The 288358-nt window shown below is 43.6% G+C and overlaps 6 protein-coding genes and 2 long non-coding RNA genes across 42 annotated transcripts in view; 5 read left to right on the top strand and 3 right to left on the bottom strand.

Moving 5' to 3' along the window:
• The window catches only part of RAB3IP (RAB3A interacting protein), a 41802-nt gene extending 37623 nt beyond the window's left edge, over positions 1–4179 (bottom strand). For 6 of the 18 annotated variants that reach the window (XR_011440207.1, XR_011440203.1, XR_011440199.1 and 3 more), the window contains exon 1: positions 4012–4179. The gene's annotated coding sequence lies outside the window, so the exon portion shown is untranslated. Of the gene's footprint in view, positions 1–3409; positions 3533–4011 lie in introns of all 18 variants that reach the window. The other 12 variants (XR_011440208.1, XR_011440200.1, XR_011440206.1 and 9 more) reach the window with 5 other exon arrangements.
• A 319-nt stretch (positions 4180–4498) lies between these two features.
• On the top strand, positions 4499–5256 carry LOC138924864 (uncharacterized). Its single transcript, XR_011440198.1, has 2 exons — positions 4499–4704; positions 4904–5256. It is a non-coding gene; the product is annotated as an uncharacterized lncRNA (long non-coding RNA).
• A 28945-nt stretch (positions 5257–34201) lies between these two features.
• Positions 34202–76851, top strand: BEST3 (bestrophin 3). 5 transcript variants are annotated; one of them, XM_014740994.3, is made up of 10 exons: positions 34202–34462; positions 35961–36127; positions 39452–39546; positions 40003–40236; positions 51320–51474; positions 52675–52752; positions 52857–53009; positions 55335–55415; positions 57538–57689; positions 75371–76851. In XM_014740994.3, the coding sequence occupies exons 2-10, from the start codon at positions 35976–35978 to the stop codon at positions 75819–75821; spliced, it is 1551 nt and encodes a 516-aa protein (XP_014596480.1). In that variant the 5' UTR covers positions 34202–34462; positions 35961–35975; the 3' UTR covers positions 75822–76851. The 5 variants fall into 5 exon arrangements, with proteins under 5 accessions (XP_014596480.1, XP_001494481.1, XP_023499763.1 ...); XM_001494431.5 differs by lacking the exon at positions 75371–76851 and adding an exon at positions 71349–72998; XM_023643995.2 differs by lacking the exon at positions 75371–76851 and adding an exon at positions 71349–72998 and having other exon boundaries at positions 34224–34462; positions 36032–36127.
• Positions 76852–100973: 24122 nt separating this feature from the next.
• LRRC10 (leucine rich repeat containing 10) lies at positions 100974–120364 on the top strand. Of its 2 annotated transcripts, none has more exons than XM_070271919.1 (2): positions 100974–102116; positions 118445–120364. In XM_070271919.1, exon 1 carries the CDS (start codon positions 101045–101047, stop codon positions 101894–101896), a length of 852 nt encoding a protein of 283 aa, XP_070128020.1. In that variant the 5' UTR covers positions 100974–101044; the 3' UTR covers positions 101897–102116; positions 118445–120364. The 2 variants fall into 2 exon arrangements, with proteins under 2 accessions (XP_070128020.1, XP_070128019.1); XM_070271918.1 differs by lacking the exon at positions 118445–120364 and adding an exon at positions 105454–106714.
• CCT2 (chaperonin containing TCP1 subunit 2) lies at positions 107567–123702 on the bottom strand. 2 transcript variants are annotated; one of them, XM_070271917.1, is made up of 16 exons: positions 123314–123460; positions 122880–123079; positions 122273–122413; positions 121550–121661; positions 121153–121229; positions 120912–121024; positions 119902–120104; positions 117584–117684; positions 117244–117371; positions 115818–115921; positions 113034–113153; positions 112546–112674; positions 112240–112343; positions 111843–111942; positions 110857–110998; positions 107567–107844 (listed from the first exon to the last, which is right to left on the bottom strand). In XM_070271917.1, exons 2-16 carry the CDS (start codon positions 122880–122882, stop codon positions 107814–107816), a joined length of 1608 nt encoding a protein of 535 aa, XP_070128018.1. In that variant the 5' UTR covers positions 122883–123079; positions 123314–123460; the 3' UTR covers positions 107567–107813. The 2 variants fall into 2 exon arrangements, with proteins under 2 accessions (XP_070128018.1, XP_023499756.1); XM_023643988.2 differs by having other exon boundaries at positions 122880–123702.
• A 2196-nt stretch (positions 123703–125898) lies between these two features.
• On the bottom strand, positions 125899–246361 carry FRS2 (fibroblast growth factor receptor substrate 2). 12 transcript variants are annotated; one of them, XM_070271912.1, is made up of 11 exons: positions 246148–246361; positions 208830–208998; positions 189867–189962; positions 189072–189114; positions 151692–151795; positions 142482–142576; positions 135810–135901; positions 134319–134505; positions 133347–133505; positions 132806–132969; positions 125899–131623 (listed from the first exon to the last, which is right to left on the bottom strand). In XM_070271912.1, exons 7-11 carry the CDS (start codon positions 135873–135875, stop codon positions 130673–130675), a joined length of 1527 nt encoding a protein of 508 aa, XP_070128013.1. In that variant the 5' UTR covers positions 135876–135901; positions 142482–142576; positions 151692–151795; positions 189072–189114; positions 189867–189962; positions 208830–208998; positions 246148–246361; the 3' UTR covers positions 125899–130672. The 12 variants fall into 12 exon arrangements, with proteins under 12 accessions (XP_070128013.1, XP_014596409.1, XP_070128012.1 ...); XM_014740923.3 differs by lacking the exon at positions 208830–208998 and adding an exon at positions 148080–150125 and having other exon boundaries at positions 246148–246342; XM_070271911.1 differs by having other exon boundaries at positions 208871–208998; positions 246148–246304.
• Positions 201552–202296, top strand: LOC111774036 (histone H3.3A). The gene has a single exon (XM_023643994.2). It carries the CDS (start codon positions 201665–201667, stop codon positions 202073–202075), a length of 411 nt encoding a protein of 136 aa, XP_023499762.1. The 5' UTR covers positions 201552–201664; the 3' UTR covers positions 202076–202296.
• Positions 246362–246383: 22 nt separating the features above from the next.
• Positions 246384–254123, top strand: LOC111774035 (uncharacterized). Its single transcript, XR_002808896.2, has 2 exons — positions 246384–246872; positions 252926–254123. It is a non-coding gene; the product is annotated as an uncharacterized lncRNA (long non-coding RNA).
• The last annotated feature ends 34235 nt before the right edge of the window (positions 254124–288358 follow it).

Raw genomic sequence — 288358 nt, 5'->3', positions numbered from 1 at the left:
ATGTCACCTAAACATTCAATAGGCAATGAAGCATATACTGATGGGATAAAAACAACACTAAGAGTCTTTAGAGAGGAAATGAACAGCAAAGCAGTGAAGAGCGGAGACAGTGATTCCAGCTCCCTCTGTTAAAAAAAGAGATAAAACAGTACGTACCCTGAGAGCATCAAGACTGGAGAAACTGAGTTTTTAAAAGTTTGGGGAAACCTGAGCATTTTATCAAACTAGCTTCAGAAAACCTTCCTTCCAGTTCAGATTCTGTCACTGACCAGCTGTGTGACCTTGGGCAAGTCACTAACTTCTCTGAGTTCAAATATCATTTTCTTCTCAACAGGAAATTACTTCAAAGATTTACTTACTGTTTTCAAACTTACTTTGGTTGTTTCTTCGTATTTTATCCCTGTCAACAGGTGCCCCAGAACAAATACTCAATACGATCACTCTTCTTTAGACGCATCAAATTGCAATTCACTTATTTAATTTGTTCTAAGCCATCATCTGCATGCTCCTGAATACTTCTAGAGCACTCTCACATTCTTGAACAAAGTTTCTTTATAGTACTAAACTGTCATTTCATATTCTTTGTGTAGAATTTCACCAACTTCCATTATGCTCACATTTACAACCCTGTTGTTAACGACAAGCACAAATCTCTCATAAATTTGAACTATTTCAATAATTTTCATTCTTTTTCCTCTGATCTAAGAAATCTTAACTTATGGCTACAGCTATTTAATTTTGTGTTGCTGATATCCTAAGATAAATCAAGATTACTTTCTCATTTTTTCCTAACAATGACTACATACCACTTAAGCTTATGAAACGACTTCACGTAGTTGTAAGGTGAAAGGAAAAGCAGAAGGGAAAACAGAGCTAGCAACTAATGCCACCTGCTCTACGTATCCCTCTCTCCCTCAGTGCCCACAATCCTCACTCTGAACACTCATTTCATTTCTATATCAATGCTAGATCAATTCCAACACACCCAAACATTCTTCCACTGACCCTCCACCAGCAAACACAGCACAGTACCTAGCAGGCTGCAGGCCCAATGCTAAAGCTCTAACACAGGCGAGAGAACCCGAGCCCTGCCCTGCCCTCAAAGCGTGGGTACACTGGAGGAAGACTCCTCGTCAATAAACAGTACAATGTAAATATCAGAACTAATGGGTGCCAAAATGGAGACACATACTCGGTGCTTTGGAAGCATTAAAGGGAAAAAAAAAAAGTAACTGGCAAAGCTAAGGACGGCAGTACAGAAAAGGAGACACGAGCTAGGAAAGAGTTTTCAAAAGCTCAGATATTTTACTTTTAGGAAATGAAGCATATTTAAATAATTAACTTAGTAACCAATTTACTACCCTTTGTTGAACTACATCTTAACCAGAACTATACTGGACAAAGATTTAGTTTGAAAAAGTGTACTCACTCAGAATATCCTCAAAGCTTTCCCTCAACACCTCAACACACCATGTCCCTACCACACCTCAGCCTTCCTCTGCCCCGTCCTTGAGGGCACTCTGCACTCCCCAACCATCCCAGCACTGTCTTCATGGGCACTCTGCACTCCCCAACCATCCCACACCGTCTTCATGGGCACTCACTATAAGTACAACTACATATACGTGCACATGTGAAAAGCACCTTCTAAATCTTGAGGAACTTACAAAAGATATGGGAATGATTAAATGGCCTACCTTCCAGACCCCTTATGAATACTTTAACCCTGGCTGCAACTTGCAGAAGAGATGCTCAATGAATACCTGATTTAAAAATCTCTGGTGACACACTAAGAATTACTTACTAGACTAATATTAACTATCTCATAAAAGCTACATTAAAAACAATTCTTCAGCGTTACAACCTACACATGAACAAGCAGTGGAGTGCAGTGGCTAAGAGCATGGACATCAAAGACAAACTGCCTGACTTCTAATCTAGTGCAGTCACCTAATTAGCTGTGTGACGCTGAGCAAGCTACACAAAGTCTCAGTTCTTCAATCTCCTCAACTATACACTGGATGCAGTACTGCCTAACGCCTGGGTGGCTGAGATAAGCTGGCACAGGGCCTGGACCAGAACCTGAAACACGGCAAGCTCTAGACTCAACAGCAGCAGCAGTGGTATCACCATCATCAAAAAACTTGGATACTTTTTAACCAGAAATACAAATGAAAACACCTTTCATCTGCCGGCCTCCTTACACACAGAGCTCCTTTACAGAAGGGGTAGGTGTGGGAACGGAAGGAGCAAGAGCGGGAAGAGTTCCATCCGGGGCAGTCACACTCGTTTTTAATCCTGGCTCTGCCACTGCTCAGCTATATGACCCCCGACAACTAAGTAAACAACTGAGTAACCATAGAAAACTAAGCAAACAACTGAGTAACTGTAGTTGGGGTCTCTCTGAGCCTCTCTTTATCTGTGAAATGCGATACCACCACCTACACCCCAGGAAAGTTCTGAGGACTAAAGGAGTCAAGGCACACCGTCAAGCTTGTTTGTTCCTTCTCCCTACCCCACACATCTCACATGGAGCATCTCATCTAATTCTCGTCCCACTATGAAGTTCAGATTAGGCCAAACCATAGGGAAAACAGGTGAACATGGCAAATTCATACGGTTCAGTCTAATACTATACCCATTTGCAAATGGAGAAAATAAGCTCAGAGAGATGAAATGATTTACTCAAGGTCATATGCACAGTAAATAATGGAGATAAAACTTAAAAAAAAAAAGATTTAATAATTTTCATTTGACCAGGTCACTAATTGGTTCAATGAGTCCTGCTCAGGAAGGGGGAAAAAGGTATAGTAACCACCATAATACATGTAAAACTAGTGTGCCTGCAAGCTTTTGTTCTACCATATTAAAAAGTGTCGGGGACCCAGATTTCTAAGACCCCTTGAATTTTAAGAATTATTTGTGGTCTACGTGTGTGTTGGGGAGGGAGGGGTTGAGAGTTAAGGAAAAATTAGAGGAAAAAATATTAAAGGAAGTATATGCATAACTACAATAATTCAAAAAGCACAACTGGGTCTAATTAGAAACTCCACAGGCAGCCGAACACCAAATATCCATCCTGGTGAAAGGTTAGAGGTATTAATGCGACAGACGAATTATTTGCCAAACACACGAGGAAGAGTTCTACTAAACGTATCCACTTTGGTTCACAAAGGTATGCACTAACATAGTAACTTTACTGTAGCGGAAAAAGGAAACAATTCAAAGGCTTTTCTTCTATTAGCAAGAAACACACCGTTGCGGTAAAACTATGTAACTGGTGTTTACTTCCATAAATTCCACAAGGGCTGTAGGATTAGCTCACATAACCCCTATCTGGGATACAATGTCCGAACATACAAAGTCCTACCAAAACGCACAGCACTGGCAAACAAACAACAAATGTTACCAGAACGAGGTCCCACGGACACTGGTGGCATATTTAACAGCACCAAGCATTCGCCACGACCGGCCCACAGATCCAGCCTGACTGTTCTCCTGGACTCGCCATTCCCTCTCCTTTTCTAAAAAGCTGCACGAACAGGAGACTCAGAGTGAGCACAAGGGCCGAGGGGGTCTCAGCAGCCACGGGCGGTCACGGGGGTCTGCGCGCACCGCCGGCGGCCGCCCCGCAATCATGCAATCGCCAGGAGGGCTCGGGGCGCCCCCCACGCGGAAGGAGCGCCGGGGGGGAACCGGCTCCCGGGGCCCCGCCGCACCTGCCGCCGCACCTGTGGCGTCCGCGCGGGCCGGGCGGGGCCCGGGTGACCCGACACGCCGCGCAGCGCGGCCCGCCCCCGGCGCCCAGCGGCAGGACGCGCCCCAGCCCGCGGGCCCCGGCCGGGGGAGCTCGGCCCGCCGCACCCGCGCCGCGCGGGGACCGGGCCTCGGGCCGAGTCGCGCCGAGGAGCCGCCGCCCGCCGCCCGCCGCCCGCCTCCCGCCTGCCTCCCGCCCGCCTGCCTCCGCCTGCCTCCCGCCCGCCTGCCTCCGCCCCACGTCCGCCGCCTCACCTGACCCACTCGGCGGCCGCCGCCCGCGCTCAGGGCAGCCGCACGCCGCGCCCCGGCCGCGAGAGGCCGGCAGGACGCGGGCCCACGCCGCTCCACCCGCCCGCCGAGTGCACTGCGCGGGAGCCGGGCGGGACTGCGCCTGCGCCGGGGCGGGCCGGGGGCGGGGCCGGCTGGGGCGGGGCGGGGCCTGGACGGGGAGCGCCCGTCCAGGCAGGGGAAGGAGGGGCCGGGGCTGGAGCCTGCGTGGGGCTGGGGCGGGGCCTGCGTGAGCCCGGGGGCGGAGCCTGCGTGGGGCTGGGGCGGGGCCTGCGTGAGGCCGGGGCGGAGCCTGCGTGGGGCTGGGGCGGGGCCTGCGTGAGGCCGGGGGCGGAGCCTGCGTGGGGCTGGGGCGGGGCCTGCGTGAGGCCGGGGGCGGAGCCTGCGTGGGGCTGGGGCGGGGCCTGCGTGAGGCCGGGGCGGGACAGCGTGGGGCCGGGGCGGAGCCTGCGTGAGGCGAGGCAGGGCTGGAGGCGGCGCCCGAGGGGTCGGTGCCGCCGCGGCCCTGGTGCAGGTGGGCTCCTCGCAGGCGCGGCGCGAGCCCAGGGGCCCCGGGCGGTGTCCCCGGTGCAGGCGTGGAGTTGTGTCGCCGCCGCAAGGCCTCGGTTCGCCCCGGGGGTGTTGGGCTCTTCGGGAGTCGGGAGAGGGATTTTCGATGTGAGTTGAGGACTGGTAGAACCAGCCGCGTCCATGTGTAGGACCTTACTGCGCCGGGGGACAGGTGGGGAGGAGGAGGAGTCGATAGAACCCAGATCCCGTCATTCCAGCAACTGCAGAACATTCGGGAACGTTGTTTCTGCACCTGCCTTCTCTCACCTTGTGTGTCAACTCTTGTCAAACTTCCACCCCGTTCTAGGTCCTCCAGGGAGGGAAAGTGAAAATACAGAACCAGGCTCCCAAAATCTGATCAAACAGAGGCGATCGCCGTGCGTGTCTGCTTAGTAAAGGAGAGACTTGCCATTTGTGTGATACACACTGAAGAGAACCGTCAGTGTGATGTCGATCACGTCTCCTAGAGGCGGTGAAGCAGGGAAGGTCATGAGGACGGCTCTAGGAATCAGAATTCCGGGATTGAATTCGCCACCTACTAGACATGTGACTTTAGGCAACTGATCTCTAATCACCCAATTTTCCCATCATAAACAGGGATCATAAGAGTACCCACCTCACTGAGTTGGCGAGAGATTAAATGGTTTAATGCATGTGAAATACTTAGTGTCCTGCATGACACAGAGTGCCTAATCAATATTAGCTGTTATTAATAACATTGTTACTGTTATCATGTACCTATAATTCAAACAGAGACCAGAAATTTGTTGTTTACTTTTATACTCCACTTCCAATATCGCAAGTCCTATCCATTTCTGATTCCCAAATAATTCTTGAATCTATCTCATCTCGTATTCACTCCCTCTAGATATGACCTTCCTTAATGGACTCCCAGCTACTCTCCCTGACACCATGTCAGTGATGTCATGTCACAAATGATGCCATTCAATCATCAGACATTCACTGTGCTCCGTTGACGTGCCTATTGCTGGGTCTGGGGACAGAGAAACCATTACACACAGTCTGCACCACAAGAACTCAAACATATGGAGACAAGTGTGTCAGTAACAAGTGGAGTGAATAAACTCAACGTGCAGCAAACTACTTGAGTCCTCCGGTCTTGCCATCCTCGCTCATCACCCTGTCTCCACGTAGTCTGCTGGTTTTCTTCCCATCGGCTGACCCTCCACCTTTCATTCCTGGCTGATTCTCGCCTATGCTTCATTATCAACCCAGGCACCACCGCCACTGTGAATCCTTCCCTGTTGCTGCCGCCAGCCCTATCTGGGTTAGGTGCCCGTAACTGCTCGCATCACGCCTTATCTCCTCTAGCACTTATCACATAGAATGGTAATTGTCATTTTTCTATATTCCTAATTACTATGAGCTTCTTGAGAATAGGCTCAAGGCCTGAATGTAGGTAGGGCTGACTCAGTACATGCAGATGAGGGGATGACATACATGCAGATGCACTGTCTTGGTCTATAAATGTTGAGAGGACAGACCCTATGACATATTCCACATAGGACTGAAGACATCCCACATCTGTAGGAAAGAGTAGGCACGAGCCATATGCCTGAGTCCCATGTTGGTCTGTTTGAAAATCACCTGCCACCCACCAGGCTCTTTAGAATGTATTTATTGGTGTTTCCTCTCGCATACTCAACAAGCTGGCACAGTTTGAGGATGAAAAGAGCGATATGAGTAGTTACCTGTGATAACACTCCAGTGTCCTTGCAGCACAGAGACCAACATACATCTAGAATGTTAGAATCTGAGCCTGCAAGATATATAAAGTGTTGTGAGCATCCTAGGTCAGATTGCTCACCCAGATGTTAAAGGGATGGACACTTCATAAACTTTAAAAACATGATGATAGATTTGTAGTGTGCTCAAGTTTGCCTTCTTTCTCTTTCTTTGAAAAATAAATTATACAATTAATGTCAAATACAACATATAGAATAATATTGTATTTTTTTAATCTTAAAACTTTCCTCTCCATACCCGGGGCAGTGCAGATATCTAGAATTTAAAGTTGAACAAGTCATTCTAAGGTTGTTACCCTTAGTTATAACTTTTATTGCTTGTTTTCCTCTATTTCATTTTCAAAGTTTGGAAAATGTACGTTTATATGGTACTTTCCAGTTTCAAAATGACTTCACATTAATTAGCTCATGAGTCCTTTACAAAACACCATCGGACACAGATGGAAAGGTGGTTATTCTTCACCATTACAGATGGGGATCTGCGACCACAGAGTTAGGGCCCTGGTCTTCAGAATGCAGTACAATAGCTTACGAATAAATGGAGTTAAAACTCTTTAAAAAGCACACTGGACTTGCAAGCCCAGCTTATGGCCAACTAGAGACTGGCTGATTCTCCCACCAAAAGCTCAAAGTGCAAAATAAAACATATCAAACATCTTATCAAACATATTAATAAGCTGACAGGAACATAAGAACCCCTGAAAGGCAAAAACTAGATAAAAGCAGGAAGCTGGACAGTAAATAATAACAATGCAAAATGGAAAAAAAAATCTTGTTATAGGGAAAAATGTACCAAAAGTAATCTATTTCCTTGTCTAGCAAAACAGTAATTTGTGGGCCAGTGCTTGCATTCCCATAAAAATTGGCTTCTGCAACTCCTTTGCAAAAGCAGAGCTGTCTCTAACGTGACTTTCATTAGATCAATTATAGGCAACTTGCATTTCAGGCCCTTTTCCTGATATTGAAATAAGCAACTGAAAAAATTGGAGGGCTGAGAGAAAGGGCTAACAGAAGAGCTTGGACTCCAAAAAGTATGGTTCCCTTCAAAACAGTCCTCTGAACAGCCCCAGGACATATAAGGAAATGTTTTCGTAATTGGCTGCTGACCCAGAGTCTCCCATAAATGCTGTCCATTAAACAGATATGATTTATTGCTTCTCTCTGCCAGGTTCCTGAATAATCTGCAGTCAAAGGAAGAGAAGGAGGGAGGAGATGCAGGGAGCAGGCTCCTGGCCTCCTCAGTGTTCCAGTCCCAGTTTCCAGTCTGTTCCTCAGCTTCCTTCATCCCTGCCCGTAGGTTCTGTGAGAAATCTTTGTATCCCTAAAATAATTCCCCTGTTTTGCTTAGATTTTACATGCATTTCTGTTACTGGCCACCAGAAAATTATCCTAAACAATATATTTTCATGGGGGGATAGTTTTTATAGCAGTTAAAAACTCAAAGTAACAGTAGCTTAAATACAATAAAATTAATTCCTCTCTCGTAAGTGTAGGCAGTGCAGGGCTGGTGTCGTGGCTCTCTCATCAGTACAGACTCAGGCTCCTTCTGTCACATGGCTTTACCATCCTAAACATGCAGCTTCTCTCTTATGGTCCATGGCTGCTCAAGCTCCAGCCGTCACGTCCTTTTTCCAACCAGCAGAAAGGAGGTAGGAGAAGAAAAGAACACACCACTCTGTGTGTGTGACACTTGCAGAAGTTGTATGCATCACTGCGCTTTCACCTTATTAGTCAGAACTTAACTATAAGTGATGTTGAGACATGTATTCTCTATTGTGTTGCCATATGCCCAGCTAAGAAGCAGTGGTTCTAATACCAAGGAAGAAGGAAAGAACAGGTATTGGAGATGACCAGCAGTCTCTGGCTCATCTGAGACCAGACACAGGATGAGGGAAATGGTGATGGGCTGGAACCTAGAAACAGAGCAAAGGCTTGTAAGGAAACATGCGAGGGGCTCAGTGGAGGAGAGCAATGCAGAGCGGTGAGCACACGGAACTAGTGCAGGTGGACAGAGAAGCCTGGACAGAAATGTGGGAGCAACTGGAAGCTCATAGCCCCCCTGAAGCATGTGGGATTTAGGAGTCAGAAGGGGATCCCTGGAGGATTTGGGGCTGGAGTGAAATGATTGTAACAGTGCTTCAGGATGAGGGATGTGGCGGCCGTGCCTGGGATGCACTTGAGGGGGTGACCAGAGGCAAGGGGTCAGTCGGGAGGCTCCCACGAGACAGGAGTGCCTTTACTGCAGCAAAACAGGGAAGGGGAAGCGCGTCAAAGGATGACTTTGTCTAAGGCGACAGCTGGTCAGATGTCTCCCTCTCTCTTTTTTTCTTGTTTGTTCAGCATCCCTCATACCTTCCTGAGATCAGCACAGTGGTTTTATTTGGGGCAGTGCCCTTCTACCATGTGCTATCCAAGGGCTTCAAATGAGCTGAATTCCTCCCACCTCAGGGACAAGCCTGTGACCCAACCTTAACCAACCAGGGAACCCTCCTGGTCTCCGTGGTTGGCTCACAATCAGCAAAAGACTCCAGCAGAGCCAGTAAGAATTAGTTCTGGGCCTTTTGGGAAAAGTGAATCTTTATAAGGATTCCTGAGAAATTCGAATGTGACCCTGAAGCTGCTGGCAGCCATCTTGCCGCCTAACAGGGAGAAGGCAGATCTGAGAGATAGGAAAACCAAGTGTGAGTCATGTTGGCAATGCTGGACTTCCTGGATCAAGCTGTGACTGAAGCTGGACACCATGAAATTTTTCATCATATGAGCCAGAATTTTCCTTTTGCTTAAGCCAGTTTGTGTTGGGTTTTCTGCCAGTTGCACCTGAATATACAGAAATAAAGTCAAGAAAGACATCAATGATAATTCCAGGCTTTAAAAACAGTATCATCTACCTTTGTCATATGTAGTATTAACAGACTTGTCTCTGAATAATTTTACCTGTTTGAAAAAACCAAATCTACCTTCAAAGAGAGGATATTTGGTATAATTGGGACTGTTCATAATTATGCTATGAAAGCTCTGAAAGTAATCACAGAGTCATAAACTATTGGAGCTGGAGGAGACCTTGAAGTCACCTCACCTCACTTCACCACCTGTCTTCAGTGATGAAGACTGAGACCCAGAAAGGTGACGTGATTCATCCAGTCACAGAGCTCACGTGTGTGGTCTTGACCAGGCCTTGGAATACTAGTCTATATATTTCCATGGTATGATTCTATGCTTCAAAACAGGACACCTAAAAATGTTTTCAAATACAGTTGAAATACCTATAAGACAAACAGACAACTCCCCATGAAGTGGCTGTTTCGAGAGGACGATGTTCATTTTGAAAGCAGGGAGTGCCGGCAATGTTCACCACACGCTCTGGAGGATAGATGGTCTTTCTGTACAGCGTTGCTGCACTCATGCCAGTGTATAGTAAGTGAACCAACCGTGCTCTGAAGCCAGAAGCAACCTGAGCCAGAAGCAAGCCTGTGTGGTTAGATTGGCTGTGAGGAAGGTCGGCCTTCTGCAGTGGCGGGAAGCTCTCCTCAACGGGATCCTCCATTCTGCTGATGAAATCAACCCAGTCAGTTCCCCTCTCTGAGAATGTGAGTGCACAGTGTGCACTGAGAGGTGGCCCTTCAAGCTCAACTGGCAACCCCACCAGGATAAACTACCCTTCAAGAGGTCTGTTATTCATCCTCACTGTCGAAATACTGGGACCCACATGTCCCGTCGCATCTAACAGTCCCTGTATCTTTCAACAATTCTTCCTGCTTCCAATCCCTTATTTACTGAGTGTCCCTTAGGTGCCAAATGCTGACTTACATGCCGGGAATATGCGAGAATAAGACAGCGCCTGCCTTTGTGCTCTTATTCTAGTGGAGATGTTAACACGGGAGTAGATGTGCATAGATATTTGTTAAGTAGTGACGCTGGCTATGAAGAACAATAAAGCAGAACTCATCACTTTGTGAGAACTTGGTCACACGGCCAAACGTGGCTATATGAAAGCCTGGGAAATGCAGTCTCTAGATGGAAAGTCATCGCGCAGGAAGAAGGGAGAACCAGCAGTGGCCACAAAGGACGCTGGGGTAGAGCCAGGGGAGAAGTTATGTCAGCCGTGCTGCATGTAACACATTCGCACATTCACAAACAGTCCACCTGGTGGTTAAGTTGACCCGAAGGGAGTACTTGCCTGGTTATTCACATAAAAATACAGATAACTTGTATTCCTTGGGTCACTTTTGGGGAGTCTGAGACTTTTTGTCTATTAAACTTTGCCCCACTCTGTAGTTGTCATTCATCAGTATTTACTGTGTATCATTATTGTGCTAAATGCTGCTCAATCGAATAGATCACAGAATATTTCTGAGATAGAAACAAAAGCATTTCTCCATTCTCCAAGGAAAACATCCTGCCTCAGTGCCTTCTCTATTGCTACATATGTTATCTCAGCCAGTTTTTTCTATTAAAAACATTATCCATTCCAGTGCATATACCAGGAGTTCTCATGCAAATACCCACACCCTTGTAGGTCAGCCCATTAACATTATGAAGGTACAGTGGGTGAAACACCAGCGTCTGAGACGCTTGGCCCCGGCCTTGTGATCAGAAGCTTCGAGGACTGGGCCTGACTGCTGAAATTTCTAACAGACATTGGGAGCAATTCTTACAATACCAGACTTTAAGAATCAACAGTAAAGGATATAAGGAAAGTAAAAGTCCCCAAACTACAATCTAGTGGAGGTAACATAATATAGACATACAACAGTGATTTCTAAAATGTACTCTGGAGAAACTTCCAGAATTAAAATGCTAGAGTAGCTATAGCATCCTCTATCCGCCTCCTCTCAGAATTTACCCAGTATCAGGAATAATGACACACAAAAATGCAAAATCCATGTTAGCTGAAAACGGGAGACACCTGGAACCCTGGACTACAGGTATATGCGAAAGTACCGTGAAGGGCAGGAAGACTGTAACCATCTTGCTGGTGGCAGGTCTCAGAAAATGTCAACAAAGCACACTGCACACCTTTAAGTGACTTACCTTAGGGGCAAAACCAACGACCCTTCAGTTGAAACGCAGGAATCAAGTACAAGGTTGGCAGCAGCACCTCCTTCACCATGATTTATTATAGAAAGGAGGTAAGACACGGGGGAAAAGGAATGTTCAGGTGTGCCATATCTGCAGGAAGCCTTCTGTCGGTGAGGCACAATGGAAAAAGTAGACTGCAAGGTGAGCAGCTCTGCCACTGCCAGTATCTCTCAGTTAGAAGTGGAAGCTAGGGGAATGCATCCTCACGAGCTCACATGATGAGGAGGATTCCCGTTAGGCTGGAACATGGTCCAGACCCCTCAGCACAAACCTTCTGCAAGTAGCATATCTGGGAAAACCTCTCCTCCTTCAAAGATGTGTAAGCAGTCGAAAATGAGCCAGCATAAAAAGACACCATAAGAAAAGAGGAAAGAGAGAATAAGGAAAAATGGCAAATCAAAATTCTTATCAGAAAAATGTTTCACCATTTAGCAAAAGAAATTTTTAATCAAACTTATAGCCATAAAGTTTAACAGTTAATGATGCAACTGTTGCTTTTAAAATAGGACCACAGAAAAATAATAATAAAATAAAATGAAATAAAATAGGAGCACAGAGCAGATACTAGAGCCCAAGGAAGAAAAGCCAAAGTTGAAAGAAGATAATTACTGTGTCAAAAACTCACCACAGATTAATTTCTAGCACATAAAAGTAACTTTTCAAATGAAGAAGAAAAAGAAAGGAACCCCAAGAGAAAAACTGGCAGAGGAACAGAAAATTTAGGGTATAGAAAACCCAGAATATTAGCAAGCAAATGAAGAAATGCTCACACTCATTAGCGATGTCAAGTGTTTGGGACTATAAGACTCCAGGAGCTCACTCCAGCATTACCAGGGAGGGCGTGATCTAAGTAAAGTAAGTTTTTGCCTATCCCATGACCCAGAATTTCTGCTCCTGGGTGTACATCTCAAAGAAATTATACTGATTCATTGCAGGTGCTGTGGTCTGAATGTGTCCCCCCAGAATTCATGTTGAAACTAACCCCCAAAGTGATGGTATTAGATAGAAAATGGGCCTTGGAGATAAGTAGGTCACGAGGGCTCCACCCTCATGAATGGGATTCGTGGCCTCCTAAAAGAAGCCCTGGAGAGCTCCCTCTGCCTCCCACCACGCAAGGACACAACTGGGAGTCTGCAGTCGGCGGCCTAGCCTAGAAGAGGCTTCACCAAAACCCAACCACGCTGGCACCGTAATCTCCCACTTCCAGCCTCCAGAAGTGTGAGAAAGCAATACCTGTGGTTTATAAGCCACCCGGTCTATGGTATTCTGTTATAGCAGCCAGAACGGACTAAGCAGCAGGTTGTTTGTGGAAGTGGAGCGGGAAGCACTCCGGGTGTCCATCTCCAGGAGAGGAATAGGTAAGAAGTGGCAGGTGCACGTCATGCAGCACTGTGCATTTAGGAGTACCTGATCGGGGGCCCCAAAGCCATGTGGATGGATCTTAAAAACATGGTGCTAAGTGAAAAAACTAGATAATGATCATAAATACCATGTATGTACATTAAATGTGATATATAGAAACAATGCCCGTTTTACAAAAACACATAAAAAGATACACATTTAACAGATTTGATTGGTTGCCTATTGCGGCTAGGAAGAGAAAGGAAGAAATAAACACGTAAAGCTGGCTACACACGAGTTAATTGTGATAATGTGGCATGAACTGATAAGTATGATTAACTCAACTTTTTCAACTCTCTTCACTTGAAATTTTAAAAAATGAAGTAAGACCACAAAAGGAGCTTAAACATGAATTGAAAGAAGTGAGAGAAAAAAATTAAACTGTCTCAAAAATTAAGGCAGCCTTGGAAATAGCACAAAAGAAAATAAATAGTTGTTAAGGAAAAAATGAAAACCAAAATAAGATAGTTTTAAAGAGTCATGGAATACCAGATTGAGAAAAGCAAGTAAAATGAAATATAAAAGAGTAAACTAGTTAAAAGAACTAGAGAGCAAATTATGTAAGTGGAGAGAGTCAAAAGAAATCCAATATAGCCATAGTCAAGAAAGACAACCAAGAAAATAATCTAAAAAAAGTAAGCTTAGATAAATATTTTGAAAGACTCTGGAAATAAAAGACCTAAATTTATAGATAGAAAGGGCATGTATTTTTCCCAAAAATATAAAAAATGTCAAACTAAGACATATTCTGGTAAAACTACTGGATTTCAAAGCTAATGAAAATCTTTTGGATATCTAGATAAAAATGATCAAGACATCTATAAGGGGAAAAAATAAAAATGTAACCCAAAGGATTTTATTCCCAAGAATTTTATACTGGAGAAACTTGATCAAGCACAAATGTAATAGACAATATTTTTGAACACACCAGCAGTCTGGTTTCCATGAGCCCTTTTAGAGGATATTAGCAGAGGATGAACCTCAGCCAACCAAGAAATGAATTTAGAAAAAATGAACTGGCAGTGATCACTGAATCCATTTATTTGTAGAATTAAGTCTGAAACAAATGTGAGAATTATGGTCATAGTACAGAGAGTAAATATTATAAATCCTGACAATATAGCAATGAAACAACCAACAGAAGTTAAGAGAGAAAAGAAATAAGGTAAACATTACAAAAAGTAATTAAGGAACGGGGAAAGAGGAACAGGAAATACACTGCTCACTGATTTGAGTAATATCTAAAACATAGTGATAGTTTATTAAGCTATCCACTGGAACAAATATACGTGCCTTTCAAGTTCAAAAACACACGTACACAAAGAATATACAGGCCATATAGTGACAAAAAAGTAAATGGGCAATATAAACTAAAGCATAACAAAAAAATGATAGGTGGACTAAAATAAAACATGAAATAAGAAATGAATTTTCATTCCAATAAATGTAAAAAGATTAAACTTACCAATTAATTGAAAATTTTCCTCAGATGGAATATCAGATCAAACCCCAATGACATACTATATACGTAAGGTGATGAAAACAAAGTGATTTAGAACGAAAATAAAAGGATGGACAGAGCATTCCAAGCAAATGAGGCCAAGATCAAAATTTTATCTCATAGTTCAATTCAGGGAAAAACCATAAATGAGACAAAGACAGGCACTTTATCACAATAAAGATCTCACACTTACAAACATCCATATATCAAATAACACAGCATTTAATTCATAAAGCAAAAACTACAGTAAATTCAGGGGGAAATCAACAGAAGACATTAACTAATTTACTTCTCACGCAGAACAGATGAAGTGATCATAAATAGTCAGTAAGGCTAGGAAGACCCAAACAGCATGATTAATAATGTAGATTATATACATGTTTGTATATTTATAAATTTATATAAATAGATATGAAAGTCGGAATGAGAATACATCTTCTCTTCACATACCCATGGACTGTTCACAAACATGGACTATGCCTCAAAATGTGCTTCCCTCAGGCCTGGGGATTTTGCCTCATTGGCAGGGCGATGCTCATTTATCCTCAGCCCCCTTTTAGCACAGCTGTCTTCTCTTTTATTTCCTTTACATATTGAACTTCCAGATGTAAAAAAAAGAAAAAAGTTTGAAAACCACTGTGACACACACACACTTAAACGAGAATGTAAAAATATTTATTTTAAGAGGAACAGTCCGTGTGCCTAGTGTACGGAATGGAATGCTGTAAAGCGGCAGTACCCAGTAGGTGACCCCCAGCGGGTGACCTAATGACCCTGATTAGCTGCAACTCGGAAACTTTTCAAGGGCTGTCTCTGCCGACAGGGAATCTGAGAAGTCTGGGGTAAACTGGATGTTTACTGTGGGTGGGGCACCTGCAGTGAAGCGGGCAGGGGTGGGGAAGGTGCTTCAATATTAGCTCAAGATGAAACAGAAGTCTGGTGCTCCTTGCATCATTCACCAGGCAAGTTTCCGATTCAAGCTGTGTCAGAAAGATTCTTTTCCTGGTGTAAGAATGGAAGTTATCCTGGTGGTCAGTTTTTCCTGCCTGTGCCCTTAACCATCACCAGACTGGACACAGACAAATCTGTGTGTGCTGTTTGGGTTTATTTTAATGCACTCAGAAGCCTAGGTTGTGGTACTTGTTGAAGAGACGTTTGAGGTCAAGGGCTTTGGGGAACGAAAGGCTTCTCAGAGGCCCAACTTACTCACCGCGCAGGGACCCAAGAGATTGCGCTTTCTGGCTGGTCTGACGAAACACCTCACTGCACTGAGCTGAAACCACAGGGGAGGGAAGGGCGTTTGCCTCAGGAAGTGTAGATCTCAAACCTGGCAGGTGCACAGAGCTCAGGCAACCGCCCTGAGCCTAAGGGAAGCACAGATTTTGAGGAGTTGCTGTACTATTTTGGTAGAAATAAAGTCCAAATTTCAAAAGACACACACTTTTATGAGTATAAACCATACTTTAGGTTTCTGTAGCTGCTTTTCGTGTGCAAACCTCAGGATGTGTTTGAATTACAAAGCGTCTCGCCTATCTGTGCAGCTTGGTTGAAGAGGAGTTAAATTTCACTGACCTGAAAGGAAACTATGCTATCAAAAAAGACAATTTATTTAGAATTTCACAAGCAGCATATCAATAGCAAAATTGTCCTACATTTCTGTCTATGTGACTCTCTTTCATGAAATGCTGAACTCCAGTCTGATCGCAACTATCAGTAACAAAGATTTGGAGTAGAAATTCAAATACACGCTGCTTGAATACCATCCAGACAGCTCCAAAATTGTTCAGTTGCACACATAACTGTATTGTCATTGACATAATCAAAATTAATCGAGTTTTTGCTTTAGGTAAATATCTTTCAGGACTAAAAATACTCTGACATCATCCCCATGTGAAATAAATCTTGTCAGACAGGCAGATTTCTTTTGGCTGCAAGGAATGGGCATTTGTCCCCATTTCAGTGCCAGCCATGTCAGCTCAAGGCTCAGATGATTCAGATAATTGCAGCATCTGACCTTGAGGCGAGGAACTGGACGCCGTGTGGAAAAGTATCTGAATATCGCCCAGCAGGGGATTCTGTAAGGAGTAAACGAACAATGCAAACTCTTAATTAGCCTGTCTCCAGGGTCTTGAAATTTCCAGCATATTGTAATTATGAGGCTTCAGGTGAGGCCTAGCCAAGAGATATGTCATCCCTCATTTTGGTAGGCTATGTGAGCATTTTTATTAATAGTTGACTAAATAATTTTAAAGGACCCTTTTTGTATTATCCTAAAAGTCCATAATTTTGAATATCATTAGGAGAGGATTGAGGACACACACATATGAGTATATGAATTTCTGATTTCCATAAAATGTGGATATCACTCCTAAAGAATTAGCAAGGACTTCTGATGTGGACATGACCAGCTATACTTGTATTTTCTCCTTCTATCTTTGGAAATCGTTTAAGAGCTACAAGCATAAAAACACAACCTATACCCCCCAAAATCCCCAAACTCTTTTTTTTGGGGGGGGGGGTAAACAAGGGCACAAGTGTACTGCCCAGGTTCCTAAACATGGACAAAAGTTGCCAAAAGCAGATGAGATTGAGCAGAAATCATGTGGGAGGAAGTAGAGCGAAAAATTCGAGTCAATCTCAACAGCAGGAAGAGCCAGCTGGAAAAGCATGAGTCCTGAGGGTAAGGAACACACCTGAGTTAAGGAAACTTCATCCTCTGTCTGCAGAAGAGGGTGTGGGAACAGGGCTAGCCAGGCTGCCAGCAAAGGACCCTTAGCCAGTTTGACTCCCAAAGAGTGTGCGAGTGAGGCGGCACAAAGAGTCACAGGCCTGCCGCATTTGCAGGACGCGATCTGTTCGTGGGGCCGCAGAGGAGAGAGCCCGCACTGTGAACACCAGCTCCTTCCCACCCAAACTGGAAACTCTTGCAAATAGCGGGTCCGGGAAAACACACTTCATTCAACGACGAGGAAGAAAGGATGCAGCAGAGTGCCAACATGAAGAAACTATGACACAAAATTGAGGGAAAGGAGCAAAACTTAACATATGAACCAAACTCTACCAGTAAAACGATGCTACGGCAGACAAATTTCCTAAAACATATCTTTCCCTGAATTAGAAAAAAAAGGAGGCAATCACTCCTATAAAAACAAAAAGCAAACTCATAAAGCAGAAATGCAGGAATTCAAGGGAGAGAGAATGAGATAATAGAATATGGTGAAATGGGAGAGAATTCAGAAAAGAAGCAGTAAAACAAATAAAACCCTCACAGAAATGAGGACAAAATTAGAAGGAAAGTAAGAAAGAAAAGAAACTTAGTAATGTAGAGAAAAGAAATGAGAAAAACAAGCAAAATGAAATGAAAAATAGTCAAAAAGATTAGAAACAAAATAATAGATACAGAAAACAGGTAGAGGAGATTCTTAGAAAACTTATAACTGGCACCCCCAAGGAAAAGACCCAAAATAATGGGCAGAACAAACACTTAAAGATATAACTGAAGAAAACTTTGCTCAATTCCAAGAAAACTTACTTCTCTTTATTGGGAGAATGTATTACATGCCAGGGACATTTTACCTGGTATAGCTACTGACTACAGAGAAAAAGAAAGAATCCTTTTGGGGAGGTTGCACATAATCAGGTTGCTTATAAAGGGGAAATATCAGGCTGGCCTCAGATTTCTGCGCAGCAATGTTCCTTACAAGACATTGGAGCAACATATATAAGATTCTCAAATATAGAAAGTAGACGCAAAGACTTTATGTCTAGCCAAACTGTCTTTCTTTCACGTATAAAGACTACAGACAGAGTGTTCAATATGGAAAATTGTTCCTATTAGCCCTTCTTAATTAAACTACGAATATGGGTCACTTAACAAGGGCGATAGTTTTGAGAAATGCGATTTCGTCATTGTGTGCACATCATAGACTGCACTAAAGGAGAATAACATCCCCCACCCCAAAATGTGTCTCTTTAACATGAGGATTATTTTAGGTTGATTATTTATAAGAAACAAATGACTCGGAAAGTTTTCTTATTACCTTCCCCTTAACTGCCTAAAAACATTCAGATTAAAAAACCTGTCTCAGGAAGTGAGCGATCACCTGAGCACGACATGAACTGGGTGGTGGGCAGGGAGGAACCTAGAGAAGCCTGTTTGTTGGGCTCCCTTCTGTGTCTTCTGTTTCTGTGGCCAAACACTGTTTCCAAATGTTTGCTCCTTTTCAGCTTCCTGTGAATTGCCCCCTTCCCCTAGGAAGTCCCTTACTCTCCCCACCCCACCCCCATCTCAGAAAATATTCCTGAGAAGTTACATGTTACATAAATGAAATTTCAAATGCATAGGAAAGCTAGCCAGTTAAGAAGACTTGTGAATTCTTCGGAAGTGTAAAAAACTCCTTTCATAACACACTTTCCCATCACTTGTGTAAGGTTGTCACGTTTAAATTTTCTATAGCAGTTTCTTACTAGATAGTAATCTGTCGTGGCCATTGTTCCCTGCAGGATATTTACTCCTCACAGAAACCCTGTGGGGTGGCGTGATGTGGAGACAACCAGATGGACTCTGCCTTGTTACAGCATCGTGCTGGGGCAGGGCTGCTGCCCCGCAAGCAACAAGATCTTCACTCATGTGGCCTTTGCTGTGTGCTTTCGTATTGTAAAAACAACATGCTCATTGTGAAAAAAAAATGGAAAAATATAAACAGGTAACAAGCAGGAAAACACACCACCTGTAATACCTCTCAAGTAACATTCTGGTCAGTTTATTTCCAAGTATTTGTATTTATACAACTTTTTCTTACTTATCATCATACTCTATATTCAATATATTTTGCTTTTCACTTAAATTATATTACATGTATTTTCCCACGTCATTATAAATTTTTACAAGTGTAATTTAAAATCACCGCACAGTAATCTTTTACGTGGGAACATCTTGTTTACTTAGCTATTCCCAACTTGTAGGGCATTTAGGTTGTTTCCAACTTCTTATAAATAATGCCACAACAAACACTTCATATTAAAAGCTTTTTCTGTAGTTTATCTTATTTCTTAAAGCTAGATCCCAGGAACTTAAATTATCTTAAAATATATTTATATATTTTAAGATTCTTGTTACATATTTTAAAATACCTTCCAACAGGTTTTGTCCAGCTTATATGCCTATCAACAGAGAACATGACCTTCATTGGCAGGAATATCTTCATATGTGAAACATGATATGTTTTTTGTTTTGCATTTCTTTGATTTCTAGACAGGCTGAGCTCTTTCTTGTATACTGGCTAACTAATTGTACTTTCTTTTTTTTTTTTTTCTGCTTTATCTCCCCAAACGCCCCCTGTACACAGTTGTATATCTTAGTTGCAGGTCCTTCTAGTTGTGGGATGTGGAACGCCGCCTCAGCGTGGCCTGACGAGCGGTGCCATGTCCGTGCCCAGGATCCGAACCCTGGGCCGCCACAGCAGAGCGCGCAAACTTAACCACTCAGCCACGGAGCCCGCCCCTAATTGTACTTTCAATTCCACCAATTGTTTGTTCATATTATATGTACATCAGAATTTGTACTAAAATCACATATTAGAAATATATAGAGCATACCTAAGTTCTTTATATTCAGACTTGATAAAAATAACAAAAATATCCACTGTGAATTATTACATGGATTATGGAGTGAGAACAATCTACAACTTTCTATAGAGAGAATTTAAAGCCTAAGCATATAGCAACAAAATAGTGATATTTGGTGAGATCCTGATGCTGAGTTCCATCCTCATCGAGAACTGGCAGGATGCTGAGCCAGGAGGCAGCTGAGGCGGTGCTCAGTCCTGGTGGCGTGTGTCACAGTCTCTGTTCGTGTCCTGGTGTCCTGGCTGTCTTCCTCTGTAGTGTTTGAATGTTTGATCATTTCACGCCCCCTCCCACGAAAGCTGAAGCAGGTATTATTGCTGTCTTTACAGACAAGCAGACAAGGGTTCAGAGAGACGTGTAACTTTCTCAAGGTCACACAGCTGGGAGGGAAGGAGTCCAGCCCTTTCTGACTCAAAACCTCATGTTCTTTCCATGAATGTGCTTTTACCTGAAGTCCGATGTTTAAAAGTGTTCGGGAAAAGGAGGAAGCGAGGGAGCTGAAAAATTTACTAAGACAGCAAAAAGCAGCCGTTAAGGATTAGAGATGCCTTAGCTGGACTACAGTGAGCATCAGTAACATAAAAAAGTTCATCTCATATGCTCAAGATTATACTTTTCTACTTTTAAAACAATTCCTACTTATTCACAGCTGGGTTCTTTTAGGTCCCGTCTTACCTGAAAGGCAGGTTAGCACAGTGGAGAGCGCAGCCTCTGACATCCATCCTGCTGCACCACCTCCACCTGGGAACCTGGGAGCATCACTCATATGCTCAGAGCCCTCACTTTCCTCGTTTGTAAAATGGGGGCGGGTGAGGGGGGCGTAATAACAGTAGTGACCACGTAGCATCGTGGGGAAGGGTGAACGAGCGCGTGGAGTAAAGCACTTCACCAGGTGCCCGGCACCCAGAGACCACTCAAGCCATGTAAGTCACTGCGTCACTGTGTGTTAATTCATTTAAACTCATGACAGCCCTACTGTGATCCCCTGCTATTGATGAGAAAACAGAGAAGTTATACTAATTATAAAAATGTAACACAGGACACTGTTCAAAACTGAAAAAGGATCCCTGACTGCAGGTGTGGACCAGATTTGAAAAGCTCAATACAATGTGTTTTCGCATCAGTGAAATATAAAATGTTAAGGGAATTAAGTTACATTTTGCATTGAAAACAAAAGCAAGTAACATTAGACCCTAATGTAAAGATTTCTTGTCAACATTCAATGTGCAGGAAATATTGTGGAGATTTTTAAATGGTTTTCTTTGTGTCATGAAGTCTTAGAAAAAAAGACAGGCTAGCCTCAAGGAGTGGCTGGGATGCTGACAGACGCTGCAGCCACCTTCTCTGTACTGTTTAAATTCCACATACCTCTCTTTTCAACAGGCTTGAACGCTTGGTTTCAGATGCCTGTGACTCATATTTGTAAATAATAAATACATTAAAAACATATTTTGTGCATCAACATATACTTTCATTTTGAATGAAAAGTGCACACACCCAAACACTTTTCTGAAAAGTCAGCTTTTATCCTGAGAACCCCCAGGGGAAGTCAAGCTGACTGCGCTATCCTCGTGAGTGCCGTCCTTAAGAAATCTGACTCTGGGACACACTTACACTCACCGTCTTCTTCCTCTTTCCCTAACAGAGGGGAAACCTTAGCTGAGGGTGGGCTCTGCCCTGGCCGGGGAACGCCCGGCCTGGTGCGAGGAGACAGGTAAGCAAGGGCTGAAGATTATTGCAAATGTGGAAACCTAGAAGCATTGACCAAGAAATGGCAGCCTAACCGTGGGAAGCCTAGAGAAAGATGGTAGATAGTGAGGAAAGAGGAAAAATACACACCTGCAGGGAAAGTGAGAGGAATGGATATAGACAGAGGACCAAACGGCACAAAAGACACAGCACTTAGGTAAGAGTCATCTATTTCAAAAGGAAACCCAGCTGCTGAAGAGATACCTGGGCTGCGGTGGAGACGAATGAGATGGTTTATTGCAAAGGGCCAACAAAGGGTTCCTGGACCCAACTCCAACGTGTGTGTGTGTGGCTGCCCCACACCAACAAGCGGTTCTCGGATGCCCGCAGGGTGTCTGAGAATTCAGCTCACTCTGACGGTCTGCCTGGAGATAGACTCCACAGGTGAAGGGCTCAGTCCCACCAGACCTCCCTCCATTTCAGACGCCGGCCGCACGCCGAGGTGATGACCTGGGCTTCTGACCAACTGGCTGTAAATCAGAGGTTCCCAGGAGCCCCTCCTCGGGTCTGGTTAATTTGCTAGAATGGCTCATAAAACCCAAGAAAACCCATTTACTCACTAGATTACCAGTTTATTACAAGGGACACTAAAGGATACAAATCAACAGCCAGGATGAAGAGCTACAGAGGGCGAGTCCTGAACTCTGTCCTCGTGGGGCTTGGGGCCCAGCACGGTGGCACATGGAAGTGTTCTGGTTCCCCAACGTGGAAGCTGTCCACAAAAGGGCCCATGAGCTGTCCTCTCGGGTTTCTATGGAGGCTTCATTACACAGCTGTGATTGACTCAGTCATTGACCATTGGCTATTGGTTCAACCTCAAGCCCCCTCCCTTCCCTGGAAACCCGGGGGCAGGACTGAAAGTTCCCATCCTCTGATCACAGGGCTGATCCTCCTGGCAACCAGCCCCATTCCTTAGGTAGGGTCCAAAAGTCACTTTCATTAACATAAACAAGACATCCATTTCCCCTTTATGGCCCTGAAGTCTGTTCAGGAACTAAGGACAAGAAACCAAATACTACAACAAAAGATGCTCCCATTACTCTTGTCACTCAGGAAATTCCAAGGATTGAGAGCTGTGAGCTAGGAACTGTGGGTAAAGAACAAATATGTCTAAGAAGTATATTTCAGTCATCTGAATGACCAAACATATATATTTGTTATAAATCACAGTATCATAGGCCCTGACCCTTTAAGTCTGAGCCAAGAGGTACAGAGTGTGGCAACAAACACAAAGAGGAGCTTCTTAGATGGCCTTTGTTTTCGTGTTCGCAGTAATTACACACTGCCCTGGCAGCACGCACCACACCTACCTGTCTGTGTGAACTCGACCTGTGGTTTCTCCTGCATCTCGTCTGCTGCAGTGATGTAACAGCTAGGACATGCGTGTTTGCAAATCTGCAGACAGTGAATGTTATCATCAAACAGCCCAGCACTTTGCTGGATGCGACCTCAGCATTTCTTGTATCGTTCGGCTTCCTAGATTCTCTTCAGCCCTCCTACAGATCATTGAATTTCAAGTTAAGATCGAGTCTCCCCAAGACGCAAAATAAATATTGCATAGAGAAAGGAAGCAGATTCAGATGCGCGGGGATGAAGAACAGGCCAGGTGAAGAGAGTAGGTTTGCTAATACCCCTCAGAGAGGATGGCTCTTTCCTCCTGACTCAGACCCTGACACTGACCCCGAAGACCCCTGAGCACCTTTGCGTTAATGCCGCTCCATCACAGCGCACTGTCCTCCCTCCCTGTCCGACAATGATTTGTTTGCACGTCTGTTTCCCCTTCTGGAGAGTGAATTCCTTGAAGGAAGGGATGGAGTCTTACCCATCTTTGCATCCCTTGTTCCTAGCGCCAAGCCTGGCACAGCTGTTATTCAGTATCTATTTGTTGAATGAAGGAATCAAATACTCAGATACATTTTTTATCTATGAGATTTTTTTGCTTATGAAAGTTTCTTAAAGCCTGTAAAGCAAGGTGTAATGCATTGTTTTGTGCTCAAAATCACTTTAGCCCCTGTGGCAGTCAATGGGAATTTGTGTAATCCGATGATTTATTATGTCACTAAACCTCCAGAGTTGAACACAGACTGGAGGGTTGACCCAATTAAAAGAGGCAGAGGAACATATGAGTCCTTTCACAACAAGTGATAAATTAATGTGAATAAATTTAGAGGCTATTAAAAATTCACATCCTGGAATTAACCTTCAAGGAGGTATTCTTAATTCAGGGTCCAGGGATCCTTAGCAAGTCCAAGGATGAAGTTCGGGGAGTGTCTCTATGAACCATACACAAAAAAACCAAAGTCAAAATGAGAGATATGAATATGTGCATTTTGCAAGGGAGGTGACCCATAGCTCGCATTAGATTCTCAAAGGTCTATGAGCCAAAATAACACAATCCATTAATGCAAAGAGACAGTTGCAGAAACATGAAAAGAAACATGCACAAGGATGCTCATCACAGCATTATTTGAAAGTGGAAAATTGGGAACAATGTAAATGGACTTCAATAAGGGATGTTGAGCACACACATAAAACATGCATGGTGTGCAGCATACACACCACAGCGTATTGTTCAGCAAAAGAGCAGATCACCACACAGTGGGTACAATGTGGTCTCATTTGTGGAAAATAGTATGCGTGTGTGTCTAGCCCTAGACTACGTCTGGGAAGACAGTCACCAAATGGTAACAGTTATTGTTGATTGGCGGAATTTGGGGTGCTTTTGTCCTTCCATTTTACAGATTCTGAATTGTTTGAAATTTAGCAGTGAGTATGTTGTCATTGTAACAAAATAATAATACTATTTTCAAAAATTGGAGGGGTCATTCAGAGAAATGTGAGGAAGGCAGAACCATAATTGGCAGCTAATAGAAACTTAGAAATTATTAACCTTAAGGTTGGCATCAGAGAAGTCCATGTTGCTCTCCAAGTAGGCGGCAGAGCGGGATGAATCAGGAGGCTGACCTGGCGGGGCAATTCCTGTGACCGAGTTTAAGGGTATTCAGAGGGAAGTGACAACTTGTCTTGGAAGCTCCTGGCTCCATCTAGCTCATCGTGAACTAGTTTTTCTGGGAAGACTCAAGAGCTCGTACAAGGTTGAAACCAGGTGGGTAAGAGGTAGAGATGATTGCGTCTTATCACATGTGGTTGCGCCAGTCAGCCCGTATGTGGCAGGACACGTTCCTGGAAGAGCTCAAGCTGCCCATCGCCTGAATCAGATTAGAATCTTCTTTCCTTCTCAGTGGACAAAGACCCACTTTCAACCTCATATTTGAAATGGGAAAAGTTTGTTTGTGAGATTCAAATCCTTCTCAGAAACATGCAGATGCACGATTGCTGTGAGCAAGCACTGCCTCTTCCGATATTTCTCCCCTGAAGCTCTCTGGTTCACGGTCACAGGAATCCGCCTCAACAGCCGTGCATTTTCAAAACGTCCCTTTGCTTGATGCCCCCAAATGCTCACATCCTGGAGTAGTGACTATAGTAATATTTGAGATGGATGAGAGGAACGCTTTCTTTTGTCGAGTGGGAGGACAATTATAAAAGGGAGAGCAGATTAATCTTACGAGAGAATATTCATCAGGAAGTTGTGAGTCTGGAAAATGGTTCGCTTAAAACTATCCAAGCCCATATACCCCCTGGAAACTCTTAGGTATATCCAGGGGGCTGTGTACCCCAGTTTGAAGACCATTGCTTTAGTCCACCTCGTTTATTCATAGATGTGGACACTGAAGCCCAGTGCAGTGGCCAAGGCTAGAACTAGGTCTTCTAACTTGCAGACCAACGGTCTCAGCTCTACCACACTGCCTTTTACTGTGACCATGGATAAATCCTTTCCCTCTTTGACGTTCATTTTTCCCGTCTGCAAAATGAGAGAGTTAGACCAGCTGATCTCCATGCTAGGTACATTTCTTTCGTTCCTCCCGACCCCCTCTTCAAACCTCTCCACTCTACTCCAGCCCCTGGAGGTGGATATGTTTACATGGCATCACTGGACCCCCTTGACCTCTAGCTTCCGGTTGGGTGCAGCCAATGGGCAGCCCTGGCAGGAGCTGGGGAGGCAGAAGTGGGTAGAGTTGGACCATTTATTCACCTGGCTCCCCCGCTTGGTTACTGTGGGTTGGTTTTGTCCTGTTCCAAAGGCCACCAATCCTATCCAGTGTTCTCTCATTCAGCTACCCTCTCTGGGTTCCACTAACTTCTCCCTCCCCTCTCTCATTCAGTCTTAGGCATGGCGACAACTTCCCCAGATCATTCCAACCCACTGGCTCCCCTCCGCTTCCTGCCCTCCATTTTCCTGTTAAGATAGAATCTTTTCTCTAGGAAGAAAGAGGGACCAGAGGCAACTCAATTTAATATCCTCAATTTCCTTCCTTAATCCTTTAAAACTTCTTTTGAAAGGGAAAGTGAATGGTGTTCCTCGAAACGTATGTTCGAAAGCTTGACCAAGCTAAATGTGAAAGCAAGCAAAATAAACAAAAAAAAAACTTTAAATGAAAAAGACTTTTTTTTATTTTTAACTTATTTTGAAAAAGTTTAGCCTTAGAGGAAAGTCGCAGCAACAGTGCAGAGTTCCCACGTGCCCTTCTCCAGCTTCCCCCGATGTTGACGTCTTAGCTGAGCTTAGCACAGTAGTCGACGCCGGGAAGTACGCTGATATGGTCCTGTCAGCCACCGCCCGGCTGACCTGATTTCACCAGTAGTCCCACTGAAGTCCTTTTTCTCGTCCAAGATCCAGCTGTCACGTCTCCTCAGTCTCCTCCAGTCTCTGACAGCTCCTCAATCTTCTTCGTCTTTCACGACCTTGACACTTTTAAAGAGCACTGCTCAGTTATTTTGTAGAATGTCCCTCAGTTTTTCTCTGATGCTATCTCATGGTTAGATTGTGGCTGGGTGTTTTGGGCAAGAATATCACAGAATTGAGGTTGTGCCCTCCTCAGGGCATTGTCCTAAGGGTCCTGATATGACCTATTACCGGTGAATTTGACTCTGATCACTGGGTCATACAGAGGCGGCAGGTTTCATCTCTATAAAGTTACCATTTTTCTCTTTGTAACTAAAGCTCTCTTGTGGGGAGATACTTGAGGACTGTGCGAATGTCCTCTTTCTCAGCATCCTTACCTTCTCTACTTCTAGTGTCTGTTAGTGATTCTTTTCTTTGCCTTACGATGACTTTCTATTTCTCTCATTCCTTCTATCTTTACTAAAGAAGAGCTGTTCCTTCTCTCCATCTATTTATTTATTCAATGATTTATTTGTATCAGTATGGACTCAGGGATATTTTATTTTATTTTCTGGGTCATAATCCATTACTGTCATTATTTACTTTTTAGTTCAGTCTATCCCAACTTTCGTTGGGAGCTCCCTCAAGTTGGTTCCCGTATCGTTTTATACTCCCCATCACTTTTGAGTACTTCCTTACTTTCTGGCACCACAAAATGTTCCAGGCTCATCTATATTCTCCCTGGAGTCAATCGTTTATCCAAGAAGCCCTTTACTTACTTGCTTAATCCTGGTACACGGATAAAGGGGTTCAGGATTGCTAACCCACACCCCGAGGAAAACAACTGGCTAACTAGAGTGCGACGTTGGTGGACAGCTCTGTCTTTAGTTTTGCACTGTACAGTCAAACTCTCTTTCCAGAGTTGGCCGGTTCTGCCCCGCCTCCTCCGGTGTGGTGATGATGTTCTTGAGCGGTGCAGTGACAGCCGTGGGTTACTCTGTATTCTAACTTGGGCTCTCCCCACGTCCTGGCTCATTCTCATTCTTTATTTTGGGGTAGGTGAAACATGATCATGGTTCTAAGAGTCAGAGCCATATAAAGACACAAAAAGGAATATCAGGTACTTGTCACCCCCCTCCCTACCATCCCATTCCCACTTCCTCATTCTTCCCACCCACCCCTGAGCAGCCAGTCTCATTAGGTTTAATCCTTCTTGTGTTCCTTTTGCTCAAACAGATACATGTATATTGCAGTATCTCCCCATTTTTCTTTCATGAAAAGAAGCACACTGTAGGTACTCTGGTGTTTTGTTTTGTTTTGTTTTTCAGTGAGGAAGACTGGCCCTGAGCTAACATCAGTGACAATCTTCCTCTATTTTGCACGTGGGACACTGCCACAGTGTGGCTTGATGAACGGTGTGTAGGTCCACATCCAGGATCCAAACCCACGAACCCCAGGCCACCAAAGCAGAGTGCGCAAAATTAACCACTACACCACCGGGTTGGCCCCTGTTTTCACTATTGAGGTACAATTCACATAACATAAAAGTGACCATTTCAAAGTGCACAGCTCGCTGGCACGCAGCACATTCACTTGTGATACAACCACCATCTCTAGTGAGTTCCACAAGATTTTCATCACCCCGAAAAGGAATCCCCACAGCCATTGAGAAGTTACTCCCCATTTCCCCTCCCCATAGCCCCTGGAGGGACTAATCTGTTTTCTGTCTCTATGGATTTACCTATTCTGGATATTTAATATGAATGGAATCATACAATGTACGTGACCTTTTGTATCTGGCTTCTTTCACTTAGCATAATGCTTTTGAGGCTCATCCATATTGTAGCATGTGTCAGCACTTCATTCCTTTTTATGGCTGAATAATATTCCATTGTATGAATAGACCACATTTGTTTATCCATCCATCAGTTGATAGACATTTGGGTTGTTTCCACCTCTTGGCTATTATGAATAGTGCTGCTATGAACATTCATGTACAAATATTTGTTTGAATATCTGTTTTCAATATTTTGGAGTATATTCCTAGGAGTAGAATTGTTGGGTCATATGGTAATTTTAAGGTTAACTTTCTGAGGAACCAAGAAGCTGTTTTCCACAGCAGCTGCACCATTTTACATTCCCACCTGTGTTGTACAAGAATTCCAAGTTCTCTACATCCTCGCCAACACTCTTTATTTTCCCTGTTTGTTTTTTTCAATTATAGTGGGTATGAAGTGGTATTTCACTGTGGTTTCGATTTGCGTTTTCCTAATCACTGATGATGTTGAGCATCTTTTCGTGCTTATTTGCTATAGATACTCATTTGTATTTTGTTTTTTGACCTGATACATCCTGGAAATCACCCCCTATCAATTCATAAAGATTGTTCTCAGTCCTTTTTGCACCTGCAAACTACTCCATTTTGTGGATTACGGTAATCCACAAAATGGAGTACTTATATATGGGTTTATATGCGGGAATTTAGGTTCTTTCCAGCATTTCATAATTACAAATAATGCTGCAACTGATCACTTGATACACATGTATTTTTGTGTTATTAGAAGCATACTTCGGGGGGGTTCTTGGAAACGTGATTGCTGGGTCAAAAGGTAAGTTCCTATGTAATTTTGTTAGATATCATTGAAATTAGCAAGGAACAATCCTGGTTCTCTTAAGTAGTCTAATGTTAAATACAAAAAATTAAGCTTTTCCTAAAAGGGTTTGCAGAAAGGAAGCTCAAGAGGAGGAAAGAACCGCCTGGTTTCACCATGCAGGAAAGGACACTTGTACATTATGCACCTTTCTCTTTTCTCTTCTTACAACAAGATAATTCTACAGTCAGAGATAGTAGCCTTGTCAGCACACAAATGCACCTCATGCTCCTAAAGGCAGGATTTGTATTTTCACTGGCTGGCATGATGTCTAGCAGAAGCTGGTCCTGTGAGAGTGCTTATATGCGACTCATTTTTGTGTTTTTAATTTAATCCAATTATGAACCTGTGTGAAAAATGGGATGAGAGAAAACATGAGTCAGCCCCAATCTATCAGGGTATGTAGGGGGTGGTAAGGAGCAAAGAGAGAAGGTGTACTTACGCCTCAATATACTTCAATTTTCATGTCACAGAAATATTAAAATATATCAGACTGTGCTCTGAGATGCCACTTTAACAGTGGAGCTGAGTGTCCACATCTCTCACGTACCATTCCTCTGTTATTGGGATTTAGTCTAAAATTCTACTAAAGGACTTCCATAATTTCATCTTCACCGAGAATCACATCCCCATCCCAGAAGGGCATTCAAGGTCAAGAACCCGGAGGCACCTTACAAGACGCAGGAATGATATTGCCACCAGCGAGACCATCATCAAGAACGTTTACTGTACTCATCCTTTATCACACTGTCCTCTTAAGGGGCATCCAATGTGCTTGTCAGCAGCCGAGTGCTCAGTCCCACCCCTGGAACAGAATGATGCTACAGGGGAGTCAACAGGAAGTGGAAGGCATCCATGTGTTTCTGCCTCTGTCCTCATTGCCATTTAAGGTGCAGTGGTATCCTAGTCTGAATCTCCTTGAAGCAGTAAGAGAAAAAAAGCGAGAGGTGGTGTTGCAGACGGGTGGCCTGGAGGTGGCCATTCACACCTCTGCTCTCCAAGTTCCTGAGTTAGTTAGCTAAGGACGCAGAAACGCACACAGATACAGAGAGCTTGCACACAGGATACAGATGCAGCACAGTCCAGAGAGAACGCAGCCAGGACTCGGGGGTCCCTGCATGGTCTGTGTCTTGAGCATTCTGGAGTGCTGTGAAACACATACCTCCACGGGAAAAGTACTGAGTCTTTTTTTTTTAACTCCATAAAAACAATTTATATGAAAAAGATGGGCTAAACGTCTGAATAAAAATATATGTTCACTTGTCCATTTCACAAATATTTACTAGGTGCCTGCCAGATGCCAGACACTTTTCTGGGCATTGATATAAAGCAATTTAACGAAATGGTCATGGAACGCATCCTCTTGAAATTTACAATCATGAGAAAGGGTGGAAGTCTCTCCAGGCTCTTTCTATTTGTTCATCCGATAAGTATTTATTGAACTGGGTACTGTTGGTGGCACTTTGTTTTCACCAGTGAACAAAACAGACAGCTCCCTGCCCTCAGGAAACGTCCAGTGTAGGAGAGATAGACACACAATAAACACAATAAATGTGGGAATCATACGGTCCATTCAAGGAGATAAGTGGTGTGGATAAAAAGCAGGAGTGGAGGGGCCAGCCCCGTGGCCGAGTGGTTGGGTTCGCGTGCTCTGCTTCGGCTGCCTGGGGTTTCACTGGTTCGGATCCTGGGGGCAGACATAGCACCACTCATCAGGCCATACTGAGGCGGCGTCCCACACAGCACAGCCAGAAGGACCTACAACTAGAATACACAACTATGTCCTGTGGGGCTTTGGGGAGAAGAAGAAGGAAACAAAGAGAGACAGAGAGAGAAGATTGGTAACGGATGTTAGCTCAGGTGCTAATCTTTAGAAAAACAAAAGCAGAAGTGGAGCAGGGAGGGGATCAGGAGTGCCGTGGAGGGAGGTGTGCAATTTTGAGTAGGGTGACCAGCTCGTTGAGAAGATATTTGAGTAAAGACTTGAAAGAGGTGAGGGAGACAGCCCCTCACATACCTGGAGGAAGAGCACTCCAGGCAGGAAGACGAGCTGTTCCTCAGGCTTCAAGATGGGACCACGCCTGACGTGTTTGGGGAAGGGAAGGAGACCAATGCGGCTAGAGAAGGGTCCATACGCCAGGTAAGAGTAACAGGACAGGAGCCCAGAGAGGAAATGGGAGCAAGTCGTGAAAGACCTTGCTGACCACTGAAGCACTTGGCTCTTACTCAGGGAGACAGGGAGCTCCTGAGGGGTTTTGAGCAGAAGAGTGGCAGGACTCTCCTGACTTAGCTTTTAAGGAGCTCATTCTGCCTGCTCATCAGAACAGGCTGAGGAAGCAAGTGGAGAAACAGGGAGACCCGCTGGAGGACGACGTGGTGGCTCCGCGAGGTGGGAGTAGCAGAGACAGGGATGCAGGGTGACGGATTCTGAGTATATTCTGAAGGTGGAGCCAACAGGATTTGCTGAAAGATTGGACTGTGGTGTGAGAGAAAGAGAGGAGCCGAGGATGACTCCAGGGTTTTTAGACGTTTGGAAGGAAGGAATTTTCATCGACTGAGATGAAAGGTTGCAGGTGGAGCATGTTTTAGAGGAAAGATCAGGAGCTCAGCTTTGGGCTTGTTGGGCTTGAGAAGTCAGTGAGAATGTCAAGGATAAGTCTGGAGTCGGTTAAAGATCTGGGCTGAGGGATAAGTTTGGAAGGGGCATCAAGTGAGATTTTTTATTGCATGTGACTAAATATGAAAACATGGATGTTATTTCAAAAATACAAAATTCTGTGGAGCAAAAACTGAAGTTTCTCTCACTCTCTTACTCACCACCTTCCCCAGCAGTAACCACAACTAACGAGCTATTATGTGTTAAGAAATTAAAAAGATGTCTTCCGAATGCTCAATGCACCATATTAAAGAAGCAGAACCAAGAATCGTTTTTCATTTTCCCATGCACTTTACCACATAAGAGGTTTTAGAGTTCTCCAAGCATTTATGCATCGAATTTTTCCTATTTACCTATATCTTCCCTTCACCCACCCAGTAACATAATTTCCACAATGGCCGCCTTTGACCTTTATGGTGGTGAAGTAACAGAATTTCACAGCTGTTTGGAATAAACAATATACTTGGATTTGCATGACTTTTCTAGTGAAATTAAACTGATTTTTAATGGGTTCTATATTGCAATTTCTTTTCTTTAGCGACCTGGAATGTACCTGAGCTAAGTGGTATCATCCATTTAAGAAACATCATTGATTATAAAGTACAGGATACACTTTAAGCACCATAGCAATAATTCTCTAGACTCCAAGCTTTCATCCCTAAAATAGAACACAGTTTCTGTACCTTCCATTAGGAAAAGATGCCCTTCCGAATTTGGACCAATGCCTTTCTGTTCTGTTGAGTCGGCAGCTGCTTTAGGTGAGGAAAGTAATGATGACTCTTCCAGTATCCGGTTCTGGATAATCTACTCGGTTAGACTCTGTTCTTTGTGTGTTGTTTTACTTTTTATATTTTAATAAGCATATGCTACTTTTAGAATCTGGAGAAAATATGTCTATTTTAAACAATGAACTTTAAAATTGTCTTCAAAAAGTCACATGAAGGGTTAACTTTGCAGTTTGGGGTTTCTTGGCTATTTTGGAGTGAGCTGTAATGGGTAGCGGTCGTCCTCTCTAACGAGCTCATTTCTGAAGGGCATATTTCCCTACCGATAGACAGAGCCACCAGACTCGGGGCTCGGCAGTGGGAGTTTGTTCACTCAATCTAATCATTACCGACTAATTACATTTAGAATATTATCTCAACCATTAATTAGTCATTCCCTCAAAACAGCCCGATGGGAGAGATGAACATAATCACTGTGTAATAATGAGACCAGCCCGCAGAGTCCAGTGGAGGTGGGAGATCCCTGGTCATGCGGTCATGACTGCTGGGAATCGTGCCACCCTTTAGGGCACTGCACATCCAATAGGACGCATGAGAGTGAAAATTTAAAAAAAAACAAAAACCTCCAACGTTTCTATTTCATAAGCACTTGAGTTAGGATTTTCTCAAATTCTACGACGTTCATCAATCTTGCAAACCTTTATAAAGGCAGCATCAAATCTATCCAACCGCTTTTCATGCCACCCCAAATATAAAATATGCAGCATTGTGTACATGTTTTTAAAATGCTCACAGATTCCCCCAAGTGTACTAACAAGCATCACAGTGACGATGAGGTGATAATCGAACAACAAATGCACATTGAACATCTATCACGCACAGGCTCCGTGCCAGAAGGATGAACAGGGATGGGGGCAGGAAGTTAGACACCTGCAACTCTGTCTTTGCTCTAAGGGACTCGGAGTTTGACAAAGAAACCAGTCTTATGCATACGAAACTTAAGAATACTGTAGAAAACTTGTATATATATTTCCGGAATAAGCTTATTTCCTATATCTTTCTCCTTAAAAAATATATGTTTTTTATAGTCATTTTACTCAAGCTTAAGGTGCAATGCTTGGTGCACACATTACTTTAGAAGGTTAGAAAGGTCCTAGGAATTGGCCCTGAAATTATGTCGTTATTTAAAGAATACTGTTGAACTGTCTCTTTCAAGAAGGAACATATGGAGGCATAATCAACCTAAGAGAAGACATTTTGAATAATGTCTAGCTGACCACGGAAGGAAAATAAACGAGCAAACCATGTGTTAGCATTCCCCGCTACGCTGAGCCATCACACGTGATAGCTGTCTGCGCTCTCCTGACACACACACACGTGTGCACTCACAGACATACCTGCTCATGGATTTAATGGAAGCGCCTTGCAATGCCTCTCAAATGAATGAGAATCCTGTTTATATTCTTGTCTGCCCCAGTTTTTGGCTTCACAAGAATTTACTCTTCGTTTTAGGCACACACAGAGTGTCCTAATCCCCTTTTTTGGCTGGTGGAGCCTTGTCAGAACTCTTTAGGAGGGAAATGCGTCGTTCTTCCTTGATCCCAGGGCAGAGTCAAAATGAAAATCAGACTTAAACGGCCCAACCTCCTTCACGTCGCCTCCGACTCCTCATTCAAAGGGGTACTTTGGCGGCAGGTGGAGTTATAATTATAGACTAGAAATAAGCAACATCAGCAGCTGTTGCTTCTGTTTGTTGCTGGCTGTCACTGTCATCAGGGGGCAAATTGGCATAAACAGACCTCCACCCGGGGGAAAAACATTTACCCCTGTGCTCGTCACACTCTGGGTCCCCTCGGTGGCCAGAGAACAGGAAGAAAATCCCTGCAAGAGCAAAGGGTGAACCCGAGACTGCCACCTGATCTGCCGGCACCTCTGTGGGGAGCCTCAAGACTCTCCTTCCTGCGGGGACTCCAGACCAGACAAACAGGTCAGTGCACAGAGTGTGCCTATGCGCTGAATTCTGACCTCCGCTCCATCTGATCGGGGGTTTTTTAACAGATGAAAAAGAAGGGTGAACTGTTAAAGGAAGTTATCTGAGGGCTGCTACTTAGAGCAGTGCCCATGTGAACAGATTATGAAATGGGCTCAATTCATGCTGCTCCTCTCCCAATTTTGGCTGTATTCACACTAGATAAACAGACAAGGTTAAGATGCAAAAGTGAAACTGCTTTTGTGGCATGAGTCCCATGCCTTCATAATGCCACTTACTCGTGCCAAAAAGCCCTGGTTTCTTTATTAAAATCAGTAACGTTGAAGGCTTAAGTTTGTGATTACAAAAGAATACTGTGAATGTAGCCCCAGAATTTCATTTCCCTGGTGAAATTAGGCAAATTAGAGTTGAGTTGTTTTCCCAGCTCTGAATAAAGACAGAAGAATTTCTTGTTTATAGTGAAATGTGTGCTGTAGGCTACTGTGTGTAAGGAATCGGCTGTAGGATTTATTTCTTCCGTCTAGTTCAGTTCTACTTAAAAGCTCCGTTATTTCAGTCTAAGTGTCTCTGTAAGACTCTCCTCGTAGATTCTTTTGAGAAAACCACAAGGTTTCAAAAAAGCCTCATTTTATCTGTGCATGCTTCACGTCGGAGAGCAGCTGAGCAGGATTTTCACAGGTTAGCTTTGGGCCATCTTCCCAAAACCTGAATGTTTAATGTCTTGGTGAAAAGCAGTGGAATTCCAGAGAAGTCACTGAAAACTAGGCGTTGTGGCCCAGTTCTCATCTTCCACACATTCGTGGAACAGATCCAAGTGGAAAGAGTCCTAAAGAATGGCCTGGTTTTGTTCAGCTTAAACAGAAAGTGAACCATCCGTAGGCAAGCCCTCCTCAAGGGTCAGGGCAGCCAACCTTGTCTCCCTTTGAAGTGTTGACGATGCACTCAGAGCTCCTCCAGAAAGAACCCATGTCCCCTGAAACCACCAAGAGAAACCCATCCGTCCAATTCCCACGGGGGCTTGCTTCGTCCCCACAATGTCCCAGGATCTCTAAGAGGAGAGCCGGACGTCTCCTTAGGAAATTTGAGGAGGAAATAAATACCTCTTTACGTGCTTCAGTGAATAAAGTTCCAAACAATAAGTTTGGCCACCCCTTTTGAAAATGTCAATTAATATATCAATATCTTAAGGAAGTAGTTCATTTATTCATTCAAATATTTATTGAGCAATGGCTATATAATATGAAAATAATATTTAGAAATTAAGGCAAGCTAAAGATTTCTAACACGACTCTTTTCAGAGACGCTCTCCTCCTCTTTTCCATCAGGATTTATCAGTCAGATGGAGGGCATCTCCAAATTCCAAAATGCACAATCAGGGAAAGGCAGAAAGGGGAGAGAGCTGACTGGTGCTGGCTTGGGTTTCCTTTGAGATACAGATTTGTGCTCAGTTTTAAACACTGCTTTTTACTTGTGTTTTGTCTTCTTGCTCTTCTAGAAAAAACTACCCACGATGACTGTCACTTACTCCAGTAAAGTAGCAAATGCGACTTTTTTTGGATTTCATAGGTTGCTCTGCAAGTGGAGAGGCAGCATCTACAAACTGCTGTACAGGGAATTCCTTGTTTTTGCTGGGTTTTACACAGCAATAAGTCTGGTGTACAGGTACTTTCCTTTGCACGTCTCCCTAAACGGTCATCAAATACCATGTGGGAATACAGTCTCAGAAACCTGAGCCCTCGGTGGCCATGACTCCTGCATTGTGTCCTTTCATGATCCTCTCTGGTACCTTCTTCCCTTGGGACGGGGCGTTTCATCCACACCTAACCTTTTTCGGAACGTTACATAGACTCTCATCGTGTCAGGCGGTCCTCTTTCCAGCCCCACATTGATTGATCGCAGTGAAGTGTTAGTCGTCCTTCAAGAACATTGGTGTAGGCATACAACGGGAGATTTATATGTTGATCCTCACTAATGTGATGATTCAGAACGGCCAAGTCCACAGACGAATAGTTACTCGGTCTCTCTCAGCTGTGTCGTTCACAGCTTCAATCTGTGACTCAACAGCTTGTAGCAACTACCCACATAATTAACATGTTTGTGAAGGTGTAGATCAGGCGAGTACACCTGGTATCGAAGCATTCCTTCTTTTTGCCTAGAATGACGAGACCTTGTCCAGGATGTGCCCGCTAACCTTACAAACACCTCAGCTAAAGAAAAGACCTGAGAGCTAATTTGTTTTCTTTATATCTTCTGAGTTTGAGGCATGTTATATTCACAAAAGGAGATTATTCTTTATAACATCACAAGCTATGCCAATCAGATTGACAGGAAATTTGAGCACTGTCATGTCCAAGAAATACTTTCATAACTAAAAATGATCACCTTAATGAAATTTTATCAGTATTATTAAAGGGAAACCTTGTGAGTTTTGTTTAATTAAAATTGATTGCATACATTTCTTCTCTGGGGGAAGCTAAAACTTAGCATAGAAAAGCTAAAGGTTTTTGAGGCTGTATTTCCACCTTTTCTATGTAAAGCAGTTTGTTAGTTTTCTTCTCTCTACAGATGAACAATTTTGTGTATCATTACTGTCAACTACATTCTTCTTTTCAGCAATGGGACCCATCTGAAGAAGAGGGGTGTTCAGCTGGCTGGCTGATAATTACCTAAAGTAAACTAGGAAGAGCTATTGTGCCACACATCAAAACTACCGTTCCAAACAAACGTATCTATCGGTATACATTCTGGAAAAATACCTAAAGGGAAAGTTTTATTTGAAAACTCTAGTAATTTTTCAGATGTGTCTTATATAATATGATATTATCTTGACTCTTCATGTGTCACCTAATCCTTCAGCATATGCAACAGTGGAAGACACACGACGTTTCAGGATAATTGTCTCATTAGTTTATTTTTACTAATGTGAATTTGTCGCTGCCACTGCTGCTTAGAATAGAATGGCCCTTAGAACAGTTGCAGTGTAGCCAGAAATGCTCCATGGGGCCTTAAGTTTTGCTCCAATATCTTATTTATACCCCACAAAATTGTATGCGTATATTTTTTCTAAAGACGAAAGAGTGCTTACATTTATAGCAATAATTATTTGTTCAAGTCATCCTTCATTTTTTAAGTGTTCAATTGTAAAAGTGTCTTAAAATAGATCCTCATATCTGGATCGAAGGTATACCGAGAACTATAGGCTGAATTTGTCAAGAAATTCAAACACACCTGTAGGAAAGTGTAGACATAATTTCATTCTCATTTCTACTAATGACCCTAAGTTTTTTCAATCCTTTTATAAGCAAATAATTCTACTTGGCAAAAGTCATATGACAAAACCAGAATTCATTAATTATACCTCTTTCTATTTTTGGGGGGACTTGACAAAATTATCACTATAGCACTTTCCAGCTAGTAAAATTCCTATGTGTCTATTAACTAAATACTTTTCCTTCGGCCAGTTATGAACAGTAACTACTCTATTACTAACGACGCCGTATGTTAAGCGGTTTATAGATATTACATTCTTTAATTCTCATAGCATCCCAACACACAGGTATTATTATCCTCATGTACAGATAAGAATCAGAGAGATCTAAAGTATCTGTAAGAGGCAGATCCAGGACGCAAACCTGGTTCGTCTGAAGCTGTGCTCCATGCTGTCCACATTTAACCCTTCTTTGACGACTTCTGTTGGAGTGTCAGGAAGTGTCTGGCTGTCAGTTGTCACCAGCGTGACCTTGACAGGCCTCTGCAGCCATAGTTGCCTCTCCTGTCAGCTCTTCCTGACTCTGGAATTCCTGACACTTCCTGCAAAGCCAAGCCTCCCGCACACCTTCTCCGTCCACAGCAGCTCCCAGCTGCTCTTCCCTGCCCTGATTGCTGGCTCGCTGTTACCCCACTATCTCTCTGCTTCCTTTATCAAGCTCCACTGACCCAGAGACGCCTTCGACTCGTGTTATAACGTGTTATCGTGGGTCTTTCCTAGGAATTCTTCCTCCCTTGAAACAGCTGCACACACTCATCTGTGCGAGTTCATCCATGTTGCTTCTCTGTCTGGATTTTGATCACTATTATCACCCGCCTTGAGACATTTCTTCTGACTCTGAGTCCCCCTCACCACAACACAAACATCAAGAATACTTCCATTATCCTGGGCGCAGACATGGTGCCTCTCGTCAGGCCACGCTGAGGCGGCGTCCCACACAGCACAACCAGAGGCACTCACGACCAGAATACACAACTATGCACTGGGGGGCTCTGGGGAGAAGAAGAAGAAGAAAAAAAAAAACAGAATAGTTCCCTTAAATGAATTTATGTTTAACACACCAGAAAATGAGTTTGGGTTAGATTTATAATATACATTTAAATTTATACATTGATAAATATAAATATAAACCCACCAAATATAATAATAAAAATTTTCACTTCTGTTAAGTCTTTTATTTTATATTTTGAATAATTGTAGGCTTTAAAAGAAACAGTTGTAATCTCCCTTGAAGAACAACATGTATAATTAAGAATGTGCTAAGCAGCATATTCAAGAGAAAGTAAGATTAAGATATCAAATTCAGGGTTATTATTAAATAATTACTTAATAACTCTAATCCTCCTAAACTAGACTGTTTTTTTAAAGTGTACCTGATGAATAATTGAAAAATGAACTCTCAACAAGGTATCCTGCTCCAAATCCAATGCAATAGTCATATAAATGTTTAAAAATAAAGGTATTTTAACATAAAATGGTTAATAAACTCCACTACTTAATGGCCAATAACATTTATGTACTAAAAACTTTAGTACTTGAAACATTTAGCAATTTAAATCTTTGAGATACATCAACTTAGACGGAAAGAAAACGGTATTGCTCCTTTAAAAAAAATTAAGATATTTGTGCTTAACTGTTTGCACTGAATGTCACTTTCAAAGCAGGTGCAGAAGTATCAATAAAATCATAAAGGGCTGTGCATTTTATTTTTGCTCCAGATTGTTACTTACAGGAGCCCAAAAACGTTACTTTGAAAAATTATCAATTTACTGTGACAGATATGCTGAGCAAATTCCAGTAACCTTTGTGCTTGGTAAGTACAGCTCACACGCAGAATGCAGCCACACAGCTGTCTCCCCTGGGGTGACGCCGATGACTCTGCATGGGAGTGTTTCCAGGCTGAGAGGCATGTCTGACACACCACCGCTTGCAAAGAACCAGAATTTTCCGTAAGGCTTGACTTCAGGCCTGCTTTTGCCTAATTAACCCCAAACCAGTTTGAGGTAATAATCTGCTCTTGGACAATTAAGCTTTCTTTTCACTAACTCCATTTTTGCCGTCAATATTTGAGTTCTAATACCCACTTACTGGATGCTATGGCCTTGCCAGGCACAAGTTACATTTTTTCTGGAGGGCAAAATCATAAGGTATGGATAACAACATATTTTTACACCCCAAACTCTAAAAAGGCTGAAATTCTGCTAAAAGCATCAGTGCCAGCAACGTGTCTGCTGTAAGAAATGGCTTTACAGTGTCTGTTATCCCACAGGGTTTTATGTCACTCTGGTAGTGAACCGGTGGTGGAACCAGTTTGTGAACCTGCCCTGGCCCGACAGGCTGATGCTCCTCATCTCCAGCAGCGTCCACGGGAGGGACGAGCACGGGCGTCTGCTCAGGAGGACGCTGATGCGCTATGTCAACCTCACATCCCTGCTCATCTTCCGCTCCGTGAGCACGGCTGTGTACAAACGGTTCCCGACGATGGACCACGTGGTTGAAGCAGGTACGGTGAGTGGCTTTTCCTTCCAAGCATCCTCTGAACCTAGAGGAGAACCTCCAAAATTCCTTTATTCATTCATTCCGTGAAGAAGACATTGATTACCTACTGTGTGCCAGAAACAGTCTTAAGAGGCAAAGATGAATAAGATGGGGTTCCTGCCCTCAAGACGTTTCCTTAGGGGGGGGGGGCAAAGGAGGAGAAGTGGCAGAGTGACCCTCAAGTTAAGTTGCAGGCAGTCACAAGGCCTTTATCTAATATAATAATAATTATCACATTTATTAAAACCATCTGGAATATTACCTTACGTTTTTCAAGCACTTTACTGTCTATCCACTTTCACAGATAGTATTTCATTTGTACCTCAATGAAACATGAGGAAGGCAGGAAACAGACAGAGAGGTTAGGACCTGCCTGAGTTAGAATTCAGGCTTGGAACTCCTAGGTTAATACTTGTCCTAAAGGGTAAGTAGATTCTAGTAGGTACCAGCAGTGGGCGTCTTCATCCGGACAGACCTGAGAGGTGGTAGCAAAGGTAACTTCAGTGCGGTCTCCCATCTCTCCTGTTCCTCCAAGTGGATGCACTTATCTGCCTGGGCTTTTGGACTCAGGATGTCTGAAGGATGGTTCTCTTTGGTGTATTAATGTTTAGCAAAGAAGCTGTTAAACCAGCGTTCAGTGACGGGGAGTGCTGGCGGGGGCAGGGGTGAGGATCAAATGAGATAATTCCCGGCACTTGCTGAATGAATGCTGGCCATCGTGCCGGGTTGTTGTTTGTAGCTCTCGTACCATGTTGGAAAGTATTAATGAATGTATAGATGATGTAAGAACCATGAGATGAATCTGCCTTTATGTTGATTACACTCTCAAATTAGGTTGCTGTGTCCAGGCTCCTTTTCTGAAATGTCCTTGAAAATGGATTGTTTTTTAGGAATAGTATTTTTTGTTTTTGGAGTTTTTTGGCTTTTGTTTGGGTTGGTCTTGCCTTCTTAGACGGGCAGTAGAGACAGTCGGAGCAGGAGTTCGAAGCCTTACTCCACCACGGACTAACCACACAACATTGTGCGGGTTACACCTTCCTGTCCGTCAGTTTCCCCATCCACAGAATGAGCTTATGAGAATTCACGATACCACCGTCGCACGTGCCACGTAGGCTCGTGTGAGGATTAAATTAGTAAATGTCTGCAGTGATGGGAGTCGCACCCGGCACATGCTGAGTGTTATGTGAGGTCTCGCTATTAATGATGAACCTACTCCATGGCACGCCATGCTGTGGTAGGCGTCCCACATGTAAAGTGGAGGAAGATGGGCACGGATGTTAGCTCAGGGCCAGGCTTCCTCAGCAAAAAAGAGGAGGATTGGCAGTAGTTAGCTCAGAGTTAATCTTCCTCAAAAAAAAAAAAAAAATGAACCTACTCCAGCAGCATCACACAGTGCCCTGGTCCCTTTAGCAGACTCATTTGATGTGACATCCTGGGTCTTCTTGATCTACCACGACCAGGAGGTTGTGAAAGTCAAGGTGTACATAAGGAGGGAGGAGTGGAGAGGATGTTGTTAGGGGAGCGGAGAGAGATGTGGGAAGCAATGGAGCGCGGAGTGGGTGGGGGGGTTCAGGTGAGGGTGCACGCGCCCCGAGGATTACGATGTAAAACCAGCAGGGACTCAGAACGAAAGTTAACCGCCACCTCCTCCACATTTAAAAGTGGAATACTGCTTCCGAGTGACCAGGTTGAAAATGCCACTTGATAACTGACTTTTCTTATCCTGACGTCCAAAGGATCAAGTGCAGTAAGAATATGCCCCCCGAAGAAAGTCCTAAAACAAACGGGAAGGGTGGGATCCGTTCCATTTGAGGAGTGAGAGCTGACGTTGACCTGGGTGAGCAAAGGTGACATTTGTCCAGTCCTGACGCCTCCTTGGAAAGAAGGGAGTACATTCTGACACGAACCGGACGCTGGGCCCAATTCTCAAAGCAAATCTCACCCCCTTAGTGCCACCTTCATGTTAAAGGCACCCGGGCAGGAAGCCAGGATGGAGGGGCCTGTGGGGCCCGCTGTCAGGCCTGAGCTGTTCTCGGGTCTGAGGGCAAGTAGAGATGGTGAGATGGACAGGAGAATGACCACTTCATCTCCTTCCGGTGTAGTTTTCTTCATACTAATACTCCCTGTCAGGTCTGTGCCTGTGCCTGTCATGTGCTAGCATCCGCCCTTTTCCCCTTTCCAAGGCGTTTGGGCTATTGGAATACTTCTCTCTCTCCAGCCGCCGAAACCTCAGCATCCCCGAGGGAATCTGGAAATCACTCACTCCTTGACGTGCATTTTAACGAGCATGTCTCAAGGTGTGACCCACAGACTCCTGGGCCCTTTAACTCCTCAATAACTTGAGTTGTTCACTTAAAGTGCATATTCCTGGACCCCACCTCAGACCGACAGAGTCAGAACCCTGGATGGGAGGCCTGGGAAACTGCATTTCACCTGCCCCCATCTGCTTTTTCCATGCTGAAGTTTGAGAAACACAGAGTCTTTTCTGGAATGCTCATTTCTTAAACCCTTTGGGTCTCCCCAGGGGATTGTCTTGGCCACCAGCGGGTGATCCGTGACTATTAACAAAGCAGCAAGGATTAGGGAGACGGTGGACTCGGGGTTTCCGCCGTGCTGGACGCTCCGCCTGGGGACGGGCTTCGGGCCACAGTCTGTGCAGAGGCTGCTGTCCCGGGGGTTGAACTAGACTTGGTTGGACATAACGAGCACCGTTCTGACTTCAGTTGTCTTGTTGGTTTGTGTGGAGCGGCTGACGGAGGAAGAGAACCGAGGGAGATGGAAGGGGCTAAACCTCTGCAAGTGCCCTCTGGGGCCACCGCCGATTACCGCAGTAAAGGTCCCTACTGCTCTCTTTCACTCCTAAGTGTTTTCTGGAAAGGCAGACAAAGGGTGGTGGAGCAGCCTGTGCCTGCAGGAACAGAAAGTCCGTGTGTTAGGCGGCCGGGCAAAAGTTCCAAGCCGCTGCCCTCCAAGCGGGAGGGGACGCTTCAGAGGCGGGCTCCTTCCCAGTCACCCCACGGCCAGCCACATGGGTGGGCACCCACATGGGTGGGTAGCCTGTCTGACGCCGGGTGGCACTGGCTCACAGACTTCCTGCTCCTGTCCCCAGCAGACAGGGCTGACTCAGTCGGCACGTGGGGTCAGTTTCCGAGCTCCAACTGGGCAGATGTCCCCACTGCTCTGACTGTCCTTGGCCTGAGCCAACGTTGCTGGGAAGAACAGAAAGTTCAGGGATGGCGGAAAATGTTTGGCAGATGCTCTGAGCCCAGAGCCAGGGCACCTGCTCCGCCCGAGGGCAGAGACAGCTGGTAAGTGAAGCACAGGCATCCCAGAGGGGTAGGGCAGGCAATACTCAGGGGTCAGAAACCTCTTGTCAGGTGACTCCCCTGCATAAAGTCACCTGTCAGGAGAAGCACTTGCTCTCAAACCTCAGTGCGTGCTGGCTATTGTTAAAAATCAATATTGCTAAAAACGCAGCTCCCGAGAGACCACCCCAGAGATTCTGATTCAGGAGGCACGCGTGTATTTAACAAGCTCCTGCAGATTTGAGGCAGGGGCTCCCGGGATCGCTCTCTGAGAGAACGGGCTTTTCCCCCAACCTCTTGGCCTTCTTCAGGGAGGGCCCCTGCATGCAGATTTCAGGGCTGGCCAGCAGGAAATGAGTGGGAGGGCAGAGAAGTTGGGACCAGCATCTCCTTCTGAAGCGTCTGGTGATGGCTTGACTGGTCCCTCATCTGCCAGTCCCTGAGCTTACCTTGCTTTTAAGTCAAATGATCCAGCTATGTTATTCTGGAAAATGAACAGGATCTAATGCATGCTACTTGGGAAACACACATGCTTTGATGTTAGGGGTTAAATTTTTTAATTTAAAAATAAAAAGTTTTTTATTCCTACTCACATGAAAATAGAAATACAACAATTGAATGCAAAATAATGTCTGTTATGGGGCCAGCCCGGTGGCATAGTGGTTAAGTTCACGTGCTCTGCTTCGATGGCCTGGAGTTTGCAGGGTCAGATCCCAGGTGTGGACCTACGCACTGCTCATCAGCTATGTTGTGACAGCATCCCACATACAAAATAGAGGAAGATTGGCAACAGATCTTAGTTCAGGGCCAATCTTCCTCACCAAAAATAAGTAAATAAATAAACAATGTCTGTTATGCTGAAAATTCCCTGAACTGGCTGTTGTCCAATAATTACTTACCAGAGGAGCTGCAAAGAGGAGCCTCTGTTATTTTCCTGTTGGCTGAAAACCTGCCCTGGGAAATTCCAGTCATTCCCGTCACCTGCCCTGGATGACGTCACTCAGTCTAAGTGAAGTCAGGTGCGCAGTTCCAGATTGATTCAAGTGATGGCCTTAACTCGATGTTTACGTTACAGTATGACACTGAATCAAAGCATGTTATCTGTTCCACAGCGACGGGGAGAAGAAAATACTTCGCTTCAAAATTAGTCACCAGGAACACAAAAATAGCTCATGGAAAATGATGTATATTCCTCTAAAGCTGTTGCTAGATGTCGTGCATCTGCTCATTTGACAAAGATTTACTGAGTGTGGAGTACATGCTACGCACTGTGCTGGGCCCCGGCACAGGTGTGAGCGAGACAGACACCGCCGCTGTCCTCCAGGATCAGCAGAAATCACCTCACATCTTTCTTTCTGTGCATCACTTTGAGAGACAAGCACAAATGTATTCACAGCTGAACGTCACATCTCTACGTTGCATTTCTCCTTCTCTAGAAGTTTCCTTCTGTGCTTGGTAACCTGTAAAAGTGGTTGGAAGACAGTAAAATCTGAGGAAGGGCACCATGTGGTTTTCTTAAAGGCCTGGAATCTTGACGTGAGGTCCTTCAGCCGCTCCTGTGACAAGAGAGCCTGCGGAGACCTCATCAGAACTTTTAGTGACACTTACGGTTAACAGACATTGACACAATGAAGCTAGCTCCCAACCGTCAAGTGTCTGTTGAGATAAAAGTTGTAGCTTTAGATGCACCGGCTGCAAGCCTAGCCTCATACTTAGGTCATTTAATCTGTGACCTTCTCTTGCTAAGTAAAATCAAATGGGTTGTGTGTAATATCGACTTTCTGCCCTGTGGTTGCTGTTCAAGCTTCTCCTGACGTTCTGTGGTGTGGGGGCTCCCTGGTCTCTGAAGCCCAGAGCTGCTCTGTGGTACAGGAGAGAAGGTACAGGGGGCCGTGGTACGCATAGGTCTGCTGGGCTTCCTTGTCGGCGGAGCCTTTACAAGCTGATCAGTGAGCCCTACAGTCCCACCTGAGGAGGCCAGCACAGCCGGCACGTCCTCCTGCCCGTGGAGCTGACTGACCTGTGCGCAGCTGCTCTCCACAGGGGAGAAGGTGCAGGTAGAATGAGTCCTTCCTGGATTAACCCCTCAAGTGGGCGGTCAGCTGGTCGCTGTTCGAGCTTTCCCCACAGTTCTGTTTTACGAGTTAAATCGAGGTGATCCACTCAACATTTCTCAAAGCGTGATCGAGGACCACATTCACTGAATTATCAAGGGAACTTACTTAAATTGCAGGTTGCCAGGCAATTAGGGATCAGAGTCTCTGGGGCTGAGGGCCTGGGAGTCCCCCTTTTGAACGAGCTCCTCAGAAGCCCTGCAGGATGTCTGACCAGACCCAGAATTCCCAAATGGCCGGCTTGCCATAAGATTCCATGCACTTGGGCATTTGTCCCAAATTTTGTTGCAAGTTGAAATCACTAGGGGTCTTAAAAATCCTGATGTCTGGCTCCTGCCCCCAGACATTAGGATTCAATAGGGATCCAGTGCACCCTGGGCACCAGGAGTTGTTAAGGCCCCCAGGCCATTCTAAATGCAGCCAAGTTTAGAGGCCACTGCAGTGGGCGCCTCTCTCAGCTCCTCCAACTTTGCTTGCAAATCGCCTCGGATCTATTGCACCCGGGCAGATGAAATTCTGGGCCCCCGGCACAGGGGAGGCGTTAAAAGCATGGATTTCGTGTATGTTGTCTCCTGCGTGTCCTGTGCAGAAGGCGGGGAACCACCACACGGGATGCTAATTTAAGGGCAGGGATGCGGTGGCTGGAGGTGTCTGCCCACACCAGGAAAATCGAGGGCTCTGTCTCTGTTCAGCATTGCTCCCCCAGAAACTGGTTTTACTCAATTGTATCCTATTTCAAGCTTTCCAAACTGTAGGGTCTAACTCATTATTAGGGTCTTAAATCATTTTAATGGCTTGCAACCAGCATTTTTAATGGAATGGAATAGAGTGGGACAGAAAATACCAGAAAGTACTTCACGTGAAGAGCGGATAATTGTTCTGGGAACCACCTATGTGTTACTGTGGTTCATGGTAAAAAATGTCTGATATGCTGCCTGACACAATGTCTTCCAATGTGACTCCATCTCTCTCTCAGTCTCATTTTGTCCCCTTGATTTTCCCGGTTGACAGGGATTTCTAAACCTCTTCCACTGAGTTTAGCCAGCCCTGGTGGTCTGGTGGTTAAGATCCGGTGTTCTCCCCACTGTGGCCTGGGTTTGTTTCTCCATCAGGGAACCACACCACCGGTCTGTCAGTTGTCATACTCTGGCGGCTGCATGTGGCTGTGATGCTGAAAGCTGTGCCACCAGGATTTCAAACACCAGCAGTGTCACCCGTGGTGGACAGGTTTCAGGGAGCTTCTAGACTGAGAGACTAGGAAGAGGGACCCGGCCACCAGCTGCAGAGAAATTTGGCCACGAAAACGCAGTAAATAGCAGCAGAGCATCATCTGACATGGGGCCACAAGCTGAGAGGATGGTGGAAAAAGACCAGGCAGGATTCTGCTCTGCTGGACACAGGTCGCTAGGAGGTGGGATCCACTTGACGGCACCAACATCAACAACCATTAAAATAAAGGACAGCTGTAGTTGAATCTGGTGGCTTGGTTCCATTCATTTGGAAAATACAGAGATGAAAATGAGCCAGGCACTTTGCAATCTTCCTGAAAAAGTCATCTCTGAGAAGGGCTTAGATGCTGAGTGCACAACTTTCTCTTCCAGAAAGAACTGGCAACAACCCCATCCCGCCTTCCAGATGCAGAGCTTTTAGCTCTTTTGCTAACAGCCTCCTTGGCACACTCTGCTTTAAAGGAAACGCTGTCTGCCTCAGCTTCAACCCAGGAAAGGAGAGCAGCTGCAGGCTGACAAAACCTGTGATAACCGGAACATTGTTTATCAATGGACTTGACTCATCCTTTGGCTTGAGGGCAATAAAATTTTGCCTTGAAGTACCAGATCCTATTCTGTCAAACCACAATTCTGGCCTGCCCAAAGGTGCAGTGGTTAAGTTCACATGTTCCACTTCGGCGGCCCAGGGTTTGCACGTTCAGATCCCAGGTGCGAACCCACACACTGTGCATCAAGCCATGCAGTGGCAGCATCCCACATACAAAGTAGAGGAAGACTGGCACAGATGTTAGCTCAGGGCCAATCTTCCTCACCAAAACCAAAACAAAAAACCCATGACTCAAGTCACAAGTAAATACAAATATATATACGTATGTGTATGCATACATATGTAATTTTTTTACTCCGATTTGAAATAGTAAGGAGGGTTCTTTGTGACAAGCACTATGAAAATTGCTGAGCAGAGCTGAACTAGCCAGAAAGCCCGAAGGAAAAGAGAGCAAGAGAAACTCTAGGCAGACGCAAGGGCAAGAGGAAGCAGCAAGGTCAAGGTTGTGGAGAGGACGGAGGAGCCTGGCACCAGGACAGACATGTGAGGAGAGAGGGAGTGAGAGGACCGGCCAGCTGACAGTGCTGCCAAACCGGCAAACCAGCCCCTGCGGTTGACATCGCCTTAGAGACGAGGGTAATGACCACACTCTGGAAAAGGTCGCGGGTGTCTGGTTAAAATGGCCTGAAGCGCAGATGAGGATAACTCCCCATTTCATCACAAATGTTCTTTGAGCTGATTTGACCAACAATCTAGAGATTTTCCAATCGACCGATAACTCAGTTTCCGAAGATGAGGTGACCGTGGATGAGATATTCATCCTGCAGGGAGTAACAAAAATTATTCTGCCCGTACGAACTTGGAGGACACATTATGTCTGGTTCATCGTTCCTCTTTCACAGCACCTAGCGAAGGACTCGGTAAATTTGGGCTGAAAATTTAAGATCAGCAGCTTTCCTCACGCCCCAGGCCCCCTTCCGGTCAGTGGGTGTGCTACATGGGGAGTCTCCTGCTTTGGGGTCTGCACTCAACACGCCCTCACTCTGCACACTCGCTTTCCGCTAAGAAGCCAAGAAACGACTTGGCAGCACAATTTGATCCATACCCCTGAATAAAAAATAACCAGAGGTAAAGTGGTTCTTTGGCCAAATGAGAGAGATTGCAGCCAGTACATAAATGGGGTCACTTTTGAAAACTGCGCAAGAATATAGCTGTCGGACAATTGATAGGAAATGTCTGCAAATGGGCTTCCAGGTAAAGAGTGAATGGCTGCAGGCCGAGTGTAAGCATAAAGCAGAGACGGGTCAAGTTTATCTATTAACTTCTTGTAATAAGACTTAATCATGGTCTGAAAGTCTTAAAAAAAAAAAAAGATTATCTGGATCATCAACAACTTTGAGATGCACGGAGAAATAAGAGAATTATCAGGCTTATCTTTATTTTTGACTCCAGAGAGTCCAATTCTCCCGGCATGGGCAGAACCCTTCTAAGCTAATAAAAATAACCTGAGTATTATCTAAAACTAGTCTGTTGGTAGACATTGGCTCTGTGGTTGTTACGCTGTTTATTTCAAATACTGAATAAACAGAATTTTCGTCCAGCAGGGCAGTGATTTTCAAACATTGCTGAATGTCAGAATTTCCTGCAGAGTTTGGTAAACATGCAACTGCCTGGACCCAATTCCATCAAGTCACCCAGGAAGATTTAAAAGAACGATGCCCAGACCTCCCTCTAGACCGAGTGAATCAGATTCCCTGGGATGAGGCCCGGGTGTTAGCATTTTCTAACAGTACCTACGTGAGACTAACGTGCAGACCCATATGGAGATCTCCCGCCCTACCGAGTCCGACCGGTAGGTGAGGGTGGGGCCCAGCTCTCTCAGTGTTTCATGGGTTTCACAGAGGATTCCGATGCCCGTGATCTGTGGACCCTGTTCTCAAAAGCACTGGCCTGGGTCGTGTCAAGATCTACGTGACTCTGGAGCTCTGAGAATTGGTGACTCTCAGAGCGAGCATGTCCCACCTCTCCTCTGACTTCTTTTCTGTTCCGGCAACGCTTCCTAACCAGGACCCAGTCCACATGGTCAGGAGGAAGGCGCTTTAAAGGACAACCAGATTCCTAAACTGAGTACAGGTGGTTAAGGACATAAACTGGGTTACGTTAGGGCAAGAGTTGATTCTCATCTGAATGTGTTATCAGAATTTCATAAGCAGAGGATTGCATTTCTGAGACAAAAGTAACTCAAAAGTAATAGCTAACAAAAATCGGTCTTAGGAGGAGGCTTTCGTTCAGAAAACATGGATACTAAGTCGTAATTAGCATTTAAAGGTCCATTTAAGATAAAAAGTCAAGGGGTAAGTACCAGGATAGTCATTACAGCATAATTCTTAATAGCAAGAAATTAAAAACACTTAAATATCTATTCAGAAGAGGACTAGTGAAATAAAATATTGTGTACAATTAACTAGTACGCAGCCATTAAAAAATGATGCTGTTCTCTCTCTAATTATATATTGTAAAATATATAACAGAAAAATGGAGGCAAATGGCAGATACGTATGGAGTACAAAACCATTTGTGTCTTTAAAAATTAGGCCTGTATGAAAATACGTGCTATTTCTCTGGAAAGATACACGATAAATGGTCGTGGTGATTTCCTTCAGGAGGGACACTATGTGGCTGAGAAAATGAGACTTAGTTTCTCCATTAATATTCCTTTGGCCCTTTTGGCTTTTTGTACCATTTGAATGACTCAATGAAATTTTTTAAAAAACAAAAGGTCGAGTGTAAACTGGAAGCTTTTTATGTGCATCTTCCTGTGAACAAACCCTGGACACAGTAGACATTCAATAAATGTTTATTAAACAAGCCCACTACCTCATTCCTCCTCTCCTATTGCTCAGATCTCTTCCTCCATTGACGTGGGGGCCGGAAGGCAGGGTGTGGGCTGAGGTTTCACGTGGTACATTGTGTCCTGACGCTCTTGGAGGGCTGTGCCTCTGCGGAGCGTCGTGTTCACCTCCCCAGACACACTCCTTACCTCAGGTCCTCCCACCACAGCTCTGTGCAGGAGATGTTGTCATCTCTCTTCCCAGGAGAAACTGAGGCTCGGAGAGGTGGCTGCGAGCTCAGGCAAACGGTGTCACACACACACACAGACTCGACTGAAGCAGCAATTTTAGAGCATGCAAGATGAGGACCATGAAGATGAGACACTCGTTGCCCTTCCAAAGGGTCTTAGCAGGGGAGACCTGTGGATGACATCACTACACTAAGAGCCGGGACAGCCCCTTGCAGGGGCTTGAAGGGGAGAAGTCCTGGGGAGGAGAGGAACGGGATCCAGGAAGGCGTCACAGAGGAGGTGCTGGTGGATTGGGGCTTGCAGGAAGCGTCAGGAGAAGCCACGTGACTCACATGTTCCAGAAGATGCTAAGTGCTTTGTGAGCGTTATCACCTTTTATTCTTTCCATCCTAATAATTCTAAGTATTCTTGTTCCCGATTTCAGATGAATCAACCCAAAGCTAAAGAAGAAACCTTCCCCAGACGTTCCAGTCCACATTTAATGTTGTCTTACTTCCTCCTGGCCGTCTCTCTTAGGGATCGCCAACATGCATCGCCTCATATATTGATGTAAAACTTGTGTGCACACGCATGTACACGTGTGTGTGTGCCCAGCTGTACACATTCCTTATCTCTAACACGAGTATAAACTGCCTGAGACAGGAACCTCTATTTTATGTTTCTTTAATATCTCCCCTCTATACGCTCACATGGTAGACACTGAATATTTATGGTAACATATTCATGCTAAACTAAGTCTGTATAACCTGGATACTTTTATTTTGTGGGAAGGTTTTATGACAGCAGACGAAAGAAAATTATTCGACCACCTCAAATCTCCTCATCTGAAATACTGGGTTCCGTTCATCTGGTTTGGAAATCTCGCAGCTAAAGCCCGGAAGGAAGGCAGAATCAGAGACAGTGTTGATCTGCAGTCACTGATGACGGTAAGTAGTTCATAAACCGCCAGTAAAGGATGCTCATCAGAGACCAGGAGGGACCTGGACGTAACAGATCGGACCAGGACAAGTCTGCCTTGTTCTATTCTGGTTCCAAAGGAGCTGGAAAGACTGGGCTAGTGTCAGAACCCTCAAACGCAGGACAGAGATGGTACGGGGGTCTAACTAGATTGATTGAGAGTGGCTGCTTGGAAGCTCTGGTTTAAACACAATTAGACTCTGCACAAACTACCCCTTGATCGATTAGTGATGTCTGCCGAGGGCTCTGAAGAATTGGTGCCCATGCGGCATATTTGCCATCCTGGCTCCAGGACCCTAGAATAAAATCTGGAGTAGAAATAAACCCCTGCAGTCAATTTCCAAAATTGTAATATCCTGAGGTTAAGCCTTTTCAGATGTTCCAGGAAACAAAATTGTATTTTTATTCAATGAAATAACCCTGAATTCATCTGAGAAACAAATTTCTGTCAGGGCTAGACAGATCTGTGCTACGACAGTCTCCTGCCTGGATTAGGCTAAAAGGAGTGAATGATTTAAAGATAGCTCCCAAATTAGTGTGAGCCCATCTCCCTGGTCTTAGATAATAACTTATGTGCAGCAGAGAAAAAAAAAATCAATGGATCCCGGTCCTTCCTGCTCCAAACAGAGATGGATCTTCTGTCGATATAAGCATCCTCATTTGCGTATGTGGCGGGGGGGGGGGGGGGGGCAGGGGGAGGATTAGGATGTATTTACTTATTTTTTCTAAGATCTATTGTAAGTATGCTTTCAAGAGATGGAGAAACAAAAAAATAATTTGCTCTCCATGTGTTTTACCAAAATGGTTAGACGTGACATTTCAAATATTAACCACCGCCTTCCCATCAACACTTTGGGCCAATATACATGTTGGAAATTATAGATTCAATAGAGTAGGGGACATTTCTATAAAGCCCTGATTTAGTATATTTTTTTAAATGTCCAACTGTACTCTTCCTTTCTGTACATTCTTGAGTGACGCTCACTGCTTGTCGTTTTCAGAATTTTCCTTTTGGAGCGGCCTCAGAACCAATTTACTGGCCTTGCGAAGTCGGTACCATTGCTTTGCAGACATAGTCGTAAAGCCATGGCCACATTCTGAATCCTGGTAAATATTTATTCCCACACCCATCATTTTAGTAAATCGTATTCTGTCTGTTTCTGGCTCAGGAAATGAACCGCTATCGCTCCTGGTGCAGCCTCTTATTCGGCTATGACTGGGTCGGGATCCCGCTGGTCTACACCCAGGTAAGGGATCCTATGCACGTGATTTCTGTTTCGGTTGGCCCACCTTGGCTCCTGCTTGCTTGGGCAGCCATCTGTGCTCTCCCTCGGGTTTCTCTCTCGGCCAGGTTGTCACTCTGGCCGTCTACACCTTCTTCTTTGCGTGCCTGATTGGACGCCAGTTTCTGGACCCCACCAAAGGCTACGCGGGGCATGACTTAGATCTGTACGTTCCGGTCTTCACGCTCCTCCAGTTCTTCTTCTACGCAGGGTGGCTCAAGGTAGGCGACAGTCTCGGTGCCTGAGACTCGCTCGGCAGTCCCTGTCCTGTTCCACACTCTGCACACTGATCCTTTACTGAGTCACTCACTCGTGAGTCAGTCAAAGGTAGACTTAACAATTAATAGCTCAGAGTTGTTATTGCTTGTCAGCAGGGGTTAGAGTGACAGGGACGTGGTGAGTACTGTCCTGCAGGAGGCCTGAAGAGGCTCGTGTGTGCAAAGACGTTACAAGGCTACTCTTTTATGGCTATTGACTGTTTTGAGCCTGGATGTGCTCCGCTTAGGATTACAATAATATAATTAAAGTAAGAACTGTACCTGCATTGATATTTTATACCACGGGGAGCAACTCGGCAGAGCAAGAGGGTCAATAAGAAGCCTGGCGTAGTGGCCTTGAGCATTAATGCTGTATTATTATCTTGGCTCTGCTCAACTCTGTAAATGGTCAGCTGTGCTTTCCTGAAATCCCCTAGCTGTCCCACCCCGTTAAATGCATCCCATTTTCAAAACCAGAACCAAGACTCAGAGAAGAATTCATGAGAATCAAAACCAGAAACATGGGGATTAATGACGACATTTGGTTTGCCAGGAAGTTAAAGACAGGTCAGAACAGTGAGGTGGACTTGTCCAGTCACCAATGTAGAACGTATTTGTTCCCACCACCAACCCTCCCCCTCCTATCCCACCCCCCAGATGTACGTGTAAATAACAGAGCGCTGATTCGTCCATCTCTGTTGTGAACTTCCCAAGGAGAAGTGTGTGATGGGGAAAAAAATCGATGGCTACATTAAGTTAATTGAAATCTAATGACGTTTTGAAGATGACTTGAATAAAATAGGATTTTCAAATGTTTGACCTTCCGAACGGCCATGTGCTGCCGTGCACCATGATGTCAAGGGCATCCAGTTTGTGGCAGCATTTTCCCTGCAGATGCCTTCAGTTTCATTGGTTTGAGTCTTAACTAGGAAAAATAAATGTGTTGTCATTTCAAATTATGCTCCAAAGAGTAAAGGCATGTCCTTTACCAATGGCAAAAACGTTTTCACCCAATGGCAGTGGTTCTTAATTCCTTTTACTGTTTAAGACAGAGAAAGAGCAAGAGAGAATAATAGACTCTCATCTCCCGTTAGAGAAAAAGCAGACTCTACTTTTATGAACACAAAGTCACCACAATTGGCCCAAATGTCAACCATCCTGGCCTTTTATTCCTTCCTTTGAGATGCGCTGAGCTTTTATTCTTCGCTTTGTGACCATGCAAGGAGTTCCGCCAGCCAGTAGGGAACAGTGAGCAGTTCCTGCCTCTGACACCCTCTCTGAAATGTTAACATCCTTTTCCTTTACAAAATATTTTAAAGGCAAAATATAAAAAGACAACCTTAGCTCCATTAAGAGATAGGGAGTCCTAAAGAAGTGAGTTCTCCCGCCCAATGGACTGTGTCTGCATTTCTGACAGCTGTTCTGTCTAGACCATTCTTATGTGTAGAAATCTTTGCAAAGTGTAGAAAAACGGTCTTGACCTTATGAACAGTATATTACTCGGTTATTTTCTGGAAATGGAGCCTCCAAGAGAGTAAAGGAAATTCTGGTGAAATAGTCAATTCAGAAACACAGGTGTCGTTTTGGTGTCTGAACGTGGACTCTAAATCAATACGCAGGACTGATCCCGTGAAAGGAAATTCTGGATGTAACAAAAATATTTTCAGGGCCCATCCAGTGGCCCGTTTAATTTAAGGAAAACTCCAGGCAAAAACGTGTAGACAGTCCTTGAAGCGTGCAGCAGAGGATGTGACGGGGCCTTGCTGGTGCCGGCTGATGGAGGCCCGGCTCTGCGCAGCGCTGGCCCTGAGATGACGGAGATTCACTTCTCCAAGTCATGGTCCTCCGCCCGGGCCACGCACCAGGAGCTCCTGGAGCCTTACCCGATTCTGAGGCCTGGGCTCAACCTCACATCCACCAAATCAGAACCCCGGGGGGAGGGACCCAGCCATCAGGGTTTTTTAAAACTCCCCAGGTGATTCTGATGTTCAGCCAAAGTTGAGAACCATTGCTCTAAGTGGTTAGACTTAAATCCTAAAAAATAAGTAGGTAGGTCTTCTACCAAATGGTTTCAGAATCTAGAAACTTAACGAATCAATGGTGCCTTTACTTTATATACTTGTAAGTTTTTCTCATCGGAGCCCGATGAAAAATCACACACATCCACCCCCTCCCGCGTCATGCTATGAAAGCGACAGAAGGAAGCAGAGCGTGAAACAGGCGTCGTCTCCACCTCCATTCTAGTCTTCACAAGCATCGTGACGATCTGTTCCATGTTCTCCTCCGCAGGTGGCTGAGCAGCTCATCAACCCTTTTGGAGAAGATGACGATGATTTTGAAACTAACTGGTGCATTGACAGAAATCTGCAGGTTAGAGGAGCTTTTCTTTCCTTCACAAACATTAACAGTAAATCACTTGTGATGTTTCAAGTCTAAACGGACTCTGAACGCTGCCCCTGAAACTCAGAGCTTTAGCCACAAAGAGCTTTGGCTGTTCAGTATGTTGTCTCAGGTCCTTTGGGAAACTCACGGCTCCTGGATCTCAGTTCCACTGAAATTTAGTCCCTTTTAAATAGAATTTCAAGCCAGTTTTCTGTGTAAGTTTCTTTATTAGCTTTACACAGCCTCTTGCATCTCAGTTTTTGTTTCTGTTAGTACCGTGGAGTGGATTCTGACTCCTAGCGACCCTGTGGACAGCAGAGGGACCCCTGCCCGGTCTGTCTGTGCCATCCTCTCCCCTTCCAGCGCCATATCAGACAATGCTCCATTATTCACAGGGTTTTCATGGCCAGTTTTTTCGGAAGTGGGTGGTCAGTTCCTTCTTCCTGGTCTGTCTTAGTCTGGAAGCTCCACTGAAACCTGTGCACCACGGGTGACCCTGCTGGAATTTGAAATACCCCTGGCAGAGCTGTCAGCATCGCAGCCACACCCAGCTGCCAGTGTGACAGCCAACAGATGGGTGTTGTGGTTCCCTGACAAGGGCATGAACCAGGGCTGTGGCAGTGAGAGTGCCAGATCTTAACCACTGACCCCCAGGGCTGGTCTCCATCTCAATTCGGAATAATATTTCAACTCACTCTTTAATCTGCTTTCTATTACCACCCAGAGAGGTTGACAGTGACATAAAATGGCAGCCAGACACAATCCAACGTGAGTCCCAAACTCATGTCACGCAGGTCCCTGCAGTCAGACGTCTGGCAGCTGGACATGGTGAGCGTAGCCAACCACTGGTCTGCGTCTCAAATTTGCCTGAATCGCCCCCATGGGCCCCTGGGCCCTTACATGAAGTGTTATTGCAGAGAGCTTTTTCTCAAAGAACCGGCATGAGAGAATTTCCATTTGGGGCAGGACTCTCCCCAGACCACTCCCTTCCCCAAGAACCACAGACTGAGCAAAAGGCTTTCAACTCGTCTGTTTGTTTCAAGCCTTTACTCAGCTCTTAAACGGGTTCAGACCTTTCACTCTAGACCACTACTGGTTAGCAAACGGGTCTCCGCACACAGAGGCAGGGAGAGACCCAAGAAAGAGGCAGACCCCTCCAGACGGGCAGGTGACCGGTGTAGCATGCTGAGGAACTTGCTCATGAGGCTCATCTTGAGTTACCACAAGACAAGTAGATGTCCATGCCTACCTGCCAGAATCTTAAAAGTTTATGCAGAGACCTTCATGGGACTCAGTCACACGTGCCATCCAGATGGTCTCTGCAGTGTCTTACTCTCACGGGGCTGTGTCCTTGAACCTGGTTTCCACTGTGGGGACAGTGGGCCGACGTATATTCCAAGGACAGGGGAGGGGTGGGGAGTCTCCCATTGCCAGGGTCCAGCTCGGGGCGGTCAACCAGCGGTCACGTCCGCTGGACGACCTCCTCCGACAATCATGCTGTCAGTCTGTTAGAGAAAGCATAACACTTAGGCCCCTCACTCTCTGTGGAAACTGGATTCCCAGAGGATAATAATTTATTCCTGTGTCCGTTTCTCAGAGTCAAGAGGACAGACCTCTGTAGTCCCGAGCAGGACAGGTTTGTTACTAGACTTCCCAAAACGAACACACAAAAACTCAGGGCACATGAGCAGTGATGTCAAGTGTACATGTGTCTATGGGATCAGCAGAACGGGCAGTGAGAATCTGCACCTTCCTGTGACGTCTGGGATCGTGAGGTTGCTGTCAGCAACACAATCATTTTGAGTAAAGAGCAAGGTGCTCTCCTGCCTCCAGGTGAGAGGCAGCTCCCCTCTGGAGCGTGTGGCCTGACGAACCAAGTGGGGACAGTTTGACCGCCCGCGCACGCCCATTGCCACGTCTTCCTGTGCGGTAGACGGCCCGTACCGCGGTCTGCCGCGGCCCCGGTGCAGCAGACACAAACCACAGACGTTCGTGCAGTCACTCATTCGGACCCTTCCCGCCCCCTGCAGACCCTCCGAACCACCAGGACAGGTTCTCTTTCTCCCACAGTCACGTCTCAGTCCTTCTAACCGTGTGACGCTGACTGCAGGTCTCTCTTCTGGCTGTGGACGAAATGCACATGAGCTTACCCAAGATGAAGAGGGACATTTACTGGGACGACTCTGCCGCTCGCCCACCTTACACACTGGCGGCTGCCGACTACTGCATACCCTCGTTTCTGGGGTCCACAGTCCAAATGGGGTGAGTGCTTTTTTTTAAATCACCAACATTCAGAAAATAACTAGGTTACTGTTCTGATCTTTGTATGCCCTCGTCTTGAAGTCACTTTCATAACTCTCAATTATTAATATCTTATAATGGTAGCCTTTTCAAAATTTCAGATGTAATTAATATGCCCAATAGGGTTAGTAAATAGACTGTAGTTTCTAGTTTAAATATGGTGCGTGTGTGCATGTGTGTGTTTTGGGGTAATTTGCACTTTGCTTCGCTTTTATAGCATGACAAACTTTCCAGCAGTCATGAAACTATACTCTTTTTTTACTTCCAATTTGAAGAGTAGTTTAATTATGTGGTTGCTTATTATTTAATTATGACTATCATAATTAAATGTCCTTTTTTTTTTGGTGAGGAAGATTGGCCCTGAGCTAACCTCTGTTGCCAATCTTCCCCTTTTTTTTGTTTTTCTCCCCAAAACCCCAGTACAGAGTTATATATTCTAGTTGTAAGTCCTTCTAGTTCTTCTATGTGGGACACTGCCACAGCATGGCTTGATGATCGGTGTGTAGGTCCCCGCCCAGGATCCAAACCAGTGAACCACAGGCCACCAAAGTGGAGCATGAGAACTTAACCACTCAGCCGCAGGGCCAGCCCCCTAAATGTACCTTGAACAAGTATTTATTGAGCATCCACCATGCGCAGCACTGTGTTAGACTACTTTGAGATAAGCGAGTCTTGAGGAATGAGATAAATTTTATCCAAAGTTTTCTCTGATATTATAATTCAGTCTAACGATGTTTAGGATACAAGTCAGTCAGTGGTTTTGACATAACGATCTGTCCCTCTGTGCTGTGAGTCTTAAATAAACGGGCTGAGGCCTGAAGTGACTTGTGCGCAGTTCTCAAATAGTTCATTAAATCTGATCATGTACTGGGTTTTGGAGAAATGTGTGACTGTGGGGGAACGTGCTGAAGGCAGACGCCTCCGTTTCCAAGCAACTTAAAGAGAAGAATGTGGACGAATTTAGAAAAGTAAGAACTCCTCCGAAAAACTGTAGAAAAAGGGAAAACTTTTGCAGAATTTTTTCTGTAACTTTTGGCAAAACTACAGCTTGCGTCCCTGAGGCCAGCTCTGAGCAGGTGTGCGAAGCGCGGTGTCCTGTAGCAACCCCACCATGACCGCCCCTCCCCTCCTCCCATGGTATCCTGCCTCCTCCTTCCCTGTTAAAAACCAGCATTCGACTGAGCTAATTTTAAAGCTCTTACTGGCTTTATTGGACAACTTGCGAATCGGGCGGCGTCTCGTCTGGCTGTAGGAAGGATCTCCGAGGAGCTGTGCAGAAAGAAGGATGCCTACAGGCAGAGGGGAGTGGGGACAAGGAAGTCCTTCTAGCAAAAGGCGGTTGGTTATTTCAAGGTGCCTCTCCTTTAAGGGACGGTGGGGTCTGTCAGGCTGGTCCCCTCACTAGTCTGACCGGCAGTTCCTGATGGGCTGGTTCAAGACTCCACGTCTGGCAGAGCTGAACTGTCATTAACTCTCTGTCTGGTGACGGGGGGCTCAGCATAAGCGACTCCATTTGGGGCGTGTGGTCTCTAACACGCCGTCAGGATACCTAGCTTCAATCCTATTCTTATAAGGCTTTACTCTTAGCCGAGCGTCCCCTGATGCTCATAAATAATGGTTTGGGGCATTCCTCCTCCGAGGGGCCCTCTGAGGCTGAAAGACCTTCAAGACCCAAGGAGAAGGATGCCTGGACATGGAAGTTCAGGGTTTAGGAGCCAGGAAACGGTCATGCGGCCCTCAGGTGGCCTTGGAGAAGGCGGCCTTGCTCCTTCCGGAGCCCACGCGGCCTGGGCCTCCCGCGGCTCTTCCAGGCTCCTCCCTCCCCCGCCGGCCGCTCAGTCTCCACCAATGGGGAGTCCCTGCCGTCTGCTCCTCTCGGCCTCTCACGGATGCTTTCATGGATGTCGGCAACCTGCTCAATTTTGAAAATTAAGAGGAGATGTTTTTCTGTGAGTTTGTTTTTAGATAATTAAAGATGCTTTAACTTCCCCTCCACTCCCGTCGTTGCTTAAGGCAGAGCATTTGAAGATCTGACTTGTAAAAGGAGACCAGCTCCCCTGACAGGGTCCGGGGTCACGGTGGTGGTCCCCTGAGCCCGCGTGTGCTACTCGCTCTCCATTTCCAGTGTCCGTTGAGCTGGTTTTGCATCATGGTTAAGATGATGTTTTTTTGTCTCAAGAGTTTTATCTTGATCTACGTATTCAACCTAATTGTCCTAATTTTACATTCTTTTGTAAGTGTCCATGTTCTTTAGAAGGTATTATATATTTCTCCTATTTGTAAATATAGAAACGCAGAATTAGGGATTTACAAGACGTGGGAGAAAATACCTACCTCAAATACTTATTGGGAAGATTAAAGGAGATGTAAATATAAGAACACTCTGGTTGTAGCTATAGAGGATTATTATCATCCACTGGTTCAGGTCTCTTACTGGTGGATGTCAAACTGAGGCAAAGAAAGATGAAACGAATCTAAGCTATTTTTCATATTGAATTAACCTGGGAAATTTGGGACAGAAAATACAATGCTTGGGAGAAAACCAGAAGATATGGTATTTAAGAATGCAGCAAAAAGTCATTGGCTGTTGGAGACACTCCTCTGTTAGGATGGCCTGTTTACCAGCATGATGAGGACAGGGACTGGCGAGGCCAGAGTCTGTTAGGGGAAGTTGTGGGATGGTAACTGGACTCTGCTAGGACCAACTGACCAAAGAAACCAGCAGGCAGAAGCCCAGTCGATCTTGGTTTTCTGCAAGAATGAAGACATTGCAGGGGAGCCTCCCAGTTCAGGACACCAGGCTCTGGAAGCCAGTGTCCCCAGGAACGCCCTCCTGGATCCATTAGTGTCTCTTCGTTCCATGACTGGGCTATATGGTTGCCTGTGAAAGAAAACCAAACTCAAACAAACTTAAGCAAAAAAGGGTTCCTTGGGTCACGTCTGGAGACCAGCCAGCTCTGGGTGCGGCTGGATCCAGAGGCTCAGAGGTAAGCAGGCCTCAGCCTTGCCTGCTCCACCTCTCAGTTCTGCTCTTCCCTCCACGGGAGGTGACCTCAGTTCAAGCTCTCCCCACCTGAGGGCAAAATGGCAAGATGGCAGCCAGCAGCTCCTGGAGTACAGCCTATCTCCCCAGCAAATCCTGTGGAAAGAGCGCATCTCTTTTCCAACTCTTAATCCTAAAGTACTGGATTGGCTATGATTGGCTGGACTTGGCTAACACGCCCATTCCTGAGCCAATCACTGTCGACAGGGAGACAATATTTTGATTAGCCAAGGCTGGTTCACGTGTCCATCTTTGGACCAAAGGGTGTGGTCAGCCCCAAACAACCTTATGCAATAGGTGATGTCTCAAGAACAACCAGGGTGTTATTACCAGGAGAAGGGAGAATGGTTTACTGTCAAAACGATAGAAGTCCTCTAAAATCGTAAAAGATAATGCCCTAAGCATTTAATTGTTTACTCACCAAATACAAGTCAATAGCACGTGAGGCATCTGACTGAGGCCCAGGGAAAAGGGGACGGGGAAGAAAGGACTAGCACAGCACAGGTGGGTTGTCGACGATGACTGAGCCACTGAGCTCGTCGCATTGAGGTGAAGACCGGGCATCAACGTAGCGTGGATGCAAACATTTCAGGAAAGTGTTTGCTGCTTGATGAGCAAATAAAATCCCTTCCTGGAGGAGTGAGGTTTTTATTTTCTTATTCTGTGGAAGGTGTATGTTCCCAGCATTCAGAAATCAAATTTCCTGGAGGAGTAAGGTTTTTATTTTCTTATTCTATGGAAGGTGTATGTTCCCAGCATTCAGAAATCAAATCTCCTTTCTTTTCATATCAACGTTTCAGGTTTGTAATCACAATTCCCATGACCCAGAAATTCTACAATCAAAGTAATGCCCTTCGATAACTGGGCAAAAGTCCCGTCCAAGGGCAAGACGGAAAATTACTCAGCTTCATATTCCCTTTCACATTCAGCACACTACTCATTTCCACAAAAAGGGAACTCCTTGGAGACAATTCCTTTGTTCTCTATATTCAGAAACATGTTCAAAATATTGCCCTATTTTCTATGCATTTACCAAATACACATTACTGAAATAAAGTAAGTGTTTCCCCTTTTTAATCTCAAGCACAAATTTAAAATACCATGTTTTCCCTCGTATCTTCGTACATGGGATGCACTCATTCATTTATTCAGGTAAAGTTCGTTCAGGGCCCCTGTATGGAAGGTTCTATGTCAGACGCTAGGGAGAGGCAAAAACCAACCAACAAGACCACCTCTTCAACTCAGACACAATGAGGAGACACGTTGTAATTCAGGCGGTAAATGCAGCGATAGAGAAATGCTCGGTCTTCTGGGAACGCAGTGAAGATGCGCTTCCCCCAGCCTGGTGAGTCAGAGAGGCTTCTTGGAGTTGGGACGTCTAATACGCATCTCTCAGAATGAATTCAGAGCTAACACACACACGGGAGCAGAGGCATTTAGCAGAGGGTAACTGGCCAGTATGAGCAAAGACAGAACGGAGTGCTCGTGTACTTCGGGCAACAATTTGATATGCAAAGCAGAAGAGCCAAGAAATGGATCTGGGAAGGAGGTAAGGGCAGGCGACGGAGGGTTTGACAGTCTGGGTAAACAGCCTCAGCCTTCTTCCAAGGCTCTTAAGTGACGTGGTCACCTCCGTGTTTTAGACAGGTCTGCCCAGCAGCTGCTGAAAGATGGATGGCTGGGGTGAGCCCTGAGCTGGAGAGACCAGCTGGCAGCTCTTGGTGGAGTTTAGACAGGAGAGGATAAGGGCCTGAACTAGGGTGCCTTACAAGAGATGGAGACAGTGGAGATGGCCGAAGGGACAGTTCAAGGAAGGAGGAGTTGAGGGTGACTGGGTGAAGGTGACGAGCCAAGGGTGAAGGAGGAGGTAGGAGCTGCTCCAAGGAAACCGTGTGAGCCCCCTTTTGCGTGCGTCGAATTTGAGGCATCTGTGGGCAAGCACATGGAGATGGCCAGCAGGCAGACAGCGCAGAGACAGCTTCCAGGAAGGGGGTGCATTTGACTCTTGTCAGTACAGGGTGTTTCAAGCCACAGGAGTGGGTGGAGCACCTGGGAACAGGGTCAAGTGCATGGGGTAGAGTACAACCACCTAAAGGCCGGCAGAGGAACAGGAGTCCCTGGAAGCGTCAGAGAAGGAGTGGGCAGTGCAAAGGCAGGAGGACCGAGACGACGGCCTGTCCTAGAGGCCAAGGGGCAAGTTTCAACATAAAGTCTGGAAAACACCATACGGGTTTGCAACTACGGTCACTGGAGACTCAGGTGAGAGTGTTGGGGCAGTAAGTTGAGGAGTGCTTGGGGCATGAAGGAGATCCAGACTGCCCGTGGAAACAATGTTTGAAAATAGTTTCATTATGGAAAAGTTCAAGCAGATACAAAAGTAGAGAACAAACTCAGACAAACCTCACCTACCATCACCCGCTTCAGCTATCATCACGGCCAGTCTCGTTCACGAATTCTCCCACCCACACTTCCCCTCCCGCCACGGGATTGGTGTGAAGCAAATATAACCACAGCACCCCTTTCATGCCTGAAAAAACGAAAAACTCACAATTCCTCAATTCATTGACTCTCCATGGAGTACTTTTTTGAGAAGTCTGGACTCAGGGGAGGAGACAGCAGACAGTATCCAGTAGGAGACCTGGAACTGAGGGGAATGGCATAGTTTTTACCTGTTTTACAACGTTTTAGGATGGGCACGCCTCGAGCATGTTTAACGGGAAAGGGAAACCTGCTGTCCTCCACCCTGTACCCGCCTCGGAGTTGCTTTAACTGTCTCTACTGGATGTGTTATCACGTCCCGGTCTTGTCTGGACAGATCCATTACGACTCCCTCTGGTACTTAGTCACTCTATGATGTAGCGTCCCTTTATCAGAGGACCCATGGGAAAAAATCCGTCTCAGACATCGGTGGGAAAAAACAAAGCTTTGCCTCTTCTGGGCAGCTGTTACTCTGTTTATCTTACAGACTGTGAATTTTACAGTTGATGATGATCTCCTTTTCATTTTGTCAGCTGAGAGCTGAAAACCAAATTTGCAGCCCACCTTTATAAGTCTGTGGGATTTTGGGGCATATATGTCTAGGTACTGTGTCTGTTGGTCTCATCTTGTTATCGTTCCTTGTTCTAGCTCTATATATTAGCCTAATTTTACATATTATTGCATTGTATATATTTTTGTAAGCCACCTCACTTTTATAAAATGAAGCAAAATGTAATAAACAAATTGATAACTCTGCTTGCTCTGGAAAAGGAAGGAAAAGAAGCTGAGTGAAAGGAGCCCGCTGGGGAGAGGGAAGACCCAGGAGCCAGGGGGCGGGGGGCGGGGGTACGAGAGCAAGGTCCTGGAAAGGCCCTAGAGAAGGCGTGGGGAGGCAGGGGCTGGCACTGTCAGCGGAGGGAGCCTCCGAGCCTGAGCGGGAGGGCAGAGCTGAGGGGCCACGTGCTAAGGGGCGAGGGGAGCCCGAGAGTGTGCAGCCAGTGAAGCAGGACCAGCGTCCTCACCCCATCCAATGGTCATCATGTCTGCACCCCAGTGATGTAGGAACCCCATCCAATCAGCATCACTTCTTCATCCAAAGGACATTTTAATGAACAAGGCCCATCTTCCTCTGTCCAATCTGAGACCAAGAAGCTTCTGTTTTAAAACTGTATTTCATATTTTCTAACACCAAATGAGAGCTGAAGTTCCGTCTCCCAATCTTTGTGAGGGGCATGTTAAAAATTGACCTCAGACGGACCCCTTTGAATGAAAAAAGGCCAGTTGAAAATCTGAACTGAACACTCGAAATAGAAAAGCTTTCATAGGTACCTCTGTCTTTAACAGTTAATAGATACCGTTAACGATTGTGTGGCCAGTAACTTCCACTTACAAAAGCACCCTAAGAAGTACCTGAGCGATGAAAACATCTTCCCGTTATCACTCCTGAGATGGTTCAGTTGGACCCGATCAGGTCATTTTTTTGTCGTGATGTGGAACACTTCTGAGCTGCCATTTTCAATTAAGGCATCTTTTCATTAACTTCACCACGGAGACACTATTAACCAAGATTAAGAAAATGCCTGCAAGCAGCCAAAAGAAGATTTCCCCGTAAGACCCACAACAGGAAAACAGGCCGAGGCCTTGCGATGAGACCAGGCTAACCCTCGTGCTCCATGAGCCTCCGTTCACCAGATCAACCTAAAGGGCTAACCTCAGCCAGCATCGCTGAAAGGAAATTTCCTTTCAAAACAAATAAACAAAAAATAAGGTTCAGGCCCAGCCGACCACAGCCAGCTTGAGAGAGAATGCTTGTCTTCACGTTATTCCATCAGGAGGCACTCCAAAAGTCTTAATTCTTAAATACTTGGTGTAATCCACTAGCACAAATTTTTAAGTCTCTCAGGAATGGTACACATGGAAATTAAAGACTGAAGTCTCATAATTGCCTTTAATCCTCTCTTGGAAATCAAAACAGCCACAGTAAAGAGGGAATACTCTTTTAAAGGCTTTGGGAAAACCCTAACACGGTACCCATCGCAACAGCTGAGGGGCTCCACGTTCTGGAGGAGAGAGGCGGTCGCTGCTGGGCTCGCTCGACTGTCCTGCTCATCTGAGAGCAGGCTTCAGGCCTGTGGACCTGAAACTGCTGACTGGAGTGAGGAATTTATTTAAGATCTGTTTTCACTGTGAAACTACAACCACTTAGCCAGAAATACTGACTTTGACTCATCTATCTTCAGTCCAAAAGTTCTAAGAATATATAGCAATAATGCCATTGCTTTTTCTGCATTTATACGTATGTGTATTCAATGTGCACAGAGCTTTTAGGATTATATGGCAGGTCAGAAGTATTCTCAGTGATATTGCTTCAAAGACACCAAAATTGGTATTTTTAGCAAGCAAACTCTTTATTAAGGTGTGGTTTAATATACTTCTAGATTGATGTTTTCTTCAGTAAGGTGTTTTAGCCAACGATATTCAAATATTTTAGCTTGACAGGAAAATACGCAGTCTGATATACACTGTTTCGTGCTCATGCTATAAATTACCAAAAATATCTCAAATTCTGAATCACTAACGTCAACAAAAATGTATTCTTGGAACATTGATTTTCAGTTAATGGACCAGAAAGGACGGACAGAGGGAGCCCCTGGGAGACAAATGCGCATTAATTTAGACTTTCAGAACTTGCTCAGGGTTCTTTCATGTGCCAAGTGCGTCACCACGGGCCCTGATTTTCACCTTCTAAACCACGTGGTGTGAGAGGTCGAGAAGGCTTAACTTCCTTTTCCAGCAAAACTCCCATAGAATACAGCAGCCTTGAAAGGCGGGGCTTACGTGGACCCCGCTGTGGGCCACAGTTTCTTTGCGCGTCAGCCAGCAGAGGCCGGGGGAGAACAACCAGAGTGAGCATGAGGCTGGACTGCCTGTCCCTTAACAGATTTGCCGTAATCCTTGGTCCAAAGCAGCAGAGAGGCCACCGAGGCAGCAGGAGAGTGGGCAGCTCTGCGCACAGCTCTCTGGGCTGCACACCCCCACGGGGCTCCCTACCAGCAACTGTCTCCAGAAAAGGAGCAGAGGGCCCGCACCCTAAGCTCAGCAGGAGGCCACGGAGCCCGTCTTGTAAATCCTGGCTGCAGCTTTGACGGCAATTCTGCAGTTCAGGAGGTTAAAAATAACAGCATCCACCTCTAATGGGTTTGAAGAGCACATTTTTCTTTGCCTGGGAATAAATGCTCCTCCCCACGTGCCTCTGCCCCATAGATTTTCAGGCAAATGATCGCCCCTTGCAGGCAGCTGCCTGAGTTTGAGCGCACCAGCAATTAGAAAACAACAAATCTGACGTGAGAAATAGAACTCGTCATATTAAATATTGTTTCTCTAAATTCCTCATTTCAGATCTGTTAAGATGACCTCTTATTATTTTAATTTAAATTGTCAAAATACCACATTAGACGTGGACCAGAGGAAGGCAGGCGAATGTCATCCAGTTTTATCCTTCAGCCTTTCGAAGCTCTGTGTTTACCTGATCGCCCCAGGGAGGAGGGCATTGCTTTGCAAAAAAAAAAAAAAAAATGCATTAAATCTTCCACATCCTCAGAGCTGTTTTGGTCTTTCCGACCCCAGGAAAGTCGGCCTGTCCTGTCTCCTGCCTCTGTTATGGCCCAGGAGGCGAGCAGGGCCCTCCTGCACCCCGGGGCGCCCGAGCATCTATCTCTTGCAGAGTCCTTCCCTGAACCTCCGCTGCGCGTGCCCTCGGACACATCATCGGCAAGGGAGATTGTGGGGCTGGTGGTTTGTAGGTGCTCAATAGATATTTTGAAAACTTGGGGTGTTGGGTTTTTTTTAACACTCAGGATTAAAAAAGAACACATCCCAATCCTGACAGCAGTCTGACCTGTAGAAATGATGCAAGCTCTCCTTCCTTCTAGACTCAACTGGAACCAAGCGGCCTGATGGCTTCACATAGTGTGTTCTCTGCCCACAGCCTGCCTTCCTCCTCCCTCTCGAAAGTGGCCCAGTACATGGCATGGCTTTCTCATTCTCGCTTTTTCTATATTTCTGTAGGACAGTTTATACTGTGTAATAAACGTACACTGCGGGATTGGGCAGTGTCTGCAAATGGCACGAAGCACAGTACTGAGACACAAGGTCAGGGCAGGTACCCCGGACCGGCCTGGTCTTCCCTCCCTCGGAGTAATCCAGCTTCCTCTCATCCTTACGCTCCTCTCCGTTTGCACGCTGCCCGAGGCTCACCATCAAACGGCCGTCACAGTCACCCCTTCTGAGGTGCTCATTGTTAGGTGGCAGCTCTGAGGTGTGACAACATTGTCTAAAGGACACCTGAAGGAGAAACAGCAGTGACCTCCAGGCTGACACAATCATTTCTGCCAACCATGTGCAAGAAGCCCACGATGATTTGGAAACCATCTCTGAACGTTTGCCGGTCATCTACAGAGTCCTTTTCATATCTTCTGCTCTTCAAAGCTGGTCCACGCATAGTGCTCTTTTGAACTCCCAACCTGCAAGGCAGGCAGAGGAAGAGAGACTTGTCACCAGTTTGCCAAGTATGATGCTAAGTCACAGAGAGGTTAAGTGGGTCTCCTTAGGTCACACAGTTAGTTAACGTCAGCCTGGGCCACAGCAATCCTGGCTCTGCGAGCTCCCAAAATAAATCACTTTCCTTACCACAGAGGCAATTCTCAAATTCCCTCTCTGGACACTAATGGCTGCATGGCACTTTCCATGAATGTCCTCCCGTCTCTTATTACCCGCCTCTCTCAGTCCAAGGGAATTCCAGAAAATAAGACCGAGGCTTTTTAGCTGACCTCCCCGAATATACAGCAGGATAATGAGAGCACTTACATTTCAGCATATAATGTTTCTGCTGTAAGTGTGTGGGGGCTCGTGAAGAGGTATCGTATTTGGGCCTTGGGGTTGTACTGACCCTATACCAAGGGTACACTTTAAAAATCAAATGAGGAGGAGCAGAGAGCCTAAAAGGACCTAACGGGCACACGCACGCCTAACTGGGAAACAAAGAATCCTCTCAAGTGTTCTGTTCTGCACGGTCTGTACTTTAAACCATTTCGTTCTTAAACCACAGTTTCTGCAGTCATATTGAGAACATGACCATCAGAGGAGGCAGGTGGCATTGCGCGTTGGCAATGAACCGTCCATCATGGAAACATCCGGAAGAAAGCTCATTAGGTTCGTCCCGCGGAGGGTTCGCACTGCCCTTTGATAAAGACCTGGGGGCTTCCTTCATCGCTTCACTGTGAGGTTCATGGAAGCGCCCCCAGACCACAGACCACCCAGGGTTCTTCCAAAGACCCACTTCCTGACTCGCGGCGCAGAAAGTCTCAAGTCACGTTTCTATCCAAAGCATTTCTGGAGGACGGCACCATCAATGTTGCTTTCCATGGACCTTTTCCAGCTGGGACAGGGCTCCCAGCAGACACTGCATCACACTCTCCATCCGCAAAGACCATCCCAGCCGCCCTCTGGCCCTGGGAGGAGCCCCGAATCCCTCTGTCCGGGACGCAAGATGCTTCCTAACACAGCCAGGGCCACCTCCCAGCTTCACGCCCAGCGCCAGTCCGCGTGTTTCACACAGACTCGAGTATTTCCCGTTCCTCACAAACACGCTCAACTCCCTGCTGCCTTCTTTGCTCAGGTCACTTCTCCACCTGGAATTCTCTGTGCCTCCTGCCTATCCGAGTCCTACTCAGTGTCAAAGGCCAGCTCAAAACTTTGCCCCAAATGTATCTATTTATGTACCTGTCTTCTCCCTCCTTTTAAATTACGTCATACAGTACTTCATGCAACAAATGTGTTCACGGCAGGTGCTCAATAAATTTAGTTGGGCACGTGGGTAAATCTCACTCGTCCACACGGCAGTCTCCAGAGGCAGGAAGGTGCAAGAGGGTCTCTTGGGCAGCCCTGCCCCGTGTCACATGGTGGATCAGGAGAACATTAGCAGGAACACTGGCCTTGTTGCAGTTTGCTCTTTACAATCGGTCTGTTTTTCTCTAGCTGGTGGCCCCAGGCCTTAAACCTCTCGTTCCCCCCGAATGTCCATTTCCACTGTGTCAGGGCACACAGTTTTTCCTTAGGGTTTGTGAAGTTTTGAAGTAATAATAATACCGACATGTTTTCCTGGAAGATTTTGTCATTCTTACAAGGTTGTGTGGTTTAGAAGCAACTTAGGAAAACAAATCCCAAATAACAAGTCAGGATCCCAAATGGAGAACAGAGGCCTGTCCTCCAGAGAGATGGCCAGTTCCACCTTGGACTCGAGGACACACAGGTGCTCCCCTAAGGGTCCTCCAGTGTCCTCCAGCCCTAAATGGATTCCTGAAGTGTGATGGAGACCCAACCTGAGGGATCCACCGCCAGGGTCACTGAGGCCGCTGGGGCCGGCGTCTGCGTTCCTCACGTCGGTGTGATGGAACCCGAGCCGGGCCCCGTGGAGGTGGCCAGGAGGCTGTGTGGCGGCCAAGGGCACTGCTGGGGCCTTAGGGTACGAGCACCAGGTTGTAACTGGATGCTGTCCCGGACATTTAGCCAGTTAGTCGTCTCAGTCATCCGTCTTTTATTCATAAACATGAGGAACAACGTTTTCTTTGGCTGCTTACTCTGCCATTTCCAGTCCCAGCTTTTATGCTGTCCCGGCTTTTCCCTCACGTCACATGCAATGCACCTGCTTGGTTAAAGCGTCCTGTCGCCGTGGTCATCAGTGCGAACACTGGACCAGGACGGCCGCTCCCGCCTGCTCCTGGAGCCAGCGCGAGCGCTCGTGGTTGGAGGCCAGGCTCTGGGTAGTTCCTCGTTCAGACTGTGACCCCACAGAGCGAGAGAGTGGAGACCGTGCCGTCTGAGGCAGGAGGAGGCCTCACACTCAGTAGCTCCTACCGTCAGCCCAGTGATCCCTTTTATTTCAGCCTTGAAGGGAAAGATTAAAAATGGTAGGATTATTTGTTTTGTGTCTTAAATGTTGAAAATTCAACAAGAAATTCCTAGCAATGGCAAATCCAACAAACGTAATCACAAGGGGAGTCCAGCACACGCAAGAGCACGCCACCCCCACGGGGGTGACTCTCCACAGGGCCCCGTTTCCTCCTCCTTAACCCTAAGTGAGCAGATAGGAGTGCAGAGCGTGGACCAGGGCCGACTGTGGTACCTCAGGCAGGGCCATCCTTTACCCGCCGTGCGTCCCGACTCCAGCACGTCACTGACGCCACCGTAGCACTTTACGTGGAAGGGACTGAGAACAAACGCTCTGGAGTCTGAGCTCTGGGTGTGGCCTCTCTGGATGCACAGCCTTGTTGAATCTCTCCAGGCCTCAGTTTCCTCATCCGTAAACTGTGGACAATAATAACACCAGCTCACACGATTACTGTGATAACGAGAGGAAATGATGTGTGGGAGGGGCCTCGGCAGGAAACATCAGCTGTTATTCCCGCTGTCTTGAATTTAGCGATGATCCATCGTTTTGGGGGATTTTGTGTGTCCTGGGAAACCACAACCTTAGTTCACCTGTAATAAGGGAGAAAGAAGACATACTATACTTTTTTTTCAAACATCCAAGCCTCTAGATCACTGATTCTCAAGTGTGGTCTGGGGGCCCTTGTAGATCTTCCAAATCTAAGACCCCAAGGACCAAGTCCTTAAGGTCAAACTATTTTTGTAAGCGCACTAGAACGCCATTCGCCTTTTTCCCCTCTCATCTTTCTGAGTGCACGGTGGGGTCGTGCAGAGGCTCCAGGCTACGTGGTGATGTCATCACTTAGCAGTTAATGGAATGCGGCCTGCACGTCCTTGTGTTTTCATATTCCTCAGTCATCACTTCTAATAGGGTGGAGAGAAATGGCTATAACCCACATGAACACATCGCTTTGGGAACTCAGTAATTTTTAAGAGTTTAGAAGGTCCTGTGACCAAAAAGTTTGAGAAATTCTGCTCAACTATCTCAAGTCACATGCCCCTCACACCCCGTTTCCAAGTCTGGAATACGGAAACAGCAAACAGGTCCTTAACTCTGATCCACCCCAGAGTCGGCCAGAGCCGCCCGCCTTCATGAGGTCCTTGTGTTTCAGGCTGTCGGGGTCCGCCATTCCCAGTGAGGAGTGGCTCTGGGACTACGAGAAGCCGGGCCACCGCCGCTCAGTCATCAGGAGAGTCAAGAGGTTCCTGAGTACCCACGAGCACCCCTCCAGTCCCCAGAGGACGCGCTACGGGAGGCAGGCCAGCGACAGCTCCATGTTCCTCCCCCCCAGCGACCTCAGCCCAACCCGGGACCTGCTGGACATGCCCTCCAGAAGCCGCCACCGCAGCCCAGCCACCCGGAAGCAATCCTGCTCCCCAGAGGGGAGCCCCAAGCTGCGCTGCAGCCTGGGGGAACTGCCCACCATCGGGGAGACCAGCGGGACTAGCACCGCACAGAGCCTGACCCCGCAGTCCACGGTGAGGCCCTCCCCCACCAAGATGCCCCCGGTCCCTGAGGTCCTGGTCGCCGTGCCAGGGCCCATGGCCGAGGGCCACCACCACGACTCCACCACCTCCATCAGGAGCTCTGACTTCACGGGGGTTCAGCCAAGCGGGCCAGGGCAGCAGGAGGACCCTGTGGGACAGTCCCTGTCCTCCTCAGAGAAGGGGACGCCTCCTGGAGGCCCCAGTCCCCAGGCTGTTTCAGCCAGAGCTGAGAGAAACATCCCCGAGTTTGCCTCTGAGGAAGCTGCTGGCGAGAAGGAGCAGCTCCTGAAGAGGTGGAGCCTGCCGGAGAGCCTGCAGCCAGAGCCCATGGGCCCTGAGCTGGCTCTTTTAATAGACACAGAGACGTCCTCAGAGACCAGTGGCATCAACGTGGCGGCTGGCCCCCAGGTGTCCCCTGATGTGCTGTATTTAGTGGAAAACCTGGACACCAAGGAAACAGATATCATAGAATTTAACGACGAGCCGATGGAGGGATCACCCAAAGGAATGCCAGAAAGTTCCAGGACCTGGTTCTAGCCCGGCTCCTTACTTCCCAAAGTTTAGCATTAGTTCCGGACGTACCTGGGGGCTGGCCAGTTTCTAAGAGACTGTCACACTGTATAAGCTACCGAAGACTCTGAAAGGCATTATGATCCTGACTTTTTGAGAACTGGGAAAACCAAGCGCATTCACGCCATCCCTCACCATGTGGCTTTCAGGGAAATTACGCGGACCACATGGGTGCATCCTAACCAAATAAGAGGTCTTAACAATACGCGTAAATGACTTATAAGTTCACAGGCTGTCGGCCTTGGAGAGGGCCAGTAGATCACGGTCCAACCCCCCGGTTTTGCCGCTAGGGAGACAAAGGATTCCCTACTTCGAGCACTTGTTTTCTTCCTTTCTTCACTTATAAAGACAGGGCAACGGATCGCATAACACCTCAAACGCCGCTCCTTCATTACGCCTCTTCTTTGGAGGCTTTCTGACCATTTCACTCCCACTTTCTAAACGATCATCACTTCCTAATTCCTGAGCCTGCTCGGCGTCTGAAAGCTTCATCCCTCTCAGTCTCCTTTCCGACTTCCAGGACTTCTCGTCCCTCTGCCCTTTATTCCCTCACCCTCTGTTCGCCCTGGTCTCTGGTGACGCTGACCTGTCCCACCTCTGAGTGATAATATTCTCTCTTGGCAGATCTACTGCTCACTTCTGGCCGTGGTTTTCGTGGTAGGAGGCATGGGAAAGCCTCCAACAGAACAATCAAGGATGTTGACAGACCCGCCTGACACCTTCCAGCCACTCTGTGGGAGAATGCGGGAGGATGCGGCAGGGTTGAGGAGGGTTTGGGAGGGTGCAGGAGGGCAGAGGAGGATGCAGGAGCATGGAGGAGGGTGTGGGAGTCAACAGTACCCCACTCACCCTAGCAGCCACAGGCAGTGATTTCTGCATCCTTTCTTTGGTCGTGAACGTGGGGGGAAACTGAAGCCAAGAGACATGGACCTGAACAACCAAACACTACAGAACCAAAGGATAGCAAGGCTCAAACCTGTAAGTAAACACCTAAAGCAAAATCCCAACCGTGTCACCACGTGGGACCAGTTCTGTGTCTGCGGGGTGTTTGGGCCAGGATAGGAAATCAGAGCTGGAAGGTTGAGGGGTCCAGGACTGCACGGTGGGGATGGGACGCTGACTGGCTCCCTCCAAGGAGCTCCTGGGGGGCTGTTCCTGGGGCTCCCAGCTTGTCTGAAAGGCCATGTCCCATGAGTGTTGCTCTCACTGTTTCTGTCAAATGATGAAGCTTGAGTCCGCATGGCTCCAGGAATAAAATAACCCTGAGAGCATCCACTCGCTGGGTGCTCCATGCGTGACCTCGCCAATCCTCACGGGAATCCTGTGAGCTCACACACTAGCCAATCCATCTTAAAGATGGAGGAGACAGGCTTTGAAGAAGCAGGGTAATGTGACTAAAACCACGTGGCCAGGAAGGGGCAGGGCTGGATCCAAACCCAGGCTTGTCTGATGCAGGAGCCCACCCTCTCCAGCGCTCCCTCTCTGTGCCACACATCTGTAAGGCCCCGAGTCTGCCAGCAATGTGTGCAGAACTCTGGGGATGTCCCAAGGGAGCTGTGCCTCAGTCTGTCCAGCCTCAAGGCCCCTCCAGTCCTCCCTGCATGAGTCCACCTGCGCCTTTGTGCATTCGCACGGGAGGGCGGGCTCCACCTCGGAGCCCTGCCTGGCTCCTCCTCACCTTTGTGACAGAAGACAGGTGGCAGGACCCCCCTTCCCTCCCTAGCTCCTCCCAATGTGCAGAGTTACCATTAGCAAGATGTCACATCCCGCCAGGCCACCCAGCTGCATGGCAGCAGCTACATTTACTTTAACTGGCTTCTCTCAAAGGACTCAAGGGAAATCATATTAAGAGAAATGTACACACCAATAGTCGTCCTGTTGCTCCATAGTGCTAGCCCCTGGGAAGGCCCCGATGTTCCTGGAGCCCTGGGCAGAGACTGATCAGTGAACACGGCCGAGAGGCGGGACCCCCACCGCCCCCGTCACAGCCTCCTAATGTCCCTGTTTGCTCCTTGGCTCTATCCACGGCTCAAATTCAAATAAGTTTCTACTTAGCTACTTTTGAAATATAACCAATTTTTTTCCCAAATCCAAGGAGACAGATTATGCACAAATGGAATCATATATTTTGTGGAGGACTGAGAGCATGTCCATTTCTCTCTGCTTCTATCCATCCCTTACGCACCTTTGTGCAGAGAATTATTTAGTTTCCTCAATATTTCATCACAATCTTAGGCGGCCTCCATTTCCTCCTTGAATGAAAACTGAATAATGACTCATTCACTGAGCCCAGGTGGTTGAATTCAGCTGCAAGCTCCAGCCAGCAAACGCCTGGATAAGATGAAGAAATTCTCTGTTCGTTCTAAAATGAGTTTTTACCCAACACAGGCCAAAGTTGCAAAAACAAAATGACTTCTTCTCAGGGGCCTGATTTCATCACCTACCAGCCCATTTTCTCCTGAGCTCTGGAAAGTTCCACCCCACGCCCCTACCCCATGAATGGTCACATGGCCTGGGGGCCTCGTCTTTCTGGCCCATTCCATTCCAAGAACAGGACTCAGCCCTGCATTGAATGTCACAGAGTGCAGTGAGGCCAGGCCCTGCTGCCCTCTCCCTGCCCTCCAGGGAGAACCTTCCAGATGCCCGTGTCCTCTGCCGTGTGGTGTCACGGAATGACAACAAAACTGGCCTACAAGTTACTCCCTCCAGGTGGCTTTATGAACTTGAATGGCCCGTCCTCTGAATCTCATACTCTCATCTGTGAAATGGGCCCTTCTCTGCACTGTCCCATAGCCGTTGTGAGGGAGTTTGTATGCAAAGGCTGGAGCGCCAGCAGCCCTGGGGGATGGAGGACGTGAGGGGACTGAAGCCCCTGTGGATTCACCCCCAACTGCAGAGATAAAGACTTCTCCCTCTGCCCCAGTCAGGACGCCGTGCCCTCCAGGCTTCCATCCTCTTTCCTTCAGGAAGCTTCCATTTCTCTTTTGGCTTCTTCTTGTTCTCTCTCACATGCTCCCAACGTCGCCCATGTCTTCCCTCTCTCCAGCGTTTTTCATCCTCCCTTCACTCCCCACAGGGTCCCAGGCCTCGTCACAGGCGGCGAATTCCTCTCTGACCCACCACGTGTATCACCCCCTCAGTCAAAACGTGGAGCTGACAAAAATCGATTGCTGTGTTCTTTCCACGGTAACTGTGGAGGACTCGCGGCCCTGGTTCTGGAGCACCCCCCAGGTCACCTCATCTCCCCACGGCTGGTCCTGGGTGAGGTCGTTAGGAACAGTAACTCAGCTATAAAAACTCCTCAGCAAGAGCCGCATCAGGATCCGATCCCCTGCACGGGCCTCTCCAGGGTTGCCATCCACGTGAGCAGCGGCGTCTTCTGGGGCACGTGGTATAATAGTCATGCCCAAGGACTCCCCTCGCTTTACCTCGTCCAACCATCTCAGAAGGATCCCCCATTGTTTTGCACGCTTTCTGTTTCTCTTAGTTCGAAGAACCCTGATTTTGAGGACAGTCTTTTCTGCTGAAATGGCCACTGAGTCGAAAGACGCAATTCAAGAATACCAGGATTGTCCTCCGAGTGCAATCTCGAAAACCCAGAAGGAGGACCCCAACCCACTGGCAAAGCTTCGGAGACACGACCCCAGTGGCAGGCACCTCCCCCAGACCCTCCCTCGGCTGATGGCACAGGACACTGAAGCCACCGCCCCGGAAAACGGCACAGAAACCGTGTTTGCCCTGATGACTCGGTGCCCTCAGACTGGAGGCTCAGTTTCTGTTTCATTTTGTTTCTGAATTAATTCAGAAAATGGGCCCAAGTCCTCCTTTCTCCTTGGGTAGATGTGGCCAGACAGTCACCCGGCATGATCTCCTCTGAGCTCCTAGTTTGGGACACTTCTCTCACGGAGCAGCAGGTGGGATTTTGGGTCTTGTATCCTGGAAACAAGCAAGGCCATTTCTACGATAGGTTTGTACAGAAATTCAGATGTGTCCCAAGTTCGTTGTCTAGGCCAGCGGCTCCAACCAGGGCGATTCTGCACCCAGGAGACAGCGGGCAGTGTCTGGAGACTGGGGGGCACTGGCAGCTGTGGGTCGAGGCCGGGGATGCTGCTCGACACCCGACAGTGCAGGCGACGGCCCCACACAAACATCGGGCCCAAACTACCGAGGCTGGGAAACCTGATTTAGGCCAATAGGAAGGTAAAACTGGGACAAACGTCAAGAAGATTAAGGAAGAGAGAGGAGAAAGACACGGAAGCAGAAGAGAACAGATGAAGCAGCAACAGGTAAATTCCTGTGCTGCGTATGGGCTGTGCGCTCATCACCACATCTCCCCTGATGCTGAAGGAGTTGACCCATCAAATGCAGAAAACTGGGCGTGAATCTGAGGTTCGTCTGCAGAGAACTCCTTGGCTGGCCCTTACTGAGAGGAGTCAAGTGCCGTTGTGAGCAAGACTGACTTTCCGAGAGTGAATAAAACGCGGCGACAATACATTATACCAAATGTTATGTAAGAATTTGTGCCAATAAACTGCCAGACGGCGGGGAGACACCTGGTCCAGCGTCAGCCTTTATATATGTCTCTCTTAGGACCAAACAAATTAACCGTGTCCTCTAGGCAGGCAATTTGGCATTTTATTTTTTAGTAGAAAAGTCGTAGTTAGAATGGGTAGGATGCGTCCACCTCCTCCCCAGGGCCGAGGCAGCTGTGGATCCCCAGGAGAGTGACATCGGGGGACTGGGGAAATCCTGGATGACGCCATCAGTCAGACTTTTATTCAGTCATTCATGAAACATTAAGCAACTGCAGAGTGTCAGGCATCCAGCTCAAGCTAGGTGGGGGGTGTGCGTTGCCCGCTCCACCCCCCCCGCCCCGCCCTCTGTCACGACCTGTCACCCTCTGCGGGCCCAGGTGAGGACGATGCACCCTCGGAGGTTCGGCCTGGCTGTCCGTTTCCTTTCATCCCCAGTCCTGGCCCCTCCCAACTATCTTAATTTGTTTCATCTGTCTGTTTTCCACTCAGGCAGCATTTTGAAGTCCCTCCCAGTCTCCGTGCGCGAGTCCGTCCACTGCCCTACCTGCGCGTGTCCAAGGGTCCTGTGGCTCTTACCTCCTCCCCCGCCGCCTCTGCCCTCCACAGCGGTGTCCTCCAGCCTCCTCCAGGGCCCGCGGGAGAGTTCCTGTGGGTGCTCACCTGCGGGCGGTCTCTGCGTCACAGGGCCTGTGTATTTAACCCAGCTGCATAGCGCCAGGTGGCGCCCCCACAGGAGGACCGTGCAGCTCTACCTGCCCCCCGACACTGGGTGTCACCTAGATTTCTGATTTTCATCTAACATGTGTAAAGTGACACCCAAGTGTTGTTTGATTGGCATCTACCTGCCAATTAAACATTACTGATCACTGATTTATTAGTGACATAAGTATGTTTTCATATGTGTGTTAATCCTTCTGGGACTCCTCTTCTGAAAACTGTCTTTCAAATTCTCTGCCCTTTTATTTAACAGGGTTTCTATATTTTTTTATTGATTTTCGTGAGTTCCTTCTATATTCTAGAATGAGAGTCGACCCTTGTTGGCTTGGGACATTGCAACAGAATTTTCCAATCCTTTGTGTATCTGTTAAAATTGTCTATCATGGGGCCGGCCTGGTGGCGCAGTGGTTAAGTTCTCATGTTCCACTTCAGTGGCCCGGGGTTCACCTGTTCAGATCCTGGGTGTGGACATGGCACCGCTTGTCAAGCCATGCTGTGGTAGACATCCCACGTATAAACTAGAGGAAGATGGGGACAGATGTTAGCTCAGGGCCAGTCTTCCTCAGCAAAAAGAGGAGGATTGGCAGCAGATGTTAGCTTAGGGCTGATCTTCCTCAAAAAAAAATTGTCTATCATGTTGTTCGTTGAATAGAAATCCTTAATTTTTATATAATTAAGTTTATCAATTTTTTGTTTTGTGCTTTTGAAGTTTTGGACAAGAGATCCTTCTTTGCCCCTCAGGACGTGCTCCACAGATTTCTGTTTCTTTACAATGTTGGGTAGGGATCTCCTTAGAATGAGCCTGTTTCCCCCCCGACAACACCTCCTGCTAAATGACCAGCTTATATAATTCCACGTCTTTCTGCAAATCAGACGCACCCGTGTGAAACAAAAGAGCATCCGCGAGAGTGAAGACAGGGTGGTGTGAAGGGAAGCAAGCAGGCTGAGCCGGGACCATAAACCCCAGCTCCCCCACGGAGCACAGCTTCCTCCAGGGGCCGCCTCCCTGCCACCCTCCCCTGCAGTCGCCCCTGCGGAGCCTGAGTGTGCACTCTTGTCACTCGTCTGCACACGAGCCCAACCCGCAGGAGGGAAGCCTGGTGCGCACAGAGCGCTGGCTAAGAACGAACAGCACCGGTGTTGGTTACGGGGTCGTTCGGGATCCTCGGCACTCGCGGGAAGTCAGGGTCGAGTCCAGAGAGGTGGGGCCCACCGTCAAACTGTGCTCAGGCCCAGGATCCGCAGAGGTGGAGGCGTCACCCCAGGAGGCCAGCATCGCTTTTCCCGCCGGGGCCTCCGGGCTGTCCCTCGGGGTCTTTATCCTCCTGTAACTGCTGTGCTGAAGGATGGGCGGGTGGTGGGTGTTGACTGCCATGCTGGGACAGTTGCCGGTGGTCTCAGATGAGAACTAATCTCGTATTCTCTTTATTTCTCAAGAAACAGAGCTTTCTGACATGGGCAGTCCTTGATATAAATGATAAACGGGTTATTCATCCAACACAGCTGTTGGACCCTACAAACTCCAGAGGGAAAAGCACTTTTCAAAATTAGAAAGCACTTTCAAACAAGGGATCAGTCATATTTTTTGCAGTAAAAGTGGATTTTGACTACTTTGATTGCTAAAGAAGGTGAAAACACAGGCAGGTCCCCGAATGGCACATTCACCTCCTTCGACCCAGGTTTGCTCCTCCCAGGCTGGCCCAGAGGCTACGTGCCCCCGGCTGCTTTCCCAAGGAGGCAGGGCTAGGCTTAGATGCAAGCACAGGCGGGCAGGGCGCCCTCGTGGGCATCGTGGAGCGGGGCACATGCCCTCCTATCCCCAGAGGCAGCCATGCCCTTCCCGCTGGGATGGGCTCATCCAGCATTCCCCTGTGCTCAGGACAGTGCCTGACATGTCTCAACAGAGTGTTAGATGACTGAATGCTTGAAAGAATGAAAGAATAAACCAAATTAGATCTAGATCCAGTGTTAGGAGACCTGGAAATCTCGATCAACTGTGACTACCACCTTAGCTGTGTGGTCTCAGCCAAGTTACTGGAACTCTCTGGGCTTCATCTTGCTCAGCTCTAAAATGAGAGGTTAGACTAAGTGAGTTAAGGTCCCTCTCAAATGGTGGCTCCGATAACATTTCTGGAGATTCTGCACATGGGGGAGGAAAGAAGAGATGCTAATGATGAATATTGGAAAAATGGACCCACATGGCAGCAAAAAACAAAATGGCGTGGGGTGGGGGAGAGGAGAACACGCCTGTTGGGCTCTGGGGGGTGCCAGGAGTTCCACTGGCACTTAGTCACCCTCACAGGGCACTGTCACCCGGAGTACAGGAGGAGAAGAGAAGTTGACCGACTTGCCAATGGTTTCACAACCGCTAGGATTTCAGTCTGGGATTTGAACCCAGGTCTCTCAGGTCGTTGCCCGTTCCCCTCCTCCATGCTGCACCCGGAAAACCAGGAACCAGGACGGGGCAGAAATTTCCATATGCAGAACACGACTGCTCAGCAGCGGTCACTGTAGCCGTCTGCCAGCTCCACAGCACCGGGCAGAGCAGTACCTCACACAGGAGCGAGGACAGACCCCCTGCCCTGCCCTCCCCGGGCGCGGCCCTCAGAGCGCGGGGGCCGGCAGCGCAGACCCCACCCCACAGCCTCGTCCCGGGGTGCCAAGAGGGAGTCTGGTGCTTGAAGGGACAACCCTGGAATTTCTCAAACTACTTGGCTCTGAAACACGAGCCGACCGTTTCAGCGGCTGCTCAACCGGAAAAGCTCCGCAGTTCTTGGCATCCAGAAGAACGAATTTCCACGAAGGGAAAGGGCAACAGTAGACACACGCAAAGCAATTTTACTGAATCTAGTTTTTTGTCTTTCTTTTTCACATTAAGCAGAATAAGGTTTAATAATAAGTCCCTCTACTTAGCAGTCTGAGACAAGGTTAGATGCACCACTTTGGTCTGCTGTGGGAAACTGGTGGCTGGTAGTCTGAATTTGATTTTGTGATAGTTCTTGCGTGGACAGGGTTCTCCAATTTACCGCAGTCTCCACCACTCCCTGTTGTCCCACACTGGGCCTGCTTCACTCCGCTGTGGCCTCCTTGGCCCTGGTGGGTATCGTGAGTTTGCAATTCTTTTACTAAAGCATCACCAGCTCCATGGAGACCTCAGCCTCTGTGAGTTCCCTAAACTGTTCAAAGGGGGAAAGAATAAGGAGATGCAAAGCTAAAGTCTGGGATCATCCTACTTATTGCTGTAACCCCCTAGCAGCCCCACGACCACTCACACCTGACCGGCCTCAGTGTTTCCTCTTGCCGAGCTGCCTCTCTGCGTGTACTGTACGGTCTTAGCATTCTCCCTGGCTCCACGACAGTGCAAATCATTTGAGACACACAGACTCCGGGCACCCACCGACCTCGCTTGACCAGGCCCCACTGGTGGCAGGCCTCACGGGACATCAGATCCCAGACAACCCAGGAACCGTGTGTCATTTCTGTGTCGTTCCCCCGGGACACCTTGAGCCTCTGCTCTCAGGTTTGTGCAGCCACAGCTGCTGTTCAGAGTTCCCGGCAGGCTGGCTGTTCCTGCCACGGTGGGGGCAGCCCCGGGCCCTCCTGCTATTCCCAGCCATCAACCTCAGGACCCATCGGTTACTCTGAGGTCAGGTCCAGAGCAAGTGGCACAGAGCACTGAGTGACAGGGGCACACCACGGAGCGGGGAGTGAAACTGTAATTTTTAAAAGCCAGCTTCACTCTCCTAAGGAACAGGGCGGATTGGTAAGGGGAAGAAAAAACAACAGCTAAGCATTGGGGAGCCCCGTTGGTGTTGGGGAGAGATGGCCGGGAATAAGGCCAAACCCGCTCACCTTGGGAAATAAAACCTCTAGAAGCCCCGAGGGACCGGACGTTGGTGAAAGACCGGATGCCAGGGGGGACACCAAATACGAGACGCGACAGCGCTCCTGTGTCTGTGAGTTCTCTCCCTGACAGGCACCGGCCTCGTGTTCAGCCAACACCAAGTCCGGAGTCTCTTAGAACACACTTCAGGGGACACTCGGAGAGCCTGTGGGAGGGTCCCCGAGGAGTCTGAGACGCAAGAGTAGGAAGCCCACCATCGTACTGGAAATGACCCTCGAATCCCACGCCATCCGCTGGCATCAGTGCGGACCGGCCTTCAGCCGCCACTTCATGCCCGGCTTCCGCACACCCAACTCTGTCGCTGTCCCATCAAACACTGCAAGGTTTGGAAATAAACACAGCTCCTAAGATCCAGGGCTGTCCAGAGTTACTGGCGCTTTCTAGAACTGAAAGCTGCCGACACACACAATCCTGCCCCTCCTGGCATCGAAAGAGCAGATGGGGCCCGTGCAGCCGTCACAAGACCCTGCACTCACGACTCCATGCTGGCTGGGGGCCAGGAGCACACCTCTCCGAGGCCTTTTCAGCTAACGGCCTGTACTTGTGTCGGTCTCCGGTGAAGGTTCCTGAGACAAATCGAGAGTCTTCCAGGCCCACAGTGTTCCGGGGCTGGAGGCAGGGCGGGCTCTTGTTTCCATTTTATGTTCACTCATAGAACCAAACTTCAAGGGTGGCCCGATCGAGCTTTGTCAAGAGGAGAAGCCCCTGCACATAAAGGTGAGAATGTGAGTTTGGACTCGACTGCGTGGGTTCCAATCCCGGCTCCACCCTGCTGGTGAGGGGCTGCCTGACCTCCCAAGACTTAGTTTCCTCTCAGGTAAACGGGTACCATAGTGACACCTATGACTGTGGTGTTAGCTCAACCAACGCGCACAGTGCTCAGGGCGGCCGCCACGATTGCGTCACGGCACCGTTCAATGGCCACTGGAGGAGGATGCGCCCGGCTCTGTCACCTGGACTCCTGCTGCCCCGCCCGGAGCGCGAGGCCCCTGGAGGCCGTGGCCTCAACTCCATCAGCTGTGACATGGCATTAATGCCAGCACAGTCCACATTGGGCCGCTTTACAAATCAACTGAAATGGTGGGTGAACGCACTGACGCAGTCTGACGGAAGCAGCGGCTCAGTAACCATCTCTGTTAGGACTTAGCGGGCTGGGCCTCACTCACGGCAGGAGTCCCGTTTGAGAGTTTCCTGTTTCTTCCCTGAAGGGTTGAAAAGCACTCTTGCTGAGTCAGAATCTAGGTACGCAATTTCTGAAATTGCCTGCCGTACACGGATTTGATGAAACCCTCCTTGCAGGGCCAGCGGGCGGCAGCATTTTAGGATCAGGAGCTCGAAAGGCCCAGCTCAGACCTCAGACCCGCCCCTCAGGTGGCGTCCATCTAAAACGGGGTGGAAGCTTTCTGGCCCAGGCCTGCAGAAGGTCTCAGGGGCACTAGAAACTGCCGCCGGGGGAGGAGGATTGGGACACAGGGCGGCGATATCAGGGCCACCCCCAGGGTGCGCGGGGCCCCTGTCTGTGTAAACAATCCGACGCATCCCAAATCAGCGTGTCCTTTCTGGAGGCCCAGTCTCACACAAAACAAAACAGAAGGAAAAAACCACGTGGGCCCCCGGAGTGATCCGCTCGCCAGGCAGGTCCCCCTGGAACCAGGGCCTGGCCACGGCCTCAGGACAAGCCCAGGAGCCTCAGGACGCTCTGCCCCATGGCATCGCCAGCCCCACCAGTCCCGGCACCAGGGAGGGACTTGAACATGAGAACTTAGAGGAAGGCGTCCCAAAGCACAGAGGGGCCTGGGTGGCAGTGAGACTTGCCCAGGGCAGGGGTCCCACGTCTCTGGGCCTAAGGTGCTAAGGGGGAAGAAAGGAAGGAAGCGTTGAGCAGAGTGGGAGGCGTGCCCTCCACAGCCTTCAGGCCACTCGGTGACCCCGGGCCTGGCTGGTCCTTGCACTCTGAACAGCAGCCTGAGACCTATAATCCAAGGCCTTACTGGATTGGGACTGAGGACAGCCGAGTCACACACACTTTCTTTCTTAAAACTTTTGTTAACATTTAAAATCTCTTCCAAATAGGTTGTTTATCGAAGAGAGAATCTAAGAAATTGGCAGCTAAGTCTTATCAAGAGGGAAAAAACGCAGTAGAATGTGTGTGTCATCTGAGCTCGAGGTGACGTGGCAGCCCCTCCCAGTGTGCTCCGGCCTGGGGACGTGAGTCTGGTAGAGGAGGGAAACCGGGATGGGGACGAGGAGGCAAGGCTGCGCCAACAAACGTGTAACACGCCTGTGTGAGCAGAGCTCCGGTTCAGCTCACCACCGCGGCCCCAGATCCAGCTGCTCCACTCTTTCTGAATCAACACGACATCAAGGAATTGAGAGCCCTGCATCTGCTGGATACCGAGGAAGAGCCCTCGGAGGCGCTGGGAGCCCCCTGGCACCAGGCTGGTTACAGCAAAGGCGTTCACGGTGGGTCCCCATGTCAGCTGTCTGCCAGTTCCTAGAACCTTGGGTGGGGAGGAAAGTTCGGTGTCGCCTGGTTTCGTGGCCCATTGTGTGACAGGATCCTCTCTACAATACCCCTGCCAGGGTCAGCTGCCGGAATCCCTCCAGTGAAAGACAATTCACCTCTCCAGGCGTCCCACTGCACGCTGGGACGTCACACCCATAAATGGCCTTCCCCACGGGAGCCAAAATCTGCCTCCTGGCGCCCGGGTCCCACCCTGGGTCCAAACCCAACTAGTGCATCCTTCTCCACACTCAGGGTCCGCCTCAGATGATAGAATGCTGTCATGCTGCATCTGTCAGGCCCCAACACACACACGTGTGCACACACGCATGCACGTGTACACTCACACATGTGCACACACACGTGCGAACTCATGCACACATACTCATGCACGTGCACACACATACGCTTGTGCACACACCCACACACGTGCATGCACACACACGCACATGCGCACACAGGTACACTCACGCACGTGCACACACACGCGTGTCTTGAGTCCCTCCACCAACCTGCTCTTTTTCCTTCTTCTTTTAAAGATTGGCACCTGACCTAACAACTGTTGCAATCTTTCTTCTTTCTTTCTTTCTGCTTTTTCTTCCCAAATCCCCCCAGTATATAGTTGTATATATTTTAGTTGTGGGTCCTTCTAGTTGTGGCATGTGGGATGCCGCCTCAACGTGGATCCGAACCAGTGAAACCCAGGGCCGCGGCAGCAGAGCGCAGGAACCGCTCAGCCACGGGGCCAGCCGCTGCCATCATGCGCTCTCTGCTGGCAGAGTCATGATTTCACAGTAGCCCTACTCAAACCTGTACCCAGAGGCAGCGCGACACTCCCGGTATTTTCTTGTTTCTGTTTTCTCACAGAGAGCAGCACGACCAGCTTCCTGTTGTGAATGTTCAGCTTCTGTCCCCGTCGCCCCACGAGGAGGGGGTTGTCACCATCACTTCACTGCTGTGCCCCAGACATTAGTCCACCCTCCGGCCCTGGGCGGGCCCTCAGGAGCATTTGTTTAGCAAATGAGTGACCTTTGAGAGTGCAGACTCAGTTTTTGTTCTGTTGCTGTTGTAGTCGTAGTTTGTGGCCGTTGTTAGTAGTCGGGAGGAAGTTTTTTGGGGGGATATTAAATGCTCCAAGTAGACGTGTCAGATAGACGAGCGAATTACAGGCAAGCCTGGAGCTGAGAGCAGAGGACAGGGCTGGAGACACGGTGGCGTCGCGAGCTCACAGAGGATGAAGCCATGTCACTGCGTGAACGTGCCAGGAATTTCACCGGCCCAGGACCCCACCCTCTTTCCCTGCGGCCTGCTGGAGCCAGGGCCTCAGCCCCTCGTCTGCTCCACTCACCCACCCCCTGCCGTCTCTACCGCATCCTGGAGGGGCTCCAGAGGAAAGCTGGACGCACAGCTGCGTCCCGGGAGCGGAGGTCAGCTGCTTCCAGCTGGAGCGCAGGCGTCCTCAGCTTGGGGCTGGAAACGTGAGCTCAGCCAGCGGGGCGCACATTTGCCTTCGCCACACGTCCGTCCACCGGGACAGGGCGCAGTGGTGGGACCCTGGTCCCCTGGAACGGCGGACCCAGGCCAGGCGCGCCCTCTGGTGGTCATTATGACAGTGATGCTCTTGAGAACCACTAAGCCATGAGCAGGTCGGCCAGCGATCACAATAACTAACCCTTACCATGAGCCAGACTTGTAGAAACGTTACCCGGATTATCCCATTGGTGCGCATCCCGACCCTGGGAAGCCCGACAGTTCTACTGTTTTACAAACGAGGAAACTGACCAGCGCAGCTAGGAGACTGACTCGAAATCCCAGAGAGTGCAGGAGACGGCTGCCCCTCTCTGGGCCACCCATCCTCTTCTAACTCCTCAAGACGACGTAAACCATCCCAGAGGGAAAGGGGAATTCAAATATATGTGCTTATCATTATAGAAGTAACTATAGGGGCCAGCCCCACGGCCGAGTGGTCGAGCTCACTGGCTCAGCTTCGGTGGCCCAGGGTTTCGCAGGTTCGAATCCTGGGTGCAGACATGGCACCGTTCATCAGGCCATGCTGAGGCAGCATCCCACATGCCACAATAGAAGGACCCACAACTAAAAATACACAACTACGTACTGGGGGGCTTTGGGAGAAATAAAATCTTAAAAAAAAAAGTAAATATATTACATATTTGGAAAAATTGGAAAGAAAAATAAATTGCCCATTATCAAAACCACTGTTAGCATTTCAAAATGCTTCTTTCCAATTTTTTTCTCCTTTCCATCTTTTTTGCATAATTATAATCAAGGTACTGTATAATATAAATTGTTTGTTCAAGAATATTGCTAACGATTTCTTTCCTGCAAAAGTTTTCTCTTCTTAGATATGATTTCTACGTGTTTTAGCCACAGCAACGGGTGTTTGTGAGACATCCAGGAGGAGTCTGGCCCAGAGTTCCTGCCAGGAGCCCTGCAGAGCCCCAGCCTGCCCAGAGAGCCGGGCTGCTTCGGAGACCGAGCGTGGCTGGAAACCTCAGGACAGGTCACAGGGCCAGTGGGGCAAGCGCACGGCCCTCAGGGCAGGTGTCCCAGGGGAACATTGGGGGGCATGTGGTGTCCAGCAGAGGCTGGGAGGATGGAGAGCGCCAGGGCGGCCGTCCAGAGGGCCCAGGATTCTTGGCAAGTGTCCCTCTGGCCGCCAGAGGGACGAGGCCATGTGGCAGCCCTCTCCGTGAATGTTTCACTTTTCCGCACTGTTTTCTGGAAAAGGGTCTCCCCCTTGCCAGAAGCCTCTGTCCCTCCACTTCGTGCTAAGGGGCTCCCACCAATGCTGCGGCCCCAGAGAAAGATTGCCAGCTCTGCCACCTGCCGCTCTGGGACCTTGCACAACGCAGCCTCCCGGGCTTGTTCTTTCATCTGAAAAATGAAGATGATGATGGTTCCGCTCACAGAGTTGTTAGGAGAGGCAAACGGACATCCAGCTGAGGATCGAACGCGTGGTGGGAGCTCAGGAAACGGTGACTCTTGTTCTAGAAGCCTCTTGTAGAAGGGTCGTGAGGGAAGGTATAGGGCAGCTGTCCACGGACCACGTGTAAACAACCTGTGACTCGTCTAGAACATCCACGTTCCTGCATCCTCTCAGTTCTGTGCAAACGCCAGGGAGACCCGAGTCCTCTCCTGCTCCTCCTGGCCTCTCTCCCACCCTGTGCCGCGTCCCAAGAACACAGGAAGGACCACACTGGGGATAAGACTCAAGTTATGTAGGCGGACAGTCCCAGGTCAAACACCACTTGCGCTCCTGAGGGGGGTGCCACTGTTCACACCCCACAGTGCTGGGCCTGGAGGAAGCATGCGCCCAACCCAACGCTGCCGCCCAGCCCCAGCCCCACACGCCCGGTCACTCAGTCGTTCATCCCATGAATACTCAGAAAGCCCACGTGAGGTACCAGGGGTGTCTTGTGGGCTGCACACAACAGCGAGCAAGACCCATAGCGTCTCTGCACTCGTGGGCTCAGCCTCACAAGGAGCAAGACAGAACCACCATCCAGGGGATAAGAGCTGCAGAGGGAAAGATGGGGTGCTAAGAGAGACGGGGCACCTAGCCCAGGAGTCTCGATGCAGGAAGCGATGTCTGAGCCACGCCCCACGGGCCGAGCGGGAACCAGCCAGACGCAGAGGAGGGGGAGGCAGGGAGCAGAGACCAGCTGAGCTGCCAGAGGAACAAAACAGGTGACCTGAACGTCAACGCAACAGTTCTGATATGTCGAGTTTGGGGTGCAATTAGTACTAACACGTAGGCCTGGCTTCTCGCTTGAACAGAGAAGGGTTTGGGAAGACTGGAACCTGTGAGTCTAAATTTCCAGGACAAAGGGGACATCGGCAGGGAGACCAGGTTAGGGGGCGGTGTCACAGGGGCTAAGTGCTGGACTTGGGTATCACAAAACTCTCCTTCTTCTGAGCTGGGTGGCCTTGGGTAAGTCAACTCAGCCTCCCTGGGCTGTCATTTCCCAGTCTGAAAATGGAGGACAGTACTGGCGTCTACGGTGTAGTGCAGCATGGTGTTCAAACGAGACAGAGTGTGAAGTCCTCAGCACGGTGAACAGCATGGGGTCAACTCTCAGTATTAACAACAGCTTTGGGGCATCCGCCCTCCACCTAAAGTCATTTCGCACCCAAGAATCTCAAGTGTTTTTAGAACAGAAAGCCAACCCAATCAGCAGTCAGAGCTGATGTTTACTGAGTGTTTCCATCCACTGGCCCGTCCTGCATGCCCCACCAGGTTGCTTTATTTAATCCTCGCAGTAAGAGAGGAGCTCCTGTTTTCTGGGTTTCACAAACTAGGAAACAAAGGCAGAAAGGTTTAGTGACTCAGCCCAGGTCGTCAAAAGCTAAGAGGAGGCCAAAACAGCCTTCCAAAGTCCAGAAGACGGACAACACCAAATGCTGGTGAGGGTGGGGAGCAACAGAACTCTCGTTCATTGCTGGGGGGGTTGTAAAATGGTGTAGCCGCCTAGGAAGACAGTTTGGCAATTTTACAAACAGCATCCTCTTCTCACGTGACCCAGCAATTATGCTCCTTGGTATTTACCCAAAAGAGTTGGAAACTATGTCCACACAAAAACCTGCACCCAGATATTTACAGCAGCTTTGTTCATCACTGTCAAAGCCTGGGAGCAGCCAAGATGTCCTTCAGCAGGTGAACGGATACACAAACTGGTCCATCCAGACAGTCGAATACTCTTCAGTCCTGAAAAGAAATGAGCTACCAAGTCATGAAAAGACACAGAGGAAACGTAAATGCATCTCACTAAGTGAGAGAGGCCGATCTGAAAGGCTGCATCCTGTGTGGTCCCAAATATATGACATTCTGGAAAAGGCAAAACTATGGAGACAGTAAAAAAAAATCAGTGGTTGCCTGTTATCGTGGAGAGGAAAAAAGAGGAGGAACACAGAGGATTTTCAGGGCAGTGAAACTTCTCTGCGACACTATAATGATGGACACGTGTCATTGTACATTTGTCCAGACCCGTAGAATGTACAACGCCAAAAGTGACCCCAAAGGAAACTACGGACGGCAGGAGACAGTGACGTGTCGTGTGGGTTCACCGACTGTGACACGTGCACCGTCTGCTAACAGACGGCAGTGAGGGCGGCCGTGCATGGTGGGGCGGAGGTACTGGGAACTCTCTGTACTTTCGGCTCGATTTTTCTATGAATGTAAAACTGCTCTAAAACATAGCATTTATTAGTTTAAAAAAAAAAAAAAAAAAAGAGGCTTCAAGCCCAGGAAGTTTGGCCCCAGAATGCACCCCTTTAACCACTATGCTATCCTGCTCCCCAGCTTCTAATGAAAGGAAAAACCTAACTTTTGATAGGAGTAAAAAAGAAAAAAATACGTACATCTAAAGTGAGCGACGAGATTGTGGGTTTGGGAACATGCTTACGGCTGAGGCTGCCCACCGCCCCAGTCCTTCCCGGAGGCCCCGCGAGGCTTTAGGGCTGATTAATCTGATGGCCCCCTCACGTGCGGCCCTTGAGGGACAGCACCTGACGAGCGGCCTGAGGCCCACATCCCCAGAGCCCTTGGTCTGGAAAACAGCTCTGAGTAACCTGGGCGCCGGAGCAGAAAGCTTTGTCAGCTGGCCTGTCCCAGAGCCCCTGGAAGCCTGTCTGCTGGTGCAGCTTCGCCCCAACTGTCCTATTTTTAGAGAACCCATTCTTTCCGGGCTGTGCTTCCTAGAGAGGAGCAGGCCGGCTCCACCCCGAGCTGCAGCCGGGAGCAGCCAGCCGCCTCCACTCTGCCTGGCAACAGAGCTCGTTTTCTGCAGGTTTGTGGAACACCATCGAAAGCTTTTAGACAAGAGATTTGTAAAGCGCCGGCTCACTCCCCAGCTGGGGGAACCCCATGTGATGTTACTTTCTGGCCCTGGAAGAAGAACGTCGATGTTGTCCTCCTCAGACAATAGCATCTTGCCGACATGTCAATGAATACCATTCAAGGTCAATAAAAAGTTGCTTTTTGCTGAAAGGAAGCAAATATCTGCAGGGGAGACCAGCAGATTAAGCTATGTTTGAATGCATCATGGTGGGAGGAGGGGCGGGGATGTTGAACCAAGAGGAGACGGAGTTGGCCCAGTCAGCCTCTGTCTTCCCAACACTAAACCAGGAAGCCTTAGGATTCCCTGGAACGATCACAGCCCACCAGCTGATAACAACACCAGGGCACTTTAAACGCATGACTCATTGGCCTCGGGACGACCCCGCACGGTGGGTGTTGCTGTGCTGGTTTTGCAGGTGGGTGAACTGGCCTCAGAGAAGGTGTTCATCTCACCCTAGTGAACGGCAGAGCCGGCGGGCAAACGTGAATTTTTCTGACCCCCAAGCACATGCATTCTCTTTCCAATTGTCATGCGTCTTGGGGGTTACACAAAAGAAGGCTGGGTCTAAGTCACTGCCATTTTAACTTAGCGCCCCAGAATTTAAACTAAGAAAGAATAGCAATGTTTTTCTCAAGCCCATTTACCCCACTCCTGACCCATGTTTGCAGCTGAGTGATACAACATGGTTGGTGACACCAGCCTCACGTGGTGGGAAGTCCCTGCTGCCAAGCTTGATGGGGACTTCAGAGACCACCTGGTACAACCCTCGTGTCTCCAGATGAGAGAAGGAGAGCCTGAGAAATTAAACAACTTGCCCAAGGTCACACAGCAATCAGAGGAATTCAAACACAGTTCTTCAGAGTCCAAGTCGGAGACCCTTCCCGCCACACCGCCCCCGCCCTCCACCTGACCCTGCCCGGACAGGACTGGGCGAAGCGCTCAGGCTGAGCCCCACTGCCCGGAAGACGCCGGAGACAGGCAACACCGAACCAGTGCCCCTCCTCCCTCCAAAAGCAAACGGGAGAAACTCTCCAAGCAGAGGAACACAACTTGCCCTGGGCCTCTGGGGACTCCGGCTGGTCTGTGGCCTTTCAGAGCCAGATGCCCAATCTACGCACATAATCTGCCCCCGTGTCTCATAACTGGTCTTGTGTCATTCCCTGGAATGAATACGCTTCCTGAGGGAAGCACCACGGGTCTCCACGAGCAAAGGCTCGCAGCTGGTGGCCTCGCACAAACCCCTCCAGGGTCCCTGCTTCCCCAGCGTGATGACCGCTGGACTCAACTTGGGTCGAAGAATTCCTGAGAAGATAGAGAGGTGAGTGAGCTCATGGTGACAGTTCCATTCCCAGTCATCTCGTTCCGGGGTCAGCTCAGCAGTGTGTGGAGGAAGGGAGGCGACAGTCAAGGAGAGAGGATGTCACCATCTCCAGCTGTGCCAAGGTTCCCTTACCTCTTCATGCCATGACGCTCCGAAGGCACACCAGAGCCACCAAGGTCAGCTTCGCTGTCCTTGTCCAATGGCCGCGCACCGCTCACCAGGTGCTCTGACAGCTCCAAGGTTCCCGGAGTTTGGAGGTGGCTCCATCAGCTCCATGGGGCTCCAGATTGGCAGCGGTGTTAGTGACGCGGCTGGAGCTGAGCACAGACTCGGGCAAATACTGACATGCCATGGAGATGTGAGGCGGTACCCAGCAGGTGCTGTCAAGAGAAATAGTAGGCAGTGGAGGGGGGAAAGCTAACATGTATTAAGCTTCTATTGTGTTCTGGGTATTTACGGTCATTTAATCCTCACTGTGACGTTGTTGTCATCTCCATTAGACAAACGCAGACAGACCTTCAAAGCTGCTCAGCAACGTCTCCAAGCCGTGCAGTCAGGAAACGGGAGAACGAAAACCCCACCCCAGATGCACCTGACGGCCTACCCCACAGGCCAGGAGTTCCCGCGGCCGGCACTGCTGCTCCTGCCTAAGCCCGCCGTCTTCCCGGCTGATAGAGCCGCGGCTGCACTGAGGCAGTGGTGTGCCCAGCACCAGGTGACCCCGGAGTTCAGTAGCGTCTACCATCCTCTGCAATCGCCTCCAGCTCCTGGGCCTGAGGCCTGAGCTGCAGCTCAGACTCCGCCTCCTCACAGAGACCGTCTTACAGGCGGTCAGTGAGCCGCAGACCCTGGTCATGACCACACCCCCGTCGTTCTGCCGATGACACCAAGTCTCGTAGAGTGACTGGGAGACCTCCACGTAGAGCCTGTTTCCACTGGAAATGCATGACAGATCTCCCCTCCTCCAAAAAACCAAAACGCAAAAAACCAACGACCTACAAGAGACTCCGTGAGTCTTTTATGAGGTTTGTAGTCGATTCAAATTTCACGGGTCCAAACCCAAAGCGCTTTCGTATTATCAACCTTTTACCTCTCAGGAAGTTCTAGCAATATCAAGACAGCCAAAGGAAATTTCTGAAAGTTTAGTTAAATATGGGGTATTTCTATACTAGCCCACCCCACTTAATTTGCAAGAAAATCTTCCCTACAACGGAAAAAAGAAGTGTATTCCAGTCAAGAAGATAAAATGCTGTTGCTGTGTTCGTTCTAGGAGGGCAGAGCTGCATCTCCCTGGGGGAGACCGGCTGGCACAAGGGTCGTCTAGGGTGTTTCAACTTCGGCCCTGTTCACAGCTGGGGCCAGACAACTCTTTGTGGAGGTCTGTCCTGTGCAACGTGGAATTGTGAGCAGCATGCCTGGCCCCGCCCACCAGATGCCAGGAGCACTCTCTCTGTTTTGACAACCAAAAACGCCTTCAGACATTGCCACCTGTCTCTTGGAGGGCACGACCACCACTGGGGAAGAACCCCGGCAAAGGCTGATCAACGGGAGGGACCTATTCCTTACATGGCTACATTAAACCTGGCAGCACCTCGGAACACGCCAGTGAAGTAAGAAGGACTGGTCCACGTTCCGAGAGCAAATCCTCCCCAGTAAGTTAGGGAGATGGCCACTGAAACGGCCGGCGGCTACTCACAGGCAGGCCCATCTCCAGGCCGTCAAGAAACCCACTTCACAGAGGATTTCCCTCCCGGCTGGTTCCAGGATTGTGCAGCAGAATCCCCTCAAGGCCCATGTCCCTGACCTCAGTTCCTCTCGCTGGCACGGGAGCTGCAAAGAGCCTGCCCTCGCACTCTTGCTCCTTCATGCCCCTCGCTGTCCAGCCCAGGGGGCAGGGAACTCCTTCAGGCTCCCAATTCATTTCACTGCTCACTTTTGAAGCCCCCTCTTCTCAGAATAATTGTCTTCGCACGGCAGTTGCTGTCGAACAGGTTCTAGCAATTCAGTAGAGAATCTCACGAACTTCACAGAGCATTTGGGGAGACTTGTCTGGAATCCAGCTATGGACGTGTCCGAGGCGCGGGCTTAGCACGTTCCGTAGTCGAAGGCTGCAATCACAGGGACCCTCAGCTTCCACCCGGGCTGAGCTCCGGAAAGTGCAAAACTGGAGTGGATCCTACAGGTTACCAGGCAAACGTGAGTGCCTTTCTGGGCTCTTCCAACCCTGCATGAACGAATTCCAACGCCTCTGAGCAAATTCTGAGTCTCTCAGACCCACGTCCTTTCACCTCAATGATAACCAATGGTAGAAAACACAGATTTACTCATAAATAAATATAAAGTCACCAGCTACCAGCAATTGGAGTTTCCATTATTAAACAGAGAGTAAAACAACATTCATTCATTCATTCATTCAAATGCTCCAGAGGGCAGGGAATTTTGTCTGTTGCTCAGCACTTGTTTGTTGAATGACTTCTTGCCCGCTCTGTTTGGGGTGCTGGCATTAGTGCTAAGAACACGGTGGTGAGCAGCACGGGCACAGCCCCGGCCCAGGGAAGTTACAGTCCAGCCCAGGAGCAAGAGAACGAAGAAATAAACAAAACCACTCAGACTGTGGTCAGAGCTCAGACGCAGAGAAACGGGAGTGGAAGCAGCTCAGCTCCAGTGGGGTGGTCCTCCCTGAGGACACGCCCGCCCAGCTGAGACGTGAAGAGAGGAGCTGGCCTGGAAAGATTTTCAGGGGCCCACACACACACGTGCACCCACACCCCCCCACAAACATACACACATAAATACACATGTGCATACGCAGATATACACGCACATGTACATGCACACACATACATGCACACATGCAGGTGTGCACACAAACAATGCTTGCACACATAAATACACATGCGCACAAGCAGATATACACGCACATGTACGTGCACATACGTGCATGCATGCAGGTGTGCACACAAACACACGTGCTTGCACACATAAATACACATGTGCACAGGCAGACATGAACACATACACACACACACCCTTTGCTTCAAGGGAGCATCTCAGGCCTGAGGGAAAAGACGTTCACACAGTTGTGTTCACCGTAACACAGGGGTAAATGTGAAAGACGACCTCGAATTATTGATGATTTTAGGCGTGACAGGAAAGCAAAGCCTTGATTCCTGGGCTTACCCCTGGACTTACTCCCAAATGTATTTAGGGCAAAAACCACTTTATGATTAAAATACCACCCGGAAAAGTAACTTTACTGTTGTCAACTATTCTGTATCTGAAGCGACACCGAGCAGTGGGCTCGCTCTGCTTGCCTGGATCTGAACCAATTAATCATGAGTTAGACGGAGAAAAGAAGTTTAATTAGATTAGCCGGCTAATCGGAAGACGGGTGACTAATGTCTCAAAAACGCATCTTCCAGGATTACAGAATCTTGAGCCAGTTATTTAGGGAAAATGGGCCGTGAGGAGGGGTCCAGGGATGTTGGTCTCCAGGCATGACAGGCTCCGGACATCACGTTGTTCCATTCTTCCGTCAGCTGGCATGGACACCTTGTAGGTATGTTTCCCACCTGTGGTCAGCCTGCTCCTGGAGAGAAACTCATAGCACCAAGTTTAAATTTATCAAGCTATCGGGGAGTACACACATAAGTGGAGGCCACAAATCAGGAGAGCACGTGAATTTTCTAAAGTAGCTGCAGAGCAGCAAGAAGTCACACAGAGGAGGGGCCGGGGCGTGAAACAAGATGGCCTCACTTATGCTCACTTACAAAACTACTCTCCTTTCCTCCCCTTTTCCCAGTGAAACACTTGGGTTTACCATGTGAAACCACGTACATACTGTGTCTCGTTATGAACGCGTCATAAACACAATTGTGTGTCTAAAGCTCCAGTTCTTACACGAGGACTGCCAATCGCAGTACCCACCAGGGATAAGGTAAACCTGCGTTTCCTGTATTTAGCGCTGTCTTTAGGATTTAAAAAGAAGTGGATGTGTGCAGGTCAACGCCCGCTCCACCAGCTGGGCAGCGTGTGCTCATCCTGTCCGCTGGCTGAGGACCGGCCGGGCTGGGCGCCCAGGGAGAGCCCCGCAGGATACAGGGGGCCGTGAACCCCACAGAGGGTGTTCTGCCTGCATGTCGTCAGATGACTCGCCCAGCTGCAGGCAAGGAAGTGACGGGGGGCGGGACAGCACAGATGACAAGAGTGAAGAGGGGGTGGCGGTGGGGCGGCCGTCCAGGCCTCAGTCTGCAGGGCCAGGCCTGATGGGTGGAAGGCCGCGTTCGGAGAAGGGGGGTAGCCCCCTGGCGGCCCCTGCCAGGCTGGAGTTGGCGGCGGCGGTGCTGTGAGGGCCCCAGGAGGAGGGGCTGCGGCTGACAGTGGGAGACGAGGGGTGCGGGGCGGGCTCAGCAGAGATGAGGCCTTGGGTCTCAGCCCTGGTGCCCCGAGCAATGGACAGTGAGTGTAGAGCGCTGGGGACCAGCCGGAGCGCGTCCACGTGGGGCACAGGCCTCTCTCCCCGTCCCTCGCTCCCTCTCCGGCCACTGTCGGACGGTCTTTCTCAGGGACTTTTACCATCGGCTTCACTTCTTGGCCGCGCTGCGCCCTGAGCACACCCCGGGGGCAGAGCTCTCTGGGGCCTGAGGTGATGCTCCCACAGGTCACGTGAGGTGTTTCAGACGGTCACAGACACCTGTGGCCAGAGAGGCCCTGCCAGGGACTGCAAAGAGGGTCTTGGGGGCCAAGAGATGCCATCAGGTCAACAGGCTGTCCTTCTGCCGTGGACAGGTCAACAACCTAGATGGTCGATGAACCAGTCGGGCCACGCACAGTCCGTCGTGAGCCACCATGTTGGGACGTCTCAGCACTGGAAACCTGATCCCACGCAGCAGCTGCCAGCGCGGGACAAACCCGGGCTAAGCAGTTGAACCCCACAGTCCGCGCCGTGGGGAGGGGCTCGGGGCCCCCTCCGTCAGTAAAGGTGGCCCTCAGTTAAAAGGATGGGCTCTTTCGTCCTGGAAACTGGCTCTCTGGGAAATGCTTGTGCCTGAACCCCGGGAAGGAGAGGGGAGGGCAGAAGGGGCTCTGGAAGGAGGAAACCAGTGCTGAGCGTCCACCACAGGCGACGGGGCTCGGAGTTGCCCGACTTCTGGTGGCTGCCACCTGGGAGGCGCCTGCGAGAGGCTTCCCAAGGGCTTTGGGTCCTTATTATGCAAGTTGAGATGATGCAATCCGGAGAAAGACCTGGAAGGGCTACAGGTGCTGCATTCCCAAAGAGCTGCGGGGTGTCTGGGGAGGAAGTAAATGGCCACCAAGGGGGCTGGGTGAGACTGAGGGGTGACCCTTCAGGGGTTGGGGTGGGGGAGGCTAGAGGGGGCTGCACCACCTGCAGCCTGGGGCAGCACTCGGGGCTGGTGCCCGGAGGGGCTCTGGGTGGGAGATGGAGGAGGGAAAGGCAGGCAGGGGAGTCTTAAGAAGAATTGCTGGGCGGCATGAAAGTGACCTCTCCCTTGTCATTCTCCTAAGTGACTATGATAAAGACTCACATTGGGTTCCGTCTATTTGGGGAGGCTGTATGTTTTTTAATTTAATATGCACTCGCCCCTCTTCAAGCACTCAGCGCCCCCGTCCGGTAGCTCACACACACTTAGCCTGTGCCAGCTCTGTGTCGTCCTCGCCTCGGTGCTGGGTGAACGTGCCCAGACGCCCTTCCCATCAAATCCTGTAAAACCCAGCTCCACGCCCGCTGACGGGGGCCGCCCAGCCCCGGCCTTGCTCAGGGCTCAGCCTGCGAGTGGCAGAGCACAGAGCTGCTCACTCGCTCTTCGCGGAACCCAGCGCAGCCTCCAGGAGAGCACAGCAGCAACACCAGCTCGAAGCAGCACCGTCAGAGGCCCTGCGGACTCCGTGAATTACGTTGCCTCACGCAGTCCTCACAGTGACCCGAGAGGCGACCCGGGAAAATGCCCGTTCTACAGATGAGGAGCCCAAGGCACAGAAACTTTGTCCAAAGCCCCCAGACTGATAAATCAGCAGAGTCTGGATTCAAACCGTACGAGGTCTCTTTAATATCAAAGCCTTCGGGCTTAACTAAATTCGACTGCCATGGCGTTAACCAAAATAGCGTAGCAGGAGTCTGAGTTAATCAAAAATCTCAATTACGGATTATAGCAAAAGGAAATCTGTTTTTTTTCCCCTAGTTTTAAGCACATACAGAACCAGATTACACAAATGCTACCTGGTAAGATTCCTGTTTGGGTGGACTGCTTTCATTTCGTTTCAATAAATGTGTGTTAGTAACTCATAGAAATAGTTCTTACCCACTAATGTTTAACTGACATGCCATTTTCCTGCTGAATAGCACTGTCGCCTGCTGGTACGGCTGTCACATTGAATGTTACTCGATTCTTTCAAAGGTCTTACGATTGTAAATCTTCCATTCAAAGTCTTTTTTTTTTAGGAAGATTAGCCCTGAGCTAACTGCTGCCAATCCTCCCCTTTTTGCTGAGGAAGACTGGCCCTGAGCTCACATCCATGCCCTTCTTCCTCCAGTTTATATGTGGGACGCCTACTACAGCATGGCTTGCCAAGCAGTGCCATGTCCACACCTGGGATCCGAACCAGCAAGCCCCAGGCCGCCAAAGCGGAACGTGTGCACTTAACCGCTGTGCCACCGAGCTGGCCCCACCTTCTATTTTTATGGGATGGACTCCTCTGGGTACCTCATATGAGTGAAATCACACAGCATTTGTCTTTCTGTCACTGGCTTGTTTCACTGAGCACATGTTTTCAGGGTTCATCCATGTTGTAGCAGGTGTCAGAATTTCCTTCCTTTTCAGGGCTAATAGTCCATTGTACAAACACATGCATTTTGTTTATCCATGCATCCATCAATGGACAGTCGGCTATTGTGAAAAATGCTGCTGTGAACATGAGTGTACGATCCCTCTCTGAGACTCTGCTTTCAGTTCTTTTCCACATATACCCTGAGGTGGGATTCCCGGATCATATGGTCATTCTATTTTTAGTTTTTTGAGGAACTACCATATTATTTTCCTTCTACAGTATTTTTAAATTGTGCTTTTTTCAAAATTTTATTTCTAAGAATTTTTTCATGTTCTTAGAATATTTCTTTGTTTTTTTTTTTTTTTAAAAATAGTGCCCTGCTCTTTTCATGGGTGTTATGTCATCCAACAGCAGGCACAGTATCCAGGACATGGATTATCGAGCAGGCGAGTGGGGTTCAAATCTCGTCTCCGCTACCTACTAGCTTGTTCACGTTCCATCACCTCCTGGTCCCCCAGCTCCCTCAGCCATCCATGGGAATGAGTCCCTACGTTTCAGGGTTGCCGGGAGGATTGGATGAGCTGACAGTGCCATGGCCAGCACACGTGCGCTCTTGTGAACTCTGAATGTACGGCAGTATAATTCGTTATGCTTCTCTGCTGTTCTATCCATCGTTCTTGCTTCTTGATTTCTTTTTTTCTGCTTATTCCCATCTCCATCTTTTGTCTAAGAGCCTTTCTCAAGGGTTTGGTTATCGTCAGCTACCCGCTTGTATTTAGGGGCTGGCATTAGAGGGCTGAGGGGAAGTCCTGTATGGGTGGAGTTTGTCGACTTGTGTGACCCGCCTCCAGGACGAGGACCCCTCCTGCTCTGGTGGAACCGTGTGTCTGTGAGAGCAGGGTCCTGTCTGTCAGCCCGGACTCCCCACACTGAGAACACTGGGAGCTCCGTAAACATTTGATGTCACTATTTACTCTATCTGAGCCTCAGTTTTCTCATCTGAAAATTGGAGGTAAAAATACTTATGTGCCAGGAGTTGTGAGCAGAGACAGGTGAAGCGCCCGGCACAGCGCTTAGAATTTAGCAGGTAAGTCTTAGATGATAACAGGTGGCAATCATTATATCATTACCATCCCAAGGGAGGACATCAGGGCACCGCTGCATGACCATTTGTGGTCACCTCGAGCCACACTAAATATAGGGGCAAAGCACAGGTCCTGTCGAGAGGCTGGTTATTACAGGGCCAATCGACAAAGCGGGCGAGAGCTCGGATGCCAGCCCTCGACCTGCACCGTGTGGAAGGGCCCCAGCCGTGGTGACACTGCAGCAGCGGCTCTGTGCACACCAGTCCTTGGCATCTCGGCTCTTGCTCATTCAGTCTGTTAGAAGCAATTTAGCAGAAGGACCGTGGAGGCATCCAGCCTCCCCCAACCCCGGACGCTGTCTGAGAGCAGGCAGGCTGTTAGGCTGTTTCTTTTGGAACAGAGTTTCTAAAAGTAATAGATGTCCATAGTTAAAAAAAAATCAACAGTACAGGAGGGTGTACATGGAAAAGTCGGCATCCTGCTGACCCTCGGACCTCGGGGCAGACCCCTGGAGATGACCCTGCTACACACTGCAGACCCTCCTGTGTGTACAGCAGACGTAGGCGTGGTTTTTCAAACGGGATCATAAAAAACTGGTCTGAAACTCACTTTGTTTACTTCACTTATCCTGACACCTTTGCACATCAGTATACGTAGATGAGCCCCTCGTTTTTAACAACGCCTCTATTCTTTAAGAGAACGTGATAGATAAGCCCCAGATGGGATAGCTTAACAAAGGTGAAGTTTCTCATTTACCAGAATCCAACTGGTAGCAGGGAGTGTGTGTGGGGTGTTCTGACGCTGGCACCTGTTCAGGGACCCAGGGTGACCAAGGCCCTGCCAACTTCAACATGAGACTTCCAAGGTGGCTTCTAAGGTCACCCTGGCTGTCCACATCCAGGCAGCAGATGGGGAAAGAGTGTGGAGGAAGGCAAGGTTTGTTCTAAATGAGCCAGGCCTAGTGGTGACATCCGTCACTTCTGCCCACATTCTGTTGGCCAGAATTAGACTCCCTGCCCTAGACCAGTACCAGGAAGTGTCCTGGCTGGACAGCGGCTTCCCACAACTCGACACTTGGGAGTGGAGCACAGACCTCCGACGGGCAGGGAGCCACATCTGACGCCGACGCCACGGAGGAAGAAGCCCTCGTTCATCGCAGCTTTAGGAGGCTGGTTTTCCTCCTCTTTCTTTGATTTTCTACTTGTCTTTTGTGAAAGGGAAATTTTTAAACTATTACCTGGCAAGAATGAAGAAAGAAGAAGATGGACCCCTGTCGTGTGTGTCCCCTGGTTCAGGTTGCGGGTGAGGGGAGGCGCTATCAAGGCGAAGCCTTTAAGGGGCGCAGATCTCGGACCCCGTTATGCCTCTACAGACATTTCCTAAAGAAACCGGGGGGCAGCTGTTCACGCTGGACGTGTGAGGATATTTATAATAGTGACACGTTGTAAGCCACCCTACGCCCAATAATGAGAGCTGTTCAAATTACGGTGCCTCCATACAATGGAACACCATGCAGGTGTTTAAAACAGTTGCATGGATACCCGCAAACGAAAATATGTTAGGATAAAAAATAAGACTCCTAAACAGCGTAAATAATGTTTTTTAAACAAATTGATTACTTGTGGCAAGAACACTGGAGGCCATTCATTGAAGCGTTTCCAGGTCCATCGCTGATGGTACGACTGGGATTTTTCACCGGCTCCTCTTACAACCTTATGTGACGTCTCAAGGTTTTATCATTAGAAAAAAACAGTGAAGCTATTTTCAACTTAAAGAAACAAACACAAAAATGTTGATAAGGAATTTGGGGCTTCGGCGATGGGAACAAGTGTGTGAGTCAGACCCAGCCTCCGGGCCCCCGCCGGACCGGGGGGCCTGTCACCCGACACTCAAGTCACTATCAGGAGCACTTTTCTCTGTTGACGTGACTGGCTTTTGTCACGCAGCCGCCAGGTTATAACGGGAGGGGAGGGCAGGCGCAGGCCAGCCAGCGGCAGCCCGTGGCCAGTGGGCTGGGGCACGCCAGGCCTCCGGCCTCGGCATGGGGAACACCATCAGGGCCCTGGTGGCCTTCGTCCCTGCCGAGCGCTGCCAGAACTACGTGGTGGGAGACCTCAGGGAGATGCCGCTGGACAGGACGGTGGACCTGAGTGGGTGCCAGCTCCGCCGCTTCCCCCTGCTCGTGGGCTCCTTCCGGGGGCTGGTCAAGCTCTACCTGAGTGACAACCACCTCAGCAGCCTGCCTCCGGAGCTGGGGCAGCTGCAGAACCTGCAGGTGCTGGCCCTGGACTTCAACCACTTCAAGGCCCTGCCCCAGGTGGTGTGCACCTTGAAACAGCTCTGCATCCTCTACCTGGGCAACAACAAACTCTGCGACCTCCCTCGGGAGCTGAGTCTGCTCCAGAATCTCCGGACCCTGTGGGTGGAGGCCAACTACCTCACCCAGCTGCCGGACGTGGTCTGTGAGCTGAGCCTCCTCCGGACCCTGCACGCTGGCTCCAATGCCCTGCGTCTGCTGCCGGCCCAGCTGCGGCGCCTCCGCGAGCTCAGGACCATCTGGCTCTCAGGCAACCTGCTGACCGACTTCCCGCCCGTGCTGCTGCACATGCCCTTCCTGGAGGTGATCGACGTGGACTGGAACAGCATCCGCTACTTCCCCAGCCTGGCCCACCTGTCCAGTCTGAAGCTGGTCATCTACGACCACAATCCTTGCAGGAACGCACCTAAGGTGGCCAAAGGCGTGCGGCGCGTGGGCAGGTGGGCGGAGGAGACGCCGGAGCCAGACCCCAGGAAGGCCCGGCGCTATGCACTGGCCCAGGAGGACAGCCAGGATGCACAGGCCCCCGCCCTCCTCCACTTCCGCCCACCCACTCCTGAGGAGCTCCACGTGTAGGTCGATGCCAAGGACCCAACTCCAGCATCTTCCAGAGCTCTCTCTGTGGCTCTGTGAGCCTGGGTGTCTCCGCCAGCGGGGGCTGACGGAGTCAGACAAAAAGCCTAAGCCACATCAGAAGGAAATGTTGCTGGCAACAACATCTCTCCCCAGGGAAGCTGTGTGCTGGAGGAAGAAGGACACAGGACGACCTCTTGGCAAGATCAGCCTCTCCAAGCAGGTACTTGAAACCCCGAGGGGCGGGCAGGGCTGGAAAGCACACCAGCAGGGGCTCGTCGTGAGGCTTTGAGCTCCTCAAATAAGGGATCTGAACAGATCCCACTCAAGTTCAGGGGGCCCGTCCCCAGCCCCTCGTGGGGTCTATCTTCTTACTACAAACGACCATAAACAGTATGAAAAATTGCCAGTTCAGGCCACTTAAAAAAGGACATTTCTATTGAGTCGGTCAGCCAGACTCCACACTCCGCTGTTGCCAAGGCCCGGGATGCTTTCCCCTGCATTTGGCGACTGCTGAGAAGACGACCCCCCTGCTGGGAGAAGGCCTCCTGGTGCCCAGCTGCCGCTTTAAACCAACAGCAACACTCACTGGTTTAGCTCATCTTCCCTCAAAGCTTTGAGCCGAGGGCTGCTCCCCACTGTCTCCAGTCAGGCACCCTCAGCATCTAGAAGGCTGACCTTTGGCAGTGTGGCCTCATGATGAGCAGGCCCGAGAGGGCGTAATCCTGCACTCCGTGGAGCAGAGCCCTGTTCACACTGACGAACCAGAGCTGACGCGAGTCCTTCTGGGGAGGGAAACCGCATTTCCAGGATCACAGTGGGTTGAGGGTAGCAGGTGGGAAGCCGGTTCACCTGGACGGAGCACCTGGAAACATGAGCCGCAGGCCTGGGCACAGGAGGCCCGGCCACGTTGGCATCAGCGCCTCTGCTTTCGCGGTGACTCGCTTTGGTTTTTGTAGGTAGGGCCTTTCGACGGTCTGCGTGTAAACCCAGGTATTCTGGTCGTTCCTTTTTTGAAGTGTGTAAACCGTGACCTTCTCCTCTTCCCGTGAATACATCAACTTTAAAGACACGGCTGTCAGTGGGTGACTTAACAACACAATCCTTTATGTTCTTGAACATTTTCAGCAATCAAAGACACAAAAGGTGTCATCTTGGCTAATACTGCATTTAGCTTAAAAAAGTACTTTCCAAGGCCAGCCCAGCGGCATAGTGGTTGGGTTCACATGCTCCACTTTGGTGGCCCAGGGTTCACGGGTTTGGATCCTGGGCACAGACCTACCCACCGCTTACCAAGCCATGCTGTGGCGGCCCTCCCAAGTCCAAAACAGAGGAAGATGGGCACAGACGTTACCTCAGGGCCAATCTTTCTCACCAAAAGAAAAAAAGTACTTTTGCCATAAAAGCATCTTAACCCAGCCAAGTTTGGTTCTAAAATGACACTACACATGGACTCTTTTCCTACCACAAATACTTCTTGCTAAACCAGAAGAGTTTCACGGGATCACACGGTGGTCTCTCCCTGGTGCCACCTCCCAGTGTGTAGAGTACCTGCTGAGCAGGCTGCCAAAGGGTCCCTTCACCCATCAGATGTACCAGGTTGTCAAACATTTAACTCCTTTAGTAGCACGTCCAGAGCTCTATCAGGCAGCCAGGATTTCCAGCCTATTCTCATTCCTAATGACTATCTAAACTATACTCAGTCGATGCTGGACACTTTCTGCCAACAGGCCGGCACTCTGAGCCGTATGCAGCCAGCCTTACACGGGCTGCGATCTTCTTTTGACCCAGCCCTCCCCTCCCAGCTCAGCGGGTCACCTTTTCCAGAGCAGCCGCAGGCTACAGCCCTAAAACTGAGTGAAGCCGACTGACCTAGACAGAGGGCTCACCTAACGAGCGAACCGGTCTGATTCCAATGTCAAATTACCAACATTTTGGCACACAGTCAAGCTGTTTTCTTCTAAAGTAATCAACATACAACCAATAAACATTTCCCAAATAAAATGGTTATGTGTTCCCCACTGATTTTGCTGTCCACAATTGTTTTCACTATAGGGTTTCAATCAATTTTACAAGGTAACTATGTAAATGCATATTTACATTTCCATAATCCTGATGTTTTCTTGCAATTCTGACATAATTAGAAAGCTAAAAAGGGGAAAATTTTGAAGCACCACATGTGGCTTTCCCACTCGTGATTTTACAAGTCCAAAACCCAAAGTGCTGTGCACCAGAGGAAAATCTCTTCCAGAAGTTCACACAGGATTTCAACTTCCATAAATACACAGGACGCCAATTAAACCTTTAACACGGATCCTGTGGAAACGAACCAAAGTGTTGTCTTAAAATGTAACATCGCTAAGTTTGTAATTTCACTTAAAAAGTGGGCTTGTGCCCTAAAAATCATCTAGACTCAAGCTTTAACTGACAGCACGCACCACACACAGCAACCCAGAGGCGGCAGCAGGCCGGCGAGGGCACGGCCCCTCAGACCACCCGAGTTCACATCCCAGCTTCACCGTCCACAGGCCAGTTAGCATCTGTGGCCTCGGTTTCCTCCTCAGTGAATGGGAAGTGTCCCTCTGGGGGCACTGCAAGGACTAAACAAGCTGCCACGTACAAAGGGCAGACAGCAGTGCCTGGCAGGGCGGCCAGCCTCACGCATCACGTCCTGTGAAGTGTTAGCCACACAGCACAGTCCCCACATCTACCCCACAATCAGTACAGTTCCTCGCTTGAGGTTAGAAACGTCAACGGCAACAGAACAGAAAAGCTTTGCCTCTCAGTAAAATTTTCAACAACAGTCCCTATAGTCTTGAATATAAGAAATACAACTGCAATGTGGTCCCATGCTTCCGGCCACCTAAACAGGCAATCACAGCACGATGACCAAAGATTCCCTAATCAAATTTCTGAATGAATACACTTGGCCCTTTTCCTATGTTATTCTAGAATTTGCAAAATCGCCAGGTCTTTGAAAACGTGAGCTTATTCCTTGGCACTAAACTCATATGCGTCATGGGGCAGGAGGCACGGGACTGAAGACACGGGTGTGTCCGTGGACACTACTCTCTGCCTTTTGTCACTGTAAAAAAATGCATACAGCTTGTACTCTCACTCCTGTAGAAAGGATGTTATCGCCACTGAGAAACAACTAAGTTCACAGGCTTCTCTGTCTCTGGACCGTCCGTTCTGGGGAACAGAACCAGAGGACACTGATCTTTGAATCCCCAGTGCCCCGTATGATTGCACCACGTTACCTGAACTTCAGAGACTTTGTCACGCACCTAGGCCACAGGACGCGGGGACAGACTGACACACGGAGCTGCAGGTCAGGTACTGCCCTAACGGTCTCATGTAGGTTAATTCACGTCGTCTCTTCAATACCCCTTTGAAAGGGGGGTTGCGTACTGCTCACAATTTAAAAATGAGGCATCCGCAATCAGGTTAGACTTTCTTCCTCACATTGAGAATCTGAAATGTTCTACAGGAATTCTGGATTTAAGAAAGGGTGAGTCCTTTGTCCTCTTCTGTTCTATTCATGCTCTAATCCACTGCAGGAGGCACAAGGCTGACTTCAGAAGGACCCCATACAAGAGCATTCTGTTGGCTTTTATCCTGTGTGCTGGCAGGAACCTGCATTCACCCACCCGGCTACACGCAGGGACTTTCACGAAGGAATTGCCACCAGACAGGATTAAAGGGGAACAGAATCAAGGCAATACTCAGGCGCCCAGACACGAGCCAGAGCAGCAGCTGTCACCACCCATGAGGCAGAATGAACAGGGAATAGAGACATTACCCAAATCCAGTCAAAGCCGTGGCGGTGGGTCCCGCAGGGAGGCGGCCACTCCCGGAGCCGAGGAGCAAAAGCGGGAAGAAAACACCGATTCCCCCTCCCCACAGCCTGCTAGTTACACAGCAGGAAGCCACGCCCAGGGAGCATTCCTGCCCAGGGAGCAGGGGACCCCAGGAGCGGATCCTGGGGATCCGGGCTGGAGAAGAGCAAGACCCCAGCCTTCTTCAGAGAACCGGAGGCTGCCAGCACAGCTCTCCATGCAGGAATGACAACGTACTTTGCGAATGACTATCTCCATGTCACGTCTTGTGAAAATGCAGACACACTGCCTCCGTATTCGCTGTTTCTGAGTTAGAAGAAACTCCATCCTAAAGCTTACACAGGGATGCGAGGGGCCTAGGCCGGTACTTCATCTCTGAAACTCAAAAGACCTTAAAATGTGTGAACTGGGCCTATTCTAGGTTTATGACAACAAAACCTGTAAGAGTTTCAAATAGTATGAATTCAAAGAGGGAAAGGGGCAGAGGTGTGGTCTTGGATGTAACGATGAATCTCCATGTTTCTGCCTCTTTTTAGACAAACTTCAATGCTTACTGGCGTAGCCTTTTTAAGTCCTTGGAGAAAACGGCCCGAATCCACTCAGGTGAAGAGCCCACGCAGACTGTCTGGCCCCTCACATGTTTAAACCCACCTGCCCCGAAACCTCTGGGCCATCTGCTCACTGGCTCCACCTACCTGAGTTGTGGGATGAAAAGTGATGTTGTGTGTGATAAAGTACTTTAAACAAAAGGACTACACAACCAATGTTATTGCTATTAACGTTTCTAATAATACTGTGACCAAGAAAACCAAATTTTTCAGTTTTAATAGTTTCTACAAAATAAAAATGTAGAGAGAAACTATTACACAAAAAACAAAACAGGGCGGTTTATCAGTGTGGCTTTGAAAACCCTTTTGCTCCTATGTGGGAATCAAGTGTCTCTCCAAGATGCCGGCAGACACCCAGTAAACTCGTAACTTACTGGTGGGCTTCCTTGTTTCTTTTCTTGTGCACTCTGCAATACACCGACGTATTAACAACCTCCAAACCTAAATTCACATTTAAATCTTCAAACTCAGTACATACTTACACACATTTTCATTCTCTCTCGAGAATCCATTTGCCAAAACCAAGAAGCCCTAACACGACAACCAGCCACAATCCTCAGCCTGGCCACATCGCTCTCCCCTGTGAGAGGAGGACCCCGCAGAGCACCAGAGGTGCCTCATGCAGCTCGAAACCAACGTCAATACAACCCTTCAAACTGGAAGGAACACAAACCACCATAATTTTTTCCCATATAAGGCAGTACTTAGACCACACACAATTAAATGAGCACTAAAGGTTATGGCACTTTCACGAAACAAAATTAAATGGTTAATAAAAGTTATGTAGAACTGAGAACCAAAAGATGAGTGTATGCTTCCCACATGACTTAGACTTATATTGATCAAGACAATCACTTTGCAAGGGCCGGCCCCATGGTGTAGTGGTGAGGTTAGCATGCTCCCCTTTGGCGGCCTGGGTTTGCAAGTCAGGATCCCAGGCGTCGACCTACACCACTCGTCAGCCATGCTGCGGTGGCATCCCACATACAAAACAGGAAGCCTGGCACAGACGTCAGCTCAAGGACCAAAACACGAAACAGAGGAGGAGGACTGGGAACGGACGTTAGCGCAGGGCTAAGGTTCCCGAGCAAAACACAATAACAACACTTGGCAAATGGATAACATCCAGCGCTAGTGAGGCTGGAACAACTCGACCCTGATTGTATGTTCACTCCCATTAAGTAGAGTTAACCTGGCACAAATCACAAACACAGGGAAGAACTAAGTAATGGTTCAAATTTTTATTTTGATGCACAGCATGAGAAGTGAACCTTTAAATCAACCGAATTTCATGGAAAATAAAACAGCAAATAAATTAGACCCATGTTAAAATAGAAGGTCAGTTACATGTCCAAACTTAAGGATATAACAGCCACAGATGAACTTCGACTCCACAGTATTCTTCAAGAGGTCAAATCTTTCACACACAGCTTTGCTCTCAACTGGTCCTGGCTCCACAGCACAGGGGAACGCCTAACAGGGGTGGTGATCAGGGACACGCTTCCTGCAGGGACGACAAAATGCACACGTGAGAAAAAAGGCGACGGTGAGAATGAAAAGCGGGACTGTAACCAAAGGCTGATATTAAAGACAAACTCAGCCAGAATCCTAATTTTATTAAAACCATTGTAACTGAATTCTAACAGGGACGTTTCTACCTCATAACTAACATCCCTCGATTATTACTGTTTCAGCACGAAGCAGTAAGAGCCTGTGGAACGTGCAGGCCCACAGGCATGTGCCAGTTCTCAACTTCTCATCCATACAACCAAGTAACAAGTACGTACTCTCCAGAAAAAGGTTAATTTGTGTTTTCAACTAACACATGTTAGGGAATTTTACTAAATTTGTTGAAGACAGTTACTCTGAACCAGAAGGCGCGAACTGACAAGGCTTTGGGGCTCTGGATGATGGTTCTGGATGGGGTGGCAGACCCCTCAAGTGCCAGAAGCACCTCATGTCTTAGACGTGACACCTGCATTCTCTGGTGACCACACAGTGACTCTCTCAGGAAGGGGGCACGGGAGGGGTCCTGGAAACATTTTTACTTAATGCCTGTGGAAACTGCTTCTGGAGGAAAGCATATGAGTTAGGAGAAGCAGAAAAAGCACAAAAATAGACTCAAAGAGTACAGCATGCTGGGATCAGGGAAAGAGAGAAACCTCCCCACCTCAGTGGCTGGTGGGAGTGAGATTCAAGGACATCGAGGCAGAAACAGCGACCACGCAGCTGTCACAGCGCACCGTCTAGAGGTTTTAGTAACCAGGATGAGAAGCAGCCCACAGGCAACACATGTGGGGAAGGCTGAGCTAAAGAAAAGGCATCCTGTCTCTTTACGGCAAATTACTCAGAATTCCTAATATTTTTAATAGACACGTAAAGCTCTAAAACAGTGACATCCGATCAAATAAGGTGCTGGAGTCTGTTTCAAATGTGGCTGAGGGCGCTGGCTAACGTTGTGTCAATTTCCGAGGGGGGTGTGGCTATGCGACCTGGCCCCCCACCAAAGAACTCTGCTTACAGAACTCAGCTTCTTTCTGCTTAGAGACAAGGGGAGCATAACCATATTTACCCGTCTTCGGTGGCACTGCAGCCAAGAACAGTTTCTGTCCACGTCTCTTCCCTCACCAACTTCCACGTTAAGATCTGCATGCTCCTCGTGGCTCCTGACCCAGGAGCGGGGACTCCAGAGTCACAGCCCACCACTCCCTCACTGCCCCACAGCAGGTGTGAACCCCGCTCAGCTCCTGTCTCCACACTCACGTCACTCTCTGCCACCCTCTCCTCCGTCTAACAGGAACAGGATGGCTGCATCTGTGGAAGCCAGCCATGGAAGGAGCGCCGCGGGGTTCTGCAGACACTCCCTGTAACTTAGTCCGTTAAACCCTAACTCCCTGGTAAGGCTCCTGCTCCTCCTGTTCCTCTGGATGAGCCCGTGCTCCTGTCTAAAACCGACCCTCTGTTTCCTCCTCCTCGCGGCCCCTCGCAGCCTCTGCGTGCACGCTCCCCTCTTCTGCACCAGCCACTCCCTCCCTGAAATCACTCCATTCACACACACAGTTTTCACAGGAATGCCACACCTCCTCCACCATCTGCTCCCATTCACACAAGACTCCCCAAAAGAGGTCTACATACACCTCCCCCAATTTCTCTTTCCTGGCCTCTGTGTCTTCACTCAGACGTCCGCCCCCTGCGCTCCACTGACACTGCTGTCAGGACCGTCAACAGCCTCTGCTGCCAGACCCACGACCAAAGGCCAATCTTCAGCCCTGATCTCATTCGATCTGCTGGGCACCAGTTCGGCAGTCCACCCCCCGCCCCGAATATTCACTTCCTGTGGCTCCCGGGACACACCTCCCCACACACACCCTCCTAGCATAGCAGTATTATGGAAATTCCAAATACGTGCAAAAGCAGAGATGGCTAAATGAGGCCTCCTGAATCCACCACCCAGTTTTTGCAATTATCCATACTTGACAGTCCTTCTTACTGTCCCTTGCCGGCTGCTCTGAGTCTTTCTAAACTTATTACTGGACTTCTCAAGCCTTAAAACTCTCAATTTTCAGTCCCTGAAACCGGTTCCCTTCTCCACATTTGCTCTCCTGAGGACTCGTGGCGTGAAGCCCCACGTGCAGGCTGACAACTCCTAAACTGACAACCACAGCTCCAGCTTCTCCTCCAGCCGACAACATACCAGCCACCTCTCAGAGACGACCCACATGTCCAAAACTGAGCTCCTCCTCCCTCCCAATGTCCTGCCCAGCTCAGACGAGAGAAACTCCTTTCTCCTGACAAAACCTTGAATACCCTTAACGCCCTTTCCTCTCACACATTACACCCACCCACGCTGAATCCTGATGGCTCCACCTTCAAAACGTATTTACTCTCACCCCCTTCCCCGACCTTCACCTCCGCCTCCTGGTCCAGGCCACCATTCCCTCCCGTCTCCCTGAACCACTGCTAATAGGTAGAATCAATGTTTTCCTAACTACTAAGAACAATTAAAATTATTAACAGAGTCTTCAAATGCAACACGAAGATTTTCTGGCCACTTAACTGTTTTTGTGTGAATGAGTTTTTAAAAGAATCTGACACCTTAGGTAAGTGGCTGGAAAAAGAACATGTCAGGAACTGCGCAGACCCGTGCTGACGGACGTCCAGAGGGCAAGCGGACCCAGGATGGAGAATGACTGGCGCTGAGTCACCCTGCACAAAGACCCGAGTTCTCACTACTGCCCCCTGCCCCCAAGCTCTCTGGTTCTTACCTGTCAAGCCTGGCTCGAGGCATCGCTTCAATCATGACAGCTATGCCGTGTCACCCACACCTCTCCCCACCACGTTTTTCTAGTTTAAATCTCAGAGTTGTGATTACATATTCTAAATAACTTGCATAATACTTTCATCCAGGCAAAAATGGCTCCATTTTCTATCAAAAACAACTATGAAATCTACAGCTACCTCTTTTTGGTTTCCATGTTAGTCTTTTCTAAGAAATGTGTTTACAGTGGTACAATACCTCGGTGCTGCCTTGATGATGTTGTCCACACGGAGAATCACCTCTGCTGCCTCAGCCGCACTCAGGAGAACCTGCCGCTTCACTTGGAAGCTTTCTGTGATCCCCAGCTCTGCCATGTCTCCAATGGTACCTTCCTTCATATCTGGAAAGACAAAGTGTTCACTGTAGAAACAACCAGAGTTTTAACCACCAAATTAACAAAAAACCTCTGACATAAAATTAATCCTGTTGCAAAAAATTAGATCACAACACCCAATTACTCAATTTAGTTACAGCATTATGATCAGCCTGTCACTCAAGGAATACTGATCATCTGTCTTAATGGAGGGCAATCATGTCAAATAATGGAAAGGTTGTACAGAACACTAAGTCACCCAGCTTCATCTACACACACATACAAAATTACTGCAGAAACTGTGCTCATCACTGATTACCACGGAGTCTTAAGAACTGGAAGAGAACCGAGAAGTCACCTGCGTTCCTTCCTATGGGAGTCCCACCTCATCTGACAGATGGTCATTCCCGAGCGTGCTCTTGTGCAGGGACAGGACGTCCACCCCCAAGACTGTGTCTACCACGCCCTAGACAGTCTGCTGTGAAATCTTTCCATCTGAATTAAATCTGCCTTTGTGGCCACTTTAAGAACGTCTCAGAGTAAGTTTACTGTGAGATCCAGAGTTAATGTTAGTGCTGATTATAAGAGACAGTAAGTTTAGACTTATTTCAGAATACAATACTGTTTACGTATCTAGTCATTACACAACAAACTAGTTACAAGCCTTCTAACTAGTTTTATACCCATTATGGACGAACCATGTTTTAGCAGTGGTGAGAATATGAAGTTATACATTTTTCTAGAATATATAGTGGTTACAAAGCCAGGGAGAACGGAATCTTTTACATGGTTACTACAAGAATTCATCTCTAAGAGGAGCAGAACTGGTGAAGAGCCCCTCCCAACTGCTCCACGGCTCCCGACTCCTCACCCAGTCCGGCAGTCGTGTTGCCTTCACTGTGGGCAGCTCGGAGCTGGGCCACCAGATCCGCACTGTCGTAGCCCGCATTGTCAGCTATGATGGTCGGCAACTACGAAGTGAAGAAGACAAATGGTGACAATCTACTCTACTGTAAGGAAGTTGATTTACACTAAGTACAAGCACAGCTTTTTAAAATTCTACATTTGGAAACAATATAAAACCTGCTTCCTTTTACTTACTGCTCATACAGAAGATACACCCCAGAATCAAATTTAAGTGGTGTAAGCCACTCTTTTTCTTAAAGCCAAGAATGTAAACATTTTCTGTCCAAGACAGAAAAATGTATTCATTTAAAAATCAATAAACACAAAATTTAAGTTCCGATCTTTTATTTTAATTAACTTACCATTCTCAGTGCTTTAGCATAAGACTCCATTGCAACAGCTTCTTTGCCTGGTGTCCTACTGGCAAGCTCTGTCACAGCATGAGCCATCAGCATCTCCGAACAGCCTACAGATTAAAATTCCAATAAAATATTATGCTTAGTTGTCTCCAAGACACTGAATGACTGACTTTCCGTACGATATGGCAAACATTCTAAAATTAAGAGCAAAGGCAATATAAATAAAGTTTCTTAAAAAAACCATTAAGGCTAAAAATCATCCCCATACTTTAACAAAAAGAAACATGTTTGTATTTTTCAAACGCTTACCTCCTCCATAAACTGTTCTGGGATCCTTCACGGTTTGGGCGAGAACACAAAGAGCATCATGCAAAGATCTTTCTGCTTCATCTAAAATCTGCTGAGTGGCACCACGCAGAACAATGGTGCAAGCCTCACCTAAAGGTAAAAGGGACATCCTTGTGTCACAGCCACGCCACTTAGCTATCAAACATAAAAGCTTCCTTTTATTACATGTGCAGGTGTTGGTTACATCCTCTGGTTTTGAAAGCTGACATATCTCCTGCTACCACCCATCCTCTCTAACAATGCACGTTTTAACAGTTAAATCATATAGAAAACGCCTATGTTGAATACACATCATTCACGAAGGCAAGGCGACCCCACGAGACTGAAATTCACACACCCCATGCTTCTCAAGAATTAGGACCTGTCACATTCCAGTGACTGCTTTTCTCACTTCAACAGAGCCTAGCCAAGGTTTAGGAACCTAAAGCAGGATCTAGGTAATCACTCACCAAGGGCTACCCCGGAAAAGTGAATGAGCTTGTCCTCTCCAATCATGACCTCCTCAATAAGCTTGCAGCTCCCAAGCTTCACCAGTTCTGGGTGGTCAAAGGTAGAGGCAATTTCACCACCTATGAACATAAACATACATCAATTACATGCACAACAGGTCTCAAATTCCTGTTTCCTAACAAGCAGTAAGGGAGAGAACACATTTTCTTAAGCTGATTGCTTACAATATGCCAAGCACCCTGTGACGCACATCACATGAACTAAATTATTTAATCTTCACAACCCTAACGAGATAGCTCCATTACTACCATTTAGAAATGATCAAATTAGACGGACGTGCACGTAGTTTCCTATCCAAGCTTACGTAGCTCAAACAAGTGTGGTGAAGCTGGGGTGCAAACCCATGCAGTGCTGCTTCAGACCCACATGCGCACACTGCATACTACTACCTCCCAGAGGTCAATGACACTTGAACACCTTCTTCCCAATCCAATCTAGAGACCAGCACACTTACAATCCAATTTCCCAAAACAAAACATGAAAATATTTGAATTCTCCTATTATGCCAACAGCCATACAGACATTAGGAACTGCTTCAAATAGGGAGCACTCAATTAATTATCTATTACACAGTAACTGAATTGTCAGAAAGCCCCTTGTAAGGCCTAAAAAATGAGGAAATTTATACTCTCAGAATTTCCCACAGCAAACTTAACGAGGTGCTAGAAAGCTAAACTCCTTTTATTCCTTTTGTCTTATTTCTACTCCTAGTCCCCTCTGCACCCCCCCCCCCCGACCTTCCACACTATAAACTAAAAGGTTCAGCCATTTCCTATCATGGTTCTTAATTAAGCAAAAGAGGGTTTCATTTTAAAATCCTTTTCTCTAGCTCATTTCTGTTACTAGAGGCCCTCTGTCATCAACCAATCCTCTTTTCCCACTCCTTACCAGTACAGCTGCTGAACACGTGAGACGCTATCTTACGATTTATTACACAGACTCTGGTCTTCCCAACTGCACTAATGTACGCTCGTCATCTGTGTAGCTGAAGTTCTTTTTACTTTTGGTTGGCAAATCCTTGAGACTGCTCTGTGTTCTAGATGTGAAACACGAAGGACATCTGGGACAAATCCCCAAACTGAGACTCATCAGTCTTAGGAGTATTTTCACTTATCCTACACTCACTCATCTTCCATCTGCTCACAAGATATTTAACACCTGCAAGAACCAATTTCACACATCTTGACACCAAATGAGCTATGAGGGATGGGAACCACCGTGGGAGTCAACTCTACAGCCATGTAGTTGGTGTGCTTGATGCCATAAAATTCCTTCTGGGTATACGTGACAGTTTCAAGTACCAAGTCCTTATGATATCAACTTATCCCACGAATGTGCTATCATTCACATTTGATTCTCATGTTATGTCTTTAATTTTGTTGCATTAAAGGAGAAATTACAGAAACATGAGCATCGTATGTTTGGTTTTTTTAAAGGAAGATTGGCTCTGAGCTAACATCTGCCGTCAATCCTCCTCTTTCTGCTGAGGAAGACTGGCCCTGAGCTAACATCCGTGCCCATCTTCCTCTGCTTTATGTGTGGGATGCCTGCCTCAGCATGGCTTGACAAGCGGGGCGTAGGTCGGCACCAGGGATCCAAACCAGTGAACCCTGGGCCCACAAAGCAGAGCAGGTGAACTTAACCGCTGCGCCACCGGGCCGGCCCCCAAGCATCGTCCGTTTTGTCACCTTGATCATCAAATACACAATGGCTTTTAAAGAACTTAAAGCAGGTAAGCCCACTTCAAAGTAATTAGTGAGACGAAAACATCTAATTGGGCGAAGACTATGCTTCTCCAATTATTAAAATGGCTTTAAACCTATTCTGAGACGAGACCAATTCTCCCCCTACAATAATCAGTAACTTTAACTTGCTCTAATCCTCATGGCACTTCCAAATCCAATTCGACATCCCAGTGGCTTTACATGTCAAAACCCTTCTTAGTTCTGACTGCCAGATCCCAAACCAACTTTTCAACCCGTTCATTCATTTTCAAGGGCCTGAAAATTAGAGAATAAAGGCTCTTATACTTCAGTTTTTCAAGGGCTACCTGGAGGTGACTTTAAAAGCCATTACCACAACAAAAAGCACCCATGCCACACTGTGTCATTCTAATGCAGGCGCACGGTACTTGTGAGCACTTTCTACCTCACACAACTGGGATGATCAACTCGTATCTCTACTGAAGGGGCCTGGTGTACGGTAACTTCTCATCCTAACTGCTGGACTGCTTCACATATTTCAACATTTATTACCTTCAAAAACTTTAACAAGTTAACAAAAGCGACGTTTTCCTTGGCCGCTCTCTGACGTACACTTGAGTGCTCAGTGAAGCTTACTGCTGTAACTGCACTACACACAGGGCACTGCTCACTCAGCACAGACAGAAACACACAAGTAAATCAGATTAGACTTCAGACCCCCTTTAAAGCCTTACTCAGACTAGGTTTAGAACAGTGGTCCTGGGGTTTGTGAGAAAAGATCTACTATCTCCAAAACAACACAACAAAAAGAAATCTACACCTGTGGCAAACCTGGCATGTAATATGGTATGTTAAAAATAAGATGACTAAAGATATCAAAAAAGTGTAACAGATTTCAGAGTAACTGTGTAGTGTCTAAGTCCTTCAAGGGATTTCCGTGTCTTCTCAGCAGTGAGTCACACACCCCAACACTCAACAAATGCAAGAGCGACAGCTGTTTGTGAGAAGCGAAGGCCGTACCTGTGACGAGAGCCAGGCGCTCCACCCCTGCAAAGTCCGCGTGCTCGATGGCCATGACACCCGCACCACCGAAGAGCTGCTCAGGGTAGTTGTAAATTAACTGCCTGGAACAAAACAGAAAACAGGGCAACACGCTCACCTCACCAGGATCAGAGATGCCAATCGGAACAAGACACCGTCTCTGACCACACGATGAGCTAACGACAGCGCTAGTACTGGGCACGCTGCTGTGGCCAGCGGGAGCCTGACCCAGAATTCCAGAAAGCACTCTACCAGTAACGCACCAAAGACCTCCCAAGGTTTCTGTGCTTTAACCTCACTCCTGAGAATCTACAGCAAGAAAACTTAGATAGTACAAAATTTACTGAATGTATATGTAAGAATTTTTATATACAACACAACTTGCCAATGACCTGAATATCCACTAGGAGGATGTCTGTGGAAATCACAACCAACCAATTTTGAAAAATTTGTAATCTTAAGTAAAAATATGCACTGTTAGGGGAAAAAAAGCAAGTTACAAAAGTTCATAGCATATGATCACAGCTAAGTGAAAAACTGAAACTGGAACATCACACACAGACACACAAAAGTCAACAATAAAAATAACAGAATTCCTGGGAGTAAGACCTCAGATTCTGTTCCTTTTTTTATAGTTTTCTATTTTGCCAAATGAGCAGATGTTCCTTCTACAATGGCAATAAAACAAACATCAGTTTAAAAGTTTGTGACTTAAAAGCTGAAGAAAATTTTTTATAATTAGTATCAAGCACTGCTAGGCAAAACGCATCTTACTGGATTCACAGATGACAGAGGTTTAGAAACTCACCTAAAAAGCCCACAAACATTCGGCCTAAAGCAATCATCCTTTCCCAAACATTAACCCTCTCAAAGTTGGCCACTGCCACCTCACTGACGACACGTGCTGCTCCTCTTGGCAGCTTCACCAAGTGACACAATCCACACATGCCTCAGACACTGACAACTAAGACGCAAGGGGGAGACTTACCCATATCTTTTCATACAAATTATAGATAAACCCTAAACTCAGTATTTTTCACCTCTTCATTCTTGTTTTACAAATACGCTATTAGCTCTTTGAAGCTTTTCGCTTCAAACTCCCCTCATTTCATTCGGATTTAAATCTCTCTTCCAAATACATGTAAACTACAGCAAAAAACAGTAACATAACAGCCAAACTGGAAAAGTGTGCTGTCAATATAAAAAGGTTTAGTAAAGTGTGCTAACATAACATGTCACTAAAGTCACTGCACTGCAAGTGCCTGGCTGTGCAATTATTCTGATACTTTGAAACCAGTAGTTCCTCAGTAACAAACCACTAATTCAATACGAAGCATTTTCCTAAGTCTTTGTAGAAAAAAAATCCTCTCAGACTGTGTGCTAATTAGCACAAGCACACACAGACCTGTTAATAAAGCAATTTATCCCATGCTTAAGAATACGTTCAACTTTCTCCTTCATTTTTTCCTTTTCGGCATGTTCTATTTCGGCAACCTTTGCTGTAGAATCAACTCTTACCCGGGAACCAAATATCTAAGATAAAGGAAAGCGTAAAATTAGTATCACTTTTCATTACTCCTCAGAGTCCCATAGCATATTTGAAGTCTTATATAAATACACCAAAAAGCATGTGCACGTTTGTGTCTGTAAACTCACAAATATTCTAAGTTCTTTTAGCGCAACTGATTCCCGCCTGAGTTTATAGCAACTAGCAATTAGAATTCCCAGAGATGTAGTTGACATACCTTTATTTTGTCTGTGTCCATACCAGTATTCGCAATAAGAATTTTAGCATTTTCAATTCGCTTTGGTTGATTTACTCCAATTTTTTTATCCAACAGAAAGCCTACAATGAAAGGGTAGTATTGTATTAAATACATCAAGGCTGCATTAATAAATCTTTTAAAGTTGTCTACCCTTTTGTTTCCTACCCCCCAAAGATTTTATTTTTCCTTTTCTCCCAAAGCCCCCGGGTACATAGTTGTGTATTTTTAGTTGTGGGTCCTTCTAGTTGTGGCATGTGGGACGCCACATCAGCACGGCCAGATGAGCCCAGGATCCAAACTGGTGAAACCCTGGGCTGCTGAAGTGGAGCATGTGAACTTAACCACTCGGCCACGGGGTGGCCCCTACCTTTTCAAATTACTCTTTCAAAGAATACATTTAAGTCCATTTACCAAGCTCCCAGGACCTAGAAAGGATCTCACTAAACTAGTGATCAGAAAAATCAATTCAGTAGGTCGTTTGAAAAATAGTATCAGAACAGAAAATACAAGCACACAGCATAAATATTAAAACATTAAGAGTAAACATGGTAGGGGCCAGCCCCGTGTCTGAGTGGTTAAGTTCATGCACTCTGCTTCAGCGGCCCAGGGTTTCGCCAGTTTGGATGCTGGGCGAGGACACGGCACTGCTCATTAGGCCACACTGAGGCGGCGTCCCACATAGCCCAACTAGAAGAACCCACAACTAAAATATACAACTATGTCCTTGGGGGATTTAGGGAGGAAAAAAAGCAGGAAAAAAAAGATGGGCAATAGTTGTTGGCTCAGGTGCCAATCTTTAGAAAAAAGAGTAAACACGGTATTTTGAAACTTGTGTTTCAGATGTGTATCACGTACACAGGTGTGCGGGCTGCAACGTAAAGACACCAAGTCCACTTTCATTAGCTTAAAACCAACAGGTGCAAAAACACGCTGTGAAGACCCTGCTGCGCAGGGTGTTGCCAGAGATCACCGAACTTCTGAAAGAACTGAGGCTGGTGACAAGATGAGAATGCCTAGACGCCTAAGTCAGACAAAGCGAACCCCAACCACACCCACACAGCCCGCAGGCACGCTGCGACCTAGGAGAGCTGCTCCTCTGTAACCCCAACGGCCCCAGGAGAAGAGCTGCTGGCCACCAGCCTAGGGCCCTGCTGAATCGCAACTGTCACTTGAACCCAGGACTGCCCCTCTCCAGGCCTCTCGAATCGCACACATAACCTTCACCTGACTCAGTGGCCAGCGTCACCTTGGGTCTTCCACTCCACTCATCTGGACTTAACTCTCATTCTCCAGGTCAACACCAGGAGTGAGACCTTACGTAAAACACCCACCAGAGAGCCTGGCACAGAGCACTTCAGCAGCAGCAGCCATCCTCGTTGTAACCATCGTTCCCTACCGCCAGCCCCCATGAGAAATGCTACACAGCCCTGCACATAAACTCAACCAAGAAGACTTTCAGAACTGCCACTCCCTTAAAACAGAGACAAATGACATGCAGCAAAACCTGAGACTCCAAATTACCGGTAAGGCAGAAACTGTAAAGCACAACTTATTCCTTTTTCCCTTCTCTATGGAAAAGAACACTCACACCTTCTATAGGCCATTCTGTGAAGTGAATACAACGTAAAGATGCTTTCAAAAATTCATACTGTAAGAACAAAACACACTATTATTAAGGAAACAGCAGTTGCTAAGCCTCACTTATCACTCTTTAAGAACACCTGGAATGGGGCCAGCCTGGTGGCATAGCGGGTGGGTTCAGATCCTGGGTGCAGACCTACACACTGCTCATCAAGCCATGCTGTGGCAGTGCCCCGCATACAAAATAGAGGAAGAGTGGCACAGAAGTTAGCTCAGGGCCAGTCTTCCTCCTCAGGAAAAGAAAAAAAAGAAAAAGAAAGGAACACCAAGAATGATATCCTCAACACCTACCAACTAAACGACAGGACTCATCCAGACCCTCCCTGGAGAACACACGTAATCCTAGAAAAAGTGCCAGCTGAGAACAGCTGACTGGTAGTCAAAGAAAACAACAACTTTATCAGACACTGTGAGTGATGTCACGGTATACAGTAAAATCTAGAGATTATCAAAGAAATGCTGGGATGGTCTCAGACGATGAAGCACGCTGTCAACATAACAGATTCAAATGCCAAAAGACGGCTGCAATACGAACGCACAAACACAAGTGCTCCAGCTTTGTAAAGTGTCACTAGTCCTGACGAGCTAACAACAGGCTATGCAGCCCTCGACATCGCACCAGAGCTGGTCTTCCCACAGCACCAGCACACACGCACCCTCGTCCAGGTAGGAGTCCGCCAGGCTCCCGCCCAGCTTCTTGATGATGTGGATCGCCTCCAGGTTACCAGAGCCCTTCAGTCGGAGCACGGCCTGCACAGCCAGCTGAGTAAAGTGGTCTCTGTGATGGGTCAGCAGCTTTGAGGACAACGTTGTTCCCGCAATGTTCATTAAATCTTGACGGAACTTAACTTCGTCAGAACTGAAAAACAGCCAAACAAAAAACTTGCGCCTGTTCTTAAAATGCTTCTCCAAAGATATGGATGTTATTTCACTTTCCAAAATTCACACAGATCTGTGTGTGTCAATAGATAATTTCACCCCAACCAGGAAGGGTTATGTCAAATGAAAAGAATTAAACCTCACCAGTAATTAAAAAGAAATGCAAACTAAAGGATATTATTTCCCCCAGCAGACTGGCAAACTACAAAAAAAAAAAAAAAAAAAAATCCCACAACCAAACAAAATAACACCAGATATTTCAAAAATATACAGCAAAACAGGCATTGTTACACAGCTACAGGGAGTGTAAATTAATAAACATTTTCTGGAGGATTACTTGTAAATAAAATTGATTTAAGTTATAAAAACGTGTGCCTTAAAATACACACACATATTTGGACCTAGCAATTACATTTCTTTAAACATTTTGTGGGGTACCAAGTCTGTCGTATCATAAAGCTAAAAATTGTCAAAACATAATCTCCAACTACAATTAGGTAAATTATACAGATCTTCCTCGACTTAGGATGGGGTTACATCCAAATAAACCCAATCTAAGTTGAAAATATCCTAAGTCAAAAATGCATTTAATGTGCCAAAAAAGGAAAACCTAACTTTAAATTTAGTGACCATCTCTAGAGGATAATGTGGGGTTTTTACGTTGTTGGGGCAAGATGAGGCAACATCATGTTTGTGCATGCTTTTCACTGTTCTCCAGATTTCCTGCAATGAGCATATTCTGGAAAGAAAGTTAAACGTCTAACGCAGCAGCGTTCTAGTTACCAACCCATGATCGACTGCAGAATCCAACAGAGCCTGTCTTGCCGCCTTTGTGGCTTCTCTCCAACCTGCAATGACGGTCTGCGGATGAATCTTCTTCGCAATTAAAGACTCTGCTTCCTGTGGAGAAACAACGAGAACACTCACCAGCACTAAATGTGGAGGAAGTAAGGGCCTGATTACTTCTGACATTCGAAACCACAGTACAAAACAATCAAACGAAGGTACAGCTGCTCGCATAGACTTACCCTCAGTAATTCTGCTGCTAACACAGTAACAGAAGTAGTGCCATCACCAACTTCATCATCTTGAACCCTCGACATATCTAGAAAAAAAAGCCAGTTACAGTACCATTTATATTTGAGTCCACTTTTAAATTTCTTCTCTGTAGCTTATCTAACTCTCCAAACAAACCCACTACTATCTAAATCTCACTCATCTAGGTTACCTCACCTGACAAATTCTTTGGAACTTTTCAGTCTGAAACGCAATAGTTTTACCATCAATAATTACATGGCACTCCAGAAGGTTATATTTTAATAAGAACAATAACCAATTAAAACGTGGACATCAATTAACAAAAAATACAGTCTGTCAACACAGCATATTTAAAAGTGTGTTTCAAAGTACTATCTTCAGACTCACCAACTAAAACTTTAGCTGCTGGATTGTCCACACCAATGTTTTTTAGAATAGTGGCACCATCATTGGTCACCATGAGAGAGGCATCTCGTCCACTGCTTAAGAGGATTTTGTCCTAAAAGGAACATATTAGGCTCAAGTCAACGTAAGCACATCTGGAAGACCCTATGGGCCGCTCAGCATCCCCCATACTGCTAGGGCATAAACACTGTGGATGGCTACTGGGCAGCACCCACTCCAATTATTTCAATGCAGGCCCCACAAGCAAACCGCGGCGTCGACCACTAAAAACACCAGAACAGGGGAACACGCAAAAGGCCATTTCAGCACTGAAACAGCAAAAACAATGGACACAAACTAAGTCTCCATCAACAGACTAACAAACGTAAAGCATAACGCAGCGAAGACGCAGAATGCCATCTGACAAAGAGGACGCAGTCCATCTACTGACACCGAAAGGGACTTCGACAGCAAGGTGGAGAAAACGCACACGCAAACCTCATCCAGGGCACAGCAGCACTGTCTGCGACAAGCAGCGCGCACAGGAGAGAACAGGTGCACGAGACGCGCGCATCCACCCACGGCAGACACCGGGACGACACCGCGGGGGGACGGGGATGCGGATGGGGACCAAGCGGCTGACGCGGCGCGGTCCGGTTCCAGCGAGGAGAGCACGCCCCCGTCTCCCTAGCACAACCCGGAGCCAAGCCGGCCGCCCCTCCTCACCATGCCCTTGGGCCCCAGCGTGCTCTTGACCAGGTCCCCGATGGCGATGGCGCCGATGAAGGACGACAGGCGCGCGGTCTCCGCCCTCTCCTCGTCGGCGCCGGCCTTGAAGATGTTCACCGGGGCGAGGGACAGGGACGCCTGCGGGCGGGGCGGCGTGAGCGCGGGGCCCGCGTGCACACGCGCGGACACATGCGCACACGCGCACACGCGCGAGGGGCCCCTGGGGAGGGCTCGCGGCGCCGCGAGGGCCCACCCGCCGCGGCCGCACGGGCCCGGGAGGAGGAGCCGCCCGCCGGCCGCGAGGGCGGGGCCTGCCGCCCGCGCCTGGAAGCTTCTGGGCTCGGGGCGGGGCGGCCGCCGCCCGGAGCCCGGCCCGGAGGAGGCCTGGCCGCCGCGCACGTGCGGGCCCGGGGACGCTGGGGGCCGAGAGGGCAGCGGAGGAACCGGGGACCGGAGGGCCGGGGGCGGACGTGCTGGGAGCTGGGGTCGCGGGAGGGCCGCGGGCGGAGGGGCCGGGGACCCGGGGGCCGCGAGGGTTGGGGACCGGGGGACCGCGGGCGGGGGGGGGGGGACGGGCGGCGGCCAGGGCCCGCGGCCGGCTCACCATGGTTCCGAGGAGCGCGGCGCACACGCTGATCCCTCACGACTCGCGCCTGGTCCAGAGGAAGAGACGCCGGAAGTGACGCCACACGCTCGGCCGCCGGGGCGGGGCCGAGCGGACACGTCACGCCAGGGGCGGGGTCTCCCGCTGCCGCGGGCAGGGACGGGCTGACGCTCCGCGGAGCCGCGGCTCGCGAGTGGTGCCTACGAGGGACAAAAGCGTCGCCGCGCCGCGCGGTTGCCGCAGCAACGGCGTCCCGGCTCGCGCGTTTCATTGTTCTTCCATTTAATCTTTAAACATTTGCCCCGATGCCACAGACACGGTTAGCGTGTTAGGCAGTAGTACGTCACGAAAACGTAATTCACCAGCCTCCTCGCTTCGTCTCCCAGAGCCCAGCACTCAAGGCTTCCTGCTCTGATTTCTCTTTTGTTACCTACCATCGTGTTTGTCAACGTTTGTACTGACGCTTTCGTTTTCAACGTCGCCGACTGAGCGTTCGGGGAAGGCGGGCCGGGCCCCGGGCGCGCCGGGCTGCGCCGCACCTGCTCCTCCCTCCGAGGCGGCGCGCGACAGGCCCTCCCGGCGCGGCGGCGGGCGAGGCCAGCCCCAAACGTGCGTTTCTCTGCGGCCTCTGAATTGACCCCCAGGACCTTTAAGGCAAAACTTCTGTGCTTGAAAGAACGATCAGTTTCCTGTCTTGTACGGATGCCCGGTCCTCCCGGGGACTGGCCGATCCCTCAGCCGGCTCTCGGGTTTGGGCGGTTGGTAACGTGGATAGGAGCTTTCCATTTCTAACTGTTTCTACCCTTCGGATATCCTCTAAGACGGGGAGTTCGCACCGGGGCTTCACCACAGTCCAACCTGCTGCTTGTTTTTGTATGGCCAGAGAGTTAAGAATCGTTTTTACAGTTTTAAGTGGTTGAATAAAAAATAAGACCTTTTCGTGATACATTAAAATTATATGAAACGATTTTGGCGTCCATAACGCTTTGTTGGAACACAAGCATACCCCTTCATTTTTATACTGTACAGTATATACAGTACAGTACGGAGCTGTACCATGACGGAGTTGCGCAGAGGAGACAGACTTACAGACAACAAAGCCTGAAATATTCACTACCGGATCCTCTGCAGAAAACGTTTGCTGACCCTGGTTTACGCTGTTCCCTAGGCCCATCATGAAAAGGGGTGTTCCGGTTGAACAAATTATTTTAAATCAACTAAGAGTTTTGTGTTCTTTGTGGGAAAATCTGCTCCTTTCAGGAAACGCACTTTGACGGACAGAGCCCAGATCACACACTGCACTGAGAAGAGTCACAACAATGAGAAGCTAAGATGCCTGCACACTATTGAAAATGGCTGTTTTTATTGTGGGCAAAATCACATGCCAGGAAATAGGATGTCCTCCGGCAGGCTGGCCCGAGACCATGGGTGATGGAGAAACCGACGTGCCTCCCTGCTGGCCTGTGGAGGAGTCGGGGACATGGCCAGGGGCTTTGGCTGGGGGGCAGTCCCTGCCACTGGTGGAGCTGGAGCCAGAGACAGCTGGAGGAGATGTGTACTTCCTCCACTGCATGCGGTCTTGACTCTTCCTACCTTCCTCCCTCCTTCAGTGTCACCCTCAGGGGTCAAACACTCAGCTTCTGGAACCAGGCTGTGTGGGTTTCGATTTCAACTCTTCCATTCACTAGTTTTGTAATTTGGGGTGGGTTCAATGGGCCTGCCTGCCCTGATCTATAGCAATGTGAGAAATAATAAAATCATTGTTGTTTTAAGCCACTAAGTTTTAGGATGGTTTGTCCCACAATAAATAACCTAAACACTCGTTTAACAATGCCTTTGAATAGGCATTTATCCAGTTTTGCTTCCATTTCCAGTCTCCTTGCTTTATTAAAATACCATTCCCCTAACATACCCTCCATGTTGATGTCAGAGTAATCTTCCTAAACTATTTCTCCCATGTTCCAAATCCTTCAAATGCTCTCACCTCATTTAGATTAAAACAAAATTCCTTAGCCTTCGCTACCTACGTGATGTTTGTCACTTCTCTTCTTCTCTATCCCCCAATCTGCCTTTGCAGCCTATGCTCCAGTCATACGGAACCCTTGCCACCACGGAACTTCATCTTTCTACACTTCCATGCCTTTCTTTGTACATGCTGTTCCTTCTCCCTAACACACCCTCTCCCCTCCTTCTCTAATCTACAAAGGCTCTCATCAAACACTTCAGGGATTACTTCCTCCAGGTTTTCTCGAAAACCTCCATTCTCAGGCTCGGTTAGATGCCCTTCCTTTGTGTGTGCCTTTATCACATCATTTATATTAAGGATTGGAGTGACAAGTTTTCAGCTCTCCTAAAGGATATAGCTAGCATCATTCTAGAGCTATCAGGGAGAAGTCAATTCCTTACTTACAATTTATGTTTTAGGGCTTAGTTTTTGCGGGGGAGGAAGGGCATTGCCCCCCTTAGAAGGACTATTCCAAACTACAAATTCTTTTGAGGACAAGGACTGCTATCTTTAGCATAGAGCCTACTTCATGCTCATTCATTCATAGCTACTGTCTTCAAAGGAATTCAAAGGAAAGATACAGAAATAATCCAAAGAAGTTTTCAATTTCTGAAAATGAATACCCAAGTTTTCCAAGATGTGGTTTCTGATTTATGTGTTCCATGGTGTCTGGCACATAGTAAGCACCCAATCATTTGTGGCCTTGTCTGTCCCCTTCATGGTTTAAATGATCTCCATCTGAGCTGTACCCAACCATGCTTTGTAGTGTCACTCCATGACTAAAGACAGGTTTGGAGTCCAGAGCTGAGAACTACTAGTTTGAATGACCTTGCAGATAAAACTCTGAGAGTCTGCCCCATGCTTACAATTTCATTTCCCTTTGATGAAACGTAATCCTGAACCCACTAGCTGTTCACTATGAAAATGCAGGTAGTGATATGAGACTAAGAAATAAAACCTCTTATCATAAAGTTTCAATAAATGTGTGAAATATAAATACAGTAGAACTTTAAATAGGTATCCAACCAAAGTTTTATTGGGGTTTTATTGCAATCTACTTTCGGCAATAAGGGGAAAGTAACCATGAGAACTCCGATCAGATTTTATTCAACAAAGCAGTTTTTCACGAATGCTTAAGGTCAGTGTATAGTCAGCTCAGCTTCCAGTATCAACTTGAGTACCTCATCATGGAATTTATGCCAGAATGATAACAGTAAGGCATTGCAAGATCCTAAATCATCTAAGATGAAACCATATTTTGCATATAACTTTTAGGACAGTATACTAATACTCTACAATAAATAAGGATTTTTTTAAATGTGTTGCTTAGCCCTTGTTGAACTAAATTCAATTATTAGCTTATTCTGTAAGTACTCCAGTTAATAAAGGTTTGATTGTACTTCAAGAACTCTGACTTCTCCAAAGATAAAAAATTCGTTCTTATTTGTTATGACAAAAATTAAGCTTAAAAGCACATTCACACTTGTCCTTAAAAGCATGTTGACATCATATATGAGATAACTCTCATGCCTGGAGACAGGGTTTATACGGCAAGTGTCATATGCACAGGACGACGAGAGGGCAACCCTCCCATCTCCACCTTCTCTGAAGAGCCACGCTCGGCCTCGGGATAACAGCTCTATCTTATTGCCATGCTACAAAATGGATGGAGTTGGCACTGATGGAGAGAAGCAGAACACAGGGTGGGGAGGGAGAGAGGACAACGGATGTTGTTACACACACAAGAAGCTCTTAGTCAACAGTGGTAAATTTTGCCAATATTAAAAATGCAAACCCAAATTTAAAATGCTGATATGAAACAGCATTAAAATATGATTTATGCATAGTACAGTATCACTTATGTCTTTTATTAGAGAAATATGGAATGTTTATAAAAGAAACTAACCATAGGGGGTAAAATTCATATTTCATATACAATTTGGCAATGGTAGTCCCACTGTTAGACAATTTTTTATAAAAGAAAAATTAAAACTCTAATAAGCTACCTTTATACAAAGTTGCTATATTTATGCCTTTACGTAGGAAAAAAACATTTATAATGCAAATTAGGACATACAATAATCTTACAATATTATACAACGTAAGGAAAATAAAAACATAACAAAATTTATCCTTTCTAGAATGCATATTCTGCATTTACTAATGCAGAGGTGGCACAGCGGTGACTACTGTACTTTTAATAGCAGTCCATTTCCATGCTATTATGGTCCAACTGTCATAGCACTGCAATTGTAACGCTGCTACAAAAGAACTGTGTTACACCCCCAAAAAACAAGGGACTAGGGATGGGAAAAGGGATGTAAAGAACAGGAAAGTTAGATAGGGTGCTGGTTTGGGGAGAGTACACTGTGGTATGTCATAAAATATTTGTTAATTTTTCAAGCCCAAAACATTTTCTATACATTCTGTAATTTCGTACCAATGCCTTTATTCAAATTTGGCAAACATGAGGGAAAAGGTAATTAGTACCATATACCTCACATATCAGAAGTATGAATGAGATGCCCGTACATCAGGTACTTCTGAATGTCGTCTCTGATGGCATGTCTATTTCAAGGATGTGTGGATATATATATGTGCACACACATATATATTTACACACACACTACACATTGCACAAAACACGGGTATTAAGGGTTAGGAACAGCACGGGGGGTAGTGGGAAGTACTTTTATGGTTGTTAAAACCTCACCTTGAGGCAAGACTATGGTGGCACATTACTGGGAAATTATGAAAACATAAGGCCCCGTCCCACTTTTAATAGAACATTATTGAGGTACATTTTATTTGCTGTGCCACAGATTTTTTTTTTTTGGGAGGGGGAGAATAAACAAACAGTAGCCTGACATAACATTGAACTGTGGGGTCAACATTAATAACTATAAAAACAAAGACTGCTTGGCAAATTTTCATAAGTCCCAAATGTGATCTACTCTGGATATACTGGGAAGTGAAAAGCTTTTTGCTGAATCTTCACGAGTAAAGTGCATTTCTCATCACTCCACAGCAGCAGTAAATAATAGGAACTATTTGCCAATCTTCCTGGAGGGAGGGAAGGCACCATATTTTCATTTTTAAAGGAAGATGAAACTGGGAAATAAAACACACTAAGAAAAAACACAGGTCATACCCACATGAGTTTCCAACCCTGGTCTGGGATAAAAGCTGTTATGATCTATATGAATAAAAGAGGACTCTATTTTGGGAAAGACATATGAACAATGACTATTTTTCTAAAACCAGAAAGTGGGATCACATGGTCCATCAACGGAACAGAATATCTAAAATTAGGTCTGTCTCAGAAATTCTGAAACATATGGCCACAATTATATCCCAATAAAATATCTCATTCTAAAATGCACCTAGTAATAAGTACATTATTCCAGCACAGAGCTTAATGCCCAATACTAGACTACTGCAAAGGACAAGGAGTGTTCCACATTACTTTTTATTAAATAGGAACACAGGTGATTTCCAGAGACATCTAGAAATTAACACCAGTTGTATACATCTTCCTAATACTCATAGTACCTAAAACCAAATTCTTAGCAGACAAATTGGTCCCATTTTCATTTTTAAAGCACACAGCATTTAAAGCATAAACTGCAATGATTATATTGGAGTTACCTAAAAAATATAAAAACTAATTAGAATCTGGAAGGAAAAATGGAAAGGATGAGCAAAAGAAAGAAAATGAAGTATCCAACCTCCAAAATGAATAAATAGGTCAGCCCTTTCATTTGGAGGTTAATGTTCTTCTTGACTGCTTGTTTTGGAGAAAACCAGGTGTACTGGTTCCATCATAATTCTTATTCTACATTACAAAAATCATCACATAAATTTGGCACGATTAGCAATCTACTCCGAAGCAAGCATAAATGGGACAATATATTAAAAGTGGAAACGGCCCACCTATACCACTGTTCTCTTTTGACAGAAGAGTGAGCACTTTAGTAAGCACCAAGTTCACAGGGAGAAAAGAAGATTCTGCTATGCACGTAAACCAACAGCACTGAAAAGGGTAAAGACACCTTTAATAATTTACCTTCTTTATAATGGTCCCACTCTATTATTCTGCTAATCCATTCACTGTTCTATAATTAGGTTCTTTACTGAACAGGTTGGATGCTGTATTTCAAGCGAAATTAACCTTAGTTACATCTGTAGATCCCGATCATAATTTCAAACTTCCTCATGTTTAGAGAAAACAGTAAAATATTTTGCGAGGTTACCTAACCTTCTTTCCACTCTACTTTCTCTTGTATTCTCTAGTGTTTGGGAAACTGGAAAATTTTGATTTTCCAAGAGTTAGACATATGGATTCACATCAGTTTATATAAACTTCAATTCATTTTAAATCCTAAATTATGACACAATCTCATTGCTACAAGACTTCCACTGTACCTGCTAGGCTGGCAATAGTCTTACCATTCTACTGAAATCAAGGGATAATCTAAGCTCCAGTCGTGAGCGCAAGGACACAGAGCCAGGAGCACTGCGCTGGGCGCGACGACTGCAGTGTGGTACTAAGGGACGCACTCCTAAGGTGCTGGGGAGGGCGCCCACCCAGGAAACAACAGTACCTTCAGGGACTCTGCATGCTACACATAGCTTCCTTTTTTCCCTCAGCTGCTAAAGAGATCACCTATGGACACAAGTGAAATTCAGAATTGAGAGAATGCTTTTATCAACTTGAAAAGTAAACAGCATATAAATAAATACTGGACAAGGGCAACCCTGTTGTAGATAACAGCAACTTCCAAATGAACCTTCAAAACCACAAATGGACAAAAATGCAAATTCAACAACAATGAACACACAATCCAATTTCAAAACTATATACAAACTCAAACATTTCAAATTGAAAAAGACATTAAGCAACAAAATAAGACACCCCAACACCAAAGGAAAAAAGGGAAGGTAAACGGCAACCTAGTGGCAAAAACGCCTCTGGAAAACAATGTTTCTGCTAATAATCCACAAGAGAAGGACTGTCAAGAGATCATGGTTCAGATTTTCAAATGCTTTTGGGTAAAGTGACCTGAGACTGATTCTTGAGCCTATTGTAATTCTGATTAAGAATCTGGGCATGCCCTTCAAATGACATCATGAGATGAGTGAACAGAAAATCTTGTCTCCTTCCTGCCTTTCAACACACCAACAGCAAACCGCATTCACGGAAACAGGACTCTTTCTAGTAACACTGAAGGCAAGGAACTGACTGGCATCCACAGAGGTGTGGTGCTTTTACTTCCTTTCCATCTGTTTTGGCTCAAGTCAAAAAGCCTACAATTAATGAAATAAAGGATTCCTCGTATTACATGCTGGGGGCCACATACCATGAAGAGTGAATCTACAAATAGTACCTTCAAAGCCTAGAGTTATTTGTTAGCACTGCACATTACCAAGAGGTTTTATAAAATGTTTCAAATGCCAACCATGACTTCAACATGAATGATATGCATAAGTCCATAATATTGATAAAAATCAACCAGCATGTCACTCACTTCAACTCTCATTTTAAATAGGCACTGTGAAAATGGGAATGCTGCTGTACAATAATGAGTAGTAGATAATGAAATTAGTGTTCTTTAATGAGTACCTGCTCTATATTAATTCCCTTTAGTTAAAGAAGCACATGAAATATTCAGAAAAAAATTTTATCAAGTCTATAAAAGGAGTTAGTGTTTAGAAATGAAAATGAAGCACTTGCATCTTCCTTTTTAAAAACTTCACAAAGGTGCAAACAACATAATGCTTCCCAGGCTCACATGGGCAGGTCAGTACTATTGTGTCTCGTTTTCCTAGACGTGCCATCGTCTCGAGGCAGAGCTCTCTGCAGGTTCGACATGGCGGCAGTCCTCTCGATGTCGATCACAGCGTACAGCTCTGTGCGCCTAGTAGGGGTTTGTGGAAGGGGAGTGGTAGGCGTCTTTGGAGTCTGGGGGTTGTCAGAGTCACTGCCACCTTCCAAATCAACCTGTATGTAGTTGAGCTGCCTGTGTTCTAAACTTGGGCGTCTGATATCAAAGTTAAAGACTGTGGGTGTACAGTCCCGACGCCGTGAATATTCGACCTTGTGAGCACTTGCCGGCACTGTGACATTCTCTGTATTTACATAGTTGTGCATTGGATCTAGATTACTATGGTAGCCATTTAGAGATGGGGTCTTTGGTCCTAAATTGTCGTCTTCATCCCTACTTAGCTTGCGGGCTTCCCAAACAGGAGGCAAAGATGGTAAATTTTCATAGTTTAACAATGCAGTTCTTCTCTGAGCTGAGTTGTTGATATTCTGGGTATCTGAGGTACTGGTGGATGTCAGACGACCCCTCCTGACCCCTGAGGCACTAGGGATGGATAGCCCATTTATATTTTCATACACCAGCTTACTGACTGCAGGTGCATCTCTTCGTTCATCACTGTCATAGCCAGTGTCCCAGTCTGTGCTATTTGCACCACCTCCACTGACTGGATCTCTTCCGAGTTGCTCCAGTTTCTCTTTTTCCATTAATTGCTTTTGAACAGGGGTTGGTCCTAAGACAAATTTGACTCCTTCGGGTTCAAGAAGAATCTGAGGGTCCCTGTCCTCAATATTACTTGGTTCTTCTTTTGGTGTATTGCTTTCAGCATTAGAAATCCTTGCCTCCAATGGGACATGCACACTTGTGCGGTTTTTCCGCTCTTCTTGCACACCTGTAGTGTTGACATAGGTGTGCACCTAAAACAAACCAGGAAAGTGAATCAGTAAACTTGCTTAAAAATAAAACAAAAAAGTCTGACCACATCAGTTAATTTTATTGATTAACTTTCTCTCTAAATATACTCTTACTTCAAAGCCTTTGTACCCGGTTTTTACTAATAAAAAGGTGAGGAGATGGGGAGGAATGTAAAAAGGGCTTCCTAACTTCATTAAAAAACTACTTCAAAATAACACGCAACATTGTACTTGATAGTGAAACATGAGAAGCATTCTGTAAAACTAAAATCAGGAACAAACAAGGAATACATCATTTTGATTTTGTTGTAGAAATTCTCATCAATGCATTAAAACGTAATTCAGAAATAAACAGCAAGTATTAAAAAGGAAGAGACAAATTTATCATTATTTACACATGATCTAACTATATAAAGATATAAGCCCTATTAGATTTAATAACAGTTCTGTAAAACGCATAGATATAAAATAAATATCACCCACTAAGAAATTATCACTACTTAGAAAAAGCTCAATGGTATTTTGGTGGGGATGATATAAAAATGTTTAGAAGTCTGTACATAAAATTTGAAAAGCTCAAAAATAAAATGCAAAACTGGGGGAAATGTAATTATAGCAAATAATATTAAGAATTCATTTACTATGTAAAGAATACAAAGAAACAAATTTTAAAACAGTAAAAATTTCTTAATGATAAACAACCATGAGGTTCACAAAAGATAAGTATAACTAATTAATACATAGACAATGTTCAACCAGATAATTCACTCCTCAAATGAAAAACAGAATAGTCAGGAATGTTAAATGGCTCCATAAAACACTGACAACAAAGTCTGCCTGCTGCCAGTAGTCCATCAATGATAAAACTACGACACAAAAAGCACATAACTCCAATCCAGTGGCCGTCTTATAACAGGAACCGGCCATCAGTCATGTCTGTCTTCATCTACAGACGCCCTTCTCCTGTGAACCCACAAACTACTGTCATGCTAAGCTGCCTGCAATACCTGTACTTATTTGGTCATACGTCAGCAAATACACACTATTTCCTCTGATTCTTCACTACAAAAGTCACATGCAAACAATGAAAGCTAAAACTCAAACTGACTAAAATCTGCAAGTCTCAGCACGGCACCACTTGAACGCCAACAGCCTACTACCCGCTAGACAGGGGGACACACTTACTTGTTCCTCAGCCACAAGCAAAGGGTGTGTAGACTCCTCCCCAACGGAGGGCAGGCGGGCACTTCCCACAGAGGGGTGTCTGCTGGAGGGACGGGACGAGGCGTCTCCAAAGGAGGGGTATCGGGGACACCCGTTAGGCAGGCTCTGAGCAGCAAATCCTGGAGCTGAGTTTTTGTTTGTTGGTTGGTTAAGAAGAAAAGCAGGACACAGGGGTAGGGCAGAGAGAAAAAAATGAACTGGAATGCAATCTGCACTGCGAGGATTAAGGAAAGTGTTTCTGGCAAGACACAGCAGAAGTCAGAACACAAACAGTGCCCTTCCACTTCAACTTTCCATTCACATTTTAGATAATATGGAACACTTAATGTCTGCATATTTAAATAGTAAAAATGTTTATATTCATAGCTAACAGTTTTTAAAAACTGATGATCATACTTATATTAGCCAAAGGTGATTTCCAACATGTTATAGATTAAATATCCAGAATCTGTAGTTAATAAATGTCCATTATTCAAAATACAAGCGGGAAACGGGTCCTTACTTGTAGGTGTTCGAGGTGTTCTGGGGACTTCCAATTCTGTCTGATGATTATTCCTTTCTACAACCGGCTCTTCCACCACATTTATACTATTATTTTGCATAATCTCCTGCAACATGTTAAATAACTCTTCTGCACGGGCACACTTAAAGGCAAAGATCCCTGCAGATATAAACCAGAAGGGAAAATGGTTACCCCATCCTTAAAAAAGATACAGGAGCATCTGTCAAAGAACAGAATTGGAAAGCAAGCATCTGTGCATCAATAGCAAGAAAGCCTTTTCAAATAAATGTCTGATAAATTAATGATACTCCCTGCTTCAAAACAAAAACCCAAGAGAAAGTTGAGAGAATAATTTTCATTTGTCTAAAGGAGGTGGCCCCAAATAAGGTAGACAAAAACAAGATTTGAATACTTACTCTAGTCTGCTGTTATCAACAGGGGCCAACTCATCCTCACTAACGTGGTCCCTTGCCACTGCACAGGCCCTGGCTGCAGGGTTACAGTCATTATCTGTTTAATTTGGATGATAATTCTGCAGGGGAAGGATTATCATTCTCCTCCGGTAGAGAAGACATTTGATGCTCGACAAAGGTCACGTGACTTGTGCAAGGCCATTCAAGTTGTAAGTAGCAAAAAAACCAAACTCTGTTCTGTTTGATTCCAAAGTTTACGTTCTTTCCCCAACAAGGTATAATAGTAAAGACACACAGTCAATTTACTGGGACTAATCATTTACTAAAAACCTTAAAGTTAAAATGAGTCAAAACTCCTGACATAAAGAATGTGCTTAAATGCTTGACAAATGAATACACAGTTTACTATATCCCTTTTGTTAACAATCCACTATTTGGGGGATTTTTTCTATCAGGAGAAAGGTAAAATATTAATTTAAACACTACATCTAGAATAACTGAAAGAACAGTATTTCACCGTGATACTGTTTGGAGAAAAAACAACAAAGCCTCCACCTACCTTGTCCAGTTTGACACCTTCGACCACTTTCAAATGAAAAGAGATTCGAATCATAGCCATAGCGTCGCAGGCAGAGGTAATGCCATTTCACCGAGTCACGCTTGCGAGTGTATAAAATCAGTTCTGTGTCTGTAAGTTCCATTATGCCAGAACCTAGCTCATTCCCATCATCATCCACATTAATGACCTAAAAAAGAAAGTTTAATTAGTGCGAACATAATGCTCCCGCTTGACAGTCACACACATATTTAACCAGCTTGTCAGGAAAATGCACAGCTGCTGACTGGCTCAGCTGTTCACTCCTTTGACAGTTCATTCGTCAATCAATGTGTGCAGGGTGTGGGTAATGCAGCAGCGTGATACCCACTTTGTCTCCAAGGAACCCATGTTCCCACTGGGGAGACAAGACAGGGCACCCACACCAAGGCAACACCACAGAACTGGATGTCATTAATTGACGAGAGAGTGCAGCAGAGGCTGCAAAAGGTAGGAACGGTGGCCTAGGGCTACTGGAGAAGCCTCCACACAAGAAGAGGAGGGACGTGGCTGGGCCTCAGGTAGAAGGAAAGTTAGACAGGAAAGGCAGTTCAGAGAGACAGCTGGTGGGTCAGGAGTCGTAGGGTACATCCTGAAGATACAGTGTTACAGCAGAGGCAAAGAAGGTATTTCAGAGAGACCAAGACAAGACTGGTGGAGTTCACGTAAGGGAAGGCCTTGCATTGCTGAGTTTCGGAAAATGGCTGGAGACTATGAAGACTAGATAACATGTGGGGAGGACTTGCCATTCCCCTGGGGCTGGGCAAAGCACTTTACATGCATGTTTCCCTTTTAATCCTCTTAACAATCCTAAACTGCAGGTAATACTATTTTCTCCATTGTACAAAAATGAAACAAGGACTTAGTGATAATGTAACCTGCCCAAGGTCACAAAGTTATGAAGCAGCAGGGCTGTGACTGACACCTAGGTCTTATGATCCAATGACTATTACTTATGGCAGACTGAGGCCAGACTACGAGAGACACTAAATGGCTATGGAGGAGTAAGGAGGAGAGCATCTAGTCCCCAGAGCAAATGTGAGAAGATTTGAAAAAGAGGAAGTTTTAGAATGATGAAATAGGAAGATTAACTTGACGCCAACCGCAGCTGGATCACAAAGGTGATGGGAGGTGGGCTCTATTAAGAAATGGTCCAGGCATGAAGCAGTGACAGGGAGGCGGTGATGGGACTGAAGGGCAACTACAGAACGGAGCTCTAAAAAAAGTATCACCAGAACTGTATGGTTAATTGGACACAGAGAACCAGAGGGAAAGGAAAGAGGATTCCACACCGTAAGAAAACGTGGTCGTCATTTGTTAGAACACGAAACGCAAAGTGGACCAAAAGGGCAATGAAAGGGTCTGGAGACAAAAGTGAGGTGTAAGGTATCAAGTGAAGTGGAAGGACAACAGCCAAGCAGGCAGCGAGAGAAGGACTCACACAATCTTACTGACCTTAAACTTGTTCCGATGGTTATCCGGGACAGTGTCTTTATCTGGACAGCTACAACAGCTACCCATGGCTTCTTCAGAAGACCATGTGAACACTACATGAACGATAAGGTGGAAAAAATTATTAGATGTAGGCTGCGAAAATCATAAAACAGAAAAGGACTTTAGAAGTCATGGAACACACGCCCTGCGTTACTCTGATGAGGAAAATTAAGCCTAAGAGGGAGCACAGCTGCAGCTAGATTTCACACAACTGCTTGATGGGTTTGCTCAGTGACAGTGAGAACAATATGAGGCAGACTTCACAGAAACCTCAAATTTCCAGTTTAATTTGCAAAGATTGGCCCATTTTAAAATTATCTAAAAAAAAAAAAACAATTTAAAGTCTCACATGTAACATTATTTAAATAAGTTCATTCATGGAATTAATTACGACTTATCAGGAATTTCATGTCCCTCTTTTAATAAATTTCCAGAGGGATGCTAGACTTGTGGTTTGGCAGGAATGTTGATTCTTCTTAGTCATTGCAGTATCTTTTATGTACCCCACCCGACAAGAATTCACTGGTAAATAAGACAAAAACAAATTTGGAATAGTTCATTAGAGAGAAATACAACCCAAAATTCAGCAGTAACTCACACAGAGAACACTGGCAAAACTGACAGAGCTTGTGTAGCTAACTCTCTTTCCCACAGAAGTGTAAGGTAAGAGGTTACGGTGACTTTCAGCGTTCAACCACACTCCAAATGAACAAAGGAGGAATTCAAAATGTCACTTACAAACAAGAGAAAGAATCAGAGCGAATGTGAGAAGATTTGAAAAAGAGGCAGGGAAGGAAGCACAGGAAGTTACTAAACATTAAAAACATAAACGTGATCCGAACTTGCTTAAAATTCTTCAGTGGTTCTTCATGACCTTCAGGAAAAAATTCAAAGCTCGTCACTATGACATGAGGCCCTTTAAAATCTGGCCCTTGTGTACAGATGAAGTCTAGACTCCCTTCCTTCTGCTCAAGCCCTACCCAGTCATACCAAACAGCTTCCCAGAGCATCTGGTCCCTCACATCCTTCCATGCTGCTCCCCTCCTGCTTCTTTCCTTTCTCAAGATTCAACGCAGAGAGCAATGCCTTTAGCAAGCCTTCTCTGGCTCCAAGCACCTGGGTGCATTATACTCCTTATGCATCCCCCAGAGCACCCCAGCCTTCCCAGGGTCACAGCGCCTTTCACACTGTCTACTGAGCAGAAACTGTGACAGGCTGTCTGTCCACTTCTGTCTTCTTCCCTCCACAGCGAGCTCCTCCCTGCAGGGATGGCCCTTATTCATGTTTGCATCCCCAGTTCCTAACACAAACCTAGCACACAGTAGGTGCTCTAAGTCCCCTGTGAGCTGAATGAACTGTACTAAACAAAGGTAAAGAATGCCTGGCAGGTATAAGTATTAAGAAGACTAAAAAGTATACTAGTGTTTAAGCCAAAAGAAGTGATAAACAAAACAGTAAAGTTAAGTAAGACTCCTATTTGGTATTTTGCTCTAACGAATATGCCAGCTAAGCATCATGGTGTAAAGATGACTAAGCACAGCATGTGCCTCTGAAAAGCCATGAGTCTAACAGGAGAGAGAGATACAAACGGATAACGCACTAAGCTAACCCTTCTATCGGAACAGGAGGAGAGTTCTGTGGGCAAGAGAGGCAAGCAACAAACATTCTGGGTTACGCAGGGCAGGGTGCAGCACCTGAGCTGGTACTTGAAAAGGTGAGCAGAAACCAGAAACAGGTCCTGAGACGGATCAAAGGGCAGGCAGGAGGCAAGGGCCGGAGGGCGGCGCCTTCAGGGACAGGGGGTGTCCCTGCGACTAGAGCACGGGGCGCCGCCACACACACAGGGGCCAAACCGTGACGCATCGAGGGAGGATCTGGGCTCCGGTCAACCCAGGCGGGCTGCCTCGACGGTCCCCGCAGGCCAGTGGACAAGACTGTCGTGGTGCTGATCCCTCTCCATGGCAATGCTTCTGTCTCCCCACCTGCTTCACTGTGATCTCCCTGAAGACGGGAGCCCATCTCCTTAATTTTCCAGGGCACTACGCACACTGCTTGACACAGCCCACGCTCCATAAACGTTCAATAAATTACAGGATGAGAAGGAGGCAAAGGAACATTTAAAAATTTTTTCTAAAGCAAAGGGATAATTGATAGAAACATTAAAAAAAAACCTTCTTGAAAGTAAATATCCACCCTCACTGCTGACCTCCTCACAAATATACAGAGCTAAAAGATTCCTACAGTGTAGCTTTTGCTTTAAAAGATGGTGCCTCGAGAATCTGAATAGGCCAATCACAAGTAAGGAAATAGAAACAGTAATCAAAAACCTCCCCAAAAATAAGAGTCCAGGACCAGATGGCTTCTCTGGAGAATTCTACCAAACATTCAAAGATTTAATACCTATCCTTCTCAAACTATTCCAGAAAATTGAGGAAGATGGAGTACTCCCTAACACATTCTATGAAGCCAACATCTCTCTGATCCCCAAATCTGACAAGGACAACACAAAGAAGGAGAACTACAGGCCGATATCACTGATGAACATAGATGCAAAAATCCTCAACCAAATTTTGGCAAACCGAATGCAGCAATACATCAAAAAGATTATACACCATGATCAAGTGGGATTTATACCAGGGACACAGGGATGGTTCAACATCCGCAAGTCAATCAACGTGATACACTACATTAACAAAATGAGAAAGAAAAACCACATGATCATCTCAATAGATGCAGAGAAAGCATTCAACAAGATCCAACATCCATTTATGATAAAAACCCTCAATAAAATGGGTATAGAAGGAAAGTACCTCAACATAATAAAGGCCATATATGACAAACCCACAGCCAACATCATACTCAATGGACAAAAACTGAAAGCCATCCCTCTGAGGACAGGAACAAGACAAGGGTGCCCACTTTCACCACTCCTATTCAACATAGTACTGGAGGTGTTCGCCAGAGCAATTCGGCAGGAAAAAGAAATAAAAGGAATCCAAATAGGTAATGAAGAAGTAAAACTCTCGCTGTTTGCAGACGACATGATCTTATATATAGAAAACCCCAAAGAATCCATAGAAAAACTATTAGAAACAATCAACAACTACAGCAAAGTAGCAGGGTATAAAATCAACATACATAAATCAGTAGCATTTCTATACACTAACAATGAACTAACAGAAAAAGAACTCAATCCCATTCACAATCACAACAAAAAGAATAAAATACCTTGGGATAAATTTAACCAAGGAAGTGAAGGATCTATACAATGAAAACTACAAGACTTTCTTGAAAGAAATTGACAACGACATAAAGAGATGGAGAGACATTCCATGCACATGGATTGGAAGAATAAACATAGTTAAAATGTCCATACTACCTAAAGCAATCTACAGATTCAATGCTATCCCAATCAGAATCCCAAGGACATTCTTTACAGAAATTGAACAAAGAATCCTAAAAGATGGTGCCTCAAAGGAATATTTTTAATCTGTTTCTCAAAAGGGGCAGAAAAATGATTCCTCCACTTGCCTCCCTCACAGGCAACTTCCCCTGCTGGCAGGGACACAGGAGTGGTGGCGCCACCTACTTGGGGATTCTGACCTCACTGAGTACTTCAGTTCAGTCCAATAATAATTAACGAAAAGCCTAGTACATGACACAAAAGCCTTGTATGCCACACCAAGGAGAATGAATTTTATCCTACGCATGATGGAAAGGCACCGAAGAATTCTAAGCAGGAAAGTGAGGTGGCGAGGACTTCACTCTAAATTCCTCCATGTGCAGGATCAATTTAAGTGGGGTTTTGGCTCAGAGGAAGGGAAATCAGTGAGAGACTACTGAAAAATGAAATATGCTAAAGACCTAAAACCCGAGAAGAAATAGTAGGAATAAAGAAGAAAAAGACGAATTTGAGAAAGATTGAGGAGAGGAAGTCAGCAGCACTGAGTGGCTGGCTAGGCCTCCAGGAAGGAAGAGGCAGGTTCCAGTGTGGCCAACGAAGGGTGCTGGCTCCATTACCCGAGAGAGAAAAACTGGTAGTCTTCAAGTGGAAGAGATGGCTATTAGTTCAGTCTTAGACATGTCACATTGAGATTCCAGAGAAAACCAAACGGAGACATGCAATCGAGTTAGTATATGAGTGTGGGTGTGAGGGAGGAGGTAAATATTCACACACACAGAATTTGAAGCTATGAAACAGAAGACACTGCTCTAGAACGGTATGGAGAGTGGTCTGCAACTGAAATTCTGGGGAATACAAATGTGTAGGTACTGGAGGAGAGAGAAGTCAGTGAAGGAGGAAAAAGAGGTCAAAGTAGCACAAACTAAGACAAGAAAGCGTCAAGAAGGAGGGTTCCACCCACAGTGGAGGGGCAGAGGCAGAAGCCCAACTGCAGAGAGCACAGGAAACAAGGAAGCAGCCCCCCAGAGACTGAACTGCTCTTTCAAGAACAAGCTGAGAAAGAAGGAGTAGAGCAGGACGGGGGGACAAACATGATGTCACAAGAAAATACGTTGCTTATTTACTGTGTTAGGATGACATCACTTTACGCAGGTTTGTAATCAGTAGGTCAGGAAAGGTTAAAAAAAAATATATAAAACAACAAAGGAAAGAGAAGGGCTACATGATGGATCAAGACAGAGGGGGAGCGAGAGAAGACGAGCTCCAGGGCCAGGTTCAGAATCAGTGCAGATGACGAGGAAGGCCCCATCTGCTGAGGAGAGAAGGAAGAAAGGAAGAGTGGGTGGAGCACAGAAGAGAAGCTGAAGCAGGTAACCTGGTCCATCCCACATTTCCTTTGTAACACACAAGGCAAGTCTGCAGAACGAGGGACGTGGAGAGAATGGTGGGATGGTTCACGGAGGAGCCACCCAAGGAAGGTACTGGGATTACTGAGGGTTCCGCGCCGAGAGCTCCGCAGAGGCTGGAGAGCCAGGCTACACTGTCTGTAGCTGTGCTCAGCAGTCCGGGGCGGGACACAGTTCAACTGACCCAGGGTCAGAGGGTAAGAGGACAAGGAAACTAAAGGGTGTTGACAACACAGGGGTCTGAAGTGATGGATCATCAGGGCTGGTGAGGAAGAAGCACAGAAAGAAGAGGGTGGATGAAACGGGTGAAGTTTCCATCCACATCTCTGACTCGTCCTCTTGAGCCACAAACTCCTAGACAAGGGGAAAGGCAGATGCTAGATATTCTGCATTTATGCCCACGTTAATATTTGGAGAACACATCTGGGTTATGTAAATGTGAATAACATGTACTAATACTGTAAACACTTGATGAGACCATGTGATCTCATCATCTTACTCTGGCAAGTTCATTACTCAGTGAAAACACACACTTACTGTGCTCCCTCAAGAAAGGAACAAGAACAAAAGGCAGCTACTGTTTGGGAAGATCAACATTGCAACACGTTTGCTGAATACAGTCATGCACAGCATAACAATATTTGGGTCAACAATGGACTGCACATATGACAGCGGTCCCATGAGATCAGTACCATCCAGCCTCGGTGTGTAGGAGGCTGTACCGTCTAGGTCTGCGTAAGTACTGCAGGGGAGGAAGAAATTTTCCTCCACCCTTCTAGGTTCTTCTGTCTGGTCTAAGAATTGAACTGACATGAACAGAGTAACAACTGAAAGACAAAAAAAAGTTTAATAACATGTACACATGAGAGAAACCCAAGAAAACTGCAGAACTCGCCAAAACGGCTGAAGCCCTCACCTTAAACACCATCCTCTGCTAAAGACAAAGAAGCTGTTGGGGGTGGGGGAGTCGGGGACTTCAAAGGGAAGGAAGACAATTCACAGGTAGGAGAAAAGCAGCAAACTTTTGGAAAACAAGGGCTTGTTTGGCCACACAGAAACAGAAGACACAGAGGGGAGCCCAGCAGACAGACTTTTCTAGGTTCCTCCCTGTCCACCACCCAGTTCATGTCATGCTCAGGTGATAGCTTGCTTCCTGAGACACGTTTTTTTATCTGAATTCTTTTAGGCAATTAAGGGGAAGGTAACAAGAAAAACTTGCTGAGTCTTTTGTTTCTTAGAAATAATCAGCCTAAAATAATCATGTTAAAGAGACACACTTTGGGGTGGCAAATGTTTTTCCCTTCAGTGCAGTCTATGACGTTCACAAGACAAAATCGCCTGATGATACATTTCTCAGAAGCATCGCTGTCGTTAAGTGACACATGGTATCTTTTTTTTTGTTGCTGGGAATGAATCGCCCAGAGCTAACATCTGTTGCCAGTCTTCTCTTTTTCTTCTTCCTCCCCAAAGCCCAAGTACATAGTTGTATATAGTTAAGTCCTTTGAGCTCTTCTACGTGAGCCACTGCCACAGCATGGCTACTGACAGACGAGTGATGTGGTTCCACACCCAGGAATTGAACCCAGGCCGATAAAGTGGAGTGAGGCAGATTTTAACCACTAGGCCATCAGGGCTGGCCCGCATGACTGCATTTTAAATTAGCAAACACTGTCTTTGTTTAATTAAAGCCATTTGTCCTTATTCTTATTCTTTGACAGCAAATCAGGAGGCAAAATGACTGCATTCAAGAAAACATTATTAAAATCTCTCATTTAAAAAATACAATTTGTGGACTTAATGATTTTTAAGTAAACTCTGACTTACCTAGATCTGGCCATTAATACTCCTAGCCTCTGCTGCAGCATCAGGAGTTCAATCATACTTCAAAACACCATGTTGTCTTTGTTTGCTGGCCTAACCTGGAAACAGTAGGAAAAAGTTGAGAATTTCTTATTTCTTTTAAAATAATAATTTTCCTTATGAGAATTCTGGCAGCACTGTTAGTTCAGTTAACCTACTTAAGCAAACTCAAAAGTCTAAAAATTTGATTTAAAATTATTTAATATACAAGATCTACTCTTAAAGTTAATAGGATATGTACATGTTATGAATAACGGCCTTTTCAAAAGAAAAAGTAGAAACACAAAAGTCTAACGCTTTATGATGTTTGGATAGCAGGGTCTTCAGGAAGTCATTGATTCTGGCGTCTCCACCATAGCTCTGACACTGGACAACTCACTGCTCTATACTTATCTCCTGAGACATAAATGAGAGGTTAGACTAAAAACACTCCTTTTCCAGCTCTCAAACCCCATTTTAGCCAGTTGCAGGCTAATTCTCCATCTCCATCTGCTTTTCTAAAATCTCACCATCACTGCCCACAAAGAGCGGACTCTCTTTAGAATTTACCCTCTGGATCTTCCTATTCCACAAGATCCCCTAGAACTGACTCCAAGGAGTCAGTCATCAGAAAACAGTAAAAATAGCATGCCACAGACACACGAGAATGAGACAAATTATGGTAATTACTTACAAGGTAGAGTTTCAAAAGATTTCAATATACTTTCAGAAATTTTCAGGTCAACTTACTCACTTTTTACAGCACAGAAAAAAATCAAGCTCACTCAAACATGGGCAGTAACATTTACTGAATAGCTACACCACATTAGGCATTATGTAAGGGGTTTTGCAAATAGTCTCACTTTAACCTACATATTAACTAGAGTTAACAAAGATGATTCATATCCAAAATGAACATTTCCAAAACCATAAACCCAATTACAATCAAAATTTTCAATTATGGACTTCAAACCTATACATAAAATCAGCAGTTCAGCCAGGTGTTTGCTTGTGCGCCTCGCAACCTGTTGCCACAGCCACGTCAGGCTGGGCAGCAACCCAGCACCTCTTCCTTAGCATGTTCTTCTTTTCTCCAGAAGCTTAACACACACCACACTTTGTCTCTGGCTAGTAAAACTGCCCAGCTAATTCGACCACCCACCATTCCTCTAATATGAATACATATTCTGTCTGTCCATCTCTCTCTTCTATGAGATGTTAGCCAACTTTAATTCAGGAACATCTCTCTTCCTCTTTGCTCATTCCACTTAAAAGCATCCTACAACCCCATCCTGAAATGAGTTTAATCGCAGTAAATACGATGAAGAGAAGTGAGCGTCGGCTATCTATGACCAGTTATCAAGGAAAAGTTCTAAGTTCTAAAATAAAGTCAAACATGTTAAAGAATCAGTGGACCAATCTATAAAGCTCTTAATATATTAAAAAGCCTCCATTAGAATCTCTGAAACTTTTTATTCTGTTACACGTTGGTACCTTTTTTCTTTTTCCATTTTCCTTTATTGTAGTAAAACATAAAATTTACCACCTAACTCATTTTTAGTGTACAGTTTAGCAACGTTAAATACATTCAATACTGTTGCGCAACGAATCTCCAGAACTACTTCATCTTGCAAAATCGAAATTCTATACCTATTAAACAACTCATTTCTGCTCCCCTTAAGTCCTGGCAAGCCCTGTTCTACTTTCTGTTGTTGTAAGTTTGACTTTTCTAGATACCAATTTTTGTAGGTAAGGGTCTAAGTTCACATGGGTGAAATCATACAGTACTTATCTTTTTGTGCCTGGCTTATTTCACTTAGCATAATGTCCTCAAAGTTCATCCATGTTGTAACATGTGTCAGAATCTCTTTCCTTTTTAAGGCTGAATAATATTACGTTATACATATACACCAAATTTTGCTTATCCATTCATCTGTTGATGAACATTTATCTACCTTTTGGCTCTTGTGAATAATGCTGCTATAAACATGGATGCACAAATATATCTTTGAGACCCTGCTTTCGATTCTTTTGGATAAAGACTCAGAAGTGGTATTGCTGGATCATATGGTAATTCTATTGTTAATTTTTTGAGGAACCACCATCGTGTTTTCCATAGCAGCTGCACCATTTACGTTCCTACCAGCAACGGACAAGGGTTCCAATTTCCCCACATCCTCATCAACACTCGTTTTCTGCTTCTTTGGTATTGCCCATCCTGACAGGTGTGAGGTGGTATCTCGTTGTTGTTTGGACTTGGATTCCCTAATGACTAGTGATGTTGAGCATATTCTCATGTGCTAATGGCCATTCATCTATCTTCTTAGGAGAAACATCTATTCAAGTCCTTTGCCCATTTTTTGAATCAGGTTGTTTGTTCTTATGTTGCTGAGTTTTAGAAGTTCTCTCTATATTCTGGATATTAATCCATTACCAAAGATATGATCTGTAAATATTTTCTCTTAGTCTGTGGGTTGCCTTTTTCACACTGTTCATAGTCTTTTGATGAATGAAATTTTTTATTTTTCATAAAGCCCAATTTGTCTATTTATGCTTTTGTTGCCTGTGCTTTTGATGTCATAGCCAAGAAAGCACTGCCAAATCCAATGTCATGAAGGCTTTGTTCTATTTTTCGTCTAAGAATTTTACTGTTTTACACTGTATATTTAGGTTTTTGATCCATTGTGAGTTAACTTTTGTTATGATGTTAGGTAAGGGTCCAAGTTCATTTTTTTGCAGGCGGATATCCAGTTTTCCCAGCACCATTTGTTGGAAAGACTGTCCTTTTCCCATTGAATAGTCTTGGCACCCTTGTCAAAACTTATTTGACCACATATGTGCGGGTTTATTTCTGGGCTCTCTATTCTATCCATTGGTCTCTAGGTCTGTCTGTATGCCAGGACCACACTCTTTCGATAACTGGTTTGTAGTAAGTTTTGGTATCAGGAAGTATGAGTCCTCCAGCTTTGCTCTTCCTTTTCAAGATTGTTTTGGCTATTCAGGATTCCTGGAGAGTCCATATGAATTTTAGGATGGGTTTTCTACTTTTGAAAAAAATCACTGGGATTTTGACTGGGATTGCATTCTATCTGTAGATCTCTTTGGATAGCACTAAAATTTTAACAATATTATGTCTTCTAATCCATGATCTTTAAAGCATGAGTCTTTCGTATTGAGTATTATATTCACTGTGGGTTTTTCATATATGGTTTTTATTATATTGATGTAGTTTTGTTCTAGTCCTAGTTTTTTGAGTGTTTTTTATGATGAAAATGTGTTGAATTTTGCCAAATGCTTTTTCTGCATCAATTAAGATGACAGAGTAGTTTTTTCCTTCATTTGTTAATGTGGTGTATTATATTGATCAATGTTAATATGGTGTACCATCCTTGCATGCCAAGAACAAATCCCACTTTGTCGTGGTATAAAATCCTTTTAATATGTAGCTGAATTGGTTTGCTGGTATTTTGTTGAGGATTTTTGAATCAATGTTCATATGGGAAAATGGTCTGTAGTTTTCTTTTCTTGTAGCGTCTCTGTCTGGCTTTGGCATCAGGGTAATGCTGACCTCACAGAATGAATTAGGAAGTGTTCCTTCTTCAGTTTTTTGGAAAAGTTTGAGAAGGACTGATATTAGTTCTTCTTTAAACATTTGGTAGAATTTACCAGTGAAGCCATTGGGTCCAGGGCTTTTCTTTATCGGGAGATTTTTTTATTAGTGATTCGGTCTCCTTACTAGTTATGGTCTATTTAGATTTTCTATTTCTTTGTGATTTAGTCTTGGTAGGTTTTGCGTTTCTAGGAATTTGTCCATTTCATCTAGGTTATCCAATTTGTTGGTGTACAATTTTTCACAGTACTCTCTTTTTAGTTCGGTAGAATCAGTAGTGATGTCCTAACTTTCACTTTTGATTTTAGTAATTTGAGTCTTCCCTTTTTTTTTCCTTAGTCCATCTAGTTAAACATGTGTCAACGTTGTTGATCTTTTTGAACAATCAACTTTTGGTTTCATTATTTTCTCTTGTTTTCCTATTCTCTACTTATCTCTGCTCTAAACTTCTGCTAGCTTTGGTTTTAGTTTCTTCTTCTTTTTCCAGTTCCTTAAGTTATAAAGTTAGGTTGTTGATTTGAGATCTCTCTTGTTTTTTAATGTAAGCATTTATAGCTATAAAATTCCCCCTTAGCACTTCTTTCTCTGTTTCCCATAAATTGCAACGTGCTGTGTTTTCATTTTAATTTATCTCTACGTATTACCTAATTTCTCTCATGATTTCTTCTTTGATCCACTGGTTGTTTAAAAGTGTGTTGTTTAATTTCCACAATTTTGTGAATTTTCTAGTTTTTTATGTTGTTCATTTCTAACTTCATGCCCTTCTTTCTGGAGAAGATATTTTGCATGATATCTATCTTTTAAACCTGTTGACACTTAATTTGTGGCTAACATATAGCTATCCTGGAAAATGTCCCATGTGCACTTGAGAAAAATGCTTATGCTATTATTGTTAGGTAAAGTGTTCTGTATATGTCTGTTAGATCTAGTTGGTCTACTTAAGTGTTCTATTTCCTCACTTACCTTCTGTCCGGTTGTTCCAGCCATTATTGTGAACAGGGTTTCAACGCTCTGGATATTACTGTAGACTATTTCTCCCTTCAATTCTGTTGGGTTTTGCTTTGTATATTTTGATAGTCCACCCTCAGGTACATAAATGTCTAATTGCTACATCTTCTTGCTCTACTGAACATTTTATTAATATGTAATGTTGTTCTTTGTTTCTTGTAACCTTTTTTAATTTGAAGTCTATTTTGTGTGATATTATTATAGCCATCCCTGTCCTCTTTTGGCTATTATTTGCATGGAATATCTATTTCCATCTTTTGACTTTGAATTTATTTGTATCTTTGGATCTCAAGTGAATCTCTCGTAGACACCATATAGTTGGATCACATGTTTTTACTCATTCTGCCAAACTCTGTCTTTTGATTGGCGAGTTTAACCTATTTACATTGAAAGTAATTACTAATAAGGAAGGACTCACTTCTGTCACTGTGCTAGTTGTTTTCTATATGCCTCAAGTTTTTTGTCCCTCATTTCTTGCATTACTGTCTTCTTTTTCGCTTAGTTGATTTTTCTGTAGTGAAATGTTTAAATTCCTTTCTCGTTTCCTTTTGTGTATATTCTATGGCTATTTTCTTTGTGGTGACCATGGGGATGACATTTAACACCCTAAAGTAATAAGACTCTGATTTGAATTTATACCAGCTTAACTACAATAACATACAAAAACTCTGTTCCTTTACAGCTCCATCCCCACCCCTTTCAGTTACTAATGTCACAAAATTACAGATCTATACACTGTATACCCAAAAACATAGACTAATAATTCTTTTAAATGCATTAGTCTCCTAAATTATATAGAAAACAAAAGAGTTACAAACCAAAGTTAGGATAATATTAGCTTTTAGACTAATAATAATTTTTTTCCTTTAAACGTATTAGTCTCTTGAATCACACAGAAAACAGAAAGCGCAGTTACAAATCTTTGCTACAACAGTACTAGCTTTTACAGTGCCCCTTGTATTTACCTTTATTGAGATCTCTACTTCTCCATCCGGCTTCAAGATACTGTCTGGCATCCTTTCCTTCACCCTGCAGGACTCCCTTCAGCTCTTCCTGCAGGGCAGGTCTAGTGGTCAGGAACTCTCTCAGCTTTTGCTTATCTGGAAATGTCGTAATTTCTCCCTCACTTTTGAATACAGAATTCTTGGTTGACAGTTGTTTTCCTTTAGCACTCTGAATATATCAGCCCATTGCCATCTGGCCTCCAAAGTTTCTGATGAGCAATTTGCTGATAATCTTATCGAGGATGCTTCCTATGTGATTGACTGCTTCTCTCTTGCTGCTTTCAAGATTCCTCATCTTTGGCTTTTGGAACTTTGATTATAATGTGTCTTGGTGGTATCTCTGAGTTAATCTTACTTGGAGAGCGATGAGTTCCTTGGGTGTTTATATTCATGTCTTTCATCACATTTGGACAGTCTTCAGTCATTATTTCTTCAAATGTCTCTCTTTTTTCTAGGACTCTCACAATATGTACGTTGGTCCACTTGATGGTGTCCCATCGGTCTCTTAGGCTCTGTTCACTTTTCTTCAATCACATTTCTTTCTGTTCCTCAGACTTGGTAATTTCCACTGTCCTATCTGCAAGTTTGCTGATTCTGTATTCTGCCTGTTCACATCTGCCTCCGAATCCTTCTACTGAATTTTTCATTTTAGTTGTTTTACTATTCAGCTCCAGAATTTCTGTTTGGTTTCTTCTTCGGTTTTCTCTCTTCATCAATATTCTTTTCTTCATACATTGTCTTCCTGACTTTTCCCCACCTTCTTTTAGGTCTGTAAGCATACTTAAAACAGTTGTTTTAAAGTCTTTGCCTAATACATCTGCCTTAAGGTCTTTTTCAGGGGCAGTTTCTGTTGATTAATTTTTTTCCTTCAAATGGTCCATACTTTCCTCCTGTTTCTTGGCCTTGTGATTTTTTGTTGCACACTGGACATTTGAATCTAATAATGTGGTAAGTCTGGAAATCAGACTCTCCCCGTCCCCAGGGCTTGCCATTTTTGCTATTGGTTTTATTTTTTTGACTGTTGTAGGATGTCTCTGTGCCAATGGCCAGCCTCTGGTGTCTTCTCAGGTCTTTTCTGAGCCTTTCCTGGACATGCATGGTCACTTTCTAACTTTCCCTGTACATGCGACTGTTTTTTCAATGTCCTAGTCTTTAACGTCCGGCTCCCAAAAGGGGAAAAAGAGGAAAATGAACAGAGCAGAAAAGGGTGTTAGCCCTTTAAATCCCCTGGAAGTCACTTCGGCAGGAAGGAGAGAAGCCGACGACGATGGGAGAGGTGCAACAACGTCTGACCTCCGCGATGAGGAGCAGCAGCCTCCAAGCACAGATTCCTAAAATTCAGAGGAGAGGGCCCTTCTTGCCCACCCTGGCTCTCAAGCTGGGTGTAAGCTGCACCGGCCTGGGAGCCGGGGATGGGGAGCTACCTGAGGGTGGGGGTGGGTAGCTGCTACTGTGCTAAGAGCTGAAACCGACCAAAATTGACTTCAATTTACATCCGAGCCTTCTCTTGGCAGTTGCAATTCTTCAATAACTCCAGAGTTCCAAAACAGTTAGATCAGATTCTGCCAGTACAACTGTCGCCTAGGTGTGGAGACAGATTCCTGACACCTCCTGCTCTGCCATCTTCCCAGAATCCTCTCCAGACCTCTTTTTGAGGATTCAATATATATTCAGGTTTATTGTTTTAATTACTTTGATTATTAGTACTGCCAAGGACTGTGAAGTTTTTGCTTGCTTTTACTGTTTTTCAGTGCAAACATCCAGCATGCCAGTTGTATCAGGGGTTAAACAACGTTATGTGCCTCATTTAAAAGGATACTTTCTACAAGAAAACACATTCTGAGTTCCACCTAACTGATAGGCCACAGCACTCCTGGAGTGAGCATAACCCATGGATGGTGGCATCTTGCCTTTGACTTTGGGACACGATGCCTCAGATACTCTCCACGACTTCTGAGCTCTCTTCTGTTTCTTCCCACTAGTGAAAGGCTCAGAAGCGAAAGGAGACTGGGAAGTAGTAAGAGAGAAGAGGTAGTTACAGCCACTACATGAAGCTATAATCTTGTAACATGGATTTTTTTTTTATAAAATAGGTATATATATTAGCATCAACTATGATTCTATATTCAAGAGGACTAGAATGATTTTACCAGGAAAATTATCAAGAAGCTAAAAATACACTAAATACTGTTTACTAACACCCTATTTTTCTATAGAAAATTGATTTTACAGCCCTTACTGTATGCTAAAGATAGATTCATCTGGATTATCTTGATCCATACAACCACCCTATGAGCTGAGTACTATCATTATTTCCGCCTTCCAAATGAGAACACCCAGGCTTGCAGATGTTAGTAACTTTCTCAACAGCTGATAAGAGGAAGAGCCAGAATTAAATCTAGATCTGACTGCAAAGTCCAAGTTCTTAGTAATTAATACATGTAGAAAGCTTAAAACAGCGCCTTGGCCTAGCATACAGTAAGCACTTAGTAAATGTTAGCTACTGAAATAAAAACAAAAATTTATTTTAAAACCATGTTGTAGGCCTTTGGCAGCTGGTCAATCTTTCTGTGCCTAAATTTCCTCATTTATAAGGTCAAGACACCTATTTCACAGAGTTATTGTGAAAACCAAATAAATTCTGGCTATAAAGACATATAGAAAACACACAGTGTTTAAGCAGACAAGGCATTATTATGTCACCTCTACAGGTAAAATCCTGTCTCCTCTATCACAAAGGAGCCTTCTGCACTGTAAGCACAGAAGCCGGGAACTTAAGCACCATCCTCATACAGAGTTACATTAATAAATTTAGTAAAGCTGTCCTAAATTATTCCAATATGATTCTCGCAGAACGACAAGCAAAGAGAACACTGACCTCTATTCATGAGTGTGATTATAAATTTGGTGCTTAGGAAAGTATATTTGCCCTTTCAGTTCACTAGCACTGAGAATTTGGCTTATACTACACTAGTTCTGTTCAAATACAGCCAGGACAGAGTAACTATAGTTAGAAGCACACAATATTACTCTCTATTTTGGGCACAGCTAACTGCCATATTTAATTACATTAAAACAATCAAGAGAGTGGCATTCAAAAATCCTTTGTTCTCTGTGTCAATGGTCTGGCTGCTTGTTTTTACACTATTGGGTAGGTCTTTTTTATTGATATACATTAGTTTTCTGTTTATTCTTAATATTGCTAAGAATTTTTTATTACTTATATCATTCTCAGGAAGAGGAGTTGGGAAAATAAAACCTCAGGAGGGAGACTTCTCAGGACATTCTGCTAAGCACTGAACCAAAGCCACTCTGCGAACAGTGAGGACATCTGCAACAGTTTCCTCCTTAGCTGGAAACTCAGAGTACACAGTGCACACAAACCACAAGTACCCAAGTATTTCCAAACATCCACCCATGAATATAGTTGTGTCTGCATATTCCTAAACAGATTTTTCTTCCTTTAGGATTTTTATTCTACTAAGGGCAGTGTAAGTGAACCACTTTGTAATTCATAACCCTCCATTCACCGCCCCCCCTTTAACGCTCCAAAAAATCAATTACATTACTTACAAATCACTTCAATATCTGGTACTTTATTTTCTGGAAACTCTTTATGTCTAATCTAAATTCCTTGTACTGCAATTTAAACCAGATTCCTCTCATTTCTGTTTTCTCTGTAAGAGACAAGTAAAACCGGGACGATCAAGAAAGATTAAGCACATGCTCATGTATACTTCAACTACCATCAATTCATTTTCCTATGGATAAATATAAATATTAATAAAGTAACATTTCTTTATTTCAGACACAGTTGTTTGAATTAAGCTAACAAAATGTTACTTCGTAGATAAAAATGATTTGTAAACAGTTATCAATATTAAGAAGAGAATAAAAATTGAGTTCGTTTATTTCTCCATCTACACATTGAAGGATTCACAAAGTATTTTCTGAGCACTAACTCTCTTTGCCAGGCACTGAGTTAAGTGCTAGAAATAAAGATAACAGACACATTCTCTGATTCCAAGGAGCTTAACGTTTAGTGACCGAGACACAAGAAAATGAAGACAAGGCAGAGTTGCAGACCTATGCGCCAGCACCATCAGAGCATTTAACTGAGAGCAGAAGGAGAGACGGAGAGACAAGAGAGGCTTCCTGGGAAAGATGACTACCCAGCCCTGAGAGACGGGGGGGCGTGTGCTACGGCCAAGGGCAATCCAGACCAAGAGAGTGCAGGCAAAAGCAGAGCCGAGGAACACGGCCTGCTCCTGAAGCAGCAGGTCGTTGCTTATAGTTGGATAGTAGGATGTGCATGAAAAAATATTAGGAGATAGGAGGGAAGGCGGCTTGCACCATTTCATGAAGGTCAATTTGCACTACTGAGGGTAGTTCCCATTTTCCGTTACAGTCTTAAAGACACTACTAATGCCCTAGCTAAATACTTTCCTATACAGGCAGAAAATCTAGAGTACATACCAGGAGAACTTCTATTTCCTAAGAACAAAATTAATGATATTTTAGTGTCTATAATGCCCAAAGTCTAACCCATAAATCACAGCATCCATGTATAAGCGTAAATATTCTCCCAATAGCATCTGGACCTGCAGTGACTGTCATTGCAGGATGGTGACCTGAACCTCCAATATTCCTTCCAGATCTAGAAAAAGTCACCCACTTTAACCCATTTCACACTGAATTTGACAAAGTCACTTTCAATCATGTATTTCGGCTTTTAGGAATAGAAATACAAGAATCTATATCTATATCTTTATCTACCATATATCAATCAATCAAGACGTCTGTGTGCGTACTTAGCAAATACTAAAATGGCTTGCTAAAAGTAAAACAAGAGAAAGCTAAGTGGAAGATGATTCCATTCCAAAACACAACTCTCCCTTTAGTAATACTGTTCATGATTCAATCCTGGAATCGTCTATAACCTTGGAGCATACTTATACCCAGAAACATCGGTGATGAAATTTACACAATAATTAAGTCTGAGTGGCCACAATCTCTGCCCTGAGACATATAAGCACACCTACAGATGTGCAGACCCAGCAGATGAGTCACTGCCTTAGCTAACTCGACAATGTCCTCAGCACCAAAGGCAACAATCCCAGCACCTTCCATCAGGACAAAGTACCACTGGCCTCAGGAACTCAAAGAAATTCTTAGTGGAGTGCTTTACGTGGCAATATAAAAATATGTACAAGGAAAGCAGATCCCGGCCTCCAGCAACACTGACGTGATGAACATTCTGTATGGAGACCACACAGCCCTCTGCACTAAAAACTCAGACTGCACCACAGAAAGACGACATGTGCCTGTAAAATAGTAAGAAACTGTAGGCATTCTCCAGAAAGCATTTATCATTAACTCTGAAAACTGGAATGAATATATTTGATCTTACAGAAACAGTGCATTCAATTTTCTCTAAGTATTGTACATCAGAGTTCTATGTTTGTATCCTTCAACTAGTTATCGTTTCTGTATACTAATTCTTATAACAGTCAAGTTAACAAATGATTGCTTATCCCTCATAATAAATCTCTAGTTTACAAATTTACTAATAGAGAGTAGTCTGCTGACCGAACTCTAGCACAATAAATATTTAACTTACAAGGTTTTACTGAACTGAGCAACAGTAAGAGAGAAAAGCCAAGTGTGAATTTTACAACATCTTCCTTAGTGTGGTACACCTAGTAGTTCTCAAACAGCATCTGACTTTATGCCTTTACTCTTTAAAACAACAAAACACTAAACATAAGTCACTCAAACGTCACACTTCAGGTTAAATACATACATAACTTATTCAATGTCAATCAAGCTATAAACATCGACAAAACAATGCAAGACAGGCAAGAAAATCTCCAGGCATCCCCATTTTCATATAATATGCTTACCCTAGAACTAAATAAACATTAATGAAGGATAACAGAAAAGTAAATGAAAGGGTCATTTTCAAAACTGCATATAAAGTATACAAGTAGAATATACCGTATGTAAATCTGTATTTCCAAACTAAGGGGATTATCATACTAGTCACTAGACTCATATTAAAAGCCTAAATATTGACTGTATGTATATAAAATGTACACACACACACACAATCTGCTCAAAATAGTTAAGCCAAGTGCTAAGCAACTCTAAATAACCCTCAAAACACATTGCTTCATGAATTGCTGCATTTAACTCAATCTAAAATGCTCTTAAACATATTCTCAAAGGAAAGTAAATGTGATTACTTATTTTCTGCTTTTACAGGAATGCATTCAAAATTACTGTTACAATCTAGCACTAAATTCACCTGACTCAAATAAACCACTAATGAAAATGTTTGATGTGTGCATTTTCTAACATTCACAAAATACTTTAAAAAAAAAAGTTAACCCCAGAAATATTTACATCAGAGTACGTCTACCCTTTTGATGAACTTTTATGGGGCCAATAATAAGCATTGTTTAAAGAATATTTAATGACAAAGAAAAACATTCGTGGTAAAAAGTTAAGCAGAAAAAAAGGACATATGGTACCCTGGATTGGATCCTGGAACAGAAAAAGGAAATTACTGGAAAAACTGCGGCAATCTAAATAAAGTCTACAGTTCAGTTAACAGTATTGTACTAGTGTTAATTTCTCAGCTTCGACAAATATAACAGTTATTATATAAGGTTAACATTAAAGAAAGCTGGGTAAAGGGTATATGAGAATCTTTGTACTATCTTTCCAACTTTTCTGTGATTCAAAAATTGTTTACAAAAAAATGTTTATTTTAAAAATTATTCTCCATACGCAGCAGCAAATTTGAGAGGATTCTCATTAAAAAAAAATAACATTCTGCTTATTTCTCTCTCTCTCACTGCTACACAAAACATCAACCCAGAAAAAAGACTAAAACACACTAAAATGTTAACACTGGTTCACTAGATGGTAGGGTGAAAAGCATTTTTCTCTTTCTAGTTTCTATAGAGTGTAAATTGCTTTTACAATCAACAATAAATTATCAACTAAGTAATATACAAATCAATACTTTACTAAAGGCTTCTTCAGAAAGAAAAGCTGTAAACGTCTACATACAGCCCAGAGGCAGACTCCGTGCACAACAGGTTAGGGGAGAGCATGAAGAGCACGGCGGCCACAGGAGACTGCCAGGAGAACTTGAGGAGGAAAACCTCACGGGCAAATGCTGGAAACTCGCCAACACACACAACTTACCCACTCTTAGACTAAAGGTGCTCGCAGCCAGCAACATCAGCCCAGGATTCACGTCTTAGGTGAAGGGCCCAAGAGTTTACAAAGATGCATAGCCTGGCTGGATTCCGAACAAAAATGCTGCCGTTGGACATGTGGTGTACAACGCCCACCGAGAGCTGCTGGAGACACCGGCAGGACCACCCCATGTTCTCTAAGCTCTTCTCCTCTACTGCTTTCCTAACACCTTCCCACCTCCTAGGCTCAGGCCTTGGCTCTAGGGCCTAAACATGGCACTCTGGCGCCATTCAGCCACGTGGGTAGAATTACCAAGGTCTAGAGACTACTGCAATTACAGATGTAATTCCCATTTCAAATGTCTGACACCTGAGTATCATGAAAGTTTTTTTTCTGATACTTTCAGGGCAAAACATGTTCCAGCAACTCCATTAAGCCATAAGAGGGGAAAACTTAATCAATAACAAATGTTCCCCAATCAAAATGAAAAAATAAAATCTATTCTGTCCCTTAAAGAAAGTGCTAGTAGAATCAGACAGACTGCATTTTGATGAAGAATCTCTGCCAGGCTGTAATCAGAGTGATTTCTGTGTGTCAGGCTGTCTGCCCCTCCTGAAATAGCACTCTTGTGGCCAGTTCTGGGGATTGTGTTTTTGTGTTTTTTTTTTGAGGAAGATTAGCCCTGAGCTAACATCCACTGCCAATCCTCCTCTCTTTGCTGAGGAAGATTGGCCCTGAGCTAACATCCGGTCCCAGCTTCCTCTACTTTATATGTGGGATGCCTGCCACAGCGTGGCTTGACAAGCAGTGCGTAGGCCCACGCCCGGGATCCGAACCAGCCAACTCTGGGCTGCCAAAACAAAGCATGTGAACTTAACTGATGCGCCATGGGGCCAGCCCCTGAGTTTTGTGTTTTTTAAAGATTTTTTTTTTCCCTTTTTCTCCCCAAAGCCCCCCAGTACATAGTTGTGTATTTTTTTTTTTTTTAGTTGTGGGTCCTTCTAGCTGTGGCATGTGGGGGCCACCTGAGCATGGCTACATGTGCTGTGCCATGTCCACGCCCAGGACTCAAACCAGGGAAACCCTGGGCCGCTGAAGCGGAGCGCACCACTCGGCCACGGGGCCAGCCCCGTGTTTTTTAAAACTAGTTTTTAATTCTTACTTTGTTTATGATCACCCTCATTCTCAGCTGATAGTATGGCAGATTCTTGAACTGTTACTTAATAAACATGTACATGCTTTTTTTTCACTTTACTCTTTTGAATCCTCACAGACGCTGTAATCAGATACCCAAGCCTTATATTAAGAACAGATAACAAATAAGGCCCTATACTCAGAGATAAAAGAATATTTTATGTTAAAGTGCATGGTCTTTACTTCATGAGCTTCATAACAGCAATTTTAGGCATCAGAAGCCTTTTTTGCTTACTTTCCAATTCTTGGTCATGTTTAAGAAAATAGAGGCTACCAAAAAGTGATCCTCAGGTATGGAGGCCACTATATTGTTACTGTTGCTGTTATTATTTTGAAAACTAATGGAAATACATACTGTTTTTCATCAAAACTGAGATGCAATTGATTTTAAGACTGATACTTTATATACCACTAAGAAAAAAAAGTTGTCAAACTATGACATGCCACTGATTGTAAGATATACCCATATTTCAGTGAATAAAATTAGAAAATGTCTCTTAGAATCAATGAAATATAGTATACAGTCAATGAGAACTATCAACTCATTACAAATAACACTAATGAAAGGATATTTAAAATATCTTTTCTTTGCTCCTTCCTGGATACTAGAAGATAGTTACAATTACGTGGTAGGATTTCAGAGCACCCAAGACACAATGTTCTTTCCAGCTGTGATAAACCTGTATGGAAAACAATCCTGTAGTGCGGACCGCTGGGAACTATTTTCTCCATTGTTCAAACAGGGAAATGAAGTGAAAAAACTAATTACAATTTTACCGGAAGCTAAATTTAGAATTTTCAGTTTCCCTGTCTACCACATTAACAAAGACAATATACACACTTCCCCTAAAGGTGTCATGGGGTGTTGTCCTTCGGATGCATCTGGATCTTAAACTCAGGGTATCACTCCTGCACGATGAAGGTAACTCTGAAGAGCCATATTCAAAAGCACAGCTGAGGTCACTGGGGCTATCCCCTTAGAGTACAGTTTATGGTAAAATACAATATGAAAGCAATCGTGAGACTATTTCCTTTCATTTTTTTTTAAAGTCAAATGTGGAGAAAACAATCTATACAGAAAACTGTCAGAATTTCTAAGATGTTTTACTCTATCCCACTTCCAAAATGTTTCTTCACTAGTACTGGCTGAAAAGCTATCCACTGTAAATCCTCTTTAGAAAAAAAAATCCATGAACTTAGCTACAAAGAACATTAGTCTAATAAAATATCCTAATATTAGTCTCATAAAATATTCTTGTCAAAGCCTTAAAATTTTTAATTTTCCACACGCAAATTACAAATCTGAATTCTCTTGAAACTATTAACCCCGCTAAAACAGAAGGTGGAACGTGGCTAAGAGTTTAATTCTCATATAATTGATAAATGACCTACAACAGCTCTGCTATCTAAATGTATTTTAAAACACCACATTAGAATCTAAAACAAAAGGCGTGGTTTTTAGCGTTCTAAATTCCTCCAGTAGAAGGCAGTTATCAATCTCTGATATTGCCAGCAATGCAGCATGACACAAGGAAAATATCACGGGCTTTAGGGCTAAGGAGATGAGTTCCTATTCAGCCTCTCTGCATCTAAGTTTCCTCACTGATAAGTTAAAAACCGCAACTACCACCTCATATGGTTGTTACAGGTTTGGAGGCTGTTGCAGTAACAGTAAGGGGGGGTATGAATTAGGGTAGTGAACCATGAAGATGGAGAAAGGAGAACAGACAAGGAATACTCAGAAGTTAGCATCAATAACACCTGATCATTGACTAGCCTGGGAAGGAAAGCAGGAGTCAGGGAACATAGCCACATTTTCCATTTAGGTGACAGTACATTCACTGAGCTAGGGAACACAGGAAGGACACAAGGTTCTGAGAAACTGATAAGCTCGGTTCTAAAAGTACTGTGATGCCTGTGAGATATCCAAGCAGAAATGCTCAACAGGCAAAGAGAGAAAGAGGGAGGGAGGGAGAGAGACGTGAGTTGGGGATGGGGATCCAGGAGCCACGAGCTTATGCGTGCAGGGCATGGGACAGATGAGACTGCCCAGAGAGATGAACAGTAAGAGCTACAGAAATTCAGAAACACCAGCATTTAAGGAAACTGCAAAGGAAGAGAAGCCCCAGAATGAGACTAGACAGGCACTGTCCAAGAAGCAGGAAGAAAGTCCCCAACAGTGTGGTTTCACAGAAGCCCAGGGAAGAGAAGGATTCAAGGTGAGGTGGGATAAGAAGAAGAGTCAGTAAGGTAAGATCACAGGAAGCATGGAAGTTAGTGTGGAGAAAAGAATATTTAGCAGTAAGGAAGAGTACGGCAGAGATGGCTGTTGCCAAATTTCTGTTTTGTGGAATAATGGACTTGACTTGATCCTGAAATAGAGGTTGGACCAGATCATAGAAGTCTATGAGAATAAAAGAGCCTTCCATCCATCTAACAAAGAATTGTGTTCCCTTCAAATGTTCCCAATCACTAGCCATGTTTCAGAAGATTCCACTACTGGTTAAGAAGCTAGATGAGATGACTTGAGCTTTCTTTCAATTGAAGTATATTTTAAGGACTAAACTAAATCTAAATCTAAAAAAGAACAAAGGTAAAGACACAACAGAAGAGCTTTTAAATACTTAGAAACATAAAGCAATGGTTCTATGCAGTTGTAAAAGTTATACTCAATTAATTCTAGTAAAATGCATACAAAAGATAAAGCCATTTTTAACCTCTGAGTCCAAAGTAAAACATTTGATATGACATAAAAACTTTTACGTCTTCACCAAATTTTATGGTTGACTTTTAGCTGCTATAATTCTGTTTCATGTCATTAACACCTACCCAACTGAGTTTGTATAACTTTCTACTACTAACAACTATGTTCTTTCTTTTCTTCTTTTTAAAGTTCAGGCACATCAGTTTGTTTGCTTATTTTTAAGACAGAGTTAAACCATTATTTTCCATTCGACCCCCCAGAGCCACCCTACTCTGCCCCAGAGGACAGGCCTGCATGGAGCAATAGCAGACCAGGTTGGCTGTGGCCCACTTCTTACTGAGGTTTCTCTACTGATGACTCCTATCAGGCAGCCCTTTTCTATATCTACAGCTCTTGCTGGTTCAGGTAATCACTTCCTTCCTGGTCCCTCTTAGACCTAGAGGTCTGACAGATTCCTGCTGTTGTCAGCTAGCCTAGTCATCACTGCTTGCTGGCTTCCTTTAACCTGCCCTTGTCGTTAGTGCCGTGGGCTGGATCCCGACTCCCAGTGACCCTGCGGGCAAGAGAGCTGAGCCTTGTGCACACAGCTGCTACAGTATGACGACTGACAGATTCACCGAGAGACAAACTGGGCCACAGCAGTGAGAGTGGCAAATCCTAACCATTAGACCACCAGGCCTGGCTTTACTCTGCCTATACTCTGCAAATAATCCCTTCATTAAATTCTCTTTTATTACACTTAGTGTCCTGTTTCCTGCCAGAAGGCTGACTGATACAGTAGCTACTGATGTTTTCAACAGTCATTATATATTGCACTCTAACCACTGGAGAAAATACTTATGAGAAACAGTCATGATCACCAGCTTTTACATTTCTTAGTCAAGCCGACTAAACTTCTCTCTAAGAATAGAAAATAAAAATTACCTACCTAAAAATGCTTAAAAGGAAGAAGGAATTATTTGTAAATTTTACTAAGTTTAATACCCCAAAATCTTGCTGGCATCCTTGACACCTCACTCTCACATGCTTACCATCTCAACCACTTCTCTGGTTCAAGCTACCATTGTTTCTAGTCTGAATTTTTGCAACAGCCTTCTAATTGATCTCTGCCTCTCCTCTGGCCCTGCTCTAGTCTTTTCTCAACAGAGCAACCAGAGTAATTCTGTTAAAAAGCGTTACTGGATATTTTTTAAATGGTAAAAATCATGACTCTCATAAACAAAATGAACATATGTCAAAGATATTATTTAACTCATTAATTAATGAACGAGGGAACTATTAAGATATTACAACTGGTTCAGAGGAAAACTCCAAGAACCACACAAACAGAGAGAATAGGAACTCTGAAATGAATCTGCAAAGAGATGTAAACAGGTCTATTACCAAGGCAATAATCAATTGCATTCCCGGGACACAATTAATTTGCACCTTTAGGGATAAGACGCCTACATTTTTAACAGTTTTCTAGAAATTACAGAACTGTAAAATGACTCAAAGAAAATGAGACAGAGACAAACTCAAAGGATAAGCAAGACAGGACACCCACTCATCATTTTTTGCCCATTTCAAAGTTGTTCACAATTTTTCCTGACACAAATCTTGCATGGCTCCCTCTATTCCCCTGAAAGTAAAAATTAAAGACTTTTTAATGATCTGCACTACCAGCTCCTAAATACTTTGGTAGTTTGGTATAATTTCCTGCCCTCTGGCTACAATACTGATCTCATACACTTTACAGCTCTCCCCTCCACACCCTGCTTCTGCCACGCTGGCCCTCTGGCGGTTTCTGAACACACGAACCATGCTCCTCCCTCAGGGCTTTCGCAGCCGTTGTTCTCCCTACCTCTTCTGCCAGATACCCCCCAAGCTTGCTCCCTCTCTTGCTTCAGGTCTTTGCTCACAAATTCGTCTGTGAGAGGGCTTCCCTGAGCACCCTGTATAAAACAGGTAACCCCCTTTCCACAACGGTACTCCCTTTTCCTCTCACACTGCTTTCTTGTTCTCCAAATGATTTACTGCCAACTGGCAGACTATATATTGACTTCTTTCTTTTCTGATCCCCCCTCTATGCCATAGCCACCACAAAAAGTAAACTCCACAGGGGCAAAGACTCTGTTTTCTTCACTGCTATATCCCCAGTGCGCAGAAAGGGCCAGACACATATTAAATGCTAAGTTTAGTGAATGAAGAAATACTCTAGTACTGGATAATGTTTCAAAATAGCAACATACTTATTGATAAATTTTGCCCCTGAATTTTTGCAACATGAGAACACACCAATAAAACTACAACCAAATAATCTTACGTTTTTACCAGTTAATATGTTAATAGTTATTAAGATCACTGGTTAAAATGAAGCTCAAAATTATCACTTAGATTTGCCTGAACACTGACAGGGATTTCAAGAGAAACGCTTGGAAATTTAGCAAACAGTACCACCAAGTTTCTCTTGGAAGCAATGCTATCATTTGGCTGTCAAGGTGAACAAGTGTACTGACAAGACTTGGGCGGCACCAGGCACCCTCCTTTTCACACTGCACGGAGTCAGAGACTGTCACTGGATTGTAGTTACTATAGCAGACATGTTTGAAGAGTCTATCGTGGCAAGGACATTTGCCGAAGGCATTACCCAAGCCCTATCACTTCCTCCATGCTAAGTCACTCCTTGAAGGTCCTGCAGTCTTGAGATGGGCCTAGGTGAAAGTGAACAGACTCCAGATTTGAAACCAGCGTTTACGTTGGATTTCTGATCCCAACCCTCTCCCTAAGCTCTTTTAATTTTTAACCTTAAAAGGTGACTATTAACTTGTATTTTCTTTGGGTACTACTTGAGCTACCTGCCATATGAAATCCCAACTCCAACATCTTTGGTCTAATTACTTGCTATTTCTTTTGTCTAATTATTTGGTAACTGTTTCAGCCAGAAGAGGAATATGGTTATGTAAGTGGAAAGCATGAGTTTGGAATATTACAGGCTACTGAAATAATGGTTTAGCTATTAACAATATTAGTTTCTTCACATATTTTCTTTCTTTACACTAGTTCACTCAAAAATCTGTTTAAAAAGTCACAGAGTAAAAGAGCTCATCTTGGGGCCGGCCCTGTGGCCGAGTGGTGAGGTTCACGTACCCCACTTTAGCAGCCCAGGGTTTCGCCGGTTTGAATCCTGGACGCGGACATGGCACCGCTCATCAGGCCACACTGAGGCAGCGTCCCACATACCACAACTAGAAGGACCCACAACTAAAAATATGCAACTAGGTACTGGGGGCTTTGGGGAGAAGACGGAAAAATAAAATCTTTAAAAAACAAAAGAACTCATCTTTCTTCTTTCATCTATAAATAAATCAAACATAAGGGTAACAAGTAAGCTTTTAAATTCCTCTTGTTGATAAGGCTGGAATTGTTTAAGATGGATAGCATGCACATTTTCACTTTTTAATTAAAATGCTACGAATTAATATGTTTATTTTGTCAAAACTAAGTATGTCTGCTAGTAGGGGAAAATCTCCAGAATACGCTCTGCCCTACTCCCCACCAAGAAAATATCTGGGTTGGTGGCAATAAATGCCCTTTTCCTAATATATGGCCCCAGTAATACTTGCTGTAGTAATAAAAAGATAACTAAATCATAATCGAAGTTCCTAAAGCAAAATTTTTCTGAAATATAGACAAATTATTTATTTGAAACCAGTTATCTCTCTTTAAATTATTAAAAATTTCTAAAGAGTATGTCAAAGAACACGTAGGACTTTTAAGTAACAAATTATACATTCAAAGGTATAGTCAATATTTTTTATAAGAATTTTGGTTGATCTGAACATAAAAAATTTAAAATGATACTAGAGGACTTGAGATTATAATAAACATAACTTTCTACCACTTGTGAGTGGGCCTTCAGCTGGCAGCAAATGCATCATCATAAATGCTGGGCCTGTTTGCGAGAACCAGTTATGCAATATCCTCAAGCAAATTACTTTTACTAGATTTTTAAAAACTTGGGTTGCTCCAGGAATAATGTGTATTTAAGAGTGGAATATGATCAAAAACCTGGTAAAGTCATGAAGTACATGATTTCTTGGTTTAAAAAAATACTTGAGGGACTCAGTATTTTTTTTAAATAAACTTTATTTTTTAGAACAATTTCAGACTTAGTGAAAAACTGAGAAGATAGTACAGAGTTCCCAAATACTCCGCATCGTATTATTAACATCTTACATTAGTATGGTACATTTGTTACAATTAATAAACTAACGGAAACACATTATTAATAACTAAAGTCCATACCTTATTCAAATTTCTTTAGCTTTTACATAATGTCCTTTTATTGTTCCAGGAGCCTATGCAGAATACTATATTTCATTTAATCATCATTTTGCCTTAGGCTCCTCTTGGCTACCCAGTTTCTCAGATTTTCCTTGTTTTTGATGACACTGACAGTTTTGGGGACTACTGGTCAAGCATTTCGTAGAATGTCCTTGTATTGGGGTTTGTCTGATATTTTTCTCAGGATTAGATTGGGGTTATGGGTCTTGGGGAGGAACACCACAGACATACAGTGCCCTTTTCACCCCATCATACCCCTTGAAGCATACTATCAATATGACTTATCACTGTTGATGTTCGTCCTGATGACCCGGCTGAGGCAATGCTTGTCAGGTTCCTCCACCTCCCAACCTCCTTCACTAGTATGCTCTTTTGAAAAAGAAGTCATTATGCACAGCCCACACTTAAGGAGCGGGGAGCTAGGCTCTACCTTAGTGAAGAAAGAGCATCGACATAAATTATTTGGAGTTCTTCTGCACGGGAGATTTGTCTCTTCTCATTTATTTATTCAATCATTTATTTATACCAGTATGGAACCATGTATATTTATTTTATACTTTGGGGTTTTAATCCTTTACACTTTACGTATTTTCTTGCTCAAATTATTCCAACTTCAGCCATTGGGAGCTCTTTCAGTTGGCTCCTATCTCCCTTTGACACATTCCCATCATTGTGGGTTTGTTTGTTTAAGTACTTTCTTAATTTTTGGCACTACAAGATGCTCCAGGCTGATCTTATATACTTCTAGCCCCAGTCCTAGAATCAGCAATTTCTCCAAGGAGCCCTGGCTCTTTTTATTGGAGGACTATATTAGAAACCAAGATCTGGGCATCAGCTGTACTCTTGCTACTGGGGTGTCACTGCTTCTCGGAGGACAGGACCTCAGTTTTTAACTGAATTTTGTGTTATTTTATAGGGAATTGCCTAACAAAATACAGAAATAAATTCACGTAAAACTAGACTAGGCCTATGGAGTTTTACAATCAATTAATGCAATTGTAGATGTATTTATCATCACTTTTTACAGGTATGTTTTAAAAACAATTAATCTAAAAAGTATAAGGGAGACAAATTTTTAAAACAGAGAATTGGGACATGCTCCTCCCTTTTTTAAACAAAAGGAAAGAGGAACAACTACATAATGTCAGGAATAAGAAGAAACGTCATTATGGTCAGCAAGCAGTTCACCAACTTTTTGGTCTCAGGACCTCTTTACACTTTAAAAAATCATCTTAGCATTTTTCAAAGAGCTTTTGTTTAACTGGATTATATCTATTGATATTTACCAAATTAGAAGTTAAATCTGAGAAATGTTTAAAATATTATTTAAAAGAATAATAAGCCTATTACACATTAACATAAATAATATTTTTAACAAAAACTAACTGTTTAAAAAATCTATTTTCCAAAAAACGTAATGAGAAAGTGATGTTATTTTATATTTTTGCAAATATCTTTAGTGTCTGGCTTTATAGAAGATGGCTAAATTCTTATGACTGTTTCTGTGATATGTTGTTTTGGTTAAGTTCTATAAGCACATGAAGAAAATCCAGCCTCAAACAGATAGAGAGTTGGAAAACAGAATATTTTAATAATCATTTTGAATAACTGTTGATATTCTTGATACTGTACCTAAACTCGACAAATGGTAGTTTCTTGAAAATCAGTTACAATGTGGATTCTAAAAACGGTATCAATGAACTTTTCACACTCTATTACATTAAAATCCATTGGTTTATCTCGGACTTTGAATGGATCTTTTACCCATATATGATTTTGTATTATCATACATTGGTCATCTGGAAAATACTGGTTCAGTGAGTTATGCAGATGTTCCAAACTGACACAATTCAGAATATGAAGGGGAAAAAAAATCACATTCTTTAACATCATTACCCATCACACCAGAAGATCTGGGAAGCTGTCAAGCTCATGGTATTAGATATAAGTTTCCCAAAATTCTAAATTTCACTTTTTGAAAGCTTGACCTTTTTTTATCATTAGCTATTAATAAAGCTGTTTTTCTGGATGTGTTAGGCTCACTTAGTTCACGTTTGAGAAAAACAAATGTCAAATACCTAAGTTTAAATAACTAAAATTTGCCAGTCCTGTTCTTTCAAGAAAAAACGGAGTGTTGCAGAAAAAACCAGCTGGTTCAGCGCACAACTCAACTGATAGGTGCTTCTTCTGAAGACGACAACCACGCTTCAGTGTGCCGGAGAAGTGCTTTCTGACTCCCTCCTATTTCCTCACGCAGATGCTAAAAAGACGTGTCCTCAAAGTCAAGATCTAACAAAATTAATATTTTCACTGCTTCATCAAGGACATTCTTAAATGAAACTGGATTTATTTTTAAAAAAGAATACGAATGCATGACAATGAAGAATATAATAGTTCAGTTTGGTGCCAGTGCCTTAAATTTGTGCTAAAGTGTCAGAAGTTTTAACTACCATTGCTTTGCAGCATCACTGCAAATGTCAAGAGAAAAAGACAAAAAAAAAAATCTATATTATGAAAATAGTTTTGACCTCCCAGACTACCTGGTCTCAGGGATCCACACAGGTCCACAGAACATACTTTGAAAACTACTCAAAATTAGATATCCCAAAGACAATATTACAACAATATCATACCAAAAGATCAGAGATTTTAGACTAAATAAATTCCTAGAAAAAATTAACTTACCAAATATGATTCAAGAAGAAATAAAAATATAAAGCCTTATAATCTTAAAAAATTCAATCAGTAATAAGAAAATTCTCCCATAAAGAAATTCTAGGCCCAGATGTCTTCACAAAAGAATTGTGTCAAACACACAAGAAAGAAAGAATTTTACACAACGTATTTTGGAGAACACAGAAGATACCCTCTCTGACTCATTTTGAGAATAGTATAACCTTGATACTAAAACCCAAAAAGGATACCACAGCACAATAAAAGGAAATTATAGGCTGATGTCCTTCGCAAATACTGTGCAAAATTCTTAACACATTAGCAAACTGAGTCTAGCAACATAGAAGACATTTCAAACGTTGGTCTAACATTACAAAAACCAAAGCTGTTCTCCACATTAATTAAACAAAAGAAGAAAAAGCCATACCATTGTTAATAGATTCAGAGAAGAGAAATCTTTTCAGAGGTTTCTCTCAAAAGAAGAGTTAAGCCATAAAGGTGTTGTGGGAGATTCAAGTAGCCTAAAAGACTTGGCTCCCTGGAGTCAAGGAGAGAGCAAGCTGCAGTACCAAGGCAGGAGGAAGTCTCTGCACAACCAAGGTGCTACCAGGACCACGTTTTCCAAAAGGAAAACTTAGGGTCAAGACTCCTAACCAAGTTTTTCCTTTCTATTCCATGTTAAATGCAGTCATGCCTGGTGTGTCCTCCCCCATCTGTTCTGGGAGTCTACTAACAAGCTGCTTCTAGACAAAGATGGCCTCTGTGTTGCCCCTACCTTACTACTAACCATCTGCATTAAAGATGAGATGAGTGGTACAACTGCTCCTACACTCTTCTTCAGAATACCTGGGGATGATGACCTTTTCCTCGATCTCATGTGTACCCACCAGGGCTCCCTGCCTAAAGAAAGCACTGTTTCCACTGGTGCAGATATTAAGCAAGTTCAGTAGAAACAATCCTATCCAATTCAAAACAGACCTGCAGTTAGCTAGTTAAATCAGGAAATTAAATATACATATTATTGGGGCCGGCCGGGTGGTATACTGGTTAAGTTTGCATACTCCACTTAAGTGGCCCGTGCTTCACTGATTCAGATCCCAGGCCAGACCTACATACTGCTCATCAAGCCATGCTGTGGCAGCATCCCACCTACAAAAATGCAAGAAGACTGGCATAGATGTTAGCTCAGGGATAATCTTCCTCAGGCAAAAAGCAGAAGATTGGCAAATTTATACAGCAGATGTTAGCTCAGAGCCAATCTTCCTCACCAAAACACACACACATATATATATATATGCACACATATTATTCTATATTATGTTAAATATATATATACCTTAAACATTTTATTTTAGCTTAAACATATAAAAGGGAATGAATTATCCAAACTTAGAACCAAGGACTTTTTTGTTTTCTTTTTTAATGGGGAACTGCTGGTTGGAATTCTGTGCTATATTTCTTAGATAAACCTTACTTAAAACATATGTTTATCTGAAATGGATCAAGGATTCCCATTTCTTGTAATATGGTAGGTTAGATGCACATAGTGGCTCTACTGGCTAAATCTAAAATGCTGTATAAATTTTTTAAATATACCTTTAAACTTCATAATTTGGCACAAATGAACAGAAGCTGTGGGATTTGGCTCTTGACTTTAAGGTTTGAAAACCACAGAATGCTGAAGACAGGCTACGTATTCTGAGCTCCCCAATATGGGGAATGTAATCAAAAAACTTTGTATATAGCTAAAAATCCAAAAGGCTACACCTGCAAAGTACAGTGGAATGGGCAGTAAACCTACCTAGCAGAAGGTGACAGCAAGCAAACTTGACTGCTTGACCTTGGTGCTAGGAGAATGAAGAAAAGCAAAATCTCCTCTGAGAATTTATAACTACAAGCCTGCTGTTAAATGAGTTTGTGGGGAAGGAAAAAGATGAAAAGGGGTGAGACACATGGAAAATAGATTCAGAAGGTCTAATATATGTCTAATTAGAGTTACAAAGTCCTCAATTCCAAGATAACCAAGAAAAGAAGGAACAATGGTCTTGCCAAAATGGGCTGCAGCCACATACAACTGCCCTAAGGGCACCAGATAACACACCCAAGGACAATGCCACTGAGAAACAGCAGAGATGTCAGAGACATTTCCAAAGCGAGTGTCTTCAATGCCTATGAGGCTCCCAAACTGTATGTGAAACTACGTTGCTGTGTGAGCTGTGCCATTCGCAATAAGAAGTCAAGACCCGTTGTCGTGGAGTCTGGAAGGATGGAACACGCCCACCCCAATTTAGACCTGCAGGTGGTGCTCCACGACCTCCATCAAACCACGTAAGGAGCTGCATCCTTACAGACTGAAGAAAAACTGGCCTCTGGAAAAGGAAAATGGAAATTAAACTTAAAAAAAAGAAAGACCTATAGAAGGAAAAAATAAAATAATAGGCATTATTCAGAGAGATAATGGTCAAGAACTTAACATAATTATTCAAGTAAATCCTCAGATCCAGGAAGCCCAAAGAACTGCAAGTAGGATTACAAATAAGAAAATAAAAATGAAGTGAAAAAAAAGGAAGACCTCAACACATTATATAAAACTGCAGAATACCAAAGGGGGAAAACACAGCTTGAAACAGTCAAATAAAAGACAGATTATTTACAAAGGAAGGGTGATCATACTTCTCAACAGCAACACTAGCAGTCAAAAGACTGAGCAATGGCTTCAATGTGATGAGAAAACTTAGAATTCTAGACACAGAGAAATTATCTTTCAAGAATGGGGATGAAATAAAGACATCTTCAGATAAACAAACAAAAAAGTGTCTTTCTCACCAAAAGACTTTCACTAAAGAAAATTCTAAAGGTTGTATAAGAGAGAACAAAATTATCTCATATGGAAGGTCTTCAGATACAAAAAGGGATAATGAGCCAAGAAAATAGTAAATAAATTTAAACAAAAATCGACTACCTAAAATAATAATTTGTCTAAAAATTTTTATGTATGCAGGAGAGAAGTATGCTAAAACTAAAATAATGCATGATGCTATTATAGGTTGGGAGAAGGACAATCAGAACATTTTAAATTATTACATTATTCAAGAACAGGTTAAAGACACTGATTAATTAAGACTTTTCCTTAAAAAAAGTACACATGTTAAAGTAGCTAGAATAACCACTAAAAGAATAAAGAACATATCAACTTACAAACAAGTGTGCATGTTTGCAAGATGCTGGGGGAATGGAATGAGAAAAAAACAGCTAACACGAAGTCTTCACGTACATAACTCAACACAAAAGACTGGAGAATGGGAGGAGGGGAAGAGGACAAACAGACCACAGATGAAGACAGAAATAAATCTAAATCTACCAGTAATCACAATTGACTACAACTGTCCAGTTAAAAAGTAAAGACGGCCATTCAGAAAAAAGCACAACTCAACCATACCCTCTTTACAAGATGTAAAACAAAACATAGGACAAATGAAAAGCTTAAAGGATGGAAAGTACTATTAAGCAAAAGAAAGCTAGAATAGCTGTATTAACCAAAGAAAACAGCCAACAACAACAAAACTATAAAGCTAATAAAAATGTTTTTAGATAGAGAGCCTTTTCATAAGGATAAAAAGGTCAATTCAAGAGAAAGATAAAACAGTTCTAAATTTTTAAGTACTTAATAACAGACTCAAAATAAATAAAACAAAAACTAACATAGCTACGAGGAGAAATCAACAAACCACCATCAGTTGAGAGACATTAATATGTCTTTCTCAGTAGAGAAACTGATAGAGAAATTCAAAAATAAAACCAAACGCAAATCAAAGACAAAACCTAGACCAACATGGAAGATTTGAATACAATCTATCTGAATGGGCACATGTGTAGCACTGTACTAAACAACGGGAGAATTCACATTCTTTCCAAATGCACGTGGAACATTTATGAAAACTAGCCATACGCTAAGTCTTAAAGTTAGTCTCTCAAATTACAATATTATGGCCTCTGATCCTAATAAGATCAACTTAAAACTGTACAATAAAAAATTACATTAAAAATTTACGTATTTTGAAATTAAGTATACACATCTAAATAATTCATGGGGCAAATAAGAATATATTTTGTTAAATGAACAAACCAAAGAATATTATGCATCAACACTCATGGGAAGGCAGCAAGATGGCCTTTAGAGTCAAATTTAAAGACTGAGAATCAAATTTAAAGTTTTTTAGGGGTTGGCCTGGTAGCATAGTAGTTAAATTTGTGCACTCAGCTTTGGTGGGCTGGGTTCACGTTTGGATCTCAGTTGCAGACCTACACATCGCTCACCAAATCATGCTGTGGTGGCATCCCACATACAAAAAATAGAGAAAGACTGGCACAGATGTTAGCTCAGGGCCTATCTTCCTCACCAAAAAAAAAAACACAAAAATAGACCAAAAGAACACAACACAAATTAAAAGAATGTTTTTTTAAAAAAAGATAGCAAAAAAAAGAAAAAAAACCCTGAAAGTTCTGAGAAAGTAGAAAGAAATAATAAACAGCAAGACTTGAAACAACAAAACATGTACAACACAGACGATCAAACGAGTCAAGAGTTCATTCTTTGAAAGAATAATTAAAACGATAAACCTCTGGAAAAACTAATCAAGAAAAAGAAAAAACAGACAAATTAATAAAAATGAAAAGGGAACAAACATCATTAGAGATGCTGTAGAGATTCAACTGATAAGAGGATATTATGGACAATTTCACAACAAGAACTTTTAAAATTCACAAAGATTTTGAAACAACTTTTAGAAATTACAATCCATCAAAAGTGACTTAAGAAGTGACATCAGCATCATGTGAGGTGAGTTCTTCCCTTAGACTCTCCCAAGATACAATGAAAAGGACACTCACAAACCAACAGGGGACATTCACACAAGACAAAAGATGTCTGAGAGGCCCATGCAGCCACACGTCTGAAGGTGGAGGTGCTGGGCCCGTGGGAGGCAGTGGGAGGTGAGGGGATCTCCTCTCCCTCTCAAATGGCAATGACACGACCCCAGGACTGCGTGGCTCTGGTGGGGGGTGGGGCGGCCCTCCATGGGAACACTTTCGCTCTCCAAGTTCCCTCACGCCCAAGGGAAAGCCCCACACAGAGCTGATTAAGCTATTGCCAGGGTGTCTTCCTCAAGACAGCACCCCAGGAGAGCAGACAGCAAGGGCAGAGCAAGAACCCCCAGGGTCACACAGGTAAAAGAAAGCGCCCCTCTACCTACCAAGCACTCCAGCTCAGCCAGTTGGCCAGAGTGCTGCACACACAGAAAAGCAGTGGCTGTGAGCAAGCCACAGATCATGGCAGCCTCAAAATACACAGGTCCTGACCCCTACCCCCACTCAATGACAGCACGTGGAAGCTGCGATCAGATACCATCACTATGCAGAAGCACAAATCCATGACATAAAACAGTATGAAAAAATATATTAAATCTCCAGACCAGAAGGAAAATGACAAGCACCCAGAAATCAATGCTGAAGGCACAGAAATTTATAATCTAAATGACAGAGAATTCAAAATACCTACCATAAAAAAACTCAACGAGTTACAAGAAAATACAGATAGTTCAATGAAATGAGGAACTTTTTCACAAAAGAGATAGAAACTATAAAGAAGAACCAATCAGAAATATTGGACATGAAAAACACAATGGTTGAGATAAACAAAAATCTGGACTCCCTGAATAATAGAGTTGATATTACAGAGGAACAAATCAGCAGCCTAGAGGACAGAAATAAAGAAATACTTCAGATGGAGGAGGAGAGAGAACTAAGACTAAAAAGAATGAAGAAATTCTCTGAGTAATATCTGATTCAACTAGGAAATGCAACATAAGGATTACAGGTATTCAAGAGAGAGAAGAGAAGGAGAATGGAGTAGAAAGCTTATTCAAAGAAGCAATAGCTGAGAAATTCAGAAACCAAGGGAAGAGGCTGGAAATACAAGTGAGAGAAGCCAAGAGATCTCCTAACTATACCAATATAAAAACACTTTCTCCAAGGCAGTTAGTAGTTAAGCTGGCAAAAGTCACTGACAAAGAAAAAATATTAAGGGTAGCAAGGCAAAAGAAAATAACTTACAGAGGATCCCCTATCAGGCTTTCAGCAGATTTCTCAGCAGAAACCTTACAGGCTAGGAGAGAGCGGAATGATATATTCAAAATCCTGAAAGACAAAAACTTTCAGCCAAGAATACTCTATCCAGTGAAAATATCCTTCATATATGATGGAGAAATAAATAATTTTGTCGGATAAAAAAAAGCTAAGGGAGTTACAACAAGACCTGCCCCCCCACCCCGAAAAAATGATCAAGAAGGCCCTCATACCTGAAAAAAAAGAAAGAAAGGGGTTACAAAGCCTTGAGCAAGAAGATAAACAGGGAGACAAAATCAGAAAATTGCAGCTCTCTACCAGAACAAGTTAGCAAATGATTATATTCTTAAAGAAAAAGGGAAGGCAAGTACTAAAAATAAATATAATCTCATCATTTTAAGCACAAACACACAACACAAGATGAAATAACTTAGAACAATAACTTAGAAGGGAAAAGGAAACGTATGGAATCAGCTAGTCCAAGGAAATAAGAGGCTATCAGAAAATGGACCATCTCATCTACGAGATTCTTTTATACAAACCTCATGGTAACCACTAAACAAATAATCAGAGACATAAATCATAAATAAAGAGAAAACTAAGAAAACTACCATAGAAAACTACCTAACTGAATTGGTAGTCTGAAATACAAGGGACAAGAAACAAAGGAAATGCAGAAGAACAGGAAAACGAGTGATAAAATGGCAGCATTAACTGCTCATATATCAATAATCACTCTAAATGTAAATGGATTGAATTCTCCAATAAAAAGACACAGACTGGCAAGACAGATTTAAAAACAAGACCCAACGATATGCTGCCTCCAGAAAACACACCTCAGCTCCAAAGACAAACAGAGGCCCAGAGTGAAGGGGTGGAAGACAACACTCCAAGTTAATGGCAAACAAAAGAAGGCAGGTGCTGCCATAATTTTATAAGACAAAGTAGACTTCAAGATAAAACAGGTAATGAGAGACAAAGAGGGGCAGTATATAATGATCAAAGGGACAGTCCACCAAGAAGATATGACACTTATAAATGTCTATGCACCCAACACAAGAGCACCAAAGTACATAAAGCAACTATTAACAAACCTAAAAGGAGATAATAACAACAACAGACTAATAGTAGGGGACCTTAAAACCCCACTTACATCAATGGATAGTTCATCCAGACAGAAAGCAAACAAGGAAATAGTAGATTTAAAGGAAAAACTAGACCAGATGGACTTTATAGGTATATATACAGAACACTCCTGCCAAAAACAGCAGAATACACATTCTTTTCAAGCACACATGGAACATTCTCAAGGAGAGACCATACGGTGGGAAACAGGCAAACCTCAATAAAATTTAAAGACTGAAATCATATCAAGCATCTTTTCTGACCATAATGGTATGAAATTAGAAATCAACTACAAGCAAAAAGCTGAGAAATGGACAAAGATGTAGAGACTAAAACAACACGCTACTGAACATCCAATGGATCACTGAAGAAATTAAAGGAGAAATCAAAAAATATGCAGAGACAAATGAAAATACATCATACCAACTCATATGGGATGCAGCAAAAGCTGTCTCAAGAGGGAAATTCATAGAAATACAGACCCAACTTAACAAACAAGAAAAATCTCAAATAAGCAATCTTAACTCCACCTAACAGAATTAGAAAAAGAACAAAGCCCAAAGTCAACAAGAGGAAGGAAAAAATAAAAATTAGAGCAGAAATAAATGAAATTGAAACAGAAAAAGACAGTAGAAAGGATCAATGAAACAAAGAACTAGTTCTTTGAGAAGATAAAATTCACAAACCCTTAGCAGACTCATGAAGAAAAAAAAGAGAGAAGACTCAAATGAATAAAATTAGAAATGAAAGAGAAGAAAGTAAAACATACGAAGGATTATAAGAGAATACTATGGAAAACTATATGCCAACAAATTGGACAATCTAGAAGACATAGATAAATTCTTAGACTCATACAATCTCCCCAAAAAACAAGAAGAAATAGAGAATCTTAATAGACCAATCACAAGTAAAGAGATTTAAACAGTAATCAAAAACCTCCCAAAACATAAAAGTCCACTCAATTGGTTTACTCTAAGGAAAGCAGATGCAATCAGAAAAGGGACGCTTTTTTTTTTTAATCCAATCTTCATGTATCACTTCCTTTTTTAATTGCTTTTTCTCCCCAAATCCCCCTAGTACATAGCTGTATATTTTAGTTGTGTGTCCTTCTAGTTGTGGCATGTGGGACGCCACCTCAATATGGCCTGATGAGTGGTGCCATGTCCCTGCCCAGGATCTGAACCAGTGAAACCCCAGGCCGCCAAAGTGGAGCATGCAAACTTAACCACTTGGCCATGGGGCCAGCCCCCAGAAAAGGGACTATCTTATCCATGCAATCTTGAATACAAACCTCAGAGTAACCACCTAATAAAAAAGGAGAACAGAGACACACAGAATAAATAAGGAGAAAACAAACACAACAGAGGAAACTACATAACTTGATTGGTAGACCAAAATACACAGGACAAGAAACAAAGGAAATGCATAAGAACTGGAAAATGAGTGATAAAATGGCAGTACTAAGCTCTCATATATCGATAATCACCCTAAACGTAAATGGATTGAATTCTCCAATAAAAAGACCCAGAGTGGCAAGATAAATTAAAGAACAAGATCCAACAACATGCTGCCTCCAGGAAACACATCTCAGCTCCAATGACAAACACAGGCTCAGCGTGAAGAGATGGAAGACGATACTCCAAGTTAATGGCAAACAAAAGAAAGCAGGTGTTATAATACTTACATCAGACTAAGTAGAATTCAAGATAAGACAGGTAAACAGAGACAAAGAGGGGCAGTATATAATGATCAAAGGGACATTCCATCAACAAGAAATAACACTTATAAATATCTATGCACCCAACACATGAACACCAAAGTACATAAAGCCAACTATTAACAAACCTAAAAGAAGTTGTTAATAATAACACAATAATAGAAGTGGACCTCAATGCTCTACTCATATCAATGGATAGATCATTCAGACATAAAATCAACAAGAAAACAGTGGAATTAAATCAAAACCTAGACTAGATGGACTTAATAGACATACATAGAACACTTCATCCAAAAACAGCAGAATACACATCCTTCTCAAGCGCACACAGAACATTCTCAAGGATAGACCATATGCTGGGAAACAAGGCAAGCCTCAATAAATTTAAGAAGACTGAAATAATAACAAGTATCTTTTCTGATCACAAAGCTATAAAGATAGAAATTAATTACAAGAAAAGAGCTGAGAAAGGGACAAAGATGTAGAGACTAAGCAACATGCTATTGAACAACCAATGGAGCATTGAAGATATTAAAGGGGAAATCAAAAAATATATGGAGACAAACGAAAATGAAAACATGCCATACCAACCGATATGGGATGCAGCAAAAGCTGTATTAAGAGGGAAATTCACTGAAATACAGGCTCACCTTAACAAACAGTAAAAAACTGAAATAAGCAATCTCAAACTACACCTAACTGCATTATAAAAAGAAGAACAAACAAAGCCTCAAATCAGAAGGAGACAAATGATAAAAATCAGAGCAGAAATAAATGCTATTGAAACAAAAAAGGCAGTAGAATGAATCAATGAAACAAAGAGCTGGTTCTTTGAGAAGATAAATAAAATTGACAAGATAAATAAAACAGTATGGCACTAGCCAGACTTACAAAGAAAAAAAGACAGAAAGCTCACTTAAATAAAATTAGAAATGAAAGAGGAGAGATAACAACAAATACCACAGAAATACAATGGAATATAAGAGAATACTACGAAAAACTATATGCCAACAAAATGGACAATCTAGAGGAAATGGATAAATTCTTAAGACATGTACAACCTCCCCAAGGTGAATCAAGAAGAAATACAGAATCTGAATAGACCAATCACAAGTAAAGACATTGAAACAGTAATCAAAAGCATCCCAAAGGATAAAAGCCCAGGACCAGATGGCTTCCCTGGGGAATTCTACCAAACTTTCAGAGAGGATTTAATACCTACCCTTCTCAAGCTATTCCAAAAAATTAGGGAAGATGGCACACTTCCTAACACATTCCATGAGGCCACCATCACTCTTACCAAAGCCTGAGAAGGACAGCACAAAAAAGGAAAACTACAGACCATACCACTGATGAACATAGATGCAAAAATCCTCAACAAAATATTGGCAACCAGAATACAGCAATACATCAAAAAGATCACGATCAAGCGGGATTTATTCAAGGGCACAGGGATGGTTCAACATGTGCAAATCAATCAACGTGATTCACCACATCAACAAAATGAGGAATAAAACCCAAAGGATCATGTCAATAGATGCAGAGAAAAGGATTTGACAAGATACAACAGCCATTTATGATAAAAACTCTTAACAAAATGGGGACAGAAGGAAATTACCTCAACATCATAAAGGCCATATATGACAAACCCATAGCCAACATGATACTCAATGGGCAAAAACTGAACGCCATCCCTCTGAGAACAGGAACAAGACAAGGATGCCCACTCTCACCACTCTTATTCAACATAGTACTGGAGGTTTTGGCCAGAGCAATTAGGCAAGAAAAAGGAATAAAAGGAATCCAAATAGGGAGGGAAGAAGCAAAACTCTTGCTGTTTGCAGACAACATGATCTTATATATAGAAAACGCTAAAGAATCCATCGGAAAACTATTAGGAATAATTAACAACTACAGTAAAGTTGCAGGGTACAAAATCAACTTACAAAATCAGTTGCATTTTTGTACTCCAGTAACGAACTTAAAGAGAATTCAAGAATACAATTCCATTTACAATCTCAACAAAAAGAATAAAGTACCTAGGAATAAATTTAACCAAGGAGGTGAAGGACTTATACAATGAAAGCTATAAGACATTACCGAAAGAAACAGATGATGACATAAAGAGATGGAAAGAGATTCCATGAACATGGATTGGAAGAATAAACACAGTTAAAATGTCCATACTACCCAAAGCAATCTACAGATTCAATGCAATCCCAATCAGAATCCCAATGATATTCTTCACGGAAATAGAGCAAAGAATCCTAAAATTCATATGGGGTAACAAAAGACCCCAAATAGCTAAAGCAATCCTGAGAAAAAAGAACAAAGCTGGAGGCATCACAATCCCTGACTAAAATATACTGCAAAGCTATAGTAATCAAAACAGCATGGTACTGGTACAAAAACAAGCACACAGATCAATGGAACAGAACTGAAAGCCCAGAAATAAAACCACACATCTACGGACAGCTAATCTTTGACAAAGGAGGCAAGAACATACAATGGAGAAAGGAAAATCTCTTCAATAAATGGTGTTGGGAAAACTGGACAGCCACATGCAAAAGAATGAAAGTAGACCATTATTTTTCACCATACACAAAAATTAACTCAAAATGGAGCAAAGATTTGAAGGTAAGACCTGAAACCATAAAACTCCTAGACGAAAACATAGGCAGTACACTCTTTGACATCGGTCTTAGGAGGATCTTTTCGGATACCATGTCTACTCAGACAAGGGAAATAAAAAAAATAAACGAGTGGGACTTCATCAGACTAAAGAGCTTGTGCAAGGCAAAGGAAACCAGGAACAAAAAGATAACCCACCAAGTGGGAGAAAATATTTGCAATGATGTATCTGACAAGGAGTTAATCTCCACAGTATATAAAGAACTCACACAACTAACAACAACAACAAAAAAAAACAAGCAACCTGATGAAAACACAGGCAGAGGATATGAACAGACATTTTTCCAAAGAAGATATACAGATGGCCAACAGGCACATGAAAAGACTGTCAACATCACTAATTACCAGAGAAACGCAAATCAAAATGACACTAAGATATCACCTTACATCCATTAGAATGGCTATAATCATCAAGACAAAAAATAACAAATTTTGGAGAGATTGTGGAGAAAAGGGAACCCTCATCCACTGCTGGTGGGAATGCAAACTGGTGCAGTTACTATGGAAAACGGTATGGGATTTCTCAAAAAGTTAAAAATAGAGGGCCAGCCCCATGGCTCAGTAGTTAAGTTTGCATGCTCCGCTTCGGCAGCCCAGGGTTTCGCTGGTACAGATCCTGGGCAGAAACATGGCACCGCTCATCAGGCCATGCTGAAGTGGCATCCCACATGCCACAACTAGAAGGACCCACAACTAAAAATATACAACTATGTACTGGGGGGCTTTGAGGAGAAAAAGGAAAAATAAAATCTTTAAAAAAGAAAAAAAATTAAAAATAGAAATACCATATGTCCCAGCTATCCCACTAACGGGTATTTATCCAAAGAACTTGAAATCAACAATTGAAAGAGACTTCTGTACCCCTATGTTCTTTGCAGCACCATTCACAATAGCCAAGACATGGAAGCAACCCAAGTGCCCATCAACTGATGACTGGATAAAGATGTGGTACAATGGAATACTACTCAGCCATGAAAAGACAAAATCGTGGGATTTGCAACAACATGGATGGACCTAGAGCGTACTACCTTAAGAGAAATAACCCAAAGACAAACACTGTATGTTTTCACTCATATGTGCAAGACAAACAAACACACAGACAAAGAGAAGAGTTCAGTGGTTACCAGGAGGAAGGGGGTTGGGCACAAGGGTGAAGGGGCACAATTATATGGTGACAGACAAATAATAACGTACAACTGAAATTTCACAATGTTGTAAACTATTATGACCTCAATAAGGAAAAAAGATTCAAAAAGAACTAAGACTCACGTTTTCTGACTTCAAAACTTACTACAAAGCTACTGCCATTAAGCATCAGATCAACAAGTGTGGTAGTAGCATTAGGAGAGACAAAGAGATCCAATGGAACAGAACTGAAAATTCAGAAGAAATCCATATATTTATAATCTACTGATTTTCAACAATGGTGCCTAACAGCTAAGTGTGGAAAGAACAGTCTCTTCAACAAATGGTGCTAAGAGAACTGGACTTCCAACTGCAAAATAATGAAGTGGGACCTCTACCTCAAAATATATACAAAATTTAATTCAAAATGGATCAAAGACCTAAATGTAAGAGCTAAAACCATAAAACTCTTAGAAGAAAACATAAATCTTCATGACCCTGAATTAGGCAAAAGTTTCCTTGATACGACACCAAAATCACAAGCAACAAAAGAAAAAAAAAGATAAACTGGACTTCACCAAAATTAAAAGCTTGTGTGCTTCAAAGAACACTATCAAAACAGTAAAAAGATAATCCAAAGAATGGAGGAAAATATTTGGAAATCATATCTGAAAAGAGTCTAGCACCTGCAATATATAAAGAAATCTTACAACTCAATAAAAGACAAATAACCCAATTTTAACATGGACAAAAGATTTAAATAGACATTTCTCCAAAGAAGATATACAAATGCCCAATAAACAACTGAAAAGATGCTCAACAACACTAGTCATTAGGGAAATGCAAATCAAAACCACAATGAGATCCCACCTCACACCAGTTAGGACGGCTAAAATCAAACAGACAGACAACAGCAAGTGCAAAAAAGGACATGGAGAAACTGGAACCCTCATACACTGCTCTTGGAAGAGTAAAATGGTGTAACTGCTTTGGAAACAGTTTGGCAGCTCCTAAAAAGGTTAAACATAGCATTACCATATGACCCAGCAATTCCACTCCTAGGTACATACCCAAGTGAACTGAAGACATTTTTGCACACAAAATCTTGTACATGGAGGTTCACAGCAGCATTCTTCATAATAGGCAAAAAGTGGAAACAATCCAAACGTGCATCAACTGATTAACCCAGAGATAAAACGTGGGGATAGTGACACAATGGAACAATATTCCACCATAAAAGGGAATGAAATACTGACAGGAGCTACAACATAAATGAACTTTGAAAACATTACACGAAGTGAAAGATGCCAGAAAAAAAGCTGCCACACATTCACGGACCTGCACACTGCTTGTCAAAGCCACACTGTGGCGGCATCTCACATAAAATAGAGGAAGACTGGCACAGATGTTAGCTCAGGGCGAATCTTCCTCCAGCAAACTGAGAAAAATTGGCAACAGATGTTAGTTCTGGGCCAATCTTCCTCACTCAAAAAAGAAAAAGAAAGGCCACATATTATATGATTCTACTTACAGGAAATGCCCAGATTAGGCATATCTATAGAGACAGAAAGTAGATTACTGGTTGTCAGGGTACAGGGGAAGGGAGAATGGGGAGTGATTGCTAATGGGTATGAGCTTTCTTTTTGGGATGATGAAAATGTTCCAGAATTAGATAGTGGTGATGGTTATACAACTTTGTGAATATTCCAGAGGAAAAAAAACCAAAACACACTGAATTTTACACTTTAAAGGGGTGAATCGTATGGTATGTGAATTATATGTCAATTTTTAGAAGACAAATCAATTGGCCATTAAAAAGAAATAAAGAATTTGAATAGATGAAATAATCTAAAGAAGAAAGCGAACAGTACCAGTTTAAAATCTTTCCACCGAAAAAGCATCAAGCCCAGATTTTCTTACAGGTAAGTCCTACCAAACAGTCAAGAAACAACAAATAATTACAACCTTCAACAAATTTTTCCAGGAAACAGTGAAAAAGATAAACACTTTCTAATTCATATCAAAGTCCAATCAGGACAAAAGGTGCCAAGACCATCCCATGGGAGAAAACACAGTCTTTTCAACAAATGGTGCTGGGGAAACTGGATCTCCACACACAAAAGAATGAACTTGGACCCTCATCTTACACCATATACAAAAATGAACTCAAAATGGATTAAAGACCTAAAACTATAAAACTCTTAGAAGAAAACATAGAGGAAAAGCTTCTGACACTGAATTTGGCAATGATTTCTTGGCTCTAACACCAAAACCACAGGCAACAAAAGTAAAAACAGATAAATTGGACTACATCAAAATTAAAAACTTCTGTGCATCAAACAAAAACATTAGAGTGAAAAGGCAACCTATGGAGTGGGAAAAAATATTTGCAATATCCAGAACATACAAAAGCACTCCTACAACTCAGCAACAAAAAAACTAAATACCCAATTAAAAAATGGGCAAAGAACTTGAATAGATATTTCTCCAAAGAAAATATACAAATGGCCAACGGGCATATGAAAAGATACTCAACATCACTAGTCATTAGAGAAATGTAAACAAAACTACAATGAGATATTACCTCATACCCATTAGGATGACTACTACCAAAAACAGAGAAAGTAGGTGTTGGCAAGGATATGGAGAAACTAGAACCCTTGTGCACTGGTGAGAACGTAAACTTTGCATCTACTGTGGAAAACAGGATGGTGGTTCCTCAAAAAATTAAAAATGGAATTACCATATATCCAGCAATACCACTTCTGGTTATATACCCCAGAAAATTGAAAGCAGGGTATCAAAGAGATATTTGTACATCCACATTTGTAGCAGCATTAGTCACAACAGCCAAAAGCTAGAAGCAACACGACTGTCTATTCACAGAAGAATGGCTAACAAAATGTTTACACATGCAATGGTATGCTATTCAGCCTTAAACAGGAAATTTTGACACCTGCTACAATATGCACGAACTTTGAAATAACCCAGGCACAGAAAAGATAAATACTGTAAGATTTCACTTATATGAGGTACCCAGAGTAGTCAACTCATAAAAACAGGAAGTAGAATGGTGCCTGCCAGGGGCTATGGGGAGCAGGGAAATAAGGGAGAGTTGTTTAATGACTATAAAGTCTCAGTTTTGCAAGAAAAAGTTCTAGAGACTGGCTGCACCACAATGTGAACACATTTAACACTGGTGAATTTGTACACTTGAAAACAGTTAAGAAGGTAAATTTTATGTTAGCTGTATTTTACCACAATTTAAAAAATTCTTTTAATCATTAAAAAAGAGGTTTAGGGGCCAGCCCGGTGGCATAGTGGTTAAGTTCACACGTTCCACCTGGGGTTTGTGGGTTCAGATCCCAGGCACAGATCCAGCACTGCTCATCAAGCCACGCTGTGGCGGCAACCCACATAAAACAGAGGAAGACTGGCACAGATGTTTGCTCAGGGGCAATCTTCCTCAAACAAAAAGAGGTGGGTTGGCAACAGATGTTAGCCCAGGGTCAATCTTCCTCACCAAAAAAAAAAAAAAAAAAAGGTTTAAAAATAATCCAATCAGGACAATATGAGAAAAGAAAATTATAGGCCAATCTGACTCATGGATACTGATATAAAAATCCTAAACAAAATGTAAGCAAACCAAATCCAATACTTTACTAAAAAAAGATAATCCATCATGACTAAACTGGGTTTATCCCAGGAATGCTTAGTTAGCCTAGCTGGAAAATCAATGTAACTGACCACATTAACAGATTAAAGAGAAAAAATTCCGACCTTCTCTGGAGTTACAGAAAAACCTTTCAGTACAGCTCAACATCTATTCATGATTGAAACCAACAAAACACAAGCTAGCAAGCCAGGAATAGAATGAAACTTCCTTAACTCAACAAAGGCCATTTAAAAAAAACACTACAAATATCATTTTAAATGGTGAAATTTGAAAGCATTTCCTTTGAGATCAGGCACAAGACAAGAAACAAAACTGGGATTATCTGCAGCTCCCTGAGATAGGACAGTAATGGTTCAGAGTAGACACACAGATAAATGGTACAGAAATAGAACTACTCATGTATGAAACTTGATTTATTACAGGGAATTTTTATATCAGGGAGGAAATGAAGGACTATTTCATTAAAGAGTGCTAGGATAACCAATTATCCATATGGAAAGGGTAAATTCATATCCTGTAGCTCTCACAAAAATCATTCAGCAGGACATTTAAGAATTAAATATGAAAGGCAAAACCATAAAGCTTTTAGTTGACAATGTAGGGGAGAATATCTTTATGACTTCTGAGTAGGAAAAGATTAAGATAAACTGTAAAAAAAAAAAACCATATATTTAACTATATTAAAAGTAAGGACTGTTGTGAGAGATATATGTAAACTGATTACACTCTGTTGTGTTTGGCAGGAGGAGACTGGTTATACAGAATGACATCAAAAGTTAGCAAGGTGTACACGAGCAAGGCCAAACAACCAAGTGAATTCAAAGATCAAATTATTTTAATCTTGTTAATTTCCCTCCATATTTTATAAATTAATCAATTAAAGAGCAATCACATCAAAACAAGTACCCTCTCTGATTAAGAAAAAAATAGGGGTCGGCCCCGTGGCCCAGTGGTTAACTTTGCGCACTCCGCTTCGGCGGCCCAGGGTTTCACTGGTTTGGATCCTGGGCGCGACGTGGCAACACTCATCAGGCCATGCTGAGGCGGCGTCCCAGACAGTACAACCAGAGGCTCTCACAAGTAGAATCTACAACTGTGTACTGGGAGGGCTCTGGGGAGAAGAAGAAGAAGAAAAAAGACTGGCAACAGTTGTTAGCTCAGGTGCCAATCTTTAAAAAAAAAAAAAAGAAGAAAAAAGAATATGATGCTAATGTAATATAGGACTGCCAACGTTCCATCCACTTTACACTTAAATATTTTATACATCTTTGTCCTCACATAAGATCAACACGTTATTGTACTGATTTGGAAACAAGAATTAAAAAAAAAAAACTCACGATTCGGTAAGTGTCTATATCAATGTCTGTGTCTATATTTCATTTCAAATATTAGCAATGATGCCCATGGTAAAATCTAAATAGTGTTTCAGGTAAGTGGGGTATTACTTTGTCCTTTCCCACTGCTCCCTGAATCATATTTTTTACCACATGCCAAAATCTATCTTTGGATGCTTCGAAGAAACACTTAATATTAAGGTAAGATCTCCCTTGGAAAGAGCAAGAACTTTTTTTTAAAAAAAAGAAGAAATGGAGCAAATAGACAACATATTCTTAGAACTTCCAAATAATTCTGAAATTAAAAGCGCCAAAGAAATAAGCACAATTACAAAGAACACATCCTTCACTTGGGGAACTATTAAAACTGTGTGTATGATTGAAAGGGACAATTTGGAAAAAACATTTACCCCAAGATAAAATTTTTCTTTAACAATATGAAAGTATGTGTCCATCAAGCAAAATAAATTCATTCCCATTTCATCAAAACACCCTCCCCTTCACCCAAAACACACACACACATACAAGGTCCACATTTTCAGTGTGAATTGCAAGCCTCTGGCTCACATGAAAACAGCAGGATCCTAACCCACACACAGGCCCAGCGCTTGGACGTGTTGTTTCTGCATGCTGCCCACACTGCACTCTGAGCACGTGATTAGGAGCAACGATGCATAATCACACCACATTCCTTCCCTCGGCTCACACACCAACAGCTTGCCCTCTCAGCTGCATTCTTCCCCAAACAGCCATGGTCACCTTAGCAACCCTGTGCTCCTAACATGGACAGCTGGTCCACTTAAAGTCAGCCCTTCTTGGCAGGGGAAACGCTTGTTCTTCAAACTGAGGGAGAGAGAAGTTTTCCTTTCAGTAGACATTACAGGGGTTGATTTAACTTGATCAGCACTTTTGTTCTGTGGCAGTAATTTGTGTCGAGTTTCAAGCTATTCTGAGTTTTGGTTTTTGGGTCCTTTTTTTTTTTTAAATCTAAAAGCAAGTGGCTAAAAAAAATTAAATCAAGGCAGCTCATGGAATTCCATGGAAGAGTGGAACATGAAACAAAGAAGGTATCTGATATAATGGTATTCTTTTATAAAACAATAAAGTTACCTATATTTTCTAAAGTTCAAATTTACTTAAATTGAACTGCAACATTTGAAACCATAATACACAATAAGAGTCAGAAGATCTGTCTTTTTAGTATCATAGCCTATTTTTGAACAACAAAAACAATGCTAAACTTTCAAGTTTTATAACTCCAATCTATTCCAAAGACTGAGTCAACCTGTATTCCTTTATGCCACCACCTACACGTGAAATCTTTCCGGAGGCTCAACTGTAAACTAATCCAAGGACCCTCCAGACCTACAACGCCATAGACGGCCCTGGGTTACTCAAAACCAATCTTCATCTGTGCTTGCACCATTAACGCTAGGCCTGAACCAAATTAAGTCTTTCAGGATAAAAGATTCAGGCTTATAATAGAGTTTGCCTGATTTTCATACTATAAACAAATAATTTGGGGACAGGGGATTACCATAGTCTGAAATACATGAGATCTAATTGATTGTTCCATACCCACAAAGAGATTCCAATCTTCCATCCATCAAAATTAGACACCTCATCTTCAAGGAAAGTAAATAGGCATGTTCAAAACTAAAAAAGTACAAATTTATGGTATTCATTCTAAACTGGAAATATTTATGAAATAATTTTCTATAACAGTGGTGGACAAAATCCATATAATTTATTAAATGCTGTTTTAGTAAACCTCAAGGTTAAGTGACTACCATCTACATCATTCATTGGTTACACTTTTGTTTATATATGTGCGTTTTTTTAAAAAAACTCCTCAGACTATGAGGTTCTTCCTGGTTAGAAACATTTCTTTCAAGTTAAAAGTATCCTAGCAATACACCTTCCATATAGAGAAAAATATCAGTTGATAGGAATTACACCTTCTATATAGAGTAATATCAGTTCATAGAGAGGCAGTATAAGTTACTAAAAAGAACCTAAAGCTAAGTCATCTACTGGTTTCCTCATTGTAAAATGAGAATACTATCTGTTCTACTTATGCCATGCATTAACATAACAAAGTGAGAATAACGAAATTACTATGCCATACAAAATACTCAAAAATTAAAGAAACTAGAAAAAGGACTGATGTCAAATTCTGTGAATTATTTTTTAAGACAGTAAGGGGAGTATTCAACAATGCATAGGATACCAAATCAATATCAACCTCAAAAGTTGCTGGTCTTCCCACCAAAGGTCTTATAAAAAGTATTGCCATATAAAGAACTATTACTTTCAAAAAGCCTCAACCTTGGCTTAACTGTTAACAGACATGAATTCCCTTACCCTTTGCCTTTCCCCTACTGACTCAGTTCCACATTTCCTCCTGGCCCCTAACATCTTCCTCCCACACAAAGAAACTGCTCCCAGCAAGGTACCTTTAGCATTTGCCACCTGATGGAAGCCCTCCTTGATCTGATCACTGCTGTATTCATCCTCCGCCTAAAATCAACGCCCGCTCCATCCTCTCATAGGACTCTCTCCCTCTCTCTCCTCCTCACCACTATGAAGCATACCATCATCACGGAATGGAGCTTCTGAAGTTCCTACTCTCTGACAATTTCTAGTTAGGAGATCCAAGAGAAGCTGCTTCTGCTGATACTGTACTACTATAGACGAAACTGTGTTTCTGCATCCCAAAGTTGGAATCCTGTATTTGTACTTGTCTTACTCTGTGTTAGATTCAGTGATGGGGATTCAGAGAACACAGTTCTGCTTCAAAGAAGTAACAGAAAAAATAAGATGACTGTTTAAATATAATACAATGTCAAAATTAATAAGTAATAGATAACGGGGAGGTTCCATAATATCACTGGTATTATCTTTCAACTACTAAGCTTTTGTGGGCTAAAAACTGAGACCTAATTATTTTAATACAAAGTTTCTAGAAGAAAAATACATGTTTTTGTTAGGCCTTGAAATTCTTTGACTGTTCGGACAGCATTCTACACAGATGTTTTCATTTCCTCTAATCTTCCACAGCATCTAACTCGCATTCTTCAACTTCAATTCTCACATAAGAGCACAAGTTGGTGTTTTCTTAAATGCTCATTTTAATGTGCCTTATCCATTTCAGGAATTCTACATTTAACAGCTCATTTTAATAAATAACCACCTGGAATACAACGTACCCGCTGGACAAAACTAGTCAGTGAAGATCCAGCAACATGCCAGATCATAGGAGAGAGGGCCGAGGAGGGCCCACAAGCGTTTGATGAAGACTACTGTGCAACCGAAGCACAGGCGCATAAGACAGCAGGCCCTTCGCAGACACAACAGGGCCCACATCAAACACATTCAAGGCCACCGACGTGGGGCAAGCGTGAAAAGAAAACAGAGGAGCCGATGCCGACTGAGGAATATCATTACTCAACACTCCTCGAGAGAGGTTAAAAACTGATACTTCAGACAAAGCCATCCTCTTTCATAACCAACAGTCGCCCAAAATTTAAACAATTTTTTTAATTGTGGTAAAATACACAGAAGGTAAAATTTACCATTTCAACCATTTTTAAGTGTACGGTTAACAGTAATTTTTTTTAAGTTGTCATTGTCCTTTTAACACCTTTGATTGTGTAGCAGGGTGAATAATCTTCTTCTGATTATTTTCTACTCTAAAAAAATTACGAAAGCATCTGGTATTTATAAAAATAAATATTTATTGAACACTTACAGGGAGCCCTAAGGGTATCAGACACCATTATCATATACTCTACTAAGGTCAAAGATTTAAATTTCATTTGCCGAAAGAGTGACAAAGACGCAACAGATCAAGTTCACAAGTTGTTTCAGTTTTTCCTTTAAGCACTGTAATCCAGGAAAAGAAGGATCTGGATTTCTCCTACAGTACTGCCTTTGAGCAGTGTGCTAGAAGATGTTCCAGGACCCCCTCCCTTAGCCCCCGGGAGGGAGAAGAAAACAAGAGGGAAAAAGAGTTTCACAAGAAACTTGGAAAGGAAAAACACTGGTGATTTGCTCTCCCTTCCTCTTCTTCGGCTAGTGTGGCCCTTTATTTAACCCTCTGTTTCCAGTTAGGATAAAAGTTGACCTGATTAACTAAATCTGCGGCAGTTTCAAAACCAGGTGGAAAAGATGTGTCTGAGAGTGCGCATTCCCCTCAGGACAGAGGATACTGGAAAAGGAGAGTAAATGAGAAAGAATTATTGATCTGAATAATCCACTTTACGAGCACTTCCAGTTGACAGATTGAATTAATCTGCAGTGATCACTACTCCCTACACCAAAAAGTTTCGGAGAAAATTTAACTAGGTGACTTCCTAAGGCTGCCAAGCGACTGACTTTCGGTTACTGGCACAGGGTGAGCACCCTGCTGAGACTGTACTATCTACTCACGTGAACGTTTCATCCTCCAGAAGTCGAAGAGCACAACAATGTAAACCAATGATTTAATCCACTGTAAAGGTGATCGTTCAGGATTTTTTTTTTTAAATATTAAATGTTACTGCATCTTTTACTATCAACCTGGTAGGAAGTATTGCACTTGTTAAACTAAAGGAGTTACACAATTTCCACAGGTGTAAACATAGCTAACTAATCCCCTTTAACCGAAACCCTTAAGAGAGCTTCTATGAACCTTGAACTCCCCCAGGTCATTTAGGCCATGTCCACTGAGGCAAAAGGTGAATGTGCCCTATGCAAGAAGAGAACTTGTTTCCTAAAACGGATAAGCCCTCTCCCAAGGATGCGAGGAATAGGCACTGCCCAAGAAAAGCAGTATCTGAGTGGCAGATGTGACCACTCTTATCACACCCTTTCAATCCCAACTTCAAATAAGATGAGCAGGGTCTTGGCTAGCAAATTCTGAGTTAGTAAAGGAGCAGCTAACATATTTGTGAGAATCTTGTAATAATCAAGAAAAGATATGAAATAAATATGGGGAAGGGAACAAAAAAAATCAAGAGCAATGAAGCCTGTATTCAATGAGATTTGTTTTATTACTACATGAACAATTTCTTACCTTGTGGAACACTCTTCTGAGAAAAATAGATACAATTTTGTTCCTAAAAGAATTTCAGGTAGAAAAGTTGACATGTTAGTTTCAAAACACAAAGTCTCTTGAAAATGAAAATTACAAAATGCTAATATAGTACATTCAGAATACTATGACACTTGTATTACCAAAGCTTAAAAAACAGTAAGTCTCTAATAAGAAAAGTACTTTATTTTTATAAGAATATTTACAATAAAAATTATTCTTATTATTACAGAAATACTTATTCTACTATCAAATCATTTTTGCTAGGTATATAATGATGAGTGGCATATTTTCACGTTCTAAAACATCAGTACTCCATTGGCTTTTACTCTTGCCAAGCTTTGATATTCTGAAGGGTATTTTCTTTTTAGGTATAATCCACATCATAAAGTTCATCACTTAAAAGTATAAAATTCAGTGGTTTTGACTATATTCACAAAGTTCTGTAACCATTACTACCATCTAATTCCAGAATATATTCATCACCCCAATCAGAAACCCCGTACTGAAGGGTACATTGTCATTCCTAGGGAGAAACATCTTAAATTTAATTTTAAAAGATAAACAAGAAGCATACTCTTTATAACACTATGATCAAAATTATGTTTTTTTAAAAATATGCAGAACAAAGACTGGTAGGGAATTTGTACTAAAATCCAAAATAAAAACAGAAATACGAGTTGACACTTTATAAAATGTCCACTATACTTTTTATTAAATATTTTTTAAAGTAGATAAAATAAGTATAAAGTTGAAAAAAAAATTGGCCACACTTACTAATCTTGTTGCAAAGCCACAGCTGCATCTTACTTTATGACAAATTGACTGTTTCATCACTTTTGCATCTGGGCATCTACTTCTTAACGGTCATTTCTGAAATAAAGATGTATTAATTAAGAATATATTATAACAAAAACATAAAATCTTTAAGGACAATTATCTAGATTTTAGTGACTAGAGCAGAACTCTTCAAACAGTTCTTGAGCAACCTTCTGATAAAATCATCAACAGGCTGAGCAGGGTGAGGTGAGAGGGACAGAACACAGGCTGGCAACCCGCAGAATTAGAATTACACAGTGACGCGACACGTCTGAGGATAAACATCTACAAACTGCTCAGTCCTCAATCCTTTTCACTCACCAGGGTCTTGCAACTCCTAAGAATGCCATTTATAGACTGGAAAAAGAGAAAGAAGACAGAGAAGAGGAGCCCTAAAACTGCACATCTGAAAACAAATTAAGAGCTTCTTTATTATGCTTGTCTATTTCCCCCTCATACCACAGAAAGTAAGCTCAGGAGATTTCTGTAGGTTTAATTCACTGATCTTTTGAGCACCTAAGACAATGACTGCCATGCAGTAAGCGCTCAGTAAATACTTATTGACAGAATGGGTAAACTGATGAATGATTTCACTTTTGATGAACTATTTAATCTGACTATTCAAAAGGGCAATCTCAAAAATTCCTTCCACACAAACACCATTGATGTTAATGCCAACTAAAACATCATTATTGTTTTGTTCCTTGATAAGCAAAGCCCACAATTAAAAGACAATCAAGACATGGTCCCAACCCTGAAGGAAAAGAACAAAGGCATATACCACTTTGTAATTGTTAGTGCAACCTTTGGGAAAGACTCCTAGAAGGGGAACTGATTGATATGCAATTTTGCTAAATATTGCCAAATGGTGTGGGTGGGGATCTTTTTCTTTTTCAAACATGTATGTTCTTTGAGGTGCTTGTTGCGGAGACTGCTAGGAATATTAAGAGAAAACGTTTCATAAGGAGTAAAAAGCTGACAGATCTCAAGAATAACCCTCAGGGAACCCAGTACTTCCCTACTTCTATCCTGTAGCTGAAGTAGTATTCCAAAAAATGCTACTTTTTTTGTAAAAAGTGGGGGAATACAAATATTAATACAGACTTACTTTTTCTCCTTTCAAAAGGAAGCAATGGAAGGGGTCAGCCTGGTGGCGAAGCGGTTAAGTTCACACCTTTCACTCCAGTGGCCCAGGGTTCTCTGGTTCGGATCCTGGGGTGCAGACCTACGCATCACTAATAAAGCTACGCTGTGGCACACATCCCCCATATAAAGTAGAAGATGGGCACGGATGTCAGCTCAGGGCCAATCTTCCTCAGCAAAGAGAGGAGGATTGGCAGCTGATGTTAGCTCAGGGCTAATCTTCCTCAAAAAAAAAACCCCATAAGCAATGGAGAGATAAAACCAAAACCATTTTTAAATGGTTATCTACAGAGAAAAGAGAAAGCAGGGTAGAAAGGAGAGGGATGGAAGTAGACTTCTCAGAACATACCTTGTTTTACAGTTTTAACTTTGGAGAACTGTTTTGAGATCAAATGAATATCAAATGATAATGACATTTTGAACATCAAAATGCTAACGACTACCACTGACTGAAACATTAAATACATTTTAAAAATTCACGGTCATCTTTGGAAGTTGCTAGGGCATTAACTTATTATTCTGAAAATTGATAAAGGGAAAGAATCAAGCATTTATCCTGCCTTTCTTATATGAAAAGTACCCCCAGAGAAACAAGCAGTCAATAAGTGAAAACTCTTTTTTATAGGATTCTGAATAATAAAGGTAGAAGGAATGATAGGATTAGAAAATCACCATTGTGTCCCCCTAACGAAATTATGAACCTAAAAAGCAATGAATGGTTGCTAAAACCACTACGTAAAAGTTGATCGGAAAATTAATAATAGATAAATCAGGCTGACAAAACTTGAACCCAGTAATTAATCTTAATGTCATTAAAAATGGGTCAATCAGACATTATGCGCAGAAGTATTCATCACTATCCACTAAGTGTTCACTCTGGGAGCTCCAGTTTCAAAAGACATCCATAATATTACCACTTCCACTCTTACCATCATGGTCCCAGCAACTCACTTCTCATGGATTTGATCTCCCAGCCTCTCTCCTGTTCACCTCCACAAGTCAGTCAGTCAGTTAGTCCTTTTCAAAAGAAAGTCAGATCACATCATTCTTCTGTTCAAACCCTCTAATTGACTCCATCTCACTAGTCTAAAAGCCAAAGTCCTTACAAAGGCCAAAAACACTATAATGTGACATTTCCCTTCCTGATCTCTAACCTACCACTCTCCCCCTTGCTCGCCCCATTCTAGCCACATGGCTCTCTGTCCTTAAACGCATGAGCAAGTTCTCACTTCAGGCACCAGGACTTGGGTTCCCTCTGCCGGGAACACCAGATATCGCTCTGGCTTATTCCTCCTCCCCTTCCTGTAGGACTAGGTTTTTACAAGTTATCTCATCAAAGAAATATGCCCCGGTACCCTAGGCAAGCCCAAAATATCTGTCTCGGATCTCCTTATCTGGCAGAGAATATACAAGGAGAAATAAGTCATAAATTTTGGAGATGATAATCATTTGAAACACAAACATGAATTTTCACATCTTTCTGTCTAAACATCTATAGAGCTATACTGCCCCTTTTAAAAATTCTTATGGTCTCAACTTCAAAGAATTAATGAAGATATAGCTACCATCGTGTGGTTTTACTTATTTGGTTGTTGTTTTGTTTTAAAATCATCTACACCATAACTCTAGAAAGGAGTGGTGGAAAAACTGGAATTAAATGAATTCCATTAAAAAACAGCAACTAGTAAAATAAATGGCATTCCCTTTCCTCCTACTCCTTTAGGGATCTCTGTTTAGGATTACGTTATAAAGTTCCAAGTAATCTCAAGAAAAGTTTTAAGTACTTTCAAATTTATCTGTTCCCTTTAGGCACCATGACCACCAGAGAGAATCAAAAGAACTCACTAACGCTAACATGACTAGACTAGCTAAGACATGGTAGGGATGTTTGAACTTAATTATTTTTCTTTAAATAAACAAACTCCCCCTGGGCTAAGGCCTCCTCTGCCTTTGAAACATCCTGTGGCTGGCAAGCTTCAGGGTCTTAAGAGAGACAGCCAGGGGACAGAAAAAACAGCAAGTATGAATCAGTAATCACATTTAATAGTCTCTGAAGACCAAAACAAAGATACTAGTTCTGGCAAGAGCTCGCTAGAATTGCCCAAAAACTGACTTATCCACATACCTTTCATCTGAACAATCTATTTTCACTTAGTTTAAGGTTCACAAAGCATTTGTTATGGGCCTATCAGACTTTAGGTACATAAATAAACCAAAAGTACAAGGAAAACAATCACTAGGGGTTCTAAGATGAAATTTAATGTTAAAATCTGCTTTGTTTGGGGTAGGGGGTGAGGAGAATCCTTGAATATTGTTGTGTAGAAACATCTCCATTCAGTTGGAAATCAGACTTTAGCAAGTTCAATCACTTGAAATAAGGCTAGTGACAGTAAAGTAACCTTTACTGAACAACTTCTCTGTGCCAGATACTTACATTAGCTCACTCAATCCTCAGAACCTCCCTCTGCGAAAGGTCCTAACAAAACACACAGAGCGGTTAAATAACTTGTCCAAACCACAGAGAGAGCGTTCCAGGATCCAAAATCTCAGTCTTTCTATTTTCACTATCATAACCTGCAGTAAACTGAAATAAAATTATTAGTCACAAATACCACATTTGAGCCATACGAGTACCTGTAAACTCAGGCTGCTCAACTGAGAAATCCATCCTGTTCTTCCAAGGCTGCTTTAGATAAGAGGTCAAAGGGAAAGTTTGCTGCTGTTCACTAACAAGAAACCTGTGGCAATAAGCAGTGAATCAGAGGAACACGCCACACTGAGGCCTGCAGGACTGAGTGGGAGTGAGCTTCACACCGCACAGTGCACTGAGCGGCATTCGTTCCTAACAATTAACTTGAATCACCTCTAAGTGACTGACAGATACTACGTATGCTCTGAGAAGTCAAGGAAGAAACGTTAAGACTTAACAGAGTGGGTACACAGGTGTTTACCAAAATAGTTTCTGTACTTTCCTGAATGTTTGAAATACTTCTCTTTCTCTCTTGATATAGATATACAGACACAGACACACACAGACACACACATACACACATTAAAGTGTTCCATTTCTTAAAATTTACAAGTTTATTAGAGTTACGATTCCTAATTTTCCTTTTCTGGAAAAGTCTTTCATGTGGAACACCTTAGTTCCCAACACTATGGGATAACACATATCGGCCTCAGTTCTTCATATTCAACAGAATCTGATTTTTAATGTGTCATTAATTGAAAAATATTTTGTAGGAATATTTTCTTTCAAAACTGTAAACTTAATCTGTCATTTGATGCATCCACTGCCTTTCACAAAGTAAAAGTAACATACCCATTCTAAAATAAAAATCAAGGCAATTACTTAACTATCAGGACACATTACTCAGGAAATGTGGCCTTGCTACATGAATGTCTCAATTATTTGGAGAAAGTGAAAATTCCTTGGAACAAATTATCCCCATTGACTAAAAAACATGCCAGTGAAAGAACTTACTGCTTTACACAGAGCAGAGACTCAGATTGAAGATTTAAAGTTTCCCAAAGACCTGAATACATATGCTAGGCTTGCAAATACTTGATTGTGTCCCGGGAATTTTCAGCATAAATTAACACTAAGTAAAAAACCTCCCTCACAATCTCATCCACTGCACTGATGGTGAAGAAAGACGAAGGAGAGGGAAGGGAGGACACACTTGCCCAGGACACTAATGATAAATAATACCACCTTATTTTTACAAAACCTTACGATTTTAGTGTTTCTTTCTCGACAAAAAACAGTGTGTGTGCAGATCTATCATTAAGACCAAACAAAGATACTGAAACGGTCTGTGTGGTTTTGAAGTCAATGTCGGGAGGTATCACCCATGGCACTTGCTGTTTTACTTTGTATTTTAACAATATGGAAGTGCACACAGCACAGAGTATGTATTGTTTCTTGAAACTCTACCATACACACAATCTCTCCTTACAACTAGCATTTGTCTCTCTCTCTCCCTCCCCTTCCTTTGCACACTCTCACGCAAAGTATGAATAATTATTTTTAAAAACTTCTGTTTCATAGACAAACATGCTATACACATTCTGGCCAAGATATAAAATGTACTTCTTAGTAGGAAATCTTCATGACATCTTCACATGTGATTCTACGTAGAACATCAAGGTAAATATTTCCAGAGTTAGTTTCTTTCCATGTCTTCAACATTAAACATAATGCAGACACACACAAATCTAGACATCGCAGAGCCCACGGCTTTACTCTTCTTCATGAATTTTAATACAACACACAATAAAATATTCACCAGGGAGAGTAGCTTGGTATGAAAGTAGGTTTGCCTTTGGCCCTATTCCGGGGAGATGAGTTACTTGAATACCAAATAACCTCTTAGTAACTGACAGCCTCTTCAAGAAGGCTGTGTAAGTGTGAGTGCCCCACAGACTGTCACCTAACTCCAGTAACTTCCTCAAGAGTGGAAACCATTTTTATAAAGCTCATGTCAGCCTTTTTATTTTACAGAAAATAATCCATAACTTCAAAAATAGAAGTCAACGGAGAGTTACATCTTTCCCTAAACTATTCCTTTATCTGCCAGGAGGAAAATACTATCTTCATTCTTTAGTAGTTCTGGTAGGCTCTACATATTTTTCAGCAATACCATACAGACAAGTTTTCCCCACAACCAAACTCTAAGACAATTTCTCCTGGTGGGCATTGTACGAGGCTGTGACAAGGAAAGAAGGAAGACCAATGTCTTCAACCAGTTTCCAGCAAACTGAAAAGTGGTATTCATGTCTCATGAAAGGACCTTCCATAGATAAACCCACATCCCAAAGCCCTCAATTCAAGCTGTACCTGTTTCCTCTGAACTACAGCTACGGAATACTGTTTCTCCTACAATCCACAAAACCTTTAGGTACAGTCACAGCTAATTCAAAGGAATTCAGTGGCCCTCCGTAACTTGTGTCTCCCTCATTATATATAAAGAACTTGCTTAATATTCTATATTTAAAACACATGTAGGAAAAAAAATGCTATGAAGGAGGGTAAGAAAGACAAACCTCATAAACTGGCCATATTAAAAATAACAACAGCACAGCCAGAAGGACCTACAACTAGAATATACAACTATGTATTGGGGGGCTTTGGGGAGAAGAAGAAGAAGGAAAAAAAAGATTGGCAACAGACGTTAGCTCAGGTGCCAATCTTTAAAAAATTAAAATCAAAATAAATAAATAAATAAATAAAATAAGAGATGGGGGGGACCTGTAAAATCATTTTATATTTTACAGGTGAAGAAACTGAAGCAGCTTATGAGCAAGGAAAGAACTGAAGTTCACATTATAAATGGTGTTTTCTCCCAACATTATCCCTTCCAACAAATCTATAACAGGTATTTTAGCTTAATACAAACATAACATGTAATCAGAACAGATTGCAATGTTGAAGAGTTTAAATAAACGCATGAATTCTGAGCACAGTATATAAGTTAAGGGAAATTAGAAATGGCCCCTGTGTCTTTTAGGAACGCCAGAATTCCAATAAATAACCTCTTTCCTTGGTGCAGCTCCTTAGGACAGTCTGAGCTGGAGGGATCACTGCTCTGGCCCAGAATGGCATTTCTTATACAGATGACTAATTAAATTCACCATTAGCTAATGTCCATAAAGATTAAAAAACTGTGCATATGCTAACATCCTGTTTTCAACCTGGTAGCTTAAGAAAAGGACTAGTGCCCGTGTAAGGATTGCTGGGCCACTACAACAGCTCATAAAAGAGGCATAAATCTCAAAGTAAAGTAGTGGAATAGCAGAGTATACAACATCAATTGGATTTATACAAAAATCCATTGTATACAGCCTGCACTGGACCAAAAACAAAAAATTCATAGAGAAATACAAGTTCTCAAATTAAAATTTATATCCTAGGAAAGATCAGATGGGGGTAAGGACAAAAAGCATAGTATACTCAATATTAAAAATGTTATACTTAAAGAGGACAAAAATCACTTTTAATTTTATGGACATTTACCTTACATCTCTAGCACCCAACTCACATTTAGCCTGTCCACAAGAGCATGTGTGTGGAAGGGCACCTGATCAACTCACATTCACAAAGCTATAGCTGCCCATTTAGTTCCAAAGGCACAAGTGGATAAAATGACATTATTACAAAGTGCTGTTTTGGTAGCATAAAAAAATCAGCAGGACAGATAGACTTGTACTAAAGGAATAATTAACAAGAGCTGTGGTTTACGCAGAAATACTCCAGCATGGGTGACATCACAGCAACTATGGCAGTTTGTCTTTACGATTTCTCCCCACAAACCAAGTTGGATACATCCCAAGTTAAATAACAGCTCCTGCTTATTACTCCTAGATATCACATATTTCTTTAGCTTTAAAATAGAAGTACATAAGTCAATTTAAAATGCAAATTGGTACAGAGGCTTAAAACTTAACTGTGTACTCTAGAGAGAGCAGTGCTTCTAACCTTAAAAAAAAAAGCCCTCACTGACTTTCCTAAGCAAAGGGAGAGTTTCACTGTTTTTCAAGCTACCATTACAAATAACAAAGGACATAAAGAATGCTGCTTGTGGGATAGCACGTGCCCCTACTCCTTCCATCCATATTGTCTCTGTCTCTGTCTCTCCAGGCGGTAGGGGAGCGGGATGCCATGGGTGTGTGCGGTGTTTCTCCCTCTCCGCCTCAGTCTTGGTCACTCTAGGTACCCCCTCCTTCTTGCCAACCTCTCTCTCACACTCAACAACTGGCTTCCAAGTGTTGATACTTGGACAGAAAGCATTTTATCAGGCTGGAGCCTGTGTCTCACAGTCACACAATAAGAAACAGAATCAGAAATTATTCAATTTGTTGAAAATAGATAAAATTAAAGCTGCAAATTTTTAATTTCCTTTAAAATGCCTAAATAGATAAACACGCCATACACAAGATTTTAATAAACTTAGTAGAGTCGATCTAACATTTATTTACAGGATTTTGAGCTAAATATATCAGGGGGGGGGGGGAGGGATATTAACAAAGTCGGTATACCACAGCAGTTCCAAGCACGAGCTCTAGAATGGCAGCTCTGAGTGAGTCCCAGCTCGGCAGTGACTGATCTTGGCAGGTCACTGACTCTCTCGACCTACCCATCAGTTCTAACATGGGGACGAGCTGTGACAGTGCCTATAAGACACTCCACACGCAGGGAGCGCTCAGCACACAGCACACCGAGAACAGCAGGTGGAGGGCACGTCCATCCTTATTTCTGTCTGCCTAGCAGCTGAACTTCCCCTGAGGTTTGGGAACTTCCCCACTTTATGATTTAGAAGTTCAAAGAGTTTGCCACATCTAATATTTGAGAACTTCCTCCCATCTTATGATTTCAAAAGGTTAAACACTTTCCCACATGTCCTATACATCTAGGCCCAGCCAGACTAGAAATGGGCACCTACTCAGTGGGAGAAGTAGAGACCAGAGGAAACGCCCTCACACTAACAGCAGAGCAATTGCAGCAAGGTCAAGTCAGGGGCAGAGATGGCAGCACTCGGAGTCATCTAGAGCTAGCAGTGTCACTGGGGCAGGCGGTGGCGTCTGTCAGTCTGTCTCCAGATGGGACTGGCATCCTCGTGGGAACTGTTGTACAGTGTGATTTTGGGCATTGTTTCTGGCTGCTTAGCCCTGAATCTCGTTCTCTAACCCTTGCAACAATTTGACGAGCCACTGAGCTCGACCCAGTAACCTTTTAAAATACACAGTATGTTTGAACTGGTGTTTACTGCCACCAAGAATTCTGACTGACACATTAGTTAGGGGTAACATTCATTCCCACCTGCCCCATCCCCACAGGGGAAAAAGACTCTATTTGTAATCTCTCCAAAGAAACCCAAAAGTATTGTTCACTTTCAACCAATGGATTTATCCTGCAAGGTCTGGAGAATCCTACTTTTACAAATTTTAGATAATCATTCTCCTAATTTAGAATATGAGAAATGTCTAATCAATTTTAGACTTATTTCCAAGGAACAGAGTCAAGAACCGACGACACAGGAAAATACCCACATGCAAGGAGCAACTGTCACTGAGGTCAAAGAGTCACTCGAGCCCACCTGACCACACCCTGGATGCATTCCCAACAGCTTTCCTCCCAGCAGGGGCTTTTCACTTGAGGTTCTAGAACCAAGGAGTTCCCTCTGCCTCTTAAGGGTCATTTTAAGGCCAAAAACTTAAAAAGTATTACCAAAAGGCCTTAAATATTCTTCTTTTGTTTGAACAAATAACTCAGTGAAATACCTAGGTAACAAAACTATTCAATTCTTTGTTAAACCAGTGCAGAGCCAGCCAGCGTCTGACTGCCGCAGGTGGAGTTTTTGACATGTAAAACGCACTCCTCTTCCTGGGCCAGATTTCTCTGCAAGACTATTCTATAGTTTAGTAATGCTATTTCCACTGTCTAGAATGCTAAAGCTCAAATCTGTTAATTTTATTACTTATCAATATAAATGTGATACAAGGTTTGTGAGGAGGGTGAAATTAGGGGACTAAATGTGTTGGTTCTTTTTTTAAATTTCAGGAGCCAGTTACCATATAGATTTGAAACTACATTTTAATGAATAAAAAAATAATCTAAACAAAATCAAACATAGTGTTTCTTTAAAAAGTGTCAGTCTTTTCAGACTAAAATTTAGAAAAAAGAATAGAGCATTTGGAAATGTATATTGACATCTAACATATACCTAACATGTTAAAAATTCAGTAGGAGAAAACCAGAATTTTGGCAGAAAAAAAAGGCCATAGAATTGTACTGTTCACGACAATCACATGCTAGAGCTATGTGATGGGACGGAAGAAGCTGAGGCCTTGAGAGTTAAGCAACTCACCGAAGGAACAGATCTGATTTCTAGCTGAGTGACGTCATTAAAACATCTTCTGCCTGTCCTTCAAAATGAGTCAAAATAAAGTTAATTGAACACCATATGGTATTAATTCCAGGATTTAAAATAACAAACACTAAATCCAAGGCAAGTGATTCTGAAACCCAACTATTAATATTCTTCTTAAGATACAGTTCTGATTTATGATAATTTATAAAGACCCTGGACTTATCAATGTAAAAAAAAGTCATCAGAAAAAGTAAAACCTTTTTATAGTGTCCATAAGTTCATGTCCCTGTAACTCCCAAGATGTGTTACAAAGTAAAATCATTATTGCCTATGTGCTAAGGGCTATTTCCTTAACCCCCAATTACAATTTACTGGCTGTTAATTACTGGACGCCCTCAGATAGTAACTTATACCTAAACACCATGAATTTAAATTTATGCCATTTAACAAAACAAATTTTTCCCCCAGTCAGAATCCACCTGCCCGAAAAGAACACCATAATCTCTTATGGAAAAGTTTCTTTGCATTTGGTTGCCTTGTACTAAACATAACAGGAGCTTTCTACTCGGGGTGAGTGAGGAGAAAATGTTCTCACAACACCTTACTCTTCTTTAAATGAGGCTTATCCCAGTCAGCCTCACAAACCAGCTACATTTGCGTTTCATGAGAGGCCCTGAAGCAGCAGGGCTGAAAAGGGCCTCAGGCTAGCTCCGGATTACTACCCTACTAACATATGCTATGAAACAACACATTGTAAAAAAAAAAAAAAAAAAAAAAAAAAGAGCTAAAAGACTCCTATGAAAATAAGGTGCAAGAACAAAAAGGACATGAAACCCAAAAGAGGACAAGGAGCGAAGATGTGCATAGAGAGATCAAGAAGGCTTCCAGCAAGATATGGCTAAGCCAGCACAGGCGCTGCTACTCCCCTCCTTCAAGGCCGGCCAGCCGACATAGGGAAGAGGAGACAGCCTGCGGAGCTGGGCAACCCTCTCAAACCCTCTCGACAGCTCGTTAGAAAGCAATGGAAGTTGTGAGACCACACCAAACACTGCCATTCCCGGTTTAGACTGACTGGAGCGAGGCTGCAGAGAAAAGCCATTAAGGAGGGAATGAATATAAGGAAAACAGGACCAATAAGAGCCGCAAATATTTACTGAGCTATTTCTTAGTTTATTTTTTAGGTTACATATACTGTTTCATTTAATCATCACAACAGACTTCTTAAATACTAATATTACGCCCATTTTATAGATAGGAAAAAACAGGTTTAGAATTTTAAACAACCAACTTGCCAGAGTCATACATACAATAAACGGTGGAACTGAGGCTCCAACACAGACCTGAACACTTTACCACTCCTTTTACTGAATCATGGAATTTAACAACTGACCTAACCCTCTATCTACCTTCTCATGCAAATCCACCAAAGCAGAATTTTTTAAATAAAATTTTAATTATTTAAGGAATAGCATGTTTCTAACAGAAAGTCTGGAAAACATAATGGATGTAACAAAATTCAAATCTTTTTTATTGCTTTTATAATTAATATTTTAATGAACACCTTGTATATAAATCTCTGCACACATTTTTATTCCATTTATAAAGTACTATAAATAGAATTCAGGGTCGAATTGTGTTCGCAGCCGCCGCCGCGCCGCCGTCGCTCTCCGACGCCAGCGCCGCCTCCAGCCCGCCGAGCTCCAGCCGAAGGAGAAGGGGGGTAAGTAAGGAGGTCTCTATACCATGGCTCGTACAAAGCAGACTGCCCGCAAATCGACCGGTGGTAAAGCCCCGAGGAAGCAGCTGGCTACAAAAGCCGCTCGCAAGAGTGCGCCCTCTACTGGAGGGGTGAAGAAACCTCATCGTTACAGGCCTGGTACTGTGGCACTCCGTGAAATTAGACGTTATCAGAAGTCCACTGAACTTCTGATTCGCAAACTTCCCTTCCAGCGTCTGGTGCGAGAAATTGCTCAGGACTTCAAAACAGATCTGCGCTTCCAGAGCGCAGCTATTGGTGCTTTGCAGGAGGCAAGTGAGGCCTATCTGGTTGGCCTTTTTGAAGACACCAACCTGTGTGCTATCCATGCCAAACGTGTAACGATTATGCCAAAAGACATCCAGCTAGCACGCCGCATACGTGGAGAACGTGCTTAAGAGTCCACTATGAGGGGAAACATTTCATTCTTTAAAAAAAAAAAATCTCTTCTTCCTGTTATTGGTAGTTCTGAACGTTAGATATTTTTTTTCCATGGGGTCAAAAGGTACCTAAGTATATGATTGCAAGTGGAAAAATAGGGGACAGAAATCAGGTATTGGCTGTTTTTCCATTTTCATTTGTGTGTGAATTTTTAATATAAATGCGGGGACATAAAGCATTAATGCAAGTCAAAGTGTTTCAGTGAACAAGTTCCAGCAGTTCAACTTTATAACAATTATAAATAAACCTGGTAAATTTTTCTGGACAATGCCAGCATTTGGATTTTTTTAAAACAAGTAAATTTCTTATTGACGGCAACTAAATGGTGTTTGTAGCATTTTTATCATACAGTAGATTCCATCCATTCACTATACTTTTCTAACTGAGTTGTCCTACATGCAAGTACATGTTTTTAATGTTGTCTGTCTTCTGTGCTGTTCCTGTAAGTTTGCTATTAAAACACATTAAACTCTAAAAAAAAAAAAAAAAAAAAATAGAATTCAGGGTCAAAGAGTGTGAATAAATTCTGCCAGAACATCTGATTTTAATACGATTGAAATGATGAAGAGATGATGGTTTCTTGAGAAAAACAACTATGGCTAAATCTCCCTTGCATCCAGAACGCCGAGGAACATGTGCAAGGGCACAACGACTGCTCAATGGAGAAGATTTCTCCTTCCTTAGCACACAGTCTCTGAAGGGAGAATTAAATAAATCAGGCTCCCAAATTAGAAGACAAGAATCAGGCCAAATATCAAATTCATTAATGGGCTATATCAAACTCTTCTCAGGGAGAGAAGAGCATGAATATTGGTACTGTCATTCAAATATATTTCCATATGTTTAAAAGAGTTTGGATACCTCACTGTATATTTAAAGAATATAGTATTTTAGTAGGTATATAACACACTGAAGACATTATTTCTCCCATTTTAAGTTAGTATCTAAATGCCATAATCTGTTATTGTCCACGGTGATCACTTCAGAACATGTCTATATACAAAATTCAAAGAGTTAAATATTTTCATAGTACCTAGATCTGTCATTTTATTTTGATTTCCTACCAGAAATCACCACCTATTATCATCTTGTTCTAATGACATTATAGCAATGTCCCCATAAAGATGAAAAGGAGATTCACTACAAAACGATGTTCCAGGCACTGACCTCATACTACTGCACACTATGTATTATTATTATAACCTCTATTTTCTATTTTAGGAACACAAGTCACTAAAACTAAAGCACAGAGAGAGTAAGAAAGGCACTTGTTTCTCTGAATCCAGGCATTCTGCTCACACCTCTGATCACTACACACAACAAAGTCCTAGTAACAAGCAAAAAGCACTGAAGTTTCTGGCACAGCTTTCAGTGGACACTGGTGATGAAGGGAATAACGACAGCATACTTGCCAGAAAATAGGGAATTCAATCAATTCAGGTGGATATTCACTCATTTAGTAAATAATTATCTATTATCTACTGTGGACCAAAACTGTATCAGAATGTGGGAGTGTTCTCCAAACCTTGAGAAACACTAGGTCTAAGAAAGATGGAGACAGATTGTACAATGTAGACATCTAGTGTAGACAGATAGATCCAACATAGTTAGAATAAAACAGAATTATTCACAGGTGTAATGGCACAGAAGGAGTAATTAACTCTGCCGAGGGCACTCAGAAGCTGCACTGAGGAGGAAATGCCTGAACTGCACCTTCAGTAACAAACTTTCACAGAAATTTCTAGATAACAATCTGTCTCCCAAAATCACCCACACACAAAGGCCAGGTTCTCACTACTATGAGAACAGTGGCACAGAACATGTCTTAGCACAGTGGCCCCATCTTAGGTTTGCTGGCGGGGGGAGAAGAAGGGACCGAGGGGTCGCAATAGGTCTGAAGAATCAAACCCTGCTAAGACGATGGGAACCGTGATAAGGAAGGAGCCCATCTATCAAGCTTAACTTTATAGCCAATATAGCTATAAAACTGCCTTTATTTGTCTGGAATACCTGTATTTAAATTCCTAATTTCAAAAAACTCTAAACTTAAAAAATAATAATAAGGAATTTAGGGAGAAAACAGACCTTCAGTTAGGCATGACTGACCGTGACTCCTTCCTGAAACCTCACCTTAAAAAGTTAAGGGAGTTTTTAGAAGTATAAAACTCATAAAGATAAAGAGAATCGTGAAAGAGACAATAGCAAATGAGGGATGCCATCAATATTTTGGAAGCTAGAAATGGGAAAAAAGTAGTAAATAACCTAACAAGACCAAGAAAGCTGAAACCCAAACCTGAAAGGAAGAAGCCATCAAGAAGGAAACTGATCAAGAAAGAAAGTAGAATAATGGGGGCTAGGGGCTGGGGAGGAGGAAGAAAGGGGGAGTTATTGTTTAACAGGTACACAGTGTCAGTTTAGGATAACGTAAAAGTTCCGTAGATTGATGGATAGAGGTGACAGTTACACAACAATGTGAATATACTCAATGCACTTGAATTGTGACACTTTAAAATAGTTACAATGTTAAATTTTATGTTATGTTTCTTTTACCACATTACCACAACAAAGAAAAGAAATAAGGGGACTCATGCTGGAGAGATTCAGGTAGTGGAAGCATGATGAAGACAAAAGCACAGGGTGAGGCTGCAAACGAGATGACTGAGGGAAAGTTCATTTAAGTGGCCTTACCCCAAAAACCAAGCTTCTCCCCATCCCTGATGAAAGTCTAGAGATGCATCTCTGGAGAGGTGGACCAGAGACCCTGATCTTAGGAACACAAGTCACACCTGAAAGCAAGACAAAATGCCTTACTGAAAACCAGAGAGAATTCTGAGAGTCTGCATTTTGAACAGGACGAAGACAGCTGTGTCCAACAGAAAATGGAACGGAGAGGAGACCTGATGGGTCCACCCTGAGTGAAAGGTGCTTCAGGTTTGTCAAACAACTGCAAATGAATTAATAATAGGCACGAAGTATATAAAATTTAAAACTTGGATAATTATGTGGGAAAACAGTTGCACAAGAAAGAAAACACAATCATAATGAATTTTTTTTTTTTTTAGGAAGATTAGCCCTGAGCTAACTGCTGCCATTCCTCCTCTTTTTCACTGAGGAAGACTGGCCCTGAGCTAACATCCATGCCCATCTTCCTCTACTTTATATGTGGCACGCCTACCACAGCATAGCTTGCCAAGCAGTGCCATGTCCACACCCGGGATCGGAACCTGTGAACCCTGGGCCACTGAAGGGGAACGTGTGAACTTAACTGTTGCACCATCGGGCCAGCCTCAATCATAATGAATTTTGTGACAGCTGTGACAAATATTTGCATGGTCATAATAATTTAAATACTAAATAAAGAATTTACCTAAAACATCTGATATCCTATAAAAGGAGGAGGAGAGAAAGGGAAGTAGATGTAAATGTCAGCAGGCCATAGAGAGATTAAGATGACTAATCCTCATTTTTCTTAGAAGGAAGTCAGTAGCTACTGTCTAAAATGAAAATGCATAGGGCTGGCCCCATGGCCGAGTGGTTAAGTTCGTGCACTCCGCTGCAGGCGGGCCCAGTGTTTCGTTGGTTCGAATCCTGGGTGCGGACACGGCACTGCTCATCAAACCACGCTGAGGCGGCGTCCCACATGCCACAACTAGAAGAACCCACAACAAAGAATATACAACTATGTACTGGGGGGATTTGGGGAGAAAAAGGAAAAAAACAAAAAAATCTTTAAAATGAAAACGCAACACAGAGCAGAACTGAGTCAGAAAAACAAAGGCAAATATCAGAACAAATAGCTGAAAGAATTGAAATTGATTGCTTCTAAAGATTGGGAATTAGAGGTGAAAAGGGGAGAGATGGGGAACTGCCATTTTTTATAAGCCTTGAAATATTATTCAACTTTTAAAACTACATATATACAAATATCACTTAAATATTAAAATAAAAAATTAATTTAAAAAGATAAAGCAGATTTTGTCATGATATTAAAAAGATCTAAAATTGCCTAAATTGAGTATGTATCTTTTTTCAAATTATGCTGATTTCTGTTAATTCTTAGAATTTTCAGTAGTATTGAGGTCAACAGTATTAAATACCTTTCTTAGAGCACAATCCATGAGCTGATATAGCATGCAATTCTCTGGAGAAATACTTTGGGTACACAGCAATTGTAAAACCCAACTGTTTAAGACCATTCCATAAACACAGTATTTTATTTATTCCTTTCCCTCTATGAAGATGTATTTATATAAAAGTGTATATTGTATCTTGGGTCTTTGAACGGCTAGCATTTGCAAACACCAGTGATGGTACAGTTGAACTTAGATTTAAGTCTGAATGTCAAATGATACAAATGGACAAACTGAAGGGCTACCTCATGGAAAAACATACAAAGTACTAAATATGCAAAAGAAAACAGGAAACAATCTTATCTGCAAGAACTGTAGCTACTTGCAACTTTTTAAAAGTCACATTCTTGTGGGCACAAATTCACCAACTAAATATAATCTAATTAACATATTTCTTCTACACAGTCAAAACCCAGAACTTCATTCCAGAAAAAGAAAAATGCGTCAAAGCAAAAGATTAAAATCATGAGCAACTACATCAGAATCTATTGATTTTTTTTTAATTAATGAATTCCCTTTCATACAAAGATTAAAAACTGTAAGACGTGATCTGCTTTTCCAGCAGTACTAATGGACCGTGGTAATCTACAACATACAGTTTCTCCATTTCACGTATTGACTACATACAAACTTACAAATCAACAACTATACAAAGGCTTCAGAGCCTTAAAATCACGTTATATTATTTCCATTGCACAGCCATGTAATCAAAAGAGAAACAGTCAGAGATAGAGCAACGGAAGAAACTCTCAAGTCTTTATCACTGAGCGCCACATGTCAAGGAACAGGAGAGGGACACATGCGTCTGAGACAAGACTCCTACGCTCAAGTCTGAGATTCAGCAGAAGAGGCAAAAAGTGTGCACGGCAGGGTTGCTAAAACTAAGACGTGAAAACAACTCATGAACAATATAAAGCAGTGAAACTACGGAGTACTAAACTACAAAATATAAAGGATAACTATCAATTTAGAGAAGAGGAAGATAATAGTCACCTTGAAAGAGGAAGTCTCAAAGAAGTAGAGGGTCTCAACGAAGTAGAAAGGCATTTAAGGAAATAAGGGAGAAGACGAATGCCTCTCTCTCTCTCTCTAGCTTCTGCTGTATACTTCAAGTTTTTCATAATGAAATACTGGGGGCAAATAGATGAAAAACAAAAAAGGTAAGTAATGTGAAAGAGAACTGACTCAGAAAAGGGAAAATAAATGAAGTAGTAAACAGAGGGGAAATTATCCACAAACGAAGAAAAAGAATTTAACCAACAACCACGTATCTTACATATCAATAAATGTTCACATTATTTTGATTAGCCTCATTCCATTTCTGAAGGAGAATAAGAGCATTTTAAACCCACTTCTGCAATGAGACTGACAAAAAAGTTTTGTTTAGCAATAAACCTTTGTAAGGACAGCTGAGATTTCCTGATTCCCAGTCCTGTAATCTATCCATTATACTACACACTACTTCATGCATTAAGTATTTTACACTGGACTTACTTCATTATCAACCTCTCTCTCCTATAACAACCAAAAATATTAGGATGCTATCTATAGCCACTATATTTTAAAAGAAAAAAAAAACGCCCATTTTTGAGTAAGCATGCTGTAATACACAACAGCCAAATGGGTCTCACTTAACACCACAAAACTTTTATGACCATAACCATGGCCTTTCCAGTGAACCGAGACACGTTACTACTGCAGCGCGTCCTCTAGCCAACAAGGCCTTTCCAATGATCAGAGAAGAGGGGCTGATGCCGAGCAGCAAACTCCAGAGCTGAAGTCGTAGTTCCAAGGTATTCACATACCGAATTTTTTCAATGTTTTATCTAAATTATTTTGGTTGTAAAGATGATAGCTACATAAACAGGGACTGAAAATCAAAGAAAGATGCTTAATACATGTAAATGAAACATTATAAAATATTCACATTGATGAAATGTACCAGCTAAGCCATACGGTTATTAGTCACAAACTTACTACAAATTTTCTCAGAATCATAATTAATATTATTTTTTACATCTAAATTTTTCCCTTCTCTAAATTATTAAGATCTTATTAACTTTTTCACATCTACAAATGGTATCCATGTTTACTAGCATACCCCAAACGAGATTAATATTCATCGCACAGTGACAAACACCCATTGGTCCAGCACCTGGGAGCCAGGGTCCCTTAGACTGTCTCACTTCGTCTCTTGTTTCCCCACATCCAAAGACTGAAGATTCTCATGTCCTCCCACTACACCCCACCCAAAACACCCCTGAGCAGCAGGCAGGTGCTTGCTTCCCCTTCCATATAGATCCAGTACTGAATTAACTGGTCCCATTTACTTAGCATACTGAAGGGGGTAACTAAGTTTCCTTCCAATATTTTTACATGTGTTTACGTGTGACTGGAAGCAGCAGGGAAAAGGAGTTTCGAATGGAGGCACAAAAGAGCCAGAGACAAACTTCAGCCTCTAACGCAGCTGTGGCAGAGGACAAACGCAGCGCACTTGGAGTGGAGACCAGAGTCCTCACCCAGCTCCGACACTACACTATTCCTAGGTGAGCGACCCCCTGCATCTAGCATTTCAACTTGCCGTTTTCAGCCTCCAAAGGCATCTCTAGGAAACCACCTTACTTGGCAGTCTCTGGTAACGACGGTGGTGATGAAACGGAAGCAGCAGTTGTAGCAGAAACAGAAACAGAGGTGGGGCAGCTGATGGTAGTGGCAGTAAGTCTACGGAACTGGTAAACATTTGAAGAAGCCTGCAACACAGAGAGGTTGGAGGCTCCTGTGATTCCGGTAAATGACCAAAACAACCCATGAATTGTTCTATAAACAGTAATTTAAAGTCATATTTATTTAACTAACATTTGCAAAGTGCTTACTATGTGTGCCAGTAACAGTTCTAAGCACTTTATAATTTATTTAATCTTCATAACAACCTTATGACATAGGGACCATACTATCCCCATTTTTTAGATGGAGAAACTGAGGCACAGAGATTAAATCACCTACCCAAGTCACACAGCTAAGCAAGCGGTAGAGCCAGGATTCAAACTCAGGTAACCTGACTCCAAAATCCATGTTCTTACTCACACCACTAAGCAGCCATGTAGTTGTGGATGGAACATAATGTCTACTTACCTTTGGATGTGTTATGTGAATTTTAGCGCGCATCTTCCTAATTATATCCGTCTCAGACTAACATTTAAACTTTTATCAATCATATTCATAAACTCAATAATGAATGGTAACACTCACTAAAGTACTTCATTAGCCATTCAGGAACTTATTATTTTTAATTTTCTGAAAATGTTATCAGCTCATGCAGATGTGCACAAACAGACAAAACACAGACTACTATGTATTAAATTATTAGTCTGTTTCAATGATCATAAATCAGACTAGTTAAATATTCGACCAACAAAATACACCCTAATGGACAGAGTTAGACATCATTTAACTGGGTTATACTTCACTGATAACTGTAAAAGTCTATACAAATTTCCATACTTACCAAAAGGTAAGTCATCCAATTTTTTATTGCTGCCACCACAAAGTTTTATCCAATAGCTGAATACAGCATTAACATTTATTAAAGTCGCCTTAAACATATTTAATAGTTATTAATAATAATAACATCTTACTAAAATAATTTCCCCTAAAGAGTACCTATCAGTATTTCCCAAATTTCTCAGCATAACTGTATTTGCAGTACCATTCTAAAATATTGGATACACTAGAAAGAAGACTAAAAGTTAATTATAATTTTATGAGGGATCTGGGATCAAACCAAAATTTATAGAACCCAATTAAAACTACAACATCAAATATATTCTTTGGGAATATAGGACCAAATCCAGACTTCTGATAGTCTTATTAAGACAATAAACTAAATTTTGAAACAATTCCCAGAAGTGCTAATGCTAGAAGTGACTCTTCTCCACAAGGAGAAATTCATGCAAAATAAGCATGCCCTAAAAGCCAACTCAAACAGTGTGAGGGTGAAAGTAAAAGACATGTCTGAAGACAACTTTACTGTCTCATAATTTTTAAAAGCCCTAAGAGAAAATTTTAGGTTATAGTAGTATAAAACATTAATTAAAGAAAATATGAAGATAAAAACAAGAGAATAAAAATTAATGAAACACTCCAGGAACAGGAGAAGGAGGGGGATTCTAATTAACCAAAGAGGAAAACAGGAAAAAAAAGAAGGAACTCACGTGCAAAAACGTTTTTGGAATTTGTATTGAAAATTAATCATACAGAGTAATCATCATAAAATATGAGGTTCCATCTACTATGCTAAAGAGCTTATACCACATTTTTCCATGCACTCTCGATGAAGACATCCTCCACCATATACACAGGATAGGTTTTTCTTGATGCAATTTACTATGCCTATCCTCAACCCTAGGATATTTTTGTACCTAATCTCAAATTGGAAATGGGATGCTACCTATCCTCAAAATGTCGAGTTATTGGTAGAAACGTAGCTGCACATCTAATCGAACTTTTGTGCTCCACTACAAGTCCTTCAAGTGGCATTCTTGTTCATATGTAACTAAGACCACCTGTGTATTTTTAAAATAGAAATCAAAACTTATGGAATACATTGTTCATCGATACAACGGATTTGCATTTTCCCTAATACGAGAATACAGTCTTAGTACTTATTTATCACTAAACCCTACCACTAAAGAGATTAATTCATATTATGTATATCCTTCATTTTATGGAATTAGTTTTCCAAGGTTAGCTACACAGTGAATCCTACTTTCCCACCACTGAAAAAGCACAGAAATATTCCCCCAGAAACATACTCCAATAAATAAGCCAAAAACTGTCTACTACAAAAGAAGGTTGATGCTTCCTTTGCTTCTGTGTCCTCACTGGTAACGATAGGTACCATGTGATATCCAGTAGTCTTTAGGAAAGGCAAGTGGAAACATGCTTCGAATTAGAAGATTCCTACACCCAGATGCACAATTGGGAGCAACTTAAGAAGTGTGGAATTGGAACTAGTAGTCCATTTACTCCCACCAGGCTCTGTGTTTCTACTTTGAGGGTGAAGGAAAGTTAAATGTGTGTTTTCAGGGTTATGATAATATGCATTTTAAACAAAAAGGACATTATTACATTATAAGAATCTTCCTATCTGAAAAAATATATATCTTATAATGGGGTGCAATTGCTAACATAGTAGACTTAGGTTATTTTCCTCTATAAGTTACACTTTGTTTCATTAGTCTTCCTAAATAAACTCTCACTCCAATCTCCCAGATCTATGCTTTAAATTCCCTTAAAAGTTTTGTATTTAAAAAATCTCGTAAAAACAATTAACTAATACTAATTTTCCTTTGGGGGAAAAAAGCCCTTGGCGTTCTCATTTCTATAAAACAGCTAACCTCTGAGCCCCAGGGGTGAAGGAAGACCAAGAACCTCCCATTCCACTCTGCTTTCTCCCCTGAGCCACCATTCCCATGTCACTCTGAGCACTGAGGAGGAAAATGGATGGAGAGACGCTGCTCCACCACTTCGACCACTTCCTACTAACAACTTCTGCCCAAACTCCTCTTAGCAGCCCAAAGAGAAGTCCATTCCCATCACCGCAAAAGCCCGTGATCTTTGGCCAGACATGAACGTCCTAGGGACGGCTGCTGATGCTCCTCTTCACACACGAGAGGCAACTGCAACACAGCAACAGCCGTGCAGTGAGGACTGTCTGTGGTAGGCAGAATCGTAAAATCCAAGATCTTTGCTTCCTGATGTACACACCCTGCAGAATCACTGGCACTGTGAATATGATGGGATTTCACCCCCACGATTAGGTTAACTCTAAGAAAGTTGACTTTGAGAAAGGGAGATCATCCAGGTAGGGGTGAACTAACCACATAAACCCTTTAAGTCTGGGGCTAGAAATAAGAGACAAGAAGTCAAGGGACACTGGAGGGTGAGAGAGACTGGACACGAGGGATATTCTCCATAGCTGGCTTTAAAGATGAAGCCATGTGGCAAAGAATACAGGCACTATCTATGAGCTGAGAGTCGCTCCTAGTTGACAGCCAGCAAGGAAACAAGATCTCAGCTAAGAACTGAGTCCTGTCAACAACTGGAGCTCCAGAAGAGCCTCCAGACAAGAACCCCATCCATGTGACACCTTGATTTCTGCCTTCTGATATCCTGAGCAGAGAACCCAGCCACACTGCCCAGACTTCTGACACAGAGAACTGTGAGCTAATCAGTGGGCGCTGTTTTAAGCCGCTGAGTTTATGGTAATTTGTTACACAGAGATAGGGACTCCTTGGAGGCAAAGGATGGGGGCTGCTATGCAGCAGTAGGTTTCCTGTTAGCAACAGCAATACCACAGCAGGAAGACCTGACACAGAATGTAAATTTGCCCTGAAAACTAAAGAAGGGTCACCATAATGGGGAACATGCTTGGAAACTGCCCTGCTTTCATTCCTTCACATTTATCATTACCAGACTGTATGTATTAATTTGTTTGCTGTCTGTTTCACCCACTGGAAAGGAAGCTCCAAGGAACAGGGATATGTCTCTAATTCTCTGCTGAATACTCAGTACCTTAAAAAATGCCAGGCACAGAGGCATGCAATAAATATTTCCTGAACAACCAACCATCACAGTAAATTATTCCACATATGAGGTCTCTTAGAATAGGGAACTGAAATAACTACATTATCAGTTGGACATGCTGCATGCAACAAGCCCATCCTAACAAATAATTTTCCTTTAATACAAAACAGATACAGGTTATCCTGCTATCTGAAAGTGCGCTTTATACCACTTTGCTTTTACAAAAAGACCTACATTAGTATGTACCTGTTTTAACTAACTCAGAGAAATCCAAAGAGGCCTTTTGCTTTTATGTGAAAAGTGAAAAGAGTGTACAGCGTTTTTCTGCAGTGAGAGAGCCATTCTGGAGGTAGAGCACACCCAGAGCAGAGTGCGCGCCCTCAAGCTCCTTCCCAGGGGCTGACCGCAGCATCTCAGCATCCAGCCGCCACAGCTTTCAACTCTGTCTGTGAGCACCTGCACTTCATTTCAATTTATTTTGGGAGGTTATTTTTTGGGTCTGGGACCACTCAAAAATTTTTCGCATACAAATTAATGGTAATTGCTTCTTCGCTTTACACCATTTCAGCTTCTGGAAGTTTCATAGGAATGCCCTACTTTCAGATAGCAAGGGAAACCTGTATGTATGTTTCTCCATCCACAGTTGTTCCATACATGCTTTTAGAGATGCTGACACTGATGCCACAACGCATTAGAGAACACTTGTAGCATGGTAAGCATGTCGACAATAACAGAATGGCATTTTAGTAAACAATATGATAGAGAAGAAATCACAACCTAAAACTGATTAAGATGAGGAATTTACTTTCAGTTGATGGAGCCAATTCAAGTCCTCGCATCTTTCCACAGAACTACCCCACACCCTGCAGGGCCAGAGTTAAAGAATCCTAATTATGTTCAAAGAAACCCAGATCCAGAAAAATCTCCAGATGAGCAGCAGAGCTTATTTCTACAGAGCGGATCACATTTACATCTAGTTTCTTTGTTGTACTACATCAAATGTTGCTCAAATTAAGTTTTAAATCTCTAATACAAAAGATATTAGTAATTAAACCTCTACTAGATAGACTACAGACTCAGGCACCTTCAAGAGAAGGTGACAGCAAAAGAGACCCAATTCTCTCTTAACACATCTCTTTTCTGCCAGAATCAATTACTTCTACAGCAGTTCCCAACTTAAACATGGTACATTCCAAACACGACTTGTTGGTTGGTTACGTGGGAGTCAGGAATGCCTTTCTGCCCCACAGAATCACTGTTACAAACGGTGGTTAAGAAATGCAGCACTGTACTTCAGGTACATTACAGGGTTTTGTGGCCTGGCAACCACTACTATGTATTTCATCTGTTTATATTTTGTCTCATTCTTTAAAAAAGAGGGAAGGATAGAGGCTGAATCATCATATGTAGCAATTTAATGGGGTTTTTTTGGTAAGTACTGCAATTCCTAAACAAGTCTTTTTTTAATTGGAAAAGGTTAATCTTAAATTGGGACCACCTAAATTCAGCTTGAAAATAAAGTATGAAAAGCACATGTTTTACTTAAATATTCTTTAAAATGAATTTTATAACACAGAGAACAACAAAGTCCTATTGTGGGTAATTCACAGAAAAGCAAAATGATTTTTATCACCATAAATTCAAAGAACTTCTAAAATATGTTCAGAGCTCAGGGACAAATAAATTATCATTTAAGGATAACAAAAATACAAGTACAGTGTTAATACATTCATTTATCTCCATACCCACCCACCAAAAGTAACAAGAAATTCAGATCTGTGACCAGTGCTGGTTCATACCCTGGAGTATGACTCAGAGACAAAAACTCTGCATAATAACTACTCTTCAAAATTATTCCCTATTCCTATGAAGATCTACAATCAGACTTCCTCAAAGCAGGATCCAAAAGCGGGGAGGAGGGGCGGGCGGATTTTCTCCTTTAGAGAAACAGTAATTGTCTGTGTGTGTATTTGTCCCTATTTGGCAGCCTAATTCATGTTTATGCCTGGACCTACAAACTTCATTTATTGAATTAACTAGTTCTGCTAAATCTCAATCATAAGAATAAGAACATGACCAAAAGAATGTTCTAATAGTTATTTTGAGAGCCAGGAATGTATTTTCTTCATCATTATCTTGTGCCTTTTCCACATTTCCCTTCACTCATTTATATTCCAGATAAAACTCACTAACATGCCAAGAAAGTATTTATCAATTCCTATGCGCTGATCAATGGGAATTGCCTGAATCCAAATATATAAGAATCACCAGAATGGAGTCTTCTCGGTGTATATTAATAAACAGTATCCCATCTTGCTATGCAAGTAATCACAAACCTTTCTGTGGATTTTCAACAGCACCACACATACCTTTCTGAAAGTCCTACGTCCTGAAGACTGTGAGGACATCAACGCTCTCTTCTGGTTCTCACTGGTCTGATCACTAGCTGCCTCTATTTCCACAGCAGATCCCTCTTCCTCGGCCATGCCGCAGTTATTTTCCAAAGCACGAAATGTACACCCACTTTAGGTGGCACATATATAATTATGAATCATGTCCTGAGAAACTATTGGCTTGTCAAGCTCTCAAGCCTTTCAAATTACAAAGTCTTACGGCTTTTTCATTTCATTCATTTATTTTTTTATAAAGATGTTATTTTTTTTACTTTTTCTCTCCAAAGTCCCCCGGTACATAGTTGTGTATTTTTAGTTGTGGGTCCTTCTAGTTGTGGTATGTGGGATGCCACCTCAGCATGGCCTGATGAGTGGTGCCATGTCCGTGCCCAGGATTCGAACTGGCGAAACCCTGGGCCGCCAAAGCAGAGCGTGCGAACTTAACCACTCAGCCATTGGGCCGGTCCCATCATTTTAGTTTTTTATTTAAACTAAGTACACTCAGGCTCAGAGGATTTAGCAGGCAACAGTATCTAGCTAAAATTTAATACCATTATTTTATTGTCATTCCTTTAATTTTTCCATTGCCAACTATTTAAAGCAAGTGACATTAGTTTGCCATTTAGAGTACCAATAGAAAGTTTCCCTTTAAAATACATGTGTTTAAGTAAAAGCGTCATTTAAAGAAAGATATTAAGGAAATAACTGCATTTCAGAGTGGTCCTCAGAAAAATAATGTGTCACCCTACTCCTGGTAGTTTCACTGGGGCCGGCCCCATGGCTGAGTGGTTCAGCTCGCACGCTCCGCTTCAGCAGCCCAGGGTTTCCCCAGTTTGAATCCTGGGCACAGACATGGTACTACTCATCAAGCCATGCTGAGGCAGCATCCCACATGCCACAACTAGAAGGACCCACAAGCAAAAATACATAACTATGTACCAGGGAGCTTTGGGAGAAAAAGGAAAAATAAAATTGTTAAAAAAAAAAAAAGCGTCAGAAATACCGCTCTGACCAGAACTGTGGGTTTTTCTAAACCCAATACTTTCTCCCCATTTTCTCTCTTCTGTAATGACCCCAAATTCTCAGCTAAGCTCCCGATTTTCAACTCAGGATATTGTACCAGCACATCTAATTTAACACCTCCAAATAAAATTCATTCTCTTCTAGATCACCACCACCTCCACTTCCAACCTCATCATCAAAAGCTAGCCTAATTCTCCTTTACTACCATTCACACAAATCTCATAACCTAGGCATTATCATTGACTCATCCCTCTCTATTCATTGAATTCTAGCAGTTACCAATTCATTCATTCTAAAAAACACCTGTTGGTTTCCTGCTACCATAAATTGTGTCATTTTAGAAAGCCATTTCTTTAAAAACTTCATAATCTGTGAGAAGAGAGATGTAGCCTTGTGGACTCTTTCTCCAAAACTGGCGGGGGCGGGGGAGTGAGAGGACATAAGATGGGACAGACTTGAAAAGGAAGGCTCAAGAATATTAACAGCGGTTATATTCCTAAACGGTAGAAATAAGAATAGGTACCATATTCTTCACATTTTTCTGTATTTTGTACGTTTTCTATACTTTCATAATCAACAAAAATACATTGCAAAAAGTGTTCCCATCCAGACTCATTTCTCCATTCCTATTCAAGCATATTAGTTCAGACAAGACTCTCATTATGTCCTCCTCCCTGGCCTCTAAACTGACCTTTTTGAATGTCACTGTCCAATACATTATATACCTAGGTGCCAGAATAATATTTCTGAAAAGCTACTTTATTCAATTACTCTTCTATGCAACCATCTTTAATGACTCTTTACTGCCTATAATATTAAGAGTTGCATACTCTACCAGCTTTTCAGGGGCTTCTATCATCTAGCCCCAATCCTATCAATATAAAAATAAGGGGAAAAAATACTATTATCATGAATCGAATATTAATGCTTTATCAGAAAGTTAAATGTAAGTTAAAACTACTTAAGATTCCAAATCTGGAATACTATTAATAATTCTGTTAAGCACTGTTTCTCAATACTCCTAAAACTCAGGTTTTTATTACAAACTCCATTTTTGAAAGACGCCATTCTAAAGAACTACACAAACAACCTGGATTGTGTTCAGCATGCAAGCTACAGTCCAGGTGATTGAAAGATATTAATGGAAGTATCCACACAACAACGATATACTTACATTGAAGCAGAGACATGAGAAAATAACTAATGGAATTTCTAATGGTATAAAATCAATACTAGCAGGTAAGTGCTAGGCCACCAGGCACAAAATAAATTAAGCTACGTATATTCAATGTATAGTTTTTGCTCTAAGTTTTCATTAGTTTGAAGCAACTGGTTTCTTTGTTCTGTAACTTATCACCTGAGAGTTCTAAGCTCTGTAACATTTAAAGGTGTTTACTTAGATGTAAGACTTCTTATTAGTCACTTTTGCCCAAGAGTATATATTCTGGGATGAGAGAGACAAAAGACGCAAGAAGCCCCTGCTCATGACGGCTCTTCAGCTCCCAAGGAACATCCAAATGCCTAGGGGATTCAGTCCTCATATCATTACCAGAGAATACTGAATCAAAACCTAGAAGCAACAGGGCTTACTCAGATTTTGGGAGGATTAAATGCCTGGTCAGCACTTAAAAGATGCTGAAAGTGACTCCTTAAATTTTGTGCCCTAAGTGACTCCTTCCTTCACCCTACTCCTGGCCCGGGATAGAGTCAGGAATACTGATAAACATCCTACAATGCACAGGTCAGTCCCCTACAACAAAGAATTACCTGACCAAAATGTCAATAGCGCTAAATTTAGAAACCCTGATATAAAAGAAAGAACTTTAGTTAGAATCCCAGCTCTAGAACTTCTTAGCTAAGTGATCTTCAATAAATTATACAACTGGTCTAAGTTTCCTCACGTTTAAAATAATCATGATGTTTATGTTGAAGTATTTATTGTTGACAGATTATGTTGAATGAGAATAAACTGACAGAGAAGCCCTTAGACACTCTACAAATGTTAGAATGTACTCCATTCTCAGATCAAGGACAAAAATCTTCTCTATCAGAGGTAGAGTTCTGGCCCTCTCAAAGATAATTTCAAAGTATGAATGAAACATGGTACTATAATTGGTTTATTTTCTGAATCTCCTATTAAAGTCTAAGCAGCCTTAAGGCAAAGTCCCTACTTTACCAAACTCTGTATCTTCAGCCTCTAGAACAAAGTAAGCATTGGATAAACATCTGTTAAATGGCCAAATTGACAAAGAAGCTCAAAGTGTCTACCTACTACAACAAAGCACTGATTGCACTGCATTGTGGAGAATTACCAAAAAATATATAACACACAATTCTTCTCCTGGAGAAATTTAAAAATAGTAGGAGAGATTGCTGGGAAGATGGCAGAATAAGGGGACTCTGAACTCACCTCCTCCCATGGACACAACAAATTTACAACTAACCTTGGAACAATTACCCCCAAGAGAGGACTGAAAACTGGATAAAAAGAACCCCCACAATAAGGGACAGTGCTGACCAGGGTGGAAGACGCAGAAATAGCTTTTTGGGGAGGAAAAATACACACTCTAGCCACAGTGCTTCATGGCTGGGAGCAATCTTAAAGGTGCAAAGCCTTCCCTGGAGGAGTGAGAGATCTGAGTCAGCGAACTAGGCCACAATAAGCGTTTGGACTCAGCACAACCGAGATGAGCAACACAGTATCTGGCTCTGCTGGCTATTAACAACAATGGAAAATACCCCCAGAAAAGCTATCAAACATAAGAGAAAGAAAAGCCTGCCCTAAAAAGCCCATGCACAAATTCACCCATTTTGGAAAGCAACCTAAAATCATCAGAAAGAAAGGTGCACAGTCCCTTGGTGAAAAGAGACTCACTTGACAGGCTCTGGGTGCATCTCAGGGAGGAAGGAGGTGGCTAGGACCACTTCCCCAGGGACTGAGACACTGGCAGCAGCCATTATTGTGACCTAGTACAGGCGTGCTCACACAGACACCGCCAGACACCCTTGGAGCTCCTTCCCCGGCCTGTTAGCACAGGGTTTGCCCTGCGCACTAGAGCACCTATTTAATCCAGCTCAGCCAGGGCAGGCAGCCTGCCCTAGGGACTGGCCCCACCCAACAGCAAGATCTCCAGCAACTTGTTGGACCACATAGGCACAGTGTGTGGGACCTCTGCAGTGGGGCCAGTGGGACGCCTTTGCAGGGCAGGGCGTGCATGAGGGGCAGGCCTGTGTTGGAGGAGTGTGAGGGGGCTCTGCAGCAGGGCAAGTGGGTCTGCTTCAGCGGGGCAGGGCATGTGCAAGGGGCAGGACTGTGTGGATGGGGTGTGTGGGCCTGCAGGCAGTGAGGCTTGTCAGCTGCAGACTTGTGCTTCTCAAAGAGCCATAGAGAGAATCTGCCCCACCTTCCAAAGCCTGAAACAACTGTGTGGGGCCAGGTCTGGGGTCAGCCCCACCTAGCTGCAATCCTGAGACAGCTGACAACAGCCTTGCAGCACAGAGGTCTACAGCAATTGTGAAGCCCCGAGCCTAGCAACCAGCCACGTTGGGGGCCTACTCACTTAACAGAAGAACTGCAGCAGGAATGTGTTATAAGACCATGCAGCCAACTGTGCTGGGTCTCCTCCGCCCAATAAAGTGACGAAAGTGACCATAACAGCCTCATGCAGCTGAGGCTTACAACCAGCCAGCCAGGGGGACAGCCTAGCCTTCCCACGCACCTGCAGTAAGAGCAACCCTGCCACAAGACAAGGACACATGGAGCTCACACAGGGGACACTCCTAGAACATTTGGAACTGGTGAAAAGAAAGAAGTACACTACTGGGCCTCATAGGGCATCTCTTACATAAGGCCACTTCTCCAAGATCAGAGAATGTAGCTGATCTACCTAATACATAGATATAAACACAGAGAAATAAGCAAAATGAGGAGATAAAGGAATAGGTTCCAAGCAAGGGAAGAGGTCAAAAATCCTCAGAAAAAGAACTAAACAAAACAGAGATAAACAATGTACCTGGTAAAGAGTACAAACTAATAGTCATAAGGATGCTCACTGATCTTGGAAGAAGAATGGATGAATACAGTGAGAACAAGGAATTGGAAAATAAAAAAACACCAATCAGAAATGAAAACTACAAAAATGGAAACGAAAAATTCACTAGAGGGAATCAATAGTAGAGTAGATGATACAGAAAAATGGATCAATGGGCTGGGTGAAAGACTACAGGAAATCATCCAAACTGAACAGAAAAAAGAAAAAAAGAATTAAAAAGAATGAGAACAGCCTAAGGGACCTGTGAGACAATATCAAACACACTAACATCCATCATACAGGTGTCCCAGAAGGAGAAGAGAGAGACAAAGGCCAGAACCTATTCAAAGAAATAATAGCTGAAAACTTTCCTAACCTAAGGAAGGAAACAGACATCCAGGTACAGGAAGCATAGAGAGCACCACACAAGATGAACCCAAAGAGGCCCACACCAAGACATGATATAATTAAAATGTTAAGAACCAAAGACAGAGAGAATCCCAAAAGTCTAAGAGAAAGGCAACAAGTTATATACAAAGGAAACCCCCTAAGGCTATCAGCTGGCTTCTCAGCAGAAACCTTACAGACTAGAGGGGAGTGGCACAATATATTTAAAATACTGAAAGGACAAAGACCTACAGCCAGGAATACTCTACTAGGCAAGGTTATCATTCAATGGAAGAAGAGATAGAGTTTCCCAGACAAGCAAAAACTAAAGGAGTTTATCACCAATAAATCAGCCTTCCAAGAAATGCTAAAGGGACTTATCTAAATAGAAAAAAAAAAAAAAAAAAAAACCACAAATAGGAATAAGAAAATTATCAAGAAACAATAAAATCACTGGTAAAGGCAAATATACAGTAAAGATAGCAGATCAACCACCTATGAAACTAACATGAAGGTCAAAAGACAAAAGTACTAAAATTATCTATTTCCAAGATAAGAGGTTAACAGATACACACACCAAAAAAAGAGGATAAATATGATATCAAAAACACATAATGTGGGAGGAGGGCAGTAAAAGAGTAGAGCTTTTAGCAAGAGGTCAAACTTAAGAGACCATCAATTTAATATAGACTGCTATATACATAGGCTATTATATACGAACTTCATGGCAATCCCCCTAACCAGAAACCTATAATAAATACACAAAAAACTAAGAGAAAGGAACTCAAACATAGTACTAAAGAATGCTATCAAACAACAAGGAAAAAGAGCAAGAGAAGAAGAAAGGAATAGAGAAGAATTACTAAAACACCTAGAAAAAGAGTAACAAAATGGCAATCAGTACACACTTATCAACAGCTACTTTAAACATCAATGGGCTAAATGTGTTAATCAAAAGACAGAGGGTGGCTGACTGGATTAAAAAACAAGACTCATACATATGCTGCATAAAAGAGACATACTTCAGATGCAAAAACACTCACAAAATGAAAGCAAAGGGATGGAAAAAGATACTCCATGTAAACGGCAATGAAAACAAAGCTGGGGCACAAATACTTATATCAGACAAAACAGACTTTAAAACAAAACTAACAAGAGACAAAGAAGGGCACTACATAATGATAAAGAGAAGAATCCAACAAGAGGATATAACACTTGTAAACAGCCATGCACTCAACATAGGAGCACCTAAATATATAAAGCAATTATTAACAGATATAAGAGGAGAAACAGACAGTAATACAATAATAGTAGCAGACTTTAACATTCCACTTACACCAATGGATAGATCATCCAAACAGAAGATTCATAAGGAAACACTGGCCTTAACACATTAGACCAGATGGACTTAGTAGGTATATACAGAACATGCCATCCAAAAACCACAGAATACATTCTTTTCAAATGCACACAGAACATTCTCCAGCACAGATCACATACTGGGCCACAAAACAAGTCTCAACACATTTAAGAACACTGAAATAACACCAAACATCTTTTCTGACCACAATGGCATGAAACTAGAAATCACCTACAGGAAGAAAATTGGAAAAGCCAAATATGTGGAGATTAAACAAAATGCTACTGAACAACCATTGGATCAATGAAGAAATCAAAGGAAGTATCAAAAACTACCTGGAGACAAATCAAAAGCAAAATACAACACACCAAAATTTATAGGATACAGCAAAAGCAGTTCTAAGAGGGAAGTTTATAGCAATACAGGCCTACCTTCACAAACAAGTCTCAAACAATCTAACAGTGTACCTAAAAGAACTAGAAAAAAAAAGAACAAAACCCAAAGTCAGTAGAAGGAAGGAAATAATAAAAATAGAGCAAAAATAAATCAAATAGATACTAAGAGAAAGAGGAAAAACATCAATGAAACTAAGAGCTGCTTCTTTGAAAAGATAAACAAAATTGAGAAACCTTTACCAAACTCACCAAGAAAAAAGAAAGGCTCAAATGAATAAAATCAGAAACGAAAAGAGGAGAAATTACAACAAACACCTCAGAAATACAAAAGATTACAAGAGAATACTATAAAAACTATATGCCAACAAATTGGATCATCTAGAAGAAATGGATAAATTCTTAGAATCATACAACCTTCTGAAACTGAATCAATAAGGAAATAGAGAATTTGAATAGATCAATCACCAGTAATGAGATTGAAACAGTAATCAAAAACTTCCCAAAATATGTGTCCAGGACAGACGGCTTCCCTGGTGAATTCTGTCACTCAAAGAAGACTTAATACCTATCCTCAAACGCTTCCAAAAAATTGAAGAGGAGGGGAAGATTCCTGACTCCTTCTACACATCCAACATTAACCTGATACCAAAACCAGACAAGGACAACACACATAAAGAGAATTACAGGCCAATATCACTGATGAACATGGATGCAAAAATCCTCAAAATACTAGCAAACTGAATATATTAAAAAGATCATAGGGGGCTGGGCTGGTGGCGCAGCAGTTAAGTTCAGACGTTCCGCTTCAGTGGCCCAGGGTTCACTGGTTCGGATCCCAGGTGCGGACATGGCACTGCTTGGCAAGCCATGCTGTGGTAGGCGTCCCACGTATAAAGTAGAGGAAGCTGGGCATGGATGTTAGCTCAGGGCCAGTCTTCCTCAGCAAAAAGAGGAGGATTGGCAGCAGATGTTAGCTCAGGGCTAATCCTCCTCAAAAAAAAGGAAAAAAAGGTCATATGCCATGATTTAGCCGGATTTATTCCAAGGATGCAGGGGTGGTTCAACATCCGCAAATCAATCAACATGATACACCACATTAACAAAATGAAGAATAAAAATCACATGGTCATCTCAATAGATACAGAGAAAGCATTTGACAAGATACAGCATCCACTTATGATAAAAACTCTGAATAAAATGGGTATAGAAGGAAAGTACTTCAACATAATAAAGTCTATATATGACAAACCCACAGCTAACATCATACTCAATGGAAAAAAACTGACAGCTATCCCTTTAAGAACAGGAACCAGACAAGAATGCTTTCACCACTCTTATTAGCATAGTTTTGAGAGTCGGTCTGGTGGCGGTCTGGTGGCGCGGTGGTTAAGTTGGCACATTCCACTTCTCGGCAGCCCGGGGTTCACTGGTTCCGATCCTGGGAGCAGACATGGCACCGCTTGACAAGCCATGCTGTGGTAGGCGTCCCACGTATAAAGTAGAGGAAGATGGGCACAGATGTTAGCTCAGGGCCAGTTCCTCAGCAAAAACAGGAGGATTGGCAGCAGTTAGCTCAGGGCTAATCTTCCTCAAAAAAAAAAAAAAATGATGGCATGTATAGATTCTTATTAGCATAGTTTCGGAAGTCCTAGCCAGAGCAATCAGGCAAGAGAAAGAAATAAAACGGATGCAAATTGGAAAGGAAAAAGTCAAACTGTCACTATTTGCAGATGACATGATTTCATATATAGAAAACCCTAAAGAATCCACCAAAAATTTTTTAGAATAAATGAAAACAGTAAAGTTGCAGGATTCAAAGTCAACATACAAAAATCAGCTGCGTTTCTATACACTAACAATGAAGTAGCAGAAAGAGAAATTAAGAATACAATACCATTTACAATTGCAACAAAAACAATAAAATACCTAGGACTAAACTTAACCAAAGAGATGAAGGACTTGTATGCTGGAAACTATAAAACATTGTTGAAAGAAACTGAAGACACAAAGAAATCAAAAGATATTCCATGCTCTTGGATTGGAAGAATTAACATAGTTAAAATGTCCATACTTCCTAAAGCAATCTACAGATTCAATGCAATCCCTATCAAAGTTTCAATGACATTTTTCTCAGAAATAGAACAAAGATTAGTAAAATTTATAGGGAACAACAAAAGACCCCAAAAGCCAAAGAAATCCTGAGAAAAAAGAACAAAGCGGGAGATAACACACTCCCTAATTCAAAATATACTGCAAATCTACAGCAATCAAAACAGCATGGTATTGGCACAAAAAGAGACACACAAATCAATGGAACAGAATTGAAAGCCCAGAAATAAAACCACACATCTACAGATAGCTAATTTTCGAAGGACCCAGGAACATGGAATGGAGAAAGTAAAGTCTCTTCAATAAACGGTGTTGGGAAAACTGGACAACCACATGCAAAAGAATGAAAGTAGACCATGATCTTACACCATACACAAAAATTAACTCAACATGGATTAAAGACTTGAATGTAAGACCTAAAATCATAAACTTCTAGAAGAAAACATAAGCAGTATGCTCTTCAACACTGGTCTGAGCAGCATATTTTCAAGTATTATGTCTGACTGGGCAAGAGAAACAATAGAAAAAATAAGCAAATGGGACTACATCAAACTAAAAAGCTTCTACACAGCAAAGGAAACCGTCAACAAAACAAAAAGACAACCCAACAATTGGGAGAAGATATTTGCAAACCACATATCTGATAAGGGGTTAATATCCAAAATATATAAAGAACTCATATCATACATCTCAAAAACAAAAAAACAAACAACGCAATTAAAAAATGGGCAAAAGATCCGAACACATATTTCTCCAAGGAAGATATACAGGTGGCCAATAGGCACATGAAAAGATGTTCAACATCACCAAATATCAGGGAAATGCAAATCAAAGCCAGGAGATATCACCTCACACCCCTCAGACTGGTTATAATTAACAAGACAGGAAACAACAAGTGTTGCAGAAGATGTGGAGAAAAGGGAATGCTTGTACACCACTGATGAGAATGCAAAGTGGTGCAGCCACTATGGAAAACTGTATAGAGCTTCCTCAGAAAATTAAGAATAGAACTACTATACGATCCATCTGGTCCACTGCTGGGTGTTTATCCAATGAACTTGAAGATACAAATGCACAAAGATACATGCACCCCTATTTTCATTGCAGCATTATTCACAATAGCCAAGACTTGGAAGCAACCTAGATGCCCATCAAGGAACAAATGGATAAAGAAGATGTGATATATGCATGCAATGGAATATTACCCAGCTATAAAAAAAAAAGCATGAAATCTTGGGCCAGCCCCAGTGGCCTAGCAGTTAAGTTTGGAGCACTCCCCTTTGATGGCCTGGGATCGGTTCCCAGGCATGGACCTACACCACCGGTCAGCAGCCATGCTGTGGTGGGGGCTCACATACAAAAAAAAAAAAAGAGGAAGACTGGCAATAGATGTTAACTCAGGGCAAATCTTCCTCAGCAAAAAAAAAAAAAAAAAAAAAAGATGAAATCTTGCCATTTGCAACAACATGGATGGACCTTGAGGGTATTATGTGAAGTGAAATAAATCAAAGGGAGAAAGCCAAATACCACATGATCTCACTCATAAACAGAAGATAAAAACAAGGACAACAACAAAAAACAAATACATAGATACAGAGATTAGATTGGTGGTTACCAGAGAATAAGGGGGGAAGTGGAATGACAAAAGGGGTGTCTGGTGATAACCGGTAATTAGTCTTCGGGTGGTGAACATGATGTAGTCTACACAGAAACTGAAATATAATGATGTATACCTGAAACTTACATAATGTTGTAAATCAATGTTATCTCAATTAAAAAAAAAGTAAGAGATACCTAACAACAAAACAAAATATACAGATAGGTTTTACACACAGTAGGCACTCAAAAAGAACTCACAGCTGAAGCCACAAATGAATACTAACAGGATGCACACAAAGGTTAGAATGAAACAGAATTAGCCAAGGAAAGGCTTATTTTTTTTTTTTTGCTGAGGAAGATTCACCTGAGCTAACATCCACTGCCAACGTTCCTCTTTTTGTATGCGAGGTGCTGCCACAGCAGGGCCACTGACAGACAAGTGGTGTAGGTCTGTACCCGGGAACCGAACCCAGGCTGCTGCAGTGGAGTACACCAAACTTAACCACGAGGCCACTGGGGCTGGCCCGAGGCCTTTTTTTAATTGGTATAATCCTTCAGAGTACATGCAGCTAATGCCTTCAACAGGCAATAAAAAGCACACTTAAAAGAACAAACATCAAAATGACAAGTGCTATCCTTTGTCATTTTAGTAATACTCAGCTGAATTTCACAATTCAGATAATGGTGGCATATTTTCACAGGTTCAAAGGCCATTTTAAGCAATTTTTTAAACCACATTAGATTTTAATGAAAGCTTATCAAATTCCTGACATCCAGAATCCATCTTAATTATCTTAAATGGTCTGAAACAGAATAGGACCAAAAGGGCTGATGCCCAAATGTCTGAACACTTTACTGAAAAGGCTGAGCTCAAGCATACCCAAAGTGTGTTAGAAGCAACTTTAAAATGCACAAATGTAACAATTATTTTTAAACCAACAATTTTAGAAAAATAGCAGTTCCTATCTAAAGCTTATATAAATATAAGACACTAGGTTTGCAAATGTCAGCAGACTTTTAAGATCCCTTTCTAAAGTAATAGTCTCCTTCTGTTTTGCTTGGTATCTTAATTTGCCTTTAGTTTCAAAACTAAGTTTGCCAACAGTACTCCTCTCAAAACCTCAGGAATTCCATCACTAGTTTTAAGCTAAATTAAAGGAAAAGAGATGCATTCAATCCATGGCAGAAGTATGCACAAAGTGTTTGTTGATGCTCAGAAAGAGACTGAGAAATTTAGACATGTCTGAAGGACAATGGCTACACAGTCAACTCTGTCTTCCTCCACCGTAGAACCAAACAGAAAGAGAATTATTGCTACCACTTCAAGTGAGACCAGCACAGATATGTTAAACCAACTGAGCTATAATAGACAGAACATTCTCTTTAAGTTAGAGCCTTTGTATATGTTTTCACCTCAGGGAAGAATGGTTAGAGTACTCTTAAAAAATCCACATAGAGCCACACTTCTATCCTCTCCCCCAAAAACAATGCTTACAATGCCCTCAACACAGCCCACCCACTTGCCTCCAAAAAAACATAAAAAGGGGGCTGGCCCTGTGGCCGAGTGGTTAAGTTCGCGCACTCTGTTGCAAGCGGCCCAGTGCTTCGTCGGTTCGAATCCTGGGCGCGGACATGGCACTGCTCATCAAACCACGCTGAGGCAGCATCCCACATGCCATAACTAGAAGGACCCACAACGAAGAATATACAACTGTGTACCGGGGGGCTTTGGGGAGAAAAAGGAAAAAATAAAATCTTAAAAAAAAAAAAAAAAAAGACCTGTTAAAAAAAAAAAACATAAAAAGTTTTTTTAAAAGAGCTATAAATGTTTAACACTTGGTTGTCTTTATCTCTAAACATCTTCTTTTCCATTCCATTTCCCTATTCTCAGACTCTACAAACCTTCCTGACAATGACAGACATTTCACTCTTCATCCCTCTCCATCACCTCCATCAAGCCCTACTTCAGCTCAGCTCACCTGAACCCCAGGTACCAGGAGCCCTGAACGGAACCAGTAAAAGAAGGAAGCTGCCAGGAAAGAAAAGCCCGTCTCCGCCCCTTGTGGCTCCCTCCCTACCCTACCCTCGCACTGCCACTGCCAAGACCAAGCAGCAACCCAGGGAAGGAATTTAACCCAGCTGAACGCATCCTGTGCTACTTCTCCCTCCCTACCCCTGACTTACCCACCGTTTGCTGCTCCCTCTAAGCATCTGGCTCTTTGCATATCAGCCTGTCTAACCCCCACTCCTCTGGAAGTCACAATCAAGGGCTTAGATTTTGGGTAGACCCAGTTCCCTAAGATAGGGATGAGGCAGGATGAACAAATTTCCACCAGTGGCATAAAGGGTAGTTTAACATATTGCAATGTAATGGGTTACATCATTTTTTATTGCCTGACCTAGTAAACTAAACATATTTTCATATGACTTACTGGAAAAATACGCTCCTAATTCCAAGTTCATTTTTTTTAACTCCCCATTTCCCCTATCCCCAGCCCCTACCCAAAATCTTTTTTAAATAATTCATTTCCAAGACAGAGGCTATCTATACAAAAGATTAAAATTAAAGTGACTGCTGGCAATTAAAACAATATATTTTGACAAACAAGTGAATGCCAGTAGTTTGTGCAACATGAGTAATCCATGCTTGCAACACCATAATTAATAAAAATAAAGAAATAAGAGGAGGCTGGCCCAGTGGCGCAGTGGTTGAGTTCACACATTCCACTTAGGCGACCCGGGGTTCGCCGGTTCGGATCTTGCGTACACACATGGCACCACTTGGCAAGTCATGCTGTGGTAGGTGTCCCATATATAAAAAGTAGAGGAAGATGGGCACAGATGTTAGCTCAGGGCCAGTCTTCCTCAGCAAAAAGATGAGGATTGGCAGCAGATGTTAGCTCAGGGCTAATCTTCCTCAAAAAAAAAAAAGAAAAGAAAAAAGTCTAGTTATACACAGCATATAACCAACAAGTGATCATACTTTTGCAAAAAGTACCCTATAAAACTAATACTTAACTTCAGAAATGGATATACCTAGGAGATCAATTTGGCAATACCTATCAAAATTTCTAACACATTACCTATTGGCAAAGAAATTCCACTTCTAAAATTTAAAGTACGGAAACATTTGCACAGGTGTCAAATAACGTACACAATACTCACTGCCACATTATTTATAAAAGCAAAAGATAGGAAACAAGCTTAATGTCCACCCCAAAGAGAATTTATAGTACATTCAACACAATGGATACTATATAGCCAATAAAAAGAATACATATGGTTGTAAAGGTAGGAAGAAAACTACAAAAACATTGCTACAAATAGCAATTGCCTTAGGAGAGGGACCACAGTAGACTGAGAATGGGAAAAGAGACTTGTTTTTCACAACAAACCCTTTTGTACCTTTAAGTTTTGGATCATGTACACATATTACCCTTCTGTTAAAAATGAGTAAGTTAAAAATTTGTTAAAGATTTTAGACCATTCCCTCTGATCCTCTAAGCATAAATAGTTCTACTTCCTCGTTTGTCGGCAAGGCTAATTAGGACTGAGAACCTACGCTACCACAGGTCACCAATAACCAACACACCAGGGTCGAGGGCTCACTTCCTCTTTCGTGAGAACTATGGCAACTCTGCATCAATCAAAATGAAGTATAACAGGTGACGAATTTATTTTTCCCAAAGCAAACTTTATTAGAGAAATAAAACTGGCTGCAATATAACTTTGTCAGCACTCTAAAAACCATATTCCACCAAAAGAAAGAAACTATCCGGCTGGAGTCTCTGGTTAGGGTCTAGAGCTCAAATGGCCACACGCACCAGAAATTTTCTGTAAAGAACCTAAGAGGTGGCCAAATCATGTGCATCCAGAAGGTCGTTACAAACAAGGGGAAGGAGGAGGACAAAGTCGTGGGCAAGAAACTCCAAATGCCAAAAGAAAACACTTTCGAGATACCATAGTCCTAACAGAATTTTCCTCTTTACCTCTTAAATTCCAAGTAAGATTGAACATAATCGTCCCTTAGAAATTAAAACTCAAGAAATTGAAAGCAACAATTCAACCTCTATTTCAAACTAATTTTTAAATGTTGCTATTTAATATGATTTTTGGTTTTGCCACTAGATCAGGAGGACAATTAATACCACAGCAGCTGATACTAATCTGGTCTCTTCTTCCTCTGATTCAAAAGTTTACTACAATCTGACTGTTCGATTATAAAATCAAAAAAGAAAGTCTTGAAAGAAGGGGTAAGTACATAACACGGAAACATTTAGGAAGAGGATCATATTTGTTTTTTGTAAAAAAAATATCCTTTTGGGGGCCGGCCCCATGGCCAAGTGGTTGAGTTCGCGTGCTCTGCTTCGGCGGCCCAGGGGTTCGCCGGTTTGAATCCCAGGTGCAGACGTGGCACTGCTCATCAGGCCAAGCTGAGGCGGCATCCCACATGCCACAACTAGAAGGACCCACAACTAAAATATATACAACTATGTACTGGGGAGCTTTGAGGAGAAAAAGGAAAAATAAAATCTTAAAAAAAAAATCCTCTTATTGCATCTCTTGTTAACATCATGCCTTGGCCATCTAAACACACAGCTATATCACTATGTACAATTTTAAATTTTACAGACTTAATGAACTGGTTAAAAAAAAAACTCAAACTACATAGCCCAAAGGTTTGTTTTCACAACCAATTGTCTTATGAGGTTTAGAATGTATCTCAATAAATGAAAGAGGCTAGCTGGCATATCAAAAAATCAGTACATTCCTTTGCGAGATTCAAACAGACTAATGCCAAAAAAAAAACCCCTCATGAAATAAAGGTATACTTGGGAAAGCAGGAGCTAAAAAGTGCCTCAGAATTAAAATGCGGAGTTTCCATATCTTGACATTTACAAAGAAAAAGGACAAGAATGTTATCAACTGATAATTTTCCCTTTTATTCTATATTATTCTCTATTTATTAGTACATTATTATGGCTCAAGAGTTTCTGAGGTACTTGATACACTCAATTAAAGAGTACTGCTAGAGGAAAATAAAAATTTGATATTCAGTTATTTTAGCCTGTAGGCAACTGTCTTCCTCTCCATGACCAATACCGGGCTGTAACCTCAGCAGGTTCAACCTGGCCGAACACCAGGAAAGGAAGTTTGTTAGATGAACAGTGTTCTGCACACATATTTCTTCTTCCTAAGTGCTTTCTACTCTAATAATGAAATTAATCAAATTCGTACTCTTTGTTATTTAAAAAAAGAGTACTGCTAATAATATTAATTATAATCACATCAAAGTCAAGGATTAACAACTACACCAATGAACATTTAAATTCATATCAACGGTTTCCAAACCTGAGTCGAGGACCACCTAAGGGAGAACTGAGAGTTCCTTAAGCTATTTTCAAGATTTAAAGATAGCCTAACAGCCTCATATAGCGTCTGAAATAGAGCTTTTTACGCTAACTAAAACAACCAAATTTCTTTTGGGGGGGCTGAAATTAAAACTCAATATAGTAATATCAATTATTTCATAGTGATCAGAAGCTCTGGTTGTAGTTACAGTCTTCAGTAATAAAAACAGAAAACCCAACGAATTATGTAATAAACATATTTTGTGGAAAAATTTTGGATTCTAGCATCCGAAAATTAGTAGGAATAGAGTAATTTAGTTTTTTCTTAATGTTCTAGAAAAACAAAATGCAAACTAAAAATACAAACCAGACTCAAAATACTGACAAAATGTTTATCAGGAAAAGGTTTGTGTGCACTGGGTGAGGACAGAAAGACACCTATGAGTTACCCAAAAGAAATATCCTTTTCTTTAAATCCTAATGGCTCGGCTGATGCTTCATGAAATAACAAGTAATGACATGCATAAAGATGACTGATCAGAACCCAAACTGTGAGGAGAAGTGGACAGGAGGGAGAGCAAGTCTGTGTCTGTTCTCCACTCCAGCACACCCCTCTACAGTTTATTTCCCAATTGCCTCAGCAGTTACAACACTGCAACCCCTTAGCCATAGTTCTCACAAACACATACCCAATATAAAATAAAACAAATAACCATAAGCCTAACCTTCACCTTGCAAGGTCCCCTCACTTTTCAAAGAGTTAGTACAAAAGAAACACTAAGGAGCAAAAGAAAACTAGGACCCACAATGCAGGATAATTTAAGACCACCACACCCAAACACGACCTGAAGACCACTCAAGAGCCCTCCATGACTGGGTCAATCAGATGGCCTGACAGGCAGCTAGCACCTGCACAGGATGTAAGAGGACAAGCTCTATTCACACCTTCATAGCTCTAGGGACAAAGCCTGAGGCTCCACCACTTACCACCTGCCTGACCTTGGGAAGACTACTTAACTCTCTAAAGCCTCAGTTTCCTCATCTACAAAATGGAAATAAGAACAATAATTCAGCAGGAACTCTTTTAACAGACCACTGCTTTATCGATTTACAGAAATAAAGCTCTCAATCCCTCCTTCAATCACTCCCTGTGGGGCTGGCCCCATGGCCAAGTGTTTAAGTTCACGCGCTCCACTTCAGAGGCCCAGGGATTCGCCCGTTCAGATGCTGGGCGCAGACATGGTACCACTCATCAGGCCATGCTGAGGCGGTGTCCCACATAGCAGAGCCAGAGGCACTCACAACCAGAATATACAGCTATGTACTGGGGGGCTTCCGGGAGAAGAAGGAGGGAAAAAAAAAAAGAAGATTGTCGACAGATGTTAGTTCAGGTGCCAATCTTTAAAAAAAGAGAGAAAAAAATCACTCCCTGATGCCTGCCACAGGTTGACCACTTGCACCTGGTAGAGTCTGCCAAGGAGACCACTTTCTTATATCGTTCCCATCCTCTGCTCTCACCAAATGAGGTGGACACTTAACAAGAGCCAGCTGTTGTTCCCAAACCAGTTCATGCCAACTTTACTCATTACTGTAATTAGGTAATTTAAGACTATGTAAACTGATGAATTATGAGAATAAAAGGGGTTGTTTCTCTGAAAACTATGTTGAGAAGTTCAAAAAGATTCAAAAGCTAATTATTTTTTAAGAAGTTATTATGGAATTAGGTGTATGTAAAACAGCTTTAAAAGAATGGGGAAAAAAGCATAAAACTGCAGAAGGACTTTATAATACGTTGAAAGTGCCTTTAAACCCGCTCCTCTGTAAGAGGGGTACTACGAGGACGTGTAACAGATGGCGCCTCATGGTGTGGGTTATGCTGAGAAGACAATCCAGAACTCTAATCAAAGGACCCAGCCACAGAGAAAAGCCTTGACCCTACAGGAGAAAAAATGGTGAAGAAATGTATATTTGAGCTAAAATTAAAAATGTATCATTTTTAATGATTCTCTGCTAACCACTTTTCAATTACCTACTAAACATCACATATGAGATCTTCATATGCAGCTACATCAAAAATTTATAGGAATACTGTGAAGACCAAATAAAGTAGACTACCTAAGCACAGTGCCTGGCACTTAGTAATATTCAGTTAAAAACTCCTGTTTTAGGGGCCAGACCCGTGGCTGAGTGGTTAAGTTTGTGCACTCCGCTGCAGGCAGCCCAGTGTTTCGTCAGTTTGGATCCTGGGCGCCAACATGGCACTGCTCATCAAACCACACTGAGGTGGCATCCCACATGCCACAACTAGAAGGACCCACAACTAAGAATATACAACTATGTACCAGGGGGCTTTGGGGAGAAAAAGGAAAAATAAAATCTTTAAAAAAAAAAAAAAACTCCTGTTTTACTGCAAAGGTTTTGTTACTGCCCTGACGGTCTACTGCTTTAAGGATATAGTACTGCTATCTTCCAAAACATACAGAAAAGTAAAAGGTACACAATTTCCTTGTTATTCTGTCATTTTTTATATTCATGTACATTACTAGCCATATAACTTCTCTGGTGGCCATCAAAAAAGTGAAGATGTCCAACACGTCTGAGAGCCCCAGGAGACTGGAGTCTCCCAGGGTTAGACTGAACGGCAGGATAACTTAAGGGAGCACATTAAAATGTCAGCACACCCAGCACTGACAGCTGACAGGAAGAGAGAAAGGCAGCGAGGCGCCGGTGTGGTACTAGTGGAGGGGGCAGCAGCGCTGTGAAGAGGGAACAGCCAGGAAAAGACTGAGGGGCGTGAGTAGGAGATAATGGCAGAGACCAGAGAGGCGCAAGGCAGAAACTGGCAATCACCTTGCAGGTAACAAGCCTGCAAACTAAAGAGGTGACAGGTAAAGAGAAGGATCTGGTGATTCATCCTCTTGCTCAGAACTCTGAACCGTGGCACAGATATTACAATGCTTTTCCAAATTACTTAAAAGCAAAATCACATTTTAAAAATTTCATGTCATTTTGACATTACAATCAATTTTACTCTTCATGGAAAAACTGCTACCTACAGAAATGCACTCTAAAATTAGAATAATGAAGTACCTTTTCATCTATTAAGTTAGGGGGAAAGCAACACTAATGGCCAACCTAACAAGGACACTGAAACAGTACTAGTAACACCATCCTTTTGAGAAGTAATTTGACCCAATGTTTCAAGACTAATAAACTCTCATATCCTCTGGTTCAATATCACACATCTGGGAGTCTGCCCTAAGGAAATAACCAAAAATATGAAGAAATCTATATGTTCAAAGTGTTTTATGCAACATTTCCTACAATAGCAAAAATTAAGTATGATGGTGACACAGAAAATACTTAATGTAATGTAAAGTACAAAAAAAAGCAGTCAACAAAATTAAGCATATACTATAAATATGATATAAAACATCACCTAAGAAAGGCTGCAAAAAAACTCCAAAATGATGACTGTATTAGAGTGGTGGGTTCAAAATGTTTTTTCTATTGTCTAACCTTTCTGAAATGTTATTTTACTTTTAGAATTTAAACACACTACATTTTTAAAACCTTTAAAAAAGGCTACATACTGTACGGTTTCACACATAACACTCTCAAAATGACAAATCTAGTGGGGGGGTGGTAAATACACAGAGGTAGCACTAGAGAGTTCTGTGGCAATGCAACAGTTCTCTATCTTGACTGTGGCAGTGGACACACAAAACTACACAGGGGATTAAAATTGCTCAGAACGATAGACACACACAAATGCAATTTTAACAAATGGTGAAATCTGTATACATTCTGTAGTCTACTTAACAGTAATGTACCAATATCAATCTCCTGGTTTTCATATTGTATGACAGTCATGTAAGATGTCACCACGGGGGAAAACTGAGTTGAGTATAGGACACTGCTATTTTTGCAACTTTCTATGAGTCTCTACCTCAAAAAAAAAAAATACACGCGCTTGTATGTATAATATTAAGCTTTTTTTTTGAGGGGGTGGGAGATAAGGGAATGTAAAATAAGCCACGTAATATATAACTTCCAAGGCGCTACTATCTACTAACTTCACAAAAGCCCAGAGCAGGCAAATGGTAGTCTTTAGATTGAACGTAATTTACTCAGGTCAGGCTTTAATAAAAGCCTTCAACTTAAATGAAAGTATCAGTCAATTTCCAGAATATGTTTAACTGAATAGTTTTGAATCTCAAACCCTAAACTTACACAATCCATTAAGCAATAGCCCTCAGAATTTTCTCTCTTGCCAGAAAAGTTTCAACAAACATAAATAAGACTTTCTTACACATATTCAATTTAAATATATAAATGACTAATACACACAAAGGATATAAAATTCATCACCTCTGGATTGTGCTACATGACAGCAACCACATCTATCCTAATTCACCATTTTAACCTCAATGCTTACCTAGCAGGTTCCCAACAACTATTTACTGAATCAATTAGTCCATGGGTGAATTCAAGTTCTAGCCAAGATTCAATGCCCAAGTCGCTTCAGCTTTAACTGAGAATGGGAGGTAGAAGGCAGGACACACGAGAACAGAGGGATGCATGTGGACAGGGCCTAGCTTCTACTAATTCACCAGGTCAAAAGATTACATTAACCAACACTACATCCTATAATCAGTGCAAAACTTGACCTTGGGAAAACCTTAAATCCCTTCCTCTCATCACCCAAATCTTAAGGACTTGTTTAATAACTAGGAAAAGAACTGAACTAGTACCATAAAATCTGCCTCACTAATCTTTATAACCTAATGCTTTCAAGAAAGCCAAATTTTCTTTGCTATGTGCAAATCCCTTAACTTTCTGACCTGAAAAATCTCAGCTAGAATTATGTAAAGCATCAAAAACTCCTTCTGCACAAGCTTTAAGCTCTCAGCAATGATATGCATGTATCTATTATATATACTTATACACTACATATATCTATATTCAGATATAAATATAAAATATACAAATAATACAACTACAATAGAACTACTACCTTATAAGGCAGTTAAGTCAGATAGCGACTCATGTCTACATGTTATTTATTCCTTCAACAATCCAAAGTACTTACAACATAACAATGAACAAGACGACATAAAGGAATCCATATGCTCAAAGGCATTTTCTGCAACATTTCCTGTAACAGCGAACACTGAGTATGATGGTGACAGAGTAAATACGTAATATACTGTTAAGGGCCATGCCCTAAGTTTACAGTCTATCTAGTGACTTCAAAGGCAGTTACAGCTAGTAAAAAGAATCTTAAGAAAATCAGGGTTTGAATTCCAGTACTACCTCTTATTAGCTATGTCTCTGAGTCTTAATTTCCAGAACTATAAAACAGGTACTATTGTCATAAAGATTCAAACAAAATCATAAAATATAAAAATGCTTGACAAACTAGAAAGCAGTATACAAATGTAAGGTATATTATGATTGTACTTAGCTTTTCACTAAGAAAAAACAAAACACGTGGACACCTCCCTGTAGAACGCTTATTAGTTTCCTGGGAGAAACAGTAACTACACAGCGAGGAAAGCAGACAACACCTTGACCAAAATTAAAACTCCCAATGAGGGGCAAACGGACACTACGTAAATCCAGATGTGATATCGTGAGAGGGACACATCACTTTTGTAGTAGTCTGAGTGAAAATAAACAAACAGCCTGAATCAAATCGCGAGGCAAATCAGATCAAATCAGACAAACCCAAACTGAAAAACTTTCTATAAAACAACTGACCTGTATTTTTCAATTGCATGAAAGACAAATAAAGGTTAAGGAACTCTTCCAAATTAAGGAGACTAGAGAGAAAAGACAACTAAATACAATACACAGTCACACCGACAGAATTAGCATATAAAGTGTGGATTACAACATTCATCAATGTTAAATTTCTGGAATTTGATAACGGTACTATGATTACATAAGCAAATATCCTTATTCTTAGGAAATACACCTTGAGGTATTAAGAGGTAAAAAAGTATGCAAGCTACTCTTCAATGGTTCACGAAAATAAGTAACAATGTGTGTGTATGCCACAACACAAATATGGCAAAATGTTAAAAATGGGTGATTACAGGTAAAGGGTATAAAGCAGTCTACTGATGCAACTTTTCTATAAATTTGAAATTATTTCAAAATAAAAATTTTAAGAAAACAGGATACTTAACCTCCAGGGATTTACTTATAAGCTCTATGTTATACAATTTTTAAGTACTATTAAAAATCACTCTGCAAAATTAATACAGAGAAAGTTCTACGGAACTTCACACTCAAATTACAAAACAGGTAAGAAAACATGGCACCATGAGCAAGAGCCAGCAAAACATACAGCAGAATCATATCTACAAACCTCAGATATTGGAATTATCAGACATAAAATATAAAAACAAACACATTTAATAGGTTTTTAATAAGTAAAAGATATCTTGAGAACATGACCAAGAAAAAGAATAACACTACCGAAAAAGGGATAAAGCAGTCTTAAAAAAGAACTAAATGAAACTTCTAGGAACAAAAAAATACAGTAAATGAAATTTTTAAAAACTCAATGAACCTATTACAACATGGATGAATCTTGAAGACATTATGCTAAGAGACACAAGCCAGACAGAAAAAGACAAATACTGTATAATCCACTTATATGAGGTACCTAGAATAGTCAAATTCATAGAGACAGAAAGTAAAATAACTGTTGTCGGGGCTAAGAGGGAGGGATGGGGAACTATCATTTAATGGGTACAGATTTCAGTCTGTGATGATGAAAAAAGTTCTGCAGACAAGATAGTGGTCATGGCTGCACAACAATGTGAATGTACTTAATGTCACTGAATTGTACACTTTAAAATGGTAAATTCTATTTATGCATATTTTACCACAATAAAAAAAATGCATATAATAGTTAAAATAAAGTGAAAAAATATAAAAAATTCAATAAACTGATTGAGCAGAGCTGAAGCGAGAATTAGCTAACCGGAAGGAAAGACATTCATTATCCAGAACCCAACACAGAAAGATGAAGAAATGAAAACATGAAAGACAGGTGAAGAGGTGGGGAGGGTAGAGTAAGAAGATCTAACAAATAACAAACTTCAAATACAAGTTCCAGATAGGAAATAAGGAGGATAAAATTTGAGGAGAAAATGGCCAAAAGTTCTCCAAAGTTGGTGAAAGACACCAATCTTCAGATTCCAAAGCCTAGTGAATTCCAGGCATGACAAATAAAAAGAAATCAACTTCCAGATATATCAAAATGAAAGTGCAGAACACCAAGGACACAGAAAAGATTCTAAAATTAGCTGTCATGAAACAGATACCTACAAAGGAATGACAGTTACACAGATTACAGATTTTTCAACAGCAATAAAAGCCATAAAAGAATATTATAAGATGTTTAATGAATAATAACAAAAACTAACTGCTGGCATACACTGCACACTCAGAAAGACCATCTTCAGGAATGAGACTAAGATAAAGATATTTTCCAACAAAAAAAGTTTTCCAACAGACTCTCACTGGAGGAAATTCTAAAGGACATATTTCAAGCAGAGAGAAAACAATCTCAGATCCCAGACAGCAGGTCTGAGAAGCACACAGAAATGATGAGTAAAGACACTTGTAAATATACAGGCGAATCAAAGCTACAGTGTTTAAAACAACGACGATACCTAATCTGTTGTGAGTCAGAACTAAAATAAAGGAAAACTACATAGCTTTGAACTGCCAATCTGCAAGAGAGGGAAATGGAATTTTTTAAATATACTAATTAAAATTAAAAAGAAATGCAAGGAACTGATTAACACAGAATTCAGACGGCAGTCACATGGGAAGCACGTCAGAGAACACGAGCACTGAGAAGTACAGAGGGGCCTCTATGTTTTAAGCTGGTTTAGTGGTACATGGTAGTTCATTTTACAACTATTTACATTGTACATTATGCTATTCTTTTGCAATAAAAACAAATTTTAAAAATCAACACAGAAGAAAAGAATCAGAAGACCAGCGATTACTCCATAAAAATCCAGACTAATTCATAAATGTTGGTCTTTAAAACTTAAAGAATAAAAAGATTCATTATTTCATTCCACAAATACTTCTGGAGTTCCTAAGCTCTGCCTATATAACTGAGCTTGAGGGGTGGCATGAAGATGTCTGACCTCTCTTCTGCTGGTCCTCTGAACCCCAGAGATGCATTACAGCAGCCGCCAGCCACACCTAAACAAACGGAGCTCCTCTGGAACACTAGACACGGCTAATGCTCAGTAGCCGTACTGAGGGCCACCACGCTGAACGGCAGAGAGAACACGGCCATCGCTGAGAAAGTTCTACTAGACAGTGCTCCTATATTCTTGTAACACTAGAAATATGATAACTGAATAATCTTAAATATAAAAGTAAGAACATCTTAAAATTAAATCTCCTTTTAAAGGTATTTTATTTCTATGAAACTATAACTCCGTAGTAGCATTTAAAACACTTTGCTGTTTGTTAAAAATATACAGAAAGTGTCAGAAATTGTTCACCATCCCCTACATCTCACCAAAAACCATCAGAATACAGGATTTTTTTTTTAATGAGCCAAAATTAAATAGTTAAGCATGGTGTTACTAAACTGTAATAGAAGCCGTGTCATGGAGATACAAAAGTCCCCAGGATGCACCTATCACCCCTTCTCAGTTGAGAGTGCTTTGAAACACTGTTTACATACATATATAACAGCAAAATGCATATGAATGTTTAAAAATGAAACCGTATAGGCATCATGAAATTTTTTACTTACAACAGGATACTTTTGGGCACATCTCTAGACTTCTGAGCATACCATTAATTCCTGCCATTAAGGGTACTTCAAAGTAAAAATTTAAGCATTGTTAAAATAAATGAATTCTATATGATTTTTCTATTTACCAGAAACAAAGATACACAAGAAAACTCTATAAAACAATAACATTCTTAATATCTAAAGCAGCAAACCTCCAGTTTTCTTTAAAATTAAAGGACAGAGGGCCCAAGCTATTTCAACTTAACCTGAACATTTTGCTTTCAGCATCCTAACACATATCAAAGATTTCTATAGCACTCCCAATTTTTTTAAATTACCTAACCACAAACACTCAAAGGAAATAAAGGTTAAGCCTTAATTTAACAGTCACTTGGGCTAGGTTTTCACCTTAAGTTCCTCCCCACCACTAAGTGAACCAGGTTGTCCACACGCTTCTCATCTAGAGACTGAACGCAATTTCACTAAGCGCTTGTGCTAATAATTGGTCTGTGTCCCCAGGAGGACTTCCGTGGCTCCGCTTACATAACAGATGATGCAAAGTGCTGAACCATTCTTTCTCCAGAAAGCATTATGAATACTGATATTTGTACAAGGTTTACTTGCTATATTAACTAGAAAAGCTTTTCTCGCTCTAGCTTCAACAATCTTTTCTGCAGAAACGGAAAGCCAATCTCTACTACTTCACTATGCCAGAGGCGAGTTATTTATCTTGTTGGCTAATCAACAGAGCAATGACTTAGAGCAGCACCCCTAGACAGCCCCCGCCAGTTTGCCAGTTTCCTCCTGGGATTCTGGTTGAGAAACACAGCCTTAAACAAATAATTTGGAGCAACTTATTTGCATTTAACTGAAAACAATCTGAACTGCTCCTTGAAATGTTCTGTAAGTATTAACGTAAAACTCGACAAAGTTAAATTTAATGGTGGTGGGAATCACAATACAGTCCCTAAAGGGTAACAGAAGGATAGGAGGTACCCCGAACCTAACTTGAATATGGGTAAATGTGCTGGATGAGTACTCTCCCACAATCCCCCGGTTTTGTTTAAGCGAAGATTTTCAGATTTCATAGAACCATAACCTGAAAAAAAAAAAAAAGGGAGGACCAGCATAGAGTTGTCAACTTTTATTTTGCCAAGACATTTAAAAAGAAAGTAACTACCCATTACCATCACCATTATTTCATAAAAGAACTAAATACACCAAAAGTGGGTAAAAGACAATTTTAGAAAAAAGGATTATCCTTTAAATTCAATAGATTTAGCTTTATGAAAAGCTAACTCATTCTCACTTCACTTCAGGCAAGTGAAAACTTCATCATGGACTGACACCACACCACAGTCCAGCATTTGGGAACCACAGGTCTAAACAGCTAACTCCCACTTGGAAAAAGAAAGCCAGGGCAGGACATGCCCAAACCAAATATTAACCTATTCAATAAAGAGGAAACAGAGGCTTGGAGGGGTTTAGGGACTCTCCCAAGGTCACAGACCAAGAATTTTGACACAGGTGTGTCTAATTCCAGAGTCAGAGTTCCTAACCATTTTGCCAAATTTCCTCTAATATTCTTCCACTCGTATAAAGATCCATCCTAATCCAGTCACCTTTGTGACCAATGACAACCGAGGAATTTCCAAGGCAGCTGGGGGGAGTGAGAGGTGTACTCCCTGGCCATCATTCAGACTGAAGCTAAATGGAACTCCTGACCTTTGCCTCATTAATACCAGGCTCAGTGCAACTAAGCCAACCAGCCCAGACAAAGCACACACAAAACCCCCTGCCTCCAACAACCTGATGCAGGGGCCTTAGGACATTCCCAAGTGCCTGCAAAACAGTGAAAAACATATTCCTGAAAAACAAAAGGGACATGAGAATTCTCAAGAAGAAAATAAACACTTCCATGGTAACTGAGTCTAAAAATAATAAACTTGCCCTCAAAAAATTACAACTCTAAGCCTCATTCTGCAAACTATTACAATAATTTACACATTAATACACAGGTTCCCACTATTTAAATATCTAAACAGAAAACCACATGAAATTCTATAAATCTACACTTCTTAAACAGTTTCCAATTAAAATATATGGTTTTTATATATGTATCATTATATGATGGATAAAAGTATCTTATCATTCTATCCCTCTAGGATAATCAGAACATTAGAGACAAAACTACTCATGTTAATCAACATACTTATATAAGAAAGGTGGAAGAAAAATATATAACTATATATCATTTTCTATGAAAGGCATTATTAGCAGCCAGTAGTAACAGGAGGCACAAAAGTTATCTTTGAATATTCAGAGGGTCTTGATAATGAAACCAAAATTGAAAGCCATAATATAAATAAATAGAACACTGTATCAGAGATTTGCTTCCAAATCCTCATATACCACTTGCCAACAAATGTCCAAAAGAAATGACCAAACAGCTCTTAAGTAACAAAAGACTGACACTCTGGACCAAATGATTCTGAAACAGTTTATCCTCCCTGAAATAGGGTGATGATAGCATAGTATTCTTGCTGGCAATGGCAAGAAAACTTTACTTCCCAATTGGATTTTCAATGATCAGATTCTTTCTACTCCATCTGAATCTGCAATGTGAGGGAGCAGTATACACACTATCAAATTTTTTACCCAGGGCATAAAATTATCTATTTAGTGTCTTTTCCTTCTGTTTTAAACAGATGCCACTTAACACAAAGGGTTTTTTTTTCTTTCCCCTCTAAACTCTCCCTTGGCTCTTTCATCTCCTCCTTATATACAGATTCAACTAGTCATCTATCTGTATTATTCCCTACACCTATGTTTAATATATGCCTAGCACTGACCTCGCTCATGAACTACAAACCCACATTTCCAAAAGCCTCTGGGCATTTCCCCTGTTTGGCAAGTATATAAAAACTCAACATATTCAAAACTGATCTCTTCATGTACCTCCTTGCCCATACTTCTAGGAATAGTACCACCACTGCCATCACCCGCATTTACAGTGACTATCATCTTCAACTTCCACTTCCTTCAAACCTTCCCCAATAACCCCTCCTCCTACCCACCTACTAAATCATCCCAATGCCTTGCCTTGGCCAGTATTTACAATATACTGAAAGTCAGCTTTCTACAACAAATCATTCTACACACTACACAATTAGACCTTGGTAGTTTCTCACTACTTCCCAAATGCTGAACTCCTAAACAACAGCTTTTAAACACACTCCACGATCCGGCCCCAACTTACATTTCAAACCTCATCTCCTATTCCTCAAAATGCACCTTATATTCTAAGTAACCTGGTCCCACTAACTTTTCTCTGAGTACACCGTGAACTTTCCCACCTCCACAATGGTGTTCACATCATTCCCTTTATTTGAAAGCCTTCTTCACCCCCTCCTCCCAACCCCTAAATGTCTGTCTTAGAAAAGTCTTACCCTCTGCAATATTGAATGCAGGTACCAGTATATTGGGAAGTAGTATGATGTAGTGGAAACGCACAGGCATTGGTACCAGGCAGATCTGGATTCAAATTGAGGTTCAGTTACTGGCTAGCTACACAGTCCAGGCAAGCTACTTAACATATGTGAGCATGAGTGTCCTCATTATTAAGACGCTTACATGTTGTTGTGAAGCTTAGAAAACATATGTAAAGCACTAGCACAGAGCGTGGTGCTAAGTGCGCAATCAGCAGCAGCTTCAGAGCTCCCTTCCTAAGTATTGCTCTATCTCCACCACCTTCCCTGATTACTCCAGCTAAAAATAAACCCATTTTCCTTTCCTACAACTCCAAACTTTAGGTCAAACCTTCAAGTACTAAGTATTTACATATTTTTCTTTATGTTGTAAATTTTCATGCAAATATCTTACATCCTCTTCTAGATTTCAAATTCCTAGACCAAAGAATTAATCTACATATCCTATAATGCCTAACAGAGCTTTTCATAAAGCACACGCCTTCCAACTAGGAAAAACTTTTAATATGCCTAAATACAATTCACCTCTTCATGATTCCTGACATACCTTAGAAAATTACTGCCAAAACACAAATCTAAGTTGCTATGGCTGTATCTTTATTTGTTCCCACATGGTTGCCTAACAGCTTGATGCCTAACAAAGCAAATGTTCAATATCTGCTGAACTGACTTGAACACAATAAAATTTACAATGTCTAACTGTATCTGATTTTCCCCAACTACCTTTTCTGCTCCTTCAATTCTTGAAATATTTCCCTTCAAAACAACAGTTATATCCACACGTTCAGTATGGATCTATAACTGTATCTACCTGGACTCCTTTTCCAGATTGTCTCAATCCCAATATTCCAACTGTATGCTCTAAAAAAATTAAGCACTTCAAATGTCTAAGAATCTACAGTTTCTTGCTAAATCCAAAAGTTGGGCAACTAAACTTCCTCCACAATTTTTTCCAGGGACTTTAAAAATCATCCATCCTTTGCCTGCTGAAGATCAACAACCCTGAAATAAATGTTCTTTTGCATAGGCAAGCTCACTGAACTTGTCACTTCAGTCTGTTTTCCCTAATTCACAGTATTACCTCCCCTTCCAATGGTGGGAGGAGAGAGAATGAGATAAGTACCCAAAAAACTACAATATGAGTCCTAATATTAGCACAAGATCATAAGTGCAGTCTAGTGTCACTGGTCTCACCAAGGCAATTTGTGTGTACTCTACATGGGAAAGCAATGGCCATCTGCCCAGAGTCATCCCCTGCAGTGACTGTATCCCCTTAGGACCATAACTCAAAAATCACCATCAAATGTTGAAAACCCTTGTTTCCTACAAACCTGTCAGCAGTAATTTATTACATAAAATCTGTTCACTAAAAATAACTACCTATGCATCACTTTTTCCTCTATTTTCAACTTGCCCAAGATAAACACCTCACAAGTTAAAAAAATAAATAAATAAAACAAAACAGAACACCTCTGCCCACCTGTGTGAATCTCGGCACGCAGCAACAGCTGCAACAGTACGCGGAACCTCTTAACAGTTACCGAGAACAATTTTTCTTTAAAAGTTAAGGAAAATGACAGCTCCAACTATGAACGTATACAAACTTGGGGGCAGAGGGGGTATAACAATTCCCCAACCTTCTGCAATCCATTCGTGCAACAAACGCAGACTGAACTCATCGCACAAGTGTGACCTCGGAGAGCCACAGGAATTGGGAGATGAGCAGATTAGAGAACAGCATCATTTTCTTAAGTCTGCAAGAAAATACGGGAACCCACCTGAACTACCGATTTTCTCAAGCAAGCTGTTTTTGAGAAGCGACTTCAACAGCAGCTTGAGCGAGCTCACAGGGTGTGAGACGCAGGAGGCAGGACGGTGCCCGGGGCCCGCGTCTGCAGGACCGGCCCGAGCGCAGTCCAAACCGGTCCCGGGCAACCCCCAGGCGGGTCTGGACGCCGAGCCTGCCGAGGATCGGGCCTCCTCCCCCGCCCCGCCCCGCCCCGGCCTGCGGGCCACCCCGGGGCCGGCTCAGCGCCGAGCCCCAGGTAGCGCGGGACGCGGACCGAGCCGGGGCCCGGCTGCGGCCGGCGTCCAGCTCCCGGCCCGGGGCGCACCCCCGAGCCAGACCCGGAGGCGGCGCGAGGCCCGGGCGGCAGCGGAGACAGGTCGGAGGCACCGAGGCCCCGCCACCCCACCGCGTCCCCACAGCTACAAGGCTTGGGACCCGCTGCCGCGTCCCGCCCACCCGCGGCCGCCGCCCGCGCCTCCCGCCCCGGGTCGCGAAGACCGCGGCGGCCCGCGCCCCTTCCCCCCGAACCAGACGGCCGAGCCCGCAGCGCGGAGCCGGGGCGGGCAGGGGCCCCGGCCGGCGCAGACGGCTCCCCGGCACTCACCGTCGGCCCGGCGCGGCGGGGGCGGGGCGCGGGTGGCGGGCGCTCGCAGGCCCCGGGCTCCGACCCGGCAGGAGCCCTAGGAGCCTACCGAGCCTCCGCGGCTGTGCCCGCAAGGCCTCTCCGGCCCGAATCCTGGAAAAGCACTTCCGGGGGCGAGGGGCAGGGAGGGTTTGGCACCGGAACTGCTCGCGGGCTGGGGCTGACAGGGCCTCCCGGGGGGCGGGGCCTCTCCGCGCGGCGCCCGCGGCCCCGCCCCCGGCTGCTCGTCGGCCCTCCTGAGGCCCTGTCCCCAGCAGCTCGTCAACCCCCGCGGCCCCGCCCCCGGCAGCTCGTCACCCCCGCGGCCCCGCCCCCGGCACCTCGTCACCCCGCGGCCCCGCCCCCGGCCGCTCGTCAACCCAGCGGCCACACCCCCGGCTGCCCGTCAACCCCGAGGCCCCGCCCCCGGCCGCGGCGGCCCCGCCCCTGCCCCGGGCCTCTCCCATCCGTCTGACGGTCCGACTTGACAGACGAGGACACCCAGGCTCGGAGAACTGAGGGGCGGGGCCCCGCGCGTACCCTGGCCTCCTGACTCCAGTGTTCCCCCCACTCCAGGCCACCTGCTTTAAGAATCCTAAGAGTTAGGTTTACTGAGCGCTTCCTGCGCGTGGGCACTGTGTAAGGAACCGTCCCAAACCCCTGACGTTGGCCTGGTCTCTGCATCTTGCGGAAGAGATCCGCCGAAGGTACCAAACCCACTACCGCCAAAAACGTCGGCTCTTGATTTTATTTTAACTCGTGTTGTGTATGCAAATCTCATCTACTCCTAACAAGAGTTTCACATTCTTTAAGGGCAGGAACCAAATTATACTCCTGTATGTATTTCATCATAACTTGGAATTTCAGCCGAAGCCGAGAGCTGGGGGGCTCTGGAATCTTATTGTCTATTGGATTGAATCTTATTGATCTATTGGATCCTGGAATTTACTTTTACTTTTTCACCCCAAGTTGCTTGGCCTCTAAGCTTCAGTTTCCTCATTTGTAATGTATTTGATGTGTGTGTGTGTGTCTGTACAGGTGCATATATGATCATCTGTACATCATTGTAGGAATTCAAAATGAAAATGCGTGATGAACACTGCAGTGTACCTGGTGCCAACGCAGCACTGGGTAAAAATCACCAATTCTCATAACTCATCAACAATAGGGACAATTTCTCCTCCAGTGGAGTCACTCTAACAGATGGTAATGTGGGTTAGCAATAGGCAATAAGAAAGGTTAGCTAAGGAAATAAGAAAAAAGTAGAGGTTTTGCAATGGAAAAGAAAGAACGTCCTAGGGCCAACCCGGATACTTGTGACACTGTGAACTGAGACAGTATGAGGGCCCACAGAGTCAGATGCCATGCAGGGAAAGGAGGGGGAAAAAGAACAAGGGGTTTCTCAAGTATAAAACTAGGAAGACACTGAGCATCTGAGGCAGATTCTGTATCTGAGGCCACCTACGGGGAGGCGGGGTGGCAGGAATGCCTCAGCATGCATGCTATCTGCAAAACAAATTTAGCAAATTAACAAATTAAACAAATTAAAACTGTGGGGGAGGAAGTTTTTTTAATTTTCTGCTAAGAAAGGCAGGGGAAATGGAAATAATTCAGAACCCTTTATTACAAATTTAAGATGCAAACAATGCCTTTGCTACTGGCTTTATTTACGGTACTGTCTTGTTTATTTTATTTTTGTGATTACAGAGGTGTTTGTAAATACTTCCTTAATACTCAAATTTAAACAGCCTTTCATGCCTCAGAGTGTGAAGAAGTAAAAAACAGAGCCTGGGCTGGCAGGACTGCTAACTTCTCTCTCCACCAAGGGCTCAGGGGGATGGTGAGAGAAGCGGTGAACAGCAGACATTGTCAGGCTCCCTGCGGGATGCAGAAGTGCTAGAGGTTTGTCACTGACACTGGCCGTCTAACTAGTAGCCCGTGCAGCCAGGATCTGAATGTGGGTCTGACTCCTCAGGTGCTTTTCACCTCTGTTCGAGTGGTTCTCAGACCTGAGAGTCGGCAGATTCACGTGGAGATCTTGTGAAAACACAGATGGCTGGGCCCACCCCCGGAATTTCACTCAACCACACTCATGCTTCTGTGACATGTGGTCCCTGGACTAGCAGCATCAACGTCATCTCTGAACTTGTCACAAATGCACATTTTTAGGCCCCACTGCAGACCTCGTGAATCAGAAACTCTGCCGTAACAGATCTTCCAGGAGACTCAGCCGCTGCCTCTACTCTGCTCTTCCACAGAGGCCTCTCTTTCTCTAATGATCCCCGACAGGAACAGCTCTACTGTAGCAAAGCTCTTCCCATTGAACTAAACGACATGGGGAAGCATTTTTATTCATGTTTTGCTCTCAGTGGGAGATAAGGCTAGAAAAAAATTAGTTTTAATGGAGGATTCTTTTTTGATTACTTCAAATTTGTACTGAAATTTAACCAGATAATTCTGGGTTGGGGGTGGAACTAATCTTCTTTGGGAACCACTCTGTGCCAGGGCTTTCGTGCATTTTCTGTGTTAATCCTCACTACACTGCCATGAGGTTTCGTGGTCTTAATTTTACAGAAGAGAAAAACTGCGACTTAGATGAAACAACTGATTTAAGGCCACATTCTTGTTCAGGGGCAGAAATCAGGATTGTTCAGACAAAGATCCCTCTAATTCCCACACTCATGATCTCCCCACTTAGTGGCAGGAGCTGAAGAACCAAATTCCAGTGTGGGTTCCACCACCCCAACTATGCAACACTGAGTCAGAGATTTAATCTCTGTTTCCATTTCTCCATCTATAAATAATGTCATCATAAATCTGCCCCTCCCACACTGGAATGTTAGAACAAATGAGGAAATAAAAGTGTAAGTGCTTTGAGCTTTTTGAAGAAAAACAGTAAAAAGGCAGGTTGCTGTAATATTGTATGTTCAGCTAAGAGTTGCTGTGTGAGCCTGAGTATCGAATCTTTCCTGGTCATCTGCTGATTCATACAGAAGAGGTTCAAAGGCTTTACTTGATGCTGGAGAAACAAGTTGTCTGAGTTCATTTGTCAGTGTCTCCTGTAGGTTCCAGAAGATGACAGAGGATTTTACGCATTTCTTGTAAAAATTACAGGGACTCTCTCACCAGGTTCATGGGCTCCCGGTTGTTGCCAAATTGCTGGCCCATCCTCATCGTAGAGATCTGTTCTCCAAACCCTTTTCTTCTCCCCGTTACAGGCACCCCTCCACCTTCCTCCCTCCATCCACGAAGTGAAGAGTTAAATTCCTCTTACTTTATTATGTAGAAGGATTTAGCTCTCAATCCTCCTCTCAGGCCGGACTCCAGACCTATCTTTGTTAACAGAATCACAGGTTGCACAATTCCAGGGGGTACCATTCACAAAGAATACAACCTGAATGGTACTCCAGGGGGTGCCCATTGCACAGGCTGCAATAGGAATGGTCCCCCTGGAATTGTCCATGCATAACTCCTACCCCAAAAATCCATTGAGGTGTTTTGTTAAACAAAAGAGCCATCTACTTGGGTGTCCACCATTTGCCAATCTCTCAGATAATGGGGTTCTTTGTTATTTGTCTGTTTTAACATGGGCCTGATCCAATACTTCAACCACCAGGGTCATGCCCTGGGTCCTGCACTCTGCTATGGCACTTTTCCTTCTCTTCTGTGACATCATTACCTGCCCTCACACTAGACCTGTAGCTTCTTGAGGACTTTGTCATATTTCATGTTGCTCACCCTTTATTCCTGCCTTGGCACAGGTGCTTCAAAAGCATTTGCTGATTTGAAAAACAGCACAGTGTACTCATATTTATGTACTAATGTAATTGGCAGAGATTTGATAAATGGCCCTCCAATGTGTTGTTTGACTCACAGAGTTTTTTTACCAAGAAATAAACTGAGCTAAAATTTTAAAATTGGGAAATGTCATGTAAAAAAATCCCAATTTCTGGCATCTCTTGAAAATTTAGACACTCTGGCAGACTGGGCATGCCTCCCACGGGACGTCAGCCTCTTCAGCTCAAACACAGCTTATTCGGGTGGTACAGTGAGCTGGCCTCACTCACATGTGAGCTCTCCATGGCGGTGCTGAGTCTGGAGCCCCTACTATAGGGGATCGTATGGACGTTTTGGAGAAACAAGTATATGGAATTTCACCTTATAGATTTTACATGTGCTCATAACTATTTGTTCCAGTGTGTTCCAAGGTAATTTTAAATTGTTTTTCTGGAGTAGGAAATTGTGAGGTACCATGTCATACCATTTCTAAACAAGCCAGTCAAGTGCAGACAACAGATTATAAATATCATTACCGCCAACATTTTAACGGAGTTGCAGCTAATGTTATTTGTCAACTACCTTGGAAATATAAAAGACAAATAATAGCAAATATGTGATTACATTTCATGATATACAGTGATCTTGATCCCTTTTTACTTATTTATTTTTTCCCTGGTTAGAGAAAACACAAGCACGGTGAGCTGAGGTAGCTAGCAAGCGATGGAGCCAGGATTAGAACCCAGGCAGCCTGTCTCCAAGACATGGTCTTAACCACTAAATTAATATTTCTTGAGCCTTTCCCATGTGCTGGAGCCCTGACTGCCTCCCAGCTGAAGGAGCCGACCACATTTATAGAAGAATGCGTGTATCTCTTCCAGGCCTTTTGTGGGGCGCTGTAATAAACCACACAGATCCTTCTCTCCCCTCCCCTCCCACCCCAAGTCACACTGACATGTCCATAATCTTCATTTTTGAGGTGTACAAACTGCCAGACATCTAAGACTTTCTTTAATTCCAATATAATTCTTGCATGAAGTTTGTTTTTGTTACTGGTTATCACAAAAAGTCCTATACCTATGGTGAGCAAAAGTCATCTTTTAAAGGCGATGGAAGCCATTCGAAGCAATATAATATTGACAGTGGAAACCAATATCTGAGGTAAAATTGTGCTTGTGTGGAGAAATGGGAGATAGCAAGGTTGAATTTGAGCAAAAGTGTCACATGGACACAAATGCAGTAAAAGCTCAAAAACAGAGGACCCCAAAAAGGAATGGTCATCAATTTTTAGCAATTTTACACTTAATTTTTAATTAAACATCGAGAAAAGATATTGGAATTGCCACATTCCTTTAAAAGGTTTAAAGAATTAAATTTCTGTTGTTGTCCAGATTGAGCTCTTTATTGAGTGTCAGGAATTTAAGAGGTTGCATTGCACCATCACTCTTTCTCATGAAAATGTGACCCATCTTACTCTGCCTCAATTTCTCTTTCTGCAAAATATGCATCGTAAGTGCATCTTTGTATCGTAGAGCTGTTGTGAGACATAGCTAATAAATGATTATAAAGCACAGTTCTTTGAAGTAGAAAGCACTGCATAATTATTAAATACTATAATAATCATCCTCATAATAATAGTAATTTTCAGCCAGCAATCAACCAGACCCAATGCCTTTAGTCACCTCCCAGTTAGACAAAAGTCTATATGCCAACTATGAAATAAAGTAAAAATCTTAGACCACAGCCTTGTTCCACTCCCTTCCTCCTTCCTAGGCCGACTCTGGAGTCAGTTGGCTGGAGGTGCGTCTCAGTTCTGTCACTTGCTAGCTGTGTCCCAGCTCGCACAAGGTGGTGAAACCTCTCCAGCTTCTGTTTCTTCAACCGTAAAATCACAGTAATAATAACACCACCTCACAGGACTGCTGTGAGAGTTCAACAAGATGGTCCACATAGAGCCTGGCGGACTGTGAGAGCTTAGGAACGTTAGCGATGAGGAGTAGCAGCAGCATCTGAAACACAGCTGATAGAAGGCAGCCATCTAAACATGTCATTGGGTGAAAGAGAAAGGAAAGTGGTCCACTCTATTTGGAGGATGATCTGAGCTGCCCTCTAGGTTACATTGACATTTATCAAAGAGTATGAGCACTTTAACATTAAACTTTGATTAAAAAAAAAAAAGGAAAAGTGAGGCATTATACTTTCTCAGGGTGTGTGTGTGTGTATTCATATTTATTTATTTGTTCATTTTTAATGATTGTGCATGTCATAAATGACTACAATTTGGGTATAGATGATTAGGGGAAAAAAGAGAGAGAGTAAAAGAAAAAGGTACAATGCTCCCCATTTCCCAGGCCGGTCCTCTCTGCAGATGTAACCACTGTTAATGATTTGGTGTGCTACTTTCCAGATCTTTTTCTGTGCATTTACATCCATAGAAACAAAACAGAATTACCCAATAGGCAGATGAAATACGTGCTTAAGGCACCAGCTAACCAGGACCAAAAAATATTGTGTAAGGAATTTAAGTTTTTACAAATGCATAAAAATTAAAAATCAGAACTTGAGACTTCCATATCCTTATTTGATTTTAACATGGTTTTAATCTTAAAGTAAATAATAGGCTATTATTTCATATGTGCCATAAACTGTACAATGCTTAGGACGTTTCTTAAGATCTTAATCCAAGCTTGCTTTATAAGTATATATACACTCATATTTTGGGGACCGTAAATATGATCATATTGTTTTACAACTTGCTTTATTTGTGGGAGTGATTTTAAACATAGTGATATTTATTTAGTGGCAATCTAAATAAGAAGGAACTTTCACCATATTTGCCACTTTACCCCACTAAGGACTCTCCGTGCATAAGGACCTATTAGAACAATCTGGTTTTCAAAAGCTTCCTTTCTTGATAAAGCAAATTTCATTTTCTATCACATTTTCAAGCCAATGTAATACAATCCTTTTTTAATCTGCACAGAGCGTATATGATGGAGAGAAATCCTGCCGACCAGGAGCTTTCTAAATGGTGGCTGTGGAGAGATGCCAAGGAAATCTAATGGTGCCAAATGCAGAATCCTCAAGTTGCTCTCTAAACTGACAGGAATTCATCCGGGAGCTGGATTTCACTGAGGCAGGAAGTGTTTCACCCACAGAGATAGAGCATGTGTGGAGATTATACTTGGGACCAGGGAATAAAGAAGGAAAGGAAAGCTACGTTGTATCCCAGGAGACAGTAAGAAGAAAACATTCCCCGAGGAGAAGACCAATGACCTTTTGTGAAGGATGAAAGAATGCTTAGGCAATAGTTTATAGCTACATGTATTTAAAATGTTTCCCTTCTAGTAAGTTAACTGCTGACATTTTATTATTCCTTAATAAGCTCAATGCACTTAGAAGATACAAACATATACGTAAAGAGAGTGAGATCCAGAGATATTTCGAAGTAAAAAAAAAATATATATATATACATATATATATAAATAACCCTGGATCTAAACCACTGCAAATGTTATTACACACTTACTGTGAACAGACACCGGGTTGAGGATACAAGAACTCTTAAGTCACAGAGCCTGTCTTCTAAGAATCAAAATGGCAGCTGGGGAGACACTTATGGACTCATAGAAAGAGAACCGTGATTATGTGAAGCATCCTGTGGTAAATGCTGAATGAACAAGAGAGATACTAATCTTTGGAGACCTTTTCCATCATTCATGGTCTTAGGACGAAGTAAGAGCTGGAACTTAAATAGTGTCTTAAAGGATTTGTAGAAATTATAGGAGAAGGAGGGAAATAAAAAGGATGCCAGCTTTCAGAAAGGAACAGAAATAGGAAGTACAGAGCATGCCCAGAAGACCTTGAACAGCTCCTTGTAACTGAAACAAGGGGTTTGGGTAAGCCAGTTGGGCTTCTAGTCTGAGGGGTCTTGACTACTAAATTAAGATATTTGGACATTATCTTTTTAGGCAATAAAAAGTCAAAGCTGGTTTCCTGCCTGTGAAGAAACTAAGTAAAGTATGCTTTTAAAAAAAACTATTTTTTCATGAAGGAAATTTGCAAAACACAGAAAAGCAAAAAAAAAAATAAATAAATAAAATAAAAGTCACCTGGAAACCCACCATCTAGATATATGTTACACTTTTGATGGATAAACTTGTAGCATTTTTTTCTAGTCATATTCATGTGTGTGTTTGTATAGAAATTGCAGTTATGTTTTATTTACTCAACATTATTTTGCAAGTATTTTCTCATTAAAAATCCTAAGTGTGGGGCTGGCTCCATGGCCGAGCAGTTGAGTTTGCACGCTCTGCTTCGGCAGCCCAGAGTTTCGCCAGTTCGGATCCTGGGTGCAGACATAGCACCGCTCATCAGGCCACGCTGAGGTGGCGTCCCACATAGCACAACCAGAGGCTCTCACAACTAGTATATACAACTGTGTACTGGGGGGCTTTGGGGAGAAGAAGAAGAAGGAAAAAAATCATAACTGCACTGTATTTCATCATATCTATATAATATATTGTACTCACTTAATTTCCCATTTTTCAATCAGGCACAAATAGCTAAAATTCATCCAAGGTTAACCCAACAGTATGTAGAGTAGGTTGGAGTCAGGATAAACTGAGAGCAGGAGGAAGAGTCGGGAAGCTGGCATGGGCAGAGCAGTTGATTGCTTATATCGATTAAGGCTTATTCACACACTAGAATAGTTTGTAACTGTTACTTTACAATATAACTATTATTTCAAAGGATGCTGCTGCTCCCTGTGAACTGTTATGGAGTGATCTCCCAGATATGTTTTCTCTTTTCCTCAATCTCTTAAATTTGGAGTGTTCCAGAACTCAGTCCTTTCTCTTCTCCTCCATCTGCATTTCCTCCCTTGATGATCTCATCCAGTCCCAGGGATTTAAATATTGTCCACATGCCAACACCTGATGACCTGTGGAAAGAAACGGTTTTCTATATGCAGAGGTGGATACAAATTTTCTGAAAAAGAATTCAAAATTGTAGCTAAAAAAATCACTGCTCCACTCCAATGCTATCCAATAGGAGAAATTACAAATACAAAATGCTGGCGTCCTGCTCTGGGAGGGAGCTTGGGAAGTGAAAGGCCTTGAAGTTGGGTGTATGCTACAGCTTAAGGAAGGGCCAGGAGACAGGAGCAGAAAGATAGGATGAAGGAGCCAGTCGGGGGACATAACTATTTCAAAGTCAGGGGATGGGATGGGTGCAAAAATCACCCACCAATTTGGGCAATTTGGTCTTTGACCTCTTTTCATTTCAATGTTTGTAGAATAACAAACTGAAAGCATCATTTGATTTAGGTTCCTAAAAAATGGTGAAAAAAAAAAAATGACTGTGAAAGGAAGGAAAGGGAGAAAGTCTCTGTGGGCTAATTAACAAAATAATGCTCCTGAGACAGAAAGCAAACCTACACGATTCTTAATTCCCAATACCCTCTCCATGTCAGTTTCTCTCATGGTTTCTATTACAAGTTCTGCTTTTCACCAAATAACACCCTCAGCTAAAATTTGTTGATTCTTTCTTCCCATATTGAAATTCCATATTCCAGCCTGGCTACTTTGATATGACTGTAATTTGTCCCCCATTATATGTGAGTACAAACATGTAAAAATATTTATACATCCTTCCAATCTATAGAAAACCATTCTGGGGTCTTGAAACAGTCTCGTTACAGATGGAGAGAATGTGAGAGCAATGCCCTCAGTGTGCTGGCTGAACACTGCCGTGTCTGCCCAGCACTGTGCCTTCTCTCATGACGGGATGCTCTGCTGAATGAGCCCTTGTGTGTCAAGATTCAAAACGTTCTTGTTTGCTCGGGGTGAACAAAGCTCTCACAGACAGTGGGATCTGCAGGGCAGCCACCAAGTGTGTTACGCCAGCGTTCCCTCCACCGCACTGCCGGGTAGTTTATCATGAGGGCAGCTCTCACCTTCGTGTGCAGAGGCCGATGTTGGTGCGGCCTTCCTGCACAGAGCTCCCACTGACTTCAAAGGAAATGGCAGAACAGAACCCCACGGTGTGAGGAGCGACAAGCAGCATCTGATCAGAATCGGGCCAATTTTTTTCATTCTCTCTGTATAAATGGCTGAATTTACAGACAGAATATGTAATGTCCACCTTTCACTCCAGCGGTTTATGAATTGTCAGATGTACGTACACGTATTGGGGGGCTCGACGCTGAACTGCTTTTTATAGGAGGGAAGGCAGAGGTTGTGTTCTAGAGAAATCCATCCCAATCCCACGTTTTCCTTGGTCTGCAAGACCCCCAAGAGACCAAGTGACTGGGGCCGGCTTAATGGCTCATTTTACTTAAAGCTGGCCTTGAAGCAAAGGCTAAGGAAAAGAGAAGAAGAGATGGAGAGGGAGGGTGGAGGAAAGAGGAAGAGAAGGAAGGAAATACAAGCGTAGACTCTTACACCTCTGGACAGGGGAGTCTCTCTCTGAGCTTGAGAGCAAGGGGAGGGGTCACTAAAGATTACTAAATTTAACTACAAAAAAGGGAAACTTCTACATGCCAAAAATCCAAAGAAGATAGATTTGAATGGCAAATAAAAAGCCGGGGAAAATATTGATGACAACTTTGGTATGTAAAGGATTAATATTCTTAGTATTAGAATTTTCTACAGATTGGCTAAAATGTAACAAAATAATTTCCAAAGAAATGTTTAACAAAATTTCTAAAAATGCAAAATTTCTGAAAATATTTAACAAAAATATAGGTGACTATCTGACCTCTGGTGGGGAAAGGGAGTTTCAAGCTTAAAAATAACTAGAGGGGCTGGTCCCATGGTGTACTAGTTAAGCTTGGCACGCTCCACTTTGGTGGCCCAGGTTCGCGGATTCAGATCTCAGGCACAGATTTACACCACTCGTCAGCCATGCTGTGGGGGTGTCCCACATATAAAGTGGAGGAAGATTGGCACAGATGTTAGCTCAGGGCTAATCTTCCTCAAGCAAAAAGAGAGGAGGATTTGCAACACTCAGGGTGAATCTTCCTCAGGAAGGGAAAGAAAACTAGGAAGAAAACCAACATATTTGGTCACATAAAAGTTTTTTAATTCAATAAATTTAAAAAAATTATACAATCAATTAACTTGGAAAATATTTGCACCAAACAGGTGATTATTCTCCTGAATTTTTAAAGAACTCAAGAAAGTTGATTTTAAAAAAGAGACCACTAGGATTCTCGTAGAAAAATCAAAGGATTCACAGAATTCACAGAAACATAAATTAAAATGGCTAATAAACACTTGAAAAGGTTCAATGTTACTAATGACCAATAAAAGCAGTGAAATAAAAAGAGTTTTTTCACTTCAGATGGGCAAATATGAAAAAATGAAACCATATATTGTAGCCTTTTAAAATATTAGCAATAAACAGAAAATGCAATTTTTTAAAAGCACTTTTTCAAAATAGCAATAAAACAAAATACCAAAAAATATACATAATAAGGCATGTGCAGAACCTAAAAAAAGAAAATGAACTTTCCTCCCTTCCTGGGCAGAAGAGCGTCACGAGGGCCAGGGCCTGCACGAGCAGGGTCTTCTGGCCTGGTGGGAGCCTGGAGGCATCAGGACATTGGCTACACACCGGGAGAACAAGCAGATCAGTAGAATGTTGAGGATAATGAGAGTCAAGTTTCTCACTGTGGGAGAAGACAGGTGTAAATACGGACAGAGGAAAGCTAGGAGGAGCCCTGTGGTGATGGATTGGAATGAACATGTCTGTGTGAACCCATGGTTTTTATTAGAGGTAGGTAGATATGGAAATGAACGTAGACGTAAATGAGTGTATGTATATGAGCATGCAAATACATATTTCTGTGTGTAGGCATATGCACACATGTATTTCCTAGCTCAGGCCAATGAGAAGGCCTGAGAGAAGGGGCACACTCTAGTAACGGACCCAGTGCCTAGATCTTCGTTTCTAAACACCACCTTCTCTTCTCCACACAGACTTTGTTGTTTGGGGAGCTTCACGCTGATGAGACCCACATTTATATGTCAAGACTGGACCTTCATCTAAGCCTCAGATTAATATTTTCAGGCTGCTTATCTGACATCTCCACTCTGTCGTCTCATAAACATTTCAAACTTAACAGGGTAAAAACAGAATGTTTGTCTTCCGCAAGCCTTCCTCCCCGTTGTCCCTCTGCCTATCAATGGTAACACTATTCACTCAGTCACTGAAGTCAGAGCTGGGAGCCATCGTAGTCTCCCCCCTTTTCCTTATCCTTCACAGTCAGTCCATCAGCAAGTCCAAATTGCTCTACCTCCGAAATATGTCTTGGACTCATTGGCTTGTCCCCATCTCTGCTTGTGACACGCTGGGTTAAGCCACCATTCTCTCTCTCCTGGATGACTGCAATAGCTCTCTGACCGCTCCTCTATTTCAGTGGTAGCCTCCCCGCATTCCATTATCGACACAGCCAGAGTGAACTCTTAGAATGTAACTGGAGCATGCCATTCTCCTCCTTAAAACCCTTATTCTATGATTTTCCAGCCTGTTAGAACAAATCCAAGTGCCTGGCTATGGCCAAAAAGACCTTGCATGACCTGGCCACCCGCCTAAGGCCTCCAGCTTCACAGCACGCACCTTACCCAACAGCTACGACTCTGCAGTGAGGTTCCTAGAGGATACCGACCTCTCTCCTGCTTCGAGATTTTTGTACTTGCTCTTCTTTTCACTTTCCGCATGACTGGCTCCTTCTCATTCTTTAGTTCTTGGCTTAAATGTCAACTCCTCAAAGCAGAATTTCTCAGCCATCCCATCTAAGTAGGACCCTCTATGACATCTTATCACAGCCAACCCTTTCTTGTCTTCCTAACACGAGCTGCGGTTGCTTCCTTTGCTTGCCTGTTCACTGTCTGTCTCTCTCACTAGAGTGTAAGGTGTGGAGAGAGTGAGCCTGCCTATCCTGTCTTCTCTCGTATTCTCTCAGCCCAGCACAGTGCCTGCTATATACCATGCAGTTGGGAAGTTCTTATTGAACTCAAAATAGAACTGTAGAAATCCACTATGTCCTAGGTGCTAGGGACTCAGAAGTGGAACACAAAATTCCCTCAAATAGCTTATAATCTCTAAGGGAAGTGAAGAAGAAATTGCCATTCTACACGCTAAGTGCTGTCGTGTGGAAAGTGTCATATAGGAGAAGCACGTAATCTGGGCTCAGGGAAGCTCACATGGGACGGTGTGTGCTTCATCTTGAAGGAACAGGCTGCTCCTTGGGAGGTTTTACGCAGGGAGGAACGTGATCAGCTCTGTTACACAGAGGTCGTGTCGTCTGCAGTGTGTGTAAGGGACTGAAGGCCATGACAGAGTTAGGACGCTGCGGCAGCAATCCAGGTGAAACCTGGTGGGGTGAGAGTGACCCAAACCAGGCCAGTAACAATGGGGATATAAGGAAGGAGACAGAGTTGAAGGCTTTTTAAAAGGTAGCAGTGGCAGAAATTAGCAATTCGATACAAAAAATTTGATAAATGATGTGGGAACAAATGATTAGCCATTTGGAAGAATAGAGTTAGGTCCTTACTTCAAAACTATATCAAAATTAACTCCTGAGCCAGCCCTGGTGGCCTAGTGGTTAAGTTCGGCACACCCCTCTTCAGCAGCCTGGGTTTGGGTCCCAGGTGCAGACCTACACCACTCATCTGTCAGTGGCCATGCTGTGGTGGCAGCGCACATACAAAAAAAAAAAAAGAGAGAGGAAGGCTGGCAGTGGATGTTAACTCAGGGTGAATCTTCCTCAGCGAAAAAATAAAACAAACAAACAAACAAAAACAATAAAACAACTCCAGATCAATAAAGATTTAAATGTTTTTAAAGAATGACATGATAAAATATCAGAAGATAGTTAAAATGTTCTTGTTAAAATGACTCTTTGCTATACCCTCTCTCTTCCAAATCTATCGTTCACCCGCTTACGATAGCAGGCTGAAAAGCAAAGCAGATGCCAACCCTCTCCTTGACGCTGCGGCAGTATGACCGCTGTGGACATGAGGAGGTAGAGAGACACAGCAGCTAGGAACTGAGCCAGCTGACCACTGCCTCAGTGACTGGATCAGCAACATCCTGACAGCCCAAAGCCCTTACAGGAACAATGAAATGCCACTCAGGACGCGACTTTGGGTTGAGGAATGAGTCGGAGTGGAGACTGCCACAAAACTCCACGTAAGGAGGAGCGAGCATGGCGGGTGCAGGAAGAAAACAAGCAAATGAACAAAGAAACCTCTTATCCAAAATGAGTCTGAACACCTAAATTCTAAAACACATGAACACAAAACTAAGGCTAAGAAAAAACGTATATAAACCATTGGTACATGAATTGACTCCAACTCAAATTAGTTTTTGTTTTTTTTTTTAAAGATTGGCACCTGAGCTAACAACTGTTACCAATATTCTTTTTTTTTCTGCTTTTTCTCCCCAAATCCCCCCAGTTCATAGTTGCATATTCTAGTTGTAGGTCCTTCTAGTTGTAGCATGTGGGATGCCACCTCAGTGTGGCCTGATGAGCGGTGCCATGTCCGTGCCCAGGATCTGAACCAGTGAAACCCTGGGTTGCCAAAGCGGAGCGCACGAACTTAACCACTCGGCCACGGGGCTGGCCCCTCAAATTAGTTTTATAGAACAGTCTGACAACTATTTTAAAATAAATATTTTGGGACATTCAAAGATACAAAGAAAGGAATAACATCTCTTAAAATGAATAAGAATTTATGAAAAACTAAGCATAAATAAAATTAAAAACGTGATATAAAAAAGAAGCAACTGGTGACCATTAGAATTCACAAATTCTTATAGCCATTGCAAATTTCGTAGACGGGATAAGCTCTAGACGAAGTGCAGCTGAAGAGTGACTTTGCTGAACCGGAAGACGGTGCTGAGAGGCTCACCTAGAGCGCAGCACAGGGAGCCACAGAGACAAATGCAGATACACATTTATATGAAAGGGCAGTTGATTAGGAAACACGGAAAACAGACTGAAAGGCTCCAAACCGTAATCAGCAAAAGTTCCAGAAGTTTGGAGGGAATGCTGGAGAAACAATGTTTGAAGAGATAATCACCAAGTAATTATAGAATTGAGACACACACACTGAGGACAGAGCAGGATAAATCAGTGTGAGCCTGCAATTCTGTGCATTATAATAAAATGAAGATCATCTGAGATAAAGAGCTAATTTCAAGAGCTATTAGAGAAATTAATATAATGGTGGCAACATTATGAGAAACAGTGGATGTCAATCAGTTGTGCTTCAGAAGATAGGTTATATGGAAAAAATAAAATTTGTTTTCTATCTCATACCATAAATAAAATTAAATTTAAGAGCATTAAAAGCTTAAATGCGAAAAGCAAATCTGTAACTCTTTTAGGAGAAAACGTAAGGACTGGGCTGTGTGACTTTCTTTGCCGATGGAATGGAATGGAGTGGAAGCGTGTGGTGTGTGCCACATGCAAGGAGAAGATTTCAATTGGGTTGCATTGCTTAGTTTGGCCTCTCTTGCCTCGGCCCTTTACCATGAGTGTGGCACGTGCCAGACCAGTGGCTGTTTCTTCAGCCTAGGCCCCATGTTAGAAAACGCTTGAATCAGACACAGAGCTGGCCCTCAGCTTAGAGCAGAGCTGTAATTTACCCCTGCTCATAAGAATAAGAACAAGAAATAAATGTTTGTTGCTGAGATTTGGTGGTTGGTTGTTACATCAACAATGTTGACTAATAAAGCTCCCTTTAAACTCTCCTGAGTGCCAGGCTCAGATATCCAGTTGCCAACTGGGGACCTCCACTTGAATGTTTATAAGGCAATTCAAACTCAAGAGGTCCAGAAATGAGCTCTTGATCTTCTCTACCATATCTGGTCTTCTTGAAGTTTTCCCATTATCAACTAATGGAAACTCTAAACTTCTAGGATAAAAAACACTGCAGTCATCCCTGATTTCCCACTTTTGCTTGTATTCCATACCCAATTCATCAACAAGTCTTGTTAGTTCGACTTTCAAAATAATTCTAGATTCTGAAAACTTCTCCCCACCTTCACTGGTACCATCGGGCCCAAGCCATTATCATTTTTGCCTATTTACTGTTACAGCCATTCCAGTTCCCACCAATGGGCTGGTCACCTTTGTTTTCTCCATCCACAGTCTCAGATCCTAAACATTACTAGATAAAGGTCTTCTAGAGGAGGAAAACAAAAATTAGTCGATAACCACCCCACAGATGCCACTCAACTCAGCTAGGTCATAGTTATTCCCGGGTTACCTTTTAAATTCCTCTGATTACTTTTTACCACCTCAGAATTGCCATAGTGCAAGCCACCATTACCTTTCACATGGATTATGGTGGAAGCAACTCAATTTATGCTTACCCTGTCCCCTGGAGTGGGCCTCTTGAAACGGCAAGTCAGGCTGTGTTGCTCCTCTGTCCAAATCTTTCCTTTCCTCAAAGGCTTCCTGCCTCACCAAGAGCAAAAGTCAAGTCCTTCTGCTGGTCTGCAACATCCTGTACATTCTGCACACAGACCTCCCCACCTTACTGCCCAAATCGCATCTCTTAGGACTCATTTTTCTCACTCAGCTTTGGCCACGCCGGCCTCCTTGCTGTTCCTTGAATTCAGCATTTCCGCTCCAGTGTCAGGGCCTTTGCATCTGTTGTTCTCTCTGGTGAAGACGTTCTTCCACCAACCGTCTCTGGCTTGGTTCCTGACCTCCTGCAGGGTTTTACTTAAACGTCCCTCTCGGCAAGGCCTTCCTGCCCACCCTATTTTAAATGGCAGCCCTTACCCAGTTCTCACTAGCTCTCTTCCCTGCCTCATTCTCTCTACAACACCTACCACAGAGTAGGCGATGGAGCGAAATCCAAGAGGAAATGGGACAGGATGGAACGCACGACAAATGGAGAGCTTAGACCCAGAAAGGAAGAGCAGACTCTATTCCTCTGAGACGGTAGGGACAAAAATGCAAGTGAAGAGATGACAGCATGCCACAGTGGGGACAGCCAAATGGGAGTGGCCTTCCACGGGAGGAAGGCTCAGGGACACCAAGAATAGTGAAGGTGGGTTTGGGGATCGAGGAGAATGAGGAAGTTCTGGAAACGCCGCTGGGGAAGTTCTGCAGGGATGCCTTCCTGAAGAGGGGTGCTGCCCAGGGGAAGCCACACAGCATCCATTCATAGTGGACCCAGTCAGCACGAGTCTGTGACTCTCTTCAGGCAGGCTCCTCAACCCGGAAGTGCAGGAAAGACCAGAGAATTCTGGATTTTCCCTAACGTGGAGGAAGGGAAGGCGAGCGTTGGTGTTTCTGGGATTTCCTTAGGCCATACATAATTAGCTGCTCGCAGGAAGCCCCCGGTGTGGAGCCTTGAGTGAGACTGGGAGGGGGTTAATAGACCCGAACAAGGAAGGCTGAGGGACAGGAAGTCGTGTTTCTGTGGACAGTTTAATGGTGAAGGTGCAGGACAAGCAGAGGGAATGACAGGTTGTAGTCAGGACAGAAGCAGAGAAGGGAAGGTCTGGAGAAAGTGTAATTGCAGGTGGTGTTGAGGTCCCTGGTATGGCCACAGAAATGTGTAACTGACGGAGGAACTAGTCAGCCAAGTTATTAGACAAAAATGAAGACGGATGTGGTAGACAGCCTCTAAACCCCAAAGATCCCCACCTCCTGTTACTCACATGTTTGTATAATCCCCTCCCCTTGAGTGTAGACTGGACCTAGCGACCTACTTCTAACAAATAAAATAAGGCAAAAGTAATGGGCTCTCACTTCTGAGATGAGGGTACAGAATGATTCAGCCTCCATCTGGCTTGTTCACTTGCTTGCTCCACAAGGCCAGGTGCCATGTTGTGAGCTGCCTGGTGGAGAGACCACACCGGCTAGGAACTGAGGAGGCCCCATGGAGACACGAGGCCCGCCAACAACCACAGGAGCAAGCTCGGAGCGGCTCCTTCCCAGCCGGGCCTTAGATGATCGCAGCGCCGCCGACACCTGACTGCAGCCTGTGGGAGACCCTGAGCCAGAGCATGCGGGTAAGTCTTGCCCAAATTCCTGACGCACGGTAACTGTGAGATAATAAACATCTATTGTTTTACGCTGATAAGTTGGGGTGATTTTATACGCAGTCATAGATAACTAATACAGTGGATGTCAACATCCTGAGAAGAACAAGAGACGAGATAGAAAGGAAAAGTATGAGCCAGGAGCAGCGGTCATCATCAAGATTTAAGGCAGAGATTCTCCATCTTCAATATGCGTGCAAATCGCTTGGGGTCTTGTTAGAACGCAGATTCTGATTCAGCAGTTCTGGGCCAGAGGTTCCGCATTTCTAAGTCCCCAGGTGATGTTGATGCTGCGGGTCCTTTGAGAAGCAGGGATCTAAAGTCCCCTGAGGGTGAGCAGAGGAGAGCAGAGAAGATGGGTGAAAGGTGAGCCAGGAGAATGCAAACCAACGTGCTTGTGGAGGGGTTGAGTTGTTCACTAAAACAAGGAGGCAGGCTGGGGCACACACAGGCCAGGACTTGAGGTCTGGGCGGGATACAGAAGGATCAGATAAGCAGATCAGTCTGGGTGAAAACGTAAAGCACTCAGTATTGCCTATGACTGGCTTTTGTGGGTTCCCCATAGAATAATGTTTGGACGAGTCTCTCACAGTTGGGGAAGGGGATCCTCCTCTTTCTCTCAATTGCTCTTAGTAACTATCTACATCCATTTGAGAAAACCTGCTTTAGAAAGGTCATTAGGGTAGATGGAAAATAACTACATTCATTCGCTCATTCACTCACTCACTTAGCAAGCCTGCGCCGAGCACTTACGTGCAAGGCACCGAGGAGACAGTAGTGGATCAGAGAGCCCTGTCCCGATTGTTGAGATGGCAGAGGGCACACGTACACCAGGAGCTTCTAGAACACATGGTGACGGTGTTATAAGAGAGCTGTAAAAGTTAGGGCAGTCTGGCCGGTGAGTGAGCGGTTTTTCCCACGGGCCCAGGGGTGAGGGGTTCATGGAATGGGCGAGGTGTGAGCCGGCCCTTCGGAGGAGTAGACTTTGAAAGGGAATGGGGAATTTTAGGCAGATCAGCTTGTAAATACATCTCTCTCCGACCCTTTCCTTGTGCCAATAACTTATGCTCACACAGCAGCCGACTTCCAGTCTTCGTTTGGGTTCCTTTGTGGGAAGAGAACTCACAGACTGGCCAACGTGACTGTCGCCCCACCTGGCTGCCCCATTTCTCATTGTAAATGACTGGGTTGATTTTCTGATACAAATCAGACTCACATGAGTTTGGGATGCGTGAGCCAGTTTTGCTTAGGACCTGATGAAGCCAGGATAAGCCAAGATTGCGGATCTGGATTTACAAAGACAGAAAACCCGGAGACCCTAGAAGGGCAACATCTTCCTGACCATCCACCTGCTCCCCATCTGTGCACCGTGAAACGGTGGAACTGAAGAGGGCTCAATTAAAAACACCATCGTTTACCGAAAGGCACAGAAGGCAAATTCGGTAAGATTTAGGGTGATGGAAGAACCTTGAAAGAGAACCAGGGAAGGGACCAATGAGCACATCTGAGCAGAGACCACGGGTTGGGTTCTTCCGCTCTCTGTGTGCATTCCTGGGGAGGCTTCAGTGCCCTGTTTTCATGCCTCAACCACGACAAACACCAATGGAGAGAGAGAACTCGGTGAGCTGTTCCTGGAGTCTCTTTGGAACTGTACCTAAGGTCAGTTTGACATCACATGCTAACGTTCTGCTTGATCAAGTCTGACCGGTTTCCCTCGGTTAATAGGGCGGCATTTTTCCCGCTCTGTGACTTCTCAGCAGCCTTGAAGTGCCGCAGCGCAGGGACTGCTGTAACCTGGGAAAGTGTGCGTGTGGCCTTGGAGCCACTGAGTGAAGCCTGACTCGAATCAACCCAAACGCTCACCCGGCAGCACAAAGCTGTCACCGTGTCCTTAGCCCATGCTGTTGCACTGAGGTCTTCAGGTTTTAAGTTCTATTTAGAGTTTCCCTCCACAGTATAAAATCCTATGTGAGTGCCCCCAGAAGAAAACTCCCAAGGCATTACCTCCCCATTTAAATTTCTGTGTCGCACTTAACAGAAAATCTGATTCACCTGCAACACCCAAGCTTGTCCCTCTTGTTACTGTCTAGCCTTGGCCAGGTTCTACATGCACATTTTCAGAGTTGAAGTCAGGGTGTTCATTCTCCTGTTCATTAAGTTTGTTTCGCACTTACTCCCTTGTTTACACACACTCACGCCACCATGCAGACCAGATTCCCGTCACTTGCAGCAGCTGCAGGGTACCGCAGTGCCGATGGAGCGCGTTTTCTTAGCGCTGCCCTTTATGGTTGGGTTTTGTTTGTTTCCAGTCTTTTAACACTGTGAATAAAGCGGTTACACACATCCTTGTACACACTGCCCCTTTTTCTTTTACTTTATTAACTTGGAATTAACCTGAAACTATTTCCCCAAGGAAGAATTAATGAGCCAACCGGTGGACAGTGAGGAATCACGGAAGGATTGCAAGCAGGGATGGGCGAGATCACATTTTTGTCTTTGAAATATCTGTGCAGTGAGTGTCACACCTCCTGCAGGGGTATTGGGGACACGAGGAGGTCGAGAAGGTGGGAGAACAGCAAGGAAACTACACAGAGGTAGGTGATTATACTCAGAACTTTGTCAGGAAGTCTAACTGCAAGGTCTAACCACAGCTCACTGAAGATCATCAGCTAATTCCATCACACACTTGAAGTGTCTTTCTTGGGTTCTTATTTTATCTTCTCGTGCTGAGGACAATGCAGTGCCACAAGAAGCAGCGAACCCCAACAAATAACCATTGAAAACAGGCCTATTCTTTACTTGTGGGCAAATATCTGCTTCAGGAACCCAGGCCTTCCTCAGGAGCATGGCCGTGGCCCCCTGTGAAGAGTGACAGTTTCTGTGACCCGACAAAGAGAAAGGAGACACAACTAGTCTAGACACTGGCTTAAAGGGAGCTCCTCACATTTCTCTTCTCTCTTTTCATTTCATTCACTCTAATCCTCTTATTATATTTAAGTCCTGTTCTTGCTTCTCCCTCTGCCCTTCAGCACTCAAAATGCCCTGGCTTCACCATCTCTGGGCCCTATTTTCTCATCTGGAAAACGAGGAGATGACCTTGATGGTCTCCTCCGCCCTGTGGCCCTGAGCTCGACTCCACGATTCTGCCCACTCTCTCAGGTGGGGAGGCTCAGTCTGGCTCTTCAGACGTGACTGTCTTGTTGCTTCCCTTTCCCACACTATGGACACCGGCTCTTTAGGGAAATCTTTGTCACAGTGTGGCATCTGAATCCCTCAAAGGATGTTAAATGCGGATTCCTGGGCTCCAGGACCCCACAATCAGAATCTCAGGGGTACAGCCTGAAGAAGCTGCTGCTTTTTTGTAAAAGACAAAGACGTATTTGGCACAAATGGTCCTGGACCGGACTGTGAGATGCTGCCTCAGGGGAGCCCTGCCCTGAGGGTCCCTTCACACTTCCCCTTCCCAGCCCTGACCTCTTCTTCAAGGTCCTGCTTTCCAGGACAGGTCAAAACAGTCACAGAGAGTCCCCCCAAACAGGTGCAAGTGGCAGGACTGGCAGGACTGACAGGCATGAGAGAGACACACAAGGGGGACTTTTCAGTCCTGCTGATCCTCAATCCTGCCTGGTCTGCAACCGCCTAATCTACAACCAAGGCTGGCACTCAATGTGGCATTAGGAGACCATCATGGGCTGACTTGTGTCCCCCTGCCCCAAATGCAGATGCTGAAGTCCTAACCCCCACTACTCAGAATGTGACCTTATTTGGAGACAGGGTCACTACAGATGTGACCAGTTAAGAAGAGGTCATACTGGAGGAGGGTGAGCCTCTGCTCCAACAGGACTGCTGTCCTTATCAAAAGGGAAATTTAGACACAAACAGACATGCATGCAGGGAGAACACCCTGTGACGATGCAGGCAGAAATCAGGGTGATGCAGCTACAAGTTAGGGAACGGCAAAGACTGCCAGCAGCCGCCAGATGCCAGGAGAGAAACATGGAACAGATTCTCCCTCCCAGCCTCCAAAGGAACCAGCACTGCTGACATCTTGGTCTTACTCTTCTACCTTCCAGAACTGTAAGACAACACATTTCTGCTGTTAAGCCACTCAGTTTGTGGTCCTTTATTACAGCAGCCTAGCAAATTAACCCAGAGACCTTGCACACAGTGTGGCTTGATCACGGGGACCTTAGGGTACCTCTTTAGCTACTCTAAGCTGCACTGTGCATCTCAGAAATGAAGACAGAAGATATGTTCATTAGAAGATGAGTGTTGAATGAGATCTGTGTGAAAGCACCTTTGAAGTGTTGACTATTAGTGGAATTATTATTCACCAAGTGGCCAATGGGGAACTGCTTTGGGAAGATCATAGAGGAATTCTTGGTTAACCAAGAATTATTCTTCACTATGTGTAATTTGGCACCAGGTTGTAGATGCCTTCAGTTATCCAAAATGTGCTGTTAGTGTAGATGGGCTCTCTGTGCTCCGGTCCAGAGCCCATGCCTGACTCTATAGCACATTGCACCCCTCTCACTGCATCCAGGACAACCCTCCAGCGTTCTCCCCTCTCCTAAATCTTCCATTTTCTCCTCCCATCAACATATAAAGATGCTATTATTTCTTCCAGCTTTAAAAATCCCTCCTTTAACCATACTTCCTCTGTGAACAACCCTTCCCTTCTTTCTTCCCCTTTGCAACAAAACTTCATGAAAGAGTTGCTATAACCCCTGTCTCCAGTTTCTCTCTTAACGTTTTCAAGTTTAGTAAACTTTATTTTGGACATTTACAAATGTGCGCAAAATCCTAAGCGCTCAGTTACTTTTTACCAAGTGGACAATCCTGGTAACCAGCACCCAGATCAAGAATTAGAATTCATTGTATTGCACATTTGAAAGTTGCTAAGAGAGTAGATCTTAAAAGTTCTCATCACAAGAAAAAATTTTTTTTAACTGTGGTGATGAATATTAAGTAGGAAGAAAAAAAGACTTAGATTATCATAAGCACCCCAGAAGCTCACCTCCTGACGCCTCCCAGTTGCCAGCCCCAAGGGAACCACTCCTCTAACTTCTGGCACCACGGATTCGTTTTCCTGTTTTGGGACTTCACAAGAGTAGAATCACACAGTGTGTACTTTTATGTCGCTGGCTTCTCTCCCTCAACATTGTATTTGTGGAATTAGTTCCTGATGTTACGAATAGCAATAGTTGACCCCATCTGATTGCTCTAGTCCAGGGATTGGCAAACTTTCTCTGTAAAGGACCAAAGAGTAAATACTTAGGCTTTGTGGGCCATAAGGATGCTACCTTCTCAACTCTGCTCCTGTGGCCATGAAAGCAGCCACAGATGGTACTTAAAGAAATGGTTGTGGCTGTGTCCGAGAGAAACTTTGCAAGCATAGGCCTCATGCTGGATTTGCCTTGTAAGCTGCAGCTTGCTGACCCTGCTTGGTCTATCATAGCCCATTGAACAAATACACTGTAGTTTATTTATCCATCCTAATAAGGATGCACATTTGTGTTATTTCCAAGTTCTGGTTATCCTATTTTACATCTCCTTCTTTTTGTGCTTTTAAATCAACTTTACTGAAATATAGTTTACACATAATAAAATGCATCCATTCACTTGTAAATCTATTCCAATCTGAATTTTCCCCACCACTCCAACAAAACCATTTGTTAGCAAGATCACCAATGTTCTCCATGTTGCTGAATCCAATGGTCAACTCTCAGTCCTCATCGTCCTTGACTTCTCGGCAGCATTTGATACAGTTGATGCCTTACGTGCTCCCTGACACTGTCTTCACTTGGTTTCTGGAATTTGGCATTTAGGTTTTCCTCCTACCTCTGATCACTCCATCTTGATCTCCTTTGCTGAATGCTCTTCTTCTCTCAACCCCTTAATGTTGGAGCGCTCGAAGGCTCAGTCCTTGGACCTCTTCTCTATCTACACTCACTTCTTGGTGACCTTATCCAGCTGTTGACTTTAATATCATCTGTATGCCCACAACTCCCACATTTATATCCCCAGCTCAGACTTTTCCCCTGACCTCCAGGCTTGTATACCCACAACCTGCCGCACCTGCGGCCTTCTCCATCTTGATGGTCATAGTCATCTGACGACTCTTTTTCTTTTTTCTTTCTTACGTACCACATCCACTCCATAACAATTCCAACTGGCTCTACCTTCAAATTCTACCCAAATCTGACTATTTCTCACCACCTCCACTACTACAGCCTGGTCCAAACCAGCATTGTCTCACTTCTGGATAATTGAAATTGCACCCTCTCTGGTTTCCCCACTTCCACTCTTGTTCTTATACAGTCACTCGCAACACAACAATCAGAGCGAGGTGGTTATAACAGAAGAGAGAATGTGTCTCTCTCTGCTCAAACCTCTCTAACAGAGTCCCTTCTCATTCCGAGTAAGAGTCCTATAACGTAAAGTTACAAGTCCCTGCAGTGGCTGGGAGCCCACACACACCTCTTCCTACCTACGTCTTCCCATCTTCCATGGCCCCCTGCTCCAGTCTCCCGGCTTCCTCCTAGTCTTCAAACATAAAACATACCAGGCACACTGCTGCCCTGCTGTGAACTCTGCCCACGCTCTTTCCCCAGATGTCCCTTGGCTGATCCTCTCAACTCCTCCAAGTCTTTGCCCAAATGTCACCTCAATGAGGCCATCCCTGACTATTCTGTTTAAAATTGCAACCAGCCCCCAACACTTTCAATCCCTCTGTTCAGCTCTACTTCTCTCCTTTTCCATGATGCTGAGAACCTCCTGGCGTACACTAGATAATCTACTCATTCATTGTGTCTATTGCTAATCATCTATCTCCCACACTAGAGCGTAAGTCCCATGAGGGCATGAACCTTTGTTTTGCTCACTGATGTATTCCAAACCCCAATAACAGTGCCTATCACATAGTAGGAACCCTATGAATGTTTGTTGAATGAAAGGTTAAGAAAGTAGGAATTTGTTTTTCTCATTAAAAAGCATTAGTCTTGTTTTTTCATGCAAATTCTCATCCTGGATTAAAAGCTAAAGGACTCACCCATCAAGTTCCCAGCGAGTGGTTTGGCAATTATATCAACTACATGCAGGTCCTCTTAGGTCGATAGACACCTGAGGCTATTTATTTTATTGGTGAAAGCTTGGCGTGAGAACATTTTGGTTCAGTTCACGAAAACAGCAGTGTTCCAACCAGCAGCTCCAATAAATCTTACACATTCTCGAGCCCATAAGTCCTGGCCCCTTGCCTCTCTACACATCCATTCATCCAACTAAGAAGAACTTCTTGTTGGAGCACACTGGGGCATTTGACTAGTAAGAGCAATGGGAAGGAGCACAATCTTCTTCCTTTTCTGCCCTGGGGACAAAACTTCAGAGTGACCAGCTCTTTGCTCAGGAAATGCAGAATGTGACCAGAAAGACATTGCATCTCTTTCCACATATACCAAATAGCTTGCCCACTGTGCAGACAAAGATAAAGTTAACACATGGAGCCATACACTGATACAGTCTTATTCCAAACCCAGGTGTGTTTACTCCTGGACTGTCAGTTAGTATACGGCCCTCAAATCTACGGAGACTGGTAGGCTAAGAATGGTTCATCCAAGAGTGTTTCCCATAATAATTTTCTGATTACACATCTCTTCACACACAATCTCTATTATAGTACTTTTCACAGTTTGCATGGTAGTTGCTTGTTTACACTTTGCTCTCCCTGTATATGCCTCTTGCTCATCCTTTGTGCCCTGACCACTACGCTAGCAGTGCCTCACAGCTGGGAGTGTGGTTGATTGATGTCACAGCAAAGGGCAGTTGTTACAGGCATGACTCTGCAGGCAGATTGTGTAGGTGGAGTCTTACATTAGCACTTACTCGCTGTATGAGCTTGGACAAGCTATGTACCCTCTCTGTGCCTTGATTATCTGGACTGTGAAAGGAGCATAATAATACCACCTGCCACATGAGGTTGTTTTAAGGACGAAATTAATTACATAAATCATTTGGCACAATGCCTGGCTCACAGGAAGTATGAATATATATATGAATATGTGTGGTATAAATATATATTCAAATGTGTATAGATAATACGTACATATGTTTGTGTCTGTGTATATAAATCTCCCTCTCTCCCCACAGAAGCACTTTGGGTCTTCGCAAGGTGACAGAAATCATCCAAGACTGCTTTTCAGTGTGATTCCTGCACTGGAGTTATGAATGAACCAGCTCTTTGTCTGGTAAAAAGACTCTAACAAAATGTTGAGAAAAAATAAATTTGAACCTGTGCACACACTCTCAGAATGCCCTTTTCCCACCAGCAGGGCTGGGCCAATCCCATGAGGCAAGCTCCCCAGCAGACATTCTGGAAGGGAGACCTCAAAAGACTGGGGATTTCATGTGACACCACCAGGGTGTGGAGGGGGAGGCAGTGGTGGCAAAGTTTATGACAAGTTTTTATTTGCTTTCTCCCCATGCCCCCAATGTATCTTCAGTCTCTGTGATTGTCACATTCACACATGAGTACCCTTGGCCTATCCTGTATTAGTTCTTTAAGGTTTGCTATGGACTAAATTGTGCTCCTCCGCCCCCACTCCCTTCACATGTTGAAGACTTAGCCCCCAATGTGATTATATTTAGGGACAGAGCATTTAGGAGGTAACTCAGGTTAAACGAGTTCATAAGATTGGGGTCCTAATCCAACAGGATGGGTGGCCTTATAACAAGGAGAAAAGACAGAAATCTCTCTCTCTCTCTGAGGGCATGCACTGAGGAAAGGCTGTGTGAAGACATAGCAAGTAGCTGGCCACCTGGAAGCCAGGAAGAGAGCCCTCCTCAAGAATGAATTGGCCAGCACCTGGATCCTGGATTTCCCAGCCTCCAGAATTGTGAAAAACAAATTTCTGTTGTTTAAGCCACCTGGTCTACGGTATTTTGTTATGGCAGTCTGAGCAGACTAAGACAGGTTGAAACAGGGAGCAGGGCCAGATGATCCCGATAATGCGGCTTATTTCTAGGATTCATGAGGCAGGAGGGATGTCCTCTATCTCCTTAGCGGGGCGGTCATTCTTGGTCACAGAGTTTCCCAGGCAGGGATATCTGTAGGCTCAAGACAAGGGAAACAAAGGCTCAGCAGGGGCTGAGATGCTGCCTATTCTGTTTATTTAGTATTTATTTGGGACTCATATTTCCTGGTTGAGTTGATTTGTTACTGTCCAATACACAGTGTCCCTATTAGGCAGTTTGATACCAAGCTCTTCTTAGCCACCTTCTGACTAGTCCGTCCCAGGGGACTTTGGCTCTAGCCAGGTGTGGCTGGAGTCGTGGGGTTGCTTTCACATGGCTCGAAATAAAACAACTTTATGCAGAACAAACCAGTAGGGGACTGTTTCTCAGATAGAGGTTGTGAGTCTAGATAGCACTAAGAGCTTCAAGGGTTTCTCCTCAGTGGAGAGTCTAGCACTTTCCATGACAACAAAGCTTGAAAACAGCAATTTTTAGGTAACTTGTCCAATAAATCTCCTTGTATTAGTTTTCTAGGGCTGCTGTAATGAAGTACCATAAACTGGGCGGCTAAAAACAACAGAAATTTATTCTCTCACAGTCTGGAGGCCAGAAGTCTGAAGTCAAGGTGTCAGCAAGGCCATGGTCCCCCTGAAGGTTCTAGTGAAGAATTGGTCCTGCCTCTTCGAATTCCTGCAATCTCAGGCATTCCTTGGCCTGAGGCAGCATGACTCCAATTTCTGCCTACCTTTGTCTCCAAATGGCCTTCTTCGCTGTGTGTATTTCTTGTGTCCTCTTCTATTATTATAAGAACACCAGTCGTTGGATTAAAACCCACTGTAATCCAGTATAACCTTTTAACTAATTACATCTGCAAAGATCCTATTTCCAAACAAGTTCCCATCTGAAGTACCGGATGGATATGATTTGGGGTGGGGGTGGGGGGCACTATTCGACCCACCATATTGCTTTAGTTACGACTCTAGTTGAAAACTACAGAAAAACACTTACGCCATAGTATGCAATAGAAAGGATTTTATTTGTAGGACATAGGAGTGTTTTCCAGAATCTCAGGGCAGTAAAGCAGTCTGGCCTCAAGAGGAGGAACCTGGAACCACATAGCTATCAGATGGTGCACAACTGCACAGTCCTCTTGCTTCCTCTTGTCTTGTTTCCCTCTACCTGTCAGCTTCTTTCTCCCTGCAGGCTGGCTTTCTCTGCATCTCCATGCCTTTGGCAGGCAGCTGATGGCCAACCCATTGCTCTAGAGTTTACATTTCTGTTCAAATGATCAGTTAAAATTGGATAGCCTTGGTCCCAATGCTAAATTCTCAGGAGAGAGAATCTAATTGGCCCATCTTGGGTGGAGTAGGTGTTCAATCCTCGTCCAATCAGTTGTTAGGTGGATGGAGTGAGCTAGTAAATCCAGCTGGTGGTGTGGAGTCATCCCAGTGGCAGGGAAGGAAACCCTCAGAGAAAGATGAGTCATTGTGAGCTAGGTACATAGCCCAAAAAAGGTCTACACTAGGTGTCTTGTGTTTTATGGCCTTTAACAGCATCCAGAGTGTTTTCATGTATATTCTCGCTTGATTTCATCCAGAGTAGGCATAATTGCAATTTACCCATTTTACAGATGCAGAAAGAGACTCTGAGAGATGAACCCACAAAGATGATCGGTGTCAGAGACCAGGCACAACATTATGTCTTCTGACTCCTGGCCTGACTCTTTTACCTTACCTCGCAACACAGAAATGTAAGCCACTCTGTAGTGTTCATTGCAACCAAATGTCACTTGTGCACAGCATTATTATCCAAGTTTACAAATGTACTTTCAAAAATAAAAATTCAGGCGTCGGCCCCGTGGCCGAGTGGTTGAGTTCTCACACTCTGCTTCGGCGGCCCAGGTTTTCACCGGTTCGGATCCTGGGCGCTGACATGGCACCGCTCATCAGACCATGCTGAGGCGGTGTCCCACACGCCACAACTGGAAGGACCCACAACTAAAAATATACAACTATGTACTGGGGGACTTTGGGGAGAAAAAGGAAAAAAAAATTAAAGATAAATAAAATAAAATAAAATAAAAATTCAGCAGTCTGAAGATTACAGCCATTCACTCGTGTCCAAGTCATCCAAAGTTTCTGCCGCCTCTAATTTTCCTGCTTCTTCCCCCGTTCACGGTCTTCTCACAATTCTAAACCCCTCAACATCATTGTTCTCCCAGAAAGTTTTCACTAGGATTTAGTATACTAAAATAAAAGGGAAAATCCTTTTCCTTCTAGCATTTAAAGGCAAATCCCTCCTCTTTTGCATTTTATGATTTCCTTCTTACTGATTCTGGCATCCAATCAACGCACAGTGTCAGTGTTTGGGGAGATAGGGCTGTTTGGGGCCACACCTTGGCAATCTTTTTATTCACCTCTTACATTTGGGTCACCATCTTCTTAGAATTTTCCTCCCTTAAACCATCCTAGCTCTCTTCCCATTTCTTCTCTATTTGTCATTATCTTCTCTTGTCTAGAGGGCCTGGTAATGAGGCAAACTCAGTTACAAAGCAGGTCACAGTTGGTGCTGGCAATTTCCAGCTTGATCAGGGAACACAGTTGCAGGAACCTGGGCAGTGGTCTCCAGGCAAATCTCTACAGTTCGCCTTTAGGACATTTGCTGATTGATTGGGGGCCCATGGCACTCTCTTCACTAGTCAGATGGTCGAAAGTTGACTGTTTAACATGGGTGTATTTCAGTATGAATGCTATTTTTTTCCAATCTCATTTGGGGGAGAGCTGAAGGTTTTTATTTTCTCAAGAAAGTTGAATAATTTGAAGTTCATATCGAGAATTTAATGTTTGCCATATTTGTTGTACTCCTACTCCATTTTTTACTGACGGATCCTTTTTGACCTGCACATCTCCCCTGTTGGTCGTTCCCAGAGCAGACCCCATATTTACTCTTTTTTCCTATGTGTTTCAGTTCTGGGTAGTTTAGCAATATGCTAAAATTTTCAGACTTTGTTTCTTATCTCAGATAAGATTATGTAAGTTAATATCTTTATTGTAAATTATGTTTTTAATTTATCTTGGTTAATAATTCCAGATCCCTACAGGCAGAGGCATCCACAAATTCAGGATGATTATGCTGCCACTGAGATTGAAGCCTCATTTTTCCCCTGAGGACATTTCTATTAATTACATATAAACTCCTCCATGTATTCAATATTAAACGAATTTAACTGCATCAAAAAGATGCCTGTGATAAAGAGAATAATGCTTAAAAATAACGTAATGTTCCACATCTGTCAAAAGAAAATAACTCAGATACTCTGATGACTCACTGGAGCCTTTACTGATATTAGATTAGACATTCAGATAACCAATCATCAAGGAAAGGATAACTAGGTATCTTCCAATTATTCTTCCAACTCTCTTTCAGGAAACTTGTTAACACAGGCTCGATGAGAAAATACTATCTGAGAAATAATGCCACTTTAAAGGAGTCATTATCAAGCTCACACTGACAATCAGTGTTTAAAATCAAGGACAATTAAATATTTGCTTATCCCAGGAGTTAATTTACTGCCCTTGAGACCTTGTTTCACCTCCTTTAGGAGCATTTAAAAAATGGACAGACTGATTTTTAAGAAATGCCCCTCTTTAATAATGGTTTACTTAAAAAGGATTTTTTTTTGGCCTCCTTTCTTGATCTTCTTTCTTCTAGCCAGTGTGCTCTTTCTAACAAACAAGTTGATGATGTCACTGTCTGCTTGAAATCCTTCTATGGCTTTTCCTTGTCTTTAGGGAAAGTCCAAGCTCCATGACCATTCATGCTTCTTCATATTAACTCTTCAATTTCACTCCCTTCCATTCTACCAAGGATGCTCTGTTTCAGACACATGGAATGAGCTGAAATTCTCAGAACGCACCATGCTTGTTGCTACCTCTAGCATTTTGTATATATTGTGTCTTCCGACTTTCTTCACCACCTTCGTAGTAGCTACAACTTATCTGTCAAACATAGACTTAAATGCCCCCCTCTCAGAAAGCCTTTTAGGAGGTTTCTCCTCTTTTCTCAGTATCACCCCGTTCATGCCACTGTTATGACATGTACAGCCTTGTGGTAATTATTTATTTCTTCATCTACCTCCTTAACTTCACTGGAAATCCCCAGGGCTCAGCCCAGTGCCCAGAAACAGAGGCCACTTAAAAAGTGCTGATTAAATGGAAAATCCCGATGGATGTCTGCTATCAATCTCAACTAGGCCTTCACTTGTTTGATTTGTCACTTGTTGAATCCTGACCCTGAGGACAGTTGCAAACAGTTCCCACCCTCCCATGACCCAAGTGCAGCCTTTGCCTCACTCATCCTCAGCAGAGACTCTCAATGTCTGCTTAGAGTTCATAGACGGCATTAAGTGCAAAGTCCTTAATCTTCCCTAATTTACCTGGACGCTCATTCCCAGCATTAACATTTCTCTGTTTCTCATTCTCTTCATGCCTCTCATCTGAAAGGAAAAGGAGTCTTTTCTCCCTAAGGATCTCATGCCCTCCACCCGACTGCCCTCTCCAGAATCTTCCATCTTCCCTTTGACATCTGCTAGCATTCCAGTCTCTAAAACACCCATCAAACTGGTTGCTCTTGCACAGCCTTACATATCCAAAGATTCCTGTCCTGTCGCAACGCCTTCAAACCCAGCAGACTTTGCTGGAACTGGTGGCTCAAATACCAGACACAGCCTATGAAAGTGTTTCACTTGATTCTCACAGTGTTTTAAAAATTGGGAAATTTCACTTAAAAAGAAGGATTTCGCTCTTCTCTGTCACGGTCAGATAGCTGGCTGCTCTGGGCCACCCTTCCCCTTGGCAGCCATGGTCTAGGCACAGCTGCCTACTTCGGGTGAGCCACGTGGTCACCAGGTCATCCCAGCCTCCTCTGACCCTCCCTCTCACTTCTGTCCCCCGTCAGGTTCTTGCAAGCGTTTGAGTGTGCCGTCCTCTGCTAGGGTTTTGGATTTGTCCCTGTCTTTCAACTGGAAGTCCCCTCTTGAAAGTCGCAGGTGATTTTCAGTTACGAGATACACAGGTGTTTGCTCTATCCACTTGTTCTTGAACTTTCTGCATCTCTCTGTCACCTCTCCATGAGCCACACCCAGCTTGACTCCCTTAGCACCTTATGTTCCTGGCTCTGTAAGACCCCTAATGCCGATGTTGCTGGCTGTTTTCCTCCCGCCCCTAAATAAACGCTTTTCCTAAGGTTTGGTCCCGGAATTTTCAATTTAGGACCCCACTCAGCTCCATGGGCTCACTGAGCCCCGTGGCTTTTGTCATCCATCCCTTTAATTGAAGAGCTGCCACATTCCTCTGTCTCTAATGTCTCCTCCTTCTCTTCTTCTCACATATCTCTGGTGATCAGCTGGAAATGTCCTTCTGGATATGTTTTCACACTTCAGATTTAATATGTCTGAACACAACTGCTCATCTGGCCTCCCGCCCCCCCACCTGACCACACCAGGCCCCTCCTGACTAGCTGACTGTTGGCGGAGTTCTCACAGTGACCCAGGCTGTACTCACTTCACCCCTTTCCTTTGACCTCCACAGCATTTCTTCAGGCCCTCAAAACTCCCGGCCTCCCAGCTGGCCTCCCTGCCTCCCACCCCTTATCCGAATCTCATTCCTTGCATCCTGGAAAAATCACCCTCCTAAGACGCTGCTGTGGTAACGTCTTTCTACTGCCCTACACTCAGCAGCTGGAAGAATGAGACCTGTAAGTTGTCAGATTCCTGTCCACGCTCTTCTCGGCAGTCCAGCTACTTTCAAACCTCAAAGAAGTGACTAGCCATCCTCTTCACACCATTCTCAGTGCATCAGAGACGTTAGCCATTCTCCAACATTTGAAGAACATCCAAAACTTAAGAAATTCAGCCATCTAGGCTCAACCAGGTTTCCAACCTCACCTCTTCCCACTTCCTGACACTGACCTACTGTCACCTGGACAACTTGTAATTCCCCAGAATTGAAGACACCTCACGCTCTCTCCCTTTGCCAATGCAAAGGTCCTCCCAGCATCCTTCCAGGCCCATCTCAAATGTTTCACTGATAACACCACCCATCACACACACTCTTATATTGTATTTCTGGCCAGGTCTTCTCTGGCCCACTACTTCGTATGCTCCTTGAGAGCAGGGAGTGACTCCTTCTCCATCTTTTATCCCATCAGAGTACCTGGCACATGGCGTCCTTCTAAACAACGAGCACACAGACAAGCCTTCGACAGTGGCAGACAGAGCCAGGTGCTGGCGTACGAAGATGCATGAGGCACAGCTGCCGCCCTGCTGGGGTTCTCATTCGAACTGGTGAGAAGGACATGTAAACACGTGGCTATAAAGTATTATGACACAGTAGAGGTGCATGCCAAGTCACGGAGGGTTTGCTCGTGGAGAGGTGATTGAGAACGGGAAGGGGAGGTCTCCGAGGACGTGACATTTGAACCGGGCGCTAAAGGAAGGATGGTCAGAGAGGCGGGCAGGAGAAATGACTGACGTGAAACCTAAGTCAGCTATGTTTACAACTTACTGGCAATCATGATGGTGGTAAGGCGGCAAGGCTGAAGGACCAGCCCACACGTATTTAGATTACGTGGGTTTTGCTTTGGCATGAAACATAAATGAGAGTGAACCACCGCACAGCGAGGGACTCTACCCAGGGCGATATGTGGGGCAAGCAGCAGAAGTGACTCTAATTCTGGTTGTTGACCCCCTTGTTGGTAGGGTGTTCTAGACTAGCAGTTATTTACTGTCGATACTTTAAAACGAGGGCTAGAGAGTTGGCAATCAAGGTTTGGTGCAGATCAGAAAACTAGTAAAAGTGCCTCATACGAATTGCAAGCACAGCATCTGTGTTCCAAAGCCAGCTTAGATTTTGGAACTCTTCCATCTCTGAACACGACCTGAGCAGCGTCATCACCTGCCAAGGCTGAAGTCACTGCTAAAATGGCTTCCTCAACACAAGACGAGCCCCAGAATCTGTCTTCGCCACAAGAATGACCTTTGGTTTCTTTGCTAGAATACACGGCTTTATTTGACTAAGATAAACCAAAAAGTCAGAAACTTTAAGTACAACTGATTTCATTTGAGCATCTTAACTGAAATCTCTTTCTACATGAGCAAAGATTCCCTATCAGCTGTTTTTTTAAGGGACATCTGGCTTCAAAAGCTTTTATTGCTTTTCTTTCTATTGTAAAAATATCAAGTCAAGCATTTCTGCGGAGGCATGCAGCAAAAATGCCAACACCAAACTGAGTCCTGCTGATTTCCCCTGGGACTGTTTCCACAATAACAAGTGATTGCTGTTGTTTTCACAGAAACACCAATAAATAAACAGTTCTAGAAACATGGTACATGGAGAGTGATCAATAAAATTAGCTACGTCTCCACTTTAAAGCTAGTTCTAAAACGTCACAGAATTACTGGTGGAGAGCACAGATAATCAGACTGGGAAAGCAAAGGATTTACAGGCATGGGCGTCCGCCTCCCGCCCACACAGCCTTTATGCACCAGCAGGTCCATCATCCTTTCTCATCCGCTCATAAGCTTCAAAGGGATTGAGCCAAGGTCTTGATAATCTAGCCCTGACCAAATTGGGAACTGACCATCCATCTCCCACCAAATTCTCATCATCAAAATTAAGCATTGGAGGAGGTCCATCACCACACACCGACCCGAGGGGGAAGTGGACTGTCATAGGTGCCTTGTCATTTCAAATCCAGACCCTGGCGAAGCCAGCCTGGGTGACTCGGTGGTGGTGGCAGGGCTGCAGGGAGGCAGTCAGGAATGTGACCCACATGCAGCTGGGGCTGCCCTTTGAACCAAATCAATGGAAATTTTTCCTTCCTTGTGGTAAGGCCTCCCACACACTGATAAGTACCATTTGGAAATCTTCACCGTCTGACAAACACCACTGGACCACTGTGGGTGTCACTGGGTTCAGGGTCTTCCCCTGGGCAGGACAGACACTTTGCAATATGCCTTTGGGGCAAACTCCAGCTCCCTAGCTAGAGGACCGTAAACGTTATAAAAACCAGGAGAATTTCTTTTTCTTTTTACTGCTTGCTAATTAACAAATTGAAAACACATCAGAGGATTGAACAGCCTCTAAGTTGTGTGTTGTTGTCGTGTTGTTTTATGGGGAGAACCGCTGATTCCCCGGATTGCAGTCTTCGTGCCTGTGTGCTCTCTGAAGCAGCGTCCAGGTGAGTCGGTGGCAGCGGCAGGCACAGAGAAGGGAAGCAGGGATGCAACAGCCTTTCCATCTCCTTCCACTGAGGTGGGACCCAGGGCCCGGGAGGTGCCAGCCTGCGGGATCCAGCCGCCTCTGGCTTCCAAGGCTGGGGTAATGGCTCTGTTCTCACAGAAGTGCTGACAGAACATGACAAATAGAAAGCAGATGTGAACTGACCTTCCAGAAATGTATCCCAAGGCTTCTTAATCTTCGTAGGAATCCTTCAGGCAGTGATGCACGTGACATTTAAGGGCTGCTGTTCGTGCCTGGGACCCCTCCCTGGACAGTCCCCCACTCCGTTCTCCTCCTGCCCCTCCCTTCCCGCACTGCCCTTTCAGACACTATCCCCAGAGCCCATATCACACATGGTCACCCCCCTGCACACACGCTTTCCCTCGACCTGAGCCCACACACAGACAGTCTTGGCTGCCACAGAGGTACCACCTTTACCAACCATTGAGGCCACTTCTCTCCCAGTTTTGGATCCATACTTGCTTTGAAATTGTCCCAATCACCGGGACCATTGCTGGCTCCAAATACTTTTGTGACACTAAATGTTGGTTTGAAACCCCTGAGTCCGCTGGACTTTTGCCCACTTAACGACTTGAGTCAGAAATACTGGACTAGAGGGTACAAGGGCCAGCTGGGGAAGCGAGTCTCTGTGTCCCTCTCCTACTGCCTCCCAGGGCCTCTGCTCGGGGCGGAGCGCTGCTTCTGATGCAGGTGAGCGCGGGCCTGCGCCACGCCTGAGACCCCGGCTTTTGAACTGCTCTGCTTATGTTCGTTGCGGACACTTGTTTGCGTCCCACAAGAATTTGGGTGGGATTTCCCAGAGTTTTGTCCTCCCCATGACTACAATACTTTGTAGAAGGCTTTCTTCCTTGCCCAGTTGTTGGTATCTCAGAAAACAATTTGTGGAAACATCTCCCTTGAGAAAGCAAGCCATGTAAGAGCGAGGCAGGGTAACTCATTCCCGTTGCTCCTGAGGGGCAATCAGCTACATCACCAGTTAATCCCAGATCAGTCTCCGTGGGCCAAGCCAGCGGTCCCCCTGGAAGTCCCCCAGGGGCTCTCTGCCTAAGAAGTCGGTGCATTTTCCTGTTTTCAGACATCGTATGCCTAGAAATTCCCATAGAAGGTTCTGGACAGAAGTGGATAGAGTTTGTGGAATTCAAACAATTGAATCTTTTTTCTATTCCTGTATTCCTTAAGACTAAATCATTTGTCCAATTGGTAAGATAATCAGAAATGCACTCTGTCACAACATGCGATTGTTGTTTATATATTTGAGTTTTGCAAATGAATAGAAAATGTCAAACATGCAATTTGTAAGCATTAGCTCGATTGAGAGTGATGATGATCTTATGAGATGGGTAATGTCATGTCAATTTACAGAGTAGATAAATGAAGTTTATGGGTGTGAAATAACTCATGTTATTTCTAAGTTGATAAGTGGGAGAGCAGGATTCAATTAGGCCTGTAACAGAGGCTCCAAAATTTTGTATTAGAAGAGTCAGGCAGCGTCTGATGGGAACGTGGGCAAGGGATTTTCTTGAGGCTGTGTTTGCGTAGCCAGCTCATCGCTCCACTTCGCATATTCATCTGGGTTAGGTCAAGGTCGTGATGAAGATCAGGGGGCCTTGAGCCTCCCCGCCCACCGCAGGCTACCTCTCGGGCTGCCATTGCTTCTCTGACTCCAAGATCCACTCTCTTGCAGTTGATATATTTGCAACATGAGACCCTAGGAAGAAAATTTTAAAGACAAATAGGCAACTAGTAGATTATCAATCCATGGATTTTATTAACCCAAAGTTCTATTCTCTGCCTGTTTTTCTGGTTCATTCTATATCACCACCCCTCACACACTTGGGGACCCAACAACACTGTGGGGTTTTCAGTCTTTCCAGGGTCCTGCTGTCTCACTTCTAGGTCTGTCTTTGCGCATACTCTTCCCCGTACCTGGAAGACTCCCTTCCCAACCCTGCTTCCTCCTCTCCCTACACCCACTTTCCCCTGGCAAACTCCTGCTGAGTGTGAGCTTCAGTGTCACCACCCCTTCCTGTATCATCCTGTCATAACCCCATCACGCCCGCCATCTTTAAGGGAGGTGCTCTGGAGCCCAACCTTGTGTGCTTGAGTTCTGACTTTGCCTGGTTGTGCAAGTTCAGGCTGCTTATTAACCCTCTCAGTGGTTGACTTTCCTCACCTCTAAATTGGGGCAATAATGGCCCCTAAGCTCTGAGGTAGGTCCTGGTTCACTGAGAGAATATCTTTCAAGCACTTAGAGCCAACCTGACTTGAGGCAAGCCCTCCGTCCATGTTGACCAGAACCACTGGCTGCTTACAGCAACAGGGGAGGGACTGCCACTCGGCTGGTCACCATGACATCCTGGCACACAGCACACAGCATAGTCTCCAGTTACACACACAGTACGTCCACTGCTCCAGACCCCAACCCCACCATCTCTTGTCTAGACTCTGAAATAGGCTCCAACCAATGCTCCTGTTTCTGTCCTTGCTCCCTCGAGTCCAGCCAGAAGGATCTTTTCCAAACTTGAGTCAGATCATGCTGCTCTTCTGGTTTCCCATATCACTTGGAATAACAACTAAAGTCCTTGCAAGACCCTATGTGGCTTGGCTCCCTGTTACCCACCCGACGTCCTCTTCTGCTCTGCTCCCCTTGCTCGCTCGGCTCCCGCCACGTTGGCCTCCCGGGTGCTCCTCAAACCACAGGAATGCTTTTGCTTTAGGGGCTTTACCTGGCTGTTCCTTCCGCTGGGACCATTCTTTTCAGAGTTAACTGCTCACTAACTCTGGCCCCTTCTTCATGTCCTGCTCGAATGCCACCTTCTCAATAAGGCCTACACAGATCGCCCTATTTCAAACCTTACTGCAACCTCATCACAAAGAAAAGAAAAAATCATAAAAAGAGGGCAGGAGGAAACTTCTGGAGGTGATGGATGTGCTTATGGCATAGAGAGTGTGCTGGTTCCTCTGATGTATGCATGTCTCCAGATTCATCAAATTGTATCCAGTACAGCTTTCTGTATGTCAATCACACCTCAATAAAGTGGTTTAAAAAAAGAAGGGAAAATATAAAATGCAGCCTTGTGCACGCTCACACCCAGCACTCGCAGCCCCCATACCTTGCTCTAACTTCCTTTAACTTAACACTTTAGTTAACTCACTTATTATTACTGTTTAGTGTTTTCTTTCTGGCTTTCTCCCCTAGAGTGCCAGCGTGACGGCGCAGGGATGTTTGTTTCCCTGCCGATGTGCTCCCAAGAGCCTAGAGCAGTGCCTGGCGCACAGGGCGCTGAATGATGATTCTTGGATAAAGGGTGACACTCACGTGCATAGGCACGGCCACGCCCAGCTTCAATTCACTGTCACGGTGAGTGGGAAGGTTAGCGGGGTCAACTTTTCCAGGGCAGAAAAGCAGACGCCTTCCTTTGCAGTGTTCACATGATGACGCAGATAGATTTCATCGAAAGGCATCTTCTCCACAACAGCAGTGCACGAGGCCCCGTCCCTGAGCAGCCTCCACAAGTCTGGGCAGCTCCACGCCCTGCCATCAGTGTGGCCCCCACTGTGGTCTTGATGGAACATCCCCGAGTTACTGGAGTTACTGGAGGTGCTGAGCTGCCCAGGGAACAGCTCCTCAGCTTAGGTCTCAGCAGGGGAAACGTCCTCCTTAGCGGTTCTATTGTCTCTGTCCTCCCACAACTCAAAACAGCACTTTCGGGGGGTTGGCCCCGTGGCAGGGTGGTTAAAGTCCTGCGTTCCACTTCCGGCCTGGGGTTGGTGGTTTGGATCCTAGGCACAGTCCTAGTGCCAGTCATCAAGCCATGCTGTGGTGGCATCCCACATACAAAATAGCGGAGGATTGGCAGAGATGTTAGCTCCGCAACAATTTTCCTCACCAAAAAAACCCCACAACAGAAAACCCCAGCACTTTCCCTCATAGTCTCTTTTTGTCAGTCTTTTTCCTTATTGACTGCTAAAAACAAAGTGATAATTTCTTAATTTATAATGGCCATTCTGACCGAATACTTCAATCCCATTCTTCTGCGGTACACATCACAAGTTTCGTCTTATGTTACAAATAAACTAGAATAGGAACATGTTACTGTGTAGAAGTTATGGGGCAATAGATTTGGGCTCATTATAAGAAGTTTAAAAAATAATCAGGATACAGAATGGGCTGACTCTTACTATATAAAATTCCCTAATCATTGGAGATGATTTATATGGAAATGTCCAGAAAAGGCAAATCTACAGAGAGAGAGAGAAAATTAGCAGTTGCCTGGGGCTGAAGGTGGGAATTGGGGGTGACTGCAAATGGGGACAAGGTTTCTTTAAGGAGTGATGAAAATATTCTAATATTAGATTGCAGAACTCTGTTAATTTACCAAGAATCATTGAAGTATACACTAAAATGGGTGAATTTCATGGTATGTGTATCAGTTTGCTAGGGCTGCATAGAAAACACCACAGACTGGGGGCTTCAACAACACAAATTGATTCTCTCACAGTTCTGGAGGCTGGAAGTCTGGGATCAAGGTGTTGGCAAGTTCAGCTCCATCTGAGGCCATGAGCGAGAAGCTGGTCCATCCTTGTGAGGCCATGAGGGAGAAGCTGGTCCATCCTTGTGAGGCCATGAGGGAGAAGCTGGTCCATCCCTCTGAGGCCATGAGGGAGAAGCTGGTCCATCCTTGTGAGGCCATGAGGGAGAAGCTGGTCCATCCCTCTGAGGCCATGAGGGAGAAGCTGGTCCATCCCTCTTAGGCCATGAGGGAGAAGCTGGTCCATCCCTCTGAGGCCATGAGGGAGAAGCTGGTCCATCCCTCTGAGGCCATGAGGGAGAAGCTGGTCCATCCCTCTGAGGCCATGAGGGAGAAGCTGGTCCATCCCTCTGAGGCCATGAGGGAGAAGCTGGTCCAGGCCTCTCCCCTTGACTTGTGGATGGTCGTCTCCCCACTTCATCTTCACATCATCGTCCCTCTGCACATGTCTGTGTCCAAATGTCCTCTTCTTAGAATGATACCAGTCATGTTGGGTTAGGGTTCACCCTAATGACCTCATTTTAATTTAATTACATCTTTAGAGACCTTATCTCTAAATATGGTTCCATTCTGATGTAGTAGGGGTTAGGACTTCAACATATAAGAATTTGGGGGGACAGAATTCAGCTCATAGCAATATGTAAATTACATTTCAATAAAGCTATTTAAAAAATAACACATTAATTGAGCACTTGCCAGGTTCCAGGTCTGTGCTAAGTTCTTTACATGTATCATCTTCTCCAAAACGTTATGAGGCGAGTATGATTATACCCACTCTCAATGTGAGGAAGGTAAGGCTCAGAGAGGTTAACTATGGTGCTGTGGTCACAAAGTCAGTGAGCTGTGGAGCCACGATTCAACTGCGTAGCCACCTCCAGAGCCCACACTTTTAATCTCTCCACTGAAACCTACTGTGTGCCAGGCAGTCCTCTGACATCAGTTTTACAATCTCAATTGTATGCAAGAGAAAACTGAGGCTCAGAGAAATTCAGCAACTTGCCTAAGTTCACACAGCTCGTAAGTGGGCTTTCTCCAAAACCCGAGCAGCTTCTAAACACTATGATTTCCTCTCCAGTGTTGACGGGAGAGCTCTAGGGCAGGAGAGAGCCTGCGGCCCACAACAGACGCTCAGGAGACAGCAGCGGGATGAAGGAGAGCATGTTGGTCTGTAGTTCCAACTTCACAGCGATGGACAAAGGAAACTGCTCTTGCTGGAGACCTGAGTGGCCCCAACCCTGCAAGTCTGGAGACTCCTTGGGCAGCAGCTCAGGGGCTCATCTCGCCTGTGGAGTTCATGGTGCAAACTCCAGAAGTTACCTCTTGGCTGAATACGCTTTATATGGGGAAATGGGTTCCCTCATAGTCTACTGGTAGAGTGCAAACTGGGGTGAACTTTCTTTTGGGCAACCTGGTACTGTACATCAAAAGCCTTAAACACACACACACACAACCCCCTTATGTCCCCTAATTCCTCATGTGAGAATTTGTAAGTGTTAAGAAGAAAACTGGAAACAATCTAAATATACAATAATAAAAGAATAATTATGGTACAGTCATAGGATGGAATAGTATGCAGTCCTACTGACGATGTGGCTTTTTATTATTGTTCTAGATAAAGGTCATGCTATATAATATTAGGTGAAAAAAGCAGACATAAAATGAGTTACACGGTAGTTCACAGAAAAAGAAATGCAAATGGCCAGTAAGTGTAGGAAAAGATACCCAATCTCACTGAGAACTTAAAGAAACGCAAATTAAAACAATGAAATATTTTTCACCCGTGAGATGGGCAGAGTTGGCCAGGGGGCAGGGGAACAAGCATTCTAATGCACAGTTGCTGAAAGTATAAATTGGTATAAACTGTGGCAGAAATGTGACAATAGTATTAAAATTAAAAAATACATACCCATTTTTTGACTAACAATACTATCTCTAGCAGTTTCACTTCATCCCATTCAACACATATATACGCAAAGATGTTCATTACAGCACTAACTGTAGCGGCAAAAAACTCGGAAACAAGTTAAATGTTCATCAACAGCGAAATGATTAGGTGGTGGGAATTCACACAGCGAAGCATAGGCAGCTCTTAAAATAGCTTATGTGGATCTCCAGGTGCTTATTTGCAAAGATGTTTACAATAGTCAGGGTCCAGCCAGGAACACAAAACTCATGTTAGATGTTGAGGGAATTTAATACAGGAATTAATGACAAAAGTTTAGAAGGAAACTGCTTTATAGCCAGAGAGTGGTGACCCAGGGACAGCTTGCGCGCAGGCCAGGCACAGGCAGCTGAGGAGCAGGGGCAGGGTGCAAGGCCATACCTTCTACTCTCTGCTTCTCCTCGCGATCAACTTCCAGCTCTCTCTGTAGACCAACTCTCTACTCTTCTCCGTGCATGTAGCTGCACCAGCTCTAGTTGAAGCATCAGTAATGGCTGAAGAAAGTCCTGGGAGAGAATCTGATTGATCCAGATTGGGTAAAGCATCCGCCTAAAGCCAGC

Source organism: Equus caballus, chromosome 6 (assembly GCF_041296265.1).
Source record: "Equus caballus isolate H_3958 breed thoroughbred chromosome 6, TB-T2T, whole genome shotgun sequence".
Classification (NCBI taxonomy): domain Eukaryota; kingdom Metazoa; phylum Chordata; class Mammalia; order Perissodactyla; family Equidae; genus Equus; species Equus caballus.
The sequence above is the reverse complement of the archived record's forward strand: the minus strand, read 5'-3'. Positions and strand labels throughout refer to the sequence as shown.

Bases quoted from the DNA above. Each gene is read 5' to 3' on its own strand.
- CCT2 (XM_023643988.2), bottom strand. The intron at 120,105-120,911 runs GTTGGTAACTAG...GCTGTTTTTCAG, and splicing joins GATTCTGCAGTCGATCATGG to TTCTGACGAAGTTAAGTTCC. The intron at 112,675-113,033 runs GTGAGTGATTAC...TTTTACCTTTAG, and splicing joins CTTTTCCGGGGTAGCCCTTG to GTGAGGCTTGCACCATTGTT.
- LOC111774036 (XM_023643994.2), top strand. From the start codon at position 201,665: ATGGCTCGTACAAAGCAGACTGCCCGCAAATCGACCGGTGGTAAAGCC.
- FRS2 (XM_070271912.1), bottom strand. From the start codon at position 135,875: ATGGGTAGCTGTTGTAGCTGTCCAGATAAAGACACTGTCCCGGATAAC. The intron at 134,506-135,809 runs GTCAGTAAGATT...TTTCTTTTTTAG, and splicing joins ACCATCGGAACAAGTTTAAG to GTCATTAATGTGGATGATGA. The intron at 131,624-132,805 runs GTAAGTGTGTCC...GGTTTGTTTTAG, and splicing joins TGCTTGTGGCTGAGGAACAA to GTGCACACCTATGTCAACAC.
- BEST3 (XM_001494431.5), top strand. From the start codon at position 35,976: ATGACTGTCACTTACTCCAGTAAAGTAGCAAATGCGACTTTTTTTGGA. The intron at 52,753-52,856 runs GTAAGGGATCCT...TCTCTCGGCCAG, and splicing joins TCCCGCTGGTCTACACCCAG to GTTGTCACTCTGGCCGTCTA. The intron at 53,010-55,334 runs GTAGGCGACAGT...TCTCCTCCGCAG, and splicing joins TCTACGCAGGGTGGCTCAAG to GTGGCTGAGCAGCTCATCAA.
- LRRC10 (XM_070271919.1), top strand. From the start codon at position 101,045: ATGGGGAACACCATCAGGGCCCTGGTGGCCTTCGTCCCTGCCGAGCGC.